At 49.9% G+C, this 277,301-nt stretch overlaps 14 protein-coding genes and 1 pseudogene across 37 annotated transcripts in view; 7 read left to right on the forward strand and 8 right to left on the reverse strand.

Annotated features, from left to right (window-relative positions):
- The first annotated feature begins 832 nt into the window (after nucleotides 1-832).
- Nucleotides 833-11,426, forward strand: LOC309807188 (RNA-binding protein 4B). 3 transcript variants are annotated; one of them, XR_014294523.1, is made up of 5 exons: nucleotides 1,236-1,254; nucleotides 1,629-2,052; nucleotides 7,596-8,272; nucleotides 9,913-10,134; nucleotides 10,740-11,426. XR_014294523.1 is itself a non-coding variant. In XM_082626524.1 (4 exons), the coding sequence occupies exons 2-3, from the start codon at nucleotides 1,641-1,643 to the stop codon at nucleotides 8,261-8,263; spliced, it is 1,080 nt and encodes a 359-aa protein (XP_082482650.1). In that variant the 5' UTR covers nucleotides 833-955; nucleotides 1,629-1,640; the 3' UTR covers nucleotides 8,264-8,272; nucleotides 10,821-11,426. The 3 variants fall into 3 exon arrangements, 2 of the variants coding, with proteins under 2 accessions (XP_082482650.1, XP_082482649.1); XM_082626524.1 differs by lacking the exons at nucleotides 1,236-1,254; nucleotides 9,913-10,134 and adding an exon at nucleotides 833-955 and having other exon boundaries at nucleotides 10,821-11,426; XM_082626523.1 differs by having other exon boundaries at nucleotides 9,913-11,426.
- An 18,959-nt stretch (nucleotides 11,427-30,385) lies between these two features.
- On the reverse strand, nucleotides 30,386-53,632 carry LOC309807276 (RNA-binding protein 14). Of its 7 annotated transcripts, XR_014294549.1 has the most exons (5): nucleotides 37,852-38,045; nucleotides 36,307-36,730; nucleotides 32,488-33,175; nucleotides 32,064-32,294; nucleotides 30,386-30,802 (listed from the first exon to the last, which is right to left on the reverse strand). XR_014294549.1 is itself a non-coding variant. In XM_082626643.1 (4 exons), exons 2-3 carry the CDS (start codon nucleotides 36,716-36,718, stop codon nucleotides 32,496-32,498), a joined length of 1,092 nt encoding a protein of 363 aa, XP_082482769.1. In that variant the 5' UTR covers nucleotides 36,719-36,730; nucleotides 37,852-38,044; the 3' UTR covers nucleotides 30,386-30,802; nucleotides 32,488-32,495. The 7 variants fall into 7 exon arrangements, 6 of the variants coding, with proteins under 6 accessions (XP_082482769.1, XP_082482770.1, XP_082482771.1 ...); XM_082626643.1 differs by lacking the exon at nucleotides 32,064-32,294 and having other exon boundaries at nucleotides 37,852-38,044; XM_082626644.1 differs by lacking the exons at nucleotides 32,064-32,294; nucleotides 37,852-38,045 and adding an exon at nucleotides 37,714-37,817.
- A 15,431-nt stretch (nucleotides 53,633-69,063) lies between these two features.
- CCS (copper chaperone for superoxide dismutase) lies at nucleotides 69,064-82,747 on the reverse strand. Of its 2 annotated transcripts, XM_082626649.1 has the most exons (8): nucleotides 82,612-82,747; nucleotides 82,219-82,291; nucleotides 75,115-75,252; nucleotides 74,732-74,909; nucleotides 74,089-74,149; nucleotides 69,629-69,706; nucleotides 69,454-69,557; nucleotides 69,064-69,372 (listed from the first exon to the last, which is right to left on the reverse strand). In XM_082626649.1, exons 1-8 carry the CDS (start codon nucleotides 82,648-82,650, stop codon nucleotides 69,219-69,221), a joined length of 825 nt encoding a protein of 274 aa, XP_082482775.1. In that variant the 5' UTR covers nucleotides 82,651-82,747; the 3' UTR covers nucleotides 69,064-69,218. The 2 variants fall into 2 exon arrangements, with proteins under 2 accessions (XP_082482775.1, XP_082482776.1); XM_082626650.1 differs by lacking the exons at nucleotides 82,219-82,291; nucleotides 82,612-82,747 and adding an exon at nucleotides 76,777-76,901.
- A 79-nt stretch (nucleotides 82,748-82,826) lies between these two features.
- CCDC87 (coiled-coil domain containing 87) lies at nucleotides 82,827-86,901 on the forward strand. The gene is given in 2 exon segments (XM_082626647.1): nucleotides 82,827-85,436; nucleotides 85,438-86,901. Coding segments are annotated over 2 exon segments (2,547 nt in total). The 5' UTR covers nucleotides 82,827-82,910; the 3' UTR covers nucleotides 85,459-86,901.
- Nucleotides 86,902-104,319: 17,418 nt separating this feature from the next.
- On the forward strand, nucleotides 104,320-109,393 carry CTSF (cathepsin F). Its single transcript, XM_082626527.1, has 14 exons — nucleotides 104,320-104,688; nucleotides 104,917-105,015; nucleotides 105,333-105,417; nucleotides 105,509-105,570; nucleotides 105,696-105,771; nucleotides 106,328-106,441; nucleotides 106,552-106,697; nucleotides 106,786-106,882; nucleotides 106,963-107,043; nucleotides 107,851-107,970; nucleotides 108,057-108,121; nucleotides 108,215-108,305; nucleotides 108,716-108,774; nucleotides 108,854-109,393. Exons 1-14 carry the CDS (start codon nucleotides 104,476-104,478, stop codon nucleotides 108,926-108,928), a joined length of 1,383 nt encoding a protein of 460 aa, XP_082482653.1. The 5' UTR covers nucleotides 104,320-104,475; the 3' UTR covers nucleotides 108,929-109,393.
- A 7-nt stretch (nucleotides 109,394-109,400) lies between these two features.
- On the reverse strand, nucleotides 109,401-122,967 carry ACTN3 (actinin alpha 3). Of its 2 annotated transcripts, XM_082626525.1 has the most exons (21): nucleotides 122,524-122,967; nucleotides 118,839-118,953; nucleotides 118,541-118,660; nucleotides 118,147-118,233; nucleotides 117,978-118,065; nucleotides 117,423-117,501; nucleotides 117,243-117,324; nucleotides 116,415-116,500; nucleotides 116,003-116,095; nucleotides 115,331-115,561; nucleotides 115,058-115,205; nucleotides 113,871-114,021; nucleotides 113,235-113,343; nucleotides 112,998-113,138; nucleotides 112,557-112,739; nucleotides 111,741-111,875; nucleotides 111,466-111,645; nucleotides 110,895-111,041; nucleotides 110,734-110,799; nucleotides 110,100-110,258; nucleotides 109,401-110,017 (listed from the first exon to the last, which is right to left on the reverse strand). In XM_082626525.1, the coding sequence occupies exons 1-21, from the start codon at nucleotides 122,671-122,673 to the stop codon at nucleotides 109,859-109,861; spliced, it is 2,709 nt and encodes a 902-aa protein (XP_082482651.1). In that variant the 5' UTR covers nucleotides 122,674-122,967; the 3' UTR covers nucleotides 109,401-109,858. The 2 variants fall into 2 exon arrangements, with proteins under 2 accessions (XP_082482651.1, XP_082482652.1); XM_082626526.1 differs by lacking the exon at nucleotides 112,557-112,739.
- Nucleotides 122,968-123,571: 604 nt separating this feature from the next.
- Nucleotides 123,572-129,211, forward strand: ZDHHC24 (zDHHC palmitoyltransferase 24). 2 transcript variants are annotated; one of them, XM_082626654.1, is made up of 3 exons: nucleotides 123,572-123,898; nucleotides 125,074-125,397; nucleotides 128,605-129,211. In XM_082626654.1, the coding sequence occupies exons 1-3, from the start codon at nucleotides 123,618-123,620 to the stop codon at nucleotides 128,876-128,878; spliced, it is 879 nt and encodes a 292-aa protein (XP_082482780.1). In that variant the 5' UTR covers nucleotides 123,572-123,617; the 3' UTR covers nucleotides 128,879-129,211. The 2 variants fall into 2 exon arrangements, with proteins under 2 accessions (XP_082482780.1, XP_082482781.1); XM_082626655.1 differs by having other exon boundaries at nucleotides 125,074-125,351.
- A 2,991-nt stretch (nucleotides 129,212-132,202) lies between these two features.
- Nucleotides 132,203-133,629, reverse strand: LOC309808444 (cyclin-dependent kinase 4-like; annotated as a pseudogene). The gene has a single exon. The product of its transcript is annotated as a cyclin-dependent kinase 4-like (transcript).
- A 2,033-nt stretch (nucleotides 133,630-135,662) lies between these two features.
- BBS1 (Bardet-Biedl syndrome 1) lies at nucleotides 135,663-153,774 on the reverse strand. Of its 3 annotated transcripts, none has more exons than XM_082626652.1 (17): nucleotides 153,706-153,774; nucleotides 153,283-153,356; nucleotides 153,133-153,167; nucleotides 150,207-150,479; nucleotides 150,045-150,091; nucleotides 149,865-149,903; nucleotides 149,670-149,742; nucleotides 147,582-147,713; nucleotides 146,636-146,742; nucleotides 144,964-145,084; nucleotides 144,631-144,789; nucleotides 143,466-143,535; nucleotides 142,713-142,871; nucleotides 140,110-140,243; nucleotides 138,949-139,083; nucleotides 138,052-138,138; nucleotides 135,663-137,818 (listed from the first exon to the last, which is right to left on the reverse strand). In XM_082626652.1, exons 1-17 carry the CDS (start codon nucleotides 153,750-153,752, stop codon nucleotides 137,732-137,734), a joined length of 1,779 nt encoding a protein of 592 aa, XP_082482778.1. In that variant the 5' UTR covers nucleotides 153,753-153,774; the 3' UTR covers nucleotides 135,663-137,731. The 3 variants fall into 3 exon arrangements, with proteins under 3 accessions (XP_082482778.1, XP_082482777.1, XP_082482779.1); XM_082626651.1 differs by having other exon boundaries at nucleotides 153,283-153,359; XM_082626653.1 differs by lacking the exon at nucleotides 147,582-147,713 and having other exon boundaries at nucleotides 153,283-153,359.
- Nucleotides 153,775-154,473: 699 nt separating this feature from the next.
- Nucleotides 154,474-199,067, reverse strand: DPP3 (dipeptidyl peptidase 3). 5 transcript variants are annotated; one of them, XM_082629014.1, is made up of 18 exons: nucleotides 199,059-199,067; nucleotides 187,578-187,852; nucleotides 179,145-179,234; nucleotides 178,397-178,534; nucleotides 177,740-177,814; nucleotides 177,025-177,118; nucleotides 172,977-173,107; nucleotides 172,737-172,867; nucleotides 172,604-172,662; nucleotides 169,689-169,883; nucleotides 169,358-169,470; nucleotides 168,901-168,993; nucleotides 167,363-167,425; nucleotides 167,139-167,263; nucleotides 166,895-167,015; nucleotides 165,032-165,211; nucleotides 157,670-157,832; nucleotides 154,474-155,021 (listed from the first exon to the last, which is right to left on the reverse strand). In XM_082629014.1, the coding sequence occupies exons 2-18, from the start codon at nucleotides 187,845-187,847 to the stop codon at nucleotides 154,849-154,851; spliced, it is 2,214 nt and encodes a 737-aa protein (XP_082485140.1). In that variant the 5' UTR covers nucleotides 187,848-187,852; nucleotides 199,059-199,067; the 3' UTR covers nucleotides 154,474-154,848. The 5 variants fall into 5 exon arrangements, with proteins under 5 accessions (XP_082485140.1, XP_082485136.1, XP_082485137.1 ...); XM_082629010.1 differs by lacking the exon at nucleotides 199,059-199,067 and adding an exon at nucleotides 189,043-189,087; XM_082629011.1 differs by lacking the exon at nucleotides 199,059-199,067 and adding an exon at nucleotides 189,043-189,084 and having other exon boundaries at nucleotides 187,578-187,855.
- PELI3 (pellino E3 ubiquitin protein ligase family member 3) lies at nucleotides 192,991-202,058 on the reverse strand. 5 transcript variants are annotated; one of them, XM_082629016.1, is made up of 8 exons: nucleotides 201,923-202,057; nucleotides 200,628-200,780; nucleotides 200,015-200,086; nucleotides 197,581-197,710; nucleotides 196,884-196,985; nucleotides 195,892-196,086; nucleotides 195,386-195,574; nucleotides 192,991-193,997 (listed from the first exon to the last, which is right to left on the reverse strand). In XM_082629016.1, exons 2-8 carry the CDS (start codon nucleotides 200,777-200,779, stop codon nucleotides 193,428-193,430), a joined length of 1,410 nt encoding a protein of 469 aa, XP_082485142.1. In that variant the 5' UTR covers nucleotide 200,780; nucleotides 201,923-202,057; the 3' UTR covers nucleotides 192,991-193,427. The 5 variants fall into 5 exon arrangements, with proteins under 5 accessions (XP_082485142.1, XP_082485141.1, XP_082485144.1 ...); XM_082629015.1 differs by having other exon boundaries at nucleotides 195,850-196,086; XM_082629018.1 differs by lacking the exon at nucleotides 200,628-200,780 and having other exon boundaries at nucleotides 195,850-196,086; nucleotides 201,923-202,058.
- Nucleotides 202,059-218,675: 16,617 nt separating this feature from the next.
- On the forward strand, nucleotides 218,676-221,864 carry MRPL11 (mitochondrial ribosomal protein L11). 2 transcript variants are annotated; one of them, XM_082628137.1, is made up of 6 exons: nucleotides 218,676-218,743; nucleotides 218,884-219,074; nucleotides 219,450-219,545; nucleotides 220,057-220,150; nucleotides 220,235-220,394; nucleotides 221,585-221,864. In XM_082628137.1, exons 2-6 carry the CDS (start codon nucleotides 218,952-218,954, stop codon nucleotides 221,688-221,690), a joined length of 579 nt encoding a protein of 192 aa, XP_082484263.1. In that variant the 5' UTR covers nucleotides 218,676-218,743; nucleotides 218,884-218,951; the 3' UTR covers nucleotides 221,691-221,864. The 2 variants fall into 2 exon arrangements, with proteins under 2 accessions (XP_082484263.1, XP_082484262.1); XM_082628136.1 differs by having other exon boundaries at nucleotides 218,687-219,074.
- A 12,104-nt stretch (nucleotides 221,865-233,968) lies between these two features.
- NPAS4 (neuronal PAS domain protein 4) lies at nucleotides 233,969-238,754 on the reverse strand (the record flags this gene model as incomplete). Its single annotated transcript, XM_082627391.1, has 8 exons — nucleotides 233,969-233,997; nucleotides 234,720-236,137; nucleotides 236,259-236,394; nucleotides 236,741-236,850; nucleotides 237,032-237,305; nucleotides 237,420-237,522; nucleotides 237,701-237,852; nucleotides 238,580-238,754. 8 exons carry the CDS (start codon nucleotides 238,752-238,754, stop codon nucleotides 233,969-233,971), a joined length of 2,397 nt encoding a protein of 798 aa, XP_082483517.1.
- A 21,936-nt stretch (nucleotides 238,755-260,690) lies between these two features.
- On the forward strand, nucleotides 260,691-268,187 carry SLC29A2 (solute carrier family 29 member 2; the record flags this gene model as incomplete). Its single annotated transcript, XM_082628753.1, has 12 exons — nucleotides 260,691-260,719; nucleotides 260,971-261,052; nucleotides 262,481-262,641; nucleotides 262,875-263,014; nucleotides 263,412-263,546; nucleotides 264,191-264,288; nucleotides 264,510-264,594; nucleotides 265,158-265,294; nucleotides 265,534-265,639; nucleotides 265,738-265,823; nucleotides 267,230-267,429; nucleotides 268,076-268,187. The coding sequence occupies 12 exons, from the start codon at nucleotides 260,691-260,693 to the stop codon at nucleotides 268,185-268,187; spliced, it is 1,371 nt and encodes a 456-aa protein (XP_082484879.1).
- Nucleotides 268,188-275,326: 7,139 nt separating this feature from the next.
- The window catches only part of B4GAT1 (beta-1,4-glucuronyltransferase 1), a 2,258-nt gene continuing 283 nt past the window's right edge, over nucleotides 275,327-277,301 (forward strand). The window contains exons 1-2 of the mRNA XM_082628138.1: nucleotides 275,327-276,497; nucleotides 276,725-277,301. The exon at nucleotides 276,725-277,301 is cut by the window's right edge and continues 283 nt beyond it. Coding sequence (XP_082484264.1) covers nucleotides 275,442-276,497; nucleotides 276,725-276,916 — 1,248 coding nt within the window. The 5' untranslated portion in view covers nucleotides 275,327-275,441 and the 3' untranslated portion in view covers nucleotides 276,917-277,301. The remainder of the gene's footprint in view (nucleotides 276,498-276,724) is intronic.

The raw sequence follows: 277,301 nt of genomic DNA on the forward strand, positions 1-277,301 counted from the left end.
GGACCACAGCTGAATTTTGAAAGCCGGAAAGTGCTCAGGGACTCAGTTGTCCAGTCCTCCAGCAGCTTGGTGTGGACATAGAGACCTGGCCTACCCCCAAAACAAGAAACCTCTCTGGGCCTCCTTTGGTGTGCTCACCACGGATCAGGAACTGTGAAGGACACAGAATTAGGGCTCAATTCTCTAGCTAGGGAGAGAAAACCAGCCTTCATGTATATGTGACAAAACTTGACTGATTAAGTGCATCTAGGATAGAATGCCTCTTAGAGCTATCTCAGCTCTGCCATCTTTGGTTCTCCTTTTCCACACCAATGCATAACGTGTTTGCAATTTAAAAATTTTAAATTATGTATAAAAGCTCTACCAAAAAAAGACTAGGTTGGCTTAAAATGTGGCGCGCCTCTATTTCTCAAATGTTGTCCCAAACTGCCATAGAGGCTGGCAGGCGCTAAGAAAACCCCCTTTTAGGGGACCCAGTGAGATAACCCTTTGTCATCAGCAGCCGCCTTCCTCCCCCACCCCCGCTCCCCCACATGGCCCAACAGCACGATCCATTGTGATGCTTAGTGATTCTCCCGGGCTTCTGATTTCACCAAGTCAGTGGTTGCACCCAGAGCCCTTCTGACGCTTGAGCGACGACCGCCCACCTTCCAAGGTGGTGATTGGCTAGTCAGGCCAGGGGGCGGGCTGACCTTCGCTCCGCAGCACCGTCACCAGCTGGCCCCGCCCTCGTATCGGGGCAGCTGGGAGCAGAGCCCGGGGCAGCCATTTGTATGCGGCCGCGGGATTGGTCGTCCGGCTCCCGCGAGGGTGGGGGGGGGGCAGCGCGCACTCGCGCGTGCGTGAGCTGGCGCGCGAGAAAGGGCCCGGTCACGCTGAGGCTCGAGCGGCCGTCGCCATTTTGTAGGGTTCTCTCTGACGCGGGAGCCGCCGCCGCCGTTGCCGCCACCCGGAGGTGCGAGGGGTTCTTGTGGGTGTGTGGGGAGCCTGAGAGAGGGCCGGGCCGGGCCGGCCTCTGGCGGACGGGGTTGGCCCAGGGTTAGGGTTTCTCCTCTTGCTGCGGGAGGTCCGGGGAAGACACCGGGAGGAGGCGGGGCCGGGTTTCCGGAGGGGGCGGGGCAGAGGTCGGGTCGAGTCTTTGTTGGGGCGAAGGAACTGGAGTTGGGCTGTTGGGGCGTGGGTGTCCCAGGTTGGGGCAAAGGGGGCCTTTTAATTCTTAGAGTATCTTGAAAGGTGATGCCGCACGGAAGAGAGGTACACAGATTTCCCTCCAAAACCTTGTTACCAGGGGCAGTAAGATATATGCCTCTTGCCCCCTGCTTGGACTCTTCTCTTACCTGCTCCCCAAAGAGAGTATTTTCAGCTAACCCTGTTACCTAAAATGCGCCTCATTTAACGGAGATGATGGGCTGTGCACTGCCTGCTGACACCCGACCTGTTCGCGTGTCACACACAACTCACACTACTCCTTAAGGGTAAACCTTTCCTCCCGCTGTTGAAAACATAATGGACGTCTCTGTGCGGATCTTGATGGTGCCAAGAACTTTGGAGGATTAATCCAAGATGCAATGCACTGAAATTTTTCCTTCCACCCCTAACTTTTGGAAATCTCCTTTCTTCTCTTCCAGGCTCTTGTCAGGATGGTGAAGCTGTTCATCGGAAACCTGCCCCGGGAGGCCACAGAGCAGGAGATCCGCTCACTCTTCGAGCAGTATGGGAAGGTGCTGGAGTGTGACATCATTAAGAACTACGGCTTTGTGCACATAGAGGACAAGACGGCGGCCGAGGATGCCATACGCAACCTGCACCACTATAAGCTGCACGGGGTGAACATCAACGTGGAAGCCAGCAAGAATAAGAGCAAGACATCCACCAAGCTGCATGTGGGCAACATCAGCCCTACGTGTACCAACAAGGAGCTTCGGGCCAAGTTTGAGGAGTATGGGCCAGTCATCGAATGTGACATCGTGAAAGATTATGCCTTCGTACACATGGAGCGGGCAGAGGATGCAGTGGAGGCCATCAGGGGCCTTGACAACACAGAGTTTCAAGGTGAACTGCTCTGGGGTCTGGGTGGCAAAACGGAGTGGGGTCTAGCTCTAGACAGAGGCAAGTACACAGGACCATGGGGCTGGCGGGGTGGTTTCTTCCATTCCGTTTTAGCCGGAAATGATAGAAAGATTGTATGTTTACCACGCCTAAGCACAGCTTACTCTTGGAGAAGCAGACACTTCTTTTCAGATTTGTCGAGATGTTCCTCAACAACTTTGTAGAATCGCAAACGGTGGGTTACTTTATCCTGCAGGCCATCATTCATTTGGGCGCTGCTGGAAGTTTAATCTGCCTGGGCAAATGAGTATCTCATGGGAGAAGGGAGGATAAAGGTCTGGGGGTTACCTGCTTTTTCTGTTATGACAAGGAAGCCTTATATTTGAGGGTTTAAATGCTTAGGGTTTGTACTCTTTACTGCCTTGGGTGATGGGCTGTGGTGGGAAAGAACGATGAAGACATCTCGAAGAATCCCTATATTAAAATCTGGGTGGTGAATCTGGATTTGGGGGAGTATCTTTTGACTACTCAGGTTTGTTCGGTGTGAACTGTACAAGCAGAGCCAAAAGCCATGCCATGGACTATTCTGCTCCACCTACTATTATTTAACCCTAAGGGGAAAAAAGGAAGTTTCTAAAAATGTTAGGTTGAATGGGAATTATGGTCCTGCTTCTGAGGAGATTCCAGTAAGGGTGTTGTATCGAATTATTTATGTCATTAATAAACGTACATATGTTGTCATTAATACCACAGGAGGTTGACTGAAGACTCTCTAGGACTGTGCTAACTAATATGGTAGCCACTAGCCACATGTGGCTATTAAAGTGAAATCAAATAAATTTTAAAATTCAGTTTCTCAGTTGTGCTGCACACATTTCAAGCACTCAGAAGTCGTATGAGGCTAGTGGTTAGTGTGTTAGTGCAGGTATGGAACGTTTCCATCGTCACAGAAAGTTCTGTTGTACAGCGCTGTTCTGCAAGTTTTTTGTTGACCCTATCATCTTGGACCACGCGTTTATAGCCACTTTTCAGGTTCATAAATTAAGACCATTTTTTCTCTGAGTGCTACTAAAAGGGTTGTTAAGAAGTACTTAAGGGTCCTCTACTAAACCTAGAAAACAGTAAAGAAATGGAGAAGAGGAAAAATTGACCAGAAAAGGGTAAGAAAGTTTGCAAATAGTAGATTACAAATGGTGCGTCAGATATCTCTGGCCTCAGCCAGTGTTGTCTTGGCCTTTAGCTACTCTTTAAAGCACAGGGCAGGGCCTCCCTGGTGGCGCAGTGGTTGAGAGTCCGCCTGCCGATGCAGGGGATACGGGTTCGTGCCCCGGTCTGGGAGGATCCCATATGCCGCGGAGCGGCTGGGCCCGTGAGCCATGGCCGCTGGGCCTGCGCGTCCGGAGCCTGTGCTCCGCAACGGGAGAGTCCACAACAGTGAGAGGCCCGCATACCGCAAAAAGAAAAAAAAAAAAAAAAGAAAAAAAAAAAAAAAAAGCACAGGGCAAAAGTTGTAGATACTTTCTACCATTAACTTGTCGTATGACTTTGGACAAGTGTTTTAACCTCTCAATGCTTCATTCTCCCCACTTATAAAATAGAATTAATGATCCCTGCCGTACCTCCTTCACAGGATGGTAGTGAGGCTAGAATGAGGTAATAAGATGTGAAAGTGTTTTGACAGTAAAAGCACTGTATGATGAAAGGTGAGTGGTGTTTGCAACAATGAGTGTTTCTGTTACGGTTAGAAACTTACTTAAAATGTAATAGTTGGCTTTCATTATTAGCTGTTGCACTTCAGACAGCTTTAAAAATATTCTTAATTATTTTCATTTGATGAGGGAGGGGATCGTGAATGGACAGTGTTGGGGAAATGGGGGTTCTCTCTTGACAAGTAACAAGCAAAATGTAAAAAGTGCAGTTAAAGTCAGGTACAAAGTGCAGAGGTATTCTAGTTAATACTGCATGTTCTTGCCTTTTTGATATGCAATTGAATAAAAGGGTAGGGGCCAAAATAAGTATATGGAAATCAGTTAATTGGGGGGGGAGTGGACTTGAAAGGAATGTTTGTTTTAATATAGTGAGTTTAGGGGCCTCCCTGGTGGCGCAGTGGTTGAGAGTCCGCCTGCTGATGCAGGGGATACAGGTTCGTGCCCCGATCCGGGAAGATCCCACGTGCCGCGGAGTGGCTGGGCCCGTGAGCCATGGCCGCTGAGCCTGCGGGTCTGGAGCCTGTGCTCCGCAACAGGAGAGGCCACAGGAGTGAGAGGCCCGCGTACCGCAAAAAAATAAAAAAATTTAAAAAAAGAACAATAATATAATATAGTGAGTTTAATTACTTCAGGAAGCGGATATCTGAGTAACGCAATGATCCATGAGATTTTTTTTTTTTAATGTCTTTATTGGAAGAAAAGGTTCCTTTATTTGGTTTTCAGGTTCTTAGCCTGGTCCCCTGGAAAAAGCACTCAACGGCGTACGGTACGTACGTACAGACATTTTTATAACCAGCTCTGTTTTTTTTCCAGATGACAAGAGAAAGTTTAGCATTGGATAATAAGTTGCAGTTTTACAGAAAATACAATCTAAATACCAATTTGTCACATTTTTCCATAAAGCCTTTTCAGTCATCTCCTAATGAAGGGGGCCTCTTAAGAGTGCCACTTTGGGCATCTTTTGAACCTTTATGTGTTAATGGCTGCCATAGGCTTCCTCATTGTATGACTTACGAAAGCAGCAGAATCTGAGTTTACTTGGGTCTTTCAGGATGTTTCCTCTCCACCGGCAGCAGTGAACTGAACCACTACTGAGTTAGCAAACAAGTTTGCATTGGAAGACCCTAAAGAAGCTATTCCCGAGTAAAAACTCAGGCAGCTGAATTGGGAATGACATGTAAGAGTTCAGATGTTTCGTTTTTCCCCCAATATGTAACCAAGCATTAAATTGGAGTACAGTTGTATATCTGCTATATCCCTTGATAGGAGCTCAGCAATGAGGACCCCAAGTTGCCCGCCTCTTTGTTTCAAAACAAAACACTTTTGTGGGGGCTGGTTTTCTGGGAAATGTTGGCAACACATCTCAGTAATTTTTTGGAGATCTCAGAAAATCTTTAAGCTTTTGGCCTCTCCAAAGCCAAAGTGTAGTAGAGTGGTAGAATTTAATCTTCTTTCAATTTTCTTTGCCCTGGTTCCTTAAGGTAATAGAGAAGCACAGTACATTTCAATTATAAGAACTTTAGGGCAGGGGCCCCCAACCCCTGTTATCTAATGCCTGATGATCGGAGTTGGAGCTGATGTAATAATAACAGAAATAAAGTGCACAATAAATGCAGTGCGCTTGAATCATCCAAACCCCTCCCCCCGCATCACCCTGGTCTTTGGAAAAATTGTCTTCCACAAAAAAAGGTCCCTGGTGCCAAAAAGGTTGGGAACCGCTGCTTTAGGGGATTTAAATTAAAAGCCTAGTTACAACCTCTGGAAAGATTATGTGGAAAAAACCTGTCACTTCTGTTGCAGATCTTTTAGTTCTAGGTAAAAAATTTTTTTACCTGAGTCCTTTTCGCAGCTACTACAGAGGTAGATTTTGCCACAGATGTTTATAAACTTCTGAGTTCCGCTCTAAATCAGTGGTGAAGACTGTATGTATTAATAGAAACATCAAGGTGGGGGCAAAAAAACCTGGGTTTTATTTCTCAAAAAAAATGGACCCATAATCCATAAAGGAGCAAGTTAAATATTTTCCTTAAAAATGTACCTCTAGTTCTCTGGATTGGCTGCTTTTTAGATTGGCATTGTTACTCTGACTTCAGAATTGGAGCACAGTTTGTGTCTTTCACACAGATTAATGTCACCATGCATGTTTGAAAGCCAAGTTAACTTGTAATCCTCCAGTCTAAATTATAGGGAATTCTACATTTGGGATATAAATTGGGGCAAAAATCCGTGTGTTTCTGTTCTAAGCACAGTTAGCATTTGGCCCATAATAACTTCTAAGAATGGGAATATCTAAATCTCTGAAAACACTGGGATGGCTAACTGCTGCTTTCAGAGAATTACTGCCGTTTGCTATCTGTTGACGGTATCAGTGTTGATGGTGGATGCTGCCTCTCTACTAGCAGCTGGAAGTAAAAACCTGAGCACCTTTGTTTCTGCTAAAGAAAGGGTTTTAAGTTTGAGGCGGCAACTGCTAGAAACTGGGGTGGTAGGAATGTTGGACCTTGGGCAGGACTGAGCTGGACTAAAGTGATGTTGCTGTACTAACCCGCTCCCCTCTCAGGGTCAGTGCATGGCGCTGTTCTGGCTGCCGTCCTGAATCGGGCTGTTTCCAACAGGATGGTGGGGCATGAGGCCTCCTATCGCATAGCTGCCTCCAGAACAAGGTCTGTTAAAGAGAGAGCAACTTACTGATAGTGGAGGGGGGATTTGTTCTGAGCCGCCCTTTAGAGTGATGTTCTCTACGTCTGGACTGGCTGCTTTTTGGCTACAATTTGTAAAGCATTGACTTGATCTCCAAAGTCTTAGGCAGTTTGGCACTAAATGCTGCCAAGAATATGCCTTTTCTCAAACTGCTTTTAAAGACCTTGGATGCTTTCATTAGTAAGGGTCCCTGGGCTTGATGGTACACACGGCCAGGGCAAAGATTGTTTCTTCTCTTAGCTGTTCCTCGTCCTGGTCTTTTTCTGGAAGTATGGATGTGGCTTGTTTGTATGGGCGCCCAGAAGCCTTTAGGCAAATGCTGCGTTTTTCTGACAAGTAGATAATCCCCTGTAAAGAATTGTACACTACATAGCAGGATGAAATGCCGATCATCCCATTACATGGAAGCAGGCTGTCCCTAACAAACCAGTACTGCTTCAAGATCTAATTCTAGCTGTTGACAGGCCTAGGTCAAGTAGTTTTCTTTTCCACAGTAGGCATGGGTTCACCCTTGCTGAAAAAAGTGGGGGTGGGGTTGAAATGTGGAGGGTCTTATAACAAACTCTTAGAGGTACTAGAGTTGAAGCAGATGATGAGCCAGGTATGATTTGTGTACCCAACATAGCCTTCTGGTGACACCTGCAAAAATGGCTGGAGGAAACAAGATGGACAGCATATTGCTGTGGTTTTTAAGCTACAGTAAATGCTCAGGCCTTATGTGGCCCTGAGTAAATCAGTGAGAGGTAAGATGCTTTCCTCTGGCATAATTGAGGTTTTGTTGGCTTTTGATTTGGAAAAACTTGTCAGGTGTTGAATGGTTAGAATTAATAATAGTCTTAGTAGTGAAAAGTGGAAACTTTCTCAGTTTCTGTGTTGGAGAAGAAAGTCGTGGAGACGGAAGTAGGAGGGAATCCCAATCTACTGGTGTAAGTAGAAAGTATTGACTGGTTTCTGAGAACTCAAATTTTCTAGCTCTCATCTGTTAAAACTTCAGCTTCTTTTGGAGGGGGTTGCTGAAATAAGGTTGCAGGAGTGCGTATGTTTGTGTGTCTTTTGCCAACTAGTTAACTTTCATTTTGGGGAGGATAAAGAATGTCAGTGAGTTATAATAAACCTTCTTACGTCTATTTTCTCAAGGCAAACGAATGCACGTGCAGTTGTCCACCAGCCGGCTTAGGACTGCGCCCGGGATGGGAGACCAGAGCGGCTGCTATCGGTGCGGGAAAGAGGGGCACTGGTCCAAAGAGTGTCCAGTAGACCGTTCGGGCCGAGTGGCGGACTTTACCGAGCAGTATAACGAGCAGTATGGAGCAGTGCGCACACCGTACGCCGTGGGCTACGGGGAATCCGTGTATTACAACGACGCGTACGGAGCGCTCGACTACTATAAGCGCTACCGAGTCCGTTCTTACGAGGCAGTGGCAGCGGCGGCAGCAGCTTCCGCGTACAACTACGCAGAGCAGACCATGTCCCATCTGCCTCAAGTCCAGAGCACAGCTGTGACCAGTCACCTCAACTCCACGTCCGTGGATCCCTACGACCGACACCTGTTGCCAAACTCAGGCGCTGCTGCCACCTCAGCTGCTATGGCTGCTGCCGCTGCCACCACTTCCTCCTATTATGGAAGGGACAGGAGCCCCCTGCGTCGTGCTGCAGCTGTGCTCCCCACAGTTGGAGAGGGCTACGGTTACGGGCCAGAGAGTGAGCTGTCTCAGGCTTCAGCAGCTGCACGGAATTCTCTGTATGACATGGCCCGGTATGAGCGGGAGCAGTATGTGGACCGAGCACGGTACTCAGCCTTTTAAAAACTGGAGGTGAGAGTGGGGTGGGTGTGGTTAAGAGATTGCTTTAGTTCCCTAGGAGGGAGACCTGTGCCACGTAGAGGAGGCTAAAGCCACCCGTTTGCTGTCAGAACAGTATCCAAAAGGTATAAATTGCATGTTAGTCTGAAATATTTCTCTAACTTAGGCCAATGTTCTCTAACATTTGGCCTGTCGAGGTTTTAGTTTACAACTCCAACCAACCAACTTGTTCCTTCTGAGAGAACAACAGCAACTCAGTTTGTTAGTGAGAATATTGTTCTTTAATCAAGTGTAAGCAGATCTGGGTTACAGAGACATAGTTAAGAGAACTAACACTTGTTGAGTGCCCTCTTTGTACATTGTATCATTTAATTATACAGCTGGCCTTTGAGATCTTTTCTTTTATGGAGAAGGGAACTAAGGCTCAGAGGGGTTAAGTACTTTGCCTAAAGTCATCTGGTAATTGAGAGGTAGAGCCAGAATTCAAACTCAGGCGTGCCCGAGTCCAAAACCACTTTCTCTTTCCACCACAAAAGTCACTGTAGTGTATGCTGAAGAGTACAGGTTCAGGAGTTAATAATGAATGTCACCAGTGAGAATTCAAGGTATAACTTCAGACTTCCAATTTGCTAATAAAACTGCTACTTCGGTCATGAGCCTTTATCAGAGGAAACTCTTCTAACATATCTGTAAGCCAAATAAAATCCTCTAAATTCTAGGTGTTTAGTTCCAGGATACTTGCCTGAAAGCAGAACGTTTTGATGCCATTGTCCCGTGGAGTCCCTTCCTTGCTAGTAATCCAGAGCATCGTGTTCTGTGTGGGCACTTGAGCCGTATTTCTGCATGGCTTACGATGCTGTCATTTAGAGCCTGACACTTGCCATTTCTTCCAGCAAATTTTGGCTTTTTTTGTTTGAGAGGAACATTTAAGGAGCTAGATAAAACAGGTAATTTTCTGATGTGTGTAAGTCCCATTGGTGGTAACCTTGCAATTTTTCCTACTTCAGAAAATGTATAGCAAAGATGTTCGAATGTCAAGAATAACTAGGAGTATCTAGAGATTGATAAATCTCTTCATCTGAGTGGAAATTGCATCATAACTTTCTATTCTCATGGTTTTCCTTGTACCTTGAAATTGAGCATCAGTAGAACTGGAGGCCTCATAGCAAAGTTAAACTGAGCTACCACTGAGTTTTCAGGGTTCCTGAGTACCCCTTTGGTATATGTGTAGAAGAAAACCAAGTGACAGGAATTTGCCCTTTTACGTAGTGGGAAGCAAATATGATGTGAACCTGTGATAAGTTATGTCCTATATGACCATGACAAGACGGATCCCCTGAGACCGCTGTGTAGTGTGTGTTCACGTGCATGAAGAGGACAGTCTTACAACTAGTGTAGTTTGCCATTAATTTTTACTTTTATTGCTGCTGGATCTGCCATGAAGTAGGATATGCCTCTAAAGTAAGGTGGTATCTTCTATCGGATAACTTGTATTTCTCTCAAATATGTTCCAAAGTTAAATATTAAATTAGTGTATATCGTGGTCTTTAAAGGGTATTGCTAAGGTATTTTTAAGTGATTTTTGACTGCGAGCAGTGGTTGTTCAACTAACCTCTTTTTAGTGATGACTTTTAAAGAAACTTACCTTCCAGGTGTGAACCTCAAATGGACTGAATAACCTTGAGTTGGTTGCAGTCCCAGGAGCCTGATGTTAATGAGGCTGCCAGGATGAAATACTCCAGAACTGTTGGGGATCCAAATTCGGGTCTCACCCTAGCAGAACTGATTCAAGAACGTCACAACTTTTGAAGTCGATTGGCACAGATCAAGACCAAGATTTGGCCCTTTGTCTGTAATAAGTAGAGGAACTTGGTGTGAGTTAACTTTTTTTTTCCCCCAGCCATTGGTGTCTGGAGTTCCCATCATCAGTTGGAAGGATTAGAGAATTTAGGATTTCTTCTTTTGAGTTGGTAAGGGAGATCTGGTCAATTAAAGGAACTACTGGAATTACGGCTCTAAATCTGTGACAGTATGATATGCAGATATGTTGGAGGATGAATGAACCACTCCTTGATACCCTTTGTGACTGTCATTTCTGAAAATTTGTTCACTATGAAAGATTAAAACTGAGACAAATTTAGAAGAGTGCAGTTGCCCATATTTGAGACCTTGGCATCTTCTGATTGTTCTGGATAAATTATGGCTCTTGATCATATCTGTATGCCTTTTGTTGCAGCGACAGTAGCCTTGTATCACAGAAGTAGTCTTGCCTAAAAGATGGGTGAGAAAGTGAGAAAGATATGTTTATCACCAACACAGCAGTCTTCCTGATAGACTGCTTCTTGTTCTATATATAGCTAAAAGTAAATTCCTATATGTAGCCATAGTAGACTCCTAGGTAATTAAATGAGTTGTAAGTTTGATCCGGTCTGACTTGGTTTTGTTCTGTTCTGTTCTTTTTTTTCCCCCTGGAATACAGGACGGGACCGGGGCCCTTGTGCTCGGAGCCAAGCTGCTCTCCAGGCATTGTGTAAGCCTCTTGTGTTGTGCTCTCTTTCAGGTAGGATAATTGCGGACTGAACCCTCGGGCTGCGGTCATATATGAGAACTTGCTCCGCGCGGTCCCCTTTGCCGGGATGTTTCCATTGCTTCATGTTTCAGTAAACAAAGGAGTTTGTGACCAACTATGTTTTCTTTCTTAATTTAATTCTTCTAAGTTGACTTTTCTTTCCTCCTGATACTAGTCTCTGTAGCCTTTCACTCTATTCCTTATGTTCTCAGCCTCTGAGCAGCCCTAGGTAAGGATTATGCTGGCATCCCCTTTTTCCTGTACAGTGGAATCCCTCTTATCTTGCTTTCCTTAGGAGTTGAACCCTTCTCCCTGTCTACCTGCAACATCTCCTTTCCCTTTAAAATGACCATGTAGTGGCAAGCAGCCTTTTACTCTTCTCTGTTAGCTCTGGACTCTAACATTGAAGCTAATCTTCTGAAATTGCTAGGACCATTGGGGTTTTGGTCGTTGTTGTTTTGTTTGTTTTGTTTTGTTTTTTTATGTCTGACCTGTGATCATGGTACAGCATTAGCTGAAATTTAGCCTTGTTTTACTCCACTTCTCCCCCCCCCCTTTTTTTTAATATTTTGACAAATAAACGTTTCTAACACTTAAGCATCTTTTTGTATTTGTGTGACTGTTATTTACCGCCAATGTCTTCTGGTTCTTTTTCAGTTGTGCTCAAACCACAAACTTCATTGACAGAATAGATATCTGAAATTTAGATGTACAAGGAAGGATTTAGTGAGATAAGTAGTATGGCTGCAGCAATAAGTGGAGATAAGTGAGCCAGCATCTTGAGACATTGATAAATATGCTATACCTGGTAGTCAGCTGCTGCTCTCTAAATAACCAGAGCTGCTTTTTCCCTTTTATAGGCCAGCAAACCCAGGTTAGTAGTGATAGAAGTAAGCCCCACAGAGAGAACCCTGCATCAGGAAAAGGCTGAGCCAGAACAAAGGACCTGTCAGATTCTCACTTTGACTTCATAGTACATGTTCATTTAAATTCACAATTTAAACTGGGATTAGACTTTGGCTAAAGTGAATATAATAGTTATGATGATATGGGGAAACGTGTATTTTGAGCAGAAAAGCAAGTAGGGTATTCATAACTGGCAGTGATAATATTCTGCAATAAAATGTGTCCTCTAGAAATTTTTTTTTTGTATTTATTTATTTATTTTTGGCTGTGTTGGGTGTTCGTTTCTCTAGTTGTGGCAAGCGGGGGCCACTCTTCATCGCGGTGTGTGGGCCTCTCACTGTCGCGGCCTCTCCCGTTGCAGAGCACAGGCTCCAGACGTGCAGGCTCAGTAATTGTGGCTCACGGGCCCAGTTGCTCTGCGGCATGTGGGATCTTCCCGGACCAGGGCTCGAACCCGTGTCCCCTGCATTAGCAGGCAGATTCTCAACCACTGTGCCACCAGGGAAGCCCTAGAAATGTTTTTTAAAGATTTATGGACATGATATTTTATCATTGCTTAGATCCTCATAAAACAAGTTTAATGATAGACTCAACCCCGCTTAAGCTTTATTATATCCCGTATCACATGGCGATATAAATTCTGTGAACCTTTATCTAACAATTATACAGTACTTTCCCCACATATTTTGTACTTAAAATACTTTTGACATAGGTGAAGCAAAACCTTTCCTTGATTTTTGGGGGTAGGATACAACCATCTGGAGAGGTTAATCTCTGTGCACACACTCCAATTAGTGATGTATATACAATACCCATGTTAGCTCCAGTATTCCCCAAGGAGGCGGGATTGTCCTTGTTTTACAAAAAAGAAGGCAGAGATGCTGGGATTTCCTTGTGATTGATCTGCAAGGCATCGGGCAGAGCAAAGAAAGAAAATATGTACAGCTTTTGTTAGCCTTACCAAAATCTCTGGTCCTCCTCTGTGCTAAGTTAACATAGAAATTTAACATATCTTGATTTCCATATCACTGGCAGGACAAGCTAGACAAAAACTTGGATTCTGCAAAACAGTTTTACATCACTGTCCAGTAAAGCTTCTGGCAGTGTTGGAAGTGTTCTATATCTGTGCTGTCCAGTTTGTAGCTGCTAGCCACATGTGCCTGTTAAGTACTTGAAGTGTGCCTAGTGAAGCTGAGAAACTGAAGTTTTTATTTTATTTATAATTAGCCACATGTGGCTAGTGGTTGCTGTATTGCACAACACAGTTTAAATGGTAAAAGTAGGGACTTCCGTTGGTACAGCTGTTAAGATTCCGCACTTCCACTGCAGGGGGGCACGGGTTTGATCCCTGGTCGGGGAACTAAGATCCCGAATGCTGTGTGGTTTGGCCAAAAAATAAATTAATTTAGAAAATAATAAATGGTAAAGTAAGTTTCTTAGGAGGAGAAAAGCCTTGAAGAATCATATAAAATATTTCTCCCTTAGAAAATACTTTCACTCTAACCAAAACAGATGACCCTGGGAAAGGGGTTAGTTTTCAGCCAACGTAAGAGGACTGTTGAATAGGAACAAATAGGTTTATTTCTAAGCCTCAGTTGAGAAATTGCATGTTGTGGGTACAAAATTCCTTTTATTCACCAAGACCAAGTTGCTCATTATAGACCATTTTAGAGTCCCACGAGGCCTCTCGCACTAAAAGCTCTGGAATTCATCAGTGATTTGAATCGCTTCTGGGCCAAGACTTGGGTGATGAATGAGACATATGTGATCCCTAGTTGAGAAGCAAACTTTGACCACGCCTGTCATAAGCACAACAGAGGGAAAAGTACAGGGTGCCTTGAAAACATGTAAATAGTGACTGACTTTGGGGGACAGGTCATAGTGACAGGACTTTGGGGGGCAGTTGCTGTTCCGGGTTGAAACAGCATATATGAAGGATCCTGATCAAGGAAGAGTGTGGTGCCCATTAGGAACCAGAAAGGGAGCTCTGTGGCAGGAGAAATCTGTGTAGCAGAAATCTGAAGAGGTAAGTTCCAGCACAGTTCACGAGAGCCTTGTGGGCTGTGTTAAGGAATTTCATCTTTAAGACTAACTGGGGGACTTCCCTGGTGGCGCAGTGGTTAAGAGTCCACCGCCAGTGCAGGGGACACGGGTTCCAGACCTGGTCCGGGACGATCCCACATGCCATGGAGCAACTAAGCCCGTGCGCCACAACTACTGGTCCTGCGCTCTAGAGCCCACGAGCCACAATTGAGCCTGCATGCCACAACTACTGAAGCCCGTGTGCCTAGAGCCCGTGCTCCTTGACAAGAGAGGCCACCACGGTGAGAAGCCCGTACACGGCAATGAACAGTAGCCCCCGCTCGCTGCAACTAGAGAAAGCCCGCGCTCAGCAATGAAGATACAACACAGCCATAAATACATACATACATACATACATACATACATACATACATAGAAACATACATAAATAAATAAATAGGTTTTAAGCTTGAAGGTAACAGGATCAGATTCATTTTTCCTGAAAGATCATTGTGATTGTACAGAACAAAAGTGAATAGCATTACACTCCAATGTTCATAGCAGCATTATTTGCAATTGCCAAGGTATGGAAACAACCTAAACGTCCATCAACAGATGAATGGATAAAGGAAGATGTGGTATATAAATATATATAATAGAATTCCACTCAGCCATAAAAAATGAAATTTTGCCGTTTGTAGCAACATGGATGGACTTGGAGGGCGTTATGCTAAGTGAAATAAGACAAAGACAAATACTGTATGATACCACTTATATGTGGAATCTAAAAAATACAACTAGTGAATAAAACAGAAGGAAGCAGACTTAGTGATACAGAGAAACCAACATGTGGTTACCAGTGGGGAGAGGGAGGGGAGAGGGAAGGGAGAGGGGCAGTACAGGGGCGGGGGTGGGGGGGAAGTGTTATAGGATTATATGAAATCGTGTGAAACTTTTGAAAATTGTAAAGCACTATGGAATTTAAAGAATTCAATCTTTAAAATACTTTTTAAAAGTTTAAAAGAAGTGAATCGCCAGATTTGCCTGATAAATAACAGGTCTCTCCCCTAATCATGAAGCTGATAGAGTTGATGTTTTGTTTTAAAGGAAGAAAAAATACCTCAAAGACAGGAAAACAACCATGCATAAGGAAATGTGATTCAAGGGGGCAGGGTTTAAATCCTGAGGCTGACTGATCAAGCCTTTACAGGGATGGGTTGTGCCTCTCCCACTCTAACATTGCTAAGCACCTGTTGCAGGCCAGGCCCTACCTAAGGGTTTTACACTAGGCACCACTGAATGCTGAAGGGCGAGGGAGATGAGGTAGATCTCAGAGATCTTAAGAGATGAGAAAGTATGACCAAAACAGTAACTGCTATAAGAAATGTAGGGCTTCCCTGGTGGTGCAGTGGTTAAGAATCCGCCTGTCAATGCAGGGGACACGGGTTCGAGCCCTGGACCAGGAAGATCCCACATGCCGCGGAGCAACTAAGCCCGTGTGCCACAACTACTGAGCCTGCGCTCTAGAGCCCACAGGCCACAACTACTGAAGCCCGTGTGCCACAACTGCTGAAGCCCGCACGCCTAGAGCCCGTGCTCTGCAACAAGAGAAGTCACCGCAATGAGAAGCCCGCGCACCGCAACGAAGAGTAGCCCCTGCTCGCCGCAACTAGAGAAAGCCCACGCGCAGCAGCGAAGACCCAACACAGCCAAAAATAAAATAAATTTGTATATAAAAAAAGAAAAAATGTAAAAGCACTGTGAGAGTTCAGAGGACAATTATTTATGCAATCCTACCAAAATTCTATAGCTTATTCTTGGTGCCTTAAGATTAAAACTCTTTTTTTTAATGTTTCTCTCCTTTGAAATGAGAATACTTATCAGTAGTCCACAAGAGGGTGAAATGTTTGTGAGGGATGAAGGCCGAGAGGACATCCCTGGCCCAGTTTGGAGAAAAGAAAAAGCTAGAATAATACCCGAGGCCTTCCATCTCCATGAATTTCTTCCTGAGCCGTCAGCTATTGGAGGTGGGGTTCTGGGCACCACTCAAGCAAGGCCCAGCCACAGCAGCAGCACTCTGAGGTACTTCAGGTACAAGGCAAAAGAAACCGCAGACTGATTCAAACACTGCAGCTGGGAGAAAAGCATCCAGATTCCCCCAGGTGGTGTCTCTGAACTCCTGGCTGTTACTCAACACCTTCCTCAGGGCGGTGGGGGGAGACAAACAGCTACAGAGCCACGGCTCCAACCTGGCAAACGCTGAGACCACTGCAGCCCAAACCCTGCCTCTTAGGCCTGTGGCGGACTCCAATCTCCCCTTTCCTCCAATCTCTGGCCACACGGTGAAGTTAGACAGTGTGGCACAGAGAGATAAGAGGCCCTCAGGGCACTCAATGCACTGCACAAAGCTTGTCCACAGGGCAGGAAAGGGTTTGCTGGCTGCAAGGTAGCCCAGGAAAGGGAAGCAACGTGCCTAAGATTGGCCTCATGGCTTGTCAGAATTTGGCTCACAAATCTGGGCCTAAGAGATGAAGTGTCTCTGGCATACCTGGGAGGAGGGAGGAGGAAATAAAAATACATTCCTAGGAAGAGCTGTCAGCTTTGTCAGAGGAATCCACCTCAAGGCTTTCTTAAGATCAGGGCTATGCTCTATTGCCAAGGAGAACCGAAGTGCAAGAAATGACAGTTCAGTCCCAGGAACCCACAAAGGAAGAGGGAAAGAAAGGTCTGGCAAGATGATTTCAGTCAGCAGTGTCTTAGGTTTGCAGGCCCTCTGAGGATCCAGGCCAAATTTAAACCGCACAACAGCCCTACGGATTTGATGACACCCATTATCTCTACTAATCCACAAGAACCCAATGAGGTAGCATCCTGGTAATTAAAGCAACTGAAGTTTAGAAAGATTAAATAATTTGGCCACCCTCCCCCCACACACACAGTGGTGAGGAAAAAAGACCCCCGATTCCTACTGCCTATTCACCACAGCAGAAAGCCAAAGAAAGAAGCTACTGAAACGGAGACGAACAGTTGGCAAAGGCACCCAGAAGTCCTAAGGCTAGACTCTACCTACCCTACTTGGGGGCGGGCTAAGCCTCTGCATTTGGCAAGGTGAACTAGACTTCCAGTGATAGTGGCCCTGGCCCACCCTTGGCTCTTATCTCAGAGGCAGGACAGTGGCTATGAGAATTAGGAAAATGAGTGCTTAGGGAAAAGGCCCCCCCAACCCTAAGTACCATTATATTCCCTCCACGTTGGGGCATGGCCAGTACGCTTCAGTGGCTGTGTTTGTGAATCATACCTCGCCTCTCCATAGGGACACAAAGAAGTATTTGGGCCAAGACCACCTAAGTTGAGTAAGTGGCCAACACTCAAGACCATGCCACTGCTGCCACACGCCCACCCCACCCCCGCACCCGGAACCACACTGCACTGAACCAGACAAGGTGAGCCAAGCTCAAGATGGGCCGGCGCAGGTCTGGCTGGCGGAAGCTCGGAGGCCTGGACCCTGCAGGGAAGTCAGAACCCCGAGTGCGACTGGGAGTGGAGCTCGCACTGCCACATGTCTCAGGACACTCACTAGACTAATGGCTGAAATTCAGGCTCCAGAGCTGGACTTAAGTTAAGCCAGAACTTAAATCCAAGCCCTTTCTGTGGTCTTAGACATGCAATTTAACCTTTCAGAGCCTGTTTCCTCATCGTAAACTTCCTCTTAGAGATGTTCGGAGTAAATGCAAAGCACTCAATTGGCCATTATTATCACAGATGAACTGTGATGTGTGCAAGCAAAAGAGAGGGTTCCACCCTATCCATGTAGGGCGCTAGAGGGAGGAGAGCTGTCATCACTCCCTCTTCAGTCTTCAAAGATTCCAGCTCCCCCTCCTTTCTTTCCCAGCTGTGGGACCTAGACACAAACCCACTCAAGCTCTGCCCTTAGGGATCACCAAATCTCAAAGCTGAAGGGCCCTCCTAGGTTATCAGTTCCGCCACCTCTGTCTTTCTTGACTGCTGACTTATGGGATGGGGCACACCACCAACCCTAACAAGGGCCATCCAGGTATCCTCCAGTCCTACCCCCGGGTCTGGTCCTATGCTGGCACTCAGTTTCTTGAATGACTGGTAACTGCTAGGGCAATGAATGGATGAGGGCAAGGGCAGAGGGTAGTATGTTCCCAGGAGGAGCACATCATTCAAATGATAGCTTACATATATACAGATTTATTATTAAAAGCCTGTTGCATGTCAGGCACTGTTGCCAGGCACTGGGGCAGTTTTCTATCCCCCTAACTTACAATTCTGTGAGGAAAATATTCACTAAATGAGTAAGCAAAGAAACTGAGATAAGTACCACAAAATACAAAAACTGGGCAAAATGGTAGGGAAGAATAAGGGGGCATCTCTTAGAGGCTGTCAAGGAGGGCGCTCTGATGCTTGATCCTGAAGCTAAGACCTGGAGGTAAGAAATTAATCTTAAAGTGGTCAAGGGGAAAGTCCTTCCAGGTAGAAAGAAGCCCCTGAGGCAAGAAAGTTTTTGGTGAACAGGATCTGAAAGGAGGGCCAGTGTGGTTAGAGAAAGGCGGGTGGGGGGGCCTGTGATGACACTGGGGTAGAAGCCAGATATTTCAAGGCCTAAGGACTGGCATTTTAAACACAATAGGAAGCTGGAGTTATGGAGTGACAATCTAATTTATATCTAACAACATCATCTCGGCTACTGAATGGAGATTAAATTGAAGGATGGGGCTTCCCTGGTAGCGCAGTGGTTGGGAGTCCGCCTGCCGATGCAGGGGACACAGGTTCGTGCCCCGGTTCGGGAAGATCCCACATGTCGCGAAGCGGCTGGGCCCGTGAGCCATGGCCACTGAGCCTGCGCGTCCGGAGCTTGTGCTCCGCAACGGGAGAGGCCACAACAGTGAGAGGCTCGCGTACCAAAAAAAAAAAAAAAATCGAAGGATGGCCAGAGGAGAAAAAGGAAGGAGGAAAAGAGAGGCCAGAATGCCACTGCAATAGTCCTGGCGGGACTGTATGGTCTCCACTGTGGTGTGGCAAAGACATGGACAGAAGTGGCAAACATTTGATATAAAATATGCTAAGGGACAGACAAGGGGGATAAGAAATGAGGGAAGAATCAAGGATGACTACCAGGAATCTGGCTGGAGCGGCTACGTGGATGGTAACACCATTTAAAGAAATAGGGAAGGCTGGAGGAGAAATTACTTTGGAGTGGGGTGACTCAGGAGTTCCATTTCACACACATCACGTTTGAGATATTCTGTTGACAACCAAGGAGAATGCTCAAGCAGGTCTTTGGATCCCTGAACTTTGAGCACAGAGAAGAGATTTGGGACAAGAGATGTAAATTTGAGTCTTCAGCATCTAGATCAGCATTATGCAACAGAAATATAAAGTGAGCTGCAAAAGCCACATGCGTAATCATTGAAAACTACTAATAGCGACATTTTTAAAAGTAGAAACAGGTGAAATTGTATTATTTTTAATAATGTATCGTATTTCACCTAATATATCCAAAATATTATTTCAACATATGATCATTAAGAAATGAGTATTTTTACATTCTTTTTCATACGAAGCTTTTGAAATCCCATGGGTATTATATACTCACGGCACCATAGGTGCCTGTGGCTCTTACACTGGACAGAACAACTTTAGACGGTACAGAAAGCCCAGGCGGCTAATGAAATCACTTGGAACAGGGTTTCAACCTTGGCACTACTGATATTTGGGGCTGGGTAGTTCTTTGTGTGGGAGAGGAGGCTATCCTGTGCATCGTAGGCTGTTTAGCAACATCCCTGGCCTTTACCCATTAGACGCCAGTAGCATCCTCCCAAATTTGACAATTAAAAAGGACTTCAGGGCTTCCCTGGTGGCGCAGTGGTTGAGAGTCTGCCTGCCGATGCAGACGACACGGGATTGTACCCCGGTCCGGGAAGATCCCACATGCCGCGGAGCGGCTGGGCCTGTGGGCCAAGGCTGCTGGGCCTGCGTGTCCGGAGCCTGTGCTCCGCAACGGGAGAGGCCACAACAGTGAGAGGCCCGCGTACCGCAAAAAAAAAAAAAAAAAAAAGGACTTCAGACACTGTCAAATGTCCTAGGCAAAGGGTGAGGAGTGAAGAGGGGAAATCACCAGTGGTTGAGAACCACTGACCTAGACAGAGACAGAGTGTAGAGAGAAGAGGGCCCAGGAGAACGCTGGGAACTCCAGCCTTACCATCTGCCTTAGGTAGTGTGCATGGGGAATTAAAAGGTTCAATTCTCTGGTTCAATTTTTCTAGGACTGTAGGCCCTAGGGAATTGAAAGGAAGGGGTGGGGTGATTTCATGTGAAACCTGCAGAGGTCCAGTTTCTAGCACATGAAAACACCCAACCAATGTTGGTAACAGCAACAGCAAGAGGTCCTCCCCCACTGTCACTTCTTATATAATCAAGTTTTCCTCTCCTCATCTGATCCCTTCCTCTTGACAAATGGTAGCATTTACCAAGGACCACTGTCCCCCAAGAGAAACTCCATATAACTATTTGGAGAGATTGGGGGTTATCCAAATTAGAGGAAACCATGGGTACAGATTCAGTATCAAGCTTCTATGGCCTTGTATGTAGACATACAGCTTGCTTGAGCACAGAGGAGAAAGTGTGGGACTGGAATCTAGATGGTGGGTAAAGCCAAGGAAATTGGTGATAATAGAGGGGGCCCTAGCCTAATTGTTAACAGTCCTGAAAACTTATCAGCTTCCTTTCCACCTTGAAAACCCAAATCTATTTTTTAAAAAAACAAACCAGGCCTTTAAGGAATATCTAGAGGACTAGCTGGTGCACATACTAAGGGGGGAAGGGCCCTGGCATTGACTAAGATGCATAAAAAGTCCGGCGTACAGTGTGGCTGAAGCCAAGTGAGCAAAGGAGAGTAGGAAAAAGCCAGCTAAGAGGAGGGGGCAGATCATGTAGGGCTTTACAGACCTTGGCATTGACTCTTACTCTGAATTAAATGAAAAGCTCCCGGGGGGAGAGGGGGTTTGAGCATTTTGTGATGTTATCTGATTTCCGTTTTAAAAGGATCACTCTGGTTGTAAACAATGTAGAAGCAGGGACATTAATTAGTAAAGAATTTAGGAAATCCAGGTGAGAAATACTGGTGGCTCTGACTAGAGTATTAACAGGGGGATTCTAAGCAGTAGAGCCAGTAAGATTTCCTAACGGACCTGAATGTGGGTCTACCATCATTTTCAGCCAGAGTGCATCACATCATGATATTCCTCTGCTTAAAAACAATGCAAGACTACTTCATTCAGAGTAAAGACCAAAAGTGCCCCAGATGATCATTTAACTACCTGACCTCTTCTACCTACCCCACCCTCCCCCATCACTCCACTCTTGCCTCTGGCCTCCTTAGAGAACTGGCCAGCTACAATCCCACCTCCAGGCCCTTGCTCAAGCTGTTCTCTCTACTTGGAATACTAGAGGGCTGTATGGCCAACTTCCACCTCATTCAAGTCTATTTAAATCTCAGTTTCTCAGTAATCTACACCCACATACATTGCTCTAGCTCTCCCAGGCCTCCTTACGCAGCTCTACCCTTTTTAACACAAAGCTCTTATTTCCTAACACACAGTTTACTTATTTACTATGTTCACTGTCTGTCTTGGGTTGGAGTGGAAGTTTCAGATGGTGGAGCTTCCATTAGTTTGGGTGATGAGACTAACAAAGAGGAGAAACCACCAGCATGTCAACCATAATAGACATGTGGCATGAACAAGAAATAAGCCCTGACCTTTTTTACGTTTAAGAAAAGATCATTTCTGGGCTTCCCTGGTGGCGCAGTGGTTGAGAGTCCGCCTGCCGATGCAGGGGACACAGGTTCGTGCCCCGGTCCGGGAAGATCCCACATGCCGCGGAGCGGCTGGGCCCGTGAGCCATGGCCGCTGAGCCTGTGCGTCCGGAGCCTGTGCTCCGCAACGAGAGAGGCCACAACAGGGAGAGGCCCGCGTACTGCAAAAAAAAAAAAAAAAAAAAAGAAAAGAAAAGATCATTTCATGATTTAGCATGAGATCACTAGCAACATTCCTGTGGAATGGCAGGGGTAAAAGCCTGATTAAAGAGGGTTTAAGAGAAAATGGAAAGCAATCATTAGAGAAAGAAACCATATAAAACACTTTTGAGTTTTGTACAAAAGGAAGTGAAGAAATAAAGTGGTGATAACTGGCAGGGGAAACAGAGTCAAGACATTTGTAAAATGGGAATGACAGAATGTCTGTAATGCTAACAAGACTGATTTAATAAAAAGGAAAAATGGATGACACGAGAGGAAAAGAACTACAGGAACAAGGAGAAGGGCCCTAATGCTTAAGTAGAGCAACTAGCCTTAGATAAATGCAGTTAATTGGGATGCTGGAAGGTGAATAAGTGTGCTGAGAATGTTAATTCTCTTCTGATTGCTTCAGTTTCTTCTGCAAGGTGGGAAGCACGTCATTCATTAGGTAAATAAGCATGAGAGGAGAGGAAGTGAATGGGAGGGCAAATGGACCAAGGACCTATTCTCTAATTCTGCCTAGCAGAATTATGGGTCTACACAAGATATAAAGTTTGTAATAATTTATTTAAAGTTAGAGCAGTCACTGAGATTGTTTTTCTCCAGCAACCTTCAGCCTTATCAGTCAGACAAACGAATAGATGAACTGCATTTAATCTGGGTTGTGGTTTTGCCAAGTATGATAAAGCTGGGGACTGGGTAGGCTTTGAGCTTGCAAGAAAAATGATGGTGTAGCAAAGGAATGACAGTGATTGGCTATGGTTTTCAAGTTGGATAAGGAGGTGATAATATTAGAGGGTGAGGGGCAATGCAAAGTAAAATCAATGAATTGGAAGTTCCAATGGGATCAAAAGGATTGGACTATTAAAGAAAGCAATCTGGAATGACAGAAGATGGCTGAGTTGAAAATAAGAAATAAATTTCAAAAGACTAAGAGGATGGCATTTTTAAAGGATTGTCTCCAAACCAAAAAAACAAAACACACTTCTACATCAAGTGGTGTTTAAGAATGGTGCACCACTGAGATGATTTATCCATTCCCCCTTGATGAAGGGGGAAAACACTACCAACCAGGTTTCTTATCCACCTGCTATCTTAAAAGACATTCAAGGGCTTCCCTGGTGGTGCAGTGGTTAAGAATCCGCCTGTCAGTGCAGGGGACACGGGTTCGAGCCCTGGACCAGGAAGATCCCACATGCCGCGGAGCAACTAAGCCCATGCGCCACAACTACTGAGCCTGCGCTCTAGAGCCCACAGGCTACAACTACTGAAGCCCACGAGCCTAAAGCCCATGCTCCGAAACAAGAGAAGCCACCGCAATGAGAAGCCCACGCACCACAACGAAGAGTAGCCCCCACTCGCCACAACTAGAGAAAGCCCGCGCGCAGCAACAAAGACCCAACACAGCCAAAAATAAAATAAATAAATTTATTTAAAAAAAAGAAGAGGCATTCAAAACCAAAACCTAAAGGAAATTTGTTTAAAGAAATTGTTTAATGACTAAGTTAATTTATGACTGACTTTGGAGGATGCCCAGGTACTGTGCATTATTTCATTCTTCACTTTGGTAAAGCAAATCAGTATGGTTCTAACATGACTCTTTCTCAATCCAAAGTTATATTAACTACATAAGAAATTAATCTCTGATGAAAAATTGGACCAAACAGTAAGAATGCTGGTCTATACACTCCAAGTCAGTCAAATACTTTAGTGAAATTGCAGGGGGGGCGGGGGTGTTAAAAAAATTAAAAAGGCTGTTCTTGTTGCAGCGTAAGAATGTAGCCGAACAGGACACCAAGAGGGGAAAATAAAAACAAAAAACCCATGGCTTTGGGCACCAAGAAAGTAAGATATCTGCTAATAAGCTGTAGCTTGACCTACACAACCACTGCAGAAAACCAGTTGGGTAAAATCTTCCACCCAGTAGGAAATCTGGGGGATAAGATCTCCACTTAGGCCAACATAATGGCCCATAATTTTATAAGTCTAAGGTATGTCTTCCAGCCAGATAACTTACATATTGTAAAAGGCTACCAATAGTCTTAAAGCCTAATTCAAGAAAAAGGCCATGGGACATAAGTAAACTCCAAAATAGCAAACATAAGAACAGGCCAAATATGGCAATGCACCTATATGAAACTGCAACAGATTTATCACCAATCAAGTAGAAGAGCTCCTTCACCAAATATGAGGTGGTACTAAAAACCTCAAATAAGGACTCCCCTGGTGGTCCAGCAATTAAGACTCCACACTCCCAATGCAGGGGGCCGGGTTCGATAGGGAACTAGATCCCACATCCATGCCACAACTAAGAGCCTGCCTGCCACAACTAGAAGATCCTGCATGCTGCAACGAAGATTCCACGTGCCACAACTAAGACCTGGCGCAGCCAAATAAATAAATATTTTAAAAAAAAAGCAACCCTCATATAAGCTTTGTTTTGGATTGCCAAGGGGGGATAACTTGACAAAGAAAAAAATTTTCAAAAGGGATTAAAAGTTATGTATCTACCCCCAATTGTTCTGCATGCTGTCCACCAGAGATGGAAACAGTGTAAGACAGAGAAGGAATAGGTGAGGAGAGAAATGTCATTCTCATCCACCTTAACAAATAGAGGCACATTGGGTCCCTGTAGGTTCAATCCTATTAGAGAAGTCCTGGGCATTGTCACACTTGGATTGGCGGAGCACTACTGGTTGTTTGGTAGGTTCTGTAGGTCGACTCCTACAGATTGAATCCCTGGAGGACAGGCATGCCAAACCACAACAAATCTGATTTATACTCTATAAAGTAAAGCCTAAATACATTATTCAAAGCACTCTAGGCACAGATTTACAACCAGGGTTGACTCTTCCCCCAAGGCCAACCCCTACAGACTGTGATTTAATGGGTCTAAGGCAGTGGTTCCCTCTGGATAAGCAGGTTTTGTTAGAGTAGGTAGGACGCATCTGTATCCCGTTCATTCCAGTCTTCCATGAAAAGTGCTAAAATGTCTTGCTTCTTATAATCAGAAGAGGAAATATGATGTTCTAACATTATTTTCATTCCTTTAGTTCTACTGCAATTAAATTGAGATTTCTTTCAATTTGGTCTCCAGCTGAGTGGCCACCTCGAAAGCAAAGTCAGGTATCTACCTCATACTTTATATCAAATAAATTCCAAATAGATTAAATTTTTAGTTAAAAAATGAAACCATTAAAGTATCAGGAAAAAATTAAGAATTTTCTTATGTTCTTCAAGTGCAGAAATCCCAAATATGATGCAAATCCTGAAGTCCTAAGAATAAAGGCTGGAAATTCAACTACCATACATTTTATTTTCTTGCATGGCAAAAACATCATGAATAAAATGACAAACTGGAAAAAACACTAGCAACTCCTACCACAAAGAGCTAATTTCCTAAACATATACATTGCTTCCACAAGTTAGTTAACATGAAGACACAATTTTTAAAAAAAGGTAAGGACTAAGGATGTGAAAAGACAAAAAAGAAATACAAATGGCTCTTAAAAATATAGAGATGATCAACCTCATTCATTATAAAAATAGACACTAAGTATAACTATAATAAGACACCATTTAACCCATCGGGTTGGGAAAGACAAACAAATGCGTTGGTGAGGGTTTAAAGAAACATTTGAAAACCTGGAATAAACTCTGAGAACAACCTGACATGTAGCAAACTGTAACATGCCACTCCATCTCTAGGAATATAACTTACAGATACACTTGCACTCACGCAAAGTAACCATATTTCATCTCATCTAAATGCCGCTGACTTTAAGGTCATCATTGATTTTAAGATGCATCATTACTTTATGTACCACTAAAATCAAAACACTGCCAATTAAACTATGGATATTAAGATACATTCAAATTTCTGGTATTAAAAAATGTGGGGGAAATTAAGGAATATATGTATATATCCTATAACCTCATTAATTTCATTCCATAATTTTTTTACTTGAGGTAAATATTCAAAATCTGGCTCCCTACCTTTCCTGGGCATCCTGAATTTTTACAAGATGTGCCATGCTGAAATTCTACAGGAAACCTTTTTGGGCGTCTTAGCTCCCAGGCTGCTTCTCTGGCTCTCCAGGAAAAACTTTTCATCATTTACTACGAAAGTCTGCTCTTCAAACCATTTCAAGTCTATAAGTAAAATCAGAATGTCCTAGTCCAGCTCAAGCTAGTGCGTAAAAACTATCCTCCTTCCCCTTGCAATAGGCTAGATGGAACAGATCAGGTTGGATGGTCTATACCATTGGTCCCCAACCTTTTTGGCACCAGGGAGTGGTTTCGTGGAAGACAATTTTTCCGCGAACGGGGGCGGGGGATCCAGGTGGTAATTCGAGTGATGGGGAGCCGAAGATGAAGCTTCGCTCACTCCCTCGCCTGCCACTCACCTCCTGCTGTGCGGACCAGTTCATAACGCAGACCGGTCCACGGCCTGGGGGTTGGGGACCCCAGGTACTAAGGAAGCTCCAAACTCAATCTGCTTTCAATATTCCTTACATAGTGAAAATGAGAGAGGTCCCATCTCGTAGCTTAACAGTACAAACAATTCAGCATGTTCAATAGAGGTACTCTACTGAACCAGCAGGCTTAGCCCTTAAAAGAACCAGCCCCAGTGGACTAAAAGCACAGTACTCAGTTTCCCTATTGGCCTTGACAAGTTTAGCTAAGCCCCTTCCTTCTTTGGTGTCTTATCTCCTTGACAAACTGCTAGCACCACCCCTATCCTGTATCTCAGGGGTGTTATTTACCTGACAGTGAATAATACTAGGCCCTACTCATGTCAGAAAATTTGCATTTGGTGATAAGTTGGAAGGTTTTCTAAGTTAAGCCATCATCTCAGGCTTAAGTCAGAAAAAAGCCGTTAGCATAAAACTTATTTTTATCAAAATTACCCACGAACGGGCTTCCCTGGTGGCGCCGTGGTTGAGAGTCCGCCTGCCGATGCAGGTGACACGGGTTCGTGCCCCGGTCCGGGAAGATCCCACATGCCACGGAGCGGCTGGGCCCGTGAGCCATGGCCGCTGAGCCTGCGAGTCCGGAGGCTGTGCTCCGCAACGGGAGAGGCCACAACAGTGAGAGGCCTGCGTACCGGGGGAAAAAAAAAAAAAAAAATCCACGAACATGATTTAGCAAAGCAAATATAACAAGGCTTTCAAAAGTCTCTTGCCCCATCCTCCCGAGAAGCAACAGATCTTAGCTCTTTTCAGCGTTCCTTACCTTTGTGTCTGAGTAAGATGCTTACTGTTCTCCATTCACCACTTTAAGAAATTATCTTTTTTTTTTTTTTGGTAATATTTGGCTGCGCCAGGTCTCAGTTGAGGCACGTGGAATCTTCACTGCTGTGTACGGGATCTTCGTTGTGGCATGCGGGATTTTTTTTTTTTTTTTAGTTGTGTCGTGCAGGATCTAGTTCCCTGACCATGGATCGAACCCAGGGCCCCCGCGTTGGAAGCCGGGAAAGTCCCTATCTATTGATTTCTATTATGAAATTTTGAGTTTTGCTCTTACACACCTCATTACTTACCCATCCACACTTCCCTATTCTCCCAATTTAGATGACAATTATTTTATTAAATATATAAATCATGCTGCCATGATTATGACTCGGTAGAGCCCCTAATTATATTTTATGAGCTTTTATTTACTCTGGAATTAGCATTTACATTTTTTCATTTATTTTCTATTTTCTTATCAGCAATTGAGCTAACTCTTCAAATGAACCAAAATTTCCTCAAGATACTCAAATATGGTTAAGTTTTAAAATCAGTCTTTGAGTCATTCCATTCTAGAACTCAACTTTCCCTTGCTGCAACCTAGAGTACTGTTCTCCAAGCCAAAGGAGAAAAGCAGTCCTGGGACTTCCCATTGCCATCATTTCTGGGACTTCCGTTTGCCTCCGCATGAGACCACATGGAGAATTCCAGTACCAAGCAAACTTTACTTCAGTAATTTGCACCAGCATTTAATACCACAATGCAAATAGTCTACCTCTCACTACTCCATCCCGCTAGAGTCTAGCTTATTGCTGATGTCGCTCTGGGATAATAAGCCTGGTTTAATTTAGCATTCCAAGTCAACCCCAATTTTGAGGGTGTGTGGATGACTTTTAAGTGAAAGTTAATCTAACACCAAATCAGTTATCATCCTGAAAACTGCCCTCCTAAGTCCTCTGACTCATCCAGAATCGGGCTTGGCCAGACGCCATCACAACAGAATGGTGTAACCATTCCTATCTCCACCTAACATATATACCAGTTATTTGCACACGCAAATTGCCTACGCAGAAAGCTGCCTGTGTAGGCAAAGGACAGGCACCTAATCATCTTTATTCTCCACATGGTACTTACACGTAGTAGGTAACCAGTGAGTACTTCACAATGTGCAAAGCAAGCTCTCAGGTGGATGCTAACCAGTTTACTCAACGGAACGAAAAGTGGAAGGCTACATGGGAATTCCCTGGCTGTCCGGTGGTTAGGACTCAGTGCTTTCACTGCTGAGGGCACGGGTTCAATCCCCTGGTGCGGAACTAAGATCCCACAAGACATGCAGTGCAGCCAAAAAAAAAAAAAAAAAAAAAAAAAGTGGAAGGCTACAGAAAGCTAGTGTATTAAAGCATCACTCTTAAAAAACTACTGTACAACTCCTGAGGCTAAGCGTTAGCAGTATAACTTTGTCAATGACACAGGGCAGACCATGTGGCCTCAACTCAAGAGATACATTTGATTGGAAACTCACACAAAAATAATTTCAAAAAATGTAATGTTGAAATATCAACGAATTCAATCATTTCAAAACGCCTTTTTAAAGTTTTAGAACTATTTTCCCACTGCTCGTAACAGTGTTTTTCCTTTCAACAGTAATTTAAAAAAACAAAAACAAAAAAACCACTACAGTAGGAATACAGCATTAAACCAGCCCAGATTCTGGCAGTCATGAAAAATTCAGGTTGTCTGTTACAGTGAGATCATGCTCTCAGAGGGAGAATGCTTTATCATGCAAAAATATATTACCCCCATATTTAAACCACTGTGACACGTCATCACCTTCATTGACCATTCCCATCTAAATGCTCTATTTGACATTAGTCTCCCTCTCTTAGAACTTAAGCTCCAGATCTAGACCTAAAACAGTACCTTGCAGAGTATCACTCAAAATTTTTAGTTGTTGAATCAGTGAACACTGCTAGTCCCCATCTTTTGAAACTTGCCAACCCCCACCCATCGGACCAAGGGGTATGTTCATCAGTGCTGATCAGTAATGGGTCCATCTCTGGCGGGGGGGGAAAAAAGGAACCAAATCAGGAAAACCCTCTAAGTGGCAGTGGCAGAAAACCAAGGGAAGATAAAGACAAATGCAAGGACCTAGCCTAGATATTAGTCATAATCTTCCTTGTTGATCACTTATCTGTAGGAGCTAAAAACTCTTCCCACCCCTAATCCCAACTCCACCAACAGTTTTCCCAGAACTGTTGTCTTTACCATTTGACCTCTCACCAAAGACAACTTCCATATTCAGCAAAATGGTGGCTGGGAGATTAACACATAAAACACCTCACAGGGTTTCAGAGAACAAATAACCAATAAATTACAAGTTGTACTGTTATCCCCATCTCAGCCATCTATGAACTAGACAGAAACATTAAGTAGGAAAACCTGAGAGACTACCCAACTAAAAATCAGCTCCTTTTTCTTATCTCCCATTACCACACCCCACCTCTCCTAAAAGCATAATGCCCGGCATACAGTAGGTGCTGAGTATTTGTTGAATGATGCTGGGAAATGCCCTAACCAGACACAACCCCACCATATATATATGTTAAAACTGGAGCAAGAAGGTACAGACAAAAACCATCTCCAAGACAGTCTGTTTTGATAAAAGCATGGAACTAAGCAGCAGTGGCTCTTCCCTGTACTCACCCCCCATCCTTGTCGTCAAATAGCCTAAAGCTCCCTTCTGGGTCCTTCTTCTGTGCCTATCATTCTAAAGGAAACGAGGTACTAGTGGGGCCACTGAGGAATTCTTTGGATTTTGGCAAAACTGTACCAATAGATGGTGAACGGCATCAAAAGGTGTTGCTTACTGGCCTAGGAAAATAGCAGAATGCTGTTGGAGCCACAACTTAGTTTTCCATATGGCATGAAGTGAAAACTGACCTCCTGTTCCCTCAAACCCTTCCTTATTCTAGACCTCTTCCTTGGAAAGTAAGTCAAACTAGATGTACTGATTGACTGGGTGGTTGGAATGGTAGTAGTAAAGGGGGAGGGGTGACAGTTGTTTCTCAAGCAGGGAAAAGTCCCACATCTCACAACTCCTAGTAAGTTGATGGTTTTATAACAAAGGTGTATGAGAGAAAGTCTTTAATGGAATAAGCCTGCTTGCCTGGGTTCTTCTATATAAGCCTTCTTTTACCTTTGGCACCTATAAATCCTATCTACAATAAAGAAAATAACTGCAGTGATGTTCACCCAGAACTGAATGTCAAACTTTATACCCTCCCCTTCTCTTCCAGGGATAAATAAAGAACCCAGACACAAGCCCAAGTAAGAACTCTCTCAAAGCACACATTCCCTAAGTTGAAAAACCATTTATTTCACCGGAAAGAAAAAAGTGATCCAACGCTATGTGTCTATCTGCCATAAGCCTTTGGGTCAAAAAGACTCAGGAGCAGTGACACTCTCACAACACCCACTGGAAGCAGGAGGTGGGGATACAGCACAACCCCCACCAGTTTCTGCACACAATGAGGCCTGCTGGGAGAACAGAACATGATGGGAAGCTACAGAAGTATTGAAGGACAGAAAGAACAGGGAAATGGGCAGGAGAGAGGAAAGAAGAGGTGGTCTGAACTTAACAAGGTAAATTAAGGTCCACGGTTCCTGGGGGACTGAACGCACAGAGCTGAGAACGTCCCGGGAGATGGGGTACCACGAAGGGTGTATTCTCATGCACAACCGCAGCTCGGAATTTCAGCCCACACACATCCCACCTGAAAGAGAGCACAATACAGGGGCTTTACAGCAAAGCTCACAAGGGCTTTCCCACTTACACTTCAAAGAACATCTTTACGAAGTACGGTAACTTGACACTCCTTTTACGTTTACTTGTATCCATCCATAGTATCATAATACTCTCTAAAAGTGAAAAGAGCTTGAAGGCCAGACAGTAACTGAGAAGGGTCAAGCAATCCCAGACTGGCCTTTCTCTAAACTAAATAGCAAATTTTCTTTCATGAGGGTAGACAGACATTGCATTTCTCTTGATGTTAGCACATTAGCATTCCTCAGAGAAGGCAATTCCACATTTACAAACTGTCATTGGAGGGCAGGAAAAAGGGAAAGGTTCCAATTAGCTCTTAGCTCTCCGCAGTAAAAAGTATGTTTGAATCTTGGAGTTACAAGTTAAAAACCGTTTAAGGTCTAGGAAAAAGTGGCATTAACTGAACAAGCTTTAAGACCTGAGGGCATCCAACTCTGCCTAGGGAAGAAAATAAAAGAACGTACTGGAGGGCATGTGTAAGCTACACATCAGGTCACTCAAGTTTCTTCTCCAGCCTTATCAGTGATTTCCTATCCAATAACCCTGGGCAAGTCACTGTACCTTCTGCCCTAATGGAAAAGATGACAGTATCACCCACCCTGTCACTACAGGATTACAGATCAGTGGTAATGTCTGGGACACAATGGGAGCTACTCAAGACAAAGGGTGTTGTGAAACACCCTTTCATACAACAGCAATCTCAAACACCTAGAGCCCAAAGCTGGCAAGCATTAGAAGAAAATACACTCAAGTAGAGCCAAATGGATCATGAGGCTCAAACTGTATAGGAAAAAGCCAGGGGACTCAAGGTAGAGCTGGTGGTTCAAGAGTGTTAAATGCTCATAGCTGGTGGGAAGATGAAGGGAGTGATGTGCTTAAGGCAGAGCTCCCAACCTTGGATTTCAATATTACTGAAGAGTAGAATTAACAGGGTGCGTACCTGTTTACGTTATTATATACCTTAGAGAAGTGGAGAGAATGTCAAATCTAATACTGTGGGGACAGTTTAAAAACAAAAGTGAACAAAGTAAACGGGCTCTTACAGGACAGATTCAAAGATAAAGCAATGGGGTAGGCATTCTATTCAGCTCAGGGAATGAATGTGAACTGAGCAGAGAAGTTGAATTTGAGTCTATGCCCCAGACTCCTTGCTGAAATCAACTTTTTAAGTTGAAAGATATCTTTTTCTACTCCTCTCTGCCCCAACTTACCATCAGACCTTTCACACAGCATGAAGCAGAACAGGAACCTTGCAGACCTTAGTAATGTCACACACCTAGGAATTTCAACGAAGGCTCTGAGAAACGGCACACCTGGGTCTGAATGTCTGGTTTCCAGGTTTGGTTCAATTACAGCACACAGGTGTGACCCAAGATTCATCACACCGCTGTTTGCTTTTCCAGGCACAAATGGAATCAGATTGACTCCCAGGACTAGGAGCCCTGGAAAAACAGCCATGAGGGATAAGGATGTTTATATATTTCAGAAAGCAGTTAGGACTTCTCCCTATCCTCTGAACCATTAGCAACCTTACCCTAACCCTGCAAAAGCAAGCAAGCAGGGCAGCCTAACTGGAGCCTTTAGGCTGCAGGAGGGATGGCAAAACCAGAGTAAGGGACACCCCACCGCTCTCACCTCAAGCTTTAAAAGGCGGAATACCGCGCCCGATCCGCATACTGCTCCCGCTCATACCGAGCCATGTCGTACAGGGAATTCCGCGCGGCCGCCGAAGCTTGGGACAACTCACTCTCATGCCCGTAACCGTAGCCCTCTCCAACAGTGGGGACTGGGCCGCGACGCAGGGGGCTCCGATCGCGCCCGTAATATGAAGTGGAAGCTGCGGTAACAGCGGCCGCGGCTGCTGCAGCGGCAGCAGCTGTCGCAGCAGCAGCTCCTGAAGTCGGCAACAGGTGTCTATCGTAGGGGTCGAGAGAGGTGGAGGTGAGGTGACTGGCCATGGCTGTATTCTGGACCTGTGGCAGCTGGGACAGGGTCTGCTCTGCGTAGTTATACGCAGAGGCAGCTGCAGCAGCCACTGCCTCATAGGACCGGGCAGCACGGCAGCGCTTGTAGTAGGCATCGAGCGCTCCGTACGCGTTGTTGTAATACAATGAATCCCCGTAGCCCACGGCGTACGGTGTGCGCACTGCTCCATACTGCTCATTATACTGCTCGGTAAAGTCTGCCACTCGGCCCGAACGATCTACCGGACACTCTTTGGACCAGTGCCCCTCTTTCCCGCACCGATAGCAGCCGCTCTGGTCTCCCATCCCGGGCGCAGTCCTAAGCCGGCTGGTGGACAACTGCACGTGCATTCGTTTGCCTTGAAGAAACAGACGCAAGAAGGGTTGCTATCACTCTTAGTCATAGCCCCAGCCCCTACCCCAGACACTGGTCATAGCAGTGGCTTTACCTAGACAGCTCTAATGCGAGATTCGTTGCCATTTTAAAGATTTTTTTTTAAAGGTCCAGTATAAATTCAGTATAATGACCTGATTTCAGGCAAAGATCAATTAAATGAAGAAATGTTTCAGCTCTAACACCAGTTTAACGCTTAAGAAAGAAACTACTCTCGCTCAAAAATAGGCATTTCATCTTTTGCCAAGTAACTGTGGACAATAACTACTCTGAACGGTGGCCCAATGTCAAAAGAAACCACAACATTCTGACACCTCCAGTCTTCACTATTAAGACTCCTGAATTCAGTAAGCAGGAGAATGCAAAGGCCTGTCCCCCACACCACCCCAAAATCAAAGAGAATAGAGCAGGACTCTAAAGTTACCATTGATAGTAATCCAGACTTGATCCGTGGCTGAATGCGGTAGGCAAGTTGCAAGGCTTTTGGGAAAAACACTCATGAATGGGGGAAAAGGAGTGAAATACGAGTTGAAGGACTGCCTTCCCCCTAAACTGGGTCCTTTAAATTGTTAGTTCTGATATTCATTCTAACAGGGATTCTTTACAATATTTAGTGACCCCTTATAACGGGGGGTCAAACAAAACAGGGCAGGCAGTTCACAAGATGCCTGAATTTTCAGAAAGAGTATAATGAAAAATGTGGAAGAAAAGAGGGGATGAAAAAAGTGGAGAATGACCAATAATGTTAGTGTATCAAACTGTTCATGTTAGCAAGATTAAAGTACTTTCCCTCCTTTAGAGATCTAAGATCCTAAGAACATGCACTTCATACTAGTTTTTGCTGAAAATTACAATTTGTATTCTGGAAATGAAGAAGTTTAAGTTTTAAACCTTTTCACAGAAGCAGTTTCCACCTAACATGATCTACCATTTTAATAGTAAGCAAAACTCCAGCAAAACCTTTCCAATACAAATGGCTATCATGCACCCAAGCATGCAGATGGCGAAGAAGTGAATGCTTAGAACCAGGGGAGTTAACAGATAGGTCATCTACTCAACTAACATTATTGAAAATGGTAAATATACAATTTCACTTACAAAATTAAAGTTAGGTTCTAGAAGACTAAAAAAGGGAAAAGGGAAGGACCAAAATATCAAAAAAAAGTCCCGGTTTAAACATTTTATCTGATAAGTGTAGGTTGCCAGTGAAAAGCTAAGATGTGCAATTAAGTACTAAAGTGCTTATTTAAGTGCTAACCCGTGTCCCTCGCATTTGTCCAAGTGGCCACTTTGGCACCTAACAAAACCAGAGAAAATAAGGGCAACCAAGGAACCAACCATGTCCCTTCAAGACATAAAGGTCATTAATAAATGTCCTGACCTAAAGATTTGCCAGAAAAAATTCCAAAGTCAGAAAAAGCAACTAAGTCTTTAAAAATATCTAAAATGGATGTTCCTTAAATAGGCAAACAATAAAAAGAATATCCCCAACACTGAGAAACTGAAAGGGAAAAAGACCACCATAATAAATATTGCTACTCTATATACACATAGAACTGTACTAGACAGTGCTAAGGAGAATGACTAATAGTAAGGAAAACAGCAAAAACAACTAAACATCAGAGAGCCTAGAGTTCAGATACCAAGAGTTATGCTCTAAGTATGATGTGTCCTGTATCAGTTCACAATATCCTTCCCTTACATGTGTTAACTGTTACAAGGAGACACCACCACCTCTTCTATGACTGGTTAAAGTGTAGAAGAGTATCCAAAAATCAGGTATCATAAACCCTCCACCAGAGCAGCCTTTGCTCCCAATTAAGTTGTTGACACAAAATAATTCTCAACTTACCAATTAAAAATGGAAAACCAGACCTGAGAGACCTGTGACATTTTTCTTTAATCATGCACAGCAATACCCATGACACAGGGCACCATTAACTTGGGGGAAATGATGATCAGACTTTCAGGTCTAAGAAGGTCCAATTTAAGTAAACATCAAAGATAGCCGAAATGACTCTTAACAAGAGGAGTGCTCAGGAGAAGCAGCAGCCACTACCTTGTTCGGGCTGAAAAAAGTTGGAACATAGATTAAAAATGTTAACAAGGAGTTGTGGGAATACTCCATAACTTAGAAGCAGTTACACTGAAGGGGAAAAGGCTCTTTTCTGCTTTTGACACTGGGGACCCAAAGTGGGTGGACGAAGAGCAGAGTTAGCAACTCACCATGGTTACCACCCCCTTCACAACTGCCACCCTTGCCACAGGAGCCTGTATCTTAAACCAAGAAAATAAAATGTCTATCCACAGCATCACTCATGCTGCCTTCCAGGCACACTATTAATCTAGTCAAGGCTCCAAGGTTAACACCCATCTAAGTGCTCTATTCACCAAGGACGTTAGAGCTCACTCCTCAAGCCAGTGAAACGGCTTTGCCATTATCGTCCCCCAAATCCCAATACCTTCTCCTCAGAAACTCCTGAAATTAGCCTTCAGTTCTAGAGTGCCCTCGTCCTCCAAACCGAACCTCTTGGTGCAAGCGTAACAGAAAAGCAGTAAGAGCTATACCAATTTTAAGACATTAGTTCTCTAAAGACTTGTTTAACGACAAATTATATTTACTGAGAAGCCACGAATTGGGAGGAGGTGGAGGAGCTTCACAGATATTTTGCTCCTAAACGTGCGGCTTAAGCCAGCTTTTGCCAGGTCCTTCCACATACAAAATAACACATGGGGTGCTGAGGCAATAAATTTCAGAGTGAAACACTGTTAGGTGCTCTACTACCCGCCCCCCACCCCGCAAAAAAAGACAAAACAACTGAAGAAATCTTCAGAGGAAAGGATTTCTGCACTAATAGGCAAAAAAGCCTAGGGGTTCCAAACTAATGCCAAGTGGTTCTTCTCCCAGACTTGATTTGCCTGAGGTAAAGCCTCTAAATCCCATGCATTCTCCATTTAAGCCCATCACCCACTCTTAATCCTCACCATCAGCCAACCAACAGCTGTATCTCTCTCTCTATCCCAGACCCCTCCTATCCGGCCTGTTTTCTACACAAAACCTTGCGTTCAGCCCTCTTCCCAAAGAGGGCGGTTCACCTTGAAACTCTGTGTTGTCAAGGCCCCTGATGGCCTCCACTGCATCCTCTGCCCGCTCCATGTGTACGAAGGCATAATCTTTCACGATGTCACATTCGATGACTGGCCCATACTCCTCAAACTTGGCCCGAAGCTCCTTGTTGGTACACGTAGGGCTGATGTTGCCCACATGCAGCTTGGTGGATGTCTTGCTCTTATTCTTGCTGGCTTCCACGTTGATGTTCACCCCGTGCAGCTTATAGTGGTGCAGGTTGCGTATGGCATCCTCGGCCGCCGTCTTGTCCTCTATGTGCACAAAGCCGTAGTTCTTAATGATGTCACACTCCAGCACCTTCCCATACTGCTCGAAGAGTGAGCGGATCTCCTGCTCTGTGGCCTCCCGGGGCAGGTTTCCGATGAACAGCTTCACCATCTCGGACACAGCCTGAGCGAGAAAAAAATGAAATTTCTAACAAAAGACCTCAGGCCCACGTCAGTTAAAAAAAAAAAACCAACAAAAAAAAACCCAATACTGCCATCTCCTTTGGGTCTGGCAAGTACTTCCAGTTCCCCCCCCCAGACGCCCCACACGCACACCCCTAGATAATAATCAAAGGGAAGTGGGAATAAGGAGGCCCGCTACAATTCCAGCTATAGGACCTACAAAAAGGAGAAAGCATCTGTGATACAGATCCTTAGCAGACACAGACAAAGGGTTTGGTAAGAGCTGAATAGTTTGAAACGGGAACGCAAATGAAAGCGGGGCATAAATGCAGCCCTGGGGGTACTGGGCTTTCTACCTACTAAACAGACGGCCAATTCCCTGGAGGTCCGGTTAGGGCTCCACGCTTTCACTGCTGAGGGCCCGGGTTCAATCCCTGGTCGGGGAACTAAGATCCCGCAAGCCACGCGGCGGCTCCGCCGCCAAAAACAAAAGAAGACACTCAGAAAACAAAGGTCTAACTACTTGTCTGGCTGGACTGACTGAAATTATGAACTGGCTCTTCCTCTCGTAACCGAAGAATTAGCCATTTCCTGAAAAAAGGACCTTATAATAGTTACGTTTTAGGGTTTCCTTTGGGAGCAGTGAACCCGTGACTTAAGCTGGATAGCGAGGCGTTCAGAGAGTACAGGAAGTGCTGGAGCGGGGAACGCCTCTCTCGGGGTGCCGTCCTACGAGCTCCTGGAGAATTGGAGAAATGCATGGCCGGAGAAGGGGCCTTGAGCCTCATCGGCCGGCCAGACGAGTGTCTCGGGGCTTCAAAAATTCTCGAAACGGGGTTGTAATTCCTAAGTCTAACGGAAGCGCGGTTATCTCCGTAAAAGCCTCGAGGCAGCAAGCCCAGCAAAGTCGGATAGAGGGCAAGGTGGGGAAAAAGCAAGGTATTCTCGGGGGAGGTCGTGGGGGAAGGGCTGCTTGAGGCTTACCGCGCAACGCCGAGCACCGAGGTCGGCTCTCGGTGACGGGTGCGGAGGCCGGGACCACCCTAGGATACCCCTAAAGCCCAAGTCGTGAGATTTAACAGGGCAAAAAAAAAGACAGTGAAGGGGCTCGGAGTCTCTCACCCGCACGAAAAGCAGCAGGGGCTCTTCCTCGCGGCGCGGACGCTTCTGACAAAACGCTAAAATGGCGGCGGCTGCAGCAGTGACTCTGGGTAGAGAGGGGGAGGTGAACCTACCAGCGGATTGGCCGTTCAATAAAATAAAAGGCAGGCATTCCCGTAGATCCTCTTCCTGATTGGTTACCACGAACGCCAATTACCTGAGGCCTGGAAGAGGTGGAAACGTCAGTAACCCCAAAGAGTTTATACAAAAGCCAATGAGCACCTCTCTCGACAAACCGAGGTCACTGATTGGATGGAAGGTCGGCGTGAGGGAGGAACTACCAACGTGGGCTTCGCTGGCGGGGTTCCGCCCGCCATTAGGCGGAGCGAGCTAGGGATCCGGTGTGGCGGTCTTCAGCTTCATGGCGCCAACTTTGTTAAGCTTCCACATTTCGCTACTCCACGTGCGCTCCACTTTGCCTTCTACCCCACACTTCTCCCTCTAATCTCCCACACGCCATCCCCCTCGAAGCCAGGGTGCTGTGGGCGGTAGCTTACGCAGACCCAGAAGCCAGGTAAGAAAAATAGCAAAGCTTCCCACCTGAAGAAACCAACCTCCTCCTTTGGCCAAGAATCCGCACTGGCGCCCTGGGAGTCCCGGAGCTACCCCCACATTGAAACTACTTTCATAGGTGGTGAAAGGAACTCTGAAAACGGTTAATGGGCTCAGCTTCAATTAGGGTATAAAGGCCCCGACGTCGGCTCGGTTGAGGGCTGCATTACTCAGGAGGCGCCGAAGAGACAAGTTCCTTCGAGGAACCAGCCTCCCGGGGTCCAAGATGAAGAAAAGGCTTCTGTGTGACCGTGGAGATTGCGCATACACCCCCACCCCGCCCTGAGAAAAAACTAGAGCAGCAAAGTTTTTTGTTTTATTTTATTGGGCGCCATCAGCCAGAGCTGTAGGTTTAAACTCCTAGAACCGACCTTCGAGGGAAGAGCCTAAGTCACAACCAGCTATAAGCAAAACACAACCAAAACAGCATTCTCCAGAGGGTCCAGCTTCCCTCATCACATTTTTTTATCATCCTTTGGCTTCTTCACATAATCCCATAATTCACTGAACAAGCAAGGACCCTTTTGCAAGGCAGCTTTTGAAGAGGGAGTTTAAAAAGGGGGATGGAAGAACTTAAAACATGATAAAAGCAGTGAGGAAAGGGATCATCAGGAGTGAAGATGACAAAAGCAGAACATACAACCGTTCAAAGCAGCCCCCCCAAACGGGGTGGGGATCACAAAGAGAAAGGTGAAGTCAAAGTTATGGAAATAGATTTAAAACCTGACGTGACTCAGAAATCAAACGGGGAATTGGTCAAGAATTTATTCTAGGGTGGGAAAAGGCAGGAATCTAAAAATGTCACATTTACAAATGTAGTGGTCACTAATCTTGGTCCATTTTCATTGTGGATCCTGATGCTGACACTGCGGCTCTGAATAAAGGCCAAAGGATCAGTCATGAAGAAAACCAAACTGCATGTTAGCTGCAAGTGTGCCCTCTGGAGGGGCCCTGCATCGGAAGGTGGTCACAACTCCATGTGCGCAGGATCGGAAACACATCTGGTATAGAAATCCTTTCAGCTCCTTTGTTCTTCCAAAATTTTTGTCCTAATAGCCTTGGAGATAAAACTTTCTTCCAAAATACCAAAGCATATGAGATCAGCGTACTCTATGAAGCTAGGAATCTCTCCAAGTCCAAAGGGGAAAAACTGGGAATAGAAATCTCGGGATCACAGTTCAGGCCAGTTTGCAGACCACCACCCACACCCACCCCCTGATCTAATTATATTCTTGGTTTACCTTCGGAAAGCCCTCTAGGTCCAGTTACATTTGTTTCATTTTGCAAGCTCATCCAACTGAGTAAACCACATTAAATCATTCCCCTGCTTTTTAAATTAAAACCCATGGCAACTGGAAAAGTTTCAATTCACACTACCCAATCTGGTTGTTGCCAGAATCTCCCAATCTCTCTAACAATTCTCCCACCCCCATCCCTAACACACCCCACCCCCAACTATGCTCCAGCACACTGGCCCCTTTGTCCCAAGCTCATTCAGACTGAAATGTTCTTTCTCCAGGTCCTTCACTGGCCACCCCATCTAAACACAGCCCCCCACTCCAACGCTACACCTTGGAACTCTATCCCATGACTCCATGTTGTTTTTCCAAATACTTACCACCACTTGCAATCCTATTTGTTCGTTCATTTTCTGACTCCTTCCCACCCCCTGCCCCCAGCAAATACTTGTTCTACAGGGGCAAGGACCTTTTCTTGTCTACTATTACCCTGTGTTAAAACTGCCCCTGGCACATGGTAAGCACTCAAATAATATTTGTTGACTAACTTAACAAATAGATAACACGAGTTAAATTCTTGATAACCAAGAGGAGAGAAATGACTTTGGATTTGCAGTATCAGCTTAAGAACATGGACACTTAGTACTAAAAACAAGCCCTTTTGCTCTTATCACCTAGTATACTTTCCAGTCTCCCTCAAACATAAAAAGCCCAAAAGCCAGGGGTAACTTATGCTACAGCTTCTGATCACCAGGATTACGTTTGACAAATGCTGCAAGATGAAGCTTTAGGTAGGGAGATTTGTAGCTCCACTGTCTCCATACTGATGTTCATTTACCCAACTGTATTTTACCAAAATACTTAAAAATTAAATGTTTTTAAATTAAGGATATCTGGTCCAAACCCTCTACCTTACCACACCAACTACAGAGAATCGGATGTTTTAAAGGCACCTTGTCTGGAACACTGAAAATGGCCACTTTGGTGATTCTTCTGATCAGGTTACCAAGCCTCTAAATTAAAAGATAAAGCAACTTGTCCAAAGTCATCTAGCCTTTCTGTCAGAGCCAAGCATAAATATGTTCTGGATCCACATCTTGAAGAGATGAAAGAGGCTGGAGCCTGGACTCTTGAAAGGGAAATGAGGAACAAATCCAAATTCAGGGGGAAACACTGTTGTCAGGGTAGACCACTCAAATGTGAATAAGCAATCTATTTGTTCCAAACCCTTTCACACTCTTAGGAATGTATACAACTTATATACCTAATAACTCTGGCTCCTAATCCAGAAATGAGTTACTGGTATAGTAAGGGCTCAAATTAAAAACCAGTCATCTCCAGGGATGTTCAGAGGGAGCCACTAGGCCAGTCAGCAAGCTTCCTAAGCCCCCAATGGCACTGCCAGCTACACACACTAAGCCTCCCCTTAATGTCTGTGCAGGGCCCCTACTCCAGACCTTTCTTCTCCATACCTAGGGGAATCTGACCCCCAGGACACGACACTGTTGTCTGACACTGGAGGTGGCCCAAACTGGTATGGTCCAGTGGCCTACATCACACCTAGGTACCACTCATTACAGAAATCCCCCTTCTTCACTGTTACTCATACGTGTTGTACTTACACCTACACCCAAACTCCTTTGCTCAGCTGTGTGCTCCCCTACGCAGTCCCAATCTCCCCAGAATGTTCTAACTCCTTATTTCTGACATGGCTAGCATTTAATGAGCAGTGATTATATATGAGGCTCTACATCTGCTACGTGTTATTTGCTCCAACAGTCCTGGATGGTTCAAAATGGCTGGTTCAATTCCTTGATCCACTACTTTCTAGCCATGTGATCTTCAGAAGTTACTTAACCTACAGCCTCAATTTCCAAAATAGGTTTAAAAGTACCTAATACAGGCCTCCCTGGTGGTGCAGTGGTTGAGAGTCCGCCTGCCGATGCAAGGGACACGGGTTCGTGCCCCGGTCCAGGAAGATCCCACATGCCACGGAGCGGCTGGGCCGGTGAGCCATGGCCGCTGAGCCTGCGCGTCCGGAGCCTGTGCTCCACAACGGGAGAGGCCACAACAGTGAGAGGCCCGCGTACCGCAAAAAAAAAAAAAAAAGTACCTAATACGTTTGAGTTGCAATGAAGGTAAAATGAAATATATGAAAAGCACTTTTAACAATGCTTAGCATGTGTCCAATAGATGTTAACGATTTTCCCTATCTCACAGATGAAAAAACTTAGGTAGAATTCCTGACATGTCCAACATCACCCAGATAAGTGGCAGAACCGGGATTCAAACTCAGGAAGCCTGATTTTAGAGCCAGCACCCTCAGTAATTCTCTCTGTACCAAGTCAGTTTTCAAATCAAACAAATCCCATCTCCACAGTTTTCTCTAGTGGGGCTGCCCCATCCTCTCCTTCCTTACCTGTCACTTCCCTAGCATTGCTTATTAACTATAACTAGTTCATCGAGGTAGGTCCTGCCCCGACCATCAATTTCCCAAGATCAGCCCAAGGGCTCAGCTACCTGAACACTGTATTTCCAGTACTACAGACACGCAATATTTCTAATGATTTACAGCTAGACTTGAAATCATTTATTAATAACTTTTTCTTCCTGGAAAACTAGATTCTACCCTTTATGATCTTTTTAAAGGTTCCTATAGAATTTAGGTGAATAAGAATTTTCCACCTATCATATCCATCTTATCTTCTTTATTACCCAAACTCCTATTACATTACATACTAGTCCATAAATCTAGGAAATTAATTTTCATTATGACCTTAGTCATCCCACATTATAGTCAGCTTACTTAGCTTGACAGGACAAAATGACTGCAGAACCAACAGTCTGCGCACAGACTTTGGCAGAGCTTAACTGATGGGCATGACTAGAAAGGCAGCCTACCCATGGAGGCTGACCACTCAGTGATAGTCCCGTTACCTCCAGTACAAGGAAGGGATGGGGCCCCAGGCCTACCCCAGACAGAATCTGAAACAAGGTCCAAACCGCAGAAGAGAAGAGGCTGAAGAGGGGAGAAGTCTTTACATAGTCTTGTTCCAGGAATAAACCATCTAAAGCTTCTCCAATGAAGGTCAAGTTATAGAGGTGATAGATCAGAAGAGCAAAGATCTGAAGGACACTGGGAGCGCATATTCCCACCCGCCTCTCCCAAAACACACATTAAATGTCTATCCTCCCATTCACTCAACCCAACCGTCTCCAAGTTATAGGACCCTGGAAATCAGAAATCCACAAAAAGCAAAGTATGAAGAGTGGGCTATAGAATTAACACAGGTGGCATAATTTACAGAGGGAGGGAATTTTAAAACGATCTGCAAGAAAGAGGAAAATGACAAATGATTTAGCTTTAGCTCCTTCTAGCTTAAATGAGAAGCCTGGCAGCAGCGGCAACAAGGGCATCAGGACCTAAAGATAATAAGCAGAGTGATCATCTAGGCCAGGTCACTCTGAAGAACTTGGGCTGCAATAAAGAAATATCAGCACTGGCCCCGAGAGCACATTAGGCTATTTTTCATAGGAACCATGGGATTGGGACAGTGGCAGAACCCTCACTGGAGAGAAAGATGACAGAAAGCCACTGACAATGAAAGAAGTAATTACAAATACACAGGCCACAATCACAGCACTACAATTAACCAACCCTTGATTTTCCAGGGAAATAACCAGAGCTAAGCCTGTTAGCTTGGCCCTGAGATTACCCCACCCTCACTGCAGAAAAGTAACAAAAAACCTATCAAATTTGCCCTCCTCCCAGTCCTGTCAACAAATGAAAAGGAGCAGCAAAGCACCTGAAGGCAAAGTAGTGAGCAGAAAGAAAAGCAAGGAAGGGCGCTATGGCCTCAGTACCCCTGAGATTACCCCCAGTTTGCATCCACAAATAGGAGCTCACAGTTAAACAAAGACCATATGCTTTTGCCCACCGGGCCGAGGGAAGAGAACACCTGGGGCAAACTACTCTGTCACAGGGAAGTTCACAAGAAACCAGTGAAGGAAGCAGAAGAGAACCCACCTGAACTCCATTTGACTGACCCCCCCCCCCAAAAATCACCTTGCCCCAACAGACTCCCAAATTTATAAAGCCCCCTTTCCCAAAGGAATGTCAGTTTCCTGTCACCACCCTACCCAACCAGTCTTTCATTCACCCATCATAAAGCCCAAGCCTCTATCTTGTCCATGGCTGGAATTGTCTTATTTTGTGCCCAGGTCCTCTGAACCCCTAGTCCCAGAATGAAAGTATAAACAATCAATTCCTCAGCCTATCCCAGCACCCCTATTTGGTCATGCTTGCACCTCTCCCCCTTCCTGGAGTCTATCATAACACCTGCAAATATAAACCCAACAAGAAAACATCTGGAAACCCTAACAAATGGAGATAGGCAATTTGAGTCTCAGGTGACTATGACGACAGGGTTTGGCAGGACGCAGGAAGGACACTCCGTGCTGATGTTCGACATGCGAAATACCAGGTCTATAGCCAGAATCCCCCATACCGGCCTCCAACTGTCCCACCACAGGGCATTACCTCAGTGACGTGGCCCCCCACCCCCACTGCTGGCTCCTTCCCAGGTGCCAGCCCCACCCAGTACTCACCGGAGCCCACGGCCTGAAGGGCCTACTAGCCTCACAAGCACCAAAGTCACCCATCCCCCACTTCTCACGTGAGAAGCCAAACCCCAGAACCACCCTGCTGGAGCCCAGGGTTTTCCTGAACTGGAAACAGGTCAAGGAAAATAGTCAAGCACAGGCAAGGAAAATGGGCAGTAAATTTACTGCATTTTGGTGTGATTAACTCAAGCTGAAGCAACTGGGGCCAGACTCTCCAGTCCTAAAGATGGCAGACTAGCAGGACGACGATGGGTTAAATCCCTCTGGCAGCAGGGAAATCATTCTAATTCCTACATTCAAACCCCTTTCCTCATCTGCCCTGGGTTCTCTGGCCACCCTCCCTTTAGTTGTCATGTCTTCCTGGATGTCAAACTGCCTTCTCTGATACTGAGTGCAATCAAGACAATGACAACCAGGTTTCCAAACTGCAAATCGCCCCAAGTTTTATTTGTAGTCCATACAAAAGGGAAAAAAAATTAAGGTTTTCTAACACCACCTACTTGGGGAGATGGGGAAGTGGACTGTGCTGCACAGCATCAGCTAGAACATCAGGGGTCAGTAGGGATCTGGACATATACCAACCAACTGTCCCAACAGGAACTCAGTCTCAACACAGTCTATAGAGGGACAAAGTCAGGGCCCCCTGGACAACTGGCACAGCTTGGCGCACAGGAAATGGTTAAGCTAACCCCCTTCCTGGCCTCCCTCACATCTAAAAAGAAAAAGGCGCCGCCGACCTCAGCTGCAGGTTGCTTCCCCATCCAGACGACCTTAAATATCGCGCACAAAAATAAAAGGGAGCCAGGAAAAAAATAAAAACATAAAAGAAATTCCCATCCTGGGGAGATGGGAGGCAGGGGAGAGGGGAACCGCAGACCTAGAGCCAGTAGCAAGATTTGCTGCTGAGGCGAAGGAATAAAGTAGGTTACTGCCGAACACTCAAAAGGATCGTCTCCTGGGGAAGGCCCACATGGTAGAGGGGATGAAAAACCGCAAACAGGAGAGGTATGGGCCAGTGGTTACAACCTGGGTCTGCACCCTACCCCACCTCTCCTCTCCTTCCCTCCCTGTGGAGCCCTGTCCCAGGATGGCCCTACATGCGACGCTGGTAGCCAGAGTGCATCTGAGCTGCCCGCAGGTAATCATTATAGGAGCCCGAATAGCGTGCGTAATCGGAATGGGCATCGGGCAGGCGACGGTAATCCAGCGAGGACTTTGTCGGCGAGCGGCGGAACGAAAGCTGCGACTCTGATAAACGGCGGTAATCAGAGAGCTCGGCTAAACGCCGGTCGGAACCATACCTAGTCGAGAGAAGAAGACAGTTGGTGAATGAGACAATTGAGGGGAGGGCTCCAGGTGGGCACAGGGGAGATGCCAATGGGGATAGGGAGGGTGTAATCAGATTGGTCTCCAACAAACAAGATTTTGTCAGAAGGCTCAACATCCTATCCAGGGCAAGAAATCAACCCTGGTCCAACTCAGTGGGAAACCAAGCCCACCACTGAAGACCTCCCTTCTGAACTGGCCAAGGTGGATTCTGGTCTGCATTCCCAAACCACAGACAAACTATCCCCACCCTTGGGCCCTGCAGAGAAAGACCTTGGTTGTTTACCAACAGAACGGCGGACGAAAGCAAGGTCCCCAACTTCCCCAAGAGTGGACGCACCACATACACCCTGCCTTCAGCCAGTGACTGCCAAAGGGACTACTCTTTCAAACCCACCCCCACCAAAGGCCAGGACAACCACGTAACAGGCTTAAGGATCCTTCAGACAGTGGGAAAGACTATGGGCCACAATCTTGCAGGCAGTAGCTCCAATAGCACTTGGGCTAGCCTTGACAGGTGACACTTTTCCCAGCCTGACTAGCTGATACCACCCCAGTCTGAGCACTGTGCTCCACCTGAACCCTGGTGACCAGGCAAGTTCACAGACATCACCCCCCTCGGCTTCTGGACATCCCACAGGAGTAGAGAAGACCAAGGGAGGGGCCGATGGCTCCAGTTTCCCTCCCATGCCAACCTCAGCCCCTTGCCCTGAGCCCCAGCTGGGGGCAGAGGCGGGGGGGCATACAGTACCTTTTCGACATGGCGACAGCCTTTTTGTACGGATCGTCGTAGCTGGCCCGGGGTGGGGAGAGGCGCGTACGCTCATAGGGCGGCGGGGTGCTGTTGGCGTTGGCAACGGCCCCCTGGGACATGGACAGGTAGGCTGCAGACGGCTGACCTGCCCCATCGTAGGCATTGCCCGGCTGGCCACGGTAGGAGGCAGCAGCCTGAGGATGCTGCTGTGCAGCATAGGAAGCAGCCAATGAGGCTGATGATTGAGTGCGGTAAGGAGCTGCCAGGGTGGCAGAAGGTTGGGCCCCATAGGCGGCTGCAGCACCATAGGAGCCAGTGGCCGCAGCAGCTGACTGAGCCCCATACGAGCCTGACAGGCCCATTGATGCTTGAGCCCCATAACTATTCAGCTGGGTCTGAACAACTGGCTGGGCCCCATAGGAGCCAGCCATTGGGGTAGTGGCTTGTGCAGCATACGCAGCTGGCTGGCTAGCATAAGCAGCAGCTGTAGCTGGTTGTGCCACATAGGCAGCAGGTTGGGAAGAATAGGAAGCAGCCTGTTGTGCAGCGTATGGGGCAGACTGGGCATTATAAGAGGCCGAAGGCTGGGCACTGTAAGAAGCTGCCTGGGCCCCATAAGCTAGTGAAGAGGCTGCAGACTGGGCCCCATAGGAGGCTGCCTGGGCCCCATAGGAGCCTAGGGAGGAAGCTGCTCCCTGGGTGTTGTAGGAGGAGGCAGCCGCACGAACCCCATAGGAAGAGGCAGCCTGCGCCCCATAAGAGGATGGCTGGTTACCATAGGAGGCAAGGGAGGAGCCCTGAGCCCCATAGGAGTTGAGCGAAGAAGCTGCAGCTGGCTGACCCCCATAGGAGGAGAGGGCCGAAGCCGAGGGCTGGGCTCCGCCATACGGACCAAGCGAGGAAGCTGCGGCAGACTGGGAGCTAGGGCTAGCCAGCTGGCCCCTGTATGGGGCCCCAAGGGAAACAGAGGGCTGAGCGCGGTAAGAGGCTGCCTGGGCTGTCATGGGCTGAGTCCGATAACCGACACCCAAAGAGGCAGAAGGCTGGGCCCTGTAGGCAGCGCCCAGTGACACTGAGGGCTGGGCCCGGTAGGTGGCTGGCTGGGCCGTCAGAGGAGCCACATACGAGGCTCGGGGAGGTGAACGGCGCAGGGGGCTGCGGTCGCGACCAAAGAAGGGTGGTGTGGGCTGACGGGCTTGCCCATCAAAGCCACCAGTGCTGTTGCCAAAAGCCTGCTGGTAGTCGAAGGTGGCAGAGAAGCCACCAGTTCCGGGGAATGCCGTATCCCCAGCCCCTGGTTTCTTGGTCTTGTCCCCAGACTGGATAGCCAGGCCAGGCCCCTTCTTCTGACCCTTGGTTGAGAGTTCCACGTTGATGCGCTTGCCCTTCACTTCTTTGCCGTTGAGCTGCGCGATGGCGGCTTTGGCATCTGCTTCCTTCTCCATGTGAACAAACGCGTAGTCTGATAAAGCAGCAGACAGAGGGTTAGCAATTAGGGGGGCGGGGCATGCTACCTGATGGGTCCCAAACTGGACACACCAACAGCACCCAGCTGTTGCCAGCTACCTCCAGGCCTCCAAACCCTCCTCTCCAGGAGTAGGTCATAAAATGTGGCTCCCATATAACAAAGCTTCTGACTGTCCCAAGCAGGCAGCTTTGTCTATGGCTTTCTTCCCATTCTCCCCGTTCCCCCTGCCACCTCACCCAACTTCCTGGTGAGAGAAGAAAGAGCAAAGATGAACAGCAACACAGGATAAAAATCTTCACATCTCCTGTAAGTATAAACGAGCAGACAAAAAGCAGAAAGCATTCCTGGATCACTCAATTATTCAGTATTGTCTATCCCAAGATTACCAAACACTACTGTTCACCTTTGAGGCTTAACTCTCAAACACTGGAAATGACCACTTATGTCTTGGAATGACCCATGTCTCAGCCCAGGGTCCAATTAAGGCAGGAGAGCTACACTGCAATGCACAGTCCATGAAATTCCTCCAGTATGATCTCCCCTTTTCCCACAGTACTTCCCAGTTTTCAAAGCACTTCCATGCACAGGACCTCATTTGGGCCTCACAACAATCCCAGGAGGCAGGCAGAGCAAAGGATCATTATCCCCATTTTACAGGTGGGCAAACACACTCAGAGAATTTATATGGCTTGCCACAAAACCATGTGTCAGACCCAGGAACAGAATCCCAGCTCTCCATGCCTCTTCACTACACCAGTCTACCCCTGAGAAGTCAATGTGTAAGGCAGGATTGTGTATTAAGACTAGACATTTAAGCTTAGAAGGGGAGAAGCTGGACCTCACGTAAGCCAATAAGATGTAGGAATGGAAACTGAGCCTCCTGGCTGAGTTCAGGCCCAAGGCACACACACGCCCCCCACCCCCAGGCTACATTACATCAGAGGTTACTCATCAAGAGACAGAAGTATTCCTTACCCCTTGGGCTTCTGTTCACAGAAAAGATTTGGTTTCTCAGCTTCAGAGCAAGAAGCTGCAACTACCGCAGCTAGCAGGCTCTGCCAAGCAGGTTACCCCTCAGGTCCTCATTCAGTCCTAAATGAGCTGTGGTAGGAAAGCCTCTAAGACAGGATGTTGATCTCAAAGTCCTACTCATCTACCGTATAGAACAAGAAAACTTTAGGAAAGGAAGTAATAGGAAGAAATTCTTGTTCACATCCAAACTCACAAACCACAATGGTGCAAGCAGCATCTGAAGAACAATGAAAAAGGTCATGCTGGTGGTAAGTAAGGCCATGCACTTAACCCCATCTGGACCTGTGGCTACTTTTAAAGTCCAAGCACCAGGACCCCATCTCTCTTACATCACTTTAGGAAATGAATTACCTAGATGAAATTACTAAGGTTCCATTCTTGATAAAAAAATCCCTTTAAATGGCCTCTAAACAAGTGTCCTAAATTTCTAGAAACTTTCATACTGGGATGCCCTCTCTAGCTGTTCCTATAAAGCAAGCCATTCTCCTGGACGTAAGGCAATGCCACCAACTTGACTCTCATACAAGTAAGAATAAAAATAATCAACAGGTAGAAGTCAGAAGTGTGGTATAGCAAAAGGAATCCTGGGGCTAGGCGCTAAAATGCCTCAGCTGAAGATCCAGTTCACTGACTTGCTGTAAGTTCTTACGGAACTTACAATTTATTTCTCCATCTGACAATCTGTCCTACCCACCTCAGAGTTAGAAGATTCAAATGAGATGATAAAAATGCCTTGTAAAGTATGAATAGCTATATAATGATAAAAATCATGATAATTATTCAAGCCTAGGAATAACCACAGGCTTAGTTCCCTACAGATATGATCTTTCATCTCTAATAAAACACAAGAGATACAATGTCGTCTGTAAATGCAAATTTGGAACTAGCCAGAGACGATAAAGGAACAAAATGAACTATCACAACTCTGTCTTCACACCCTTATGGCCAGAACCTGATTCTTCCCAATTGCGAAAGGTGAAAAGCGTTCCTTTCGGCCTAGCCACAGGGCACCAGAACTGTCCTCTCATCTCTCACCTCCAGTTTGGGTACAGTGAGCTAAAAATCAATGCTGGTGGTCCCAGATCTCTTTTAAAGCAAAGGCTGAGCTGACCCTACTACCAGGAGAATGCAATGGCAAGCAGAAAGCAAGAGTGTAGGCAGATTAAGGGGAATTAAAAAAATACCTTTCAGGCACTATGAGGGAATATTAAGGAACCATACTATATTCCTGGTTAACCTATCCACAAATTCCTAGGACTGGAATAAGCTAGGAAAAAACACCCAACAAAAACTTTCAATGGGTTTACAAGAGCAATAGGACGTCACATTACCTACTCCCTACTCAGCTGGGTTTTATTAAGAGACCAACTTGTGAAACTTGAAAATTGAGATTTCATGTGTACAATTCAATTGACCCATAGATAAGCTATATAGCTGATAAAAAGAATTATATCCAATTTATATCAGAGAGTTTCTAAGCCTGATACTGGCGGGAAGTGCGAATAGGTTGTCCAGCTGACTCCATCACATGAGGGCTAACTAACCCTTATCACAGTGAGCAGCTAAACCCAGATCTAGCCCTTCCAAAGATGCCCAGGAACCTAACTACTCCTAGGGCAATAAAGAAAAACCAAAGATCTAGAAAACTCCAGGGACCCACCCGCCTGGAGAGGTAGTTCAAGGAAACGGTGACCCCTGAAGGAAATCCATCGCATTTAAAGGGACTAGCAGGCAATGATTTACAGAGCTATCCTAATGGTCTGGTGACATCACAATTCCTCCAGTACCAAAGTTAAGAGAATCCAGAAAATTGAATTTTCCTATTCTCAGAAGAGTAAAAAATTCTAATTTGAAACTACAGAGCTGTATGTAGGAGGAAAGAATGGCCACCCACAACAAAGGAGAGGAAACAGTTTCCTATTCTGCCTTTCAGACTTCTCATGAAATCTAAATGGTTCCTAAAGCTGTCAGCAACTCTCAGACTTCATCCTTGAACACCCAACAGAATGTAGCTGTGGAGAGTGGTTACAATCTGCTGTTGCTATGGAAATTTTTACTCTACAAATCATATCTAAGCTCCTGGAACCAAGCAACTACTTTATTCCCCCTGTGAAATAAAATGGAACTGGCTGTCCTGTGCAATGCCAAGCTTCTGTGCTTTTCAAAGACCTGACAACCAACACAAGATGACTCAACCAAGTGCCCATTCCCAGACCAAGAAATAAGCTATTTATAGAGCCAGAGCCAAGTCTCTTCTACTACATTCCCAACTTAAAAACTTCATTTTCCTTCACTCCAAACAGAAAGGCATCAGTGGAGAATATGATCCTCAAATCTTTACCACAGTCCTTTACCTCAAAATATTATCAGGCACTCTCTTACGTATCAGCATAACTACAAACAACAACTAACCACCACTCCCTAAGGAAATCAGTGCATCTCTGCCAATCAAATGTTCGCAAAGGGACAAAATGCCCAAAACTTTCACTCTAACTCTCACAAAGAAAGAGTCAGGAGCTCTAAAAACCACATACAGTTACACACTTCACTCCACCCCCCCACTGTCACTTGGCGTCAGTCCCAAGCGAATTCAGGGAAATTTTTAGCTTTCTCTACCAACCCAAAGGAGGCTTCTTGACCAATGAGTTCCATAGAGACTGTCCCCTCAGATGCAAGTTTCTAGACTCCCAATCTAGTAGCCACCTTGTCTGAGAACCACACAAATAAATGTAATAGGTCAATCAAACACAGAACTCTCATAATGAGTCATATACATTTCCTGGCCAGGGGCCCAATCTGATGTCCTTCCCACTCTTTCACTCTAAATAAAAGCAAAAATTCATGCACCATACAGCCTGCCTCATCAGAGCACCCAGAAGGAAAGCCTGATTCCAGATAGTCATCATTTGCATAGCCTGAGTTGAGGAAAACAAAATGCAGTTATTAATGCAGAAGAAGGAATTACTCCTAGTGGTGGAGACTGCAACCCTCACACTTCCCCCAGTTACGGAAAGGATAAGGAATGACCCAAAAGATGTATCTTGGTGGAAATGAATAAGCACCTGCTCCCAAATTTATTTACTATCCTCAAAACTTCTCACACAGGGTATGAGCAGCTATGAATCCAACACCGGGAGCAAGGGATCAGATACTCACTCCCAGGTTGCATCCCTGAAGACAGCAAGGCAAAGTTAACTCTCATCTGTTCCCAAGTGGAACAGAAACTGGCCACGTACACAGGGCTATACCTCCAAATCTTGCCAACAAAAAAGAAAGAGCTTAGAGATAAGAACCCAGACTATGAAAAAAGTCAACTAAGTCCCAAAAAGGAGATCAGACCTAAATTATGGTGATATATTCTTCTCGAAGAAAAACTAGGGATCTACCCTGACAATTAGACTACTCAAGCAAAGATGACAATTAAGTCCCCACGTCCCCCTCAGAGTGTGCCCCCTTGCAAAATCACCAAGTTTCTAAAAGGATACCGCCCTAGGGCACCGGCTTGACCAGTTAGCTGCTCAGAAGAGGCCGTTTCATAAAACAAGCCTTCGTCCACATGCGAAAAGTCGGAGTTTCCAGTTTATAGATGTAAAATCGATCCCAAAGGGAAAAAAAAAGTTTGAGGGAGTTGAAAAGCACAGAATTGCCACGCCTTACCCACCTAACAATACTGAAAGGCCAAAGTGGTTAGGAAGGGGCCCCTCCTGTACCCACGAGTAACTATACCCATCAGTAGACCCACGCCACACAATACTAAAAAATCCCAGCCCAAGAAACTTCCAAGGGCCCCGTTACCTTCCGCTCGGGAGCATTCATCGAGAGGGAACACGACGGTGGCCTTGGGGGGGGTGGGGTTCAGCCCCCACCTTTTCCCTTTTCCCTTGCTCTGACAGACTTCTGAAGAGGAAGTGGGGAAGTGGCGAAATCTTCCCCGCTCCATGATCCGGCTTGTGCCCGTCACTTCCCAATTTCCGCTCGGTGCCAGGCCCAGGAGCCCAGTGGAAGGCGCGCCCCCGGTACCCTCCCAAGTCTCTCAGGCGCGTCCCCGGCCCCGCAGCTCGGCTCACAGTGGCCGCCGCACCCACCCAGAGCCGCTTCCTCCCATTTGGTTAATGGTGCCTGGACCGCACGGGAGGAGGGTGGCTCTACCCAACGCGCCCCCAACACCTCCGGCCTCACTCCCGCGGACTTCTCCCAGCCCCCACCGCCAACCGCGCAGTGACCGACCCCCGGGAAAGGGGCGTGGCTAACAAGCAGAGTGCCCCGAGCGCGCCCGCGCCCGCGCGCCCGCCTCCACATTACCTTTCACCACGTCACACTCGATGACGCGTCCGCGGCGCTCGAAGAGGCTGCGCAATTCCTGGCTCGTGCACGCAGCCGATACATTGCCCACGAATATCTTCCAAGTGTTAAGAGGCCGTGGGCGCGACATCTCCACCACGAGCGCGCGCCCCGGCCGCAGCTCGTGGCCATGCAGGGCCTCGATGGCGCGCAGCGCGCCCGCGTTCTCGCGCATGTGCACGAAGGCGAACTGTTTCATGACGGCGCAGCTCATGACCGTGCCGTAGGGCGCAAAGAGAGCTGCCAGCTCCTCCGGCGTCGTATCCGCCCCATCGACATTTCCCACGAATATCTTCATTTTGCCGCCGCCGCAGCCTTCCCGGAGAGCCTGGACCTCTCCTCCAGCGACAGGCGAAACGTCTGACCCACCGGCAGTCCTCCCCAGGAATGGCTGGCGACCGAGAACCCCGCCGCGCAGGCGCTCTGACCTAGCCAATCGGAGCCCAGATCCCGCGTGCCCTGCAGCCAATCAGAGAGGCTGAGAGAAAATGCACTCAGGCGCAGCCAATCCCAGAGGGCCTGGAGCCCGCTCGTTAGCGAAGGGGGTGGGAGAGGGACGACTGCGCGCGACCAACCGCCACTGCCGGGGGGAGGGGGAAGAAGGGCTGGAGAGGGGGATCCGCGTGCGAGGAGCGCAGTGGCTGCAGAGAGGCCTAGTCAGTGAGGCGGCCTCTGGCCTGGGTGGGGCCGGTTTCGGCGGGCCCCAAGAAAAAACTTTGTTCAGTCGGAAGTCAGAGCCCCTCCCATTCTGGTAGCCTAGGCCAAACACGCGCCTAGAGGTGGCAGCGAGTGTCCACGGGAAGGCCCAGCCTGGCGGGAGAAAACAGGACAGACGCCTTCCTTCAGCAAACGACTCCCAGGACTGCCGCCTGTGGTCTGAGGGGACCCTGAGAGGCATTTGCCCTGGAGAAACCCTCGTGCCATTAATTTATTCTTTGGAAACACATTCCCTGAGGTTGCTGAGGTCCTGGCAGACGCTGGAGACGTTGAAAAATCAATAAGAGCCCGCCTCTCCCTTTTATGGACTTTCCAAACGAGGAATGAGATATATATCTCTGGCGTATGTTTGAAATTTTCCACAATAGAAAGTTTAATAAAATAGGAAATTAAGTCAAAAGAACGGTCCTTGAGAGGGTAAAAATTGAGCCTTTAAATAAAAGAAGAAAAACTTCAAAACTGACGGTTGTAAAAAAGATTTTGCATGGCATTAGACGTCAAAAACAAGAACATGTGACAAGTTCGGGGAAATGTTTGCTTACAAGTTCATGCTACAAATTTTATTGAGAACCTACCCTGTGGGGCAGGACCTAGGATAAAGCAGTGAACAAAAAGTGACAAAAATCCCGACCTTGGAGCTTATATTATGGTGGGGAGAGACAGATAATAACAAGTAAAACATGTAGCCTGCTAGATAGTGATAAAGACTTGGAAGTAACTGAGGGAGCAGACAAGCCATCCTCTGGGGGGAATAATTGCAGCGTGAAAGTACATGTCAGGAAGTCCTGGGGCAGGAGCATGTCTGTCCAAAGAATCACAAGCTAGTGTGGCTGGAGGGGGGAACAGAGTGAATAATAGAGCGTAAGGATGGGGAGGAGGTGTAGCACCTTGTGGGCCATTAAAGTAATTTTGGCTTTCACTCTTAGTGAGACCGGAAGTCTAGAGAGCAGAGGGGTTCATCTGATCTGACTTATCTTTCATAGTTTTATAAGTATCATTCTGGCTGCTATTGAAATGGGTAAAAACAAAGAGAAAACAGTCCTTTGCTCAGAACAATTATCACTATGGCAAAAATCCAGGAGAGAGGAACTTCCCTGGAGGTCCAGTGGTTAGGACTCCGCACTTCCCCTGCAGCGGGCTTGGGTTCAATCCCTGGTCGGGAGAAACTAAGATCCCTTATGCAGCGCGGCCAAAAAAAAAATCCAGGAAAGAGATGATGGTGACATGGATCAGGGTGGCTGCAGTAGAATTCAGGGGAAGTGCTCAGATTTGGATATAGTAGTTTGAAGGTACAGCCAACAGAATGTGCGATCGGATGTGAGCTGTGAGAAAAGTCAAAGATGACGCCAGGTAAATGGAAACATGGAGTTGCCATTTATTGAGACAGGGAACATTGTGGATGACCAGGACATAATAAGTTGTTTTTTTGGTTTTTTTGTTTTTTGTTTTTTGTTTGTTTTTGGCCATGCATCGCCACTTGTGGGATCTTAGCTCCCCGACCAGGGATCAAACCCAGGCCCACAGAAGTGAAAGCATGGAGTCCTAACCACTGGACTGCCAGGGAGTTCCCTGGACATAATAAGTTTGAGATGCCTCTAAGTCATCAAGTGGAGGTACCAATGGACAATTAGATATGTGTCTGGAGTTCAGGGCAGAGGTCTGGGCTGAAGGTACAAATTTGTGAGTCTAAGGAGTTAATATCTATACTGTACAAAGAACTCCTACAAACTGATAGGAAAAAAAGATGAGATAAATATGCCAAGGATGCTAACTGGTAATTTTATAGGAAAAGAAGTACAAATAGCCAATAAACAAGAAACTTCATTGCTAGTCAGGGAAATGCAATTTCCTGAGAAAATGAAAACGTTTTTGCCCCTCAGATGTGCAAAAAATTCAAAAGATTTATATCTGTTGGTGGTAAGGGTGTGAGGAAATTACACTCACAGATTGTATCTATGAACTACATATGTAGTGTGAATTCTACATCCTTCTTGGTAAGTATTCTGCCAATATCAAAACTTTAAATGTAGTGAGCTGGGATTTCCCTGGTGGCGCAGTGTTTAAGAATCCGCCTGCCAATGCAGGGGAGACGGGTTCGATCCCTGGTCTGGGAAGATCCCACATGCCATGGAGCAACTAAGCCCATGAGCCACAGCTACTGGAGCCCACATGCCTGGAGCCCGTGCTCCACAGCAAGAGAAGCCAGCACAGTGAGGAGCCCACGCACCACAACAAAGAGTAGGCCCCGATCACCATAACTAGAGAAAGCCCACACAGCAATGAAGACCCAACACAGCCAAAAATAATAATAAATAAATAAATGTAGTGAGCCTTTAACATAGTAATCCTGCTTTGGAAATCTAGCCTACAGAAAACTCATCAATAAGGATATTGGTATAAATTTATTTATTGTTGCATTGTTTGTAGTAGCAAGCAGTGGAAGCAACCTGAATGTCCATAAATAAGGAAATATTGACTTATGATGGAATATTATGTTGCTATTAAAAATAGGTCAGGGGACTTCCCTGGCAGTCCAGTGGTTAAGACTCTGCACTTCCACTGCAGGGGGCACAGGTTCCATCCCTGGTCAGGGAACTAAGATCCCACATGCCCCAAGGCAAAAAAAAAAAACCTCTATAAATAAAAATAGGTCAGAATCTATTGACATGGAAGGATGACCATAATTTAAGAGGGAAAAAATGTAATTATATAACATTACATCTTTCTAAGCTGTAGGTGAAAAAACCCTCAATATAATACGCATACATTTTTTCAGCAAAGAAAAATAATATTGGTTACCTCAATGGGATGAGATGGGAGTTAATTTTTTTATGCTTTTGTGTATCCTTAGACTTCCAACAATGAGCATCTAATTCTTTTATAATTTAAAAAAGTACGCTATAAGGAGGAAAAGAGGGGCACCATTTTGATACCACTCTGATAAATTCACAAATCCAAACTGCTGGCACTATTCTTAGAGCAGGGTATCAGCAGGCCTCTGGACACCCAGGGCACATAGTCTTTTAAAAGGATTCGTGGTGGCAGTTCCAAAAAATCCTGGGTTTAAAGTCAGAACACTGCAATAGAAATATAATGTGAAACCCATATGTGCTTTTAACTTTTCTGGTATCCGCTTTAAAAAATAAAAAGAAACAGGTAAAATTAACTTTAACAATATATCTTATTTAACCCAATATTTCTAAAAAAATATTATTTCTTCATGTTATCAATATAAAAATTCTTGATAAGATATTTTACATTCTTTTCCTTCAACTAAGTCTTTGAAATACATTATGTATTGTACACTTCCAGCACATCTCATTTTGGACGGGCCACATTTCAAGTGTTCAGTATGTAGCCACATGTGGCCAGTGGCTGCCATCTTGGCTAGTGCAGGTTTAGCTCTCTTCTTGAAATGGCCTTTAGATCGTGAAGAAACATCCTTTGGAAAAGCAAAACTTCAACGTTGGGGATACATGTGATTTTTAAAAATAGCCCTATATTTCTCAGAGCCAAGTGTGAGGAATGAGGATTAGCAGGAAGATCAAGCTCAGAAATATCCATCAACAAATAGTGTCAGAGCTGCCGAGGATTCTTCAGGATGAGCCAGGCCAGGCCAGGCTGACCCAAACCCTTTAAAGATCAGAGACTCAGGGACTTCCCAGGTGGTGCAGTGATTAAGAATCCGCCTGCTGTACCGGGCTTCCCTGGTGGCGCAGTGGTTGAGAGTCCGCCTGCCGATGCAGGGGACATGGGTTCGTGCCCCGGTCTGGGAAGATCCCACGTGCCACGGAGCAGCTGGGCCCATGAGCCATGGCCGCTGAGCCTGCACGTCTGGAGCCTGTGCTCCGCAACGGGAGAGGCCACAACAGTGAGAGGCCCGCGTACTGCAAAAAAAAAAAAAAAAAAAAAAAAAGAATCCGCCTGCCAATGCAGGGGACACGGGTTCGAGCCCTGGTCTGGGAAGATCCCACATGCCATGGAGCAACTAAGCCCGTGCGCCACAACTACTGAGCCCGTGAGCCACAACTACTGAAACCCGCACGCCTAGAGCCCGTGCTCCGCAACAAGAGAAGCCACTGCAATGAGAAGCCTGCGCACTACAACAAAGAGTAGCCCCCGCTCACCGCAACTAGAGAAAACCCGCACGCAGCAACGGAGACCCAATGCAGCCAATAAATAATTAATTTAAAAAAAAATCAGAGACTCAGAATATCCATTAAGGCTGCATCAAAAATACTTCATTGTTTATAAATAAAATAATAAATAGATAAAATAAATTAGGTTCTAATTATAAACACATTTTTCACCTACAAGGACATCTCAGTTAATTATATTAACAAACCAAAAATTTTTTGGTTTAGTTGGTGACTGTAGTAGGCCAAAGATATCCGTTCCTAATCCCTAGAACCTGTAAGTATTACCATATTTGGAAAAAGGGTCTTTGCAGATGTGATGAATTTAAGGATCTTGAGATGGGGAAATTATCCTCGATTACTTGATTAGGCCCTAAATGCAAGTACCTTTATCCTCATAAGAGGGAGACAGAGGGAGACTTGGCACAAATACACAGAAGGAGAAGGTGATGGGAAGACAGAGTGGGGAGAGTTTTAAAGATGCTGACCTTGAAAGTCGGAGCGATTGGCCACAAGCCAAGGAATGCCAGCAGTCATCAGAAGCTGGAAGAGGCAAGGAATGGTAAGGATTTTTCCCTAGAGCCTCCAGAGAAACTGTGGCCCTGCTGACACCTTGATTTCAGCCCAGTAGTACTAATTTTCGACTTCTGGCTTCCAGAACTGTAAGAGAATAATGATCTCTTTTAAGCCACCCAGTTTTTGGTAATTTGTTACAACAGCTACGGGAAACAAATAGAGTTGTAAATTGTTTTTTGTTTGTTTGTTTGTTTGTTTTGTGGCACGAGGGCCTCTCACTGTTGAGGCCTCTCCCGTTGCGGAGCACAGGCTCAGGATGCACAGGCTCAGCGGCCATGGCTCTCGGGCCCAGCCGCTCCGCGGCATGTGGGATCTTCCCGGACCGGGGCACGAACCCGTGTCCCCTGCATCGGCAGGCGGACTCTCAACCACTGCGCCACCAGGGAAGCCCTAAATTGTTTTTTTAACAACACAAATGAAGATATTTTCACAGCATAGACTCATATTATCCTGTTCCGAACTTTTCCCCTTTCGACCCCCTTCCTTCCTGCTCTCCACCCTGTCCTATGTAAGGGTGTGAAAAGCGGAGGCTTGGGGCTGTGGTAGCAGTCACCCTGCAACCAAAATGGGAGAGGGGTGCTAAGAGAAACGTACAGGTCAGGGTGACACAGTGTCCTGACACCACCGAGCCACTGGACCGGCTCTGAATCCTCAAACCTCCAGACTGCTTATCTTATAATTAAATGTCTTAATTGCTTTGACCCCTATTAGGACTCTTGCTACTTTCAGCAGAATTCAACAGACAGTATCAAAACTGCAAGTAAGAAAAAGCAATACATTTCTCTGGTGATTAGCGATACATTGATTTGCTAATCATCAGGGAAATGCAAATCAAATCACCTTGATTTATCACCTCACACCTGTCAGAATGGATATCATCAGAAAGAACACAGGGAATTCCCTGGCGGTCCAGACGGGTGGTGGGAATGTAAATTGGTGCAGCCACTGTAAAGAACAGTATGGAGATTTCTCAAAAAATTAAAAATAGAACTACCTCATGACCTAGCAATTCCACTCCTGGGTATATATTGGAAACAAAACAAAAATACTACTTGGAAAAGATACACGCACCCCAATGTTCACAGCAGCATTATTTACTATTGCCAAGATATGGAAGCAACCTACGTGTCCCTCAACTGATGAATGGATAAAGAAGACATGATATATATGTACAATGGGATACTACTCAGCCATAAAAAAGAACAAAATTTTGCCATTTGCAGCAACATGGATGGACTTGGAGGGCATTATACTAAGAAATAAGTCAGAGAAAGATGAATACTGTATGCTATCACTTATATATGGAATCTAAAAAATACAACAAACTACTGAATATAACAAAAAAGAAGCAGACTCACAGATACAGAGAAGAAGCTAGTGTTTACCAGTGGGGAGGGGGGAGGGACAGTACAAGGCTGGGGAAGTGGGAGGTACAAACTATTGGGCGTAAGACAGGCTACAAGGATGTAGTGTATAACACAGGGAATATAGCCAATATTTTGTAATAACTTTAAACGGAGTTAAGACCTAAATTATTGCCTGCCATATCAGTAAACAAAGGATTTCACGGCCATCAGCCATCACATTACCCCCGTTTCAGTGAGCCCAGACTCGTACATCTCCCCATACATAGAAAAGTGGTAAATTCCTTAACTTGAGATGTCTGGGTTTCTTTTATTATCAAGTAATCTTCTGAGGTTCTGACTACATTGGTTCTGTTGCAAAACTCCTATATATCCTGGCTCTTCCCCCTTTCTCTTTGGAGCAGTCTCTCAGAGTTATTTGAGATGCTATCTCATGGGCTTGAAGTCCTAAGAATGTCTGCCGAATAAAATATAACTCTCAGGAATTCCTGGCGATCCAGTGGTTAAGACTCCACGCTTTCATTGCTGAGGGTGTGGTTTTGATCCCTGGTCGGGGAATTAAGATCCCACAAGCCTCGTGGTGTGGCAAAAAAAAAAAAAAAAGGAAAAACATAATTCTCAACTTTCAGGTTGTGCGTCTTTTTTTTGTTTTTATTTTTGGGGTTTTTTTTTGCGATACACGGGCCTCTCACTGTTGTGGCCTCTTCCGTTGTGGAGCACAGGCTCCGGACGCGCAGGCTCAGTGGCCATGGCTCACGGCTCTAGCCGCTCACGGCATATGGGATCTTCCCGTACCGGGGCACGAACCCATGTCCCCTGCATCGGCAGGCGGACTCTCAACCACTGCGCCACCAGGGAAGCCCACAGGTTGAGCGTTTTTATTTTATTTTTTCAGTCGACAGAGTATAACCTTTAAAAACTGTATAAAAATAAATTTTAAAAATTATTTATAAAAAAAAAAAAGACCAGGGGTACTTCCCTGGTAGCACAGGGTTAAGAATCAGCCTGCCAAGGCAGGGGACATGGGCTCAAGCCCCGCCAGGAAGATCCCACATGCCATGGAGCAACTAAGCCTGTGCGCCACAGCTACTGAGCCCACATGCTACAACTACTGAGCCAGCACACCAAGAGCCCATGCTCCGCGACAAGAGAAGCCACCGCAATGAGAAGCCCAAGCATGGCAACCAAGAGTAACCCCCACTCACTGCAACTAGAGAAAGCCAGCGTGCAGCAATGAAGACCCAACGCAGCCAAAAAAAAAAACACAACACAGTGGTTGGGTGGGACTTCGTGCTCCCAATGCAGGGGGCCCGGGTTGAATCCCTCGACAGGGAACTAGATCACACATGCATGCCGCGACTAAGAGTTTGCATGCCGCAACTAAGGAGCCCGCCTGCTGCAAATAAAACCCAGCACAACCAAATAAATAAATAAATAAATATCTTTAAAAAGATCAGTTTCACACCTTAAAAAAGAGAAAGCAATACAGTCGGGACTTCCCTGGTAGCGCAGATTAAGAATCCGCCTGCCAATGCAGGGGACACAGGTTCGATCCCTGGTCCGGGAAGATCCCACATGCCATGGAGCAACTAAGCCCATGTGCCACAACTACTGAGCCTGTGCTCTAGAGCCCACAAGCCACAATTACTGAACCCACATGCCACAACTACTGAAGTCTGCGTGCCTAAAGCCCGTGCTCCGCAATAAGAGAAGCCCACACACCGCAACGAAGAGTAGCCCCCGTGCACCGCAACTAAAGAAAGCTCGCGTGCAACAACGAAGACCCAATGCAGCCAAAAATATAAATAAATAAATAAATAAATAAATAAACAAATAAAAATTTAAAAAGCAATAGTCATGTTGTCTAAAAATATGGAGGTAAATTCCAGAAGAAATGGCTAAAGGAGTTGAAATCTGTTACTTCTAGAAAGTGGATTTGGGAAGAGATGGGACAGAAATTGCTCTTTTTCATTATAAGCATAGTAGTACTATTTGACTTTTTAAGTTGTGTACTTATGTTACTTAGATAAAAATCAAAATTTAGGACTTCCCTGGTGGCGCAGTGGTTAAGAATCCGCCTGCCAATGCAGGGGAGACGGGTTCGATCCCTGGTCTGGGAAGATCCCACATGCCATGGAGCAACTGAGCCCATGCGCCACAGCTACTTAGCCTGTGCTCTAGAGCCTGTGAACCACAGCTACTGAGCCCACATGCCACAACTGTTGAAGCCCGCATGGCTAGAGCCTGTGCTCCGCAACAAGAGAAGCCACCACGATGCGAAGCCCGGGCACCGCAATGAAGAGTAGCCCCCACTCGCCCCAACTAGAGAAAGCCCGCGTGCAGCAACGAAGACCCAACGCAGCCAAAAATAAATAAATAAATAAATAAAATTTAAAAACTAAAATAAATAAAAATTTATTAATTTTCAAAGCACTTTATTTTTTTTTTGCATTGGGTCTTCATTGCCATGCGCAGGCTTTCTCTAGTTGTGGCGAGCAAGGGCTACTCTTTGCTGTGGTGTGCTGGATTCTCATCGCGGTGGCTTCTCTTGTTGCGGAGCACGGGCTCTAGGCGTGCGGGCTTCAGTAGTTGTGGCACACGGGCTCAGTTGCTCCGTGGCACGTGGGATCTTCCCGGACCAGGGCTCGAACCCGTGTTCCCTGCATTGGCAGGCGGATTCTTAACCACTGCACCACCAGGGAAGCCCTCTACTGCTTTTTTTTTTTTTTTTTTTTTTGCGGTATGCGGGCCTCTCACTGTTGTGGCCTCTCCCGTTGCGGAGCACAGGCTCCGGATGCGCAGGCTCAGCGGCCATGGCTCACGGGCCCAGCCGCTCCGCGGCAGGTGGGATCCTCCCGGACCGGGGCACGAACCCGTATCCCCTGCATCGGCAGGCGGACTCTCAACCACTGCGCCACCAGGGAGGCCCTGCTTTTTTAATGTAAATGATTTTTTAATATTGAGATATAGGGAATTCTCTGGTGGTCCAGTGGTTAGGGCTCCACGCTTTCACTGCTGAGGGCCAGGGTTCAATCCCTGCTCAGTGAACTAAGATCCCACGAGCCATGCAGCGCAGCCAACAAAAAAGAGATATAATTCATACAACATAAAATTCACCCGTTTAGTGTATAACTCAGTGGTTTTAGTATATTCACAGGGTGGTGCAACCATCATCACACTATCTAATTCCAGAACATTTTAATTAATCACCCCCAAAAAGAAACCCTATACTTATTAGCTGTCACTCCCCATTCTCCCCTTCACCCATACCCTGGTGACCACTAATTTTTCTGGCTCTGGATTTGCCTATTCAAGACATTTTATATAAATGGAACAATACAAATATATGGCTCACATGTCTGGCTTCTTTCACTTAGCTTAATGTTTTCAAGATTTATCCACATCGCACCTTTTTTTGTTAATCTAAAATAATTTCAAAATAAAGCACTTTCAAAAATTGACTTTAGGGTCACGATTTTTAGCTAAAATGTGTCATTTTTTTTAAGTTTGTAAACAGTCGTAGAATAGTTTCAATGTATTTATAAGACTTAACAGGGAGACTTCCCTGATGGTGCAATGGTTAAGAATCTGTCAATGCAGGGGACACAGGTTCAAGCCCTGGTCCGGGAAGATCCCACATGCCATGGAGCAACTAAGCCCGTGAGCCACAACTACTGAAGCCCATGTACCTAGAGCTCATGCTCAGCAACAAGAGAGAAGCCACTGCAATGGGAAGCCTGCGCACTGCAGCGAAGGGTAGCTCCCGCTTGCCGCAACTAGAGAAAGCCTGCATGCAGCAATGAAGACCCAAAGCAGCCAAAAGTCAGTAAGTAAATAAATTTATTTTTTAAAAAAAGGATAGGGACCCACATAATAGAATATCTTTAAAAGAAAAAAAGACTTAGGAAATATGTTGAGAAGTTTACATTTAGGCTGGGGATCTGTGGTATTTATGAAAATTAAACATATTAAATATACAAATACAATTCTTTAAAGTTTGAAGGAATTTAAGTTGCAGATGGGTATGATTATTTAAAGGAGTCCAATGTAGCCAACCAGAGTTTATCAAAGAAAAGGTAAAGATAATAACTCTTATCTTACTAGATTTATAGATAGAACAATAAACGTTGTAAAGTTAAAGCCTTAAGGAAAGCTAGGCTTTAAGTATGTTACTTTAATACAATTGAATAGTAACTGTATTAGTTTCCTGTGGCTGCTGTGACGGATCACCAAAAAACTGGGTGGCTTAAAACAACAGAAAATAAAGCAGAAACTAATACACCATTGTGAAGCAATTATACTCCAATAAAGTTGTAAAACAAAAAAACAAACAGAAAGTTATTCTCTCACAGTTCTGGAGGCTAGAAGTCCAAATTAGTAGCACTGGGCTGAAATTAACGTGTCAGCAGGGCCTTGTGCCCTCCAGAGACTCTAAGAGAGAAACCGTCCCTACCAGCTAGCTTCTGGTGGCTGCTGGCATCCCTAGGCTTGTGGCCGTGTCACTCTAGTCTCCAAGGTCAACATCACTAAACTTCTTTCCGGACTTCCCTGGCGGTCCAGTGGTTAAGACTCCATGCTTCCACTGCAGGGGACACGGTTTCGATCCCTGGTCAGGGAATTAAGATCCCGTATGCCCCGTGGTGCCGGGGGTTGGGGGGGGACCTCCTGGGCCTTCTTCTTGTAAGAATACCTGCGCTTGCATTTAGGGCCCATCCAGGTAATCCAGGATAATCTCATCTAAAAATCTTTAACTCAATCATATCTGCCAAGACCCTTTTTCCCAGATAAGGTAATATTTACAGCTTCCAGAGATTAGGACCTGATAATTTGTGTGTGGTAGGGGAGGCATTATGAGCCTATCACAATAACTTAAAAAAAAGAAGTAATCACAGTCTCTTCAGGTGCACCAATACCACTAAAATGCATCATAGACACGGTGACAGGATTCTCTCCTGGTGAAATTTTTAGCGGTATTATTAGGCAATTAGACCAAGGGAACCCAGAGCACTTTCCTCTTGGCCTTAAAGCTCCACCTTTTCTCTGTTATGGTGCTTTCCATCACCAGGGTTTTTAGGTATAATCTCCTCTCTCTCTCTCTCTCTCTCTCTCTCTCTCTCTCTCTCTCTCTCTGGCTAAGATACCTCAAGTCCTTTTTGGAAGTAGGTGACATATATGTATTTAAATTAGAGGGGAAGATTTTGGGGGCCAGAGGATAGTCCTGACTCTATTCCTATAACACATAGCTCCAGTTTTTTTGTTGTTTTTTTTGTTTTGTTTTTTGGCCGTGCCCCGCAGCTTGGGGGATCTTAGTTCCCCAACCAGGGAATGAACTTGTGCCCCCTGAAGTGGAAGCCTGGAGTCTTAACCACTGGACCACCAGGGAAGTCCTTAACTAGTTTTTTTTTTTTTTTGGCCACGTTGGGTCTTCATTGCTGCCCACCGGCTTTCTCTGGTTGTGGCGAGCGGGGGCTACTCTTCGTTGCGGTGTGCGGGCTTCTCACTACGGTGGCTTCTCTTGTTGCAGAGCATGGGCTGTAGGCGTGCGGGCTTCAGCAGTTGTGGCACACGGGCTCAGTAGTTGTGGCGCATGGACTTAGTTGCTCCTCGGCATGTGGGATCTTCCCAGACCAGGGCTCGAACCTGTGTCCCCTGCATTGGCAGGTGGATTCTTAACCACTGCGTCGCCAGGGAAGTCCCCCTAACCAGTTTTAAAACATAAGACTAGTAGTTCTCAAACTTTAGTGTGCCTCAAAATCACCTACAAGGCTTTTTTTTTTTATTGGAGTACACTTGATTTACAATGTTGCATTAGTTTCTGCTGTACAGCAAAGTGAATCAGTTATACATATACATATATCCACTGTTTAGATTCTTTTCCCATATAGGTCATGACAGAGCACTGAGTAGAGTTCCCTGTGCTCTACAGCAGGTCCTTATTAGTTATCTATTTTATATATAGTCGTGTGTATATGTCAATCCCAACCTCCCAGTTTATCCCTCCCCACCCCCCCCCCAAAGGCTTTTAAAACAGATTCCTAGGCTTCACTCACCAAGTATCTGATTCAGTAAGTCTGGAGTGAAGCTCCAGAACTTGGATTTCAAACGTTTCCAGGTGTTGCTCAAGCCGCTGGTCGAGGGGTGACAAGGGCCCCCACTTGAGAGCCACTGGTAGTGGAAAAGCAGAGAAGACAGAGGAGGAACAGAGAGAAGGGTTTTCAGAAGCCAGAATTTCACTTACTTTCGCATAATGGCCCCCACCTCTTCCAAGGACCCCACCTGTGGCCAGGAGTCCTTGAGCCGAGGCTCTGCCACGGCTCTGAAGAGTGACTCCAACTGGGCCCCTCTACCAGGATTCAGCTGGGGAGATCTCCCGCTTGGGAAAAAGGAGCTGCTCTACAAACCCACAATGTGGAACCCCAGGCAGAACTGAGAATGCAATGCCAGAAGGTGAAAACCCCAGGGGGAAGAGGGCAGAAGAGATAGGAGGTCCCCAAGACATGGATTATGAGGCTGGGTGCTGGGAGCCACTGAGAAAGCAGCTGTGGCAGAGGAAAGAGGCTAAATGGCAGCTGAGAGAACAGGGGGCAAAAGAAAGTATCTGGGCTCCCTGAGACACAGTGCAAAAATCCTTGGAGTTACACATGATTTTGAGCAATCTGTGGTAGAACAGTTTTTTTTCTTTTTTTTTGTGGCCGAGCCGCACGGCTTGTGGGATCTTAGTTCCCTGACCAGGGATCGAACCCCTGCCCCCTGCAGTGGAAGCACCAAGTCTTAACCACCGGACCGCCAGGGAAGTCCCTGCAAACTTCTACTTATGGCAAATGACTCTTGCTTTCCATATGTTACATTGAGAACCAATATAGACTTAGAACCAGACCACCTGGGTCTGAATCTAGACTTGGCCAAGTAACTAGCTGTGTAATCTTGGGCAAGTTACATAATCACCCTGTGTTCCACTTTCCTCATCTGTAACATAAGATAATAACAGAACCTACTGGGAATTCCCTGGCAGTCCAGTAGTTAGGACTCGAGCTTTCACTGCCAACGAAGATCCCAGGAGCCACGTGGCGTGGCCAAGAAAAAAAAAAAAAAAACAGAACCTACCTTGTAGTATTGTCATGAGGATTCAATGAATTACTGCATGTGAAGGGTTCAGAATAGAGTCTGGCACTTAATCATCATTATACAGGTGTTAGCTAATATGATTAAATTTTCCTTTTTTTTTTTTTTTTTGCAGTACGCGGGCATCTCACTGCTCTGGCCTCTCCCGTTGTGGAGCACAGGCTCCGGACGCACAGGCTCAGTGGCCATGGCTCACGGGCCCAGCCGCTCCACGGCATGTGGGATCTTCTCGGACCAGGGCACGAACCCGTGTCCCCTGCATCGGCAGGCGGACTCTCAACCACTGTGCCACCAGGGAAGCCCTAAATTTTCCTTTTTAAGTAAGTTTAAAAGTGAATTAATTTAAAGAATAGTATTTGGTAAGTGATAGTACAGATGGTTGGTGGACATGGCAGAAGTTGAGAGATAACACGAAAATGCCTGAATTTGGCAAAGATTTTCCACCTGTGCTCCCTGAAGCCCCAGAGCTTTTGGGAAGCTTAGTCAGAGCTAAGCATCTTTGGCTGTAGTTCCTCTTCTGCTTTACAGATAGGGTTTCAAGGTATTTGAACAGTGTTCTGTGATTTAAAAACGAAGTTTGAAAACCACACGGCCAAGAGTTTAGAAGAGAGAAAAGTTAATGGGGATACTGATCCCTTAGGAGTAGAAAAAGAGTGGCAGGGGATGGTGAGCGGTTTAGCCATAAATGGGTTAAATCCAGCTAGAATTCCAGAATGAAAGTGAGAGGAGGTCAGGAGTTGGCTGTGAGCAGAGTCCAAGGGGAGTTCCTGCAATGATTCTGAGGTGGAGAAACACAGCCTGGGCCCCAGGCTTAAAAAGACTTGGTTCCCCAGGAACCAAGGGGAGCTGGAAAGCAACCAGCATAGGTTTGGCGAGAAAGAGCAGAGCTAGAGGCAGAGCCAGCAGTCTTGAGAGGGAAACAGACAGGGCCTGGGGAATGGGCGCAGAGCCAGGTGCATCTAAGCCAAGGCCAGCTGGCTGTAAAACCACCCACCTTGTTCCAAGCGGGCAGTGTAAGGGGCAAAGTTTGCACTCTGCCAGCCTACCATGTCACAAAAGCAGCTTCGTCATGGATGAGCAAGCATGGCACAGTCCAGTGGGGGCAGGGGGCACCACAGATGATTGCGAAGCCCCAGAATTCCCGGCCCCAATTCCCCAAGGAATTCGATGTCCTTGGACATTGGCCATCCCTGTGAGAGGGGAGACTGGCTGGGTCTGCCTCCAGGGGCCGCATTTGGCCTCAGAATCACAGGCACTGCTCCCTTAACATACCCTGTGCCAAACACTTTATTTACTTGATTAATTAAGAGTCTTTTACTTGCCAGTAAGGAAATCAACTCAAGCCACATTAATTTTTTTTAGAAAGTGGGTGATGATGCATTGGTGGGGGGATGGTCTCTTGACTCCCAGGTCAGGAGGTCGCTGGCCTCAGGAAAGGCCCGGAGTGCGGACTCCGGAGCATCTGGCATTCTCCCGAGACTCTTAGGTTCTCCCTGTATATCTGCCTCATTCTTCCTCCTCAGCCGATGGGCTTTTTCTGATACTCGGTCCATAATGCAGGGAGAAGAGGCCCACCCACAGTTCCCACATTCCCATGTTACCGATCCAACCCCAGGGAGAAACTAAAGCTGGATCCACTTTGATTTCTCTGGGAAAGCAAGGCCCTGTGTGGGTCAGGTGTCCATTTTGGTTCCAACTGGCCATAGTGAAGGGAGGGGGACAGGCCACAAACAGAAATATGTCTGCTATGGTCCTTCACTCTGACCCTGAGGAGAAGATACAGCCCTCAGGAACTGTGTGGCTTTGAATCCAGTTTTCTTTGCCTCTAAAGCCAAGAGGTGGCCCTCGACAGGGAGGAGAGAGGCAGAGGGACTGTGGTTATTAAGCCCATTAAGGGACAACAGGACATGGACAAAACACCAAGTTCCATATGAAAATAAAACTTTAATTTGCCAAGGGAAGATCACAGCAACCCCGACACACCCCACACACTAGTTCTCCTAGGACTGGGTGAGCAGGGCCTCCCTCTGGAAGTGCTCAGCATGGAGGACAGTGACAGACCCGAGGCTGAGGCTGTGCTCAGAGGTGGGCGGGGGGACTGGCGGGCTGCTTTCGCCCGTCGCCAGCGATGGGCCGGCCTCGCTCCTCCCAGATGGTGAGCCCGTCGCAGGAGCAGATCTGCTTGGGGTTCTGGAAAAGGCCAGCAGAGCGTGCGATGATGCCACAGGCCAACCTGAGGAAGAGCAGTGGGGTTGAGATGAGCACCTGCCTGGCCCCTCCCGGTCTCCGCGGGCACTGCAGGCACAGCACTCACCTCTCTCCTGAGTTCCCTGTGATCTTGGACAAGGGATGGCCACCCTGGCCCAGGTCGTCTTCTCCCTCATCGACGACCAGGCTTCGGCCAATCACATCACACACCTTTGAGGGGAGACAAAGACCTCAGACAGTGGACCTGTTAGGAAAGGTCCCCGCCTTCTTTTCCACCTCACCTTCAGCCTCTCATCCTCTATCCTGAAGACGGCTCGGCCATCAGCTTCAGCGTGGATGTTCCCTAGGTCTCCGCGGTGCTGCAATGAGACCCGGGGGGAAAGGGCACGTGGGACATGGCTGCTAACTTCTGGCTTCCCAGCATCTGGTTCTCCTTCCTCAAAGTACCAGTGTCCTCCTACGGGTCCAGTCTGGTAGGATGAAGGGACGGCCCAGGACACAAGGAAGGCAACTGGACTCTCTCTCCCTGGAACTAAAATCCTGGGTACACTGAATGACAGCACGCTGAAAATGGCCAGTGACCCCCTCCCTAGGAAGTCATGTCACTAGACCAGGCTGCTTCTCCTACAAGGCTGCTGCCCAGTCTGCATCCAAGCCTCAGAATCTAGCCTGGTTCCTGCTTCTTTCCAAGCCCACTTCTCCAGCCTCCCGATGACTCTGTGAGCCCCTGGTAGTCTGCAGCTCCCCTGGGCTTAAGTTGGCCAAGCTTGGCTTCTTGACCATCAGAGGCAGCCAGCATCCCTTCCCTGACGTCCGGCCTCCAGGAAAAGAAGAAAAACAGGGGCAAAGGGCGTCTCCTGCCCCAAGACCTGGTTCTGCCCACCTTCTCTCTTGAAGGTAATAAAAATGTCCTGGGACTTCCCTGCTGGTCCAGTGGCTAAGACTCTGCGCTCCCAATGCAGGAGGCCCGGCTTTGATCCCTGGTCAGGGAACTGGATCCTGCATGTCGCAACTAAAGATCCCGCACGCCGCAACTAAAAAGATCCCGCACGCCACAACTAAGACCCAGTGCAGCCAAATAAATAAATAAATATATTTTTAAATGTCCTAACACAGCTACTGAGCTCTGCCTACATTAGACACCCTCTGCCAGGCAGGGTGGGACGTGATGGTGTATATGTGGTCAACCTCCCTCAAGGGGTTCAGAGAGCATGGTGAGGAGACAGACATGGAACAGACTAGTGATTACAAAACATAGGGTTAGCACAACAGTGAGTGTGTTTCCTGGTGACAAGGCCCTACTGATGAGTCACAGAGACCCATGTCTGTCTGTGCAAATAAATTGCCCCCAACCTGACACTTGGGCAGAAGTAAGAGCCTGAGCCAACATGGGCTGGTACACATGGCCTTGCTGCAAAGCAGGGTCACAAAGCATGTCACTGTGTGATGGAGCTGAGGAGCAAGCAGCAAGAAGCCACTTCTGTTTTATCTTGTTTTCCTTTAGGACATCTGTTGCTCACACCTGGCACTTTTTGCTGTGCGGGTGTTGGGGCCTTTTGCGGTAGGAAGATAAAGGAGGGGGAGGCGTTTCCAGGACTGGGCGGAGGAGCACGTGGCCTGGTGTGTGGCTCAGAGGCATGATCCGGCAGCAGAGGGTCAGGAGACGCAGGCTTTCTAGTCCCTCCCCTGCACACGGATGGGTGGAACTGGGCCAGGTGGCACTGAATGTCACACCAAGTAGCCACGTGAGATCTGTACCCTTGGGTACTGGGGAGCCAAGAAAGGTTTCAGGCAGGGGTGTGACCTGGTCAGTCACTCCATGCTTTGGAGCAATTCCTCTAATACCGTGCATGAAGGGAAAGGACTGGAGGTGGATGGGGAGAGAAGGGAAGGAAGCTTAGAAACCAGTTAGGAGATGTGCAAAGGGACAACCAGGCTTGGACATAAATCCCCACACTGAATTCACTTCTGTCTGGACAAAACCAGACGCTGAAATCCAAAAGGAACATGTCACTCATCGTGGCTGCTTGGACACGTAGCTCTTGCTCAAGTCTTCCTCTGCCTATACCAAGGGCTCAGGTACAACATAGCAGCTGGCTCCAGCCCCTTCAGATGCCCTGCCCCGAGAGGGGCCCAGGCCAAGGCACAGGTCACGAGGTGGTCTTTTGCCCTTCAGAAACTCCACTTCCTAAGAGGCACAGGGCTGCCAGTTCCCAGACCTCCATCTTGCTGGTTCAAGCCTCCAGGGCTTTGTCTACGGGGCATCCCCTGTTGAGCCTCCATTCCCACTCTCCCTTCTTCACCTGCCTGATTCCTGCTCAGCACTTTTCAAGGCTTCAATGAGGAAGACGGCCTCTAAGATGCACCCCCTGGATTCACACCCTGTGTGCTCCACCACGTCACCTCCAAGCTTAGGTTACAAAAGGAGTGTGGCTTCTGTCTTGGATGCCTTCTCTCTCACTCACTTGCTCTGACGGCAGCCAGCTGCTGTGCTGTGCACTGGCCTAGGGAGAGGCCCACCTGGCAAAGGACTGATGTCTCTGGCCAACAGCCAGGGAGGCCCTGAGGCTGGCCAACAGCAACATGAGCTCGTGTGGAAGCAGGTCCTCCCCACATCGAGCCTTGAGAGACCCGAAGACAGAGGCCCCCAGCTAAGCTGTACCCGAATTCCTACCCCAGAGAAACTGTGAGATGACAAATGCTTATTGTTTTAAACCTGGGGGTTCCCTGGTGGTCCAGTGGTTAGGACTTGGCGCTTTCACTTCTGTGGGTTCGATCCCTAGTTGGAGAGCTAATATCCGCACAAGCCGAGCAGCTCGGCCAAAAAAAAACCCCAAAGGGCTTCCCTGGTGGCACAGTGGTTGAGAGTCCGCCTGCCGATGCAGGGGACACGGGTTTGTGCCCCGGTCCGGGAAGATCCCACATGCTGCGGAGCGGCTGGGCCCGTAAGCCATGGCCACTGAGCCTGCGCGTCCGGAGCCTGTGCTCCGCAACGGGAGAGGCCACAAGAGTGAGAGGCCCGCGTACCGCAAAAAAAAACCCCAAAAAAACCCTAAGTTTGGAGTAATTTGACTCTCGGCAATAGATAACTGACACACAGAACGTAAGTATGTCACTATGCGATGGCCCCAACAGAAAGGTTTCCCCCACTCCCCAGGGGGCGGGGGGCGAGGAGTAAAAACTTTGATCATTAGAAATGTGACAGAGCTGTCAAAAGTCCAAAAAAACAAAAATCACTTACATGAATTAAGAAACACACACCACGTTTTCATTTGTTTGCCCTCCCCTGCACACGGGTGGGTGGGGCTGTGTGACGGGGCTGTGGAGCAAGCAGCAAGAAGAGCCACTTCTGCTTTATCTTGTTTTCCTTTACACCTGGCACTTTTTGCTGTGCCGGTGTTGGGGCCTTTTGCGGTAAGAAGATAAAGGAGGGGGAGGCGTTTCCAGGACTGGGCGGAGGAGCAAGTGGCCTGGTGTGTGGCTCAGAGGCATGATCCCCTCTGAACCCCTGAGGAGGGGGACACATAGCACCGCAGGTGGAGGAGACGGAATCAGGTGTGTGTGGACAGGGCATTAGGAAACATCCCATCACTGAGAGAGGAGGCCGTCCTCCTGGCACGACATCCAGGACAAAATTTCAGCTTGGTGTTAAAACGTCTTTAACGCCTCTCTGACATTCACTAATCACTCTGACAAAGATAAAGCAGGCTGTAGTCCCTAGCAGGAGTCTAATGACACTTTTTAGGTCTGCATTGATTTATTTTCACAATGATCCTCCTCTTGGGGCTAGAAGTACTGGTTTCCTATTTTCTGTGGCCATATCAAGTTTCTTGTTAAAAATAAATCTACCTTAATTACATGAATGATGTCTTGATTTTCTTCAAAATAATGGTGGAGAAGGGCCAGGGGTGTAGATGAAGCAGGACTGGCCACGAGTTGGTAACTGGGTGACAGGGACATGGGGGTTCGGGACTCTAGTTTCTCCACTTTAGAACTTGTTTGAAACCTTCAGTGATAGATTAAAATGTTAAAAATAACTGAATTTACCTAAGGGGAAAAAATCAGTCAATTTAAATAAAAAGATTGAGTAACTAACAGAACAAGTAGTACTCAGATAAGGCAAGAATCATTAAGGCAGCACGTGACTCACTGCCGATGGGGAAACAATTCTCTGTTGTAAAATTAAACTCCAGGGCCAGGAGCTGCAGTGTCAGGGACAGCCTTTTGTTTTTGTTTTTTTTTTTGGCCACACCATGAGGCATGCGGAACTTCCCCGATGAGGGACAGAACCCGTGTCCTCTGCAGTGGAAGTGAGGAGTCTTAACCACTGGACCACCAGGGAATTTCTGGGACGGCCTTTTTAGTTTAGGTAAAACCTTTAACTTCCACACCATGACCTTCTCCAGGAAGCTTTCTCCCATTGCATGTACCCCTCGGGCTGGATCAGGAGCTTGCTCTGGGCTCCCAGGGCCTCCTGCAGGCTCCTGCAAGGATTCTCTCACTGCACTGCAACCAACTTAGGGAGCAGGCCTTCAGCACAGAAAGTGTCAATAAATGTTTCTAAATGGAACCAAAAAAGTGAGGGAAAAAGACCCCAACAAAAAGGAATCATACTTTCAAGCCCCAAGAGCTGCCTGCCCTGCCTCTGAGACCTTGGGTTCTCTCTCAGCCCAAAAAGAATACTTACCTGGTCGGGGAGTTCCCTGGTGGCTAGTGGTTAGGATTCTGGGCTTTCACTTACCCGGTCAGAGTCCTGGGGACCCCCATGAGACATTCCATCAGGGTTAAAGTGGTCCCCACAGCTAAGAAGGAAAGATAGCAGGTGGGCAGTGAAACAACAGCTCACAGGCCAGGTGATCCATCCTCTTACTTTACATTTGTTTCATTTATTCATTCACTCACTCATTCATTCATCCACTCATTCAACACACAGGCCCACTCTGTGCCAGGCTCTGGGCTGAGGGCACTAAGAAGAATCAGTCATGGGACCTGCCCTCAAGAAGCTTCCAGGAGAGACACAGATGAGCAAACAACATGACAGCATGACAAACACCATGACATGGAGACCTGACCCTCCCGTGTCCAGGAGTCACCTTCCATCTTGGAGGCAGTAAGGTGGCTATGAGCAGGAGCGTCTAGGTCAGATTTTGGTTCAAATCCCCACTCTACCATTTACATGCTCTAGGGTCTTTGACAAGTCATTTAACCTTTTTGAGCCTCAGTTTTCTCATCTGTAGACTGAGCCTTTGGGTATATGCCTCCCAGGGTACTTGTGAGGACCAAATGTGAAAGAGTGTGTAAAAAGCTGAACACAGCCCCCTGCACTTAAGTGGGTGCACAACTGGGGCAATAAGGATGCTACAGGGAGGTTACAGAGGGCTCACCTGTTGCAGTTCCTTGTGAGGTCTCCGAACTCATGGACATGCAGTCCATGCAGCCCAGGCTGCAGGCCGTCAATGGTCCCCTCGATGAGGCAGCGCTCAGGGGTCAGCTGTAGGAAGTGCACCACTCCCTGCACAGGGCCAGGCCCCCCGAGAATGGCCACTGCTGCCCCCAGATTCTCTGTAAGGTATTAGACACCAGGGCTGGCTCACCACCTCACCCAGCCCCACCCATTTATCAACTTGGAAATGGCATGGAGAGAGCCCCCTATAACTTCGCGGGGTCCCTAAAGCCACGCCAACCCAAGCCCCCAAAGGCCATGGTTGGATCTGTACCACACCCAGGCCACCTCCCTCCCAGAGAGGCCAAGACCAAGGTTACTCACGGAACAGGCCACTGCCCATGCCCTTGAGTACCGCCTGCCTCCCAGTGCCTTCTAGAAGGGCCTGCACCTCCTGGCTGGGCAGGGTGGTCTGTACCAGGACCATCTGGTTCTCCAACTGCACCTCCACACTCTGGACACCTGGGAGAAGACAGGGGACAGTGGGTAGCAGAGGGCTGGCACCCCTGTGCTGGGAGCAGGGAAGAGAGAATCAGGAGGCCATTCCCCATCCCCATCTTAACCAACCTTCCTATGGTCGGAGGCAGGCTCTGAAGCTGCCTTCTAGCTGTGTAAGGCCCTTAACCTCTCTGAGTTTGTTTCTTTATGAATAAAGTGGGGATAATGCCATCTTGCCCCTGGGAGTGTTGTGAATTCTTATTTCATGCCAGGCATTATTTATAACTTTTGAAACATAGATGGTTCTTTTAAAAATGTTTCAGCACAACATTGTAAATCAACTATACTTCAATTTTTAAAAATTTAACAATAAAAAAGTGTATGTATAAAAGTGAGCTATCGGGGCCTCCCTGGTGGCGCAGTGGTTGAGAGTCCGCCTGCCGATGCAGGGGATACGGGTTCGTGCCCCGGTCTGGGAGGATCCCACATGCCGCGGAGCGGCTGGGCCCGTGAGCCATGGCCGCTGGGCCTGCGCATCCGGAGCCTGTGCTCCGCAACGGGAGAGGCCACAACAGTGAGAGGCCCGCATACCGCAAAAAGAAAAAAAATTAAAAAAAAAAAAAAAGTGAGCTATCAATAGCCACATTACTCATGATAGTCAAAAGGTGAAAACAACCCAAAAGCCCATCAAATGATGAGTGGATAAACAAAATGTGTACCCATACAATGGAATATTATTCAGCCATAAAAAGGAATTAAGCACTGATACATGCTACAACGTGGATGAACCTTAAAAACATTATGGTAGGGCTTCCCTGGTGGCGCAGTGGTTGAGAGTCCGCCTGCCGATGCAGGGGACATGGGTTCGTGCCCTGGTCCGGGAAGATCCCACATGCCGCGGAGCAGCTGGGCCCGTGAGCCATGGCCGCTGAGACTGCGCGTCCGGAGCCTGTGCTCCACAACGGGAGAGGCCACAACAGTGAGAGGCCCACGTACCGCAAAAAAAAAAAAAAACAAAACCAGTCACAAAGAGCACATATTAGATGATGTCATTCTGGATGAAATGCCCAGAATAGGTAAATCTATAGAGACAGAAAGTAGATTAGTGGGTAGGGGAGTAGGAGGGTGATAGCTGAAAGGTACAATTTCTTCATGAGGTGATGAAATAGAAAATTGATAGTGGTAATGGTTGCACAACTCTGTGAATATACTAAAAACCACTGAACTGTATACTTTAATGGATGAATTTTATGATATATGAATATTTCAGTAAAGCTGGCACACATAAAAAAGAGGGGGGGCTATCACCACTATCCTGAAAGCTAACATTTACTGAACATGCACTGTGGGCTTTTTCGTACTTTACCTGTATTAATGCAGTAACCCTGTGAGTTGGGCACTATTATCCCCACTTTACAGATGAGAAAACTGAGGCACAGAGAAGTTAAGCAACTTGCTCCAAGTCATGTTGTAGTGAATGGTGGGACTGGAACTCATCCCAGGCAGCCTAGCCCCAGAGCCCTAGCACTTCACCTGAATACTGCTCACCCTGAGAAGCAGCTCCAGCCTCCAGGCTGGCTTGGCGCCCCCTCCTCCATCCTCCTGTGGCAGTTCCCACTTCTCCCATGTAACTCATGCTGCACCGATTACAATCCTCTGTGTGGGCAGGAGCTCTGTGTGGTCCACAAGGGTCAGGTTCAAAAGTCAGAGGGTCTCAACTGCCCTCCAAATCCCTGAAGTCACCCTGGTGTATACACAAACTGCGGGACGATTCTGACACATGCTCAGTTTTGAGGGCCATCGAGCCACCTCAAAGAAGGACGAGAAGGGGCTTCTCTTTCATTCAGATGTTCAGGGCTCACAAACCTTTTAAGAGAACTCTTGAATCCTGAGCCAGAGCACGGGGGATGGCTGGGAACTGTGAGGGATGATCTCACCTGTGGAGCTTACAACCATTCTGCTCTGATCTTAGTAAGTGTGTCTGTTGCTCTGGCAGGGTAGAGCCCATGGGAGCCGGGAGCCCTGGGCAGCCCAGAAGACATAGGTTAAGCGAGGCATGTCCCTCTGCTGAGCAATGCTGTGTGAACTGAAGGCTGCACTGACTGTCTGCATTCCCTTCATCCTTGGTTCCCCCACCCACCGCCACCCCCGCCCTGTATTCGTTCAACAAATGTGTGCTGGGCCTGGAGGAGGCCAGGGTCAGAGAAAGCACCAGTCCTAGTCCGCAGGGAGCTCACGGGCTGCGGGAGAATCAAGACTACACCTGGATTAACCATCAGGCAGAGACGGGAGTAACAATCCCTGAGGCACACACAAGGAACCTCAGCTGTTCAGATTCCTTCCAACTCGAGGCAAAACGGGGAGATGGTACTGGCAAGAGGTAGCACCCGAGAGGCAGGTCTGTTTGGCCTGTGGTTACAAAGGGTCCCGCAGTCTTGCTTCTACAGATCCCCTGCCCCATCGGTGACACTGTTGGGGGAGGGGCCGAATTTGTAAACAGAAATCAGACAGACACACCCATCTCCTCCCGAGCAAGTACCTGGCAATTCTGCCAGAAAAAAAACCCCCAAATAACCCAACCGCCTGTTACTTAACACAATGTCTCATCCTGGGCCACCTAGCGTGAAGTCTTGGAGCTCCAGGTCCACCCAGAGGTGACTCTGGATGCCAAAGTGGTAGGGAGGACGGCAGGGAACTCTGAGCCTCTAGGGAATGCCAAGAGCTGTGTGCTCAGCTTTACACACATCAGGACAGTGATACTGTCCTCCTCTGGCAAGTGAAGAAATGAGGCTGGAGGGCTTCTCAACTGGCTCGAGATATCAAAGCTCAGAAGGCAGCCTGTCCCACTCCAGAGCTGATGCTTGGTCCCCTTGCCCCACAGGAAGAAGGACTGGGCCCCAAAGGACTGATTGTCTGAGGCTCCCAGAGCTCAAATAAGCATGCAGTGTGAGGGATTCACTTGCCTATTCATTCATTTAACAAATGTACACTAAGTGCCTATCATGCGCCCCGTTCCGGGCAGTAGGGATGCAGCAGGGAACAAGTCAGGTGATGTCTCTGCCCCATAAAGCAGCATGTGCTCCAGCACAGGAATATGGATATCAAACACATGCACAGGGAGATTCAGATAGTGCAAAGTGTGCGCAATGAAACAGGCATTGGGGAACAACTGGGTGGTGAGCCACTTAGGCTGGTGAAGGAAGGTCTCTCTGAGCCTTTAAGCAAAGGCCTGAATGCAGTCAGGGAAGAGCATTCCAGCAGAGGATACAGTTTGGGCAAAGACCCTGAGGCAGGAACAACATCTATGTGTTCTAGGAAGAGAAAGGCCCAAGTGGCTGGAGCTGGAGTAAAGAGAATGATAAGATACAAAGTTGTAAGTGGAGACCAATGAAACGAAGCCCTGCAGGCAACAGGAAAGAACCTGGAATTTAATTTTAATGCAAGGGGAGGCCATTGGGAGAGGCCACAGAGTACAGTGGTTGAGGGTGTGGGCTCTGGAGTTGAAATTCTGAGTCAGCCACCTACTAGCTGTGTGGCCTTAGCTTACTCAACCTTTCTGTTTTCTTTTCAGTTTCTTCATCTGCAAATGCAGATAACAATACGACCTACTTCAGCGGGCTACTGAAGGCCTAAACGAGTTATCTCACATATAGCACTTAGAACAGTGCCTGGCCTATGGGAAGCTCTTAAATATTATGACTTTTACAGGATTTTAAGCAGAGCAGTGACAACATCTGATGTATGATTTAAAAAATCATTCTTAGCAATTTCCTGGCGGTCCAGTGGTTAGGCTTTCACTGCCAAGGGTGCAGGTTCGACCAGCGGGTTGGGGAACTAAGATCCCACGAGCCACGCAGTGCAGCCAAAAAATAAAATAAAATAAAATAATTGAAAATAAAAAAGGAAAAAATCACTCTGGTTTCTATGTGAAGAAGCTATCGGAAAGGGCAACAGAGAGCCCAAAGGTGAGGTTCTCGTGTGGGTCGTGGAGAGGTGAGGCGGTCTGGTTTGGTGTGAAGCCCAAAGTACAGAAAAAGAGTTTTAGACACAGCAGACAAGACTTTCTGATGGACTGGCTTTGGCACAGGTAGGTTGCTGCTCTGGGGTCTCCTAAGAAGAGCTGCTTCTCTGCACTGAAAGTGGGAGGGCCCCAGTGGGAAGCTCCTTGTGACTGCACTTCCCGAACTCTTGACCTGAGTCTGAACCAAGAAGGCTGGCTCCCCAGCTGAGCAGCAGTTCGGTTTGGCTGGTGTGGAGGGTGGCCAGGCCAGTAGTAAGTACCTGTTTAGCTCAGAGCCCAGAGAGGGAGAAAAGATAAGGCCATAGGGGACTCTAGGGTGGGTGATAAAGAGTTCAAGGAAGTGAGCCTTGGGCTGGGAGGTCCTCCCACTTACCCCTAGGAGGAGAGCAGAGCCTTCTTCCCAAAGCCCAGGCCTCCTGGTGAGGGCAAGTCAACCAATCACTCTTTCTGTCTCCCTCTCTGCATCTGGGAGGCCAGCCCATGAGAAAGCCAAGCTGCTTCCAGTGACCCAGACCAGAAAACATAGTCACCAGAAGTCTTTATCTGGTCTCTAAGAAACCTGCTGAGGGCTAAAAACTGCCCTATGTCCAACAGAAGTCCAGCTGTCTGCTCTCCCAGTAAGAATGTTTTACAGGAGGTAGAGTCCAACAGCCTTGGAAAGCTTTGGTCACAACATTCCACTCTCAGTGAAATGGCTCAGTTTTCTCAGACACTCACCCCTCATTCCCAAACATACAGTCAAAGCAAACCCAGCTTTAGGATCTGTCCCCCTCCGCAAACATGGCACTGGAAGCCAGCACCAAGCACTCTGGGGGCTGAGGGCAGGCGCTGCCCGGCCTCTGCGCACCAGCCCCACTCTGCTCTCCACACATAAATTCACGGGCAAACATGAAAGGCTAACAAAAGGAAATGGTGTTGGAACAGTGGGAATCAACAATTTTGCATAGGAAGATTTGGGAGATGTTTACTGTAGTCTGCCTCAAGTTGGGACAAAATTGAACCAACAAGAGGAGGTTGGTGCTTTGGAAAGTGTGAGAGCTGCTGGCGAACCCTAGTCTCCTCTATCAGGAGAAGTAACTGAAATGAATGAAGCTCTTGCAGAAAATCCAGGACTTGTCCACAAATGTTGTCATGAAGATGGTTGGCTGATCAAGATGACATTCAGGGAACACCTCAGAACTAGATGAACTAGTGGGTGAAGAAGCGTATGAGAAATACATAAAATCTATTGAGGAGTGAAAATGGAACCCCTAAAAAAGCCAGTTTGAACAACTTAAAAAAGATCAGGGACTTCCCTGGTGGTCCAGTGATTAAGACTCTGCGCTCCTGGGCTTCCCTGGTGGCGCAGTGGTTGAGAGTCCGCCTGCCAATGCAGGGGACATGGGTTCGTGCCCCGGTCCGGAAGGATCCCACATGCCGCAGAGCGGCTGGGCCCGTGAGCCATGGCTGCTGAGCCTGTGCGTCCGGAGCCTGTGCTCCGCAACGGGAGAGGCCACAACAGTGAGAGGCCCGCGTACCACAAAATAAAAAAACAAAACAAAACAAAAAAAACCAAAAAAAAATCTTGCAAAAAAAAAAGACTCTGCACTCCCACTGCAGGGGGCACAGTTTCAATACCTGGTGGGGGAACTAAGATCCCACATGCCGCACGGTGCGGCCAAAAAAAAAAGATTTGTCCCCTCATGCCTCTGCCCAACCAGCTTACCACCTATAAGCCCTGCCTGTCATAATTCCTAAGATTTAGTGAGCTCTCACTACATGCCAAAGACCTTTCTAAAGTGCTTTTACATGTATTCACTAATTTACTCTTCACAATGAACCTCCGGGGCAGCTTCCATTACCTTGCCCGTTTAAACACTGAAGAAACAGACACAAAAAGTAACATGCACGAGGTCTTAGTGCCATTAAGTGGCAAAGGGGAGATCTGAACCCAAACAGTCTGACACTAGAGCACACACCCCGAAGACCTAGGACACACTGCTGCCTTATACAGAGCCAAGTGCCACCAATGTCCCAGTTTCAGAAGCCATCACATGGCAGCTCCTCCAAGAACTGCTCTTTCCAGCGCAATGGTTGTGTGCTCATGTTACCTGATGGCAGAGGCTGTGCCTGAAACACTTGTGAACACTTTTCCCGAAAAAGCCCCCAGTGTCTGGTCTATACTTGAATGACTGGATAAACATTTAACAGAATCAAAGGCAGGCAGTTCCCACGGCCATGCTGGCGGCTCTGCCTTCTCAGATCTTTCTGATTGTGCCTGGTCACCTCCAGGCCAGCTAGCTGGCTTTTAAGAATCAGGGCCGGACTTCCCTGATGGCGCAGTAGTTAAGAATCTGCCTGCCAATGCGGGGGACATGGGTTCAATCCTTGGTCCGGGAAGATCCCACATGCCGCGGAGCAACTAAGCCTGTGCGCCACAACTACTGAGCCCACGTGCCACAACTACTGAAGCCCGCGCCCTAGAGCCTGTGCTCCGCAACAAGAAAAGCCACAGCAATAAGCCCGCGCACCTCCCCCGCTCGCCGCAACTAAAGAAAGTGCAGCAATGAAGACCTAAAGCAGACAAAAAAAAAAAAAAAAAGAATCAGGGCCGCCTAGGATGGAACATGGCTAGGGCTGCTGTTTGCTTTGTCAAGATTATTTTGTTTCTCAAGCAAGAACTGCCTGTTCTCCAGGGAAAACCCCCTGTAGGGGGGGACTACGCTCTGCCTACCTCATCACCCTCCAGGCACTGGAGGTTTAAGACACCAGAAGGGCAGGCAGTTAGAGCCAGTAGAAGAATCTGGCAGGGCAGGCCTGAGACCTGCACTCTAGACTCCACCTCTGGGTCTCTGTGTGACTCAGAACATTCCTTCCTCTCTCCAGGTCTCAATTTCTGCATCTGTAAATGGGAGTAGGGTTGGTCTAAGACATTTGCCTGCCCCACCCAGAGGCCTCCTGACTGCGCGCAAAATTAATCAGGTTCTTACCTGCTATCCCTTGCAGGGACGTGCGCACCGCGTCCACGCAGCTCTGACAGGTCATCTGCACCGCGAACTCCAGCTGCAAGGACGGGCCGATGAGAGCTAGGGAACCTTCTTGCGTGACCCTGTTTCACTACCTCCCCTGTGACCACCCCAAAGGCCTGGAGTAACGCCCCACGTGACCCCTCCTCAAGCGCCTTCTTCATTATCACTCACGATCATTCCAGGAGCAACACCCCTCAACATTAACGCCAAGGGCCCTGCTACTCTCACATTCCAGCCTGGACCCCAGGCCCCAACCCAGGTGTTCGCTCTTTCCCCCATTCTCAAGTTAACGATCACCCCAGGGGCCGAGGCTCTCTGCCCTGCGAGGCTCCCACACGAGGCCTCGACCCTCACCGTGCAGGCTGTCCCGCGGTCCCCCGAGTCCGATGCCATCCCGGACGCAGTCACCACCGGACGACCCGAACTGTCCAGGTCCGGTAGCGCCAACCCTGAGATGCGTCGGGGGAGGCGGAGCCCCGGAAGCCACTCCTTGCCCCGCCTCCCGCTGCGAGTGCACGCAAGGCTCTGCATTCCCCACTCCACGTCCACGCTGTGGCGGGCAAGGGCTGCGCAGGCGCACTTGGGCCATCCGGCCCCTCGTTGCCTTAGTAACCGCCAGCGCCGCCTGCGCCGCCTGCGCCGCCTGGTCTAAGATGGAGCCGTATAAGCCCGAGCCCGAGTTCCAGCGGTTTTACCACCGGTTGCTGCGTCCGCTGTCGCTCTTCTCCCGCACGACGACGCGCACAGAGTCTCAGAAGCGCCTCCCGCAGGAGGTCCCGATGCTGCTACCTCCACCGCTCTCACGGCTGACAGTGGCGTCGCTCTGCCGCCAGGTAGCGGAGCGGCTGGCCAACAGCGGGCTGGAGGCGCGCGCGCCTCGCAAGGTACGACTCCGTTTCACCGAGGTCATCCTGGACGAGCTGAAGTGCAGCTGGCAGGAGCCCCCCACCGAACCTGGTCTGAGCCACTTGAACAATCAGAGGCTGCGGGAGCGGCTCCTGGTCTACGTGCTGCTCAGCAGCGAGCAGCTCTTCGTACGCTACCTGCACCTTCAGAAGATCATGTCGACCCCCGCAGCTGTCTTCACCGAATCAGCCACGCTCACCCGGTTGGCCGCCAGCCTCGCCAGGGACTGCACAGTCTTCCTCACCGGCCCCGAGGTCTACCGTGGCCTGCTCGCTGACTTCCGCGCCCTGCTGAAGGAAGGGCAGGTCCAAGTCTGCGTGCCCAGACGGCGCCCCCTCGGCCCCACTGGGGCTTTCAGGCTCTGCCCTATCCCATGGCATCACAGCACTGGCTTTGCCCAAGTGCCATATTTCAACCTCAGCCTGAACTACCTCATCCAACTCAGCCGCCCGCGAGAATTTGTCAGTGAGCCTGAACCGGACCCAGTGAAGGAATTGAAGTCCATTCCCCAGCTGAAGAAGAAGAAGCCTCTCCGCTGGCTGTCCACCATGCAAAAGAGAAGAGAAAGCAACTTCAGTTCACAGGTTGCCTCACTGCCTGGGTCCTCTGTGGCTCCCCCTATCCAGGTTCCCCCCACCTCCCACCTGCCCCTCTCCTCCCAGCTCCAGAGGGGCCAGTCCATGCCCTCTCTGCGTGAGGGCTGGAAACTAGCAGATGAGTTGGGTCTTCCTCCATTCTTTCCTCGCCCCTTAACCCCACTGGTCCTGGTTGCAGAGAGCAAACCAGAGCTGAAAGGGGACACTGTGGCTGAGGACCTGAAGCAGAGGATGAAGAACATGCAATTGGGGTGGTCTCACTACCCACTGCTGGACTCGGGCCTGCCCCCACTCTTGGGGGCCCTGACCTACCGCCCAGCTGCAGCACATCACATGGAAGAGCTGCAGAGAATGTTGAAGGGCCTTGAGGAGAAGGAAGCCTCAGAGCAGTGGAGCCTCCAGTCCCCCAGATCCCCTCCACTTGAACCACAGCCAGCGACTGTTACTTTGAAGCTAAGCAATCAGGTGGTCCAGGCAGCTGCTGTACAGGTCTCAGCAAGAAACTTTTTGGATTCCTTCCATGTTGAGGAGGCCGGAGTCCTATACAACCACCTGGCTGGTGAACTGGAACCCAAACTTATCGAGGAAATGGATGCTGATTGCACTTTTGGCAGTAGCATCAGGGAGGTGTACAAGGAGCTGATGAGCCATGTCTCTAATGACCACTTCTCTTTTGACCAGGGGCCCCTGGTTGAGCCTTCAGCCAATAAAGACTGGTCGGCCTTCCTATCCTCAGCCTTTCTACGTCAAGAAAAACAGCATCGTATCATCAACACCAAGCTGGCTGGACTTTATTCCCTGAGAGCTAACACTTTACAGTCCAACCCTGATAAGATGTCCTCCTTCACATCACTCCAAGCAAGTAAAAGCTGGGAGAAGTGGTCAAACAAGGCCTCATGGCTGAACTGGTGGAAAACGACTTTGTCTGTGGGTGACTACTTCAAGTACCTCACCACCCAGGAGACAGATTTCCTCCATGTCATCTTCCAAATGTATGAAGAAGAGGTTCCTGTGGAGATCGTGGCCCCTGTCAGAGAGTCCCTAAAGATTCAGCACCCACCTCCCTTGCTAGAAGACAACGAGCCAAACTTTGTGCCAGGAGAGTGGGATTGGGACATGGTGCTGGAGCACAGGCTGGGAACTAAAAACAACAGCCTCCTGGAAGACTCTCACAAAATCCTGAGCCTGCAGAAGCGTCTGGAGCAGCTGTGGTCCATGCTTGAGGTCCCTGACAAAGACCGGCTGGACATGGCCATCAAGTACAGCTCCAATGCCCGCCTGAGGCAGCTGCCGTCACTGGTGAGTGCCTGGGAGCAGGCCTTGCAGCCCATTCAGCTGCGGGAGATATTGCTGGGGAGACTGGAGTGGTTTGAGCAACAAGCCTCCGACCCTAACCGCTTCTTCCACAAGACCAACATGGGCCGGAGTCGCTTCCTGGAGGAGAATCAGATCCGCAACCATCTCCATAAGAGGCTCGGTCTAGTGGAGGCTCCTTTGGTTCCCCTCCTGGAGGAGATTGAGTTAGTCTTTGGTGAGCCAGTTACCTTCAAGGGGCGGCGCTACCTGGACAAGATGAAGCATGACAAAGTGGAGATGCTCTACTGGCTGCAGCAGTGGCGGCGGGTCCGCCACCTGGTCCGGGCCAATAGGGCCTCCCATCAGTCAGCCCTGTCCAGGAAGCTCAGCAGCCAGCCTTTAATAGCCCCTGGGAATATGCCCATTACTCTGTGACCAAGCCAAGTGTCCTCAGATCCCTCCCTCACCCCTATACACCCAGCAGCTCACCCAGACCTCTTGACTGCTTTGAAAGAAGAAATATCTGGGAGTGCGGGGTTCAGGAAAACTGTGCTTCCAACTACCAGGGGACTGAAATTAGCACTTTATTTTGACCATGATGTTCTCATAAAAGAATCCCCAAGCCCAGTAGTCCCGTTTCTGTCAGGCCATGAACAGCACAGCCAAAAGCTCATGTATCAGAAGAACTGAGACTGTCCCTTGGAGTTCATTGTAATGGGAAATGTTAGACAGATGGAAAGCATTCCCTATGGAACCCCTCAGCTTAGCATTTCTATCAATCACGATACATTATATTGGCTGATTAGAACCCTAAGCCAAGAGACTCTATGGCATAAGGGCTAAGAGCTAGTGCTCTGGAGTTAGTAGATGTGGGTTTAAATCCACATCCTGACTGTGTAACCTTGGGCACACTACCTAACTTCTCTGCATCTGGACCTTCCTGTGTCAGGTGAAGGAGTTGGATCCAGGTTGTCACTTCTTCCAGTTCTGGCATACTGTTGGCAGAGCCAAAATTTTTCATTAAGTTTTCACCAGTTAATACAAGCACGTGGTACAAAGTACACAAGGGTATGCGCTGAAAAGTAAGTCTCCTTCCCATCCTTCCCTCCAGTACGTCAGTTCTCCTTGTGGGTAACAGCTGTTACCAGTTTCTTGTGTATCTTTTCATTCCCTTATTCAGCAAATATTTATTGAGCGCCTACTAGGTGTTCATACTTGGTCTCTATCACTGAACAAAACAAAGACCCTTACCCTTTGTAGAGTTTACATTCTACTGGGGGGAAACAGACCGTAGACCATAAACATAGTACCGAAGCACATTGAATAATAGAAAGTTAGAGGGTGATAGGTACTGTGGGAAAAAGAAAAAATAGAGAAGGGCAAGAGGAAATAAAGTGTGAAGGATGTAGCTTTATTAGGGTAGTCTGTGTAGGCCTCACTGGGAAGGGGAGATTTGAACAGAGGCTTGAAGGAGGGGAGGAAGTGAGCCCCATGGACATCTGGGACCACAGTGTTCCTGCCAGCTTTTGGGAAGCGTAAGGCAGGCAGGTGCCTGGGGTGTTCCAGAAAAGCAAGGTGGCCCATGCAGGTGGAGCAGAGCTAAGGGGAAAGAGGGATGAGTCAGAGGGGTTGTGACAAGGTGCCAGGGGGCAGGTTAGATTATGTAAGGCCTGTGGGCCATTGTAAAAATGATTTCAGAGGTAGCCTATGCATGTATGAACACACGTGAATATGTTGTCTATACACGTCTTTAACTACACCAGCAGTAGCAAGCTGTCCCCTGTTTTGCCCCTTTCTTTCTTCCCCAGTGAGCTTGCCTCAAGTTCGTTTCACATCGATACACATAGATTTGCCTTATTCTTTTTTTTTTTTTTTTTTTGCGGTACGCGGGCCTCTCACTGTTGTGGCCTCTCCCGCTGCGGAGCACAGGCTCTGGACGCGCAGGCTCAACGGCCATGGCTCACGGGCCCAGCCGCTCCACGGCATGTGGGATCTTCCTGGACCGGGGCACGAACCCGTGTCCCCTGCATCGGCAGGCGGACTCTCAACCACTGCGCCACCAGGGAAGCCCTGCCTTATTCTTTTTGATTGCTATCTAGTATCCCACTGGGTATTTTTGGTTTTGGTTTTGGTTTTTTTTTTTTTTTTTTGGCTGTGCCACACGGCTTGCAGGATCTTAGTCACCCAACCAGGGACTGAACCTGGGTCCCGGCAGTGAAAGCGTGGAGGCCTAACCACTGGACTGCCAGGGAACTCTCTGGGTGTATTTTTATTTTGTTTAACCAGTCTCTTATTGTTGGACATTTACAAACAAAAACAATGCTCTAAAAAAGTCCTTGTTCATCTCTTTAGTATGTGCAGCTATTTCTATGGTTAAAGTTCCTGGAAGTGGAATTATATCTAAGCATAAGCACTTGTAATTTTGATAGATATTACTGATAACCCTCCACAAAGGCTGTAACCATTTGCATTATTGTCAGTGTGATGATAATAATAATTCCCACCAATAGTGTTATCAAAATTTTTAATCTTTACCATCTAATAGGTGAAAAAATTGTATCTCATTTGAGTTGTGTTCTCATCTCTCTAATGAGTGAAGTTGCATCTTTTAGATGTTTAAAAGCTGGGTTATTTTCTGTAAAATTCTCATGCCCTTTGCCCACTTTTCAATTGGTTTTGACTATTTGGCTACATTGGGTCTTTGTTGCTGTGCGCGGGCTTTCTCTAGTTGTGGCTAGCGGGGCCTACTTTTTGTTGTGGTGCACGGGCTTCTCATTTAGGTGGCTTCTCTTGTTGCCAAGCATGGGCTATAGGCACGCGGGCTTCAGTAGTTGTGGCTCGCGGGCTCTAGAGCACAGGCTCAGTAGTTGTAGCGCACGGGCTTAGTTGTTCCGCAGCATGTGGGATCTTCCCAGACCAGGGCTCAAACCCGTGTCCCCTGCATTGGCAGGCAGATTCTTAACGACTGCACCACCAGGGAAGTCCCTTACTATTTATTTAAATTAACACTAATCCCATTATGTGTTTACAGAGATAATATATGTTATGAAAAACAACTTTTTTCTTTTAAGTAGTGAAGAGTGGCTATTTTACTCTTTTGCAAATCTCCTGAATGTCTGGCTTAATAGGAGACAACTGGATTCTCATTTATGTTTCTGCTGCATCTGTTGCAATATTGCACGTCATGCAGCCTCTGGCAAACACTGTACTCAGACACGGAGGGTAGAAAAGGCAAATAACGTGTCAGCAGTATTATGAAAATGGTTTTGATATCATGAAACCCCAGAAAGGGTCTGGGGGGGCCCTATTTGTATTTTTTTGGAAATAGAGGAAGGGGCACAGGTGGGGGCAAAGGCAGTAGTGAGGGTGGTGGCAAGGACTGCGAGACATGATTCGGGGGAGTGGGCAGTTGCTGGGGCAGTAAAAGTGGGGGAAGGGTTGGTTGACCAGCCTGTTTGCTTATAAAATGTCAAGCCAGGGCTTCCCTGGTGGCACAGTGGTTGAGAGTCCGCCTGCCAATGCAGGGGACACGGGTTCGTGCCCCGGTCCGGGAAGATCCCACATGCTGTGGAGCGGCTGGGCCCGTGAGCCATGGCCGCTGAGCCTGTGCGTCCGGAGCCTGTGCTCCGCAATGGGAGAGGCCCCAACAGTGAGAGGCCCGCGTACCGCAAAATAAATAAATAAATAAATAAAAATAAAAATAAAAAATAAATAAAATGTCAAGCCAGAGGTAAAATACAACTTGAAAAGAACAATCGGTAATTCTGCAAATTGGTCATTTAGCTGCTGGACAAGCAGATTGGCTTTTGGTGATCTGGCCACTCTGGGAAGCTGAGACCCACAGAGCTGAAGCCCAGTCCTGACGGTTCACAAGTGCTGGCAGGGTCTGGATCTGGACCCAGGTGCTTCCGACTTCACTAAGCCTACAGCCCCACCCACTTGGTCTTGGGGTTTCTGTGTCTGGCCCGCCTCTTCCTTGTACTGTTGTTTATCAAACACTTTTCTTTATATTGACTCCCTTTTTTTTTTTTTTTAATATGGAACGCTTCACGAATTTGCGTGTCATCCTTGCACAGGGGCCATGCTAATCTTCTCTGTATCGTTCCAATTTTAGTATATGTGCTGCCGAAGCGAGCACAATCTATTGACTCCCTTTTTAACAAAATTGTATTGAAGTATAGTTGATTTACCATGTTGTGTTCATTTCTGCTGTACAGCAAATTGACTCAGTTACACACATATATACATCCTTTTATATATTCTTTTCCATATGGTTTATCACAGGATATTGAATATAGTTCCCTGTGCTCTACGGTAGGACCTTGTTGTTTACCCATCCTAGATATACTAGTTTGCATCTGCTACCCCCAAACCCCCAGTCCTTCCCTCCCCGACCTTGGCAACCACAAGTGTGTCCTCTACGTCTCTGAGTATACTGACTCTGTTTTAAAACTTATTTTAAAAGGCAATTTTAATCACACTAGCTAATACTATATAGTGATTATTAAGTGCCAGACTCCATTCTAAACACTTTTCATGCAGTAGTTCATTGAGTCCTCATGGCAATGCAGTGAGGTAGGCACTACTGTTATTTCAAGGTCCAGATGAGGAAACTGAGGCACAGAGTGGTTAGGTAACTTGCCCAAGGTCACACAACTAGGAACATGGCAGAGTCTGGATTCAGACCCAGAGGTCTGACTCCAAGTACATTCTCTTAACCACTGTACTGTTTCTTATCACAAAATATAAAAAAACAAGTCTGCCCAGTTGAAGTCCGTGGGGAGAAGCTGAATATGATAAAATTTTTGGCTTTCATCGTTACCTGTCCCCGGAGGAAATCAGGCTTTCGGACAGCCCACTTGATTCCCAGCGGTGACTCTGAGGCCCACATCATTCTTCTTTCAGGCCCAGAGCACTGAACTCCTCCCAAGTGGCAGACACTGCTTGGTGATGGTGGGGGGTGGGGGATGGTGGGAAGCAGAGCCAGAGGAAACCAGAAAGAACCAGTCGCTGTCGCCGAGGAGTTTAAAGTTTAGTAGGGAAAATAATTTCAATAATATGGCAAGTGAAGGGTACGGTGGGAGCCCACAAAATGGACATTCAACAGAGCCGGGGCATAGGGGAAGGGTGATTGGGGAGAGCTTCCTGGAGGAGGCCACACTCAATTGGAGTCTAAATTCTAGAAGGTTGAGTGAGAGTCAGCAGGCACATGGTGGCAGAGGAGAAGAGGAGAGCTTTCCAAGCCCAGCGTGAGCAAAAGTACAGGAGAGGAGCATAGTGTATGGGGGAGAACTACATGTACTTTGGCATTAATCAGCCTTGAAAAGGCCTGGAAGGGAGTGAGACTGGAGGCGGAGGCAGAGGCAGGGCCAGGGCCAGTGTGGGCCTTGTTCTGTAGGTGTTGGGAAGCCATGTATTCAACAGTAGATACCTCCTGAGCACCTGCTCAGTGTCTGGGGCTGCTCCAGGTGCTGAGGACACCACACTGCACAATACAGACAAGGACGCTTCGTGTTCTGGGGGAGGACACAACAGCTAGGCAGGTAAAACAAATGATACAGGGGGAAAAAGCCAAAATGGCAACAGAAAATTCAGAGAAAAGCAATTTAAAATAGGGGATCGGGACTTCCCTGGTGGCACAGTGCTTAAGAATCCACCTGCCAATGCAGGGGACACGGGTTCGAGCCCTGGTCCGGGAAGATCCCACATGCCGCGGGCCGCGGAGCAACTAAGCCCATGCGCCACAACTACTGAGCCTGCGCTCTACAGCCCGTGAGCCGCAACTACTGAAGCCCGCGCGCCTAGAGCTGGTGGTCCCCAAGAAGAGAAGGCACCGCCATGAGAAGCCCGCACACCGCAACGAAGAGTAGCCCCCGCTCGCTGCAACTAGAGAAAGCCTGTGCGCAGCAACGAAGACCCGAAGCAGCTAAAAATAAATAAATTTATAAAATAGGGGATCATGGAATTAGGAATCTGTGCTTCTACTGCAGGGGGCGTGGATTCGATTCCTGGTCAAGCCGGGGCACGGCAAAAAAAAAAAAAAAAAAAAAAGGAAAATAGGGGATCAGAAGAGGGAATATTTGAGCAAAGACTGGAAGGAATGGAAAGAGAGCTGTGTGATAACTGGGAAAGAACATTCTAGGCTGGAGCTAATGTAAGTTCAAAAGCCCTGAGACCGGTGTGTGCCTGGTGAGTCAGGAGGCCATTGTGGCTGGAGTGGCACGGACCAGGTGGGGAATGCTTGGGAATTAGGTCAGAGAAATAAGGGGGTTTTATCAGGCTTTAGAGGAGTGACATTTGGCTGCCCCACGGGTGAGGGTTAGGAGGCTGCGGGTTGGAGGCTAGCAGACAAGGGTGGAGGCTGCCACAGTGGGAAGATGAGCCAGGCCGGAGTGTTTAGGAGGCAAATTTGGCAGCATTTGGTGAAGATTGACTGGGGAATGAGGGTAGAGAGTCAAGGACACCTCCTCAGTGTCCTCCTCGGTGTCTGGCTTGGGCCTCTGGTGGAGCCCTTCATGAAATGAGAGGATGGAGGGTTTGGTGGGAGTGCAGTGGGGGGAGATGATGAGTTCAGCCCTGAAAAGGTTAAGTTTGCAAATTCCCTGGTGGTCCAGTGGTTAGGACTCCACACTTCCACTGCAGGCTAGTCGGGTTCAATCCCTGGTCCGGGAACTAAGATCCCACAAACTTCATGGCCAAAAAAAAAAAAAAAGAAAGAAAAAGTTAAGTTTGATGTGCCTGCCTGCAGGGCATCCAAGTGGAGATCCAGAGGCAAATGTTTTTTCTTAGATGGACAGAAATTTTGCTAAAGATGGAAATCCTTAAACAGCATGCTTATATACATATGTCTTATGTCACTGCTCAGATATCACAAACTGTAATTTTCTAGGTCAACCTGGGGCCTAAAATATGTAAAAGAATTATTTGTTTACAATTTTACCAAAGCTAAACTTTTTTTAAAAAGCTATTATTCACTAAATACAAAGTTCACCTAATACCACTGAGTTAGGCATTGCTATGGACTAAATGTTTATGTCCCCCCCAAAACTCATATGTGATGGTGTTCGGTGGTACTTTGGGAGGTATTTAGGGTTAGATGAGATCATGAGAGTGGGGCCCCAGCCCTTATAAGAAGCAGAAGAGACCAGAGCCCCCTCTCTTTCCACTCTGTGAGGATACAGCAAGAAGGCAGCAAATGGCAAACCAGGAAGAAGGCCTTCACTAGGCACTGGTCTGCTGGCACCTTAATTTAGGACTTCCCAGCCTCCAGAATTGAGGAATAAATATTTGTTTAAGCCTTCAGTCTGTGGTATTTTGTTACAGCAGCCTGAGCAGACAGAGACAGGCATCATCAGGTGTATCCCAGCCAGGGAGTCAGAAGTCCCAGGTTTCCCCCATCAACAGAGGAGTGGATAAAGAAGATGTGGTACATACATATTGTACAGTGGAATATTACTCAGCCATAAAAAAAAAACAAAATAATGCCATTTGCAGCAACATGGATGGACCTAGAGATTGTCATACTGAATGAAGTAAGTCAGAGAAAGACAAATATCATATGATATCGTTTATATGTGGTCTAAAATAAATGGTACAAATGAACTAATTTACAAAACAGAAATAGAGTCACAGATGTAGAAAACAAACTTATAGTTACTGGGGGGAAAGGTGGGGAGAGATAAATTGGGAGATTGGGATTGACATATACACACTACTATATATAAAATGGGGAATTCCCTGGCAGTCTAGTGGTTGGGACTTGGTGTTTCCACTGCAGGGGGGACAGGTTCCATCCATGATCGGGGAAGTAAGATCCTGCCTGCCGTGTGGCCAGAAAATAAAATAAAATGAAATGAAAAATATAAAATAAAATAAATAACATAAAATAAAATCCTACTGTATAGCACAAAGAACTTCTACTCAATGCTCTGTAATGACCAATATGGGAAAAGAATCTAACAAAGAGTGGATATATGTATATGTATAACTGATCCACTTTGCTGTACACCTGAAACTAACACAACATTGTTAATCAACTCTACTCCAATAAAAATGTTTTAAAAAAAAGGAAGAAGAGGGCTTCCCAGGTGGCGCAGTGGTTGAGAGTCCGCCTGCCGATGCAGGGGACATGGGTTCGTGCCCCAGTGGGGAAGATCCCACATGCCGCGGAGCGACTGGGCCTGTGAGCCATGGCCGCTGAACCTGCGCGTCCGGAGCCTGTGCTCTGCAACGGGAGAGGCCACACACAGTGAGAGGCCCGCGTACCGCAAAAAAAAAAAAAAAAAAAAAAAAAGGAAGAAGAGAAAATACTTGAAGAAAGAACAAAACAAACAAAAAGAAGTCCCAGATTTCCCATTCATTGTCTGTGACCTTGGGCAAGGAATTCCATCTCCTTTTCACCCATTCACTTATCGCATATTCAATGAGCTATGGCTGTGCTTACGCACTGAGGAGAAAGCAATGAATTAGCAAAGCTGACAGGGTTTCTGCCCTCAAGAGCGAGTAGAAGTAATGGAGAGGCCTGTGGATCACCCGTGACCTTGAGCCTCCCTTCCTGCCTTGAGAGGCTTAGGAGCAGGTAGGTTATGTCCAAGCCCAACCAAGCCCTGGGACCTGGGACCTGGGCTTTATGTGCCTCATTTTATTGTACTCTCATCTCATCCCTGCAAGACATCTATATGCTTACCCTACAGATGAAGAAATGCTCAGAGAAGCAGAGCTATTTGCTGAAGGTCTTATAGTTAATAAGTGATAGATAAAAATTTAGAACTTGTGCTTCCCTGGACACCATCGAGAGAGTGGAAGACACCCCACAGGATGGGAAAAGAGATTTGCAAATCACATGTCCGATAAGGGAATTGTATCTAGACTATATAAAAAACTCTTACAGCTCAATAATAAAGACAAATAACCCAATTTATTCTTTTTTTTAATAATTTTATTAATTTACTTATTTTTGGCTGCGTTGGGTCTTCGTTGCTGCACACGGGCATTCTCTAGTTGCGCCGAGCGGGGGCTACTCTTCGTTGCAGTGCATGGGCTTCTCATTGCGGTGGCTTCTCTTGTTGTGGAGCACAGGCTCTAGGCGCATGGGCTTCAGTAGTTGTGGCTCGCGGGCTCTAGAGCTCAGGCTCAGTAGTTGTGGTGCATGGGCTTAGTTGCTCCGCAGCATGTGGTATCTTCCCGGACCAGGGATCGAACCCGTGTCCCCTGCATTGGCAGGTGGATTCCTAACCACGCGCCACCAGGGAAGCCCCTAGTTTCAGGTTTTAAATTGCGACACCTCATCTGACCAAACTCCCCAAAATAACAACTTGCTGGCTGGTTAAGGCAGAGATTTAAGTGGGTTCCACTGAGGGAGTTATTAAAATGTCATCCTCTCCTACTTCAGGACCTTGAAGGCCTCAGATCACTTGGAGATGACCTTTCTAAATTAAAAGGTAATTCCTATGAAGGGGGTAAGATGGGGCATGGAGTAAGCGCTAGCTATGAGTTATTATTATTATTGTTGCTGTTATCGGATGATTCCTAGGAGTTATGCAACAGTGAGGTGAGGTCATTCTGGGATTAGGGTGTAACAAGAATCTTCAGGGGGGCTTCCCTGGTGGTGCAGTGGTTAAGAATCCGCCTGCCAATGCAGGGGACATGGGTTCGAGCCCTGGTCTGGGAAGATCCCACATGCCGCGTAGCAACTGAGCCCGTGCGCCACAACTACTGAGCCCACGTGCCACAGCTACTGAAGACCCCGTGCTCCACAACAAGAGAAGCCTCCACGATGAGAAGCCCGTGCACCACAACAAAGAGTAACCCCCGCTCGCCGCAACTAGAGAAAGCCTGCGCACAGCAACGAAGACCCAACACAGCCAAAAATAAATAAATGAAATAAATAAATTTATTTTTTTAAAAAAAAGAATCTTCAGGGGCTCTCTGAAGCTGCTGCAACCTGAGATCTTAGCCACAAAGCAGTGAGGATATGGATCGATTTATGCATGGAGCTCTAGAGCCCTTGGGGGTGGAGGTGGGGAAGGTCAGTACCCTAACCCTAGGCCTAATGATTCAGCCAGGGAGACCTGGAAGTGGACCAGAGCTGCTCACTCAAGGCTGAGAGATGTTCCCTGAGATATATTCACCTCTAGGAAAGGAGTCTGGGCTCAAGACTTGGGGCCCAGAATCTCCATCCATCCATCCTTCCATCAAATCACTGAAGAAATATTACAGTAAATCCACTAAGGGCCAAGGCAGGGTCATTTTTTGACCCTTGTTGGTCTTAGTCTGTCAGACTTTTGGGGTCCCTACCCCACATCTTCTCACATCTGATCAAATGCACCTATGTCCCATGTCAAATATTTTGCTGTAAATTTCTTTGAAAGAAATTTTATAGTTTTGCTTTTGAAATTATCTTTCATGTAACTTGTTTAACCTATGATTTGCTAGAAAAATGTAAAAAAGAAGAAAAAAGAAACAAACAAAAAAACAGTCCAGTGGGAATAAGCAAAGTAAGGACAGGGTATGATGGATGTTGAAAGATACAGTGTTCTGAGAGAGAGGGAGGGGGCTCCTTTAGACGAGGTGGTCCTTATTCTTAAGAATAGCATTTAGGGACTTCCCCTGTGGTGCAGTGGTTGAGAGTCCGCCTGCCGATGCAGGGGACATGGGTTCATGCCCCGGTCCGGGAAGATCCCACATACCGTGGAGCGGCTGGTCCCGTGAGCCATGGCTGCTGAGCCTGCGCGTCCAGAGCCTGCTCCGCAACGGGAGAGGCCGCCAACAGTGAGAGGCCAGCGTATCGCAAAAAAAAAAAAAAAAGAATAACATTTAGGCTGAGACAGGACAGCTGGGAAGGCGTCTGCCCCCTACAGAGCAGGGGGAGTCTCTCCAGGCAGAGGGAACAGCCAGTGCAAATGCCCTGAACCTGGAAAGCACTTAGCTTGTGGACAGGAAGAGGGTCATTGTGGCAGGGGCTGAGTGAGGGGCAGTGAGAGAGCACGAGATTAGTTCAGACAGGAGGGCAGGGGCCAGGTGATGCCCAGCCGTACAGGCCATGGTACGGAGTTGAGATTTTGTTCTAAGTGGAGAGTGCCAGTTAGGTTTGGCTCCCTGGGGAGCAGATTCAGAGAGGGTGATTGGCGGGCAGGAGGTCCATTGAGGAGTGCTCTCAGGATCAACACGGGGGGAAGAGAGGGGAGGGAGGCAAGACTGAGCAGAGGGAGAATTTGAGCTGCGGTGCAGTCTCAATGGACACCTCCCCTGACGCAGCAGGGAGTTCTGAAGCTGGGATGACCCTTCAGATTTATCATTAGATGCAGCTGCCTGGGGGATTGGGCATGACTCTTCAGCCGAGGCCCCGAGGGGCTGACAGTGGAGGGCAGTGAGCCAGTAGCTGGACACTAAGTCCATCCCTGAAGGAGAATCTGGTCTGTGCGTCACAGCCCACAACCTGATCCAGTTTATGTTTAAGGAGGCCCCTCTAGCTGCTGCCTGGAGAGAATTATTGGAGGGAAGAGTGGGTCCAGCCAGGCCGGCAGTGATGGTGGTTTGGCCATGAGTGATGGCTGTGGGAATACAGATAAGTGGATGATTCTTGGAGACACTGGGAGGTGGAACCAGAGCACTTGAAGATGGATTAGATGTGAGGCATGCAGGGAAGGGAAGAATCAAGGACGCTTCAGGTCTGTGGACTGAACAACCGAGGGAACAGTGATGCCATATGCTGAGATGTGTGATTCCTGAGGGAAGTGGCTGGGTGGGAGGTGAGAGAGCAGAGAGAGAGGGCCCCTTAACTTCTTTACAGGCTCGAGACCCTGGGAGTGTCCAGGACCAAGCCTCAACGGCGCCATCGTGTGGTGGTAATAAGTCATAACAGCAATGGACTCCAGACCTCAGTTGCCTGCAAGGTGGGGAAAGAGGTCAGACCACAGGAAATACCCTCAGAAACCAGCCCCACGGCACCTCTTTCGGACTAAGTAAATCACTGAAGATTTTGGACAACTCACAGGGTAGGAGGGAGATGAGGAGCCTCAAAAGAAAGAGGTAGCTAGGCAACGGAGTTTGAGGAATTATTTGAGAAAGATAAAATGGTGTTATTGTACCTGTGCCATAAAGGAATCAATCAACATAATAATAATGTTGACAGCTACCATTCAGTGAGCAGATAGGAGGAGCTGCATGATCCCTTGTAATCTACACGCATCAATACAAGGAGGCTCAGAGAGGTGAAAAGATGTGTCCCAGGTTATATAATAGTAGATGGTGGTGGAGTTAGGATTAAAACCCAGGTCAGCCTACCAACGGATCTCAACTCTGTCAGATCCAACATGACATTTTAACAGGAAATATTTTACAATGCCCTCTTTACATCCCAACATCTGGATTGTGCCTGATGCATTATTGTGCACTTGGTCAATATTTGTTAAATGAATGAAATAAAATTCATGGATAGTATCCTACCTAACGACATAGTTTTTTAAATCAAGTAAAAAGAACATGAAAGCAATTTATGCTAAAGAAATCTACATTTCCACATGTACATGCTCAGTCAGGATCGCATTGGAAGACGTAGCAAGGTGATTATTGTGAACTGGGATCACCCCAAATACTGATCTAGGCATGATCTTTTTCTTTTCTTTTTCTAAATCAATCAATTAATTAATTAATTAATTTTTAGCTGCGTTGGGTCTTCGTTGCTGCACGTGGGCTTTCTCTACCTGTGCCGAGCGGGGGCTACTCTTCCTCGCGGTGCGTGGGCTTCTTACTGCTGTGGCTTCTCTTGTTGCGGAGCACGGGCTCTAGGCGCGCGGGCTTCAGTAGTTGTGGCACGTGGGCTTAGTTGCTCCGCGGCACGTGAGATCTTCCCAGACCAGGGCTTAAACCCGTGTCCCCTGCCTTGGCAGGCGGATTCTTAACCACTGCGCCACCAGGGAAGTCTGAGACATGATCTTCTGAAATGGTGAATGCCCTTTGTAGAGATCTGAACTCATACAAGGAAAATTCTTCCCTGGATTTTCATTTTAGTAGACTTCCTGGAAAATTCAGTGTGTGCTGTAACTGTGCACATAATATTACATGTTTACATATATAACAGAGTTAGGGTTCTTGGCGCAGATAATTATAAACAGGTTTTTCCTCGTACATAAATGACCAGTGGGACATTAGAAAGTTGTGCAGGACACGGAACAATTCTGCTATGTGGGACTATCCTGAACATTGAAGGATGTGTAGCATCTCTGGCCCCTGTCTGTCTACTAAGGACCAGAAGAGCCCCTATCAATGTGAAAACAAAAATGCCCCTACATATTTCCAAATTCAAATTTCCAGGGACAGTAGAGCTCCCTTGAAACCTCTGGTGTATGTGAAAGCCTAGCCACCTAAGCTTTGCTTACCTGGCCTTCTCCTCTTTCCGAGCCCACCCCTCCCGCCCCCCCACCAACAAAGACCTGGGCTTTCACACTCTCACTTCTCATCCCACCCTTTAAGACTCTCTCTGCAAGTGTTTGTTTGTTTGTTGCTAGAAGACTAGAACTGAGGTAATGAATGAGGTACATTTCTATCTTATTTCTGCAAATGGGCTCAGAGAAGTAAAGTAACTTGCTCATAGCCACACAGCCAATTTGAAGTGGCTAAACCAGAATTAAAAGCTAGTCAGTCAGTCTGACTCTAAAGCCTGTGATTTTGCCCTCTTTTCTAATCCCTCCTCACTGTCTCCGACCTCTCAGTCTTGGGGAAACAAGTCTTAGGAAACTGAAGTATTTCACTTACTGGGTAAAATTTTTAGAAGTTGTCCACCATTTCCAAAGGTCAGGAGGTGAGCTGGAAGGATCTGGAATGGATTCAGACCATACAGCTGTTAACTACCATTTTCATAAATCAGGTGAGATTCCTGGAAGGAAACCCTGCTGTTTGTCCTACCTTGTCCTAGAAAGGGAAGTTCCATTTGGCCAGGTCCAGGGTGTTGGGCCATCCCCCCAGACATTTTCATTTCTGGGTAGCGATTGCTTCAGTGTAAATGCAGACCTTCTCAAACCCTAGTGGCAGAAGAGGGCGAAATCAACCCCTTATCCTGGAACCTAGGGATGAGCTGCAAGCAACTACCATTTCATTGAAAATTCAGGTCTTTAAAGAAGTGCTGCTGGAATTCCCTGGCAGTCCGATGATCAGGATTCATTTGGCGCTTTCACTGCCATAGCCTGGGTTCAATCCCTGGTCAGGGAAATGAGATCCCTTAAGCCACTTGGCACGGCCAAAAAAAAAAAAAAAAAAAAAAAAACCAAAAAACTAAATTTTGCACACCATCCCTAATATTTGGGGGACATTCCAATAGAAAATAAATTTAAAATAAACTTCATCTTAGTGTAGAAATTGACATATAAGGGCATACTTTTCAAACATAAACGTTTCTAAGATTCACCCACATATTCCAAGTTCCTTACCTAGACCTACTGAATCAGAAGCCAGGACCATGCGTTGTCAACTACTCCCCCATTCCTCACTCCACACCCCGTGGCCACTGGGTGACTGATCTATTTTTTTTTCTTTTCTTGTTTTTGACCGCGCGGCTTACAGGATCTTAATTTCCAGACCAAGGATCGAACCCGTGCCCCCTGCTGTGGAAGCGCAGAGTCCTAACCACCGGAAGGCCAGGGAATTCCGGTGGCTGATCTATTTAGTTCATTGAGCTTACTTGGGAGAACAATGCTCTGTTTATCCTCTGGCTTTAAATGGCACCCCTCCTGTACCCCGGGGTCTGCAGAGGCCAGTTTGAGAAGCAGAATCTCTATCTGTATTAGAACTGGATTCAAACCCTGCTTCCATCTTCACCCTTTCTACAACTTGGGCAAGTAACTGAATCTCTTGTTGCCTTAGTTTCCTTATCTGCATCATAGCTGTTTTGTGGGGTTGTTGTGGGGTTCAGTGGGCTAATACATATGCATGTACTGAGAATGCTGAGTGCCTAGCATGTAGTTAGTGCTCGTTAAGTGTTAGACATTATTTTTACTGTTGTTAGTATTTTTGTGTACCGGGCTCTCTTCTGGGGAACACGCGTGCAGACAGACCTCTAAGGTGGGCCCCATGATCCCCACCTCCTGGTGTTCACATCTTTGTGTAATCCTCTCCCTTCCCCTTCAGTATGGCAGAGACCTGTGACTTGCTTCTAGCCAACAGAAAACAGCAGAAGTGTGAGACTTCCCTGGTGGTCCAGTGGTTAAGAATCCGCCTGCCAATACAGGGGACATGGGTTCAATCCCTGGTCAAGGTACTAAGATCCCACATGCCATGGAGCAACTGAGCCTGTGCACCACTACTACTGAGCCCACATGGTCTGGTGCCTGAGCACTACAACTAGAGAGCCTGTGTGCCACAACTAGAGAGAAGCCCACACTCCGCAACAAGAGATCCCGGGTGCCGCAACTAAGACCCGATGCAGCCAAAAATAAATAAATAAATAGTAAAAAAAAAAAAAAAAAGGAAAGGAAAACAGCAGAGGTGATTGATACAAGTGATTACATGTGTGATTATATTAGACAAGACTTTAATATCCTCGGTTCCCTTACCTGCTTTGAGGAAGCAAGCAGCCGTGTTGGGAAGGTCCACATGGCAAGGAGCTGAGGGTGGCAGACAGCCATCAGCCAGCAAACAACTGAGGCCCCAGTCTGAGGTTCCACAAGGAGCTGAGTGCTGCCAACAGCCCCGTGAGCTTGGAAGCAGATCCTTCCTCAGTCCAGCCTCCAAGGAGACTGCAGCCCTAGCCATTCGTTTTGTGATAATGTTCCACCCGGTGACAGAGAACTGATGCACCACCCCTCTCTTTTCAAACTCTTGGTTCCTACAATTCTCCCCTCACTCTCCTGAATCCTCAATATCTCCCTTTCTATTCCATCAACTCATAAGCATACTCTAGTGTCTCCCATCTTAAAAACACGCTTTTTGGCTGTGCCCCAAGGCATGCAGGACCTTGGTTCCCCCACCAGGGATCGAACCCCGGGCTCCTGGCAGTGGAAGCATGGAGTCCCAACCACTGGACCACGAGGGAATTCCCAACTCACCACTCTTAATGAGGTCCCCCATGACCTACATGTTGCCCAATCCCAAGGTCACTTCTGTCTCCTCATCTTACTTGCCCTCTCTGTGGCATTTGACACAGCCAGCCACTTCCTCTTTCTTGAAATCCACTCTCTTCTTCTACTTTCTTGACCTCATCCTCTCAGACTTCCTTCTCTCTCAATGTCCATTTCTTCCCAGTCTCCTCTGCTGCCTCTCTCTTTTCAGCTCAGCGCCTGAATGTTGCCATGCCCCTGGCTCCACTTTCCTCATGTGTAATTGTACAATTTCTCTCTTGAAGGTCGCTGTGAGAATTGCCTGAGATGACATATGTGTGACTTAAAAAAAATTCCTCCCGTTTGTTTGTGAATTGCAAGTATGCGCTCTTCCCTCACTCTGATGAGAAAATGAGGCACCCTTTCCCCCCAGACACTTGTCAGATGGCTCCAGTGTCCAAGGAACAGACTTTGGGGAAGATGACTGTTTCCCACGAAGGTGAAATATGACAACAATGTGGATCTCTGGAAACTCAGATCTAAGAAAAGTCTCACTGCCTCTGCTGGGCCTTAGAAATTGCTAGACCTTTCAGGAGGAGGAAGTTCACGGGGCTGAGTCTAGGAGTACAGAGGCAATGGCATTGAGCTCAGCCAGGGGTAGTGGGGGTGAAACCGTGCACCTCAGATTGGGATTTGAACCCACACAGCCAGGACTCGAACCCGACCAAAAGCCTTGGTCTTCCAACTGAGAGCACACACCTGCTTTCAGAACTTAATGCAGGGCTTCCCTGGTGGCGCAGTGGTTGAGAGTCCGCCTGCTAATGCAGGGGACACGGGTTCGTGCCCTGGTCCGGGAAGATCCCACATGCCACGGAGCGGCTGGGCCCATGAGCCATGGCCGCTGAGCCTGCACGTCCGGAGCCTGTGCTCCGCAACGGGAGAGGCCGCAGCAGTGAGGCCCACGTACCGCAAAAAAAAAAAAAAAAGAACTTAATGCAGCTCAGGTTCTTGATGTCTCATTGCAGAAAGAATTCAGTGAGAGACAAAGTAATAGGTAAGAAGTGGATTTATTTAGAGAGAAACACACTCCACAGACAGAGTGTGGGCCACCTCAGAACGTGAGAAAAGCCACCAGGGTATGGGGTTGTCAGTTTTTATAAGGGTGGGTTATTTCTTAGGCTAATGAGTGGGAGGAGTATTCCAGCTATTTCGGGAAGGGGCGGGGATTTCCAGGAATTGGGCCACCGCCCACTTTTTGATCCCTGCGGTTGGGCTTGGAACTGTCATGGCGCCTGTAGGTATGTCATTTAGCTTGCTGACGTGTTACAGTGAGGTATGCTGAGGCTCAAGGTCTAGTGGAAGTAGACTTGTCTGCCATCTTGGACCCATTTGGTTCTAATCAGTTTATGTCATGACCTCGGGCTGTGTCATTCTTTCAAAGTTGTGCCCTGCCCCCTTCCCTCCTGTTTCAGGGGTGGGTCAGGGACACCCTCCTGAGGAATCATCCTCTAAACCAAGAGCTGAAAGGTGTCTGGGAGTTTGGCCAAGGGAAGAGCAATGTGAAGCTTCCAGGGTGCACAAGAGCTCGAACTTCTGCAAATAGAGTGAGACTGGAGTGTCAAGTGCACAGCACAAGGTGACGACCAAGGTGCTTCTTGGACCTGGAGGGGGCCTTAGGAGCCAGATTCAGGACCCGGGGCTGTCTCCTGTAAGAGAGACAAAGGGAGCCCCGAAGGGCTGCAGCTGGGGAGGGCACAAGCAGGGGGAGATCAGCCACTGCTGGGCTCCCTCAGGCCCTCCCCTCTCAGACATCAGCTGGGAGCTTGGAGCTGACTCTGGTTTGGCTCCAGCACTAAGTTTTGAGTAGCTGAAAGTCACTTCGCCTCGATAGCCCTCTGCTACCAAAAGAAGTCAGGTGTGGACCGGATGATCTTTAGGACCTGCTCTCCCCATTCTCCATGCCCAAACTAACCCTCTACCCACTGCTGGGGCTTCCCCAACCCCCTTAAAAACTCTCTTCCCTGTTTCCTGTCCCACAGCTGGTAACATCTTGGAGGAAAATTGCTTTTTCTCATCTCTCTCCACTAGACTGGGAGCTCCGAATAGGCAGCACTATGCCTAGTGTATCTGTTCATGCTTCCTCCTGCTAGGCCTTGAACACAGCGGTGAATGCTTGGTGGAACAAAAGAACGGTCCCAGCCCTGTGCGCTGTTCGCATGTTTGTGTTTGATCCCCATGACTGCCTGAGGCAGTACCAGTGCAGGGAATTTTAGCTGCCATTTTGCTGATGAGAAGAGGGGCTTCGAAGAGCTCGTGGAGCTGTGAACTCAAGCTCTGAAGCCAACTCTCTGGGTTCAAGTCCAGCTCTTTCACTTAGCAGCTGTTTGGCAAGCCACTTAATCTCCCTAAACCTGTATTTTCTCAATTATAAGTCGGGGATAATAACATCTACTTCACAGGATTGCTACAAAGATTAAAGGGAGATGGCATATAACATGTATAATAAGCATGCAATAAATGCTAGTTATTTTTATTCTCAGGCAAGCATCCTTTCTCCTCCCCAAATGTTACCGAGTCCAAGCTCGCCCTGCTCGCCGCACGACAGGCCAATAAATCGGGAGACGAGGTGTTGAGGCAAGGAATACTTTATTCAGAAAGCCGGCAGACTGAGAAGATGGTGGACTAGGGTCCCCCAAAAAACATCTTATCGGGGTCTGGATGCCAGTTTCTTTTATAGAACAGAGACGGGGAGGAGGTGAGGAAGTAAAGTAAAAATGCCATTTATCTTGCAAAATAGGAGCGGATGTGTTAATCTCTTCTTTTGTGCAGCCACTCACAGATGGACAGGGTCAGAATGTCTCTCTGTGAGATGAACAAAGGCACTTTAATTTAACAGGCAGAGGGGCAGGGTTCCCTGTGGCAGGATGCTCACAGCTATAGACAGTGATTATAATAACAAATACAACGATAAGCAAAGGTTAAAGTAAAAGAAACAGATCCAACAGGGAGTCAGAACTGGCTCTTCCCTGCCACACAAACAGCAGCTCCAAGACGTAAGAAGATTACTTCAAGGCTGCGGCTGGGGCCACCCCTCCCCAGACCCGGCTGGTGCAAGGATGCGTTGGTCAGCGCGGGACTGACGCCAGGCTGCCTGCACAGCCAGCGCGCCCCATGAGCCTCACGTGAATAAGCGAGCGCGCAGGCGCCCCCAACCGGCGCCCATTGGCCGGCACCCCGCCGCCCTGGATCTGAGGGAGGGACGGAGGGAGGGCCCCCCAGGGCTCCCCCCACCCCCACCCCCACCCCCCTGGCCGCGGGCTGCTCAGCCCGGTCGGGTGGGCCGGGCGTCTGTCAGAGCGTGAGGACGGGACGCGGGCTTCGCCCTCGCCATGGCGCCTTGGCTGCAGCTGCTGTTGCTTTTGGGGCTGCTCCCGGGCGCCGCTCCGGCCCCCACCGAGCCCCGGGCGGCCGGCGCGCAGGCCTGGGAGCTGGCGTCCCCGGAGCTGCTGGAGCCCGCCCGCTTCGCCCTAGAGATGTACAACCGCGGCCGGGCTGCCAGGACGCGGGCCGCGCTGAGGGTCGTGCGCGGTCGCGTCCGCCGGGTGAGGACGCGCTGGGGGCGGCGGCGGCGGCGGGTGGGGGGCCGGTGCGGGGTGAATGGGGCTCTCGTCCGAGGGCTGGGAGCTTTGGGGTAGACTTGGGGCGGGGGCGTTGGACCTCTACAGATTGGGAAGGGGAAAGCACAGTGGGGCTGTGAGCCCCACGAAGGCCGGACTGAGGAGGGAGTGGCTGTGCCCGCCTCACGGCGCCCCCCTCCACCCCCCATCCAGGCGGGCCGGGGGTCGCTGTACTCCCTGAAGGCGACCCTGGTGGAGCCGCCCTGCAACGACCCCACGGTGTGCCAGCTCCCTGTGTCCAAGAAAACCCTGGTGAGTGATGGGGTTCCTGCGATACTCTGCCCCCAGACTGAGTCTGGCAGTAGTTGGGGTGATCCGTCAAGTCTACAGGGAGGGATCTGAGGCCGCAGTTACCCCACCGTGAGTCACTCCCCAGGCCTGGAAAGGCCAGAGACCAAGATGCTGTAAAAGGGAGGGTGTCTGGGTGCTCACTCCCGTACAGTGCCTCGCTCTCCCCTATGGGGTTGGTTGCCTTGGAGGTGGTCCTCACTGGGGGACCCTCCGGCTCCATCTTGCCAAGGCCATGCTCCTGTCCTAGCCCCCTGACAGGCTTCCTCCTCTTCCTCCAGCTTTGCAGCTTTGAAGTCCTGGATGAGCTAGGGAAACGCATGCTGCTGAGGCGGGACTGTGGCCCAGTGGATACCAAGATTACAGGTGCTGGGATAGCCCAGGGATGCTGGGATAGCTCAGGTCAGACTTCTTTCAGGGGTCAGTCCTGATTCTTCTCTGTTCCAACCCTCTCCAGATGAAAAAAATGAGACTTTCAGTTCATTCCTTCCACTGTTGAACAAGGATCCCCTGCCCCAGGTGAGGAGCCTGTTTGTCTGGGGAACTGGCTGCTGCCTTATATTTCCTCTCTTCCCCTCACCCTGACCTGGGTGAGGGGGTCATTCTGAGAAGGACTCCTTGTAAAGACCCCTCTGCCTTCCCAGGACTTTTCTGTGAAGATGGCTTCAATCTTCAAGGACTTTGTCACCACCTATAACCGGACATATGATACGACAGAGGGTGAGGACCTAGCCTTGGCTGTACCTGTCCCAGTCAGATCAGGACCTTCGCCCCAACTTGGCACCTTGGTGTGGGAGAGGGGAAGGGCACAAGGGGCAGTGCATCCTTTCAAGGGCCCCTAAATCCCCAACTTCTTGCTCAGCCTCTCAGGACTTGGCAGCCCTTTCTCCCATCTGATTTTCCTAGCCAGAAACCACAGGTCTCCATCATCCTGGGTAGAGTGGGATGGGGCAAAGGCCAGATTTTCTCTGCTGGAGGACCCCTGGCATGGTGGTCTTTTCCCACAACCTCCTATCTCAGGATGTCCTCTGGAGCCCATTTTGGTTCTGCCTTCATACCTGGGAAGTCATCACCCCGGTTTGGCCCCATTATTATCACTTGCAGGTCTGGCCCCCTACCCTCACCCACCCCAGGGTTCTGCCCTTCTTGAAATAAGCTTCAGCCCTGATCCAGAGCTTACCATTCCCCAGGGAAACCTCTGCCTCTTATCCCCAGGCACCTCTCCTTTTATGATCTGCCTGGGGCCCAAGCCTCTCTTCCACTCCTTGTTCCTCAGAAGCCAGGTGGCGCATGTCCGTCTTTGCCAATAACATGGTGCGAGCGCAGAAGATCCAGGCCCTGGACCGTGGCACAGCTCGGTATGGGGTCACCAAGTTCAGTGACCTTACAGGTAGGGGTGGTGGTCAGAGCTGTCATGGTACCTGGAAGAGACAGGGCCTGCTCCCAAGGCCCCTGGTCAGGACTGGCTTAGAATACTTTTTTCCCATCCCCTGCCCACAGAGGAGGAGTTCCGTACCATCTACCTGAATCCCCTCCTAAAAGAGGAGCCTGGCAAGAAGATGCGCCCAGCCCAGTCCATCCCTGACCTTCCTCCACCTGAGTGGGACTGGAGGAGTAAGGGGGCTGTCACCAAAGTCAAGGACCAGGTTGGACCCCCAAGAAGTGAGGGTGGGACATGAGGACTGCACTGGCGTTTGGAAGGGACCCAGCCCTGACTCTCCCTGTCTCTTGCAGGGCATGTGCGGTTCCTGCTGGGCCTTCTCAGTCACAGGCAATGTGGAGGGCCAGTGGTTCCTAAAACGGGGGGCCCTGCTCTCCCTCTCTGAGCAGGGTGAGCATCCCGCTCTGCCCACCCTGTCCCCAGCCCAGCCCCTCCGGAGGGCTCCTCGGGACCAGCCTTGTGTCTCCTAGAGCTCTTGGACTGTGACAAGGTGGACAAGGCCTGCCTGGGCGGCTTGCCCTCCAACGCCTACTCAGCCATAAGGACTCTGGGTATGCGTTCATGGGCTTCAGGGGGGCAGCGAGAGCCCCAGCTCCCTCCACAGGAAGGCACTTTGGGAGGGGAGAGACATGAGCGTGGCAGTCACGTGAAGTGGGTTCAAGTCTTAATGCTGACCCTTACCGGCTGAAGACCTTGGGCAGGTCAGCTCTTTCAGAGCCTCAGTTGTCTCACCTGGGAAATGGGGCTCCTCATGCCCACTTTGTAGGATCGTCTTAAGTGTCAAGTGAGGAAATATATGTAAAGTTCCTGGTGCACAGCAGGGGGTCTCGGTCTTCTCACTGCTTGGCGGTCTGTATTTCTATAATGCTGCTAAACCAGGGAGCAGCACACCTCACCCCTGAGAGGAGGCATTGTCCTAAACTGGCGATTCAGTTGAGCAGTGGGTCGCAGTGGCAGGAAAATGAGGACTGAGGGATTGAGGTGGCTGTACCAAGATTGGTGAGGGAGTCTGGCAGGGGTCTGGGCCAGATTGGGAGCAAACTGTCAGGGCCGGACAAGCAAGCCAAGGTCAGGAGTCCCAGGAATGCTGGGATGAGTGAGGAGTCAGAAGCTGGGAGCTGGATTCCATCTCTGCCACATTTCTCACTGGTGGCTCCCCCATCCCTCTGGGCCTCAGTTGTGTCACCTCTAGGATGAGGCCTCCCTCAGAGAGGATGGCCTGTAGCTGGGGGTGGATAGAGAACGTGAGGCCTTGTGTAGGAGGGGCTTAGCACAGCCCCTGGCTGGGAGCAGATGAGTATTATGAATTGGGGCCCACGTTTTCTCTGACCCCCGATCTGCCCCCCGCCATTCCCCAGGAGGGCTGGAGACAGAGGACGACTACAGCTACCGCGGCCACTTGCAGGCCTGCAGCTTCTCTGCAGAGAAGGCCAAGGTCTACATCAACGACTCAGTGGAGCTGAGCCGGAATGAGCAGAGTGAGTGTGGGAGGGGGGAGTGGGGGGAACAGGCCAGGTGGGGCTGGGGCCTGGGTGCCCCTGACACTGCCCCTCTTCTGTCTTAGAGCTGGCGGCCTGGCTGGCCCAGAAGGGCCCCATCTCCGTCGCCATCAACGCCTTTGGCATGCAGGTAGGACCCCAGCCTCACTGCTGCCCCGGTTCTTGCTGACTCCCCTCCCCCCACTTCTCAGAGCTGGCCCCCTACTCGTCTTCCCCCCCTCAGTTCTACCGCCACGGGATCTCCCACCCACTGCGGCCCCTCTGCAGCCCCTGGCTCATCGACCACGCTGTGCTGCTCGTGGGCTACGGCAACCGTGAGTTCTGCCGACCCTGCTCTGCCATCCGTCCACCCCAGGTCACAGGCAGAGGCTGGACCACAGCATCTCAGGACCTCTGGAGGGGGCATCAGGGGAATGCCAGGGAACCTTGTCCTTACCTCTGCCTCGGGCTATGGGCCAGGCAGGATCATCCATCCTCTCTATGAATGGGAAAGCCAAGGCGCTGGGAGGTTGAGGTGTTATGAATGGATACCCTGCTAGAGGCGGGTGGGGGGTGTCCTCCCCAAACCCCAGAGCCACACCAGGTCTCCAGGAGCCTGGTAGGTGGGCCTGTCTTGCTTTCTGCTCTTTCCCTAGTACCGGTCACACAGTAGGCCCACAGCAGATGTTTGAAGAGTGTGAAGTGCTTGGGGCCCTGACTCCCTGCTCTCCGCACTGTTCCCCAGGCTCTGCCACTCCCTTTTGGGCCATCAAGAACAGCTGGGGCACTGACTGGGGCGAGGAGGTGAGTCTCGCCTGCTTGGCCCCAGCCCTCCAGCCCCCATCCTGCCCCAGTGCCCTCACCAATGCCCCCTCTCTCCCAGGGTTACTACTATTTGCACCGTGGCTCCGGGGCCTGTGGTGTGAACATCATGGCCAGCTCAGCAGTGGTGGACTGAGGCGCACCAGCTCAGGGCCTGGTGCTGACCAGAGCAGCCCCTTCCCTTGCCTGACCTGCATGACCAGGCCCCTCCCCAGGAGGCAAAGCTGGCTGAGGGACGGGCACCAGGTACCTCAGGGTGAGCAAAGGCCACTGGGCTTGGGGCACAGCCCCTACTCCCACTCTGAAGTTCCCCAATTGCACCTTTGTTGAATTGTAGCTAGGGGGATCTTGGGGTGAAGGATGATGTCTTGGCAGCCAAAGCTGGGGCAAGAACCCTGGGCTCGGGTAAGGAGCGGGAGGAAGAAAATATTCTGGTCTTAAAGCCAGCTTTGTCCTCTGTAGGCTCAGGCTTCCTGCCCCGGCTTTCCTCTGATGCTATAAATTTTCTGGTCCCCCCTGGATCTGGGGACAGTATTGCCTTCCATGTCTAGAGAAACTGTTGTAACCAACCTTTTCTAACACAATAAAGAGGTGTCCTCGACCCCAGTGTGGTGTGAATGTTGGACCCTGAGGGCAAGGAGGGGTGGTGGGGACCACTGGAGGAGGGTCAAGGTCAGGCAACTGGTCCTGCCCAGGAGATGGAGAGGGGCCCACTATGGCTTTTTTTTTTTTTTTTTTTTTTTTTGCGGTACGCAGGCCTCTCACTGTTGTGGCCTCTCCCGTTGCGGAGCACAGGCTCCGGACGCGCAGGCTCAGCAGCCATGGCTCACGGGCCCAGCCTCTCCATGGCATGTGGGATCTTCCTGGACCGGGGCACGAACCCGTGTACCCTGCATCAGCAGGTGGACTCTCAACCACTGCGCCACCAGGGAAACCCCACTATGGCTTTTTATTGAGAAACACTTGGCTGGTCATTCTCAAGGGCCCTTGCTCCGAGGGATGGATGGGATCAGCCAGAGGAAGCACCCTCTCTTCGGACTTGCATAGAGAAGCTCAGGGGTCAAGGTCAGAGGTCGCTTTCCCCGTAGAGGGCACTGGAGAAGGCCACATAGTCCAGGGCTCCAGCTGGAGCCCCGGCCCCCTTGTAGAGCGCCATGCGGCGGATGCAGTACTCGGCCTGCTCCGCTGGGAGTTCCTGCCGCAGCTCCTCAGGCGTGATGTAGTTCTGGGGAAGAAGAGGGATTGAGGGCCCACAGGTCCTGTTCCCTGCCCCTGCCCGCCAGCCCCCTGCACCGCCAGGGACTCACCTTGTCTCCCGCCAGGATCTTGAACGAGGCCACAACCTGCTCAGCCGTGTCGGTCTCGGCTGTCTCTCGGGTCATGAAGTCGATGAAGGCCTGGAAGGTCACGACCCCGGCTGCGTTGGGGTCCACCATGGTCATGATTCGAGCAAACTCCACTTCCCCCTGCAGGGTTAGAGGCCGGGCACCGTGCCCGGGGGTGCTTAAGCCAGGAGGGCTCCTGGTGTCCCCCTGGCCTGACAGCTCCAGTGACAAGGTGCCCCCTTTCTCCATAGACCATCCGCTGCAGCCTTAGCTCTAGGTCTGGGAAATCCTTTCTGCTAGGCTGTGCTCTGCTTCCTGCCCGCGGCAGTGCCCCCTGCTGCCCGTCGGTCCTGACCTTTTCCTGGGCCTCTGTAGTGCTGTTGCTGTGATGCAGAAACGTTGCAAGCTCAGGCTTTGGAGTCACACAGAACAAGGTCCAAATCTAGTGTCTTTGGGCAAGTTAATTTACCTCTCTGAGCCTTTGGTAGCCCCTGTGTGAAATGGGGTAATTCTCCCCAGCCCCAGCGGGTGGGTGAGGAGGAAATGAGGTCGTGTGTGAGGTGGGAGGGACACAGGCACAGGTGGGACGGCTGGGACGCGGCTGGGGGACACTCACCAGGTCGTAGCCCATGGAGATGAGGCAGGCCCGGAAGTCGTCGGGCTCCATCATGCCATTCCGCTTCTGTAGTGAGGGAGCAGACGTCAGGCTCAGTCCCCAGCACCCGCCCCCACGCTGCCCCTAAGGCCACCACCGCACAGGGCTAAGCCCCCGCTTACCCGGTCAAAGTGGTTGAAGGATGCCCGGAACTCGTTGAGCTGCTCCTGGCTCAGGCCCTTGGCGTCTCGGGTCAGTATCTGGTTCTCCACCTCGTTGATGGTGCGGGCAATGGAGGTGAGCAGCTGCTCCCAGCCCACACGGATGTGCTGGGAAAGCAGAAGACAGGCTGGGTCAGTGGGTGGCCAGTGCCTGGCCACTAGGTCTGGCTCCACCCCCAATTCACTGTATTGACCCTGGGCAAGTCCTCCCCCTTGCTGGGCCTCTGTCCCCATCTGGAGGTCCCACAGAGTGACGTCCAGTGGCCCTTCCTGCCTTAAAGTTTGATGATTTATTACGTATTACGTATTGATCAACCAGCCATGGCCAATCCAGGCCTGGGTTTAGACTGCTCTGTGACTGGCCAGGTCACTTTCACTCGCTGGGTCTCAGTATCCCCACAAGTACATTGGGGGACCTGGCCATGCTGAACTGGGGAACCCCTGGGGCAGATGTGCTGTGTCCAGCTGTGGCCGCCCCAGGCTTCCCCAGCCAGTGCTGCCTCCCCTCTGTCCTGAGCGGGTGTGATCCCACCTCCATGCTGTAGACGGTGTGCTTATTGTCGAACACCAGGTTCTCCTGCAGCAGCTGGTGGTCACCCTCCAGCTGGTCGATGTTGCTCTTGTAGTTGATGATGTTCTGCTCCTGCTGCCGCAGCCCCGCCATGTGCTCCTCCAGAGAGCCGGCCATTCCCGCTGCCAGGCGCCCCACTTCCTGCAGGGGGAGCCAGGCAGAATGAGGGCTCCCAGCTCCCGGTGGCCCAGCCCTGGCCCTACTCTCCCGGGCTGGCTCCATGATCCCAGCCTTACCTCCACCTTCCCCTGGATCCAGGGCCCGACGGCATTGGCCTGGGCTGCAAACTGCCGCCGGAGCCTCTCGTTCACCTGTTGCCTTGTCAGCTCCTCCTGCAGCGTCTGGTCACGGCTGGGTACCAGCTTTCGGACCTGGGAGGGAGGCTGGTTGTGCCAGGGGCAGCTCTGGGAGTGGGAGATGGGTTCCAGCCCCTCACACTGCTCCCGCCGCTCTGAGCCAAGGCCTCAGGGCTCTGTGGGGGGCAAGCTCTGAGCACTCAGCCTCTCTAGGCTCGTTTCCTCGTCTGCAAAATGGGGCCCATGACATCATTCTTCATGAACTTAGATTGTTTTATAAAGGATGTCCACACACCAGATCTAATTCTGCTTCAATCAGGCCTGACAAGGGCTTCCCTGGTGGCGCAGTGGTTAAGAATCTGCCTGCCGATGCAAGGGACACAGGTTCGAGCCCTGGTCCGGGAAGATCACACATGCCACGGAGCAACTAAGCCCATGTGCACCACAGCTACTGAGTCTGCGCTCTAGAGCCCGCGAGCCACAACTACTAAAGCCCGCCTGCCTAGAGCCCGCGCTCCACAACAAGAGAAGCCGCCTCAAAGAGAAGCCTGTGCACCACAACGAAGAGCAGCCCCCGCTCGCTGCAACTAGAGAAAGCCTGTGTGCAGCAACGAAGACCCAACACAGCCAAAAAAAAAAGAAAGAAAAAATCACGCCTCACAGGAAAATGCTGCTGTTACGGCCATTTTACAGATCAGGGTGGTTAGAATGCATCTGAGCAGGGGGAGGCAGGGAAAGGCCACAGGCGGCACTGACCATTTCCCACTTGGTGTTGATGTCCTGCGGGCTGAGGGCGATGTAGGGGTTGGCGGAGCTGGGCCGCAGCCCGTATGTTTGGCAGATCTTCTGGATCTCACCCTGGATGCCCAGGATGGCTCCCCTCTCTCGGTCGGCCTCGGGCAACGTTGCCTTGAACTGCTCGTGTGCTGTCACCAGGCTCTGGGAGGGCAGGCAGGAAGCATCAACCAGCGCCCCTACTTCCCGCAGCAACGAAGGTTAGCAGCGTGCTCCGGGCCATCCAGTGGGGCCAGGGCAGCACTGGCAGGAGAACCCAGGCCTTCCGTCTCCCAGCACTCGGGAACTGGTGTTCTTCTCTGGTCCCCCATTCCCCAGGAGCCCCAAGGGGTAGCTGACAGAAACAGGCCGCTTCCCTGTCATCCCATCCAACCGCCCCACACCTGGAACCCCTGTGCCCACCTGGGTCTCCTCCACTGAGTGCACCAGCCACACGTCCTGCAGGTCCTCCACGGCGCCGTCCAGCCAGTTGTTGAAGGGTGCTACCCGCCGAGCAAACTCCAGCTGCAGCTGGCCGATGGTCTCTAGGAGCTTCTCCATCCGCTAGGGGCCACAGGGATGGCCAGTCAGCAGCCTGCCCAGCAGGCCCTCTCACCTCCTCCAGTGTCCAGACTCCACCTCCCTGGCCCCCAGCCTCACCTCTAGCGCATCCCGCCTCTTCTGGGTCAACGTGCCCAGGTTGTCCCACTGGTCGCAGATGGCCTGGCAGCGGCTGTTCACCGAGGCCGCCTCGTGGTAGTCTAGCTCACTGGGGGCGGGAAGGGGGGCAACTTTGGTGCCAGACTCCAGCCCAGATTCCTTCCTGACTGCCCTCCGGGGGCTGGAACCTGGGCACAGTGGTGGTGAAGGCATAAGGGAGCCAGGGGAGGTGGGGGCGAAGCGGGGCTTTCCTAGCGCAGGGGCTTCCCAGCGCATTCCCGGGAGAAGGGGGTCCTCAGTCCCTAGAGGGGCAGGGCCTGGAGTTTCGGGGGCCGGTTTCCAAGAGGTGGCACAAGGCCCAGGCTGCTGGTGAGGATTGGGCCTGCCTGAAGCTGAAAGGAGCCGCCAGGTTTGGGGGCACGTCGAGCGCCAGTGTGGGAAGAACATGGATAGCAGAGCGGGGTCCGGAGATGGGGAGAGGGTTACAGGAGGGCAGAGTAAGTGGTGACGGGGAAGGACGTGGGTACCGAGGCAGGGAAAGCAAAAGGTCTGGAGGGCTATGGGAGCGGGGAGAGGGGGTGGGGGCCAGGTAGGGGCGTGGTCACCCCGGGCTGCCCGGCAGCAATCCGCGCCTACTTGAGCTCCTGGGCCAGCGCAGCGATGTGTTCCACGCGGTCCTGGTGCGCCGCCAGGTCACTCTCAAAGGCCTCGTGGCGCCGCAGCAGCGCCCGCACCTCCTGCAGCGAAGCCGACTCATAGTCCCGCTGGCTCAGCATCTCCTCCTTCCCTGCTCGGAGAGAGGCCCGGCTCAGGTCACCACAGCAGCAGCCGCGACAGGAGCAGGGGGTCCAAGCCGGGCTGTGTGACCATGGAGGGTCCTCATCTGTGAAATGTAGGTGATCACAACTGCCGAGCCTACCCTCGGGGTTTGCTCTGAGACACTAATGTGATACAGTTAAGTGAAGCTCCTGTTCCAGGGCACGGCCCGTGAGTGATGTCAGGGTCCCTTGACCCTGCACGATTTGGGGTGGCCCTTGGTACGCTTTTGGTATTATTCGGTCGCAAAGTGCTTTCCAATGACTCTGTGAACCCAGTGAGCCCTTGATCCATTCTCCTTTGCTTACCCAGTGCCTGGCACTTGGTAGACTCTCTATGAATATTTGTTGGATGAATGAATAATGAATGTAAAAGTGCTTTGAGAATGACAGTTACCATAATTATGCCAATAAGAGCACGGTCACAGTCATTGCAGCAGCAACCATTTACTGAGTGCCTCTGCATTTTGCAGAGAAGGTAACTGAGGTTTAGAAGTTCAAAGACCTGTCAGGATCACATAAATGGCCGTATATTTAAGGAATTATGCTGTCAAACCACTGCTATTCAATATGTCCATAATCCATTATTAGTGTTCATTATTTTTTTAAGCAGGACTCATTCAGTTATAGGATTAAAATCCTTGATAGAATACAGAGCGAATGTTTTCACCCAGTGATATATTTGATTCATGCAATATTTTGGCATCAGTATACTTTGGGTATAATGTAAGTGATGTTGGGGGGGACTCACCTTTGGATACGTGCCACATACACAAATAAAGTGCTAAATGACAAATTAATCAGAGCAGACCTACAGAAGACCAGAGCCAGGAGAAAGTTAGGGGCCTGAGTTTACAGATAAAGAAGCTGTGCCCCAAAAAGGGGCAGTGACTTGACTGCACAGCAAGTCAGGGTGGGACTAGAAAACAGATCTCCAGCTTCCTTGCAGAACACCTACCCCCGACCAGTCTCCACCCCAGGACAGAATCAGGCCCCGGAGGTACCTACCCCGGGTCCAGGCTTCGTGCAGGGAGGCCTTCTGCTGGAACTTCTCTGCCAGGTGCTGCAGCCGCTCCAGGCGCCGGATCTCCGAGAGCAGCCAGTCTTCGTAGCCCTTCTCCGCTTGCTCCAGCCCCCGCCATGCGTTGGCGATGTCCTGTGGGGCAGGCAGAGGTGCCCGCCATCACAGTTCACCCATTATACAGATGGAGACAGAGAGTCCAAGGTCACCCGGAGGATGTGGGCAGGGCCGGGGTCACCATCTCCCCTGGCCTGGCTCACCGAGACCATCTTGCCCTCAGATGGCATGAAGGCGGGCCGGTGGCTAAGCCGCAGCTTGGTTTGCAATGTGTTGAAGTTGATCTCCAGCTGGCACTTCTCCTGCACGCGGGGCGGCTTGTGCAGGCGCCGGTAGTCCCGGAAGTCCTCCAGCTTGCGCTGCATGGCGTTCATGCTGGGCTCGCCCAAGCGGTTCTCCAGCCACGGCACGGTGCGGCGGATCCATTCCAGCAGCTGCGGGGCCAGGCAGGGGCAGAGCAGAGAGCGCTGAGTGGGCCTGCACACCTCGCCCACCCCTCTCCACCCACACCCAAGCTGTGGCCAGAAGCTCGGGCCTCAAGCAGAGTGGGGGTCCCCGCTCGTCAGGGCAGGAGCAGGATGGTTAACTTCTGAGTCCAGGGACCAGTGTAGGTCGGCAAAGCACAAAGGGCCAGGAGACTGCCTAAAGATGAGTGAATGGAGAAATGAACGAGTAACTGGATGGATGATGAGTGAATGACAGGAGCCTGGGTGGGCGGAAGGGGGCAGGGGGTGGGTAAAGATGGCAGGAGGAGGCTGGGAGAGGCCACGGCTACTCTGAGGAGAAGGAGGCTCTGCAGGTCCAGGCCAGGGCTCAGCTGGGTTGGGAGAGCACAGGTAGGGGAGAGGGGGAGGTCCTCTCAGCCCCAGCCTCACCTCACTGGCCAGCTTCTCGTACTCCTCCATCAGCTTCTCGTTCTCCTGGTTCACGGCCAGCACCTTGCAAATCCTGTTGGCGGCTGTCTCTGCCTGTGGTGAGAGTGGGCACAAGGGCTGGCGTTAGAACAAGCTGCCACAGACACCCCCGACCCAGCCTCCCTCTGTAAACCCTTCACACCTGGGCCCATGCAACAGAAGAGACGATGAGGGGGCACATCTTGTAGGGTAAGGATGGGTTCCCAGGCCAGAGGCCGCTGCGCCTGAGCTCCCCCAAGGATCGAGTATGTGCGGCTGGGACAATGGCACTCCCACCCACATGGGGCCTGGCACCTCCAAACATGGAGATGCCGCCAAGCTTGGGCCCCTGGGCCCACACGCCCAGCCCAGGCAGCAGCAGCTGAGCCCCTACCTGCTCCGCCCCGGCGAAGGCGTGGTAGAAGCAGGAAACGTAGGTCATGACGGCCTTCTCATCGGGCTTTGGGGTGTTCACGATGTCTGTAGGACGGCAGTGAGGTGTTGACTGGCCGAAGCCAGGGGTGGGGAGTGGGCTCATGTCCCCACCCAGGCAGAGAGTTCCCTCGGGACGGTAGGGTGCAGAGACATCTAGTCATGGCCACTAGCTGCCAGATGCCCCAAACCCAGCTCTTCCCTGGAGCCCTCTCGGATCACCCCAGGGCCTAGCAACCTCCCCCTCTGTGGAGTGAGGAGAGCATGAGGGCGTGGGTGAGTGAGCAGACACTGTAGCCCAGATGAGGCGCCGGTCCACACTGCCTGGTGTCTCTAACCATCCCATACCTTGGTCTGTCTCTCTGTCTTTCTCCTAAGTTCACATCCAGGGTACCAGGCACAGTAGGTTCCCAGAAAATGTTTGCTGGTTCAACTGACTAAAGCCTTTATGGGCACAGGGACAAGAGGCAGGACCCACCCGAGAGCAGCTCCCAGGATGGGTGCCCATCATGCCGCCAGATGACCGAGGTTACTGGGATGGGGGTAGAAGCTGGAGCCATTATGTAAGGCAGAGGCGGCAGAGCCTGGTTCCACTGGGTGGAGAGGGACAGGGGACCGGATACGGGCTCCTGGAGAAGGGGGCCTATTGGCAGGGAGGATTCTGCCCAGGGAGCAGGGTGAGGGGCAGAGCATTCCAGGAGGAGGGAGAAGCAGGGGCAAAGGTGTGGAGATAGGACCGTGCCGACTGGTGTGTAAGGGGAGTCCTCGCCCGGGCGAGGCTTACTCTCACCTTCGGCGTCCAACATCTTGGGGATGTCCAGGTACTTCTCTGCCACCTCGAAGGCAGTGTTCAGGTTGCCGATGGGGTCATCCTAGATGGTGTGCGGGGCGCGGGGGGGGGGGCGGGAGAGGTGAAGGTCAGCTGAGGGCAGAGACTGGGGAGTCGGGGCTGGGGGTGGCAGAGGCCTACCTTGTGCAGTTTGGCGTAGTCAATGAGGTCGGGGCGGTGCCGGTGGATGAGAGCACAGAGGGCCAGGCCATCCTTCCAGCTGCACGGAGAGAAGGGGGGTGTGGGCATCAGGCCTGGGTTCAAGCTGTGGCCCTGTCCTACCCTCGTCCCAGGAGCACCCCTATCAGGACGGCCTCATCTGTAAAATGGAGTAAAGTCCAAACTCCTTGGCTTGGCATTTAAGGCCCTTGATTGCCAACCTGGGACCATTTCCTCCAACTTCATCATGGCTCCTTCACATCCTTGTGCTTAAGCTACACCAATTTCTAGATGTTTTTGGTCTCCAGGTCTTTGCTCACAAGGTTCCCTCTGGCTGGAACACCCTTCCCGGGATGTCTCCCGTGCTCCCTCCTCCAGGAATTTCCCCCTTGCCCTCCTGGATTCGATTCAACATTGACCGAGTCCTCCTATTTTCAGACACTGTTGCAGGAAGTTGGCTGTGACCTCTCCTGCTCTGTGGCTTATGCCAGGGCCCAGAGCCCGGCTGAGGTCCCACACGCTGATGGGCAGACGGACCTGGTGTGGAAGTTCTGCACATTGACGTTGCGGTACGGTGCCGTCTTCCGCTGACACCACAGGAGCAAGCCCTCCTTGGCCGAGGTTTCTGGGCAGGGACGGGGGTGAGTGTTGGTTGGGGAGTGCTTTGGGCCAGCCCTCTCACCCTACCTGCCTCCTTGCCGCTCACCTTCCACGGAGATGTCCTGGATGGCGAAGCGAAGGATGATGGTCCAGATCATGCCCAGGGTCATCTTCAGGTTCCCGTCGACAATCTCTGCGGGGGGGTGGGGGGGGTGGAGGCACACTCCACCTGGCACTCGAGGCCTTGGCTGCCCTTCCCCCTGCTCCGCCCTCTGGCCCTTGTCCCCAGCCCAGGGCCGGCACCTAGTAGGTAGGTGCTCGATCATTTTCCTTCAAAATGATTCACTGAACACCTACTGGGCGCCAGGTCCTGCGCTGGCACTTTGGGTACCTTCACTCCGGACAGTCCCTCCTGCGAGGCACGCACGGTTATCCCCATTGTTGAGATGAGGGACCACACCTCCGGCCCCTGCCCAGGCCTCCTCCTGCCACCGCCTCACCTTCGGCACCGATGGACACCAGCTTCACCCCCTTGCTGGCAATGAAGTCCAGGGCCTTGTTGACATTGGCGATCTTGTGGAAGCGCATCTTGCCTTTGTCTGGCCTGGGCAGCCTCTCTCCTGGGTGTGAGGGGAGAGGTTAAGGGTCAAAGGTCATGAGAGGAAGCTGAAGACATGGTCCTCAAACTTCCCCCTCCCTCAGCAATCCCCCTCCAGCACTCTGATGCCACCACTCCCCCAGCTCTCTGGGTTTTCCCCTGGGTCCTGGGGTCCCTGTGCACTGATTTGCACCCCTCACCTGAAATGACCTCCAGGAGCAACATGAGTTTGAGGCCATTGCGGAAATCCTCCTCGATGTTCTCGATCTGGGTGCCAGCCTTGCGCAGGTGTGAGTTGCACCAGGCAGTGAAGGTCTGGGGGCAGAGGACAGTGCTCAGACCCTAGTGCTGAGGACAGCGCCCTGGCTCCTCTGTCAGGGCAGATCTCAGAGCCCAAGGCCCTGGATTCAAGTACCGGCTCAGCCACTGACTTGCTGTGCATCTGGGGCCAGCCCCTGTCCCTCTCTGAGATTTAATTCTCCTGGAAAAGGAGAAATGGGGTCTGGGGCCCATTCAGGTCCCAGTTTGGACTTGGGGTGCCTCACTGCTGGCACAACAGCTTGTGCCAGTCTCAAGCACTGAAGGGGAACTTAGAAACCTGTAAAGCAGACACTCCAAAGTGTGGGGCTCTCTGAGGCACAAGGGTCAGTGCAGGGTGACACTGCCTCAAATCTGAAAAATTCTGGGTTGAAGCACAGATGGCTCTGAGGGACTGTGCACCTGTGTTTTTATTATCTCAGCCTCACCGACCTCTTAAGGCTGTCGTGAACTGGCCTTCAAGCAGACCATGAGGCTGCAAGAGCTTTCTGCAGGCTGTAGAGGATCAGCTGGACACTCAGGCCCAGCCTGACCTAGTTTCTGGAGGAGACTGCCCTCCCTCTCCGGCCAGAGTGTGCTTCCGCCTCAGCCTCTGTCTGAGATGGGAGGGGTGGTATATGGCTGTGTGTCTTTGGGGGATGGCAGTGACCTAGAGCTTGGTGCACAAGTTTCTACCAACCTACCAAGCCTCGAGGCCCTGGACTCTGCCATCAGCAGTCCTTGGTGGAATCCATACTTGGGCTCCAATCCCAGCTGAGCTACTCACTCTCTGTGACCTGGGATGTGCCCCTTGACCTGTCTTGGGCTCAGTCTCTCCATTTGCACAATTAAGGGTTCAGACTCAGTGATGTCTCAGGTCCTTCTTCCCCTGACCTTGCAGGATTCTGGAATTGAGAGCATCCCCCCGCCACCGCAAAGCAGATACTCCAGGGAGGTGGCCCTGGAAATCATTTGGAATTCTTTCCCTCCGCTGTGTAAGTGGGTACTGAGCACTAAACTGACGGGGCCCTGAGCACAAGAGAGGGCAGTTGGATTCTCTGGACTTCCTTCCAGCCCTGGAGTCTCAGATGCTCTGGGTCGAGATAGGGCAGGAGGAAAGGCAGGACTGGGTGAGGCCTCCGTGGTGGAGGAAGGGGCATTCTTTCATTTGACAAACATGACTTTTAATGAGATTTGCTCCTTGCCCTAAAGGAACTCACATTCAGTCAAAGAGTCCTGTTGGTCTGAGAAGTGCTGGGAGAGACTAGTATTGGGGAGACTAGGGGAGGAGTTCTTCGTATCAAGTTGGGGACCTCTTGGGGAAGGTTAATAATTGATCAGAACTGTGATGGAAGAGCAGGAGTTACTCAGGCAGAGAAGGGCAGGCAAGGGCATCCCAGGCAGGGGCAGCCACATGGTCAAGTGCTTGGCGATAAGAAACAGTTACTAGGTTTGCGGAGTTACAGCTATCTGGGCACCGCTCTGGGGGTGTTGGGGCATACGTGGTGAAAGGCAGGCCGGAGGGGCGGCAGAAGCCAGGTCATGCACAATCTTGAGTGCTAAGCCAGGGAGTCTGAACTTGATCTTGAGGGCAACAGGGAAAGCTTTCAGGCACTGGAGGGGGAGGGGCAGCACTGTGTTTTAGAAAACTCGTTCTGGTTGCAGAGGGGAGACAAATGGCTTGGCAGAGCAGAAGGGAGAAGTGAGGAGGTGCCGACTGAGACCAGGGTGAGGGAGGAAGGGTGTCAGTGAGTGGGACAGGGCAGGATCAAGTGGATGAGATGGAAACATTTGTCCTTGCTAGAGTATAAGCTCCCTGAGGCGATGTCTTTAATTTTGTCCCCTGCTGAATTGCTGGCACCTAAAACAGTGCCTGGCACATACTAGGACCTCCCTAAGAAACAACGAATGAATGTTTGCAATGAGGTTGAATAAAGAGGACCCGGTTATCAGGTGGGGGAGGCAGGAGTGCTTCAAGATATGGAGGAGAAGCAGGCATGGGGGTGAGACTAAAGCTGAGCACAGAGATGTTCATTACATTGTAATAAACAATGTTAGATGAGAAACAACCGGGATGTCCAACTGCAGGGGGTGCTGATGAATTTACATAGCGTCTACTCTATGCAATCACTGAATGAGTCAATGAGGGGGGTGGCTGTAAGTTGGGTTGGAAGGATTCTCCTGATATTTTAAGTGATGAAAGCAAGTTACAGACTAGCCTGTATCTTATGAGGGGCATGTGGACCTGGATCTGGGAGAGGCCTGGGTGGGTGGGTGGGGGGGAATAGGAGTTGTTGCAGAGCAGATGGCAGCTGGAGCCAGGGGCAGGGATGACATCACCGGGAGATTGCTGGACCCAAGGACCACAGCCCTGCTTGGAGACAGGTGCAGGAGGAACCTGGGGGGGAGATGTGTCACCCCGGGCACCCTAGCTGAGTCAGCTGAGCCTCCCAGCCGCTGGGGTCATCTCCTATCAACTAACCCAGCGGAAATGCTCTGATTCTAAATTCTGGGATTCTCAGATCCTGCGAATTCCACCAAACACCCCTGTTCCCCTGCCCTTTCCTGGACTCATACACTGTTGGCAAGTGCTGAGCAGGGTCTAATGACCTCGTGGTACACTCCTACTGCCGTCCTGACACAGTCCCCAAAGTTTCCTCACTCCAGCCTGGATCATTTTCTCTTTTGGGTCCCCAGGTGTCCTGCCCCCTCCACTTGGGAAAGTCTGGGAGTGAAAATAGATCGGGGAGGGGAGGCCCGAGTGCCTTACAAGGCTGGGCCTGGGCAGCAGCTGCCCATGTGCCCCTCTCAGCTCTCCAAGGTGCTGCCTCAGCACGAAGTGTCCATCTGGCCAGAGAGTCAGGTTACCTACCACGAAAGGGAACCCAGGGCTCCCCTCCTCCCCGACCTTGTGGCCTTTTCAGCAGATTCAGGGCCCCTGGGGTGAGGAGGGGTATCTTGGGAAAGAATGGGGGTGGGGCAAGCAATGGGCAAAGACCCTCAGGTTGCGGGGCGCCCTGATTTCTGACAGCATATGATTTGGGTCCTATCTCAGCCCCCGTTTCCTCATTTGACAGTTGGGATAGAGTGACCACGGACACCACGCTGGAGAGAACACAGAGAGGGTGGGGAAGGGGTCTGGGACGGTTACCCCTTCCCCACACTCCCAAGTCCTCTAGCTGCCTGGCTGCAAGTCCGCAGGTGGGGTCTGGGAATATTTCACTAGAGAGTGGGGTTGTGGAGACAAAGACCATTCTTCCCGATCCCACCCACACCCCCGAACTTGGATCTCCTGGGCTTTGCCCAAACCATATTCCTTAGCAGAAGTGGAGCAGTGGGCCCAGGGGAATGAACCCTGTGGGGTGGGGACCCCAGAAACTCTTCTTGTCCTCCTAAACGCCTCGTGAGGGTCTCCAGCCCTCTCTTCGGGCCCTGGGGGACAGCAGAGGACTGATGGTCAGAGCCTGGGCGAGGAAGTGGCACTGAGGGTTAAGACAGGCTCTGCCCCTGACCTGCTGAGATGCCAAGGACAAACCGCCTGGCTTCTCAGGCCTCAGTTTTGCCATCAGGAAATGGGCTAACACTCACTTTCCGCTGCTGCTTCTCCCAGGCCGGGTCCAGCAACAGGTCACGGTCCCAGTCCTCCTCCTGTTCCATGTACTCGCCGCCCCTGCCGCCGCCGCCCGCGAAGGGCCCCTCCCCGGTCCCCAGACCCTCGGGCTGCATAACCATCATCATCTCGCTCCGGCTCCCGGCTCCGCTCCGCTCGGCGCGCTCCAAAACATGGGGGCCGCGTTAAGTAGCGCCCGGCCCAGCCCCGGATCGGATTCCTGCTAAATATGGGGGAGGAGGGAGGGGCCGGATGGGGACGAGGCCACTCGGGTCGGGACCAGGCAGCAGGTTATCCTGAGGCTAGGAGACTGCAGAATTTGGGGGCACTGGGGTGTACCCCGTGGCGGAGATCCGGGGTTCGCGTTCCGGCTCCGCAGGTTGTGCGCTGTGTGACTCTTGGGAAAGCCACGGGCCCTCTCTGAGTCTGTTTCCTCACGTGTACAACGAAGATGACGATAATAATAGTGGCTGCAGACTGCTCTAGAAGCTACCTTTTGGGCCTCCTCATGACCCTTTTTCTGTGCCGCGCTGGTGGGAAACAGGAAGCACTATTCCCATTTCACAGTCAGAAACACCGAGGCGCCGAGCTGTTTTGAATGTTTTCTGGGGTGATGAAGGGAGACACTAGAGCATGGGGAGGGGCTCCAAGCCAGCTGGATGGGCCGAAGCAGGGCTATTAATATCGGGGCGAGGGAGATATTATAGGGGGAGAGGGGGAATGTGCTGAGCCGCGAAACACCCACGCCACCGAAGCTGCAACTCAATCCTCCCGGAGTGCTGGCCCGCGGGACCAGCGTGCGGGACTTCTGCGGGAGGGGCGAGGCCTGCGAGGGTGGGCTGTAACAGCGCTGCCCTACCGGCTCTAGCGCCAACGAGATTCCAAGCATCTCTTTGGCTCGTTCGGCCGTTCAATCACATCTCCGTATCTGCGGGCCCTCCCCGTGAACCTCAACGCTCGCTCACCGCTTCTGAGCTTCTATTGGTCGTAGCAGACGTCCGTTTGCCACTCTCCCCGCCCCAATACGGAAGCGGCGGGGTACCCGGGATCCGACCGCTAGTGGGTCCAGGCCATGGGGCAGCCCTGGGCTGTGGGGAACCCGGAGGCGGTGTCTGCGCGGCTTCCTCTTGTGCTCACCGCACTGTGGGCCGCGGCCGTGGGCCTGGAGCTGGCTTACGTGCTGGTACTGGGTCCCGGGCCGCCCCCACTGGGACCCTTGGCCCGGACCTTGCAGCTTGCGCTGGCAACCTTCCAGCTGCTCAACCTACTGGGCAACGTGGGGCTCTTCCTGCGCTCGGACCCCAGCATCCGGGGTGTGATGCTGGCCGGCCGTGGTCTGGGCCAGGGCTGGGCGTGAGTGGGGCACGGGATCTGGCGGGGGGAGAAGTGGGAGCTTTGGGCAGGGGGAGGGCCTCAGGACCTGAAGATGTTAGAACCAGTTTACAGTAAGATCCGCTTGAACCAGACGGCAGAAGGAGTATCATTCATCCACTTACAAATATTTGAGTACCTACTACGTGCAAGGTACTGTTCCAGGCACTGGAGGTACAATAAAACATATTCCTGATTTCAGGGAGGGGGCAGATGATAAACTTCGGGCATAATAAATCAGAAAATAATGTAGAATGTTAGAAGGTGTTGGTGGTAAGGAAACAGAGAGAGCAGGATAAAGGAGACTCAAAGTGCGGTTTGAAATAGGGTGGTCAAGGTAGGCCTCATTGAGAAGGTGGCATTTGAGCAAAGACTTGAAGGAGAGGGGAGAGTTAGCCACAGTCATCTGGGGGAAGAATGTTCCAGGCAGAGGGAACAGATGATGCAAAGACTCTGAGACATTTGTGTGCCCAGCATGTTCCAGGAACAGCAAGTGTGGCCCCAGTGGAGTGAGGGGGGAGAAGTCAGAGACGTAAAGACCTTGTAAGACCTCGAAGACTTTGCTTTTTACTAGAAGTGAAATGGAGAGCCATTGGAGGGTTGTGAGCAGAGGAGGGACATGACTTAGATTTTACTTGCTTGATTTATTTTTTTCTTGGCCGTGCCAGGGATCGAACCTGGGCCCTCAGCAGTGAAAGCGCGGAGTCCTAAGCACTGGACCTCCAGGGAGTTCCCCTGACTTAGATTTTAAAAGGATCAGTCTGGCTGCCGGGGTGAGACTACACCAGTTGGGACAAAGGTGGAGTCAGGGAAGCCAGGCAAGAGGCTGTTGCAATAATCCATGGGGGAGCTCATGGTGACTTGGACGGAGGTGGTAACAGTGGAGGACAGGAGAAGTTTGCTTCCGGATGTTAGAGACCAGAGAAAGGCCTCAGGACTGGGGCTCTCAGAGCTGGAAGAGCCCTCAGACCTGCTGTGCCAGGAATGGAAGGGCCTGGGAAGTGGTGTTTAGCCTGCATTTACCTGTGAAGAACCTGAAGCTTAGAGGGGGCAGGGGCTGTGCCTGCTTCCCCAGGATGGGCTCAGGGGCTGACCGGGCATGAAATGGGGCACTCAGAGCTGCTGGGGGAACTGACCCTGTGGTTCCTTCCCTGCAGTTACTGCTACCAGTGCCAAAGCCAGGTGCCACCGCGCAGTGGGCATTGCTCTGCCTGCCGCATCTGCATCCTTCGCCGGGACCACCACTGCCGCCTGCTGGGCCGCTGCGTGGGCTTCCACAACTACCGGCCCTTCCTGTGTCTGCTGCTTCACGCCGCAGGCGTCCTGCTGCACGTCTCTGTGCTGCTGGGCCCTGCCCTGTCAGCCCTGCTGCGAGCCCACACACCCCTCCACACCGCCGCCCTCCTCCTGCTGCCCTGGCTCATGCTGCTCACAGGTGGGGGGCCGGGGAGGCCTCCAAAAAGAGGCAGAGGCCCATTCTGGTAGGCGATGGGATTTCCGGCTGGTTCTCCAGGCAGTGCCCTGGGGACCTAGTCCCAATGTCAATTACGGGAGGTGAAGGGAGCCTGGTATTCACTTGGGTGTGCGGTCTGGTAAAATACAGGGCCTCAACGTAGGTACAGAGTTCTGGCTGAGAGAATCAGGGGAGGAAAGACTAGTGGGATTTCACCTAGAGGGGGATGGGACGGTGAGAGAGCATTCTAAATGGGGGGCATTCGGAGCTAGGGGAGCAGTGTGAACAAAGGCTTGGAGGGTGGGCACGGAGTAGTGAAGGCATTTGATGGGAATTGTGAGAATTAAGGCTAGGGCAGTAAGTGAGGACTGGATGGTGGAGGGCCTTGAATGGTGTGTGAGGAGATGGTCCTTACTTGATTGGGCAGTGGGGAGCCAGTGAAAGTTACAGGCAGGGGAAGGTCCAGTCTTTGGAAGTGAGGAGGGGATGTTTTGAATCAGGAGACTGATTGAGAGGCTGTGTTCTTGTTGACACTTTCCTCTGACACCACCCAAGGTAGAAACCCCACTGGCTTTTTATACTTTGTTCTCTGTCCCCCAGAATGCTTTGGGCTTTCTTTTCCCTGACTCCTTCCTCCTGACCTGTCCACGGTCCTCTCTGTAACCTTGTCCTGCAATTACTGAACTCCCTGACCACTCTGAGTAGTGGCTCTGTCGCCTCATCCTATCCAAGCCCAGCTCTGTCCCCAGGACCCCCTCCCTGCAGCCCAGGGGGGTCTTGGGAGGCCCAGTGAGACTGTCAGGGTCTTCCTGTGCCCACACTGGCTTCCTGAGCAGCCCTCCTCTGCCCTCCTCATGACCCCCCTGCCTCCACTGAGACTCAAGCCCTCCAGCTGCTCCTGTCTGCACGCCCCCAACCGCCGGTCATCCACGGTCTCCCACTCACTCCCCGCAGTCACTGAAGACTTGGGCTCCGGCCCCTTGTCTCCCTCTCAGCCCTGGGCCTTGCTGAAGGCATAGGTATCTGAAAGCGTGGGTGAATGGCCCCAGTTGCTCAGCTTCTTGACCTTTTCCTCCCCTCCTCCCTTCCCCTACTCCCACATCCCCACCCCAGTCGTGTCAGAATCCAAAATGTGTCACCTCCCAGAGCACCCCATGTCACCCCTCTCTCTGCCCCCACCGCCTCTCCTATCCATCTCTCACTCTGTGCTCCGCGACCCCCCTCCGGAGCTCCTGGCCCTCACCTTTCTGTCCATCAGCACCTTCCCCCTTCACCACCCCAGGTCCAGCGTAGCGCCCGCATTTCCACCAGCCTTCTGCAGCATCTCATCTCAAGCCTTTTTGCTCCATCTTCCTTCTGCTGTGCCTTCCTGGCTTCTCTGTGTCTGCCCTTGGCTGCAGAGAGCTGCCAGAGACGCCTGGTACTATGTGGCAGTCAGTTTCATGTCAAGTTCATGGCTGCTGACCTCAACAGGCCCTCAGCGGTGCCTGGCTGCCCTGGTTTCTCATAAACTTCCTCCCCCTAATGGCTGCAGCTCAAATCTTCCCACTTTCCTGTCCTCCAAGCCCCAACCTCTCCTGAAAATACATCACAGAGGAAATTAGACATCAGATGGCACGTCCAGAATTGGCTGTCCCGTCCTGGAGGCAGAAGCTCTCTGCCCCAGCTTCTCCTGGTGCCCGACCCCTCCTCCCTGCTGGGAGCCCTCACACCATGGGTCGCTTCTCCTCCTCACTCCAGGCTCCCTCCACTGGCTTCCTTCGGATTCTCCCACCTGGTACAAAGCCTCTCTTCACCCCACGTCCTCCTCTTCCAGCTCATGCCTTCTGGCTCTTCCATCAGCAGCCAAGTCAAAGGACTTGCCTGGGCTATAGGCTGCTTTTCCTTGCCTCCCACCCATTCCTCCACCTGCTCCAAACTGGCTGCTGCCCCCACCCGTCCTCCGAGACTGCCACAGTCCCCAGGCCTCTGTCTCCACAAAACCCAGAGGACCCTTCTGTGTTCTTTTCTTGCTTATGAGACCTTTCAGCCTCATAAAACTGCTGGCCTTCAGCCTCCTTAAAGGGCTCTACGCTTGACGTCCCCAACGGCTTGTACTTTGGGGTTTCCTCCTTCCTGGTTTCCCTATATCTGATCCCTAAGGACCTGGTTTCCTGGCTGAGGTTGAGATGCCATTCTCATCTCCCTACCCACTCTGCCGGGTCTCGGAACCGCCTGGGTACCAACCGCTCACAAATCTGTGTATCCAGCCTGGGCTTCTCTCCTGAGCTTCCAGAACTGTCCACTCACTTGTCTCGCAGGCACCTCTCCATCCTGCCTCAGGACCTTCACACAGAATGTGTTCTCCCCTCTTCACTTAGCAAACACCTCCTGAACCTTCAGGCATCACCCAAAATATCACTGTCAAAATAGATGAAGTTTATTTCCCTGAGCCTCTTAATAAGTTTCCATGTCATCTCCCCGCCAGTAGGCTCTCTTTTTTTATTGAAAAAACATTCACATAACATGAAACTCATAATTTTAACCATTTTCAAGTGCTGCACAATTCAGTTGCATGTAGTACATTCACAGTGTTGTGCAGCCATCACCACTGTCTAATCCCAGACCATTTTCATCGCCCCCAGTACCCATTAAGCAGTCACTCCCTCTTTCCCCCTAGTGCCCTCAGCCCCTGGCAACCACTAATCTTCTGTCTCTATGGATTTGTCTGTTTGGGACATTTCATATAAATGGCATCATACGATACATAACCTTTTGTGTCTGCCTTCTCTCGCTTGACATAACATTTCACGGCATCTTGTAGTTCATTAGTTCACCTGATACTTACTACCTTCTGCGGGTCAAGATGATGCAAGATGCTGTACTTTGCCATTGTCACACATATCACAGCTGTAATTAAGTAACTGAGATGTGATCTCTTGAATGTCTGTCTGTGAGCTCCCTGAGGTCGGACATGCTACCTGCCATTCATCCTGGTATTCATGGGAGGTTCTCACAAGTTTGTGATGCATGAGTGAAAGTCGCATCTAGGGCAGGGGGCTGTGTCTGCCCGTTTCACCAGTGTGTTCCCATCAGCCGGCATGGGTTGACCAGGGAGCAACAACTCAGTGTTTGCTGAGCGGAGGAATGCGCCCTGCTTCATGGTGGAGTAGGGGACGGGAGGAGGGCAGGAGCTGGGCTCTGGGACAGCTGGGCTTGCTGCTTCCCCTTGACCCTCTCTGCTCTCTCCTTGCAGGCAGAGTGTCTCTGGCACAGTTCGCGCTGGCCTTCGTGACCGACACGTGTGTGGCGGGTGCACTGTTGTGCGGGGCTGGACTGCTGTTCCATGGGATGTTGCTGCTGAGGGGCCAGACCACGTGGGAGTGGGCTCGGGGCCAGCACTCTTACGACCTGGGCCTCTCCCACAACCTGCAGGCGGCCCTGGGGCCCCGCTGGGTCCTTGTCTGGCTCTGGCCCTTCCTGGCCTCCCCGTTGCCGGGGGACGGCATCACCTTCCAGACCACAGCTGATGTGGGACTCATGGCTTCCTGACTCCAGGAAGAGCCTGAGCTGTACGAGGAGTGGGGAACAGGAGAGGGGACTCAACTCATTTCAGGCCCACCCCCAGCCTCAGAAGGGGCAGCAGGCTGGTACACTGGTACTTGATGCCGGCTTTCGGCAACTCCAGCCCCGCCCTTAGCCTTGCCCTTGCCCAGCTTGGACTCCTAGTGTCCAGGGCTTGGGCCCTGCGGCTCTGCCTCTATCAGTGGCCCCTGAGTACAGCGAAGGGTCTGGCAGGGGGCTGCTCGGCCTGCCCAACTGCCCCTTTGCCAGGTTAATAAAGTGCCCACTTGGTTCTTGGACTCCCTCCGTCTTTGTGGGTTTCTGGACCTTCACTGTTTCCAGGGCTGCTGTTTTTGGTTCCTCTGATTGGCAGGCCTGGGAACCACAGAATGCCTGAGGGTGTGAGCAGCCAGGGCTCTGCCTCCTGCGGCCTTGGGGCGGGGCCGGGGGTGGGGGCTGGCCAGCAGGTTAAGGCAGAATGTAGTGTTCCAGGGTATGAGAGTCCAGAGTTCTTTCCCAGGTTCAGTGCTTTATAATAAGTTAGGAACATTTCACAGCAACAATTTCAGTGAACTTCTCTCCAGCTAACCCAGTGCACTGGGCAGCAATTATGCAGGTGATAAAGCTCTGAGATTTGATGTGATAAGATCACGGGGTAGTAAATGGAGGAGTCCGGATTTGAACCCAGATCTTTGTGCTTTCTCCTTCACCCTTGAACAGCCGAAAAAATCAAGGCAGAGAAATCAGGTGGGGGTGTTCAAGCATCTGTGCTGGCTGGATGGTGCTGAGACTGCTAAGCTCCTCCTCTCTGGACTCTTCAGGAGCTACTTGTTAAACACTTTTATTTAAATATAGTAAATAGACATTTCCAGTTAAATGTGGCAGGTTTAAACATGTGAGTTTGTTTCCTCTTAAAATCTAAAATGATAGTAAAGAAATTAAAAATGATGTAAATTTACAAAGACAAAGAAAATAGGAGGGAGACAGCACTAGACCAAAGAGCCTGATAACATTCTGAAAGATGGAAAGTGGATAGAGGCTCGTTTACTCTCTTAGAGAATTAGAAGTTGAAATTAAGCGTTCCCTTCTTGGAGGGGCCAAGAGGCAGCCCGATTGCCTCCAGGAGCCCTGGAGAGGTTCACTGTGGAGGGCAAGGTTTGGGGCTGACAGTAGGGACGGGACTGATTCAAGGCCTCTATGAGAAGCAGCTAGGTTGCCCTGCCCCCCAGGACCCACCTGACCCCTTGCTACCCCGCTGGGGTGGAGGCGGGGGCTTTTCGAAGAAGCTTTGCATCTCCGGGGGCCCTGGGGAGGGTAGGGGTGAGGGACTGGACCAAAAATGGAGTTAAGTGAAAACCTACAAGTGCTGCTGGGGGAGCGGGGTAGTCCTTCAGTGACATGGCAGGCTTGCCTTCCAAGAACCCGCAGAGAAGCCCACCCTTCTGACAGGCCCCGCCCATGCCCACAAAGGTTTGAGCTGCTAAGACTTCTTTGTTTTTCTAAACAGCATGCTCTATTACTATATTTTTTTTTTTTTTTTTTTATAAATTTATTTATTTATTTTTGTCTGTGTTGGATCTTCGTTTCTGTGCGAGGGCTTTCTCTAGTTGCAGCGAGCGGGAGCCACTCTTCATCGCAGTGCACGGGCCTCTCTTGTTGCGGAGCACAGGCTCCAGACGCGCAGGCTCAGTAGTTGTGGCTCACGGGCCCAGTTGCTCCGCGGCATGTGGGATCTTCCCAGACCAGGGCTCGAACCCATGTCTCCTGCACTGGCAGGCAGACTCTCAACCACTGCACCACCAGGGAAGCCCTATTACTATATTTTAACTCTGTTAGGAACTTGGTGTACCTGTCACTTTGTGCCGTACATAAGCATTGGAAGACTTCTGTTTCCTCTACTGCTTTACCCCTCACCCTCCAGAATACCTTTTCTTGTTGTTTTTTTTTATAGTGAAAAGATACAAGGAAATATTTATAAAATAAAGAGAAACAACACCCTCCCCCCCATTTAAGAAATGGATACTATTTCCTTTGAGGTCCCTGCTGTGCCCCTCCCTGGTAGAGGAAACACTGTGCTGTCTTAATCATCCCCTCGCTTTGCTCTGTGATTTTATTACATATGTTTGTACTGGTTTTGCATGTTTTTGAATTTTATATGAACGGAGCCACACAATGTTTATTCTTCTGTGATTTGCTTTTTCCTTCAATATTATGTTTCTAAGATTTATCCAAATTAATGTGTGGCTGTAGAGCACTTCTTTTCCTTGCTGTATAGTGATCCATTGAACATACCACAATTTATTTTTCTTTCTTGTCCCACTGATCATTTTATCTACCCCTGTATACGATCTCCTAAGATCTACTTGGCCCTTGCTCTTCCATATAAATTTTAGAATCAGCCTGTCAAGTTCCACCAATAAAAACCCCCCTTGAAATTGTGAATGGAACCCAACTGAATCTATAGATCAGTTTGGGGAAAATCAGCATCCACATGAAATTCAATTTTTCAGTTCGTGAACACGGTGTATCTCTCCATTTAATGTTTTCAATAAAGTTATGTATGTTTTCTTATAAAGATCATGCCTTTTTTGGTTAGATTTATTCTTATGTATTTGATATTATGATGCTATCATGCATAGTTTATGAAAATAATTTTCTTATGTCCAGCAAATCTAAAACTTATTTACTTGAAAATTCTTCTGGGTTTTCTGTATTTATAATCATATCTATGAAAAGATAGTTTTGTTCTTCCTTTTTAATTTTTATATCTCTTCTTTTTCTTTTTTTTGGCTGTGCCACGCAGCTTACAGGATCTCAGTTCCCCGACCAGGGATTGAACCCAGGCCATGGCAGTGAAAGCCCAGAATCCTAACCACTAGACCACCGGGGAACTATCTCTTATTTTTCTTGCCTCTCTGTCTGGGTGGAAGAAAGGGTGGCTGCCCTTGACTTGTTTCTCACAATAGAGGGAATGATTTCAATATTTCACCATAAAATATGTTTGCTGTGTTTTTTTATTTAATAGATGACTTTTATTAGGCTGAGAAAGTTCCCTTCTATTCCAAGTGTGTTGAGTTTTGATTCTTTTACTTTCATTCTCTGCCTCTTAAGAATGGCCTGTAGATGGATTGTTTAAATCTTTGTCTTCTAATAACTGAAGTACAGTCAATTTTTTTTGGCCACGCCACACAGCATGTGGGATCTTAGTTCCCTGACCAGGGATCAAACATGTGCCCCTTGCAGTGGAAGCACAGAGTCTTAACCGTTGGACTGCCAGTCAGGGAAGTTCCAGTATTTAGTCATTTTTATCTATTGTAATTAACGTTCTTGGATATATTTCTTTTGTTTTGTTTTGTTGTTTTTCCTGTATAAAAAAGGATCCTAATATCAAGGTATAGGGAAGGGGAGGAACAAGGGACATACCCCTTGGTGTAAGGACACAGAGGGGGCAAGAGGAGGATAAGCCTCAAAAGGAGGGTGGGAGGGGAATGTCATTAAGGCAGCAAAATATTCTCTATAAAAAGTTGGAGTCGTCTCCATAGCCTCAGAGATGAAGGCAGAGATCACCTTCTTAGTGGGGGGCTCTCCACTCAAATGTTCAAAGGAAGGGGAATGTTGGCCTCTCTTCTCTTGGTTCTGTTGCAACCATTCCATGGCTCACTCTGGGTTACCTTCTGCCTTATGTAGGTAAGAGTGCTGCAGGGCTCGGAAGGCAGAGATTCGCTTGTGTGGGTTAAAAGTCAGCATCTCCAGCAGCAGCTGTGCTCCAGACTCTTCCATCTCAGGTACCACCGGCTGCACAGGGTGGGGCCCTCTGGGGGAAAAGGCTCCTCGGGGTAGATACACATCTCGGGGCCAGTCATCCTCTTGGGGCAGTCCGATCAGGTCAAAGATTTTGCCTAACTGGTCAGCTTCAGAGTTTCCACAGAAGAGAGGCTTTCGACAAAACATCTCTGCAAAGATACAGCCAACACTCCACATGTCCACAGGTGTTGCATATGTAGACTGCAAAAGAACTTCTGGAGCACGGTACCAGGGTGTAACAACCACAGATGTAAGTGCATCTGGTAGCTGTAGATTCTGGCCGGGCCAAAGTCGGCCAGCTTGACTGTCCCACCACTTGTCACCAGAATGTTCTCTGGCTTCAGGTCTCAATGAACGATGCAGTTGGCATGAAGGAAATCTAGGCCTCTTAGAAACTGGCGCATCAGATCCTTAATGGTCTCCACTGGCAAGCCTGGCGGGGGTGCCTTGTCCAGATATGTCCTTAGGTCTTGGTCCACATGCTCCAACACCAGGGTCACTTTGGTCTCCTGGTCAGTTTGGGCTGTGGCACAGACGTCCATCAGCCGCACAACACTGGGATGCTCAAAAGCCTCCAGCCGCCACAGTAAAGCCACCTCACGGACTGTGCTGATGGGCAGGCCCCCTCCAGCACCTCCTCCATTGGGGACTCTTACGCTCTTGAGGGCCACAAAGTGGCCACTGTGGGGATCACGGGCCTTATACACCGTCCCATAGGCACCAACACCAATCTCAGCCACTGGCTCATATCGAGGGGTAGCCATTCTCAGACCAGAGGAGACCCTCACCCCGTGAGGAGCTGCGGGGGCGGCCCATTATCGGGGCCCCGGAGCTGGTTCCTGCAGCACCATACACTCGAGCTCAGTCCAGGGCAGCTGGACGCTACGGGCCTGACCATAGACCTTGGATATATTTCTACTCCTTTATTTTGTGCTGTTGTCCTATCTTGGCTAGTTTTTTACCCTTTTATTTTTTGCTGGGTGTAGAATTCTAGGCTAATAGTTATTTCCTGTCAATATACTGAAAATATTATTCTGTCTTCTGGTGTTTATTGTTGCTGTAAGTCAGCTGTCATCTATTTCATTGTTTTGTTGTTACTGTTCCTTTGAAGATACTTTCTGTCTCCAACTGCTTTTAAGATTTTTTTGTCTTTGGTATTCTACATTTTACTGATGTGTCCAAGTGTGGTTTTCTTTGTATTTATCTAAATGGGATTCCTTAGGTTTCTTCATTCTATGAACTGATGTCTTTCATCAGTTCTAGAAAGTTCTCAGTCATCTCTTCAGATGTTCTGTCTCTACTGGAACTGATTGGACCTTCCTACTCCATCCTTCTTGTCTTTTTTAAAAACATATTTATTTGGCTGTGTCGGGTCTTAGTTGCAGCACACAGGATCTTTAGTTGCAGCATGCAAACTCTCAGTTGTGGCATGTGGGATCCAGTTCCCTGACGAGGGATCGAACCTAGGCCACTGCATTGGGAGCACAGAGTCTTAGCCACTGGACCACCAGGGAAGTCCCCCTCCTTGTCTCTTAATAGCTCCTATTTTCTCTGTTTCTGGCATTCTGAATAATTTCCACAAATCTATCTTCCAATTAAGTCTTTCATCAACTGCAAACCAATCTATTGAAGTTTTTTTGGTTTTTGTTTGTTTTTAGTGGTTGTACCAACTCATCGAGTTTTATGTGTCAAATGTTTTATTTTTCATTTCTAGAGGTTGTTTGGTTCTTTTTCAAGTTTGCCTGCTCATTTTATATACTCTTGCTGTCTTACATTTTAAGGTTTTTTAAAATTAATTAATTGATTGATTGATTATTTATTTATTTATTTTGGGCTGCGTTGGGTCTTTGTTGCTGCCCACGGGCTTTCTCTAGCTGTGGCGAGTGGGGGCTACTCTTTATTGCAGCATGCGGGCTTCTCACTGCGGTGGCTTCTCTTGTTGCAGAGCACGGGCTCTAGGTGTGCAGGCTCAGTAGTTGTGGTACACGGGCTTAGTTGCTCTGTGGCATGTGGGATCTTCTCAGATCAGGGCTCGAACCCATGTCCCCTGCATCGGCAGGCAGATTCCTAACCGTTATGCCACCAGGGAAGCCCAAGTTTTGTTTTCAAATTAGTGTTATTTGGCCATGCCATGAAGCATGTGGGATCTTAGTTCCCTGACCAAAAATGGAAGAATTATGAAAAAAGACATGGGGTCCAGGAATTAGGGAATCTAGCCCAGAACATGGCAAACAGAATTCCCAGGAGAAGTGCTCGCTGCAGTTCTAGAGAACCAACAGCATTCACTTAGGCAGGGGATGAACAGAAGTGAACAGAAAAGGGGAACCGTCAGACTGGGAGGAGGAAGAATTAGCAATCGGTATAATATAGAAAACTAAGCAAATGAAGAAGACAGGGCAATTAGTAACTCCATGAAACATAAGTACACAAAAAAGGTAATGTAATTATAGCCCAATTCTTGGCTCTGTAGTAAGTAGATAACTTTCACACAGTAATCCAAACAGTGAGTATGGATTTACCTAAAAACTGGGGAGAAAAGGAGAGGGCAGGGTTCTCCCACAAGAGAGCTATAAGCCTCACCTATTACGATAGGGAGCCAAGAAATAATGTCTAAGCATAAACATATTTAAAGAATAGCTAAGAGAACTGTAGCATGGGAGCAGTACTGGGGAATGGGGAGAGGCTTGCAGGATCTTAGTTCCCTGACCAGGGATTGAACACGGGCCGCTGCAGTGAAAGCACGAGTCCTAACTGCTAGACTGCCAGGAAATTCCTGAGAGGCTGTTTTCTTGTTATAAACTACCGAATTCCATAGTACTCAGTAGGTACATGTTTTTAGATACTTAAAAAAAAAAAAAAGGCACCACTCTCCTCATCCTTAATGTACAGTTTCTTGGAGCTCTAACTGGTGAGGGCATTGGGTATCATGCACAGTTTCTTGCTTTGTATTGCTTTATTTACACTGTCCAGACCAGTACAATTCACATATTTTTTAATGATAGGTACATTGTATTACATCATATAAATTCACGTTAGGTTGGGCTTAGGAATAGTTTCTCCACTTTCATCATCATGAATAACTATGAGTTGAACCCAGATCAGACTTCTTTGTTCCGAGTTCACACAGTTCATCACTTCACTGGGGTGAAAGGGATTGTGAGGTCATCTGGCCCAGCCCCAGTGACACAGCTCCAGTGATAAGGGGCCCAATACCTGCTAGGGCAGGCCCATATCAGAATAAGCTCTCTCAGGAGACTCTTCAGGTTAAGCTGAAATCTCTGACAGCGACACTCGCTCTACCTGTCTTTCCATTTCCAGACGAAACCTCCTGCTTATTCCAGCTGTGCCTCAGTCAGCTTGATCTAGAAAGTCTAGACCACCCTGATCCAGTTGGTTTGTTTGCGAGTGGCTGGACTGTGCAGAGAGGAGGGGGATGGGGCTTTTTCTGGTCCAGTCCCCTTGCTTCTCTTAACCTGGCCCCAGAATGCATTCCCTGGGGAGGACAGGGGGTGACTGTGGGCTGTCCCTCACTGTCTCTGGCACAGAGGCTGTTGCCCGGCAGAATCAGTCAGCTTGGGGCCCTTAGTGTCAAGAGCAAAAGCTCTGCACTTACTCCTGTCAAGTACCCCCTTTCTGGAGTTGACTCCTTGTTTCCTCTAGAGGGGCTGCCAACTGTAGGAATGTTACAGCTGAATCTGGTCAAACTGCCTCATTTTACACTTGGGGAAACTGAAACACACAGGGATTTGGGTACTTCCCACAAGCCTGAGCTGTCTGCCACATGCTAGGCTGTACCTGGTCAGACAGAAGATATAGGTCCTTCCTCAGGCAGTAGGGTTCCTGGCTCACAAATGGCTCAGGGCGGCCCTGGTAGCGCTAACTCAAAAGAAGGCTGTGAGGCGGGCCAGGCAGACTAGCCAGGGGGCTCCAGGAAGCACCAAGGGCCCGGACTGTGGGTCTCTGATGCTTAAGGTCTAAACATGTACCTTCATTCAATCTTCAACCTGACTCAACACCTATGGTCCATGCCTTTCCAGTGAGTCTCTCACACTATGGCCACTGCCCAGTGAACTTGCCATTCACCTGACCCATCTGGGCTCCGGGGCAGAGAAGAGCATCTTGACTGGCAGTTCTAGGCTTCTGCCTCCCAAACCCCCTCCCCAGGACCCCAGAGACGCCCCTCCTGTGTGCCACAGCCCCACCTCTGCTCTGTCTAGCTGAGCCTTCCTCTCCTGGGATGCTTTCTGGGCACGAGCATCCAAGTCAGGAGCAGCAGCTGTGTGGTCTTCAGAAGCCTGGTGGGGGGCTGGGGCCACTAGCTCCTGCACGGCACTCTCTGCCCCCCCACAGCAGCTTCTCCCTTGGTGATCTTCATGGAGCATCACAGGCCTGAGACCTTGGCTGAGCCCAAGACTTCCTGTGGGAAGGCAGCTATTCCTGGGGCCCCCTGACTAGAAAGAGGGGCCCCCTGCTGAGCTCACAAGGGGAGATCAGAGCATGTGTTTTGCCTGCAAGCTGAGCTGGGAGGAGCCAAGCCTCTGGAACCCCAGGGAGCAACAGGGGGCTCAGTCTCACCCAAGAAAAGCCTCTGATTGTCTCAGGCAAGGCCCCAGCCAATTCTGCAGCAGCAGCAGAGTGACATGCCTAAGGGAAGCGGCAGACAAGGAGGCTGGGCCTATGCCCTCATCTCACCTTGAGCACTTCAGAACTCTGCCTTCAGACCTGGGAGTGGTTTCTGGGGAAAAGTGGGGGGAAGAGAGAGCCCAAAGGGCCAACGCCTGGGTTCCCCTGAGGAGGACGGAGCCCAACCTCCTGGAGACTCACTGATCTGCTGCTACAGGTCACCCAGTGGTCAGGGTGGTGAGAAAGGGGCACTAGGAGAGGAGAGGGAGGCTGTCGCCCAGCACACTGCTGCACTGGAGTGGGCCTGGGGCTGTGGACTCTGCCTGGCTCAGTGGAAGGGGCTGGATCTCCCTGGTCCTGATTCCACAGGGGCTTTAACATGGGCTCAGGCGTCAGGCAGCTGCCAGTCCCTCACTCACAGGCATGTTGATATGGGCGCTGAGCAGGGGTGCGCTCTGGCCTTCTCGGAGCACCAGCACCTATGGAGAAGGTGCCCAAGGTAGTAGGGGGCATTCCCCCTTTACCCCTGCTCCTGCAAAGGCCAAGCACGGTCTGGTCTGCACTGGCCCTAGTGCAGGGCTCTGTCAAAGGGGAGGGGGAGGCTGGGAGGCCTCTACTGGGCAGACACCCACCCCGTCCTGGCAGCCACCCGGGGGCCTTGTCCGCACTCACTCACACTGACCTCCCCAACTAGTACCAACGGGCAACCTACCTTGATAATGTCTGAGATGCCCTTGTCACTAAGACTCTCCACAAAGGTCTCCAGGGGGTAGTTGAGCCCTGGCACCAGCAAGGGGACCTAAGTTTGGGGACAAAGAGGTAAGGGAGTCAGCCCTCACGCCTACACGGTGTTTGGTAGATTCCAAAGCACTCTCATACCTGTTGTCCCAGCTGAACTTCAGTGTGCCCTGGCAGGGTGGGCAGGGATGACAAGCCCGTTTGAGGAGGATGTGGGCTCAGTGGGGGGAGTGAATGCCGCAGGGCTGCATGCATGTCCCTAATTAAAGCTAAACCTTTTTTTTTTTTTTCTTTTGGCCACACCGCACAGCAGGCGGGATCTTAGTTCCCCGACCAGGGATCGAACCCGTGCCCCCTGTAGGGGAAACATGGAGTCTTATCCACTGGGCCGCCAGAGAAGTCCCTAAACCTAAACCTCCAACCAAGTCCAGGGCTATTTCTTTCACATCCCGAAGTCTTTCTCAGTTTCTGGTCCTTCTAACTTAGGGTCAAACCTGGACCTGGGGGGAAACCAGGCTCTTCACTCTGGAAGAGTCTCCTTGGGGCTCCCATTTCTGCTGCAGGAGTGGCTGGAAAACAGGGTGGGCTCTGGGACCCCAGAGCACCAACAGACTTCTGAGGGCAGCACCGGTGAGACCTGAACTCTCACTGTTCTCCCAGAACCTTCGGTGTGCCTCCCTGAGACCTCTCACAGGCTGGGAGAAAAGCAGCTGAGGCAGGTCTCGGGGGCTCTCCCCAGGGCCCCTGCTGCACCCTAGTCTGGTCTGTGGCTGTAGCCACTTGCCAGCTCCCTCACCTCTGACCTGCGGACATCTAATCTGGCCCCGCCCACAGTTTCTCACTCCAGGTCTCAGTAAGGTGGGTCCAGTACCTTGAAGAAGGCCCGGGGCAGAGCATAGAGCCCCTCGTTGTACAGGAAGCAGACCAGCAGCCCCAGGATGGGTCGGGCTGTTGAGGTGTTCTGCAGGTGAAGGGTGAGCTTAAAGGTGGGGCCCAGGCCCTGAACCTGTGCAGAGGGTGGGGTGGGGAGAAAGCCTGTAGGACATAGTGGCCTTGGGGGCCGAATACGGCCTACCCTGGCCCTGCCCGCCCGCCCCCCCATCAGCGCCCTCAAGTCACCTTCCTTGAACCCCTCTAACGCACCGTCCATCCGCCCCTCAAAAGGCACGGAGCTCAGAAGCTTGGCTCCGCGTGCAAGGGATGAGCAAAAGCCCAGAGCGGAGAAGGGGCTCAACCGAGACCACTCAGCAAGCTGGTCGGAGGCACAGCTGGCCTGGGGAAGCCGGCCCTGGCTCCCACGTGTGTCCACGCCTGCCCCAGCCTGCTCTTCGCAGGGCCTGGCCCACCTCTCCTCTCGTCCTCTGGTGGCTGCAAGGATTTCACTTTCCTCCCTCTTACCCTCGACTGCTCTGCAGCCGCTTCCTCTCTGTATCTATCCACTTTCTTTAGGGAAAGAGATATCAGAAGCCCAACTGGATCAGACAGCACACCTCAGGGACCCATTCAGAGCCGGCTGGAGCCCTGACGACCTTGAGGTCACTTGTGTCTGAGTACAAGGGGCCCTCATCCTCCTCGTGCCGGTGTAAGTCTCAGGAGGGCCCCTTCCCAGTACCGGGCAGTCCGAACTCCTTGGGCTGCCGGCAGTTACCGAAATGAACAGGTTTCTTCCCTGTACCACAGCTGTAAGAGTCCCCCCAGGCTCCTGGGAAGAAACATCCCAAGGTGACTACCTGTGTGCCCTGCCCCAAGTCTGGGGGCTTGTCTGAGGCACCGCATGGAATAAGGGGGCTGGAAAGCGTGCCCCACTCTGCGGCCAGCCAAGGGGAAGAGGCGGCACAGGAAAGGGAAGGTGGGAGCGCTCTCACAGAGGAGGACGTGAGACCTGGGCCCTGGGCCTGTGGGAGGGTGAAAAGGGGCACGGGGCCTAGCTGCCTTGGGATCCGCTCCGGGGCCGAGGGGTGCCCGCCCAGCCCTGACCTCTGCCCTTCTGGCCCTGAGGTGGCCTGATGCCCCCCGCCACGTGGGTGCTCACCACAGCGTGCAGCTTGAGCGGCTCCCGCGCCGTCGCAGACACGGGGCTCAGGCTGGACTCGAGGGCCTGCGTGTAGGCACGGGCGGCCCGGAGGCGCAGCAGGTAGAGGTCTGCCTGGAAGGTCCGGTGCATGGCTGAGGAGGCACACAAAGGGCCGATGCTGGACGTGAGGTGGGAGGAGGGGGCAGGGCCAGGGGAGAGGGCGCTCCTGCTCAGGCGGCCGTGGGGAGAGTGCAAGAGGAAGGCACAGTGGGCAGAGGCTGGGAACGTGGGCAACAGGAGGACTGAGGTCCCACAGCCAGCCTCTGGTGACACTGGACGCTGCGGACCACTCCCTGCTCCTCCCTCCCGGTTCTCCCACCACCTGGCTGCCCACACAGCCTCAGCCTCCTGTGCTGGCTCCTTCTAGTAAGGGCTGGGGTTCCCTTGAGTTTTGTCCTTGGTCTTCTTCTCATCCTCTGTCTTCCTCGCTGCCCCATCCATGTCCTGCCCCGGCTGTGACCACCCCAAAGAGGAACAACCGCGAGCTCCTGAGGGCAGGGGCGCATCAGGACCCGGCCCGCGTCTGCACCTGGTACTGTGCACTCATCTTGGGCAGCTCGGCGCCCGGCCTGCCTGCTGCTTCTAACTGCCTGATGGGCACCTCCACCTGGACATCCCATCAACCCCTGGAGCTCAACGCTGCGGAACCAACCTCATTTCCCTAACTCCGTCACTGCATCCCCATCCATCAAGTCACCCAGGTTCACCCCTCACAGCTAACCATTTGCCAAGGTCGGATGAGTCTTCCTCAAGGCGTCTCCAGAGCCCGCTCCCTCCCCTCCATCCCACTGTCCCCCGTTTCCAGACTGAGCACCTCGGTCAGCCAGTCTGTCCTTGCTCCTTGTGCCTGCGAGGACCCTCCTGCCATTCGGAAGCTTTCATCTTTATGTTGCCCCATCCTTTCCTCTTTCCTTTTTCCTCGAATACTTTCACAGTTTATTTTTAATTTACCCAGAATTAACTTCTGTGTTTGGTATGAGAGTTCTAACTTTTTTTCTAGAAACAAGTTGTCCTAATTATGTTTTTTGGAGTCTCTCCTTCCCCCACTAATGTGAAACGACACCTCTATCATATACTGACTTTCCACGTGTACGAGGGTCTGTTTCTGGACTTCCTAAATGTGCCACTGAGCTGTATCAATTCCCATACTGATGCCACAGCTGCTAATTCCTACAGCTTCCTAGTTCATTCTGCTATCTGATAGTCTGAGTCTCCTCATTCTTATTTTCCCCAAACTTCTTAGATTTACTCTTAGAATCAACTGGTCAAGTCCTCAAAATAAAACCCATTGGGATTTTAACTGTAACTTTGCTATGTTTCTAGATTAATTTCAGAAGCTGTTAACTAATCAACAGCTTTACAACTTTAGGTCTTACTACCCTGAGACTTGGTAAGTCTTGTCATTTAAATATTCAGGTGGTCTTTCCTGTTCTTTAAAGCAGTTTTATAATTTTCTTTATTAGACTTTGTATGTTTTCTTGTTAAGTTTACGTCTAAGGATTTCTTTGCTATTGTGAATGGAAACTTTCTCTTTTCTAACTGGATACTGTTGGTATATACAAACGCTATTGATTCTTGCCATTTTCATTATACCTTAGAGAACTTCCTAATTATTTCTCTAATATATCAATTGCTTCTCTTGGGTTCTCTAGGCTACAACAGCCTGCTAGCTATTTTTTTTATCCTGTAATTTATCCTTTAAACTGTAAGCCAGATTCCTTTCAAAGACAGAGGGGGTTGAGTTACTGTATTTTTCTGCTTAACATCTTTCCCATCTCTCCACTACACGGAATAAACCAACACATCTTAACTTTGCATTCCAGACCCTTTCGGAGCCAGCTGACCTGCTTTTCCAGCCTCCCCACTGGCCACTGAGCCTTCCTGCACTGCACCCGCAGCTACATGGCAGATGCTGCTTAGATCCAGGTAGGGCCCTGTGCCTTTTCCCAAGCCTCTGCCTAAATCGCCCTCCCCTCTCTCTCTCTGGCAGGTAGGCTTATAATCATCTTTTAGGGTCAAATCCAATATCATCTCTCTCTGAAGCCTTTCCCAGGCTCCCAGGCAAACACACTCCCTTGTGTGTCTCAACAGCCCTCTGCAGAGACTTATTCTACACCTGTCATGCAACGTGAAGTTAGCAAGGTCTACTGAGCTCTTTAGGTAGGGACTGGCCTGATTCTAGGCGCCTGGCACAAGGCCTGGCATAATCATAGGTATTAAGTGAATGAATGAACAAAGAGAGCAGGAAAATCAAATAGGATAAGGAAGAACCTCGATCAGATTCTACTTCTCTCATGAGAATTCCTCCATCTAGAAGTGGCTGCTCCCTCCTTGAATTCTAAGGGCTCTCGCCCTCACCCACAGCACCTTCCACCTTGAGCTGTAGCTCTTTGTTGGCAGGGTGCACCTCCTAGGCTGTCTCTGGGCTTCCAGAGGCATGAGACCCACCCGGTTCACCCAGGTCTCCTCCCACTGCTCAGGGCACCCAGGTGGTGTTCACCCAGTTCCTGCTGCCTTGGCGCAAGGGAGGAGGAACAGGAAGGAGCCAGACTGAATCTCACCGGTGCCGGCTTCCCGCTCTCGCAGTGTCTGATCCACATAAAGCCGGGTCTTTCGGGGCATGTTGAGTTTCATGGCCTGGGCTGGTGGGGGACCTGCTTCACCTCCCCCGTCCACAAACACTGCTGTGCGCTTCAGGATCTTGATAATCAGGCCACCACCTAGGGAGGAGGACAGACAGAAGCAGATTTGTCCTCCCCAGTTCTACCCTACATTCATTCCCATTCTTTCTTCCCAAACAATCTGTCTCATATTGACATATTTCAGTCTTCCTGCTGAGACTCTGAGTTTCTGGAAGGAAGGAAGTGTGTCCTACTATTAATTAATTCATTCATTTAGCAGCTGATTTACTTGTTTGTCTGTTTATTTTTGGCTGCGCCACTCTGCTTGCGGGATCTTACTTCCCTGACCAGGGATTGAACCCGGGTCCCCTGTAGTGGAAGCGCAGAGCCCTAACCACTGGACCGCCAGGGAATTCCCTAACAGTTATTTATTGACCACTGTGATGTTCCTGGCGTTGTGGCAGATACTGAGGTGAACTGGAGATACAGCCAGGGCCTGGCCCCCAGGTAGTGACCTCAGACTGCTGGTGAGCTGTCCCCAGTGAAGGCCCAGCCCAGAAAGGACATGTGTCTGCAAGCCCTGCTTTCCAAACCCAGGCCCACCTCCTCATCCGCCTCCTCTTCTTTCCCAGGATCTGGCCTATCTCACTGACTCCCAACTTTAAAACCCCTGCCAGGCCTGACTTGCCTCACCTCGTGTAGTCATGATGAGGGTGTGATCTTCCCGCCCGTAGCGGCCAAAGCAAAGGCTGGTCACTGCATCCTACGGTGGCAATGTCAGAGTTTAGCTGGGAAAATGACTCAGTGAGGAGAGCAAGACTGGGGGGAGGGGGATAAGGCTGGGAGACCCCAGACATGATGTAAGAGGTGAGATGTGAGTCGAGGCCTGGAGCCACGCTGCCTGTAATCCCAGCCCCCTCCTCACTGCTGCGGCCACAGTTCCAGACTGAACCTCAATGGCTCTGGGGTCAGCTTTCTAAGAGGTCTCCCAGCCTAGTCTTCCTCCCCAGTGTCTTTCACACTGCTGCCTCTGCTGCCTTTCAAAAATACAAATATGACCACGCCTACTCCCCGCTGAAAAACCTCCACTGGCTTTTGCCCTCCTTGTCAGGACGTTCAAGGCCTTCCGCATCTGACGCCAACCTGCCTTTTCTATCAGTTCTCTCCCTGCCCTTTCCCCAACCCACATACCACACCGCCTGCCCTCCCAGCAGCCTGGTCCAAACCAGCTGCTTTCCAATTTTACATTGTGACATACGACATTTTATACATACAGGTACACAAAGTTTCCCATGTGATATATTCTGAACTTCTTTTTTCTGGTTCTGTTGCTGGCCTATTAAATTGATTTTGTTTGAAGAACTCTGGTCCAGATTCATCAAACTACCTGGATTCCTTTAAAGAACACTCATGCCTCTCAGCCTTTGTTCATGTTATTTCCAGTCTGGAATATTCTATCTCCATTTATCCACTCCATTTATCGAAGCAGACTGCTTCGAGGCCCAGCTGAATTGTGATTTGCCCTGTGAAATGGCTCCTGAGTTCCGTCCCCCTTCACCACCACCCCCAGTCACTAGGCTGCCTCTGTGCTTTTTCAGTGCTTTACTCTGCTTTAGTCTGCCTTGTATTTGAATCGGCTGTGTCTCTAGCTGGCTATCACTTCAGACTGTAAGTTCCCCGACAGTAAGGATTCAGTCACTGATTTATCCTTCTAATACAGTGAGTTGTGCATACGGGATGCTCAACGAATGTTTTCAAAATGCATCAGAAGTTAAGGGTGGCAGCTGGAGTGGGGTCAGGAGAGGCAGCTAAGGGGCCCCACAGCGGGGAGCGGGGCAAGGAGGAGGCAGCAGCTCACCGGCGCGTGGACGACGCTGAGCAGGGCCTTGTCGCGGTAGATGCGGACCTCTCCGTTGGCCAGTCCGGCCATGACGGCCTGCAGGCCCCGGGAGCGCTGCTCCAGGAGGTTCATGGTCAGGATGGCCGCGGGCATCTGCACCGTCCACAGCCTCTTACCCTGCGGGGGGGACGGGGGATGGCTAAGTGTCTGCAGGGGGCTCAGGGCTTAAGAGTGGAAAGAAGGGGTGGCTGGAGTTGCTGGGAAGGGAAGGCCGGAAGGGCTCGCCTGCTGAGGGGGACTAAGGAGGCACGGGTGGAGGGGCTGGGGCTGGGGCTTGCCCAGAGGCCACACCTTGTGGGTGAAGCCAAGCAGGCTGTCTTGGTTGCTGCCCACCACCAGGACCTTGTGAACCCGGACAAGCCCCACAGGCTGGGCACTCAGCTCGATGCAGTACTTGGGGCTCTTGGAGTCTCTGTGGAATAAAGACACTCTCCCAGCCCCAGAGGAACCCTCTCTCCTTCCCCAGCTGACCCTCCTCTTTCCAAGCCCCACAGACTATCCTGGCAGGAACCTTGGCCCACAAGCAGATGACTGCAGTATTAGTTCCACGTCTATGACTTAGTAGCTGCATGACCTTGGATAACAGGAAGTGTGTCTTCCCTCCTAGTCTTCCTCTCAACTTTACCACAGTAATTTGTGTGATAACCTGGCATTTACCAGTTTACAGTGAGCGTACCGCAGGTTAGACAAAGTGATGGACCGACGCAGTTTAGTAATTTATCAGAAAAGCATGAGGAGTTTAGTCTGTGTAAATGCACAGTTCTCAGTTTCCTGGCCTCTGAGTCTTAATTTCTCTTATCCAGAAAGTAGGGATAATTCCTGTCTGTCCATCACAGGCTCTAGCCCACCTTTCTTAAGTCTGAGCCAGAGTCATCTCCCACCTGATGACTCGTCTGAGAGCTTCCCCACTGGTCTCCAGGACTCCTTCTAATCTACCCTCCACCCAGCACGGTAATCTTTAAAAAATGTAAACGGGTCATGTCATTCTTCTGAGTAAAACCCCATGATAGTTTTCTACTGCACTTCGGATAAAATCCAAAATCTTTACCACGTCCCACCAGGTCCTGCGTGAGCCGACCCTGGTCTCTACGTCATGTCTTGCCACCAAGCTTGAGTGGGACAAGACAAAGTCTTTCCCACCTAGAGTTCGCTTAAATTTCCTCTGCCTGTAACACTCTTGCTTCACTTTTGCAGAGCACAGGCTCCGGATGCACAGGCTCAGCGGCCATGGCTCACAGGCCCAGCCACTCCGTGGCATGTGGGATCTTCCCGGACCGGGACACGAACCCGTGTCCCCTGCATCGGCAGGCAGACTCTCGACCACTGTGCCACCAGGGAAGCCCTTGCTTCACTTTTTGAACAACTGGCTCCTTCTTAAGCTTCAAGTCATCTCCCCAGACAGGCATTCGCTGATCACCCTGACCCCATTATTTTTTCCCATTGAGCCTATATTTTTCCTCCATAGCATGCATCCAGTTTGCAATATTATCTTGGTTTGTTGACTTTAATATCTATCTTCCCACAAGGGCAGGGACTTTGTTAATGTTTTGTTCATCAATATATCCCCAATACGTTATACAATGCTTAATACATAGTAGGTGCTCAAAAACATTTCTTGAATTAAAAAAAAAAGACTGTTGAGAAATATCAAACTAATGCATAAAGAAATTTCACATATCTATAAAAGCAACAGAACAAATATGAGAGACTATTTTTATTTCTTCTAATATCTGATTGCATCACTCGTGTTACAGCCACCCAGCCCAGTCTCTCACTTTGCCAGGCCCCATCGGACAAGCCTCCACATGTCCCCTGTGCTCAGGGCTCTGCCTCCTAAATGAAGTTCTCAGCTCTTTCCATTCCCACATTCCAGCCCCAAAGCCCCCTGCTCATCTTACAAGCCCTCAAGATCACCAGGTTTCTGAGATGTTCCTCTGGCCCCAGAGACCACGGATGCGGTTACCTTCTCAGCATATAGATGTTCCCGTTGCGGCAGGCAGCAGCAAGACGGAACTCCACATCGAACTGGCCAGAAACCTCCAGGAAGACGGGGATGCTGGGTAGGCTCATCTGCAAAGAAGAGACTCAAACGTCCGGATTTCCCTGGAGCCCCAGCCCTTCCCCGACCTGAAGTAATTCCTCCAAGTCCCAATCTCCTCATTCACACCCTGCTGGTCACAGTTTAAACTTGTACAATTTTTCTGGAAGGAAACTCGGCAACATGTAGCCCTTTGACTAAACTAGGCCACTTCTAGGAATGTATCGTAAGGAAGCATTTAGATAAGCACGCAAAGATGTTTGGGCAAGGAAGCCCACCGAGGTGGTGTTAATAATAGCAAAAAACTGCAAACAAATGTACAACAGGTGACAGGGTACATCTATATAATCGATGTTGTGTGGCCTTTGCAAAGGCTGATGTGGTTTTATATAGATACGGAAAGATATTGATAAGCTTCTGCTACATGAAAACAGTAGCTTACATGATCCTATACCACGAGGCCATATTTGTAAAAAAAAAAAAATTATGTAAAGTTATATATCTTTGTCTAAATATGAAAATATCTGGAAAGACTTATGCCAAAGACTTATCTGTGGGTGGTGGGATTTGGGGATATATATCTTTTTCTTTTTTCTTTTTTTTTTTTTTGGCCCCATCACATGGCATGTGGGATCTTAGTTCCCCGACCAGGGCTTGAACCCGTGCCCCCTGCAGTGGAAACACAGAGTCTTAACCACTGGACCACCAGGCAGGTCCCTATATCTCTTTCTTTACGCTTATCTACATTTTATAATTTTCTACAATGAACACATATTACCAAGAACTAACTGGGGGGCAGGAGATATTGGGGAACAGGGGAGGGAATGGAGCCTGGGCCACGGGTGTGCCCACGGCCAGGCCCCACACTGACCTTGGCCAAAACAGTGAAGGCCTCTGGGTCCAGCACCAGGAGCTCCTTGTTCTCAGTGCCCAGCACCAGGCAGGACACAGCATCCTCGTCAGCCAGGTTCTTCTTTAAGGTGGTCATGGTGGTGATGACCGTCTGCAGAGGGACTCCAGGGGTCACCCAGTAGCTCCCCTCACACCATCCCCCCCAGATACTCCCAGGACGCCCCAGGAAGAAAGAGGGCAAAGGAGGAGGAAGAGTATCAGAGATGTGACAGAAGATTTATGTACAAAGGTGTTTACTGCAACAAACCTAACCTTCTAACAAAAGAGGATTGTCTAAGTCAATCATAAACTATCTGTATAATAAAAAACCCATGCAGTCATTTACAAAAATCACATTTTACAAGAAGACTCAATGACAGGGAGGATGCTTCTAACGTATTAAGAGAAAACACAGGTAAAAAGTTATGTTAGTATTATCCCAGTTTAAAAAAAATATATGAATAAAAAAACATGCTGGAAAGCTAAACCCTTAAATACAAATACTGGTTATCTCTGGACAATGAGATCACAGGTGATGTTTAATTTCTTGTGCTTTCCTACAGTTTCTACAGTGGGCATATGTTCTTTTTCTAATTGTGACTGGAGAGAAAACAGAAGGGGACGATCCCTTTTTTAGGAATTTCTCCTGTGGAAATAATTTAGCAGGACCTAAATGTTTCTTTGGATAAAGCTGTTCATTGTGTGACTATCTTTAAGATAAAAAAAAAAAGGAATGATCCTCAATGCCTAGTGGAAGGAGAAAAGCTATAGAAACATGGATGTCAGTGGCTCCCAATCATGTAACCATGGCACACACTTGGAACGATGGCCTCCCCAAGACTGCATCTTTTAAGCAATACTTACTTAATTCACTTCCTGATTTTAAGAGTACTCAGTGACAGTGACAACTGTGGACCTGAGCTGCTGCTCAGCAGGAGAGAACAATGTTTCTCACAGAATTGTCTAAGGCTAGCCAAATGCTGAGGTATGTGTTGGTCAGGGTGTTCGGCTCACATGGCCTCTACAGGAAGTAGCCGGTTCCCCTGCGGCTTTCTGAAATGCAGGGATAGCTATGGGAGCCCATCCCTGGGCTAGGGTCAGGAACCCCTAGGTCAGGAACCACTGGAGTTCATCAACGAATAGGATCATCAATAAAGCCATTAAAAGCATAACTAAGAAAAATATGAAGTGCATAAAAAGGAGACATTTCTTCTCCAATGACCTGCATGTGAATAGTTACATAAACTATGAATGAAATAATGAATAATCAATGAAATAATCAAGGGGCCACTTGATTAAAAATGGAGTTCTTCAAGACTAATGCTCAAGATATAATGTTATGTACTCAAGGGAAGCAGGATATAAAAGCATATTTATAAAGGAAAGGTACCAAAATGGTAAGAGTACCTCTGAGTAGTGAGTGTAGTCACTTATATTTCTCCTTTATATTTCTCTTTATTTTCAAAGTTTTCTCTAATGAAAATATATTACCTTTACCCCCAAGATGATGAAAGTTATATAAACCTACATAACTATATATCAATTCAAAGCTGTCACTGTGGGGCTTCCCTGGTGGTACAGTGGTTAGGAATCTGCCTGCCAGTGCAGGGGACATAGGTTCAAGCCCTGGTCCGGGAAGATTCTACATGCTGTGGAGCAACTAAGCCCGTGCGCCACAACTACTGAGCCCGTGCGCCACAACTACTGAGCCCGCGCGCCTAGAGCCCGTGCTCCGCAACAAGAGAAGCCACCGCAATGAGAAGCCTGCACACCGCAACGAAGAGTAGCCTCTGCTCACCGCAACTAGAGAAAGCCCGCGTGCAGCAACAAAAACCCAATGCAGCAAAAAATTTTAAAAATGAAAATAAATAAATAAATTTATTAAAAAAAAAAAAGCTGTCACTGTTAACTGGAAAGTAGAAGCCCTGCAGCTTTGTGACTATGTGGAAGGGTAACTGCAAAGTAAAACTAGTTGCATTTGGCTGTAGAATTTACCACTAATGTTACATGGTCTTTTTAAAAAACTGTCCATATTTTTTCTAGGGAAATAAGAAGAGAGGGGCAGTACCTGCCGCCTGATGGACTTGGACTTGTGCTGGTTCACAAATGCCTCCATTTCACTCAGCTCCAGCTGCAGAAACCTGGACACACAGAGCACTGACACCTGCATGCCTTGGGCCTGGCTGCCCTCCCCAGGCCACTCCACAGCCGCTCCCTCCCCGCTGGGAGCTTCTGGAGCTCTGGCCCTCCAGAGGGCCCTTACCTGAGTGACTGTACAGACAAAGGCACCTCTGCCTTCTCCCTGTAAGGAGAGGGACCATCATGGCAGGTTTAGTTAAGGAACAGGGCCGGGGGGTCAGACTGCGGGCTCTGGGATGAAGGCGTAGGGGTGGGGGAATGAGGGAGGGGTAGGAGGCATATGAAGGGGGAAGTGGGATCTCACCGGATGCCCTCCAGCATCTCCTTCAGGGTCAGGGGGTCGATCCGGTCCTGTGCCAGCATGGGAAGAAGGTACAGCCTGTGAGCACCAGAGCCAGGCAGGGAACGAGGACAACCCCAAGGCTGCCACCTTTGCCTTCTCGTTCTCATCCCGCACGTCACTCACCTCTTTGGCCTGGTTCCAAAGGTCCTGTTCCAGGGGGTTTGGAGGCAGCTGGGGCAGGCTGAACTTGAAGTAGGGCCTGAGGTTCTTATACACATACACACAAGGGCCTGACGCGAGTGCCAGCGCTGGTGTCCGGGGTTCGTGTTGCTCCATGAGGAAGGTGGCAGCAGCGGCTGGCAGGGCAGGTAGCGGGCTTTCGCTCAGCACTGTGGGTCCTTTAAGCACCTTCAGGCGCGGCTGCTGCCCACCTGGGCCAAGGTCCCCCACCACCAGCTGTAGAGAGAGGCTGGATGATTCCAGGCTCAGGGTCTAAAGACCACCCCCCCTACTGCCCCTCTTCTTGGGCTTAGCTTTTTGCTGGTGCACATTCATATACGCTCACAATGCACCATGGGTGGGTGGGGGAAGGGCAAAGGCTTTGCAAGAAGGCTTGCAAGCTGTGTGGCCTTGGGAAAACTGATGCAACTTCCTGAGCCACAGTTTTCCCACGTGCAAAAGGGGAATACCTACCATATGACCCTTGTAGTGAAAATCAAATGAGATAATCAACTAGAGAACCTAGCGAGGAATAGGTGGCAGCTGATGTTTTCATTGTTTGTTCAGTAAACATTTCTTCAGGGCCTGCTCCATGCCAGGCACTGTTCTAGACACTGGAACAGTTGCTGAGGTCAGTGGGGGGCCTGAAACTCATATCTGGGCTCCGAGGCCTGGCTTCCAAACGGGAACAGAGCTAAAGATGCAGAACCAATCACGCAGAGCAGGATGTGCTCTATGGACCCAGAGAAGAGAACCAAGCTCCTCAGCCTGTCTTTTCCACCCTCCAAGCCACTGTAGCTGTCATGCAAACCCATTCTCCTGAGTGAGGCCTTCAAGGCCCCTCTGATCTGGTTCCCAGCTTGTTTTCTAACACCTCCCTATCCATGCTATGCTCCAGGCAGTATGGGGGCTGCCACAGAATGCCGGGATTCTGAGCATGTACAGTGTGCCAGGAGCCACATCAGTAACTTCATGCATCCTTTCATTTAATCCTAGCAACAACCTGTGAGGTAGGTACGACTATTTGCCTCATTTCACAAATGAGGAAGCTGTGGCTTAGAGATGTTAGGTAAAAGTCACACGGCTAGTGAGTGGTAGAGCTAGGACCTGAACCTAGGTCTGTCTGGATCCAAAGCCAGTGGTCTTAACTCTTATTTCATATTGGCCTCAACTTTCTAATTTCAAATTTACTCTTTCCAAATATGCTGTGAACTTCCAAGCCTCTCTGCCTCTGCTTGTGCTGTTCCCTCTGCCTGGAATGCCCTCCTCTCTTCCATGCCTTCTTGGGACACTTCATTCATCCTTCAGCACCAGTTCATGTTACTGCCCTCTAGTGCGTCCTGATAGATTCACTGTTCTTTCATTGGTGCTCCAGTAATACTTTCCATATATTCTATTTTAGCATCCACTCATCTACCCCAAAAATATTTATCAATTATCTAATTTGTGCCAGGCACTGGGTTAGATGCTGGGAATCGACAGTAAGCAAACTAGCCATTGAAAAAGTTATTACACAAAAGCATTACCATTTCACATTAGTTATTGGATCTGTGATTTCTCTACCCTTCACTGCTGTCAGCCCAGCGCCAAGCATACACTAGGTGTTCAGTCAACATCATGGATGAATTAAGGACATTGTCTATATCTCCTTCTGACTATGAACTGACTCATTTCTGAGTTTAGTGTGTGCACAACACCTGACACGCAGAAGGGGTTCACTGTATGCTTGCCGAATTGTTGAATGATTTATGGATAGGAATTTGGGGGCCAAAGTCACCAAATCCTACTGCACAGTCCATGTAGGGTATGATTCCCTTCAAGCTGCCCACATAACACACCCATTGTGGGTTCACTGCCCTTGCTGAGGGCTGAGCTGACAGACCCAGGTCTGCCACCTTTTACAAACTCGGTAAACTCAGCCTCTCAGAATCTATTTTCCCACTAATAAATAAAATCTATGTATGTGAAACTGCCTCAAAGAGAGTTAACTTCCTTTATTTAGCCCAATATATATCTCAACCTTTTAAAAACCTGCGCCTTCAACATTTTTAATCTATTTTTCTTCTTTTTTCAATATTTTCTTGACTGCCCCGTGCGGCATGTGGGATCTTAGTTCCCCAACCAGAGGTTGAACCCACGCCCCTTGCATTGGAAGTGTGGACTCTTAACCACTGGACTGCCAGGGAAGTCCCCCAATTTTTTATTTCTTTATTTACATTTTATTTACTTACCTTTATATTTTAAATTAAATTTAAAATTAAACCTTTTTATTATGGAAAATTTTCAGTCATATACAAAAGTAGAGAGACTCATATAATGAAACCCCAAATACCCATCATCCAGCTTCAACAATGATTAACTCATGGCTAATCTTAAAATCTATGTCCTTTTTAAAAAAAAAATTATTTATTTGGCTGCACTGGGGTCTTAGTTGTGGTACGTGGGATCTTTAGTTGGGGCATGCGGGATCTAGTTCCCTGACCAGGGCTTGCACCCGGGCCCCCTGCATTGGGAGCACGGAGTCTTAACCACTGCACCACCAGGGAAGTCCCTATGCCCTTTTGATAAACATAAAAATCTCACTCTCCTCCCTTCTACTTTCCCTCCAGAGTAACGTCCCACCCCCAACCAAGGGATGTGCCCTTCCAGCAAAGAATTACTTCAAGTTAACAAAATTAAGAGGCTTTATCTTAGTATAATTTCCAGCAGCATTTTGCTTTGCTTTACTTTCCACAGCCTGTACTGTGAAATCAACAGGTTCTCTTCACTTTCCACATTACAAATAAAAATTAACCCTAAATGTGCTTTTTCAAAGTACACGTTAATTCCAGATTATGCTGAGCTTCTTTGGAGCCACAGGGAAGTCTCACCTGTGGGGTGATATGCTTACCTTGTACTCCCCGTCCCCATGCAAATCTGCCAGCTCTGGAAAACATAAAATAGCCATAAGCCAGGGTCTCATAATTCTAGAGGCTTCCCTACAGAACCATCTGACTCCTCCGTCCCCCAAGAACCGGGGTTCCTGGTCCCAGAGACTCACGCAGGCAGGCGGAAAAGGTGTGGATGTTGGCCATGGGGTCGTAGTGTGCATCCAGCCATTTTGAACTGGCTTCACTGCTGGGAGAAGAGGGAAAGAGTTGCGGGGGGCGCGGAAGATGAATCCCAAGGGAGGGGAAGAAAACTTGTCGGAGCTGATTTCTGAGAATGAGGTGTGTACGGAGCTCTGAACTAGGGGTATAGAACATCTGGGTCCAAGTCCAGGCTCCACCACCGGCGCACAGAGTGACCTCGAGTCACCCACACGCACCCATTCACTCCTTGGGCCTCAGTTTCCCCACTTGATCTCTAAGAGCCCTTCAAGGACCGCCAGCGCTGCTGAGAACCGCAGGAGCCCAGATCCCGGGGACCAGGGCACCCTCTTTACATAGGTAGGAAAAGAGGCCTCAAGGACCCCAGCCTTCACCTCTCAGCTCTGCCGCTGTCGGAATCCGACGAAGACGCAGCAGCCATCTTCTCAGGCGTCACCCTGGCAACCAGCTCCGGCAAGCCGCCGCGCAGCGCCTAATAGAGCCCGGGTTCTGGAAAGCTCGCGTATAAAGGTTCCGGGCGCTCAGCTTTCCGACCCGGGACGCAGAGGCCAGCGAGCAGGATGCTCTGGCTTGTGCCGGGTTTCTAGCTACTGAGATGCAAGCCCTCATTCCAGCTCGTATCATTTATCGTTGATCCTTCCAGTAGGAGCTTCTGGGCCCTGCAGCTCAGGGTCAGCGGCAGGGCCCTCTGGCTTTGAGCCCTGGAGAGGAGCCCTTCTAGTGTTTATGAACAGCAAAACGTAACTCCTCCCCTCTTCATCCTCATGGTTAACCGGGTGGAAAAGAGGCCACTCCTTTACTCCCTCCTTACTCTAGAGGTCCAGGCTCAGAGAAAAAAACACAAAGGGTAAGAGATTAAATCCTAGGATTGTGACTGAAGTTGAGGCTTTCCAGTTTTTAGGTTCCTGGAATATTTTTAAACAGAAGAAAAGCCACGAAGGAGGACGACAAAAATTGTGCTACGTTCATCTCTTGACTCTCTGTATATCCACATTTAGAGGTGGTGTCAAAATCCCGTTGTGGATGGGAGCCTAAAAATGACCCTCCTTCTCCCTCCGCAGGCCTTGATCCCAGCACCCTGCTGGGAGCAAATGAGAAGTGAGGCAAAGGCAAGGAGGAACCACACAAACTGCAAAAGATGGTGGTGGTTTCTAATATTTATTTTTCTGGTTATAAAAGTAATACATGAAGAGCACTGGATTGGGAGAGGTTTTGAGTCCTGCAGGATGACAGGTCACTTTCTCAGAACCTGCAGTGCCTCATCTGGGAAGCCGGATAAGGTGTCCTGCCTTGCCCACCCCACAGAGGGCAGTGCAAATCAAATGAGATAACACAGGGGAAGCACTTGGTAAGCTGGAAAGTGCTGTCAAATGGAAGGGCTTAGTGTCACCACCCTCGGCTGAGGTAGCACCAAGGTCCGAGCTCCTGCCCCTCCCCTAGCCCCTAAGACACGACAAAAAGGGGGCCACTTGCAGCCTTGGTTTAATGGAGTGGGGGAAGGGCCATGCAAATCTGCCTCAAGCCTGGCCAGATGGGGTTTCACTGGGGCACTTCCAGAACCGGGCATCAGCTGTGGCCAGCTGGGTGAGGATCTCCTCCAACTCGGGCCCATCCTCTGGGAAGCGTTCAGAGAAGGATCGGATGAGGCCAGCAGCTGAGGCCTCATACTCAAGAAGCTGTACTTCTGAGCCTGGGGAGGAGATGGAGAAAAAAAAAGCAGCAGGAAAAGGTCTTAATAGGGAAGCAGAATCATAATCATAAGCACAGCAGCAGCTAGTTCTTCCTGAGCTCTTACCATGTGCCAAAAATTGTGCTCAATATTTCTTTCTTTTTTTTTTTGCGGTACGCGGGCCTCTCACTGTTGTGGCCTCTCCCATTGCGGAGCACAGGCTCCGGACGCGCAGGCTCAGTGGCCATGGCTCACGGGCCCAGCTGCTCCACGGCACATGGGATCTTCCCGGACTGGGGCACGAACCCATGTCCCCTGCATCGGCAGGCGGACTCTCAACCACTGCGCCACCAGGGAAGCCCCTCAATATTTCTTTATCTAACTGAATCCTTAAAATAATCCTATGAGGTAGGAAATATTAAAGGGGGAGTATTCAGTGAATTGCTGCATTCATTCATTCACTTAATAAAGATTTACACCAGTGCCATGTTAGGTAAAACAGACACAGTACTTGGCCTCCAGTAATTGCCTTATCTCTGTCTACTGTTGGACCCTGGGCAAGTTTCTCAACCTCTCTAAGCCTCAGTTTCCTCATCTGTAAAGTGTGCGCAAGCACAGTACTTGTTCTCTCAAGAAGTTGTGGTGATTAAATACAATAATACATCGAGGGAATGCTCACCAAGCGCTAGCTACCACGAGCATCACGACCTCTGAGCCTATTACTCATCTGTTAAATGAGGCTGTTCCTAGCGTACCCATCTAACTTATGGGGTGTTCCTGAATACTCACGGGAAGCACTTCCCTCTAACGTCCTTCCACTGCTCCACCCGCTCACAGCACCTTGTTGTGCTCTGTGGCATCACGAGATGTACGCAGCTAAGAGCACAGGCTCTGAGTTCAGATGGCCCAAGTTCAAATCCTGGTCCTGCCACCCACTAACTGTGTGACCTCAAGCAAATACATTCTCTTCTGTGTCTTCGTTTCCAGCTGAAAAATGGGGATAATGACCTCCTCATTGAGTTGTTGGGAGTTGATCCATGGAAAGTTTTTACCCAGACTCTGGCACATGGCAGTCCTCAAAAGTTAGCTACAATCATCATCAGCATCCTCCTCCTCCTCATCACCACTACCTTTGAATATTCAACCTGTTCTTCAGGCCTTAAAGTTTTACCCCCACTTCCTCCCCAGACCCTTCCCTGAGTCCCTCAAAAGTAGAGGTGATCTTCCCTTCTCTAAGTGTTCAGACCACTGTTTGTGTCTCTTGGGCACCCATGAACACTTCCCTTATAAGATCATTTCTCTCTCTGGCTTATTCCTAATGGGCTGTGAACTACTTGAGGTGAGTAGTCCAACCCCAATGCCTGCCCAGGGCTGGACAGTCAAAGCAATGATGATATTGTCCATGTAATGAGCATTGACTATGTGCCCGGCATGATCCATTCCCTCACTCATTTGACAGGCATTGAGAGGCTCCTGTGGGCCCGGCCCTGTGCCAGATGTCAGGGATGTGCTGCTTCTGCTGCCATGGAGATGAGCAGACAAGCAGACAGGAAAATGGCAGAGTGACAGCCGTTTGAAGAAGAAGAAGCTGGGTAATAGCTCAGGGAGTGTGCCTGGAGGGTGGGGAGCCGGGGAGAGGGTTGCCAAGGGGTGGGGTCCAAACTCCTCTATTTTATTTTTTAAATGAGGTGTATATTCATTGTTATTAATTTTTTCTTGTGGCCGCACCACGCATCTTGCAGGGATCTTAGTTCCCTGACCAGGGATTGAACCCAGGCCCTGGCAGTGAAAGCGCTGGGTCTTAACCACTGGGCCACCAGGGAACTCCCTAGAGTTTAGAATAAACCTTTTAGGGCTTCCCTGGTGGCGCAGTGGTTGAGAGTCCGCCTGCCGATGCAGGGGACATGGGTTCGTGCCCCGGTCTGGGAAGATCCCACATGCCGCAGAGCGGCTGGGCCCGTGAGCCATGGCCGCTGAGCCCGCGCGTCCGTAGCCTGTGCTCCGCAATGGGAGAGGCCACAACAGTGAGAGGCCCGTGTACCGCAACAACAACAAAAAAGAATAAACCTTTTAAATGCTTTTTCCTCACCAGGAGGAGGTAATTATTTCATTTAACCCTCACAACTGCCCATGACTATGGCAGTGAGGAACAAACACTCTTAATACAAAAGGGCCTTTAATACAAGAGGTACAAGCGCAAGGCAGACAGGGCCAGGGATTCTGGCAACAGCATCATTGCTTGACGAGGGAGAAGGACCACGGGGATGCTGATCTCTCTCGGGGCTCTGCCGAGTCCTGTTGTACCCTGGGCTCCACTCAGCCTGCTGGGTGCCACCTCTCTGCCTGAGCTGACTTCACTCCTGGGCCCCCAACAGGCCTGATTCTCCGGTATGATGTCTGGCCTCCCCCCAGGCCTGGGGTCTGCCTGTTCTACTAGCCCCTGCTCTGCTGGCCCGCCTCAAACCTTCTGTTGCCATCTGAGAAGCAGCATGACCCCGTGTGCGTGTGGGGGGGGGTGGTAGATGCCAAGGTGTGGGCCTGAGGTTTGGCACGGGGCGGAGGGCCACCCCAGGGAGCCTTTCCTGAGCCCCAGCTTGGTGCCAGGCCTTCTCTGCGCTCCCAGAGGGCCCTGCACGGCCCCCATCAGGGAGGGCTCAGGGGCCCATTACCTTTGAGGCGAGTGTTGGGCTGAACGATGAGCTTGCGGGCTTCCTTGCGGAGCAGCACCGTGTCCCTGAGGGAGAGGAAGCGCTCGGGGGGCTCGTCGGTGACCGCCGCATACCCCTCATATAGGGCCCGGCCGCCAGCCACGTCCCCTGTGGACTTCAGCACCTGTGGGAAGGCAGGCGTTAGTGCCTATCATGGGCGCCCTCCCGGCATCCACGGGGCTTTGCCAGGGGCTACCACCAACGGTGCCCAGCCCTGGACTACATCTGCTCTCTCGCAGCTTTCCTGTGCTGAATATGCGAGGAATGCGGGTCACATGCTAGCGCAGAGTAAGTGCCCATACTAAAGTGAAGCCAATGGTCCTCCTCTGCGTGTCTCACTTGAGCTATAGACAAGGAAGGTATTATCATCACCCTCTTTTTTTTTTTCTTTTGAACATTTTTAGGGACTTCCCTGGTGGTCCAGTGGCTAAGACTCTGTGCTCCCAATGCAGAGGGCCCGGGTTTGATCCCTGGTCAGGGAACTAGATCCCACGTGCAGCAACTAAGACCTGGTGCAGCCAAATAAATAAATAAATATTGGGCTTCCCTGGTGGCACAGTGGTTAAGAATCTGCCTGCCAATGCAAGGGACATAGGTTCGAGCCCTGGTCCGGGAAGATCCCACATGCCATGGAGCAACTAAGTCCGTGCGCCACAACTACTGAGCCTGCGCTCTAGAGCCCGCGAGCCACAACTACTGAGCCCACGTGCCACACTACTGAAGCCCGAGTGCCTAGAGCCCATGCTCAACAAGAGAAGCCACGACAATGAGAAGCCCGCGCACCGCAACGAAGAGTAGCCCCCGCTCACCACAACTAGAGAAAAGCCTGTGCGCAGCAACAAAGACCCAACACAGCCAAAAAATAAATAAATACATTTATTAAAAATAAATAAATATTTAAAAATAATAATGAAATTAAAAAATAAAAAGTTTTATTTTTACCATGACAAATGTTCAGGCAATTATCCTTCGTGCTCAACAAATACTTTTCCTTGGCTGCATGGCATGCGGGATCTCAGTTCCCCAACCAGGTACTAACCCTGCAGTGGGACCTCAGAGGCTTAACCACTGGACCGCCGGGGAAGTCCCCACCCTCTTTTTTTAGTAAAACATTTCACACACCCAAAATATATAGTATGTATGTTATAAAGAATAAGACACCCGTACAACCACCACCCAGCTTAAGAGTCAGTCCAATCGCCCCCTCCTTGACTGCACCCTGTGGCATCCCCCATCTGATGAATCAGCACTCGACTTGGTGCTCATTAGTCCCTTGTTTTCCCTGAGTTTTACTCTCAACCATAAATTTTTGCCCACATCCTGTGATTTGCTTTTTCTGCTCGAGTTACATCTGAGATTCATCTGTGTTTGTGCGTGTAGTTATAGTTCACCCTTCTCACGGCTGTACATATTCCACTTACAAACACGCCACAGTTTCATCTCTTCCACTGTTGCTGTGTAACCTGTGCTTTTTGCCCTTTGAGGCTGCTGTGGACAACCTGTACATCTCCTGATGCTCAGAGGCAGGTTTCCCCAGAGAATCAAGGTCTGGGGGTCAGGTGAATGCTCATCCTTAAAGGACGATGCCCACATTGTTTTCCAGAGTTGTTGCACCTGTTTACATTCCCAGAAGCAGGGGCTGGCAGTCCATCCTGCTCAGCACACCAGGGTGGCGTTGACAGTTTTTCATTTTGCCAAGATGGTGGGTGGAAATCTCATGTTGTTTAAGGTGCGCTTTTCTGATGACTAATGGAATAACATCCCACAAGTTGGTGGGCTACTTATTTTCCTCTTCTGTTCATGAGTTTTGCCTATTTTTCTGTTGGGTTGTCTTTTCCTCCCTTTTTTTTTTTTTTTAAGTTCTTTATATGTTTAGAGGCTAACCTTTTGTTAACACATATGTGGCAAATACCCTATCCTAGTTTAAGACTCATCTTCTCACCTTCTTTATGGTAAGTTTTGATGAATAAAAGTTATTATTATTATTGTTATTATTTTGGCTGCGCCGCATGGCTTGCAGGATCTTAGTTCTCTGACCAGGGATCAAACCCAGGCCCACAGCAGTGGAAGCGCAAAGTCGTAACCACTGGACCACCAGAGAAGTCCCTAAAAGTCATTTTTAATGTAGTTAAAGGGATTGATCTCTTCCTTGATGGCCTGTGCTTCTTGTATGGGGAGAAATTCTCCTCCACCCTGAGGTCATAAAGATATTCTTTTTTCAGTTTAAAACTTTGCCATTCACGTGTAAGCCTTTAATCTCTCTGGGATTGAATTCTGTGTGTGGTATAAAGTAGAAACCCGAAGTGTCTCTCCATAAGGATAATCTATTGTCCCAGGGCCACTATTAAATGGTCCCTCCTTCCCCAGTGGTCTGCAACGCCACTTCTGTCGTATACCAAACAATCAAAGCTCTTGGTTCTGTTCCACTGGTCAATTTGTCTATTCCTGCCCCAGTGCCACACTGAATTTAGAAGTCTCAGAATAAAATTGGAACAAGTCCCCAACCTGTTTTGCTTCAAGAGTGTTTTGGCTCTGATTCATGGTCCTTTATGCTTCCATCTAAATTTTACCATCAGCTTGTAGAGTTCCATGAAAAACACTCTTGGGCCTTTATTCAACCTTGCTGAACTCTTTTATTACCTTCAATAATTTATAGATTCTTTTGGCTTGCCTATGTAGACAGTCATATCATTTGCAAAACGATGAGGTTTTTTTTTTTTTTGCGGTACGCGGGCCTCTCACTGTTGTGGCCTCTCCCGTTGCGGAGCACAGGCTCCGGACGCTCAGGCTCAGCAGCCATGGCTCATGGGCCCAGCCGCTCCGCGGCATGAGGGATCCTCCCGGACCGGGGCATGAACCTGTGTCCCCTGCATCGGCAGGTAGCCTCTCAACCACTGCACCACCAGGGAAGCCCTTTTTTTTTAATTAAAAAAAAATTTTTTTGGCAGCCCACACGGCATACGGGATCTTAGTTCCCCGACCAGGGATAGAACCCGTGTCCCCTGCAGTGGAAGCACAGTCCTAACCACTGGAACGCCAGGGACTTCCCAAAACGATGAGTTTTGTTTCTTCCTTTCTAATGCTTAAAGTTTTTACTTGTTTTTCTTGTTTCCTTGTAAAAGCTAGGACCTTCAGTACACTGTTGAGCAGAAGTGGAAATAGAGAGTATATTTGTCTTCTTCCTGATTTTAAAAGGAATGTTCTAGAGTTTCAACAAATGACATTTACTGTACTTTCGGGGTTTTTTTGGGGTTTTTTTTTTGCGGTACACAGGCCTCTCACTGTTGTGGCCTCTCCCGTTGTGGAGCACAGGCTCCGGACGCGCAGGCGCAGCGGCCATGGCTCACGGGCCCAGCCGCTCCGTGGCACGTGGGATCTTCCCGGACCGGGGCACGAACCTGCGTCCCCTGCATCGGCAGGAGGACTCTCAACCACTGCGCCACCAGGGAAGCCCTGTACTTTTGTTTTTTGAGACACTCTGTCAGGAACCAGCTGCAAGCTGACACAGTTCTTGCAGCTTAAAGCATGGCAAAGTCCTGCTTAATTCTCGACAGGACCCGAAAGATTATTAGAGAAGATATGAGTCTTGGCCCGTGAGGTTGCTTGCGGTTTCTCTAACTATAGTTTGTCCTTGGCATGTTTCGGTAACCACAGTCTGTTCTCACGCATGTTTATATTCTGGTTCGCAGAATGTTTTGTACTATAACTTCAACACTAAGGAAGTACTGTCTGATGATTCTGTCTTGTGATTTTAACAAAAACATGTATTGCCTACTGCAATCTATAAAAAGAGTTTTGATGGGAAATAAAGTGTGTGTGTGCTTGTATGCCACCCTCCTGACCCCCTCTCTGCTTAATCCCCTCACCTGCTCTCAGGACTTGTTCCTCAGTCTAACAGCGACTGACAACTCTTACCGGTTAAAGAAATTCTTTTTGACTCTGAGTTTCCTAAGCGTTTTTTATCATAAATAGATATTGACTTTCAAGAGCTTTTTCTAAATCTATTGAGATGATCATGGTTTTTCTCCTTTAACATGGTGATTTTCATAAATATATAATGTTAAATAAACCTTTCACTTCTGGGATTAAACCCAAATTGATATTTTCTGGATTTGATCTACTAAGATTTTGTTTTAGAATTTTGGCATTTACATTTTCCTTTCCTGAACTATCTTCAATTTTGGTATCAAGATTAAACTGGCAACTTACAATGAGGTAGAGAACATTCTCTCTTTTTCTATTGTATGGAAGAGTTTATATAAAATTGATACCATCTGTTACTTGAATATTTTGTAGGATTCATCTGTAAAACTCTGTGAGCTTAGCATTTTTTTAAAATTAATTAATTAATTAATTATTTTTGGTTGCGTTGGGTCTTCATTGCTGCGCGTGGGCTTTCTCTAGTTGTGGCAAGCGGGGCCTATTCTTTGTTGTGGTGCGGCAGGCTTCTCATTGCAGTGGCTTCTCCTGTTGCAGAGCACGGACTCTAGGCGCACGAGGTTCACTAGTTGTGGCTTGCGGGCTCTAGGGTGCAGGCTCAGTAGTTGTGGCGCACGGGCTTAGTTGCTCCGCAGCATATAGGATCTTCCCAGACCAGGGCTCGAACCTGTGTCCCCTGCATTGGCAGGTGGATACTTAACCACTGCGCCACCAGGCAAGTCCCAGCTTAGCAATTTTTGTATGAAGATTTTAGACCACCAATTTAATTTCTGTAATGGCTATAGGATTATTCAAGTTATCTATTCATGAGTCAATTTTAATGTTATTATTTTTCTAGGAATTTGTCCATTTATCCAAGTTAAAAATTTATTGCCATAAATTTCTGCTATATTTACAGTTATGTCCCCCTTTAAATTTCTACTCTTATTTTGCCTTCACGTTTTTTTTGGGCCATGCAGTATGTGGGATCTTAGTTCCCCGACCAGGGACTGAACCCAGGCCCCCTGAAATAGAAGCACAGAGTCCTAACCACTGGACCACCAGGGAATTCCCATTCTACGATGTTTCTAGACAGGGGTTCCGCTTGTCATTCTTGGTATTTCTAGAGCTTCCTGGATTTATGAATTGGGTCTTTAATCAGTCCTATAAAATTCTCAGCCATTATCTCTTCTAATATCCCCTCTCCTACATTTTCTCTCTCCTTTCCTCTTAGAACTTCAGTTTATGTACATTAGACCTTTTCACACTATCCTCCATGTCTCTTAATCTCTTTTAAATTTCCTAGCTTTGTGTCTCTGTGCTACATGCTGTATAACTTCCCTTATCTTCAGCTGGATTTAAAACCTGTTTCAGCTGCCTATTTTTAGTTTCAGTGATTATAAAGATTATTGCTAGGAGGTCTATGTGGCTCTCTTCCAAATATCTGACATTTTGTGGCTCTGATCCTTACTTCTTTTGCCAATTTGCAGGTGGCAAAGTAGGATTCCTACTAGGGCACCCTCCAGGTAAGCCTCCCCCTCTTAGACCCAGGGTTAGAATGATTTTCCCTCGCTTTGGAGTCATTAAAACCAACTGGGAACTCCTGGGGGAGGGTTAGAGAGAATACCTCACCTTTCCCTCTTCTGCATGATATTTAACACCCAGAATATGAACACACATTCATCAGGTCGACAGGTTAGACCCCAGGAGCTTAAACCAAAGAGTTGGCAACAGGGGTGCTGACAGGACCCAGGTGTTATCATGAACAAGTGAGTAAGGCAGGTAGTGGACCCGGCAAACTGGAGAGTCATGCCATGTCCAAATGTCCAAGTGTGCAAATGCAGTGGCTGATGCTCAGTTCCAGCCCATCATTCACGTGGGAATTACGTCTATTGATGTCAGACCTTCAAAGAAGTCAGAAATACACATTTGTATCTCACCTCACCAACTTTTACAATACAGGTGGGCCAAAGCTATGACTGTGTCTGTGAGCCATGGCTGAAGCCTTTCCCTATGGAAAAGCCTTCATCTTCCCTGGGGCTGGCTCCTTGCTGTGCTCTTGGCTTTTCCTGGGGGGCTAATAAAAGAAACAGCAACACCAAAAATGCTTCCATATTCCATATCTTCTGCAAAACTACTACTGCAGACACTGTCCATTCTGCTGAATGATTCCTCTCATACAGAGACCCACCTGCTTCAGTCTCTAGAACGGAATGCTCTGTGTTCACTCACTACTAAGTCACAGTTCAATACTGGCCAGAGATTTGGCAGATTTGACTCCTTTATCTAGTGACTTATTATTATTATTAATAGACTGCTTTGGAATAATTTTAGATTTACAGAAAAGTTGCAAAGATAGTACAGAGAGTTCCCGTGTGCCCCTGGCCCAGTTTTGCCTGTTGTTAACATCTTACAAAATTGGTACATTTGTATTAACTAAACTCTAGATGTTATTTAGATTTCACTAGTTTTCCCACTAATGTCCTTTTTCTATTCCAGAATCTAACCCAAGACACTGCACTGTGTTTTGCATCTAATGATTTTTAATTTCTAATTTTATTTTACTTTAATGGCCAAACATATCTTTTTAGGAAAAATGCCTTACATCCCTTCTGGAAATAGGTGGGAGTACAATCATAAAGCGATATTTGCTGAATTGAAGCCTGGGCCTTCTTCAGGTTGAAAAAGCCAGCAGGACCCTGTTCTGATGGACGGCACTGCCTGGTAAGGAGAGGGTCACCATCAGTGGTCCTCCGGCTTTGTTGAGTGTCAGAATCACCTGGCAGGCTAGTAAACATGCAGGTTCCGGGGCCCCGCACTCAGAATTTCTGAATCAGGAGGTCTGGGGTGGGGCCTTTGAATCTGCATGTCCTGGGCGATGCTGCTGCTGGTCCCTGGACCACACTTTGTGTCACACTGGCTTGGATAACACGACATTCTATTGCTCAGTTCCACATATATGTTGTTTCATTTAATTCCTACCAGGTGAGGCAGGTGATGTACCTCATTTGACAGATGAGAAAAGTGGAGGCCAGCAAGGCAAAGTATGTTACCCCAATTACACAGCTGGTTAGTACTGACACCAGAACCCCAAAAGGTCTCCTGACTCTACACATCCCTACATGGGAGGGATGTCAGGGCTGCAGTGACCACTGTCCCTCCCTCCTTCACTCACCAAGCTCCAGGCTTCCTCCTTCTGTCTCTCAACCCACTAAGCTCCTTCCAGTCCCAAGACCAGGCTTTACTCTTTGTTTCTTCTGCTATCAGATCTTCTAATAGCTGGTTCCTCCTTGGCACTCAAATTCCAGCTTAAATACCACCTCCTCCAAGAAGACTTCCCTGTTACAGGGTGGGGAGACAGGGTGAGGCTGGAGGGGGCCTCCAAGGTGAGAGGCCCCCATTTACCTGGAGTCTCCGCAGGAACCTCTCCAGGGCGGGCTTGCCCACGGTCCGGATCTTGTTGCGGTCAAGGTGAACCTGGGCATCTGGGCGCCCATCGGAGCCTGTGGTGGGAGTGACGGTAACAAGTCCCTCGCCAGCCTCCAGCAAGACCCTCAGGATCACAAACCGGGCCTGCATGTGGGCCTGCCGGGGCCAAAGAGAAAGGAATCATTTGCAACCCCGAGGCGAGAAGTATCAAGAGCTCATTCCAAGGCCTGATATATCATATGTGTGCACTAATTGTCAATTATTATTGTCGTTTTATCCTTCCCGAGCCTGTGGGTCCTTTTGTGCCTATTCCTTTCCCCTCAAATGCTTCCCTTCTCCTCTCACAAGGGAGGGCAGGCTGCCCTGGTAGACATGAAGGCCATTTCCAGGCAGGACCCAGAGCCCCATGTTCCCCCTTGTCACATACCATCCTCTCTGTTGCTCCACAGCCCACCCTCATGACAACAGTTACCCCCAGAGGGCCCCTTGCCACCAGGACCCCGAGCACTTTCTTCTCCACAATCCTGTTTGCATTCAACAGTGGGATCAAGAGGGCACCGTTATCCCCAGTTTACAGATGACAAAACAGAGGCCCAGAGAGGTGAAGTGACTTGCTCAGGGTCACACAGCTCGTAGGAGAGAGCAAGGACTAACCCAGGTTTTCTGACTGTAAAACGTGTGTTCAGGGCTTCCCTGGTGGTGCAGTGGTTGAGAGTCCACCTGCCAATGCAGGGGACAGGGGTTCGTGCCCCGGTCTGGGAAGAGCCCACATGCCGCGGAGCAGCTGGGCCCGTGAGCTATGGCCACTGAGCCTGTGCGTCCGGAGCCTGTGCTCCACAACGGGAGAGGCCGCAACAGTGAGAGGCCCGCGTACTGTGTAAAGTGTGTTCTTTTTTTTTTTTTTAATAAATTTATTTATTTTAAATTTATTTTTGGCTGTGTTGGGTCTTCGTTGCTGCGCACAGGCTTTCTTTAGCTGCAGTGAGCGGGGGGCTACGCTTCATTGCGGTGCGCAGGCTTCTCATTGCGGTGGCTTCTCTTGTTGCAGAGAATGGGCTCTAGGCGTGTGGGCTTCAGGAGTTGCGGCACATGGGCTCAGTAGTTGTGGCTCGCAGGCTCTAGAGAGCAGGCTTGGTAGTTGTGGCACACGGGCTTAGTTGCTCCACGGCATGTGGGATCTTTCTGGACCAGGGCTCGAACCTGTGTCTCCTGCATTGGCAGGCAGATTCTTAACCACTGCGCCACCAGGGAAGTCCCCGTGTGTTCTTTTGATGACACAATATTGCCTCCTCAAAACAGACTTACTTGACTTCTTGAAAGATTTCAATTGTTTACCCTATCTCTAAAGTACATCTCGTCACCGAACAGTGTAGCCTAATGGCTCTGGAGGCAGGCTGCTTGGATTTGAATTCTGGTTCGGTTACTTACCAGCAAGTTACTTAATCGCTTTGTGCTTCAATTTCCTCATCTCTAAAATGAGGGTAATAACAGTACCTACCTCCTGGGTTGACACTGGGGACAAATGGGTTAATTCATGTAAAGCGCTTAGAACAAAGTGGCACAGAGTAAGTCCTATGCAAGTCATCTGTTAGTGGTCATAGTAAAATCATCTCATCTGATTCACCCTCAGAGGTGGGCAAGGAGATTATTACTCGCATTTCACAGACAGGGACACCGAGACTCACAACAGTGACGTGACTTGCCCTCATATGCAGTGGACTCTGGGATCAACCCAGTTTATGTGCCTTGTAGGTACGGTTGTCCCTTCCCTACACCCAGAATCCTGATCTTGGTCCCCACCTCAGGCTCTTCCCTCCTGAGGGGTCCCCTGGCCCCCACCTGTCTCCAGCTGGAGGCCTCAGGGGTGTAGAACTCCAGAGCAAGCAGCCCGGCCCGAACCATGTTGAGCCAGTTCACGTAGACCACATCTTCTGCATCAGCCCCCTCAAAGCCAAAGATTCTGGGGGAGGGAGGGGAAGTGGCAGGGGGGAGGGGGGGTCAGAGGCTACCCGGGCCCTGCCCTCCCTGCCAGCACCCCTTCCATCCACAGAGGAGGCCCACCCCCCAGGCCTGCTGCTCGTACTCCAGCACTTGGGGGTTGAGGCAGAGGTAGAGGCCCACGCTCTCTGCCCGGCACTCTTCATAGCTGGAGGCAATAGTGCTGAACTTGCTGTCCCAGGTCTCCCCGCTCCGGTACCAGCTCTGAATCTGGGAGGGAAGGCCCAGGAAGCAAGCTTAGGGGTGCCTGCCACCCCCCTGGGCTGCCCCACTCCCAGCACCCCAAGGCTCCGCCGAGGCCACCCTCACCTGCTCCCCTGTCTCTGGGTTGATCACTGTCTCCTGGTCAAAGTTGAATGCTCCTTTCTCATCCTGCAGGAGAACGGTCATGAATGTGGGGCAGGTGAGGGCAAGGTGCCCCTGGCCCTGGGCCAGGCCTTCAGCCCTGGATCCAAGTGGCTCAGAAAGGTGACCGGGAGCAGAGTGGATGGCAGGAGCAGCAGGTCCACCGACAAGCTGCTGCCTCCAAACCTGTCCTGTGACACATCTCAGAAGCCCCGGAGGTAGAAGACTGTGAGGCACCTACCCCTGCACAGAGAGTGACTCTGCAGGCCAGATGGGGAGGGACATGCCCAAAGTCACAGGAAGACTTGGACTCAACATCTCCAGAGCCCAGCTGGAGATTTCCCAGTGGGTGGACCAGAAGGCCTGGCTGCTCCTCACCTTCCTGGCCTCTCTGCTGGCAGAGGAGGTCACAGGATGTGACTCTGCCTCAGAAGCATCACCCTCACCGTTCTCTCCATGTGCCAAGTGTCTTTCGTGCACCATCCATTTCACCCTTGCAACCACCCTCCAAGGAACATTCTATTACTACCCCACTTCACAGAGGAGGAAACTAAGGCTCAGAGACTAAGAACCCCAAAGTGGAATCAGAGCACATAATGTCTGTGCATACTGTCTCTTAACAATAACTCCCATTTTCAGAGGGCCTATCGAGTGCCAAGCAAATCCCAGGGCTTTGCCTTTATTCTTCACAAAAGCCATACCGTAGGAGTCAGGAATCCTATTTTACAGATGGGCCAACTGAGGCTGGGAGGGAAACTGTCTTGTGCAAGGCCACGGAGGGGCCACATGTGTCCCTGCTTCCCTGGGACTTCAAAGCCTGGACAAAGCCCAATGCCAAGCTGCTCCCCCATCAGCTGCTCTCTGGATCCTCCTGACTTCCAGGCCCAGCCCGTCCCCATTCGGGGAGGCAGCCCCCCGCCACAAGGAGCAGGCCCAACCCTGCACTCTCTGACAGCCCTGCCCCACCCACCCCCAGTCACGTCATCCATGCAGCTCCGGGCTGGGGGTCCACAATGGGCTCTTCCCGGCCTGCCAGAAAGGCTGTCTGTCTTCTCATATTCCCTGAGTGGGTGTTGAGGGCGCTCCAGCCACTCTGGCTGGCCAGGAGCAAGGGGCAGCTCTGGGGAGAAGGGGCCCCTACAATACCTGGAAAGGTACAGGCTCCAGGGAACAGCAGTGCAAAGACAGACAGTGTTGCAGCCTCAGGACTAGGGGCTCCAGACACTGCCCCCTTCTGGCCTCTCTAGCCCTGGGGCTGTCTGGGTCACACGCTCAGGGCAGGCTTCCCTGGCCTGAGCCAAGCAATTCTTCCTGTGGGGGGACCTTAGCTGAACGGTCCTGCAGGTCCCACTCAATCCTGGGACATCTTGGGGGAGGCTGAGACACTGAGGGCCAAGACTGGAGCAGCTTCACCCCTGAGGGGCTGACTGTGGAGGAGGGGAGCCGTAGGCCTGGCTCTGCGGAGGCCCCTGCGGGCACCAGGGCCAGCCCCGTGTTCTTACCTGTACGAATAGCTTGCCGCTGCCGTGGCCCAGCAGCTCGTGCAGCCCCACCTGCACGTCAAAGGAGGGTCCCTTCCAGCGGATGTACAGGTCCTGCCGAGACAAGCGGAGACCCACGCTGCCCACTGTCCCACCACGGCCACACGGCCTGCCCACACCCCCCGTGCCAGGCCGAGGGCCCATCGTGATGCACACATTTGCTAAAGGCCTACTACACTGGGCACCGCAAAGCCCATCCCATCCTTGCAGCAACCTGCGAAAAAGGGGCTGCCTCCACTGTTTGCCAGCTGGGGAGACAGGCTCCAAAGACACAAGGTCAAAGGTCAGAAGCGGGGAAGCAGCACAGCCACGCCCGAAGCCGTGTTCTTTCCTCTCCTCTGCACTGGCCTGTCCGCCTTCCTGCATCAGCTGAGGTCAGGCCAGGCCCAGCGCCGGCCCTCGGGCTGCCGGTGCCCACCTTGTCCTCCTCCTCCAGGAAGGTGAGCTTCTCCCGCTGCGTGGCGTAAGCCACGGCCAGCACGTTCCCCAGGGACACGTTCTTAAAGCCTTCCGTCTGCCTTAGGTCGTCATCTGGAGAAGGCGAGGGCGGGGACCAGGGAGAAGGGGCAAAGGTCAAGGGTCACAGGCGAGGAGTCTGGACAAGAGGGACAGGCCGGGATGGTGAGTGGAGCAGGGTGATGTGTGGCCAGGGTGAGTGTGTGGAGGCGGAGGGTGCGACTCTCAGTGGGGTCTCCTGGGGGTTTGGGCCATCCTGTCGTGTTTGAGGGGCAGGGCCCGTGGAAGCTCACAGTTGGGGATGTTGATGCCGGCAGGGATGCCGGAGCCGGCGAAGGTGAGAACATCCAGGGAGGTGAAGTCGGGGGTGAGGAACTTGTCCTTCTCGAAGGCTGGGGGCCAGGGAAGCTCCTTCAACAGCTGCTCTGCACTTGCCACTAGCCACTCAAACTTGGCACTCATGGCCTTGTTCACCATGGCCACGAAGCCTGTGGGGGGACAAAGTGGGCTGTGGGTTGGCAGGGTTTGGAAGGGATCCCACGCCCTCCTCAACCCCTCCAACCCTCCAGCTGTCATGCAGGTATTGAATGCCTGCTGTGCACAGTGACCCTGTGCTGGCCACTCGGGAGAACAGTGACCCAGGCCTGGGCCCTGCCTCCACAAGGTCACTGTTTTGGGATGGGTGGGGTACAGAGAGAAGGCTTTGCTGAGTAACACCTGCGGTGGATCTTAAAGGAGATTGTGGGGAGTACATAGGGGATGATGGGGAAAGGATCAGATGCCCAGTGGAAGGGACGATGTGAACAAAAAAAGATGCTCTCCTTTTTGGGGGAACTGTGAACTGTCCTGCATGGTTAGTGCACCTGGCTTATGCGGTGGTGAGTGAGGCTGCTGCACAGGCGGCTGGGACTGATCCTTTCAGATTCAGTGCAGTTAGAGTTCCTGGCTCAAAGCAGTGTTTCCAAAATTGTACTCCACAGAACACATTTTCTATGAGAGCCTTCATAAAGAAAGAGCTCCCTGGTCAGGTAAGTTTGGGCAAAACTATACACTCTACCTTCATCTTCTTAAAGGCTCACAAAGCACATTTGCACGTTAAAGGTACTGAAGAGTCCTGCAAGCAGAGACTCCCTGCTGCTCAGCAACAAATCCTTCTTGATGTAATTCCTGCTAACCCTGCAGGGACTACGCCCTGGAAAGGCCAGACCTAGACTGAGGAAGGGGTCAACTTTAACCTGGCCGAGGGATGGGCTTGGCAATGCCTCTCCATCTGGATTCGCTCTGTGTGATGAATACATCACACCAGGGCAGGAAGAGAGGATGATTAAAATAGCAAAGAAGGAAAAGCAACCTAAATACATGTCCAATGATTGGGGATTATTAAATAAATCAGGGGGCAGCTATGAGATGGCATGCCATGCAGCTGTTAGATATGTAGTACAATATCAAATGCTGTGGGAAATTATTTATGATATATTGCGAATACTATACACCTATTAAAAAGAATGTGGTAGGTCTATATATACGGATAGGAAAAATATCCACGATACATGATTAAGTGAAAAAAGCAACTGACAGAACAATACACAGAATATAATCTCATTTACCTGGATGAGTTAAAAGGAATGCGTGGGGACTTCCCTGGTGGCACAGTGGTTAAGAATCCGCTTGCCAATGCAGGGGACACAGGTTCGAGCCCTGGTCCGGGAATATCCCACATGCCACGGAGCAACTAAGCCCGCGTGCCACAACTACTGAGCCTACGCTCTAGAGCCCGCGAGCCACAACTACTGAGCCCACATGCCACAATTACTGAAGCCCACGCGCCTAGAGCCCGTGCTCCGCAACAAGAGAAGCCACCGCAATGAAAAGCCTGCGTGCCACAATGAAGACCCAACGCAGCCAAAAATAAATAAATTTATAAAAAAGAAAAAAAAGGTTTGTGTGTGTGTGTGTGTGTGTGTGTGTGTGTGTGTGTGTGAATACTTCGACAAAGGCCTGGAAGGACCTGTACTCAACTGCGAACTGTGGTGATCTCAGGAGGGGTGTGACATAGGAGAGGGTAGTAAAGGAGGGATTTCACATTTTATCCTACATACGTCTGTACTGTTCCAATTACTTGCAACAAACGCAGATTTTAAATCACACACACACGTTTTTAAGCATAGCACTATATAAAAACAAGACAAAAAGTACATTCCAAATTTTAACCTTGGGGTGGGTACAATCACAGTTGATTTTTTTCGGTCTGTATTTTCATAATTTTTGACCATGAACAGAGACTACTTTTCTAATAACCACAATGAGTTATATAAAAAGGGGGGGACCTCTGAGACTGAGGCTGCTGAGGAGGCCCTGGGGTCTTGGCCCTCAGAGCAGACCTGGCAAATCAGGACCCAGGCAGGAAAGCTGTGAGTGTGCACACCTGTCTCACCTTCCGGCCCCTGGACTGACTGCCTGTCCCTTATGCCTTGTCCCTGGGCCTGGATCTCTGGGCTCAGATCCAAGCCCTCATGGGCTGTCGGGGCTTTCCTCTCTCCTCCAAGGCTAATCTCGTGGGCTTTTGGCAGCTGGATGCTCCAGACTCTACATCCAGGGGCTGGGGAGGATAAAGCTTGGCAGAAACAAGTTTAAATCCTCAGGCTGGATGCCCTGCCCTGCACTAGTGAGTCCCATAGGGGCTTGGGCACAAGGGCCGAGGCAGCCTGCCACCTGCCCTGAGATGACAGCAGCCGAGTCAAGTTCACAGTCCCAGTGTTAATTCTGCTCCCGTCAACCCAGCACCATTTCCGTGCCTGGCATTGTGCTGAGCCGTCTGCATGTAATACCTCACTTCCCACGACACCCAAAAAGCAGTGACGGATGCGCAGAGGTGGGGTTAAGTGGCTCAAGGTCACACAGCCATTAAGTGACAAAGCTGGAGCCTATGCCTGGACAAGACACTAGAGGCAGCACAGCAAAGTGGCCCAGAGCCAAGGTGCCTGGGCTAGGCCACCCGCCACCTGTGCCTCAGTTCCCACATCTGTGAAGTGAGGAGAGACATTCTCATAGGATGATGGTGTCAAAATGAGCTAGGTGTCCAGTACATGGCAAATCGTCAATGGCTGTTGTCAGTTATTATTACTGCTGAGGGAGGAGGGGGGAGGGGAGAGTCCTCAGGGGATAAGGGTAAGGGTTTCCATCTGACCGCCCACCTCCCAGAAGTTACCTTCAAACTCTCCGCGGGAGCCAAAGGGGTCTCGGTAGCTCTCGATGAACCCGATGTAACTGGGGGAGAGAAGGGCTGAGATGGAGGCGGGGCGGGGGCAGGGGGCAGGGCGGGGTGAAAGCTGGCGCCTCACCTCTCCACGATGGGGCCTTTGTCCTGGATCCAGAAGCGAGAGCCCTTCTTGTGGGCCTCGATAGAGCCGTGGGTGAAGCTTTCTATGTACTGGGCCAGCATCTGCTCCTGGTGGCTGGTGGCTGCATAGGCCTGGGGGTGAGCAAGGGTTGGTCAGCCTCAGGCCACCCACCCACCCCCATACTTGCCTTTGCTGCCCAGAGGGGCCTGGAGAAGCACCTCAGCCCCTAGCCAGCCCTACCTTGGCTTTCTCCAGGTGCTCCACCACCTTCTGGAGGATGGGTGCATAGTCTCCCCGGGTCACCCGGAAATTGCCTCCCTGGAATTCATAGCTCTTCAGCTTGGAATTCATTTCGGAGTCCAGAACAGGCTCTGAGGGAAAAAGGATGGCTCAGGGAAAAGGCTAATATAAGACACCCCAGCAGGCTTCTCGCTGTGACACTCCTTTACTCTAAGATCTTCAATGACTCCCCACTGCCCACAGAAATTAGTATAAACTTTCACCTTCAAAAATATAGATATTGGGTTGGCCAAAAGGTCGTTCGGCTTTTTCCGTACCATCTTACAGAAAAACCCAAATGAACTGTTTGGCCAACCCAATGTTATGTTACATGAAATGTTCTAAGTGATTCACATGTTAACTCATTTGAGCCTTGCATCAGCTCTGTGGGGAGAGGGAAATTATTATCTCTATTCTACAGATGGGGAAGCTAAGGCACCGACAGGTTAAGTCAGTTTTTGAAGGTCACACAGCAGCAAGTAGCAGAGTCGGATTCAAACCCAGTGTGGCAGATTGTATTTAAAAAGCTAGCCATACCCTAGATGTAATCACAAGAGTCCTTATAAGGAGGAGACAGGAGGGTGAAGGGAGGTAGGAGATGTGATGAGAGAAGAAAAAAGGGGGAGAGATGTGAGGAAGGGGCCACAAGCCGAGGAATGCAGGCAGCTTCTAGAAACAGAAAGAGGTAAGGAAACAGATTTCCCCTGAAGGCTCCAGAAGGAACTGGAGTCTTCTTTTAGACTTTGGACCTCCAGAACTGTAAGAGAATAAATTTGTGTTGTTTTATGCCATTAAATTTGTGATGATTTGTTAAAGAAGCAATGGGATTTTTTTTTTTTTTTTTTTTTTTTGCAGTATGCGGGCCTCTCACTGTTGTGGCCTCTCCCGCTGCGGAGCACAGGCTCCGGACGCGCAGGCTCAGCGGCCATGGCTCACGGGCCCAGCCACTCCGCAGCATGTGGGATCCTCCCAGACCGGGGCACGAACCCGTGTCCCCTGCATCGGCAGGCGGACTCTCAACCACTGCGCCACCAGGGAAGCCCTGGGATATTTTTTTTTAAAGGATTTTATTTTTTTCGCTGTGTTGGGTCTTTGTTGCTGCACTTGGGCTTTCTCTAGTTGTGGCGAGCCTTCGTTGCAGTGCACGGGCTTCTCATCGCGGTGGCTTCTCTTGTTGCAGAGTGTGGGCTCTAGGAATGCGGGCTTCAGTAGCTGTGGCTCGCAGGCTCTAGAGCGCAGGCTCACTAGCTGTGGCGCACGGGCTGAGTTGTTCCACGGCATGTGGGATCTTCCCAGACCAGGGCTCGAACCCGTGTCCCCTGCATTGGCAGGCAGATTCTTAACCACTGCGCCACCAGGAAGTCCGCAATGGGATATTAACACTGTTGTATTTTGCCTGTTGTCTCTGATCCATACAACATACTTCTAGCTTATATTTAAGGAAAAAAAAAAAAAGATGGCCACAGTATCTCCCATCTCCCAAAGTGACTTCTCCTATCAGGACGTCTCCTCTTGAAGCGGGGCAGGCAGGCTTATGGCTACAGCAGAAGTGACGCCATGTGACTGCCGAGGCTAGGTCATAAACGGCGACACAGCGTCTGCCTGGCTCTCTTGGGGTGTTCGCTCTGGAGCCCAGCCACCATGAGCAGTATGAAGATGCTGTGTGAGGTGTTTTGGTGGACAGCCCCAGCTGAGGTCCCAGCCAACAGCTAACATCTACCACTGGACGTGTGAGTCGGTGAGCAGGCAGAGGACGCAGCCCCTAGCTGTTGAGTCACCCCCCACCTCTAAGTCTTCCCAGCTGAGGCCTCAGACATTGTCAGCCAGAGACATGCTGTTCCTAGTGTGCCTCATCCAAATTCCTAACCCACAGAGCCCAGAAGCATGAAAAGGTGGCTTTATATCACTAAACAAGTCGGGGTGTTTGTTAAGTCAGGCAGCCTGGCTCCAGAGCCACACTCTTAACCACTGTCCTCTGCTGCATCCTAGAGGCCCAGCTCGTATTCCCGTGTGATCCCCTGCTATTCCCTGAACCCTTATCCTCTTCCCTAGTCAAATTGAACTACGTACGTGCTGATCCCTAAACTTTCCCACCACCTTGCTCTGGCTCATGCTGTTCCCTCCACTAGGAGGGCTGTTCCCGACCTGTCCTCCTTTGCTTGGTATCTGAGGATCAACCAAGGCCCAGCTGCTGGGAAGGCACCGGTGAATGAAACACAGAGTTCCTCCTCTCAAGGAGCTTGAAGTCAACAGAAAAATAACTGGGAAATCACTGGGCGTGCTGATGAGCAAAGAGGCTGTGGGGGGCTTCCCCGGTGGCGCAGTGGTTGAGAATATGCCTGCCGATGTAGGGGACACGGGTTCGAGCCCTGGTCTGGGAAGATCCCACATGCCGCGGAGCAACTGGGCCCGTGAGCCACAACTACTTAGCCTGCACGTCTGGAGCCTGTGCTCCACCACAGGAGAGGCTGTGATGAGGAGTGGCCCCCGCTTGCCGCAACTAGAGAAAGCCCTCGCACAGAAATGAAGACCCAACACAGCCAAAAAAAAAAAGAGGCTGTGGGAAGACAGGGAGAGGTCCTGGGAAGGTGAGGTCCAAGCCTGGCCTACAGGACGATTAGGGTTCATCAGTGGAACACCTAGAGGGGAGGGAGGACATTCCAAGCGGGAATGGGGAACAGACTGTGCAAAGGCCTGGAGGGGGTAGGTGAGAACATGGGGTTTTCAGGGAACTGGAAGCTGCTGAGCGTGGCTGCAGCCGAGTCTAAGTGGGAGGCTGGGGCTGGGAGGTGGGAGGTGGGTGGGGAAGGGAGGGTGGGGTTACAAAGGTCCTCACAGGGGCCTGGATGCTTCTCTTAATGCTGCACCTGTATCCCCCTCACCTGGTAACAGACTCCAGTTTTCTTTTGAGAACCACCCCCTCACAACCAGCCCGAGTCCAGGTGGTGGGTCCACCTGGCTGTGAGAACACCTGGCTGTGAGGTAGGCTTGGGACCAGGGTCCCTTAACCACAAGGACTGGTTCACAGGTAAACAGGGAACCCGAAACAGAGAAACTTGAGCCACTCCCAGACGTTAAGACACTACTTCGGGGAGAAAAGGGCTCTCTTTGCTGGAATGGCCCAGCTGGTGGCTATCAGGCTCTGTGTTTTGGTTGACAGCCCCAGCTGAGGTCCCAGCCAACAGCTAACATCTACCACTGGACATGTAGATGGGAGCAGCCGGCTGTGGGTGAAGTCAAAGAGAGCTGAGCCAAGAGACAGAGAGAGAAATTTCTGAGAATACTGTCTGAGCAGCTGGATCCAGCTGTGCCTGAAGCTACTGTATTCTGGGCTTCTTAATTACTCAAGCCTACGAAGTCCCCTTTGCTGTAGGCAAATTTGAAATAGATTTCATCACTTATAACCAAGAAATTCCAAATGATGGAGCCCTTAGAAGTACATCTGGGCTTTGCCTTGAAGGTACTTTGGGAGATATTTAGAAAGTGGATTTTAGTAAGTTCATCACCCCCACCTTTCTGTATTCTCCCCAACCTCCAAGACACACATGGTCACATTTTCCATTAAGCCTTCACTGATGTGCAGTTTGGATTTCTCCTCGAGGCTGTCATGGGACATATGGTCCAGCCTCTACTTCCACTGTTTACATGGATTGTTATCTTCTGCGCCACTGTCTGGAGGACGGGGACCATGGCCAACACGTGGCCCCTGTCAGAGGCTTGCAGCTGTGATGTTCGCCAAGTGGAACAAAGGCCCTTCCCCTGCCCTCGTGCCTCCGTTTAGCTTTACATCACCACCAGCACCGGGGCTGGGGGTGCTCACCTCACAGGAACACCACTTGCTGAGCACTAGGGCTTGCACCTAGCAAGCCTTCGATCAACATCCGCCATAACGATTACAACTGTGGTTACTGCCTGCAGCTACCGTAGTCGGCTAACCCCTGTCCTGGGTTCTGGTCCCCTCCACGCTCGTCCAGGAACACAGGAAGGAGGAGAAGGGGCGTGAGCTCACCTGTGCTCAGCACAGAAGCCAACCGCACCTCGTAGCAGGGCTTCCCATCCTGGCCGACCTCCTTGAAGAGCCGTGTGTTGTAGGCACTGAGGTTCTGGAAGAGATCAGGGCAGGGGTTTGGGGGAGAGTAAGTCCAGAGTGGGCTGTGGGGTGGGGGGAGGTAAAGTGGGTCACACCAGGGAGAGAAGATACACAGGTAAAGCAGTCCAGAGCCTCCAGTGGACCTGCCTGAGTTGTCTGCGAGGGGAGAGAGCAGGGTCAGGCCAGGGCAGACTCCTGCTCTGCTCAGTACGCTGAGCGCTAACTTTTACTAAGCGCTGTGCAAGACACTTCGTGACCTCAGCTAACCTGGGGTACAGGAGGCAGGTCCCATTCCACAGATAAGGAAATGTCGCTGTGTGGCTGAGCTGGGAGGTGAAAGTGACACATGGATGCCAGAGCCCAATCCAAGCAGCTCTGATGTTCTCTGTCCTCCTGCCCTGAGGCTGTCACAAGGCCCTTCAGCCCAGGGTGGGGCAGGGGTGGCTCCATCAGGGCACACAGGGGGACATCTTCATTCAAGCCAGGCTGACCCTTAGACGAGGATTCCCAAGGCTTCTCCACCTCAAGGACCCAAGATGCCCATGCCTCTGGGCCCAAGCTGAGACCCAGGAGTGGGCGCCAGTGCCAAGGGGACCCCAACAAACCACCACCCCAAGTTCCCCAACCCCCAAACCTGTGAGTCCAGAAAGTCTTGGGCTAGTTTGGCATCTTCCATGGTACAGTTCCCAGAGAAATAGGTGGTGATTCCCTGTCGGGGAAGGGGCATATGGGAAATAGGAGTTGCTGAGTTGGGTTGGGGAAGCTGGTGAATTCCTTCCCAGCCACCCTCTCCAGCCTCTGGCTTCCTCCACTTCCTCTCAGCAGCCTCCACTGTCCCTCTCCAACTCTTTCCAGGGGGAAAAAATTACAACATAAACAACAAACAGAGGCCCAAGTCCAGCCTTCCTGCAGCTCTATGCCAGCCTCTCGCGGGCCCGCCCCTAAGGTTTGCTGCGTCCCTCACCCCACGCAGCTCCCAAGCAGCCTCCAGGGATGCGAAGCTTTGGCCCCCTCCTTTCCCATGCCCCCTCCTCAGCTCCCTCCAGCTCTCAGCTTCTCTCCTTCCTTCCTCCTGCACATGGGATCCCAGGATGTCAGAACTGGGAGGGCATTCAGAAAGCGTTCCATCCAACCTGCTTACAAATGATGACGCTGAGGCCTGCGGTGGAGGGCAGCTTGGCCTCAGGCGTGACGGACAGACCGCTGCCTCCCCATCGGGTGCCCCTCCCTCCATACCAGGTGGCCCCCAAGGATGCCCTCCACTCCCCAGCGTGGCTGGGGGGGGCCTCACCTCCTTCCCCAGCCCGAGGTGTCGAAGCCTCGATTCCAGAGAGAACATGAGCTCCCCGCAGGTCTGCCAGAGGCCCCCGACTTCCTCTGGGTGCTGCTCCGCGGCCTTACTACCCAGGATCACACGTTCCAGCTTCTCCTGCAGGGGAAGGGAGGCCCGTGGCCTGGCCACACCACCCGAACCTGTCTCCTGGAGCACCCCCCCTCCCCGCCCCCATCGACCCGCAAGCTCTTCTCCCACAGTCTAAGACCTTCTGGCTCAGGGTGCAGTTGACAGACTGGCAGCACTGACATTGCCCGAGAAATGCAGACCCTCACGCCCCACCTGCTCAGGCCTGCTGGGTCAGAAGCTGCATTTCAACAAGCTCGCCAGGCAATTCGTGCACTCAGTAGGGGCTGAGCGCCCTGGTGTAAGAGCTGCCTCTGCCCCAGATGGGCCCGAGCCCCGTGGTCCCAGAGAGGGACTCCTCATGCCCAGGCTCCTCCGCTGTCCTCAGTGGTGACCAGCAGGCTCCATCTCTGCAGCACCTAACAGCGCACAGAGCCCTTTCACAGCCTCCGCTCATTCATTCCTCGGGTCAGCAGGGTCGGGAGGTGGCGGCAGCACCCAAGGCCGTGCAGTGTGGTAGTGACAAGGTCAAAGCTCCTCTCAGGGCCCGACTCCCACTGGGGCTCCATCTGCTGCATGCCCCGCCCCCCCATCCCACCGGCCCCAAACTGCCCACCTTCCCCAGCCCTCTTCAGCTCACCTTGGGCAGGTTCGGAACAAACTTGGTGTCACCAAAGGACTTGTAGTTGCCCATGTTGGAGTAGACACCTGCAGTGTAGACCAGGAACGCCTGGGGGAAAGGGGGTCAGAGGAAGCACAGCCTCCCTACCCCACGGAGGTTCCCTCCTGGGATATTAATACCCCAGATGAAGCAGTATGGGTAAGGCTGGGAGACTGGCGGGGCAGGACCCACATCCTGGGAGGCCCCAGTCTGGCCACAACATGCTTTCACAGCCCAGTCTCCACACACCCATCGTCCAGCCAAACTGGTCTTCTCAACAGCTACCAAATACATCCAAGCCCTCATGCACCTTGTTCCCTTTACATCACACCCTCTCAGCCACCTGCGGCCCTCTTATGTGACCCCTGAGGCCCAGTGCAAACACCACCTCCTTCTGCAGGAAACCTGTCCACAGCCCTCACCTGGCAGGCAGCCAGCACCGGAAGCATCAAACGTTAGGGCTGGAGGGGCCTTGGTCAACTACTTTATGGCTTTTGCTGGCCCCAAATCTAGTCTCCCTTCCTCTGGCAATAAGGCCTCACATCTTCCTTTTGGGATAGGGTGAAATCTCCCTTCTCCAACTCCAGGGGTGGGCACAGGCCCAAGCTGGCCAATAAGAGCCCAACCAGGAAATTTCCCAGTGGCAATGAGTCTCTGTTTTATACCAAGAATCATCAAGCCTGAAGCCCCTGGAGCTCCCCTACTGGGGTGACGGAAGAAAGCAAAGCTGAGAGATGAAGACTGCATCACCATGGTATCACCGAGTCCCTGAATCTAGTCGTGCCTGAAGCCTCCCTAGCCCTGGACTTTTCAATTATGTGAGCCAGTAATTCTCTCTTTTTTTAAATAGACTTTATTCTATAGAGTAGGTTTAGGTTCCCAGCAAAACTGAGCAGCAGGTACAGAGATTACTCCAAAGTCCCCTATCCCCACACAGGCACAGCCTCCCCTATTTTAATAGCCTGCACTAGACTGGTGTATTTCTTACAACTGATGAACCTACATTGACACCTCATCACCCAAAGGTCACAGTTTACATTAGGGTTCACTCTTGGTGTTGTACATTCTATGGGTTTGGACAGATGTATAATGACATATATCTACCATTATGTATGATACATTACTCTGTATTATACAGAGTAGTTTCAGTGTCCTAAAAATCCTCTGTGCCCGTCCTCCCTCCCAACGCCTGGCAACTACTCATCTTTTTACTATCTCCATAGTTTTGCCTTTTCCAAAATATCATATAGTTGGAATCATACAGTATGTACCCTTTTCAGATTGGCTTCTTTCACCCAGTAATAGGCATTTAACTTTCTCCATGTCTTTTCATGGCTTGATAGCTCATTTCTTTTTAGCACTGGATAATGTTCCATTGTCTGATGTACCACAGTTTGTTTATTGATTCAGCTACTGAAGAACATCTCAGTTACTTCCAAGTTTTGGCAGTTATGAATACAGCCGCTATAAAAATCGTGTGCAGGTTTTTTTGTGGACGTAAGTTTCACCTCAAGTTTTCACCTTGGTAAATGCCAAGGAGCATGACTGCTGAATCGTATGGCAAGAGTACGATTAATTTTATAAGGAAGTGCCAAACTCTCTTCTGAAGTGGTTGTACCATTTTGCATTCCCACCAGCAATGAACAAAAGTTCCTATTGTTGCACATCCTTGCCAATATTTGGTGTTGTCAGTGTTTTAGATTTTGGCCGATCTAATAAGTATATAATGGCATCTTGTTTTTTAAGTTTGCAATTCCCTAATGACATACACTGTGGAGCATTTTTCCATTTGATTATTTTCCATCTGCATATCTTCTTTGGTGACATAGCTGTTAAGGTCTTTGGTCCATTTTTAAAGCGGGTTGTTCGTTTTCTTACTGTTGAGTTTTAAGAGTTCTTTGTACACCTTGGATAACAGTCCTTTATTAGACATATATTTGCAAATATTTTCTCCCAGTCTGTGACTTACCTTTTCATTCTCTTGACAGCGTCTTACACAGAGCAAAAACTTTAATTTTAATAAGTTCAGCTTATCAATTATTTCTTTCATGGATCATACTTGGTGCTGTATCTAAAAAGTCACCTGCATACCCAAGGTCATCTAGATTTTCTCCTATGTTATCTTCTGGGAGTTTTATAGTTTTGTATTTAAATTTAAGGCTGTGATTCATTTTGAGTTAATTTTTGTGAAGGATGTAAGGTCTGTGTCTAGATTCTTCATTTTTTTTTTTCTTTAACATATGGATGTCCAGTTGTTCTAGCACCATCTATTGAAAAGACTATTTTTGTTTCATTGTATTGCCTTTGCTCTTTGTCAAAGATTTGTTGACTATATTTATGGGGGTCTATTTCTGGGCTCTCTATTCTATTGCACTGATCTATTAGTCTATTATTTTGCCAACAGAACACTGTCTTTTTAAAAATTAATTAATTAATTAATTTAAATCTTTGGCTGCATTGGGTCTTTGTTGCTGCACGTGGGCTTTCTCTAGTTGCGGCGAGCGGGGGCTACTCTTCATTGCGGTGCGTGGGCTTCTCACTTCAGGGGCTTCTCTTGTTGCGAAGCACGGGCTCTAGGCACATGGGCTTCAGTAGTTGTGGCATGCGGGCTCAGTAGTTGTGGCCCACAGGCTCTAGAGCACAGGCTCAGAAGTTGTGGCGCATGGGCTTAGCTGTTCTGCGGCATGTGGGATCTTCCGGGACCAGGGCTTGAACCTGTGTCCCCTGCATCGGCAGGCGGATTCTTAACCACTGCGCCACCAGGGAAGCCCCAGAACACTGTCTTGATTACTGTAGCTTTATAGTAAGTCTTGAACTAGAGTACTATCAGTCCTCCAACTTTGTTCTTCTGCTTCATTATTGTGTTGGCTATTCTGAGTCTTTTGCCTCGCCATATTAACTTCAGAATCAGTTTGCCGGTATCCACAAAACAATTTGCTGGGATTTTGACTGGGATTGCATTGAATTTATAGATCAAGTTGGGAAGGAGTGACATCTTGACAATATTGAACCTTTCTATGCACAAACATGGAATTTCTCTCCATTTATTTAGTTCTTCTTTGATATTTTTCATCAGAGTTTTATAGTTTTCCTCATATAAGTCTTGCACACACTTTGTTGGATTTACAACTAAGTATTTCAACTTTTTTGAGTGCTATTGTAAATGGAATTGTTTTAAATTTCAAATTATACTTGTTCATTGCTGGAATATAGGAAAGCAATTGGCTTTTGTGTATTAACTTTGCATCATGTAAACTTGCTATAATCACTTATGACTTCTAAGAGTTTTTGGTTGATTCTTTCAGATTTTCTACATAGACAATCATGTCATCTGTGAACAAAGACAGTATTATGTCTTCCTTCACAATCTGTATACCTGTTATTTCTTTTTCTTGTCTTATTGCATTAGCTAGGACTTCCAGTACAATGTTGAAAAGTAGTGGTGAGAAGGGACATCCTTGCCTTATTCCTGATGTTAGTGGGAAAGTTTTTCACCACTAAATATGATGTTAGCTGTAAGATTTCTGGTTTTCTGACAGTTTTTATCATGAATGGGTGTTGGATTTTGCCAAATGCTTCTTCTGCATCTATTGATATGATCGTGTGGTTTTTCTTCTCTAGCCTGTTGATGTGGTGATTTACATTTATTGATTTCTGAATGTTGAACTAGATTGGCAGGATAAATCCTACTTGGTCGTGGTACATAATTCTTTGTATATGTTGTTGGATTCAATTTACTAACATTTTATTGAGGATTTTTGCATCTATGCTCATGAGACATATTGGTCTGTAGTTTTCTTTTCTTTCATTGTAATTTTTGTCTGATTTTGGTTTTAGGGTAATACTGGCCTCACAGAATGAGTTAGAAATTATTCTCTCTGCTTTTCTCTTCTGAAAGAGATTGTAGAGAATTGGTATGTTTAGTACCAATTAAGTTAGTACTACTAACTTAAATGTTTAGTAGTGAACGTATTTTGGCTTGATGTTTTCTGTTTTAGAAGGTTGTTTATTAATTATTGTTTCTATTTCTTTAATAGATATAGGCCTATGTAGATTATCTATTTCTTCTTGTGTGAGTTTTGGCAGATTATGTCTTTCAAGGAATTGGTCCATTTCATATAGGTTATCAAATTTGTGGGCATAAAATTTTTCATAGTATTCCTTGATTATCATTTGAATGCCCATGGATCTGTGGTGACGTCCCTTCTTTCATTTCTGATATTAGCAGTTTGCGACCTCTCACTTTTTTTTCTTAGTCAGCCTGGTTAGAGGTTTATCGATTGCTATGATCTGCATGTTTGTGTCCCTCCAAAATCAGTATGTTGAAACCTAACCTCCAAGGCCATGGTATTAGGAGACGGGGCCTTTGGGAGGAGATTAGATCATGAGGGCATAGCCCTCCTCATTGAGATTAGTGCCCCTACAAAAGAGATCCCAGAGAGCCAGCCCAAATTATACATCATGTGAAAACACAGTGAGAAGTCAGAAGTCTGCAGCCCAGAAGAGGGCTTTCACCAGAACCTGACCATGCTGGCACCTGTCTTCCATTCTTTTTCTGCCTTCTGTGGTTTTAACTGAGCGTTTTATATGATTCCATTTTCTCTCCTTTCTTAGCATATCAGTTGTACTTCTTTTTCTAGTTTTTTCAGTGGTTGAGTTTGTAATATACATTTACAACTAATTCAAGTCCACTTCATGGGCAGTTTGAGTACCTTATAATAACAAAATAATCCTAATTCTTGCCTCCCCTCCCTCATATCACTTCTGTCATTCATTTCACTTCTACATAAGCATACATAAGCATATACATACATGTACACATAAGCACACATAGTTGGATATGTTGCTGCTATTATTTTGGACAAACTGTTATCTCTGAGATCAATTAAGAATAAGAAAAATAAAAGTTTTTATTTTACCTTCATTTATTCCTTCTCCAATGCTTTTCCTTTTTTTACTGTACACCTGAGTTCCTGACCTATATCATTTTCCTTCTCTCTAAAGAACTTCTTTTAACATTTCCTGCAAAGCAGGTCTATTGGCAACACATTCCCTCAATTTTTGTTTGTCTGAGAAAGTCTTTATTTCCACTTCACTTTTTGTTTGTTTGTTTGTTTTGTTTTTGCAGTACATGGGCCTCTCACTGCTGCGGCCTCTCCCGTTGAGGAGCACAGGCTCTGGACGCGCAGGCTCAGCGGCCATGGCTCACGGGCCTAGCCGCTCCGTGGCATGTGGGATCTTCCCGGACTGGGGCACGAACCCGTGTCCTCTGCATCGGCAGGCGGACTCTCAACCACTGTGCCACCAGGGGAGCCCTCCACTTCACTTTTGAAGGATAATTTTACAGGGTACAGAATTCTAGGTTGGTGGTTTTTTATCTCAACACTAAATATTTCAGTCCACTCTTCTTGCATGCGTGATTTCTGAAAGGTCAGATGTAATTCTTATCTTTGTTCCTCTGTAGATAATTTTTCCTTCTGGGTTCTTTCAGGACTTTTTCTTTCTCTTTGATTTTCTGTAGTTTAAACATGATATGCCTACATGTAGGTTTTGTTTGTTTTTCTTTTCTGTTTTGCACTTACTATCCTACTTGGTGTTCTCTGAACTTCCTGGATCTGTGGTTTGGTATCTGACATCAATTTGGGGAAATTCTCAGTCATTATTATTTCAGATATCTCTTCTGTTTCTTTCTTCTTCTGGTTTTACCACTATATATATGTTACACTGCTTATGGTTGTCCCAGTTCTTAGATATCTTATTCTGCTTTCTTCAGTCTTTTTTCTCTTTGCTTTTCAGTTTTGGAGGTTTTTATTGAGATACCCTCAAGCTCAGAGATTCTTTCCTCTATGTCAAGTCTACTAATAAGCCCATCAAATGTGTCCCTCACTTCTATTAGTGTTTTTTTGATTTCTAGCACTTTTTGGATCTTTGTTGGAATTTCTATCTCTCTGCCTACATTGCCCATCTGTTCTTTTTTTTTAATTGAAGTATAGTTAATTTACAATATTGTGTTAGTTTCAAGTATACAGCAAAGTGATTCAGATATATATATGTATATATCTATATACGTATTCTTGTTCAGATTCTTTTCTATTATAGGTTATTACAAGATACTGAGTATAGTTTCCTGTGCTATACAATAGGTCCTTGTTGTTTACCTATTTTATATATAGTAGTGTATATATGTTAATCCCAAACTGCCCATCTGTTCTTTCATGCTGTTTACTTTATCCATTAGCACCCTTAGAATATTAGTCATAGTTGTTTTAATTCCTGGTCTGATAAGTCCAACATCCTGCCATATCTGAGTCTGGTTCTGATACTTGCTCTGTCTCTTCAAGCTGTGTTTTTTGCCTTTAAGAATGTTTTGGATTTTTTTTCTTGATAGCCAGACATGATGTGCTAGGTAAAAGGAACTGTCATAAACAGGCCTTTATTAAGGTGATGGTAAGGTGTGGGGGCAGGGGAAGCATTCTAGAATCCCATGATTAAGTCTCAGTCCTTTAGTGAGCCTTTGCTGCTGGACTATGAACTTCACATGTGCTTCTCAGTCCCATGTTCCCACCACTCCTCTTAGGTAGGACAGATGGTCAGAGCTATGGAGTTGGGTATTTCCCTTCTTCCAGATCAGTTAGGCTCTGATAAAACCCTCGCAGGTTTGGTTCTGGTTAAACAGTTTTTCCTGAGGGCAGACCATGTTAGGAAGAACAGAATGTTCTAGCATATTTCAAAAATGGTTCCTTTTCCTCTCCTCCTGTGAGGAGCATGAGGGACTTTTTCTCTGCAATTCATTATGAGAACCAGGTCAAGCTCCTGGAGGTAAAATCCCCCAAACTGTGGGCCCCCCCTTATGACTGGGTCCCCTTGGAGTTTTTAACTCTTAGAATTGTCCACATTGAGCCTCCAGCAATTCATCAGTTACAGTTCAGGTTTTCCTACCCCAGCACTGGTTCTGTGGAGGTTTCTGATCATGAATTTTGCTCTGGTAAGTTGATTCTCTGTACCTGCCTGTCTGTCTCTCCAATTTTGGGGGCAGCAGTTTGCCCTGTGACCTCACTTCTCTTAAGGATCTAAGAAGAGTTGTTGATTTTTCAATTTCTTCAGCTTTTTATTTGTTGTTAGAAGAGATGGGCAACATCTAAGTTCCTTACATGCCAGACCAGACTGGGAGTCAAGGTGTTTTTTTTTTTTCTTCATTTAAGCCAATTTGAGGTGGGTTTCTGTTACTTACAAACAAAAGAATCCCACTGAAAATAATGAATACTTGGGTAGCACTTTTCCGTTAATAAGCACTTCCCCAGCTATTAGCTCTTTTAATGAGTAAATCAAGGCCTAGAGATGGGATGCAATTACTCAAAGTCCAAAAAACGTAGAAGAAACAGCCTGGGCCTCAGCGCAGAGATAAGCAATCCAATCCCTTTATTTTACATATAGAAAGACAGACCGTGTCCTCATACATTCTTGGTGAAGCTTTTTCAGATGATGATTTAACAGCACCAATCAACTGCCAATGTACAGAGCCTTTGACCCAGCAATTCTACTTCTACAAAATAGATCCTACTCACACATGTGCATAAGTATGCTCATCATGGTATTGTTTGTAAGAAGAGTAGAGAAAAACCTAAATGTCCATCAATAAAGATTAAATTGATTATAGCGTACATTGCTGTGGAATACTTCACAGCCAATAAAAAAGAATGAGGTGGATTTATATGTACCCAATGTAAGTTCTCCAAGACATGGCGTTCAGTGAAAAAAGCAGAACTCATAAGAATATGTAGAATGTGATCTCATATGTAAAAGAGAAAATAAGGAACTAATACATGTGCATATGTACGTGTACAGGTATGCAATACAGAGGACTGAAAAGGTTATATATCCCACCATCTTCAGTGGTTACCTCTGGGGAGGACACTGAGAACAAATGATCTTTTTGTTTTGTTTTCTGTCTTTCTGCATTTCTGTAATGCATTAAGAATGCATTAATGTATTCCTTGGCCAACAGACCCACAGACAGACAAAAACAAGGGGACAGGCAGAACGTTCTGCCCAGGGACACACAACACGGTAGAGGAAGATATGGTCCAGAACGCAGACCTCCTGATTCCTACACTGGACTCATTCCTCTACCGCCTCTGAATCTCCACAGCTGTTTCCTTTACTCCACAGCCCTTGTTATAATCACAGCAGCCACCACTTATCTTGGCGTCAGGTTGCTACAACCCTAAGAGGTACAGACTACCCTCACGCATATCTTGCAGACGAGAAGACTGAAGCTCCAGGAGGGGATGTCCCTGTGTTTGAAACCTTTCGTCTAATGCAAAGAGACAGAAAGTCCTTTGTACCCCTGCTTCCTGGCCCCTCACACCCAGAAGCCACTCAGGAAATGCACGTTGGCCTGAGAGAACTGACCTGATATTCCTCCTCGGTAAGGCCCTCAGCCAGGGCATGCTGGCGCAGCTGGTCGGGGTCCTGCGCACGGAAGAGGCGGCTGAGCAAGGCATAGATGTAGGGGGCCTCAGGGGAGGTCTGCAGCAGCACGGCCAGGCCTCCATACCAGGCAGCCCGTGACAGGTGGTGGGCATAGAGGCGCTCTGTGGGTAACAGCAGGCGGAAGGCCTCGCGGCAGTCCAGGCTAGATACGCCGATGTCATTGGGGAGGATGTACTGGGTGTCCGCCATGGGCCCTGCTGAGAACCATCACCATGATCACAGCCATCATTTATTGCACGCCAACTGCACACCTGACTCTGCACTCTCACAGTCTGATTTAATCCTCTCCAAAGTCCATGAGGAAGGGAATACCACTGTACCCATGCACCAGATATGCTAGCTGAGGCTCAGAGATGGTTAGGTGACTCACCCAAGGAGATTACAAAATATTCTGGTAGGCAATGTTTGGCCCGTGGCCTCTCAAACTTAAAGATTGAATCCAACTACCTAGTATTACTGTTGGGGAAACAGGTCCAGAGAGGCTAGAGGTTTGCCTAATAACACAAGGGAGAGGTCAGAAGCAGAATCTGCATCTCTGGACTCCCAGCCCCAGGCCTCACTCCTCCCCTCCTCCTTCTCTGACCTCCTAGCCTCCTCCTTCAGAATCATCCTGCAGGTTCTTCAATTCTGCCCACCACTGTGCTCATAAGGACAAAGTCCCAGTTGGAAGACCCAGGTTCCAATCCTGGCTCAGCCCCAGACTCCTAATTATCAAGTCAATTGTTTTACTCTTCTGCCCCTCCATTATGGCCTCTGTAAGATGAGATTGATAGTAACCCCAGCCTCACCAGGTGGGTATGCAAATTCGATGAGGTCACGAGGTCACAAGGTCACCCCAATCGAATGGAATGTACCTACGGCAGTAAATGATTTTCTCTGAACTCTTCCTCTCTCACTGATCCCAGGATCTGTCCCACCCTCATCTCTCTGCCTTTTCTTCGGTCCTTCGTCCTCCTGTCCTCTCCCTGTACTGGGCCAGGGGAGCTACCCTAGCTACAGAAATTCAGAATTGGGAGAAAACTCATTTTACAGTTAGGGAGATTGAGGCCAAGCAACTTACCGAAGGTCTCACTGCCCGGTTGGGATCCGGGTGTCTCCCAACCCAGAGTGTACTCCACAAAGCCCTCTCTTACTAGGAACGGGTTTCCAACCTCCCCCGCCCCTCCCGATGCTGCTCCCCAATAGCACAATCCCCTGGGTTCTGAAAGGAGTGTTAACCCTTTGCTGCCTGGAGCGTTCCTTGGCCTCGGGGCCGCGATGAATTTGGCAGGGGTACCGGATGGGGGGCAGAAAGAGGATGATCTTGCGCTCGGCCCAGACTCGCCCTGTCCCCCGAGGATGACACATTGTGACCCCGAAACCCGGGCGCCGCGCCTCACCTCACCTGCAGCAGCTGCTCCGATCGCAAACTCACTTCCTGCTTCCGGCTCCCCCCATTCATTGGGGCTCCGCGAACTCCGCCCCCACCAGCCAATTGCCGGGCCTCGGGGCCGGGACGGGCATCGCCTCCAGCCAATAGGCGAGCCGAGGCGAGCTTCGCCGGCATACCGGCTCCCCGCCCCAGGCACCACGGCGTCGTACGCAGAACGGCCCCTGTGGCCTTGGCCTTTTGTCGGCAGGTGGCGCCCGCGCGGGGGTCAGGAACCTCAGTGGCCTGGCCGGTGGCGTCCTAGTCCCGGCAGACGTGGCTGACAAGGGACCCCGAGTCCAGGCGGGGCGGCGTGGCTGTCACGGACAGAGCACCAGGGATTCCCCCCACACAGTCCTGACCTCCGCTCTCCTTTGGGGTTTTTCCCGGTCCCCCGACCTCAGTTTTGTATGGGGAAACCTGCACCGTGGGAGTGATGTGGTCCTTCCTCGGTGGAGTCAAGGGCCAGGGGACGGAGACTCTTCCGAGACTGCAAAACCCTTCATGCAGGGAATCGAGGCTACAGGTGAGCGGGCTCCTGCCAGGGCTGACATGGTCCTACCGTGTGGGGGGCGCGGAGAAACGCCCCCAATTGCTTCCCTGCACCGCTACCGACTCACCGTGGGCCTGATGGGGGCTGCAGCTGAGTATCTTCGAGACTCAGTTTCCTCAGCACAAAGGGACGAGGGTCCTGGCAGTTCCCCGGTGCTCGCCGGGTGCCTGACGGTTGAGAAAGCCGCTTGCGACCCCAAAAAGCTGTCCAGGGCAGAGCCGAGCCTTGGATGTCTGAGAGACTCACAGGAGGATGGCCTGGGCGGGGAATGGCATGTGGAAGGGCCAAGCGCCCAGCCTGGGCGAAGTGGGGAACACGGTGAGGGTCCCAAGTCAGAGGTGGGGCAGAGCCAGGCCATCTACGGTCCAGTGAGGCCTCCCCTGCCTACTGGCTGTGTGTCCTTGAGTGGGACACTTTACCTCTCTGAGTCTTGGCTTCCTCAGCCAGAGAGAACCAGGCTAAAAATCGTCTTTACTCGGAGGGATGTTGTAGGCTTGAGTGAAGTGTTGACAGGGTAGTGCTGCCCCCTAGTGTTGGGCAGAGAGGGGTGGAGGAGAAGGGATATCCTCCTTGCCAGCCTTGGGCACACCTGTGTCTAGGCCCAGAGCAGCAGCTGCCCACCACTGGCACCAGTTTCTCATTCACAAAAAGTGCCCAAGGCCCTGCTTGGCACAGTGGTGCGAACTGTTGACTCTGATGGTGAGGAACTCAATAAATTGGTCTGTGTCCTTAGAAAATCACTCTTCTTCCCTGTGCCTTGATTTTCATTGTCTTTCACATGCGTGTAAAGTCTTCCTTGACTTGGGAGAGGTTGAAATGTACACAGATAGAGAAGGAAGTGCCTTCCATGGACACCAGTGGGCAGCTCAGGCCAAGGTAACATCCCAGTACTCCTGGGAAACCCCCAACCAAGCTGCATTTTTATTTTCACAGCTAATATGAGCACTTCCTGAAGGTCCGTGCTAGCAGCTTGACGTGGAGGATCCCATTTAATTCTTGCAAAAACCCTGAGATAGGATATCATTTTACCTGTTGCACATATGGGGAAATGGAGGCTGATGGATTCATTGACTTCCCTAAGGCCACCCAGGAAGTCCTCAGGTGTTCCTGAACTGGGGTCTAGCCTTCCACCACAGTGTCCCCTCCACCTGTCCCAACACACACACACACACACACACACACAATATCACATGCAGCAGTCCACTCCCTGGAGTCATGACCATCCCCAGCCTTGGCTCTTGCCTATGGGAATGAAGAAGGAGTAAGTGAGGAAGTAATATTAAGTACATCCTATGTTATAGGTGTCCTCCATACATTCACAACCAGCTGGCAACATAGGGACTGTTATTCCATTTAACAGCTAAGGAGACTGAGGGTCCAAGAGTTGGAAAGGGGTAGAGCTGAACCAAGACCAGGGCTGTCTGACCCCCTCCACCAACACCTCTGAGTTCTCCCTCGTGTGGCACCTGTGCCTTTTTTTTTTTTTTTTTTTTTTTGTGGTATGTGGGCCTCTCACTGCTGTGGCCTCTCCCGTTGCGGAGCACAGGTTCCGGATGCGCAGGCTCAGAGGCCATGGCTCACAGGCCCAGCCGCTCTGCGGCATGTGGGATCTTCCCAGACCGGGGCTCAAACCCATGTCCCCTGCATTGGCAGGCAGATTCTTAACCACTGCGCCACCAGGGAAGCCCACACCTGTGCCTTTTGCTTGCCTCTTCTCCTAGACAGTCTGAGGTTCCCTGATAGAAATGGCATGGGAGTGTTCCCCCATTTGGTTCTCAAAAGAGTGAGAAGAGAGAACTGGAAAGAGTTGGATTCTTACGTGTGCGTGCGTGTGTGTGTGTGTGTGTGTGTGTGTGTGTGAGAGAGAGTTGCAATGCTCCCAAGTCCACCCCAGCATCCCCATCTGGGCTCCCCTTCTGTGACAGTGTGATGCTCTAGAAGCAAGAGTCTGATCACCTCCTCCTCTCACTACCAGCAAGTGCCCTCTCTCCTCTCAACAGTCCCAGGTTTGGTCTCTGTGGCTCCAGCCCGCCATGTGGATTAGGGCAGGTCCCTCCCCTTGGAATCTGTACTCCCTAAGGCCGTCTTCCACTGGGGATGATGCCCACGTCAGGCCGGTACTCAGAGCCTCTTCTTCAGATTTTTATATTTCCAGAACCTCATCTACCTCTCTTTCCAACTTGTTTGCCCCAGGAAAGCTCTGGGGCAATCCCATCAGCACCCCGAGCTTGCCTTGGCTCTCAGGAAGAGGCGACACTTAGCCAAGATGAATAGGGATCCAGTTCAGACTTGGCCTCTATGGCAACCAAGGCCCACCAGACCCCAGCCCAACATTCCCACCCCTCATTCCTCTTTTCTGCCTCCTCCACACCCACCTCATTGGTCATCAAGCATTTTCTCTGCCACACCTTTGCCCATGCTGTTCCCCTTACCTGGGTTGCCCTCCAGACCCCTCCCATCCCTGTCCAAGGAAAGCAGCCCAGTGTGATGGAGGAGAGGGCAGGCTCTGAGGCTAGGCAGTCAGCTGTGGATTCGAATCTGACTTGGCCACTTTCCAGCTGTGTGACTTGGAGCGTGTGTTTTAATCTCCCTGTAAACAGAAATGGTCACACCTCCTTCCCTGGGTTACTGGGAGGATTAAATAACAAAACCTCTGAGCAGCAGAGCCTGGTGCCTGGTGAGTGCTCAATGAACACAGTTATTATTACCATTAGCACAGTGCGGGGTGCACAGTGGGCATTCGGTGATGGTAGCCCTTGTGTCACAGCCAACACTCTGGAACCACGAGCTCTCTCCCCAGCCCGCCCCTGCTCAACTCCTGACTGTCCAGAAGTGAGGATCGGAACTTTCTCCCAGCATCTTCCCTGTCAGCATGGTGCCAGCATCTCGTTCCCCTGAAGCCCACGCTCCAGCCACTCAGAACCTCTCACTCAGTTGCCTGCATACTTACACCTGAGCCTGTGCTCGGCCTCCCTTCTGCCTTAAGTACCGCCCCCCCCCACCCCCCGCCCCGACTTCCTGTGGGGATTCCCAGCAGTCCGATGAGGCGGAGCCCTTAGGCGCCTCCTCAGTGAAGCCTCTCTCACTCCTCACTTTTCTACCCTCCGGTGAGACCAGCTTCACAGCTCCTGGTGATTCTCTGATCCCAGCACACAGGAAGCCATGCTGTCCTTCAGTAATTGGTCTGTCATCCACTAGACTGTGAACTCTACCAGGCAGGGAACCAGGTCTGACTGTCTCTGTGTCCCCAGATCCCACTTAGCAAGGAGTCCAGCCCACAGTGGGTATCCACAGATGTCGGTCCCAGCCTGCCGCCTACCCGGCACTCCCTTAGGGGCTGGAGGCGTTGCACGCATGCAGGACACGAGGGGTTTGTGAGGGCAGCTGAGCAGCAAGGTTTATAGAGGAGCCCAGGGCAGCAGCAGGGTGATTATCTGGAACTGGGTTGGCAGGCTCAGGGCACAGCCAGCCTAAGCTGGGGGTCAGGGGCCCATGGACCCTTCATTCCCCCAGGGGCACAGTGTAGGCGGCATGATGTGGGATGCCCCAGGAAGGGCCAGGGCGTAGGGGTGAGCCTCCCTCCATCAGCCCGGGACACAGCTGGTGCTGAGGGCCCCATCATTCTGACCAAGAGACCCCCCTTTGGAGCCAGAGTTAAGAGGGGAAGGGCACCACCCATCCAACGTGTCCATCTGGTGTGGCGATGTGCCAGCAGGTAGAGTCCCACATGCAGAGCTCCCTCTGGGCTGCAGGAGGTGGGGGACCTGGGTGGGCAGGCGGGCGCGGCAGCAGGGGGCCCCCAGGGAGCCTAGTCCAGCGGCCCCTGGAAAATGAGGCGGACACAGCCATGCTCGCCAGTGAGCCAGGCCCCGCAAAAGGGACAAGCAGCGTGGAAAGCGTGGGTGCCATGGGGCAGTGGCGTCTGAGCCCAGTAGCGGGCAGTCTTCTCAGAGCAGACGTGGCCACAGGGTGCGAAGGCGTGGCTGGGCGGCCCGGGGTCCAGGCAGAGGCCGGCCTCCTGGCCGAGCCACAGGGGCACGTAGGGCCCCACGAGGCGGCAGAGAGGACACTCGCGCTCCTGGGGGCCCCGCTCGCGCCGGCAGCCCCAGCCGTGGTAGCCGTGGACGTGGCCACAGCGGACGTAGACCCAGGGCTGCTGCTTGTCGGGTGCCGTGCGGCCACGGGCTGGGCTGGGGAAGGCGAGGGTGCTGAGGCCCACGGGACACTGGGGCCGCGCTGCATTCGCCTCCTGCCTCTGGGCTTCCAGCTGCTTCAGCGTGGGCGCCCGCAGCAGCCCCGCCGGCGTGCGCCACAGCAGCGTAGCTCCACACAGGTCAATGAGGGAGCCGTCCTGTAGCACGTTGGACTCGTTTTCCACCTGCCAGGGCAGCAGAAGAGCCTTATTGCCCAAGAGGCTCCTGAACCCCCTGCCACTGGGCCGCCGTGACCCCAGTCAAGCCACCCATCCATCCCACTGAACCTCCCTAGAGAGAGCACTCTGGACCCGTGGGGCTGGCTGGGGCAGAGGAGGGTGTTGGACTGGGGCAGAGGAGGGGGGAGGGTGGGGGCAGAGGAGCAGAAAAGACTGAGAAGCCGCGTGGGAGGGGAGGCAAGTGGCCCCAGGCAGGCACTGTCCGAAAAAACAGCAACAACAAAAAACACCCAGGCAGGCACCGTTCCTTACACTCAGTGGAACGTGGGCCTTGGTCGCCTCATCTGTCAAATCAGAAGGCCTGGACCAAAATGGGAGTTTTCTAAAACATTTTCCCAGGCTCTCCCCTAATGGCAGAGGCCAGAAACTCCTCTGTCCAAAACACTGGAACTTAGCCCAAAGCAGGCATCCTAAGGGCTGAGGTTAAAAGCAAGGACTCTAGCACTAGATCGTCTGGGTGTGAATGCTGGCCTCAGCATTGACTAACTCTGTGTCCCTGGTCAAGTAACTTATCCTCTCTGTGTCTTAATTTCCTTATCCTCAAGATGGATTTTACTTCCCTGTATAGCAAGTGGTTCTCATGAATCAACGTAAACACTTGGAACAGTGCCCAGAACATAGTAGGTGCTCAATAAGTGTGTCCTAGTGAAACGTTCAAAAGCATAATTTTAAAAAAGAATGTTTCCCCAGATCTCCCAATAGAATTGATGCTCTGGAAAGATAAGCCATGCTTTTCCTCGAGGTTTGGCATCTCCTTGCCCGAGGTGCTCATACCTAGGAAAAGCTCTGCGTGGCCCATTTGAGGATCTTCGCCGCATGACATTGGGCAAGCCCCTATGTCTCTCTAGGACATTAGTTCTCTGGTCTGTACCACATGGAGCGTTCACTGTCACCTGTGTCAGAACTACTCCAAGGCCCTTTCCTGCTGGGAGAGAATAAAGCTAAACCCGTGTGAACGTGACAGACACGTTACAAACTGCCAACACTTCAGGCTACAAACTGCTCACACACAGGCCGAGTGTCACCCTCATAGGAGGGTGTGAATTTCTCAGCTGCCGGCATCCTCAAAACCACTTGGTACTGCACGGTGTGCATGTGTGGGTGCCACTTCACATCACCCCAGGGACCTCCGGCAGTATGTGGGCTCCACTTGGAGATGCTGGTCTGTTCCCCTCTGTGGTGCAAGTGGCACATGCCCCCAGATGGACGCTGTTGGGGATCCCTTGTGCAGCAGGACTGGAGATCATCTGTCCTGGCTTGGGAAGGGGGAAGGGGAGATTGAGAGGACCCAGGAAGGATGAGGGGATGGGGAGGAGGGTGGACAGGCCACCTACCAGCTTCCCCCGCTGCTGTGCCGAGCGGCTGTCCCTCAGAGTATATACATTCCCACAGACCGAGATCTCCCGCCAGACACCCGGGGCCGAGTCCTCAGAGAAGCCGCCTGCTGGGTGCATCACCAGGACCCCGTTGGTGGTTAAGCCGTCCATCAGGCCGTCAGGGGTCCGCCATTTGGCTGCCCGCTCCTGGGACCACACGTGGGATCAGATCACATCCCCGAGTGGCCCCCAGCAGGCTGCGAGCCAGGAGTGCTGCCCCTCTACCCTCGAGCTCAGAGGTGGCCCGGAGAGGACTAGAATTGGCGCTGCATGACCTTGGGCGTCACCTGACCTCTCTGAGCCTCGCTGTGCTCATTTGTTAAGTGGGCTTGCTAATCCCTGCATAGGTCATGGTTATGGTCACTGCAGGCTGGTCCATCACCCCAGGATGCTGCCCCTCCCCAGCCTACCCCTCGGCTCACTCTCAGATGTAGTGCTGGTCCCTGCCCGGGGGGCTCACTCACTCCCAGGAAGATGTTGCTGGAGGCATCGAAGCCAGCGGCATAGATGCGGGCGGTATAGGGCGGCCGGCGGTCACAGAGGATGCGGCAGGCATAGCGGGAGATGGTGCTCTGGGCAGAGGGGCCCTCGGCAGCCCCTCCTCCAGGGGACGTGTCTGTTACCACAAAGTCGATCATGTTCTCCGTGGAGCGGCCAATCTGTGAGGGAGGGGAGGGCAGGCACAGGAATGCTGTGTGCACAGGTCAATCCTGCGGGCTTCCCATCCCAGGGTCCCCAGCAGCTGCTCTGTGTGCAGGGTCACCAAACAAGGAGGGGACAGCACCATCCCAGCTCCCTGGGGGTCTCCACATCCAATCACTGGTGTCTGTGTTTCTCCTTCTCTGTCTCTCCCCCAGTTCCTGGAAGCACCCCACTCAATTAAAAACTAGCTGATTTGCGGATAGAACAGTGAAAGGGTAACTGACACCCATAGTCTGGGAATGTTCAAATGTTAGTAGAAAATAGTGAATTTGGGGTAAATATTTACTATATATCATGTTAGGCATTTTGCATGCAATATCTCAGTTAATCTTCCCAACGATGCCCTGGGGTGGGACTATAATGGGCCCCACTTTACAGATGAGGAAACCAAGGCCCAGAGAGGTTAAGCGACTCTTGCCCAAAGTCATCCAGCTACTAACTGACAGAGCTGGGAACAGAAGCCAGGCAGTGCAACTCTCACAACACACTCTGAACTCCTAAACTGTATGCCTCCCGCAGGTGGGAGTCCAGGCTTGGGTCTGAATCTTGATCCAGCCACTGACTTCCTGTGTGACTGGGAAGTCAACAACCCTCACTGGGGTGTCCCGCTTCCTCATCTGAAGAGTGGTCCACTGCACTGAGGACTCAAAGTACCTGCCCCGTGGCCATGAGCCACCCCCTGGAACACCTGCAGAGCTGAGCGTCTAGGCCTGGTGGTCCAGTGGCCAAGGCTTGTGGAGGCGCCCGAGCATACCTGGAACATGTCTGTGTCACTGTCATGTGTGTACTCGACTATGACCGAGTGGCTCCGGGACAGTGTGTACGAGATGCTGTGCTGGCCACGGTTGCTCAGTGCCTGGTGACAGAAAGGGGAAGTCATTTTCCTGGGCATGTGGCCAGGAGAAGGGTGAGCCTCTAAGCCAGAAGCTGGAGCCCAAGGTCCAGTGGCCACTCCTAGGGAAGGGGCGGTTCCACCCTTTGCAGAGGGTGTATTGTGCAGCTGGCACTTTACACAGGTTACCTTATTCGATCCCTAAAGCCACCCGAAGGAGGCATGGTTATCATTCCCGTTTTACAGTTGAGGGAACTGCAGCTCCAAGAGGAGGAGAAACTGGCCTAAGGTCTAACAGCTGGAAACAGAAGAGCCCGAATTCTAACCCAAACCCTCTGCAGCCAAAGGCCTTTCCTTCGTCATTGCTGTGTGACTGTCACATCCCCTCTCTGAGCCTTGGACGCCTCTAAAAATGATGCTGACCACTTCCATCCAATGGATGGGGTCTGGTGGTCAAGGAAACACTTTGCAGACTGTAACACATGGCAAGGGATCTCCCACCAGCACCATGTCTCTGGGGCAGTGAGTGAAGACACAGTGGGCTCCCCTGCTCCAGCGGGGCTGTGGGCAGGTAGGACTGGGAAGACCAGCAACCAGGACTGCTGAACAAGCTGCTTGCCTTGGACACAAGCGGTGTGGAGATGTGGTGCATGACGTCCGGCTTCACTCCGTTGGCGTGTGGCCGGCGGCTCAGTGCCAGGCGGCTTCGGCGGCGGCCCTTGTCCCCACTTGCCAGACACCCATTGTAGCTGTGGATGTGAGGGTTAAGAAGAAAGGGTTGCAGGGAGAGAGAGAGAAAGTGAGCCCCTGAGAGACTAGGAGGAACTGCCAGCTTCTGGGCAGATCCTACCTTAATAAACAAGCCCTAGAACCACCCACAACTAGAAGACCCTACTATATCAAATTGGTGCCTTTGGGGAGTGGGGTGGGGGTCAGAATATCCTCATAAGGCCTTGCATCCAATTAACCAGTGTTTTCTGGACTCCTGAACCATGGCTGGCCAGGTGCCAGGTGCTGGCATGGTATAGTGACACACCACAGTTCTGTGCCCTAAGGTTTTCAAGGAACCTGGGTGCCACCTGCCATGATCCAGGCAGAAGCCAAGTATGCCCCAGGCCCAGAGACAGGAGAAGGGAATTCTGGCCCCAGGATCAGGTTTCTAAGAGAGGGGACACCCATACTGGGCCTTGAAGAACTAGAAAGGATTCACCTTTAGCAAACTGTCATTAATTATATCACAAGTACTACCTGAAACCAGAATGAAAGAAAAAAACAGACCCACAATGCCACTACCTCCATATCGCCACACACATTAAATTTCTACCTTCCTTTCCAGCTCTTGTCCGGAGGGAATGATTGTGGAGGGCAAAGATGGAGTGAGTCATAACCTTGATCGCTGCCATGTACCGGAGCCTCCCGTGTTCTTGGTGCTTCACATTATTAATTACCTAATAGAACGTGTACAACGTCCTGCCAGGCAAGTATCTTTCTTCTCATTTTACGAATGAGGAAAATTGAGGCTCAGGGAGATAAAATGACTTGCCTGAGGTCCCAGGCTAGTCAGTGGGAAAAGTCTAGATGTGAACTCGGGTCAGTCTGACTCCAGCCTCTTCTGCAGAAGACTTTCTGTAGGAGGGCTCACCCTGAGCAAAGGCCCTGAGGCTGGAAGGGTTTGGTGAGATCAGAGAGTGGTGATTTGGGTGCTAAAGTGCAGCAGGGGAAAATGAACTTAGTGGGAGGGTCCTGAACACCAGGCTGAGGATTCTGGACTTTATTCCATAAGCAGTGGGGAGCCATGGAAGGTTTGGCGGCGGGAAGTGAAAAGGACGAATAGCTGGCAAATACAGCTGAGGACCACTTGAATCAGAATCTTCCCCGGCCTCACACATGGAGATTCTGATTCTGTAGGTTTGGGATGGGCCTGTCAATGGGCATTTTCCAATGTGCTCGCCAGGTGGCTCTGATGTCCAGCCAGTGTGGGGCTTCACTGCCCTGCAGAGAACAAATGGCAGTCAAGAGGGCCTGTCCCCTTAGGTCTGAGCTCTCCCTCATCAGTGGCCTCACCCTCAGCTGCAATGCCAGCTCTTCCTTTGGGACATCGAGCAGCTGCTTTTTTTTTTTTGGAACGTGTGGAGTCCTAACCACTGGACCACCAGGGAATTCTGAAGCAGCTGCTTTTCTAATGCAAGCACCCCTGAGAGGGGCATCACTTTTGCCCTTGTAAGCTCTTCCCACATATGGGGCGTGGGACAGTTCAGGACACAGGCTGGGGGCTCAGACTGGCCTGGCTTAAATCCTGGCTTTTCCGCTTATCATATGACCTCTGTAAAATGGGGCTAATTTATGAGGACCTACCTCACAGGTTCATTGTGAGAACTAAAGGAGATAAAGCATTTAAAAATGCTTGGCACAGAGTTTGGCATATATATAGCAAGCCCAAGTGGTTGAGAGTCCGCCTGCCGATGCAGGGGATACGGGTTCGTGCCCCGGTCTGGGAGGATCCCATATGCCGTGGAGCGGCTGGGCCCGTGAGCCATGGCCGCTGAGCCTGCGCATCCGGAGCCTGTGCTCCGCAACGGGAGAGGCCACAACAGTGAGAGGCCCGCGTACGGAAAAAAAAAAAAAAACAAACAAGCAAGCCCGTGGTAAGTGTTAGCTATTATTATTATTATTACTGAAAAAAAAGTACATGGCATGTACATGTCAACAAACAGTAGCCATTATTATTTCTAAATAATCATCACAATGATAACATAGCTTATCATATACTTTCTTCGGGGTAGAGAGAGAGGCCAAAAGGAGGTACAGATGGGGGGTGGGGGAGGAAGGAGAGGAATCTGTGCCTGGGGCAAGAGCTAGGTGGGTGGTGCAGAGATCCTGGTCAGGTGAAGACCAGGAAGGGATGAGCTCTACTCAGCCACCAACTCATGTCTCTTCCTCTCTCCTGGCCTCAGTTTCCTCATCTGTAGCATGAGGGTCAGCTGTAGCTTAGCAAAAGTTCACTAGACCTAGAGTAAAAAGCCCTGGGTCCAAATCCCAGCCCTGCCACTTACCAGCTGTGTGCCCTTGGGCCAGTCACTTCCCCTCTCTGAGCCTCGGTTTCCTCACCTCCTTCCTCACAGCATCTTTGTGAAGATTGAAATGAAATAATGTCCATGAAAGGGCTCGGCACAGGCCTGCCTCCCAGAACACTTGGTGCGTGCCAGGCACTGTCCTACGTGCTTTACAGAAATCACCTCATTCATTCCTTCCGACAACCCTCTGAGGTATTATTATTAGCATCCCTATTGGGAAATGGGAAAACAGAGGCACAGGGAAGTTAAGCAACTTGCAGAGGCAGGATTTGAACCAAGCAGTTTTGCTGGAGAACCAGAGTTCTTCACCTCAGACTACACACACTAGGTGCTTTATGAAAGGCAGCTGGTGTTACTTTCTTCTGCTCAGAAATGTGGGTGGGCAGTTAGAGTTGTCTCAGTAATTTATGAAAAATGGGAAGATAAAATAACAATTATGAATTGAGGTGGGCTTGGTCAACTTTGTCTCTCAGCTGGGAAGGTGAGGAGGGACAAACAGCAGGAGGCCCTAAGTGGGGAGAGCTGGGGCCCTTGGTCTGGCTGTTCTGTGGGGTGCCTGGTGCCCCGCCCCACCTGGACCAGGGAGGCTCACCCCAGAACGATGAGTTCACCATACTTGATGGGCTCCTCCCCTGGCTGTGCATCTTCACTGGGAGAAGAGAGGACACAAGAGCCCTGGTTCTCCGGGTGCTGGAGGTCTGAGGTTCGGGGGGAGCCCACTTCAGGGTTTCCTTCCAACACCATTCTGGGCAGAGTGGGAGAGGAGAAAAAGAGCTTTGCAGCCTCCCATCCCAGCCCCCTCAATGCCAGCTCCAGCCTGCTGCAGGCCACCTAGGCTAACAACAGAGTGACCTTTCACCCACTCTGTTGCTATGGCAACCACTTCACTTCTGCCTCCCCTAAACTGACAGGGTTGCTGGGATACCAGGGAAGGTAGATGGATGGGATGGAACCAAGAGGGTGGGGCTACACAGAGGGTCAGAATATTTGGCAGGGGCAGAGGGATGGACCAACTCGGGGTGGCCAGAAGCCTCTTTTTGGCCAGGACCTCAGTCTGGGACGTGCTTGGAAGAAAGTCACCCCAGGAGTTGGGGGCCCTTACTGCTCATCCTTCACTCCGTTCCTGGGTTTGGCTCTCAGCCCCGGGACCCCTGAGTAACACTTCTGTCAGGTTTTTGGAATCTACCTGTCCATCTTAATCTTTCTGCCCCTTTGCCGGTCTAGGCCTCTGTCTGTCTGTCTGTTTTCTCAGTGACTCTCTGTCCCCGCCGCTGTCCTTTTCGCCATCTCTCTACCCACGCTACTCCCTATCTCCGCCTGTCTGGCCACCTCTACCTCCCCATCCATCTGCCCCAGTCTCCCCATCTTGTCCTCGCCCTGCGGGCAGGCCTCTGGACCCCTCCCCGGTGCACCCCCCTCCCTCCCTCAGGTGTCAGTCTGCAGTCCCCGGGCCGCCCGGGTCTCTGGAGGCCTGTGGGGGCGGCGCTCCCCCCTCCCGCTCGGGCTGCAGCAGAGCCGGTCCCCGCAGGAAGCCTGTTTGGAAAATATCCCAGCGCAGGAGGGACTGCGCCGGGGCAGGCCGGCGCCCCGCGCCCGGGGCAGGCACAATGACAGCCCAGCGCATACGCAGATACACACCCGGCGGCCCCTCCACACAAACACGCGCGCTCACACACACAGTCCAGCACAACCTGAGCCCCGCGGGCAGTGCCCGGACGGGCGCAGAGTCCACCCTCGACCCCCCACAGCAGGCGCGATCGCGCAAAGAGCCACAGGCGCCCGCCCTCAGACCAAGTACCCCTGCCATCCAGACACTCAAACACGCCCCCAGCGTCCGCTGGGGCCCGCCTGGCGAAGCCCCCGCCCCCTCCGCCCCGGCAGCCTCACCTGGCCGCGCTCCGGCCCCCGCTCGGCGCCTCTCCCTCCGCGCCTCGCTCCTGCTCGGCCCTGGGGCTGCTGCGGCGGGATGGGCCCGGTCCGCGGCGGCTCCGCGCTGCCTCGTCACGGAGACACCCGGAGCCGGGGGAGGGGTACGGGCGCCAACAGCCACGCTCCGCCCCCTGTCCTTATGCCCCGCCCCGTGGAAGCCCCGCCCAACTCAAGACTCCGCCCTTGCGGCGAAGCTCTTCCCCAGTCGGCGGAGCCCCGCCCTTTCTCAGGAGACCACGCCCCTTATAGGGCCCCGCCTTCTGGCCCTTGGAAGCCCCGCCCACCACTCTATTTTAGGAACGCCCCCGCCCAACTTCGCCAGCTCTGGGACTCTCAGGTAGTCTATGAGATCCCTCCCCCAGTTCGGGCTCCCCTGACCCCGCCCTCATTTCTGGGGACTCCCGGGTTCTCCTTGACACCCTGGCGCCCCCTCCCCCACCGCGGTCTAGGACCTTCCCACTGGGGTGGAGGCCTCTTTCCCCACCTTAGGCCAGGGACTCTCCACCTCCTGCCCGAGAACTCGCCTCCCAGATGGGGAAGCCGTGGAATTAGAGGAGAGAGGCAGTGGCGGGAAGGAGAGAGAGAGAAGGAAAATACTAGAGGAGGCGGAGGAGGGGGTGTGCGTCAGCAGGAAGGAGAGGAAAGCCGCCGCGTTTGACTCCAGTAGCAGACCTGTCTTCCCCCACCAAGCTCGGCTGCTTTCTCGCTGTGCAACCTCCGGCTGACTCTGGGCCCCCCAGGTGTCTAGGAACACCTCCCTCTCTCCCGCCAGCTTGCACACACTACCTGAGATGCCGCAAGGGGGATGGAGACCTTTGGGGGTTTGCAGTCCCCTCCGGTCCTGGGCTTGCAAGAGATCTCGTCTGTCAGTCTGTGCCAGGTGCTATGTGCTGTGCTTTGAACAAAGTAAGCCCTTTAATTCTTGGGAGACAGGCACTATAATCACCCATTTTACAGATGAGAAAACAGAGATTTAGGAACCTGACTTGGTCGTGGTTACTTTCCTAGAAAGGGCCCAAGAGTGGAACTCAGCTATGTGACTCCAAAGTCTGGACTCCTAACTTCTATACCTTGTTGTTAGGACTTGGGAAGGCTGGACAGCACTCAGAGGTGCAGAGCCAGAGAGACCCAGAGATGCATCAGATAAGATCCCTAGAGCTCATTATCTCTTGGTCTGTTTGGAACTATAACCAAGAGCTGGGGGAAGCCCAGAGGGTGGACCTTTAATTTGCATCTTTGGAGTGCATGCTTTATTGAGGAAATCAAGGAAGGCTGCACAGAGGAAGGCACCTTTGGCCCCAATCAAGAAGGATAAGTGAAACTTTGCCCACACATTCCTGAGAGGGGGCACACTTCCCCTCTGTCTCCCCAGCTTGTTGCTTATGAAGCTGCCAGTCTCCAAGACTCCTCCTGGGCCTCACCACATCCACACACCCCACTAACTCTGCCACCTAAAAATAGTCCAAGATACCAACTGCTTTGCCAACTGTTCTGGGGCCCCAGCAGCCAGATGAAACAAGAAAGCAGCTGACAGCACACCCTTTGAGGACAAAAGCAGTCATTAATCAAAGAGAAACTCCCTGAGAGGCCACCACAGGGCAGGCTAGACTGCTGAGCTGCCGGCAGCAGGTCATACAAATCCTGCGCCACAGGGTAGCTTCCATACCTGACTGCCTACAGTATGCCCACCTGCATGCCAGGTATGCACAGCCATAATAGGACACAGGGACACTGTGACAGTCTTACTCCCCTTTGCACTCCCAGCTTCCAGCACATTTTCTGCCAGAGCAGGCCCTCTGTGAACATGTACTGAATTACTATTAGAATTCCCAGTTTACAGATGAGAAAATTGAGGCTGGGGTGGGGGTGGGCAGCCAGGTCACACAGCCAGGCAAGTATGGAACTGACGTTTGACCAGAGCCCCCGTGCTACGACCTGACACCAGACTGCAGGAAGGGCTATAAGAGGTTCCAAGGCTTTGTCCCAGGAGGCAGAGATTTCGCCTGTGGTAGAGGACTGGGCTTGGAGCTGCATAGTGGGTACAGCCAGACCAGGAGGGACCTCTGGGAGCATGTGATGAGCCTGATTGAAGCATTGTCCAGGTCAGGGAGAGGAAGGGTGAGTTGGAACACCACCAACAGACACAGATTCTCAAGTCCCAGCCTTGGCTTCTGGCTCTAAGGCCCATGCTCTGTCCTAAGAACTCCAGCTTCGGGACTTCCCTGGTGGTCCAGTGGCGAAGGCTCTGCACTCCCAATGCAGGGGGGCCTGGGTTTGATCCCTGGTCAGGGAACCAGATCCCACATGCCGCAACTAAAAGATCCTGCGTGCCACAACTAAGACCCGGTGCAGCCAAATAAATAAATAAATGTTAAAAAAAAAAAAAAAGAACTCCAGCTTCATAATCTCTCTAGGCGTCACTTCCTGTATTTATAAAATGGAATAATAATAGTATCTTCCTGAACTGGGTTAAAAATGTGCAGTATTGTTTTGAAAACCTTTTTGTTCAGCCCCTCCCTTCTCTCTTCAATCTAGATCTTGACCCTATTGCTTTTTTTTTTGGCTGCGTTGGGTCTTAGGCGAGCGGGGGCTACTCTTTGTTGCGGTGTGCGGGCTTCTCATTGTGGTGGCTTCTCTTGTTGCAAAGCACGGGCTCTAGGCGTGCGGGCTTCAGTAGTTGCAGCATGCGGGCTCAGTAGTTGTGGTATGTGGGCTCTAGAGCAAGGCTCAGTAGTTGTGGTGCACCGGCTTAGTTGCTCCGTGGCATGTGGGATCTTCCCGAACCAGGGCTCAAACCCGTGTCCTCTGCATTGGCAGGCGGATTCTTAACCACTGCTCCACCAGGGAAGTCCCAACCCTATTGCTTTTTAGAAAGGGGACAAAGAAAGGAACAAGATACAGCCTGTATTTCTTTTTTCTTTTTTTTGCGGTACACGGGCCTCTCACTGTTGTGGCCTCTCCCATTGTGGAGCACAGGCTCCAGACGCGCAGGCCCAGCAGCCATGGCCCACGGGCCCAGCCGCTCCGCGGCACATGGGATCCTCCCGGACCGGGGCACGAACCCACGTCCCCTGCATCAGCAGGCGGACTCTCAACCACTGCACCACCAGGGAAGCCCCAGCCTGTATTTCTTCAATTCTTGGGTTCAAGTGCCCAGAGATAGGGGCTGGCATAAACAGATTGGAAGAGTATTTGTGCATCTAGTTGAGAAAGGATGTTGAAAACAAAGAAACCAACCAACCAACAACAAACGCTTTCTGGGCTAAGAGATTTGCAGAGGAATGGATGAGGAAGAGCTAAGATGCTGAGCTGTGCCTTTGAGGCCTTGTTGTAGGTAGAAGCATGGGGCTGGGAAAAGACAGACCCCTCAGATAGATTTAGGGATCCAAACCCTATTCCTTCAGAGTCCAAACTTGATTGGATCAGCTTGTGGAAAAATTTATGTTCTAGGACATTGTTGAAAACAATAGAGAACTCAGCTGGCAATGAGTGGAGTTTAACAGCTGGGTGTGGTCAGGGAAAGAGTCAGTCAAGGAGAGCTCTGCCCAAATCACTGTCATCCCAGGTGACTGTGGGCGGGCATGCAGACTGAGGACCAAGGGACAGAGGCTTTAAACTCAGGCTGTGGGAAAGGGGGATTCACTTTACTAAAATAATCCACCCAGTCACTAAACAAGCAAATAACAATAGTAAGCCCTTGGGGGTGGCAAATTCCAAGGTGCCACAATATATTATCTAAAATCTTCAGTTTCCAACAGGAAAGGATGACACATAGACTAGGAAAAAAAACAGGCAGGTGTCAGGATGTGGGGAAATCGGCACCCTCACACACTGATCGTGGGATTGTAAAATGCTGCAGCCACTTGGGAGAATAGTCCAGCATTGCTTCCGACAGTTAAACATAGTTACCATGTGACCCAGCAATTCCACTCCTAGGGATAGGCCCAAGAGAAATGAAAACATATGCCCACACAAAAATTTTTACACACATATTTATGGGAGCATTATTCATAATAGCAAAAACGTGGACAACCCAAGTGTTCATCAATTGTTGAATGGATAAACAAAATGTAGTATATCTATACAATGAAATATTATTCAGCCATAAAAAGGAACAAAGTACTGATATATGCTACAACCTTGAAAACATTATGCTAAGTGAAAGAAGTCAGTCATAAAACACTGCATATTGTATGATTTCATTTATAAGAAATATCAGAATAGGAAAATCTATAGACAGAAAGTGGATTGGTGCTTATTTAGCCAGGGAGGGATGGTGGAATGAGGGCTGATAGCTAAAGTGTATGAGTCTCTCTTTGAGGTAATGAAAATGTTCCAAAATTGACTGTGGTGATGGTTACATGTATCCGTGAACATACCCAAAACCACTAAGCTGTACACTTTAAATTGGTGAATTGTATGATATGTGAATTATATCTCAATATAGGTTTTACTAAAAAAGAACAAAATAGAACAAAACAAAACAAGCAAAAAAATAATAATAACATTGAGCAAAAGAAGCTAAACAGCAGAATTCATACTCTATAATTATATAATTATATTGATTATATTAATTATACAGTAATACTCTATAATTATATTGATGTAAATCTCAAAAATAGTCCAAACTAAGCTATGTCAGTTCAAGATGCTTACTTTGGTGGTAAAACTAATTAGAAAGGCAAGGAAGTTAACACCATGAAAATCAGGCTGGAAGGAGAACAGCGGGCGCTCCGGGGTGCTGTCTGGGGTGCTTGTCCAGGTTGCTGTTTGGTGTCTTGACAGAGTGGCACTCACCTGAGTGCTCGTTTAATGTTTGTTAAGCTGTACATTTATGTTGTATGAGCTTTTGGTTTGTTTATTGTATTTTATAATAAAAATGTTAAAAATAAGATGAGTTGGTTCAGGGGCGTCCCTGGTGGCGCAGTGGTTAAGAATCCGCCTGCCATTGTAGGGAACACGGGTTCGAGCCCTGGTCCAGGAAGATTCCACATGCCGTGGAGCAACTGAGCCGATGCGCCACAACTACTGAGCCTGCGCTCTAGAGCCCGTGAGCCACAACTACTGAAGCCCACACACCCAGAGCCTGTGCTCCACAACGAGAGAAGCCACCACAGTGAGAGGCCCACGCACCATAACAAACAGTCGCCCCCGCTCGCTGCAACTAGAGAAAAACCTGCGCACAGCAAAGAAGACCCAACACAGCCCAAAATGAATAAAACAAAATAAATAAATTTATTTTAAAAAAGAAAGAAAAAAGAAGAGTTGGTTCAATCAAACCCTCACATTCTGCAATTTGAATGGGTGGGGAGTTGTTCCAGCTGAAAAGTCGGGATGTAGAGGAGGCTGGTGAGGCTGTGATAGCCATGGCCAGAGTGAGTGAAGAGGAGCTGAGGAAGCCAGTGAGAGCAGGTGCACAGACAGATGGAAAACTATGGGAGGGGATAAGAAGGGCCCCTAGGGCTTCAAATGTTCATAGCTTGATTTATTCATTTATTTACCCACTGATCAACAGTGTTATTAAGTACTTGCTTTGGGTCACACCAATGAACCTACTTCTCCCTAATCCCCAGTGGTGCATCCCCAGCAATCATGTTTATCTTTGTGATATCATTCCCTGGCCACAGCTAAAGGGAGTAGGGGTGCCAACGTGACCCAGGCTGGGCCAATCACATTATGTCTCTTGGGAATTTGGAATGGAGACTCGGAGATAGCCTTTTTCTGCTGTAGGGTTGGAGAATCATGGAAAACTGGTTTTGCTATGCCAAAGCTTCACCCTTGGTGGGCACCTGACCTAAGTCTCAAGAGACACTGAGGGATAATTGAACTAACTGCCTTGCCACTGTATACAAGAACTGCCACTTCCATCCTAGGTCATGAAAATTATCCCTACTTACAACTCGGCCTCTACTGTATTTGGACAGTTCCATAGTTGTTTTTTTTTGTTGTTGTTTGTTTGTTTGTTTGTTTTGCGGTACGCGGGCCTCTCAATGTTGTGGCCTCTCCCGTTGCGGAGCACAGGCTCCGGACACGCAGGCTCAGCGGCCATGGCTCACGGGCCCAGCCACTTGGCAGCACGGGGGATCTTCCCGGACCGGGGCACGAACCCGTGTCCCCTGCATCAGCAGGCGGACTGTCAACCACTGCGCCACCAGGGAAGCCCAGTTCCATAGTTTTTATGACTGTTACTTTCAAACCCCACTCCTGGCACCAATTTCTGTATTATTTATGGGTTGTATATGGAGGCAAAAAAAGAGGAGAGATTCCATAATTAGATGCAGCAAGATATTACAGAATCCTAGTGTGATAGACATTTGATATATTTTTGGCTGTCCATAATCTGAAACCTTTTCCCGTGTGTGTGTGTGTCTGTGTGAACCCAACTTGATGAAACAGAGACTAGTTCCAACTATAAAGGTTGAAAATGCCAGGTATTCCCTTTCTCAGCATCCCTTGCATCTAGGGTGCAGACACATGTCTTAGATTCTTCCAGGCAGAGGCATCTGCTTCAGACTGAATCAGAGGCTATTTCCTAAAGAAGCAGATGTGGAGGAGACAGTGGCTACGTCCAATTTCAGAAGTAGCAGTAAAAGTCTTCCAACGGCAGAGTCTGCAGCCCTCTGCCAGTGGCGCCAGTGGTGAAGATGCTATGCCCAGCGTGGGCAGTGGTGTATTCTTAGGACCAGTTCTGTGTCACGATTTTGGGTGTGTTCCCACTTGCCTAGCTACTGTGCCTAGTTCCCTGAACAGCCTGGAGATCCTGTGAGTTACTGAGTTTCCTTCATAAATTTTCTTCCTGCTTAGGTTGTCCAGAATTGGCTTCTGTACTTGAAATTAAGAACTTGACAGACACCCTTAGAAACCTGAATGCAGTTCTTCCTGAGGAGTGGCAACAGACAGCGGGAACCTGAAAGGAATCGTCTCTCCCCACTTTTTGTCTCTTTATCTCTCTGTATGTTGGCATCACTCTTCCCTCCCTGCAGACCAACATACTTGTTCTGAGGTAGGAAGTGGCTGCTCCACATCTCCCAAGTTTTGATATCTTCTCCTTTCAAGAAGCCAGTCCAGATTGAGAATAGAATTTCTAACTTTTGATGAAAAATTACAAGGGGAGGAACTCTGGCCCAGCTTGGGGGAGATGCTCACTCCTGGCCAGTCAACTACAGATAGGCAGGATCACGTCATATAAAAATAGTTGCTGGGGGGCTTCCCTGGTGGCACAGTGGTTAGGAATCTGCCTGCCAATGCAGGGGACACGGGTTTGAGCCCTGGTCTGGGAGGATCCCACATGCCGCAGAGCAACTGAGCCCGTGAGCCACAGCTACTGAGCCTGCGCGTCTGGAGCCTGTGCTCTGCAACGGGAGAGGCCGTGACAGTGAGAGGCCCGCGCACCACGATGAAGAGTGGCCCCCACTTGCCACAACTGGAGAAAGCCCTCGCGCAGAAACGAAGACCCAACACAGCCAAAAATAAATAAATAAATAAATTTATAAAAGATCTTGAAAAAAAAAAAGTTGCTGGGTCCAACCCCATGGATTGGAGGTGCATTTTCAGAGAATGGGGGAACATCCAGGTCATGGATTGTACCTAAATGTGTCCACTACCAAAAGCAGTTAGGTGTGGTGAAGTGCAAAGGGGAGGGGCAAAGGAAGGTGGGTTCAACCTAAGGTCTAGCAATCCTTAGGAGGCAAGCTAAAAAACTAGAATTTTACCTTCTGGGTGATGGGGAGCTTCTGATGATAGAAGTGTTACATATTCGAGGTAGGGCATTTTTAATGTACAGAAAAATTGAAATAAGAAAAAAATCATTCTCAAATGTATTACCCATAACCACTGTTACCATTTGGGTGTATATCCCTTCCAGTCTTTCTTTCTTTCTTTCTTTCTTTTTTTTTTTTTTTTTTTGCGGTATGCGGGCCTCTCACTGTTGTGGCCTCTCCCGTTGCGGAGCACAGGCTCCGGACGCGCAGGTTCAGCAGTCATGGCTCACGGGCCCAGCCGCTCCGCGGCATGTGGGATCTTCCCGGACCGGGGCACGAACCCGTGTCCCCTGCATCGGCAGGTGGACTCTCAACCACTGCGCCACCAGGGAAGCCCCAGTCTTTCTTATAAGTGTGTACACACACACACAAACACACACAATTGTAATTACACCCTATATACACAATATGTATTTGCTTTGAGTACTTAACATAATATCATGTATGTTTCTATGTTACTAAATATTCCTCCTCAGTAGTATTTTAATAGCTAGACAGCTAGGGATGGCCTCTTTGAGGAGGTAGCATTAGACTTGAGGTCAGAAGGATAAAGACCCAGTCTAGGGAGGAGCCTTCAAAGCAGAAGTAATAGTGTGTGTGAAGCCCTGAGGCAGAATGGGCTTGCTGGGTTTGAGGATGAGTATAAAGAAAATCCCTCCTGTGTTTCTTCTTTACTGACACTCAATCCATTCTAACCCCTGGCAGAAACATACTGGGTGTCTTACAATTTAACTCCATTCTATCTATCTTAAGATAGTGTCAGACCCCACAAGTTAAGGACCCCAGGGCAAAAAGAGTGCCCCCACTGTTTTTTTTTTTGGCCACACCACGCAGTATGCAGGGTCTTAGTTCCCTGACCAGGGATCGAACCCGTGCCCCCTGCACTGGGAGCGCAGTGTTTTTTTTTTTTTTAATTTTTTTTCATTTTAACTTGACTACATTTAATCTATCTTTTTTAAAAATAAATTTATTTATTTTTGGCTGCATTGGGCCTTTGTTGCTGCGTGGGCTTTCTCTAGTTGTGGCAAGCGGGGGCTGCTCTTCATTGTGGTGCTCGGGCTTCTCAGTGTGGTGGCTTCTCTTTGTTGTGGAGCATGGGCATGCAGGCTTCAGCTGTGGCACGTGGGCTCAGTAGTTGTGGCTCACAGGCTCCAGAACACAGGCTCAGTAGTTGTGGCACATGGGCTTAGTTGCTCCGCGGCATGTGGGATCTTCCCGGACCAGGGCTCAAACCATGTCCCCTGTATTGGCAGGAGGATTCTTAACCATTGCGCCACCAGGGAAGACTGCCCCCACTTTATTTTATTTTATTTTATTTTTGCGGTACGCGGGCCTCTCACTGTTGTGGCCTCTCCCATTGCGGAGCACAGGCTCCGGACGCGCAGGCTCAGTGGCCATGGCTCACGGGCCCAGCCGCTCCGCGGCATGTGGGATCTTCCCGGACCAGGGCACGAACCCGTGTCCCCTGCATTGGCAGGTGGACTCTCAACCACTGCGCCACCAGGGAAGCTCCCCACTTTATTATTTATTTATTTATTATTTTAAATTTATTTTTATTTTTGGCTGCGTTGGGTCTTCGTTGCTGTGTGCAGCCTTTCTCTAGTTGGGGTGAGTGGGGGTACTCTTCGTTGTGGTGCGTGGGCTTCTCATTACAGTGGCTTCTCTTGTTCCTGGAGCACAGGCTCTAGGCACGCCGGCTTCAGTAGTTGCAGCACATGGGCTCAGTAGTTGTGGCTTAGTTGCTCCACGGCATGTGAGATCTTCCCAGACCAGGGATCAAACCCATGTCCCCTGCATTGGCAGGCAGATTCTTCACCACTGTGCCACCATGGAAGTCCTACCCTCACTTTAAAAAACAAAAAAATAAACAACACAATCCAAAAATGGGCAGAAGACCTAAGCAGACATTTCTCCAAAGAAGACATACAGATGGCCAAGAAGCACACGAAAAGCTGCTCAACATCACTAATCATTAGAGAAATGCAAATCAAAACTACAATGGGGTATCACCTCACACCAGTTACAATGGGCATCATCAGAAAATCTACAAACAACAAATGCTGGAGAGGGTGTGGAGAAAAGGGAACCCTCTTGCACTGTTGGTGGGAATGGAAATTGATACAGCCACTATGGAGAACAGTATGGAGGTTCCTTAAAAAACTAAACATATGGGCTTCCCTGGTGGCACAGTGGTTGAGAGTCCGCCTGCCGATGCAGGGGACGCGGGTTCGTGCCCCGGCCCGGGAGGATCCCACGTGCTGCGGAGAGGCTGGGCCCGTGAGCCATGGCCGCTGAGCCTGCGCGTCCGGAGCCTGTGCTCCGCAACGGGAGGGGCCACAGCGGTCAGAGGCCCGCGTACCGCAAAAAAAAAAAAAAAAAAAAAAAAAAAAAAAAAAAAAAAAACTAAACATAGGGCTTCCCTGGTGGCGCAGTGGTTGAGAGTCCGCCTGCCAATGCAGGGGATGCGGGTTCGTGCCCCGGTCCAGGAACATCCCACATGCCGTGGAGCGGCTGGGCCCGTGAGCCATGGCCACTGAGCCTGCGCATCCAGAGCCTGTGCTCCGCAACGGGAGAGGTCACAACAGTGAGAGGCTCGTGTACCGCAAAAAAAACCAAAAAAAAACCTAAACATAGAATTACCATATGACCCAGCAATCCCACTGCTGGGCATATACCCAGAGAAAACCATAATTCAAAAAGATACATGCACCCCAATGTTCATTGCAGCACTATTTACAATAGCCAGGTCATGGAAGCAACCTAAATGCCCATTGACAGATGAATGGATAAAGAAGATGTGGTACATATACACAATGGAATATTACTCAGCCGTAAAAAGGAATGAAATTGGGTCATTTGTAGAGACGTGGATGGATCTAGAGACTGTCATACAGAGTGAGGTAAGTCAGAAAGAGAAAAACAGATATCTTATATTAATGCATATATGTGGAACCTAGAAATATGGTACAGATGAACTGGTGTGCAGGGCAGAAATTGAGACACAGATGTAGAGAACAAACATATGGACACCAAGGCGGGAAAGCAGCGGGGGGTGGGGGGTGGTGTGATGAATTGGGAGATTGGGATTGACGTGTATACACTAATATGTATAAAATAGATGACTAATAAGAACCTTCTGTATAAAAAAATAAAATTCAAAAAAACCCTTTAAAAAATAAAAATAAAAAGTTTCCACAACCTACTCCTTGGGTTCCATCATTTGCTAAAACTGCTCACAGAACTCAGGAAAACAATTTACTTATATGATTGCAGTTTATTACAAAGAATATTTCAAAGGGTACAAATGAACAGCCAGAAGGAAGAGATTGCACAGGGCAAGGTATGGGGATGGGCCATGGAGTTTCCAGAGACAAGACCCTCCCAGCAGCTTCACATGTTCGCCAACAGGAAGTACTCAGAACCCTGTCTTTTTGGGTTTTTATGGAGGCTTCATTAAGTAGGCATGATTGATTAAATCATTGGCTATCAGTGATTAAGTCAACTCTTTATCCCTTTTCCCCTCTCCAGAGGTCAGAGGTTGGGGGATGGGTCTGAAGTTCCAATCCAAACCAACCTGGTTGCCAGGTTGGTTTCCCTGGCAAACGGTCTCCATCCTATGGTTACCTAGAGGTTTTCAGAAAATCACCTCATTAACATAAAGTCACCAGTTGTTGAAAGGGGATTATTATGAATAACAAAAGACTCTCCTTTCACCTTTATGGCTCTTATCACTTAGGAAATTCCAAGGGTTTTAGGGGCTCTGTGCCAGGAACAGGGACAAAGACTAACCTGGATTCCACATCTACGGATTCATCGAATCTGGAACTGAAAATATTTTTTTTTAGAAATTCCAGAAAGTTCCAAAAAGCAAAACTTAAATTAGCCTTGCACCAGCAACTATTTACATAATATTTACCTTGTATTTACAACTACTTACATAGCATTCACATTGTATTAGGTATTATAAGTAAGTTAAAGTATATGGGAGGATGTGTGTACGTTATATGCACATACTGTGCCATTTTGTATAAGAGACTTGAACATCCTTGGAGTTTGGTATCTGCGGAGCGGAGGGTGAGGTAGGGTGGAGGGGGCCTGAAACCAATCCCCGTGGATGCTGAGGGGCGATTGTATATATTCCCCATCATAAATCACAGTATCACAGAGAACAAGGAGGTCCGGTGTGGCTGGAGTGGAATGAGGGAGGGAGGGAGGAGAAGGGCCTTATAGGGCAGATAAGGAATTAGGATTTCAATTGGGTTCCAGTGGGAAGTCACTGGAGTAGGTGAGTGGCATGGTGACTTTGGGGTGACAAAACCTGACAAGCTTTAGAAAGACCCCTTTTGGCTGCTGAAGGAGGGCCTGCAGAGGAGTCAAAGTGGAAGCAGACACCTGTTGGAGGCTGTTCTCATCCAGGTGAAAGATTTTGGTGCTGAGACTAGGGTCACAGAGGTGGAAGTATTTGAGCAGGCAGTTAGCTAGATATGAACAGAGAAAGGGGCGCACAGGCCAGGTCCAGGAAGCCATACATCTTGTGAATGCCAGGGGTCCTAGAGGCCAACAAAGAAAGGTGGTAAAAGGCAGGAATCTCCGGCATCTGAATGTAACCTTTTCCTCACTATCCTCTCATTACAATAAAATTAGCCTTGCAAATAAGAAGTACCCATCACGCACCATGACACCTGTGTTCCACCAAGAAGTACCCATGAAGACTCCATGACACTTCTAATCAAGACCAAATAAGGGTAAAAATCCCTCCTCCCCTTGGGAAGGTGGAACTGGGATGAAATTCAGGCAATATGAACCAAAACCCCTCCCTCCTCAATGAATATTCTGCCCAGTCATTTTCACACCCCATATAACCAGCTTGCCAAAGAAACTCAGGGCAGCTGCTCACCTGAGCCTGCCTGCTCGCCCTCCTGAGAGTGTACTATTGCTTAATAAATCCTCGCTTTGCTTTGTTGGCCTCCGTGTCTCATCTCTGAATTCTTTCTGTGACGAGACAAGAACCTACTTTCTTGGAACCAAAGTAGAGGAGGTAATATATGCAAGGATCATTTCATTTGCCCCACACGTATTTCCCAAAGACCTAACCACATAGACCTGCCAGGTGCTAGGTCGGGCATTGGACTTGTTTGAAAAACAAGACAACAGGCCCAAAGTGGAGTCACTTATGCTAAGTCTCACATCACCAGACTTAATTACAATATCCACTCTCCCAGCATCTTAAACCAGTCAACAGAAATCACCTGACCAGCACTAGTGAGACCCCTGATAGATCCCTGCCGTCCCCTAAAGGAAGGTGACCTTGCAATAACCAACCCACTTTTTTGCCTCTTATAACCTCCTTGTTCCTGCTCCCTTCTGCCTATAAAAGTCCTTCCTTTTGTACTGCTCCTCTGAGCTCCTTTCTATCTGCTAGATTGGCTGCTGCCCAGTTTGAATGATATTATACTCAAATAAACTCAAAATTTTTAATATGCCTTAGTTTATTTTGCAACAGAAACACGAACAAGGTGCGACATTATTTTTGAGGGTCACCCAGGCCACTGCAATGACTTTCTATATATTTTGGCCATGAGCATGTAAGAAATACATTTTCAGGAATTCTCTAACGGTCCAGTGGTTAGGACTCTGTGCTTCCACTGGCCGGGGCCTGGGTGTGATCCCTGGTAGGGGAACAGCGAGGCCAAGAAAAAGAAAATTAGTTACAACTAACTTAAAAAAAAAAAAAAAAAGGGGGCTTCCCTGGTGGCGCAGTGGTTAAGAATCTGCCTGCCAGTGCAGGCGACACGGGTTTGAGCCTTGGTCTGGGAAGATCCCACATGCCGCGGAGCAACTAATCCTGTGCACCACAACTACTGAGCCTGCGCTCTAGAGCCTGTGAGCCACATCTACTGAACCTGTGTGCCACAACTACTGAAGTCTGCGTGCCTAGAGCACATGCTCTGCAACAAGAGAAGCCACCACAATGAGAAGCCTGCACACCGCAACGAAGAGTAGCCCCTGTTCACTGCAGCTAGAGAAAGACCGTGCAGCTACGAAGACCCAGCGCAGCCAAAAATAAATACATTAAAATAAATAAAGAAAAAAAAAAAGAAATACATTTTCATTGTGGCCCAACACACACACAAGGGAAACACAGGTTCCATGAGATAATATGTACCTTTACTCCATGTGATGTACTCTGCTATTTTCTGTTTTGTTTTTTTTTTTGTTAAAAATGCTGGTTGAACTCACTAAATCAATTTCATAACCCACTTATAGGTCACAACCCTAGTTTGAAATAAGCCCTGCTTAAGATCAAGAGGTCAGCAGGTCTGGTTTCTCCTGAGGCCTCCCCCCTTGACTTACAGGTGGCCCCCTTCTCCCTGCGTCTTCACATGGTCTTTTCTCTGCACAGGCATCCTTGCTGTCTCTCTACATGTCCAAATTTCCTCTTCTTAAGGGACATCAGTCAGATTGGATTAAGGCCTCATTTTGACTTAATCACCCCTTTAAAGGCCCTATTTCCATATAGAGTCACATTTTGAGGTAGTGGGGGTTAGGCTTTCAACATATTACTTTCAGGGGGAGATAATTCATCCCATAACAGTCACCTTCCTGAGGTGGGGGCAGGCAGAGGGAGCCAAGAAGAAAAGGGGAGGGGCTTCGCTGGTGGCGCGGTGGTTGAGAGTCCGCCTGCCAATGCAGGGGACACGGGTTCGAGCCCTGGTCCGGGAAGATCCCACATGCCGCGGAGCAACTAAGCCCGTGCGCCACAACTACTGAAGCCCACTCACCTAGAGCCCATGTTCCGCAACAAGAGAAGCCACCGCACTGAGAAGCCCGCACACTGCAATGAAGAGCAGCCCCCGTTCACCGCAACTAGAGAAAGACCGCATGCAGCAACGAAGACCCAACGCAGCCAAAAATAAATAAATAAATTTACTTTTTAAAAACTGAGTTACTCTTCATAAAGATGTACACACTTCATACTACACAGGCATTTGTTGACTAAAATAAACTCTATATTCTAGGTATCTCTTGGATTGGTCCCAAGCTACCATTATATCTGCACCGTCTTACTGCCCTGACCTAATCGGTCTCTCTGCATCCAATCCCTGCTCTCCTCCAATCCCTCTACACATCCAAGCCAGGGTCATCTTTTCGAAATGCAAATATGATGCAAGTACTTAACACTCTTCAGTGGCTTCCTACTGTATAGCCCGCACTCCTTAGCAGGCTGGCAAGGCCTGTGAGGTCGGGTCCTCACTCGCCTGTCCGGGCTCATCTTCGCCACTGAACAGTCTGGCCTCCCACATATCCACACGCAGACTAGGGAGTTGCTTCCTTATAATCTGTAAGAGCTGGAATAATCAAAACTGTCCTTTCATTGACAGGAAGTGGAAATTGCACCCAATGGAGCCCAGTTTGTGCCGGGCCACATTCTTGGCTCCCTGAGCACCTGTCATGCCCATTTGCTTCCTGATTCCTTCATTCAGGAAGGATTTATTTCTTTATTTGTAAATAAATTTGTAAATATAGGTTGGGTGATGTGGGGCACCCAGAGATAAATCCTACCCAGCTTGGCTTGCTCTGGGCCAGGCCCTCTTCTATGTGCTTTACCTGAATTAACTAATTTCCTGTGAGGTAGGTCTATATTCAGCCCCATCTTACTAGTGAGGAAACGGAAGCACAGGGAAGTTAACTACTGTACCCCAGGTTTTACAGCTAGTAAATCAAAGAGCCTTCTTTTTTTTTTTTTTTTTTCCCCCGGTACGCGGGCCTCTCACTGTTGTGGCCTCTCCCGTTGCGGAGCACAGGCTCCGGACGCGCAGGCTCAGCGGCCATGGCTCACGGGCCCAGCTGCTCCGCGGCATGTGGGATCCTCCTGAACCGGGGCACAAACCCACGTCCCCTGCATCGGCAGGCAGCCTCTCAACCACTGCGCCACCAGGGAAGCCCCAAAGAGCCTTCTTGGTTCCAGAGTCTTGAGAAGATTAATGAGGCTGAGCGTTATAAGAACTTGATAGACTTCAGAGACAGGAGCGATCACATTTACTTAGTGGGAGTCCAATGCGAATGCAGAATAAAAAGTTTATGTGTCTCACAGTTTACAGTGTGGTTTTACATGGATCATATCATTTTACATGGATTATATCATTTAACCAGGGATTACAGCAGTACAGATGTGTGGTAAACAGAACAAGGTCTAGAATCAGATAATCTCATATTTCTTTCCCAGCCCTGTCACATACAGGGTAGGTGTTTTAGGGCCTCTTTTTGTGCCTCAATTTCTCATTTGTAAAGGGGGTATAATAAAACAATATACATCATGCCATTGTGAGGATTAAATGAGATAATAATGCCCTTAGCACAGAGCCTGGCAAGTAGCAAATGCTAAAAAAAATAATAATAACAACAATAATAATAAGATGCTGGCTGATTTTATTGGACACAGGTGAAGTATCAACTACGTTCTGGGCCTCTTAAGCCTCACAAGAGCCCTGCAATGTTTTGTCCTTATTGTACAGTGAAGAGCACGTGCTGACTAGGTGTCAGGTATTGTTCTAAAGCACTTTGCTTACTCAAGCCTCACAACAATGCCAGGGATAGATACTACCTATTATAATCCTCTTTGTACAGAGGGGGAAACTGAGCATAAATTAAATAAGTTGATCAAGTTCATAGCCAGCAAGAGAAGCAACCAGGCAGTTTACTTCCAAGGTCCGTACTCTTAACCATCTTCCCTTTCAACAACAGGTGAAGAAACAGGCTCAGAAAGTGAAGAGATCACCACTCCTAAAAAGGAGCGCTAAACTATTTTCCAACCCAGGGATTATCACTATGTCCAGCAGATGGCGCCCTAGGACATAGCAAGCTGTGGGATTCGCATACGCGGTCAAAACTACCATACCCACAATGCAGTGCGGATATTCAGGGCTACCTGCCAGTTTAGCTGTCTGAGGCACTGCCTGTGTGCTCTCCAGGAGGAACGTGTGTATCTGAGACGTTCGGGTCCTTCCTCAATCTTAAGGTAGCAAGTTAAAAGTTTTTTCCGCTTCATCTCATCCTCCTTGTCTTACTAATTGGAGAGCGGAAGGATGAATCAACGCTGCTATTTGTTGGCTTCATCTGCCTTACCCTAACGTGAGGACCGTTGACCTTTAACCCAAGGTGGCGGCGCCAGGAGCCGTAGTTCTTGCTCTGGACCTGAGATGATCTAAGGCCGGGGACTCCGCCTCATGTCGAAGCTAAGCAGGGCCACTCGGGCCCTCCGGAAGCCCGAGGCCGGCGGGGTGATCCGGGCCATCGTGCGGGCAGGCCAGGCCATGCCCGGGCCCCCACTAGGCCCCGTCCTGGGTCAGGTGCAGCCGCGGCAGGAACCTGGCGTGGGAGGCGTCGGAGGGTGGGGGCTAGTACGCGGGTGGCGGGTGCGGGCTGGGCCAGGGCGGTCTCGGTTTAAAACGCGGCTCTGCTGCCCACACGTTGTATGTCCTTGGGTTAGTTACACAGCCTCTTCGAGGTTCAGCTTTCTCTGTTCTTCGTCCACGAGCTGTTGTAAGGATAGAGAGGCATGAAACGTACGAATCATCTGGCACATAAAATGGTAGTTGGATCTGGGTAGAGAAAAGAGAATGGGAGCTTAGGGAAGTGAAGACGGAGGAGAGGATGGATGGAGCCTTCGGGGGAAAGGAAGCCGTTCCTTCCTCCGCACGCTGACCCCTATGCCTCCCTCACAGCGAGGCGTTTCCATCAACCAGTTCTGTAAGGAGTTCAACGAGAAGACCAAGGACATCAAAGAAGGCATTCCTCTGCCTACCAAGATTTTTGTGAAGGTGAGAAGTCGGGACTCTGATCCCCAGTTTTCTTCTCATTCTCCCCAGGCCCTGGAGCTGGTCACCTGGGGTTGCTACTCTGCTCATAACTTGGAGCAAGTGTTTTCCTGTTACCCGGCCCCACTTTCCCCATTTATACAGTACCGACTAGGCCATATCTTTCCTGAACCCACGCTGCCGTATTGCAGATCTTTCCTTTGTTCCTCCAACTTGCTGGGGCTTCCAGAGCAGAGTTGGACCTGGAATAGAAGTGACAGGGACGTTTGTTGCAGATTTGTTTCTTTTGTGGTTTATGTTGTCAGTTAAAGGGAAAGGGGGATATGGGAACATATGTATATGTATAACTGATTCATTTTGTTATAAAAGCAGAAACTAACAAAAAAAAAAAAAAAAAGGGAAAGAAGGTGAGCTGAGGGAAGCGGGGACAGGAAGTTAGAAGTTCCCTGGGCTGGGGCAGCAGGGGTTGGGGGAGGTGGGAAGAAAGATTCTCATGTGTCTTTTTTCCGTTCAGCCTGACAGGACATTTGAAATCAAAATTGGCCAACCCACTGTTTCCTACTTCCTGAAGGCAGCTGCTGGGATTGAGAAGGGGGCCCGGCACACAGGTAAGGGGCAGGGTGGGCATCCGGGCTTCTGGGCTCTGGAAGGAAGCAGTGACACCTGAAGGGCTATTTGTTCCTTGCTCCCAGGGAAAGAGGTGGCAGGCCTAGTGACACTGAAGCACGTGTATGAGATCGCCTGTGTCAAAGCTCAGGATGACGCCTTCGCCCTGCAGGATGTGCCCCTGTCCTCTGTTGTCCGCTCCATCATTGGCTCAGCCCGTTCCCTGGGCATTCGTGTGGTGAAGGAGTGAGTTTCCGGGGGGAAGCTCAGTGTGAGGGGAGGGCCTGGAAAGTTCTTGACTCTGGGACAAAGCTGAGGGCCCACTGAGTGGGAGAGTCAGCTTCTGAGTTAATGGATCTTAGATTCTTGGGAGTGGGGAGCCTTATTCATTCATTTGGAATATACTTGTTAAGTACCTATCATGTGTTAGGCATTGTTCTGGACACTGGATGCAGCTAGGAAGGAGGTAGCCATGCTTGACCTTGCTTTCTAAGGAACTCAGAGTCCAGAGATGGAGGCAGATCCATAAATGGAGCAGTATACTGCCAGATGGTCAGTGTTGATAAAAGGAACTACACGTATCTGCAGAACAGGGAGTAGATTGCCCGGTGTGTCAATGAAGGCTTTGCAGAGCAGTTGACATCTAAGTAGAGCCCTGGGAAGTGAGGTCAAGGACTGGGGCAAGCATTCCGAGAAGTAGAAGAGTCCCTGTGAAGGATGCAAGGTGAAGGAATGGAGCAAAGAAGTTCAGTGTGATCTGGGTATATAATATTAGAGGCAGAATGGGACATAGTAGGACGTGAGCCAAACAGGGACTAGTTGGTTCTCAAATTCAGACTTAATCCTGAGGCCAGCAGCAGGCCCCCTCATGGGGCTTCGGATGGCCTCAGAGATTGTTTCCTTGAAGTGAGATGTAGGGTGGGAGAGCCTCTGGCCAGACGACAGCAGGGGCAACACTCAACCCTTCACTGGCCTCTTACTGCTGGTGTCACACCCCATGCAAAGGCTGACAGTTGGTTGTTTCCCAAGAGGAGTGGGGTTAAGTGTGGAACAGGGATAGACTTTACTTTGCTCAGATCTTTACTTGTATTGGGAGTACAGAAGTGAGTGAATCTGATCCTTGCTCTGAAAGAGATATGCATGCACCACCTGATGACTTCATTTTACAAAACGTTTTCGGGCGCAGAGGAAGGGCAGGTTAATTTGGACCAGGGTGTAGCTGTACTCGTCCTCAAAAGATGAGTAGGGCTTTAAGAAAGGAGTAAAAGGCAGAGGTGATAGTGGGGTGGCAATTCTGGCAGAGGAAACAGATGAGCAAAGGTATGGGGGCTGGGACATCCAGGAGGGGAGAGGGGTTCTGAGACAGTGACATGGTGCTGTGAGCTCCCCACCAGTGACTGGCCCTTCACTTACCATCTGTTTTTCTGTATCTGCAGCCTCAGTTCAGAAGAGCTGGCAGCTTTCCAGAAGGAGCGAGCCCTGTTCCTGGCTGCTCAGAAAGAGGCAGATTTGGCAGCCCAGGCAGAAGCTGCCAAGAAGTGACCCCTGTCCCCCACCCTCCAGGATTTTGAAGGGAGCCAGTTGGGAAGGCTGGGCCAGAGGGGAGGAAGGGAGGTCACATCAACCTGATTATATTTTTCTGACTTTAAATTATGTATTTTTGCACGTGTGGTTATAGCAAAGGATCAAGTGTGAATAAACATCTCTTGTCATCCACTCTCAGTTTCTGCCTTGGGACCCCAGAGAAAGGGACCTCATCCAAGCAGAGCAACTGCCCAGGATCTGAATTGGCAGGGGTAGCAGAAAATCCTGTGTTTTTCCCATTTTCCAGGGGTGAGAGAAAGGGCAAGGTAGGTGGGGGCATGGCTGCTGGACTTGGGTGTACAGAGGCAGCAGATGTTGTTTCTGCTTCCATCAGAAATGCCTCCTATCTCTTGGGGACTTGCCACCTCAACAGAAACAGAACTCTTTGGGGACTTCAGGTCACAGCCCCAAGCAGGGTTGCTACATGGAGTGCCCTGGATCCCAAGGGCTATTTCAGGCCCCTCTATTAAGCTGACCCTGGCTCTGAGTCAGGTGGTATCTCAATGTGAATTATTGTGGGGTTTATGGCTACAGACCCATGGAAGAGGCAAAGCATCAGTAGGTACCTGCCCATGGTGGGAGAAGTCCTTGGGAAGCCCTGGCCTTTTGTTTTCCCATTAGTCATAATATCAAGGACTATTGTCCTCTCAGAGAAGAGAGGAGGAGTTGGGGGAAAAATGGGATTCACATTTACTAAGCACCTGTTGTGTGCTAGGTACTTGGTTTTACACTGAGAAGATTTGGAAAGCATAGGAAAAACCCTACAAGAAAAGAAAAGCCTCAAGTAATCACCTCACCTAGATGAGATTCCTGGCAATATTGTGGTATATATCTTTTCTACTTGTTTTTTTTTCTTTGTGTTTATATATAATACTTTAAGAATAAAACAGGGCTTCCCTGGTGGCGCAGTGGTTGAGAGTCCGCCTGCCGATGCAGGGGACACGGGTTCGTGCCCCGATCCCGGAAGATCCCACATGCCGCGGAGCGGCTGGGCCCGCGAGCCATGGCCGCGGAGCCTGTGTGTCCGGAGCCTGTGTGTCCGGAGCCTGTGCTCCGCAACGGGAGAAGCCACAGCAGTGAGAGGCCCGCGTACAGCAAAAAAAAAAAAAAAAAAAAAAAAAAAAAAAAAAAAAAAAAAAGAATAAAACAGATTTGGGTCATACTCTAGATACTGTTGTATTCTACTTTTACTTGTAACTTGGCAATTATTTAGAACATTTTTTCATTATTAGTCATCTTCCTAAAACAATTTTTAATGGCTACTTAGTATTCTGTCTTATGGGTAGACCATTATTTAACCAAGTCCTCAACTGTTGGGTAGGTTTGTTGTTTGCATTAAAAAACAAATACACACAACCCCGTGATGAACATCATTTGGTCCTCTGCTTCAGGGTCTCCCAAAATTTCAATCAAGGTGTCATCTGGGGCTGTGGTCTCATCTGAGGCTTGACTGGGGAAGGATCCACTTTCAAACTCATGTGGTTGTTGGCAGCATTTAATTCTTTCTGAGCAGTTGCATGAGGGCCTCAATTTCTTGCTGGTTATCAGTCAGAGGCCACACTCATTTCCATTCTCCCTAGCTGTCTTGTCTTGGGCAAGTTACTTAACTACTCTGTGCTTTAGATCCATCATCTATAAGATAGAGAAAATAGTGCTTATCTCAAAAGGTTGAAGAAATAACTGCATATATGGCCAGTTAATTTATGACAAAGGAGCCAAGAATATACAATGGGGAAAGGACAGACCCTTCAATAAATGGTGTTGAGAAAAGTGGACAACCACATGCAAGAGAATGAAACTTTAAAAATTAACTCAAAATAGGTTAAAGACTTGAGCATAAGACCTGAAAACAAAACTCCTAGAAGAAAACAGACTCCTTGACATTGGTCTTGGCAGTGAGTTTTTTAATTTGACCCCCAAAGCAAAGGCAACAAAGCAAAAGTAAACAATGGGACTACATCAAACTAAAAAGCTGCACAGCAAAGGAAACCATCAACAAAATGAAAAGGCAATGTACAGAACAGGAGAAAAAGATTTATAAATCATATATCTGATAAGGAGTTAATATCCATAGTATATAAAGAACTCATACAACTCAATAGCAAAAAAAAAAAAAAAAAACCCAAAAACAAAAAAACAAAAACAATCACACACACACATATACTCTAGTATCATTCAAGGACAAGCAATTCTCTTGCTTCGCAGCTCCCTTTAGCCACTGCCCCATTTCTCTGTTTTCTTTCACTGTAACAGTTAAAAGAATTGTCTAAACAGACCGTCTATACTTTTCATCTCCCATTTACTCTTTGCTTGTAATGTTTTTTGTATCAAAGTCTATTGTGTCTATTAAATATACCTACACCAATCTCTCCTTTGTTTAGAGTCAGCACAATATATCTTTTTTTTACATCCTTTCCACCTTTTCCTATTATGTTTTAGATGTTCTTGTAACAGAATTAGTTGGTGTGGTAGCCACCTTCCAAAATGGCTCTCGAACCCTACCTCCTAGTAATTAACACTCCCCCACATTGTGCTGGGCTTACTCTATGTCACCAAGACTGACAGAAGGGCTGGCATGTCACTTCCAAGATTAATCCCCACAGCTCCCATCTTGGTTACCTTCTCTCCTTTAGAGTTGCACCCACCCACCTGTCTCCTACTATCCTAATCCCTGGCAACCACTTTTCTGTTCTCTACCTCTATTATAGGGAGGTCTTTGTCCTCATTTCTAGAATGTTATATGAGTGAACTCATACAGTATATGTCCTTTTGAGGTTGTTTTCTTTTCTCACCCAGTATAATGCCTTTGAGATCCATCCAAGTGTTTTTTTTAAAATAAAGTTATCTATTTTATTTATTTATATTTGGCTGCGTTGGGTCCTCGCTGCTGCGTGTGGGCTCTCCCCAGCTGTGGCAAGCGGGGGCTACTCTTCCTTGTGGTGCATGGGCCTCTCATTGTGGTGGCCTCTCCTGTTGCAGAGCACGGGCTCTAGGCGGGTGGGCCTCAGTAGTTGTGGCACGTGGGCTTCAGTAGTTGTGGCTCGTGGGCTTTAGAGCACAGGCTCAGTAGTTGTGACGCGCGGGCTTAGTTGCTCCACGGCATGTGGGATCTTCCTGGACCAGGGCTCGAACCCATGTCCCCTGCATTGGCAGGCGGACTCGCAACCACTACGCCACCAGGGAAGTCCCCATCCAAGTTGTTGTGTGTATTAATAGTCTGTTCCTTTTTTATTGCTGAATAGTATTCCAAGGTATGGATGTACCACAATTTGTTTAGTCATTTATCTATTGAAGGGCATTTAGTTGTTTCCACTTTTTGGCTATTACAAATAAAGGTGTTATTCTTGAAAGATGTAATTTTCATTCCTCTGGGATAAATGCCCAGGAGTGCAATTGCTGGGTCATATAGTAAGTGTGTTTTCAGTTGTTTAAGAAACTGCAAAATTATTTTCCAGAGTAACTGTACATTACTTACACTGCACCAGCAATATATGAATGACCCCGTTTCTCTGCAGCCTCATCAGAACTTGATGTTGTTGTTGTATTTTAGTTGTTTTAATAGGTGGGTTGTGATATCTTGTTGTGGTCTTAATTTGTGTTTCCATAATGTCTAGGGTTGTTGAAAATCTTTTCATGTGCTTATTTGCTATATATCTATATTCTTTGGTGAATTGTCTCCATTTTTTTGTCCATTTTCTTTTCTTTCTTTTTTTTTTTTTTTTTTTTTTTTGGCTGTACTATGTGGCTTGTGGGATCTTAGTTCCCCAACCAGGGGTTGAACCTGGGCCCTTGGCAGTGGGCCCAGTGAAAGTGCCAAGTCCTAACCACTGGACCGCCAGGGAATTCCCTTTTGTCCATTTTCTAATGAATTGTTGTGTTTTTCTTTAACTGCTGTGTTTTGAGAGTTTTAGATAGGAGCTCTTTGTCAGGTATGTGGTCTGCAAATATTTTCTCCCATTGTGTAGCTTGTTTTTTCATCCTCTTAACAAGATCTTTTTCACAGAGCAAAAGTTTTCAATCTCAATAAATTCCAATTTATCAATTATTTTCTTTTATGGATCATGCTTTTTGTGTCATGCCTAAGAACTCTTCACCAAGCCCTTGGTACCTAAGATTTTCTCCTATGTTTTTTCCTAAAATGTTATATTTATGGCTTATTTTTAGCTCTCTGTCCACATCATGAAAACTTTATTATAGCTATGTCTTCTTCTTTTTTTTAATTTGATAAGCAACTTTATTTATGAATCACCTGGGGAAATTTGTTAAAATGCAGAATTTAATTTAATATCTGAGAAGGGACTCACAATTTTGAATTTCTAACAAGCTCCCAGGGTGATGTCAGTGCTGCTGGGTTTTGGACCAAAACTCTGAATACCAAGGTGGGGAGAGATGAGATAGAGATAGAAAACAGAAGAAAGGAGAATGATGAGGTGAGGCAAAGAAAAAATACGGTTCGTTTTGAGGTCATGGCTAGGGATGGGCCACTTTACATGGACCATGGAGATCAGTAGGCTTTCTTTAAAAACTATACTTATTCTGCTATATCTTGGTTAGTTTTTAGACGGCAAAAAATTTCTGCTTCATTTACAGTCTTGTTAGTAGTAATTTTTCAGGGGGAGCTTGAAGTTGCTACTGGTAGAAAAAAGAGTAGGAAACGTCAGACATGTACAATGTTTTGAAGGACCAAATGTTACTCTTCCATTTGTGTTCTCAGGTAGCTTCCAGAATCCTAGCATTTCCCCGGCTTGGTTATCCAGCCTGGCACGTACTTTCCTCCTCCTTAGCTAGATATAATCTCCTTGTATGTTTGATGGAAACTCAGTTGGCCTTAGAGAAAGCATTTAATTCACTGAATTCACATGAATTTTTAACAACTATCATGCATTTAATCCTGTTGGGGCACTTGCATTTTAGAGGAAGGACTGCTTATTCAAGAATAATAAATCTTGAGCTTCCCTGGTGGCTCAATGGTTGAGAGTCTGCCTGCCGATGCAGGGGACACGGGTTCGTGCCCCGGTCCGGGAAGATCCCACATGCCGCGGAGCGGCTGGGCCCGTGAGCCATGGCCACTGAGCCTGCGCATCCGGAGCCTGTGCTCCGCAACGGGAGAGGCCACAACAGTGAGAGGCCCGCATACCGCAAAAAAAAAAAAAAAAAAAAAAAAAGAATAATAAATCTTAAATAGTGCATCATATTTGGGTGAGTCTAACTTTCCTAATCCTCATAAATAATCTCACGGGCCACTGTCCTTCAGGAATGGGAGATGTAACACTTACTCTCCTGGTGCTCTTACATGCAGTCTTCTCAAAGGATTGTAAAAAATCTTTCTGAAGTTTTACTTTTTTATAACAATAGTACAAAGAAGTTAAGATTTTGTTGACTCTCACTCTTAATATATATTGTGTATAGATTCAGTTCAACCTAGGTTTTAAGAAAAAAAGCCATGGCCATTTCTTTTTGAAAAATTTATATATTGTTGCGTTTTATTCCAAGTTTCCTATTTTACTAATGTGAATGAGGTTTGCTGTCACCCCCTACTTCTGACGATATTAGTGACTTCCATGCTGCACCTTTTATATTTTTCCATTTTTGTTGTACTTCTGCCACAGCTCCATAGTGAGAGGAGCAGGTGATTTCTAGCTATTGTGTGGCTACTTCTTCCCCTGGGCTATTTAGGTGTGCTCAGTTACAGCACTGTGTCAGATGTCTTCCAACTAAACAATGATTACATTGCTTTTTTCATCTATTCTGTAGATATCTTAGTCACTGGCCTGCAGCAAAGCTGGAATGAAGTCTCAGAGGTATATTTCAACTTGCAAAACAATCATGAAGGTTGGCCTTGCATTTTCATAAGGCAGTTTGTGTTTTCTTAAGGAGTTCTTACCCTGTGACTAAATGGCTTTACTTGCCTCATGAGAATCAGCTGACTCTATGTGTGTGTGACTTCATCCAACCTTTTAAGAAACTATTTCTTGTTATTTTCAACTTTGGCATTTCCAGGCAAAAATTAGCATAGATATTTGCATAGAAAATATGAGTCTGCTTCCAAGCCTCCTAGCAGGGACTTTGTATCAAAAGTGAAAAGGAAAGAAAATGAAGCTAAAATCCTTATACATGGCTACTTGGGTGTAACTAAGAAGCAATCTAGACATCCTGGTTTGCTTGTAAGCACATCATGGGTATATAGTGCCAATCTTAAATTTGAAGAAGTTAGAAATTAGCTATGTCTTCTTAAGCACCATGTCCTCTTAAACCATATCCACAGTATAGTTATGTTTTACATTTAAGTCTATGACCCATTTTGAGTTAATTTTTGTATAAGGTATGAGGCTTAGGTTGAAATTCTTTTCTCCCCCCCAAGGACGTCTAATTACCCCAGTAGCATTTGTTGAAAACGTTATTCTTCTTCCATTGAATTGCTTCTGCACTTGATTTTCTTCAGCTCTGAAAATCTGGGGAAATTCAATTCTGCCCCTCAGAGGTTTTGAGTTTAGCATTCATCCCCATGCAGATTTGAAATCTGACTGATGTCTTGACGGGGAGACTGGTCCTGAGTTTCTGGCACTGTGTATAATGTAATTATACTCCATATGCAGTATATGCCACCAATTTTTATTTCAAATAATGATTTTTAATTACATGTGTTCATTATATCAATAGGGTGATTTTATTTTGCTCAAATAACTGAAATAGAAAATAATATTTTGGATTGTGTACTTTTACTAAAACTTGGCCTGGTATAGATTATAGTAGCCTGTGATATATTAAGATACCCACATGGTTTTCAGACAATGTACAAACAGGCCACTCAGCACATTGTTTTATAATTTTTTGCCAAAAAGCAAAAACAAACCTTGATATGGGTTCCAATTTTCCATTTCCAATTGTTTTCCAATTGAATTTTTAATTTCAGTTTTCATCTTTTTTATTGTATTTCTAGAAAATCTATTGGTTCTTTTTCAAGTCTGCTAATCACTGTTTTCATTTCATGTTCCCTGTAGATGTTCTTTTTTTTTAAACTTTGCATATTTGAATCACGTCTTATTTATTTATTTATTTTTATACTTGCCTTGTGGACTTTATTTTTTTTAATTAATTTTGATTGGAGTATAGTTGATTTACAGTGTTGTGTTAGTTTCTTCTGTACAGCAAAGTGGATCAGTTATACATATACATATGTCCACTCTATTTTAGATTCTGTTCCCATATAGGCCATTACAGAGTATTGAGTAGAGTTCCCTGTGCTATATAGCAGGTCCTTATTAGTTATCTATTTTATATATAGTAGAGTGTAGATGTCAATCCCAATCACCCAATTTATCCCCCTCCCTTTCCCCCTTGGTAACCATAAGTTTGTTTTCTATATCTGTGACTCTATTTCTGTTTTGTAAATACATTCATTTGTACCATTTTTTTTAGTGAATTACTTAATTTTTTAAAGTGTTTTTTGTTTGTTTGTTTTTAATCTTTTTGGCCACGCCACACGGCTTGCAGGATCTTAGTGAAACCGGGGATTGAACCCGGGCCCTCGGCAGTGAAAGCACTGAGTCCTAACCACTGGACTGCCAGGGAATTCCCCATGTTCCCTGTAGATGTTCTTGACTTTGTAATTAATTTCTTTAAACATGAAAAAATATAGTTGTTTTAAATTTAGTAGCTGACCACTCCAATATATGTACTGTGTATATCTGTGTTGCTAGTTCCTGCTCATATTGTCTTGCTTCTTTGTGTGTCTGGTTATCTTTGATTGTGTCCTGCTCAATGCCTGTGACACACTATTTATGGAAGCTCCTTGAGGCCTAAGATGGATATGCCCTCATCCAGAGAGGTTTTCAATTAGTCCTGCCAGGCACGAGAGGAGCCTACAAAAGTCCTGATATTCATCTCATCCCAGTCTAAATAAACAGCAACTCTTCACCCAGTTACTAAAGTCAGAGACACAAGACTCCTCTCTTTTCCTCACCCCCACTGTAAACACATTAGCAAATCATGTTAGTTCTGTCTCCAAAGTATCCCCAATCCAGTCACTTACCCCATCTGTGCCTGGTGAAAGCTCTCATCCCCTCTTGCCTGGACCACGGCAGGAGCCCAGCTGGTCTCTCAGCTTCCACTCCTGCCTCTACTAATCCTTTCTCCACACACTGTCAGAGGGATGGCTTAAACATGTGAATTAAGTCATGTCATTCCCCTGCTTAAATCTCCTCAATCAATTCCTATTGCATGTGAAATAAAATCTAAGTTTCTTATAGTGGTGTAAGGCCCTGAGTAATCTTTTCCCTCCTCTCCAACCACTCTTCCTCTCGCTGGCCTTGATCCAGCCACACTGGTTTCCTTGCTAGTCCTTAAACAGGTCAAAGCCTTTCCCATTTAAATACCTCTACTCTTGCTTTCCTTTGGCCTGGAACATTTTTATTCCTGTTCCTCATCTTTGAGGTCTTAGCTCAATGTTACAGGAAAGGGCTTCCTGTCACCCCACTCTAAGTTAGGACACTCTGAACCAGAGCTGTGGTTCTCTACCATAGCAGCCTGGCTCTGTCCCTTACTGCACATTCTGTATGCTCCTTAGAGACTTTACTTACTTTTTGTTACATCTCCCCTAGAATGTAAGCTCTGTGAGCCCAGAGACCTTGTCTGTCTTGTTCACTGCTGCATCTCCAGCACCCAGAAAAGTTCCTGGCACATGTAGTTATTGTGAATATTTACCACATAAAAAAATAAGGCTGCAGAGCCAGCCCTTGAGGTCAGTCTTTATGACCCCAAAACTTGTGCCCTTTCTCCTACATTCTGCTCCTAGGGCAGAGTCTGGAATCTGTGGGAAGGGAACTGGCTGAGGGTCAGATCTGGCTTCTGCAGCGACTCTGGGAGTGCCATCGGACAAGTTCTTTCCTCCCCGCTGGCCTCAGTTTATCCACCTGTGCTAAGGTATGACGCTCTGAGCCACAGGGACCTTGCCAGTGAGAGGAACAGAAGCAGATCCCTCTCTATCCAGCAGGTAGAGCCATTGGCTCTGTTGGACTTGGCTGCTGGGATCTCTCATTCTGAATGTTGAGATGTCTTCTCATCCAAACGCACACTCTACTATCACCTGCCACCGCCACCAAACACCAGTGAGGTGTTCATTTTTTGCTCACATTTTAAAATTGTTTAAATGTTCATTTATTTAGTTTTACTTGTTAAAGAAACTTTTTGTTTCAGAATATATTTAGATTTACAGAAATGTTATGAAAATACTAGTTTCCATATACTCCACACCTATTACTTCCCCTATTATTAACATCATACACTTATATGGTACATTGGTCACATTAATGAACAAATATCGATACATTATTATTAACTAAAGTCCACAGTTTATTCAGGTTTCCTTAGTTTTTTATTTTATTTTATTTTTTTGGCCACGCCAGGGATCTTAGTTTTCAGACCAGGGATTGAACCCGTGCCCCCTGCAGTGGAAGCACAGAGTCCTAAACACTGGACCACCAGGGAATTCCTGGCTTCCTTTAGTTTTTAACCTACGTCTATTTTCTGTTTCAGGATCCTATCTAGAATACATTACATTTCGTCATCATGTTTCCTTAGGCTCCTCTTGGCTGTCACAGCTTCTCAGACTTCCCTTGTTTTTGATGACCACCAGGGAGGTTTTAGGTTTTTTTTTTTTCAGTTGATGAACAGTTTTATTCGAAAATGAACAACTTTTCCCAGTTTTTGAGACATAATTGACATATAACACTATATAAGTTTAAGGTATATGACATAATGATTCGATATATGTATATATTTCAAAGTGATTGCCACAGTAAGTTTAGTTAACATACCAGGGGTGGTTTGTAGATGGGACTCCAACATGTGTCTTGAGCTTATGGTCACTTAAGGTTCAAAGCTGAAAGATACAATCCTTGGCCCTCTGGGGAACTTAGGCACAAAATTTTTGTGGTAGAAATTGGTAACTTCCTGCTCAAGCCCTTAGGCTGATCTTCAGAAGTGGTCCTCTCGATCAAATATTTCTAGTGTGCCTGCCATGTGTTTGGCCCTGTGATCGGCACCCATGGCGGGTGGAGCTGAGACAGGGTCCTTTTGGGGCTTCCAGTCCAGTTCTTTTGTTCAAGTTGGAGAATAGACGCACAGGAAGGCAGAGGGTAACACTGCACCTTCCTGTTTCACCCAGGGATGTATCCAAGGTGGAAAAAATGTGACAGGTCCCTGGAATGTCTTCCTTCCCATAAGACCTCTGAAGGGCACGGCCTCAGAGCTGGAGGATTTGGAACGAGAGGAGGTTTAGGGAATTCTCAGTGTTGTGCTCTCAGCTCCTGGAATCCAGCCCCCGTATTTCAATGGGCTGGGGTGGGGGGGACTGGAGCCTGGAGTTTCCTTCCCCACCTTGAGAAAGAAACTTGTAAGCCTTTGTGGTCACCATTGCTTTCTAATTCAGTTTAATAACTTAAGTCCTTTCTGTGCTCCTCAGCTTATAAGAGGCCCCATCAAGTCCTAGCAGCATCTTTGGGAGGTCAGGGCCATTTCTTTCAGCCCCATTTTACCTGTGAAGAAACTGAGGCTCACGTTCCACTCGGCAGATAATCAGTGGAGGTGGAATTTGAATCCAGGTCTTTCTGGCTCCTAATTTCCATTTCTGCCCCCACCATATCCTGTGGTTTTTAGCCCTCAAGCTTAGAGGAAGACAGTGTTTTTGGAGACTTTTTCTCTTGACCCACTAAGTTATATTCTGCTCAGAAGTTTGGGGTCTGCTCTAGTTTGCAGACAGGGAGGGGAGGAGGCCCCTGCTCCAGCCCAAGCCTGCCCTTCTTGGGTAATCTGGCAGAGGAGACAGACCAGGGCTTGGATGCAGATGACGTGGGTGTATTGCCCACCTGTGGCTCTCACTAACTGTGCGAGTAAAAAAATCACTTTTGACTTGTGATCCTCAGTTTCTCCATCAATGAAATGGTGCTTATACACCTGTCCAGAGGTTTTATTGCAGTGAATAAGTGATATAAAATTGTTTGTCAGCTGAAAGCCCCATTCAGGGATATAAGAGGTGATTATCATTTCCAATGAGAGATCCAGAACCCTAAATCCAGGGAAGTTGCTTGCCTGTAGGGCCAGGCTGAAGAAAGAAACTCATGTTCTGAAACTTCAAACTCATGTCCAGGAAAATGCCAAGCTGAATCCCCTACCCATCCCCAGACACTTCTGCTCCCTCCCACACTGGAAGCACTGCAAGCCTGGAGCAGAGGGGGGCCTCCAGCACCCTTTAGCATTGGATGCCAAAGCATCTTGAAGCCAAGATGCAGCATCTGTTTCAGCGCCAAACTCTCAGCTTCTAGAACAGGGTGGGCCACACACAGAACACTCAGGTGTTGAGTGAATGAATGAATGAGTGCATGAGTGAATGAAGAAATGCCAGGGCTGTCAGCAGGTCCAGAGTTTACCTCGTAACCTCCAGGCTCCCGTTGGGACCTCTCAACCTTCTCAGGTTACCACCCTTCCCTTTTCACAGAAGTGCATGACACCAGGTGTACCAAAAAGGCAAACTGGACTTTATTATAAAGTTGGCTACAAAGTCACCGCAGCACCACGAGGTGACCACCTGGGCAGTCCCAGGCAGTTGGGCAGCCGGGTGAGTCCCGCACCAGGTACACGCACTCGTGCAAGCACACGTGTGACGGCGGCAGGTCTGCCTTCCTCCATCGGAAAGGAACGTAGCGTCTCTTCGCGCCCCCCACCCCAGGCGCGGGGCGCAAGAGTCACAAGAAGGGCCGCCAGGGCGGCAGAGTCCATCGGAATTGAAATCCCGTTACTGGTGTGTAGAGAATTCTACGTGGGTGTCAAGAGCCCCTCAGGGCACAGGCTGGCCCAGGTGGGCACTGCCTTTCCCCCACCAAGGCCCAGGGGTGGCTTGGCCCCCAGGAGTGGAGAACTGGCCCAGGCCCATGGGGCAGCGCGGGGCGGGGGAAGTGAGACTCCCCCATTCTCCGCTTGAAATCCCATTCAAGGAAACTCACTACGAGTGAATACAGATTGAAATGGAAACTGGGATTGCTTGATGTCTCTAAATTTTAAAAAGAAGCTCCCCTCCCTTGCCCTCCCACCTCCCCCCCCCAAATCCTGCAGGGCCTGGGGAATCGGATCTATCCCCCTCTGGCCCCCAGAATCCCCCCAACAATCCCGGGGGGGTGGAGAGCGGCTCCATGTCTTGATGACAATATGCCATACTTGACGACGTTAAGTCACAGACTTATTCAAAACGTTGGTTCCCCTCCACTTCCATCTGCAGAGAGAGAGAGAGAGAGAGAGAGAGAGAGAGAGAGAGAGAGACAACAGTCAGTTAGGCCTTTTAGGAAAGGTAGGCTGAGGATGTGGTGCACGGTTGGCACATGGTATGGGCTTCCAGTATGCGGGTCCAATGACTGAATGATCACCAAAGGCTCAGAAGATAAGGGAGTAGTTTGGATGAATGGAGTGAAATTATGTCTGTGGTTTTGGAAAGGATGGAGCCATAGCAGGGACACTCTGTCGGGGCCAGGGGCTGAGTCCCACTCTCTTTCCCAAACTCCTATAAACTCTCACTCTGTATTCCCTTTAGGGGGCAAAGAATACTGAGATAGAGCTCTAATCCCTCTTCCATCAATTTGTTGTGTAACCTTAGGGGAGTTTCTTTAACTTTGGGATCTTGATTGTCTTTGTCTTCATCTGTAAAATGGGGTGGGGATGGCTGATCTAGGTCCCTCATAGAGTTAAGAAGCACAAACCATTACCCAAGATTCTCTTGCGTCTTATCCCACACCCCTAATCTCTGCCCCCCAGGCCTATTTGTCCAGAACTTCCATATTGTTTTCATTAGTTCTTATCCTAACTGCTATCCTACACAGCAGGTGATGTTATCCTACTAATGAAACAGGAACAGAGAGGGCAGTTTACTCATCTAATTCCACCCAGCATCTCATTGGCAGGAGAGGAACTTGAGTTCTTGAACATTTTGGCTCAACTCACCTTCATGGAAGCTGTCTTGAACTTGGCTCTGGAGTTGATGCAACTCATCAGTAAACCCATCGTAGGGGAATGCTGAGACACCTGTCTCAAAGGCGGTTTCGTATGTGGCCAGGTCCTCCAGGAAGCTGCTATCTTCTGGGGACAGGTTGTTGCAAGGTGATGCGGCCCCTCCTGGGACCGCTGCCTCAGGATCCTCTGAACTCCATTCCCCATTGGGGTCTGGGGTAGAGAGATCCATGAAGATGTCTTCCACGGGCGTCTCTTCCAGGAATATATCAGGGTCAGCCAGGAAATCCAGATCCTGGCATTTCCAGGGTTTCAGGTCCAGGCTGAGCACAGGGGGGCCAGCTCCTGGCAGGGAAAGGTTAGGGTCCAGGGGCTCGAGCCCCCCAAGTGGCTCTAGCCCACCTGTGCCAGCCTCTGCTGAGAAGGGCCTGTCCATGCCCTGAGCCAACTGGCTGATCTGCTGGATGAGACGGTCTATCTCATTCTGCTCCTTCTCAGAATAGTGGAAGAAACTCTGCTTGACTGGAGAGGCCTCAGGTGTAAGCAGGCCTTCGGGCACCAGGGGGACATCCACAGAGAGGGGGCCCCGGAGCTGGGCTAGGGCCAGGAGTGTGCAGTCCCCATTACCAGGGCTGCTAGGACTTGGGGGCAACTTCTCATAGAGAAAACTGCATCCCTCCTGGGCGAAGTAAGTCTTGGTGGGATTAGGGCTCAGTTGCTCTGGGAAAGTTTGGCTGGGACTCTTCAGGTGTGCTTGGAATGCTGTGCTTGGAGAAGTCACCTGCTCACGGGCAGGGCTGTTCAGAGGCTCTGGGAAGGTGGCAGTGCTGGGAAGCAGCTGATCTGGGAAAGTGGAGGTGCAAGGATCTTCATACCTTCTGGCTGAGGTTTCAGTCAGTTGGCCTTGTAGTGGGCTAGTCAGTGGATCTGGGAAAGTTGCACTGCTGGGCGTCAATTGATCAGAGAAGGTCACAGTGCTTGGAGTCAGCTGTTCCTGGAGAGAGCTGGATGGAGTGGGCAAGTGGGTCTGGAAGGGCTCGTGGAGGCTGAAGAGGAAGGCGCAGCCTCCCGGCTGGTGGGGCGTGTAGGGTGGGGTGCACACAAGATCCTTGCTCAGGTCTGCTTGAAGAGAAGGCTCAGGGCCAGATGGGAATGTCAGGTAACTGAAGCCAAGCTCTTTGGGGGGTCGGGGAAGCTCTTCTGGTGTTGAGACAGCACCCAGCTCAGGAGCACTGGGGAAATTGGTGCTTCGGGGAGGCCCCATGGTGAAGAGTGGATTAGGGCCAGAGCATTGCTCCTGGGAGAGGATGCTCTCTGGGAATGAGGGCAGCATGGTCGGGGTGCCCAGGACATAGGCTGCCTGGGTTTCTTCAGAGTTTAACTGCTGGCGGAGGCTCCAGGCTTCCGTGTCACTGGAGAGGAGAGAAGAGGCAGCCGGTAAGGTTGTGGTGTCCATTCCCAGAGAAGTTCTCTGATTTGTATCTCCTCCATGTCCACCTCAGCTGCCTCCCAGGCCCCTGGCTTGCAGCTCACCTGATTGGGTAGTTATTGGCAGTAATGGGACCCTCCGGACCTTCTGAATATAAAAGGCAATAAATCCACGCCCAGCCTCCAGGCTTGGCCAGCAGTCTCACCACCATCTCTGCTTGAATATCTCCACTCTCAGCCACTGAGGGGAAAGAAGAGATGCAGAGTTAGGACACCCATCAGACAGCACCACCTATACTTCCCCCTCTCTGACCTCTCCACTGAATTGGGGTCTTCATGACATCCTCTTTTCTGACTACCCTAACCTGCACCATTCAACTCCCCACTTTGATCTCACCACTCAGAGTCCCCCAGTTCTGATTCTATTCTCACCTTGACTCCTTACCCTAGTGTTCACCCTATAGCATCCCGAACTGTTGGCCTCTGATATCTCCCCGACATCAGTCTTGATCACAGCCCTTCTTGGTCAGGTTTCCCATGCCCTTTCCCAACTCCCTGTCTTGCCCTCAGCCTCTCTGGACACTCACACAGGCGGTAGTGTTGAGCAGAAGCGTGGCCCAGGTCCTCAGGGTGCAGCAGTCCATACCATGATTTACAGAGCAGTTCACTGCGCTCAAAGCCCAGGTAGATTAGGACACTGGGAAGGCAGAAAGGATGAGGTCAGCTTTCTGTTTTCCCTGCTTGATACCCAGGCATCTCACTCCCTCCCAGGTCTTCTGCACCCTTAGATCCCATCCTCCCTGTCCCTGACTCCAGAATCTAGGGTCCCCTCACCTCTGACCCGCCTTTTCCCTGGGGTCCGAACACTCTGGGCTTACCTCTCTGAGATGTCCAGCAGGGCCAGGTCCTTAGCGTGATGGCTCTGGAACATGGCCAAGAAAAGTGAGGCAGGGCCAGGGCCAGGACCAGGGCCAGGGCCGGGGCGGGGTCTTGTCTCCAGTGGAGCACAGAAAGCTGTGAACACAGGATTTCCTGCCCAGTAGGCCCCAGGTGGGTGAGCGTGGAACCGGCCTCGAATAAGCACAAGTTTGTTGCCTGCACTCTGGCGCCTGAGGGACTTGGAGGTGTTGAAGCGACAGCGGAAGAGGCGATCTAGGTGAGTGAAGAGAAGAACGGGTGAGTGAATGGCTGAGAGAGATGGCAAATGGGACGGAGCAGGGCAGCAGGAGGCATATCGGATCGAGGAGAGGAGAAAGGAGTTCTCACCAGTATCCAGAGCAGAGGGCAGGGTGAGCTGCTGGCGCACAGTTAGGTGGTCAGCTGGGTCAATGATGTCGTAGATACTGTCACCCTGGGCAACCAGGTCCACCTGGAGAAAGGTAAAGGAGAGGTGACCATTAATGAAGGCAGCAAGAGCCAATCCTTGGCACATAGCATCTTGTAGGCTATAACTTCCTCCCCAGTAATTCCCAGGTTCTCAAAAGTGGAAAACTCATTGTGTTCCCATCTGTGCTACAGTCCAAGCTGAAAGGATCCTCAGCGCTCACCATGGAGTGGCCCAGATGCTCGCTCACACTCTCAGAGAGATATAGCAGCTTCCCCTCCGCCGTGAACACAAGCAGGAATCCAGGTAGTGCTGCCACTATGTCTTCAAGCTCTTGAGCTGAGAGGAGCCCTGTGGGGCCCGCCAGAGGAGTGCCTGCAGAGTGAGAAGATAGGGTGAGTCAGGAGTAAGCCTGGGAAGCACAACAGAAGTGAGAAAGACATGGACCGGGTTTCGGAAAATTCTGAGGAATTTCTCATGGACCTGCTTCTGCACACACCTGTTGACCTGCTGCCCGCAGCCCTTGCCCGGGGAACCTGTTGCTGGATCTCTCCAGCCAGCGAGCCCTTCGACTTTTAAGTCGGGGCTGGGGCTTTGGCGGGTCTGTGTTTCAGGACCACGGACAGCGCTCCAATGCCGACCGACCGTTCAGTACCGCGGGCAGCGCCTTGCAACCCGGTGGAGCTGTCAGCACCGCGGGCAGCGCTCCACCGGCTGCAGAAGAGCCCTTCCAGTATCGTGAACAGCATCTGTGCTTCCCCAGGCTTTGGCGGCTCCGTCCCTGTAACTTCCCGGGCTTCCCTTCCCTGGCTCCCCGGAGCGCCCCTGCGCTGGTGGGGACTGGGGCCATTCTGTCCTGGCTCTCCTCCTCCCGTACGTCTGGCACCAGGGACACTATCCAGGCTCTCTAATCCTCATTCAGAACTAAGGTGAGGTTTGGACAGAACTCAGGAGGAAAAGTGGGGATTCCTGAGTTCTCCTAGTTCCTTCTCACCCCAGCTCGCCGACACGCTGCCCTAGACCTGCGGCAGTCCCAGTGGGTTCCCTCTGCTTCACTCTCCCCGGCACGCGCCAGCTCGTGTCTCCGCCCCACTTCGCTCACCTCCAGCGAAGAAGACGCCCTTGCGAGTGTAGATGCAGGCAAGACTCATAATGTGCAGGTAGGACAGCCGGACCTTGTCCGCTTCGGCCAGCGGCAGCAGCTCCTTGAGATTCCGGATCTCAGCGTTGATCTGGTCGCGGCGCGCCTTGGAGGCGCCCTTGGTGGAGCGATACATGACTAGCGGCTGCGGAGCTCCAGCTCGGGCGCTCCGAACACCTGCGTTCCTGTCCCGACGCACCGGTGGCTTCCTCCTTGCTTCCCCGTCTCTCGCTCGGGCTCTTTCTCTCTCTGTCTCCTCTCCTGGGCTCCGCTCGGCTGCGCTGCCCCCCTCGCCTGCCTTGTTCCGCCTTATATAGCTCCTGTCAGGCGTGGGGGGCTCGCTTTAGAGAAAGGGGGGGCGGGAGGCTGGGCTAAGCAAGCTGCAGCGGGAGCTGCTGGCTGGGGTTGGGGGGGGCGCGCTCCTCCTCCCTCCCAGGCTTCCGACGTCATCCCGTGACGTAGAACGAGAGCGGGAGGGGTGCCGGGGGGAGGGGGAGAACGCAGGCTGCGGAGGGGGCCGCGGCTGGCGGCAGCTGCGCCGAGAGGCAGGCGCTGCTTTAGGAAGGCCTGAAAGGGGGTGCAGGGACCCAGGTATCCTAATGTATTCAGCTGAGGGAAGGAACAGGGCAAGGGTTGCGGCGGTCTGAAGCCCCTGGCAAGAGAGTCTATAGAGGGTCTCGCTCTGACAATGATTTTTCTGAAGAGATAAGGGAAATGGGGGGGAGCAGGGTCGTACACAAATCCCCCCTCCCTATTTGCCAAAGGTCAAGTTCGTCTGGGGCGGGGCGATGGGGGTGGGGAGAAGGACCTTCCTTGGCCTCTGTGGGATAGGTCACAGCTGGGGTTTCTCTCTAGGGATTACTCAATCCGGGATTCCCTTAGTCACTTTCAAAGAACAAAGCTCCTCCTCCCCCCTTTCCAAAGCCGGGCCTTGCTGATTTAGCAGGGGGAGGCCGGTGGGGTTCTAAGTCCCTAGGATGGGTGGGAAAAGGGTACTGAGGGAGAGGAACCAGCTGAATCTGGCCTTGGTTCTACTTTCCCACAGCCAAGAATAGGAACACCTGCACCAACGCCGCAGTCGGCAGTGACTCTTCGTTTCTCTGTCAACTAATTAACCTCAGCCGTTGACGGGGGAAACTGAGGCAGGGTCTCACGGCCTGGTGAGGATCCGGGTCTACACCAAGGTATCCCTTCCCCCTTGGCCGGCCCCCAGAGCCAGCGGTTCCCCCCGCCACCAGCCCCCCCGCTCGAGTGCAAGCCTCCGTCTCCCCGCGGGCCGGGGGCGGGGGCGGGACCGGGGGAATCCCAGCTCCATATTAGGACAGGAATCCTCCGGCGGCTGCCGCGGCGGCGGCGGCGGCGGGCGGGGCCTGGCTGCCTCCGCCACGCTCCGGAGGGCTCCCCCCTGCCTCCAGCGGGGAGGATGGGGAAGCAGCAGAGAAGCGCGGGGGCCGTGCTGGACCCTCTGCACGATCCATGCACCTACCAGAGACCCCTTAACTCCGTCGGGGTGTCCACACTCCCCTCCAACCCCCTCCCCGTCATCGGCGGTAGGATTCCTCGCTGTCTCTCCATCTTCAACTCTCCACATCCCCCCACCCCCACCGCCCCGCACCAGCTAGTTTCTTTATCTCATTGCCGGCTTGGTGGCCTGTCTCAACTTTGTGCGCCCTCTGCCTCCCCCGAAACGTCCCCCTTCTGCCCTCTCTCGTCTCTCTTCTTTGTCAATTTTGTCTCCACGTCATACACTTTGCCCTATCATCTCCCTCTTTCTTCTTTCTCTTTTCAGCATGGATGATCATTCTCTACTGGGGTTGAAGGGTGCCTTTGTTTCCCCCAAACAAAGGGGAAGGAAATGCTCTAGGGGACATTTTATCTGAAATCGAATTCTGTGGGGTAAGGGTGTGTGTGAAGTCACGTGAGGGGCTGGGGACGATGCCACTTAAAATTTGGGGGAAAGGGATTGGCCTGATTGTAGAAAGCCATGTAGGAGGGGTGGAGATAAACTTTGACACCAAGAAGCAAAATTGGGGGTCTTCACTCCTCCTGGAAAAGGGTGGAAGCAAGAGAGGTAGAGTGGGAGGAGGAGAGACAGCTGAGAAGAAGGCTGTCTAAGAAGGGGGTCTCAGGTGGGCCCAATCCTGACCTCCTGTGTATTTTGGCAGAGGTTGGGGCCATCCACATCAACCTTCCCGTATTCAGTGACACAGCTGAGATGGAGGGAAGGGGTATGTCTGTCTGCCTGTCTGCCACTATCTCTAACCCTATTTACCTGGGTGACAGAAAAATGATTCCTTCAGAAAGCGTATCTCTGTTCCACTTTCATCTCTGTCTGGCCCCTGACGTACTCACCCACCCCTCGCTCAAGCTTCTGTTTGGACAAGCCCTTAATCTTTGGACCCCTTTCCTGTAGGAAAATCCAGGGCAGTGTTCCTGTTTTATTCACTTATTGGTTCTTTATCCCTGACTGAGAGGCATTCTTAGTGTTCCTCTCCATGACCAGAGGTGCCTATTGGTTTGGTCCAGCTGGTCTCCAGCAAGCTGAGCAGAGCCGCGGTGAAAGAATGGGGCACTTGCCGCTGTCCGTGGTGCTGAACTATCCCAAAGTATGTCATATGGACCATGGGACGTTAAAGTAGAGCTTGAATCCATACAGGTCTCACAGTGAGGCCCCAGCTGGCTGTGCCCTTCTCCTCTGAGAATGAATAAGGGAGTGGATTGTAGTGGGGCAAGATATCTGAGCTCTAGGAGTGAAGTAAATGGGGGGGGGGTGAACTGGGCTCAAGGGAAGAGCCCTTGGATTTTTCCAGAATGGACTGGGGGGGAAGGCACTCTGGAAGAGAAGAAGGGTCTAGAAAGGGACAAGGGAGGGGGCACAGAAGAGCTCATCCTAGCTCGCCCACTCTGATTCAAGTTGAGAAGCTCTGTATGCCCCAATGTCTTCCTCCCCAGGCCAACTCCCACACCCCTTGCATCCCACCTCCTTAAAGCTATTTTTAACTGTGGAGAACCAAAAATAGCTTGGCAGCAGCTTCAGGACGTGGGAGAGGAGCTATTTATATCACCAGTGATGGTTTCAAAATAGCAAGCAGGAGGAGGGGGGCGGCTGGCACGCTAGAGAGCTCCTGGGCGCTGCTAAAAATACTGGCAGTGTGAGTCATCCTGGCCTGGCTGAGTCACCCCACACACATCTCCCCCCCTCCCCAAGCAGCAGGCGGCAGCAGCAGAACAGGCTGAGAATTGGAAGTCTGAGATGAGGGAGGTATTAGAGCCCATTGACTATAGGAAAGTGGACAAGGGAATGAATTCAGAGGGGGGCCTTGGGGTGAGTTTGTAGAAGAAATGGGGGGAGCAGAAGCCACCCACCCAAACTCTCTGTGTGAGCCTGCAGCATTTCCAGCTATGCACTGCTGCTTGGGGATGCTTGGGCAATTGAAGGGAGGGGGCCAGACTCTGAGAATGTGCGTGTGTGTCTGTCTGTCCATTTGACCATGACTGTATTTGTAGGTCTCTGGACGTCTGTTCGCATGTGTCTTCGTAGCTGTGTGTCTGTATCCCTTTATATCTATGCATTTGCTTATGCCTGCATCTATGCATGTCTTTATTAAGAATGTCTATGATTTCCTGTGTTGTGTGTAGTTCTATGTTTGTGCTGGTATGTATTTATATGTTTGCAGCTTTCTGTGTGCCTCCCTGTACATGTGTGTGTTTGTGTCCACGTCTGAGTTGGCTCTGTGCCTTTCTCTCCCAGCACCTGATGGTGTGTGTGGATTTGCTTGCATCCCTAGCCTCAATGCAACTTCTGTTGCTCTCTCAGATGTCACTTGTTGGGCTCTTGCACCATTTGTGCCTTAATCATCTCTCTCCACCCAACATCTTCCCTTCTCTCCAGCCCTTGGACCCCAGCAATTTGTGAAGGTCTCTTTGCATGCAATCTCTAGCTAAAATATGGAGGAAAGGAGCCCCATATGACCTCTCCCTTTTCTCTTGAACCATCCTGAATTGTCCCTGGCCTGCAGGAGTAAATGGTTTTCCATCACTCCATATTTGGGGAGCTGAGGAAAGAGAAGGGCTTTCTTTAGTTCTAAAAAAAAAAAAAAAAAATTCCTGGTGTGGGCACAAGCATGCGCAGCGCGCACACACACACACACACACATGCACACACACATACACAACTGAAAGAGAGAATGAGAGAGAGAAAAAATATCAAGGTCCCTTCTTTACCGAGACTCTCGCATCTGTTGCCATGGCAACCCCGCCCACTCCTTCCCCGAAAAATCACCAAGAAGAGGTGATGGCATCGAGGAGGGATTGGCTGATTTATTTCTTTATTATTTTTTCCGAAAAAGGGATTTTTATAGCAAGAACAGGCCGTGAGATCCCTTGCCCCTGTCTTACATGGCTTTACTGGGGACCTGGAGGGACATCACACCTCAGCCTCTATCAGAGAAGAGAAGGTATATCTTTTCCAGAGATTTCAGGGAGGATGACCTGCTGGGAGGGAGCTGGAGGGTGAATGGGGAGTCTGCTTCTTTAAAACAGCATGGAGACTCCTGATTAAGGCTAATTTTCTGGAGACTTGGGGCAAGGATCTAGACAGAGGGCTGTCAAAGTGTATCCTGTATGGCTCTGGACAAATGTGTCTATGAGAAGGATAAAGAGGGAGGGAGGGAGGGAGGGAGAGAGAGAGAGAGAAAGAGAGAGAGAGGGAAAATATGAATGAATGAATGGATGAATGAATGAATCACTTGATGGGTCTTCAGAACAGATGACAAGATGCCAAAGGATGCAAAATCTCAGTGGTGGTCAGGTCAGACAGACAAGATGGCTCAAGACAGATCCATTAAGGCAATTGATGGTGCTGCAAGTCACCACAAGACCACAGGTGCAGCTACTTGACTTGGACCCCAGGGAAATTGGGGTCATAGGTGAACAATCTAGAAGAGCACTGAAGCTTGCCTTTCCAAACTCTAGTCCCAGCCTGAGTCTCAAATGCCTCCTCTGAAGCCTGGCCACCAGCCACTGCAGCCACATCACTTTCTCAAGTGAACTGTAGCCTCCTGCCAAATGACTGGATGGTGGAAAGGAAGGGATTCCGCATTTCTTCCTGTGCTTGGCTTGCTGCATAAATGGGGTCACTTGGGGCTGGAGCCTGGAAAGCCGGACCAAGAATCTGATTCTAAAGAGAAACACCTCCTCCCTCCCAGCAGGCTGCCGCCCACACTCAGCAGGCAAGTGCATGGCCTGAGGAGGGGGTTAGCTCTACCTGAAGTGATGGAACAGAGGGATGAAAAGACTTCAGATTTGTTCTGACCTGTTAGACCTATTCTCATGACAAATCAGGTTGATATTATTATGCTCATTTGATAGATAGTGAATCTGAGGCTCAGACACAATGACTTACTCAAAGTCACACAGCAAGTTATTGGCAATGCTGAGCCTTAAGCCGAGCTCTTGCTCCCAAGTCCAGGCTTTCTTTTGTTTGGAGTAGAGTTGAAGTCTGCAAACTCTGACTTGCATGTCAAATCTAACCCACAAAGTGTTTTTGCAAATAAAGTTTTATTGGCACACAACCACATCCATTTGTTTATATATTGTCTATGGCTGTTTTCACCCTACAATGGCAGAGTTGAGCAGCTGCAACAGAGACCATATGGCCTGAAAGCCTAAAATATTTACAAACTGACACTTTACAGAAAAAGATTGTTTTCTTTTGGAGTAGAGGATGAGTTCACGCTAGGAATATCTCTGCTTGTCTCTCTCTTTCTCAACCAGAAGCTCTCTGGACCCAGGGCATACCAAAATGTCATTTCATCTCCCTTTACTCTTCCAAATGCCGTGGAGCAGTAGTGTCCCTGTACTCCTTAAGGGTGAAGAGATTGGGAGCCCTATGGGCTAGGCTCCTTACTAGCTTCTAGCCACTCTGTAGTTGTGTAGATGTAGCCTCCCCATGCAGAACTGATGTTCCACATCCTGTCCCCATGGCAACATGAGTTGGAGTTAGCAATGAAGAGTCAGGATACTCCATTCCATCCTACCCCAACCCCAGTCTCAAGACTGCATTTTGGGTGGTGAATAAGGTATTAACAAGAAGACAAAATGTCCTGGTGGGAGGAAAATGACAATACTGTGGGGTCTCAGGCCTCCTAGAGCCTCCCGTCTAACCCAGGGGAAGAATCTCTATCCACTTTCTCAGAGAAGTTTAGTAACTTGTCCAGGGTCACACAGCTAGAATGAGATAAATTCAGAATTAGAACCCAGGTCTCCTGATTTTTACTTCTTGCTACTTTTAACTAGGTTGTTCTTTTGAATCCATGAGTTTGAAACCATGTAAAGGTTTTCTAACAGATTCCCAAGAACCTCCCCCATCCTGGGGCTAGGGTCCACCAGTCTGCAGTGAAAATATAATCCTCATGTTGGTTTGTGCAAAGGCGCATCTTAGCAGGCTGTTTTCTTTCTCTTAAGGTCTTTTCATTATGTTATCACTCCCTCAATTCTACTTGCATAGGGAAGTATTCAGAACATTTCATCTATTTATGGTTATGAAATCAACAAATCTCATGTGAAGAAGGTACACGCTGGCGCCCACGCATTGAGACGGTCAGAGCCAGGTGAGTGGGCTGAGCAGAGAAGGTGAGGGGCACGGAACCATGGAGAGGGTGGGAGGGGGAGAGTGTAGCTCAGGTGGGAAAAGATGTAGCTTTTCTAGGGCAGGGCCTGAAGGAAGGGCTGAGAGAAGATGGCACAAGCAACGCAGTGAGGAGCGTGTCAGACCAGCCATGTTCCAAGGAGGGAAGGAAAATCAATCAACTCAAACCACTCTTTAAATGCAGTGCAGGGACCCAACACTTCCCCAGGCACTGTAGGGGAGAAGGGAGTGCAGGATGCCCGCCTTGCCCTCAGGGAGCTGGAGGTCTGGGGGAGGAGACAGACCTTCCGCACATTCAGTCATTAGTTCAGCCCAGTTTCAGGATCCTCTCCATCACCGCTCTCCAGCTGGCTAACTCCTTGTCCTCTGGTCCTCCGGTTGGGTCCAGGGCCCCTCCTCAATGCCCCCCGCCACCCACTGTGCTTCCTCATCAGTGCAGTTCTCATCCTACATTGTCACCGCCTGTTTGCTTGTCTGTCTCCCCCACCAGCGTCTATGCCTGGTCTCGTATACTCAGCATCCAGCATAGGGTCCGGCCCAGAGCAGGGCCTCCAGTATGTCACTCATTCATTCTTTCATTCACACACACACATCTGAGGGCTGAGCTTGTGCCAGCTTCTGTGCTAGGCACTGGTGATGCAGTGGTTTAGAAACACAGGCTTGGTCTTAACCTCATGGAGCATCCAGGCTGGTGAGAAAGTGAGAACTCAATCAAGCCATTTAAGTGGAATGACTGCTGGGAAGAAGGCATACAGGGTGTTTGGGGAGAGCAAAATGAGGGATGGGGCTTCCCTGGTGGTTGAGAGTCCGCCTGCCGATGCAGGGGACACGGGTTCGTGCCCCGGTCCGGGAGGATCCCACATGCCGCGGAGCGGTTGGGCCCGTGAGCCGTGGCCACTGAGCCTGCGCATCTGGAGCCTGTGCTCCACAACGGGAGAGGCCACAACAGTGAGAGGCCCGCGTACCGCAAAAAAAAAAAAAAAAAGTCCTAAAATGAGGGATGACCGAGCCTGGGAGTCCGGGTTGGCTTCCCGGAGGAGGTGTGATTGGGCTGAGTTGCCAGGTGTCAAGTGACTGGCTGACCAGATTCAGCTATGCTGAGTAGGTGGGGTGGGGTGGGCGGAGTGCAGTATCATAAATCAGACAACATAGGACACGTAGCCACAAAAGAAGCCACCGAAGCCCGCAGCTGTGTTTACAGATGCACGGTGTGAAGGTGCAGGGGGGCAGCCACTGATAAGAGAGACCAATCTCCACTTCGACCAGGTTTGGCGCCTGTGGCAGGACTGAGATGAAGTGGCTCAGCCTTGAGCAGAGGGGTCCATGTGCAGAAAGCCAATAAGTTCTTTGTGGGAAGGCAGGTGGGTGGGAGGGAGCCTGAGGCTTGGAGAAGCAGGAGAGGGTGGAGGCCAGGAGGGAGGCTCTGGGGTGAGATGCCCACTCGGAGTCCTGGCTCTTTCACATTGGGCAAGTGACTTAACCTCTTGTGCCTCAGTTTACCTGTCTGTCAAATAGGGATGCAAGGAGAATAGTAGCACCTACATCAAAGGATTGATGAGGAAATTGAGTTAAATCATTAAAGTACTTGGAACAATGCCTGGCACACAAAAGGAGCACGATCAATGTTGAATGAAGGAATGTCAGTCATTGTTAACTTTATGAAAATATGATTTTGAACAAGGCTCTGAAGAGATAGCATGGGCTCGTTTGGGAGGTAGCACACGCCCTGTCACTGTAAGTGTGGGAACAGGGCCTGGACACCCACTGGCTTTTTGCAGCCTTGGCACAGCTTGGTCTGAGAGCACCAGCTGGGGTGGGGCAGGCTGGGGGCTGCAGCAGTTCCAAAGAGAAGGACAGAGATGACCGCTGGGGGCCTGGGGAGGTTGAGGGATGCACACAAAGTCATACTAGGGGCTCTGGCCTGGGTCCCCATGCTCTCCTTCCCTGGGCATCGGCTGGCCGCCGCACTGCTCAACAAGTCTGGGGATGGAGCCCCTTGCAGTGCTCAGCGACCAAGCTTCCCCTGTTATTTTCCTAGAAGCCAACCTGGCCGTGTTCTTCCCCAGCTTAAAACCCTCCTGGCTCCCATCACTCCCCATTACCAAAGGTCCTCCTGGCCCTTTTGCCCCTTCTCCCCCCAGGTGCCTAGGCCATCATAGGCTCCAGGTTCAAGGGACTCCTTGTTATCACATAATGCACTTCATAACATGAGAGTTTATGGATACTTACCCGTGCCTTATACACCTAATCGTGCATTAACTCATTCAAAACTCACAGCAACCCAGTGACACCTGGGTTGTTATTGTTATTTCCACTGGAACCTGGGCCCAGCAGAGAGGAAGTCTGCAGGGAATGATCCATAAAGTCCCAGGGGAGACTGATGGGATGCAAGGCTGTGGTGACCATAGAAGAGCAGTAGGCCTGGGCCCGGGCCAGTGACAGAAGGGAAGCCCTAGGAGCAACCAAGAGACCACCAGAGAGCAGGGAGAATGATGACCCCCACCCCTGGGAATGCGGGAGCTGCAGGGAGTTGGTCAAACCATGGCAAGAAGGGGGTAGCTGCAGTTATGATCTGTTGAGAGACAAGCTTCTGGAACCAGGAAAAGATGAGCCCTAGATGAATGGAAAGGGGACACCAGGAAGCTTTAGGAGGAAGGACCACCGGTTGAGGGGAAAGCTCCTGAATCATCCAGTGCAGACAGGGGTGGACTGGAGAAGCCTTCTGTCAAGGATTCGAAGGTCTGGACAGACTTGGAGGTGGGCTCAGTCTAGATGTCAGCAGATTATGTTCGATGCGGGGGGGAGAGTCCTGGACAGGAGGATCTAGAGACACGGGTTCTGGTCCTAGTCCTGCCACCAGCCTACTGGGGTGTTATGTAAGCCCCTTCCTCTCTTTGGGCCTCAGTTTCCCTATTTGCAAAATGGCAGGTGAGTGGGTTGGACCCCTTGACTTGGAAGGGCCCTCCCATCTCCGGCACCCTGAGCATCCTTGGGCCCAGGTCCCCCCTGGCCAGTGCCTCTCAGGCTTTAGAAGTCAAATGTTGCTGCCTTGAGACCCACTTTCAGGTGGGGATGAGCCCATGTGCCCAGTGCTAGGGTCTGAGTGGGCCTGAAGTCTCCCAGAGGACCAAGTCCTCAGCCCATATTGGGCCCTGCAGACCTGGCCTTGAGGGCATGAGGGCACAGGGCTGGTATGGTTTTCCTTCTTCAAACCCAACCCATCAGGGGCCATTTTCACAGGTCTGTGCTAAAAGCACCAGGGGACTCACCACTGGGGGAATCTGATAGGTTCCAAGGTGTATAAAACAGACCCCAGGTCACCCTCGGGTGGTCTGCACAGCCTGTGGTTGAAGCGACTATTGCTTCCAGTATTGTTTAGCTTCGGTCTGGTGGGAGGAAGAAAACACCCCCAGAAGTGTCCCACAGACCGCCACAGAGAGAGTCCACAGCCTGGCAAGACACCCCATTCAGAGGATCCCAGACTCACAGTTGAAGTGGGGGCCCCTCAGAGATCATCCACCTGGAATGACTGAGGCCTCATGCAGAGAATGGAGTGGCCCAAGTGACACAGCCAACACTTAGTAGAGGGGGACCCTGAACCAGGGACCTGGCTCACAGCACAATGACCTTTTGAGCACCTCTCAAAGGCTGGTCTCTGAGATCAAGGTGTAGAGAGAGAGAGCCTGGGCCAGGAGGCAGGGTTCTAGGGTCTTAGTCTCAACAATGCACTGACTTGCTGTGTGACCCTGGCAAATAACGTCTCTTGGAGGGCTGCCTCAGTTTCCCCTTCTGTGCATTGAAGGCTTGGCCCTGACAATGGATGCCCCTGGGAAGAGCCATTCAAGTCCAGGGTTAACCTCTCCAGGACATGAACCTCTCTCCTTTGCCAGACTTGGTGCCCACAGTTGGGCTGGATCATATCCACCTTTGGGGCCCCAGCCCTGGTCCAGAGTAGGGGCCCAGAGATGTCTGGAACCTATGTATTGATAGTTCCTCAGGCACAGTCAAGTACTTCACAGCTGTCTTCAGTGAGTCCTGGTCAAACACCCCTGCAGGTGCTGCAGAGAGAGTACAGGCATCATCAGGATTGTGGGTGGGAGGGGAGTCCAAAGAGCTGGGTCCACAGGGCCCTGGCGAGCCCTGCCAGAGCCTGAAGGCCACATCTCCATCCAGAAGCCAAGTGGCATCTGCAAGCAGTATGGAGAAGGTTTGGCTCCAGAAAGTTCCAGAGAGCTGGTGGGCTGCCAGAAGCTTTTGACGGAAGTAGATGTTTGTAAGCAGCAATCTGGTTTGTTGGTCATGGAGTCCATGGGATCCAGAAGCTTGCCCAAGGTGATCATCGATCCAGAAAGCCTACCGAGGTCTGGACTCTGCTGGGGAAAAAGAAGCAGCTGGTGCCACTGCTGCAAGAGCTATCCAGCCCCTCTATTGGGTACAAGGCAGGAGCCGGAGATTGGCACACTGTGCCAGCTATTCTCAACGTTAAGCACCGGGGGAATGACCTTTGGTTAGGAAGTCAGCATCCCTGAGCTCTGGCCCATGCTGTCCAGGAACGTGCCATGTGACCGTGGTCAAGTCACTACTCTTCTCTGGGCCTCAGTTTCTCTTTCAGTCTAATGAGAGGGTTGGAGAAACTGGTGAGGGTCCTTCCAGCTAAGATCCTAACCTGACCTCAGGCTGTGTCCAAGGAGAAAAAGGCTAAGGCAGGAGGCTGGAGGGGGCATGGGTCACCAGAGACCCAGGGTGGCCCGGCCAGCAGAGAAGTCCTCACCTGGTGTTTTCACTCTGTGGCCTTGTCCAGAGAGGATCCCCAAACGCGCTAGGCCTGGCATCTTATTTCCTTCCAAGGCTCCTATGGAAGAAGAGTCTCCCTGTTGGAGAGAGATGGGGGGACGTGATGGGGAGGGGGCAAGGGCAGGATCTCCTTTCTCCGAGGTTGAAATTTCCCCAAAGTGGGTGGAGGGCGCTAAGACCAGGGAGGGCGCATGGCACCGGAGTCTTCCCGGCCCCAGGCCCCGCGCGGGGCTCGCGGCTCGGGGGCGGGGGCAGCTCTCGGGCTCTGGCTGAGCCGCCACTCCGCCGGTTGCCTTTAAAAGGTGCCGGCGCGCGCGCATCATCAGAAGGGCTGCGGCTCTCTTCCAAAATAGGCAAGAAACTGGGAGGCCGCGAGAGACCAGCTGCTAGCAGCGCAGACGTCACCCGGGGCCTCCCTCCCCATCGCCTGCATCAGGTCTCCATGGCAACGGCGTGCCGCGGCCGCAGATGAATGAGCTACCGCGAAGAAAGGAGGAGCGCACTCCCTCTTTCAGGCGTCCAGGCTTAGAGGCTGCCCCAGGAAAGGAAATGCAGACCCGGCACTGGGAAGGAAAGGGTGCCCTCGTATTCAAAAGGGTTCCAAGACCCATTCATCTCTACTGACTCTATTATGTCCTGGGAACCCGGGAGCTACTCAGTTCCGGCAGGGATCCCTGATCTTTTGGTTCAAGCATCCTCGGCTCCCAGGGTTCCCCTTTACCTTCATCTACCCTCCCACTCCGTCACCTCTCTCTGCTCCCCAAACTCTGCGGAAAATGACATCATGTGGCTTAGCGCCACCGCGTGGCGGGTAATGTCGCTGCGTCTGGCGTGCTGTGGCCGGGGTCTCACCGTCTATGTCGTCCTCTGGCGTTTTTGAGAGGGAAGAGCATAAAGGATCTCGACGGTCCTCACATTAAGACCCTAATGAACAAAGACATCATTATAACATCAGTAGTTAACGTTTAATGAGTGCTCCCGATGTGTCGATCTCTGCTAAGGGCTTCCCCCATATCACTTCACTTCATTCTCACAGCAACCTTGCAATGCAGAGGGTGATGAAGATGATGATGATGACCACAGCTACTACCACTTTACAGGTGAGAAAAACAGGCTTAGAGACGTTGGGCTTGCCTAAGATCCTACGGCTGTACAGGGCAGAACCACCACCTGAACTCATGACTGTGCGAAAAGCGTTTGTGACCCCTTCACTTCCAAACCCATGGTCTCTTTTGATCCAGCTCATAGCCTCTTGAGATAAGCAGGACAGCACTCATTAAAATTATTCCCATTTTACCGATAACGAGACTGAGACCCAGAGAAGTGAAATGTTTTGCCCAAAGTTTGAGCAGCCATGGATGGAGCCCAGGCCTCTAGGTCCCTGATCTAGGCATTTTAGGATGAGGTGGCTGGATAACAGGGAGTCCAGCATATTCCTCTGAGACTCTACCTCTTTGGCAAGAGAGACTGAGGGGCTAGCTCATCCCGGGCTATTCCTCCGTGGACAATGGAGCAAATGGAGCAGCCCAAGGTCAGGAGAGGGGCAGGAACTCTCCCTCACCTCCTGAGGTCTTGAGAGTTCACAGGACCTAGACGTTCCAGTTTGTCTTATATATATATATATATATATATATATATATATGTATATATATATGTATATATGTATAAAAATATATTGTATATATAATATAATATGTAATATACATATTATATATATAATATGTTATATATATATATATTTTTTCAAGTTGTATTGGTATCTTCTAATGCAGTCTTCCTGCTTATGCTGGGTTTCTTGCTATTATCTACTATTGGGGTGAAAATAATGCCTCCTGGTTTCAGCTTGCTGCTTTAAAACTGACTTGTGAATTTTCCAGAGAGGAACTGTTCTCAGGACTATGGTTTTCTTGTTTTCCTGCAGAGGTGCTGACTCCATGAAGTTCTCTGGGGGCTGTTGGTGGTTTGTTCTTACCAATTTGTATTTTGGGTTGAAGAGACACACTTTATCACCTAGTTTTGGTGTAAAAATTCCCCACATGATTTGGTTATATTATCTAGTTGCTCTGTTTTCAACTGGGAATTCATGGAGATTCAAACCCTGTACCTCAGCTGCAGCTGCTGTCTTACCCATTATTCTTTGCTAAGCCACTTGAGGATGCCAAAGGATTGAGTGTTAACCATTAAAGGGAATCCAAGGGGCTGGTGGTCACAATTTCTAAAGCTAAAGGCACTGCAACCAGCATGGTTTAGGTTTTTCAGGAATTTACAGTGAACCATCAGCTACAAGGCATGTTGTCCCCATGTGGGTGACAATAATTCCACTTACCAGATCGTGGACTTCCAAGGCCTGTCAATGGCCATCTTGTCCCATTCAAGGGACGCCAACTAAGTCAACCCCTTTCCTTCATCCTGGATGGCTCTGCTGTTTTCCCGTGAGCTTGTAAACAGGATTTGCTGTCATTATGGCAATTCTGAAAGGGCTGGAGAAATCCATCCAGAAGTGACCTTTATCTAGACTTTCCCAGATGTGTCCCCAAGTAGCTTCTCCTAAATGTTTTCCTACTGTTTCCTCCAGCTGCTGACTGATATTAGGGTGTCCCCTCTTTCTGACCCCAAAGTTTCTCTTACAAGGTGTGCTTACAGTTGCCCATATAGACCCTTTCTGCCTCTTGACATCAATGGCCTCTGGAACAGTTAGTAGCTCCAGAAAGTCTATAGGGGTAGGACAGTTTGAGACCAGTTGGTAAATTCCTCATCCATTCACTATTCCACCATTAGGTTATGATCATACATGTGTAATTTCCCACCAATTCCATATCTGTCCCTGAGTGGCTCCCAGGGATGGCCACAAGGATGTGCCTCTCAGCTGTGGTTTCCCATAGTTGTTCAGTTCTAATTTCTACCAGGCAGAGCTGCGAACTGTCTCATGAGCATTTTCAATTGGAGCCATATCTAGTAAATTCTTATAAGCCAACCATAATCCACGTGTTGCAGGTAAGCCACTGGTTGAAGATAAAAATTTCCGGGACTTCCCTGGTGGTCCAGCGGTTAAGACTCTGCACTCTCAATGCAGGGGGCCCGGGTTTGATCTCTGGTCAAGGAACTAGATACCTCCTGCATGCCGCAACGTAGATCCCGAGTGCCGCAACTAAGACCTGGTGCAGCCAAATAAGTAAATAAATAAATAAATAAATATTTTTTAAAAAGATTAAAAATTCCACGTTATTCCTACAGTCAGTGTGGTCAATCTTTGTGCACTTTATCTGAATCTTTGTGCATCATATCTGTTCAGATTTATTAATCCTTGAGATTCTGTATCAGTTAGTTATCGCTTTATAACAAACAACCCCAAAGTGTGGTAGCTTAAAACATTACACATTTATTATTGCACACAAGTCTATGGATTATCTGGGCAGTTCTTCTGGTTTTGGATGTGTTCAGTTAATGCTTTGTGGTCAGCTGTGAGTTGGGTAGGCAACTCTGCTGATGTTGGTTGGGATCTCCCACGTGTTTGGGGATCAGCTGAATGTAGGCTGGTCCAGTATAGTCTTGAAAGGGACTGTTGGGCTCTCTTCCATGTGGTCTCTCATCCTCTAGCACCCGAGCCTGTGCTTGTCCACACAGAGGTGACAGGGTTCCTAGAAAGAAGTGGCATACAAAGCCTTCTGAGTCCAAGGCATGGCATTGTGTTACTTTCTCCACGTTCTATATGGCTAAGTCAGTCACAAATTCAACCCCGCATCAAAGTGTGAGGAGACCACAGAGTTCCAGGGCAAATGGTGGGGATGCAGAGAGGCCAGAAACTGGGACCACGAATGCAGTTAACTTACCACAGGCTCCATGAGTTTCCCTACGACAGCCAGTTATGGTGACAGTGAATTATGCCTGCTCACACCTTGATTTATAATAGGTTCATTATTCTATATTGCATTCCTAGAATTGGTGTTTACCAGGTTCTGAATTTGTATTATTAGAGGAATTCCCTCGCGGTCCAGTGGTTAGGACTCGGCACTTTCACTGCCCTGGCCCAGGTTCAATCCCTGGTCAGGGAACTAAGATCCTGCAAGCTGCACAGCACAGCCAAAAAAAAAAATTTTGTGTTATTAGGTTTCACAAGCACAACCCATAAATAGAAAATTTGAATCCATAGAACTTTATTTATTAGTAGCTAGAAGCCACTCAAGGCAGCTCACTATCATCCATGTATCAAGCATTCAGCTGCAAGTAAAAGAAAATCAACTCAAAATGGTTTAAAAATAATTAAATGTAATATCTCACAGATGGGGAAATCCAGAGGAAGGGTGGTTGATTTAAACTTCTGAGAATATCATCAAGGACTCAGGATCATCCCATGTCTCTGTTCTGCCAGGATCAGCATGAGGTTCACCATTTGAATGGGAGAAGTTGACATCAGTGGTTAATATCCAGAGGAGAAAGAGAGCGGGTCTTTCTATTCCTGGATCTCTTTCTTAGAAGAGAGGAAGCTTCCTCCCCGCCAAATCTCTGGTACTGGTTATTTTCCATTTGCACCTCCAGACCCACTTGCCACCTTCTCTAGCTTGCTCCAAGCCCTGGGAGGGTGACCTCTACAATAGCATCAGTGGGCTCCTTTGCCCATTTGTTGCCAGGCAATGTGGCCAACAGGAGTCCTTGGCAAGAGAATAGAAGGCAGGAGGAGAGTGAGTTCGAGGTATTCAAACCTCCCAGCTCCATTTCTGCTGGGCCACCATGGACTGGTGGCAGTTTCTTTATCAAAGACTGGAGCCCTCTCTCCATACAGCTCCCACTTTCTAAATTCAGGCTGAGGTTTGGTGATGGTCCTCTGCTCTTGCTCTCTGACCCTTGTTTCTCTAAACCATAACTTTGTAGATAATACTGTTTTCCCAGTTTGTGCCATCCGCTTTGGTCCCAGAATTCTGACAGACACCCTCCCCTACAGGTCTACCCCACTGGTTTCATTGGCTGGAATTCAGTAAGATTCATATATCTGAGCCAGAACATAGTGAGAGGGAGCAACAATGTAAAATGATTATAAAGAAGATGATAGAGATGGAAGATTCATAAGTGAAGTCAAGCATAGGATAACTGGCATTCCCAGTGAAGAGATCAGAAAAAAATGCACAGTAAAAATATTAAAAGATATAGTGTCACACTTTTCCAAAACAAGGAATGGCCTTTATATATAAAGAGCTCATAGGTGGAAAAAGCACACATGTCCTAGGGGAAAGGAGGAATCACATGAAAGGATAGAACAAAGCTGTATCCTGAAGGTACTAGATTCCACAGATACAGAAAGATTTCCATTAACATTCATGGGGGGAAAAAACTTGTTATATACAAGTAGGAGAACATTATTCATTCATTCAACAAATATTTATGCTAGATCCTGCTCAAGACATTTGGGATACATCAGTGTACCAACCAGATGAATGTTTCTCCCCCTGTGGAGCTTATAGTCTAGTGAGGATAGACAGACCAAACAACGGACATACTGTCTAAGAAAATTAGGAGAGGGAGTTCCCTGGTGGCCTAGTGGTTAGTATCCCGGGCTTTCACTGCTGTGGCCCAGGTTCAATCCCTGGTGGGAGAACTGAGGCCCTGCAAACCATGTGGTGCGGCCAAAAAAGAAAAAACAATTAGGAGGTGTTAAGTTTATGGAAAAAGAAAAGGTAGAGCAGGGTTGTGGGATGGGGAAATTGGTTTGGAATTTTTTTATTTTATTTTTTGCAGTGCGCGGGCCTCTCACTGTTGTGGCCTCTCCCGTTGTGGAGCACAGGCTCCGGACGCACAGGCTCAGCAGCCATGGCTCATGGGCCCAGCCACTCCGCGATATGTGGGATCCTCCTGGACCAGGGCACAAACCCGTGTCCCCTGCATTGGCAGGCAGACTCTCAACCACTGTGCCACCAGGGAAGCCCTGGAATTTTAAATAGAGTAACAGGAAGGACTTCTTGACAAGTTAGAGCTGTAATGGTAGGCCATGTTATACTGTGGCAACAAATAATCCCCAATTCTTCGTGGCCCGTATCAGCAAAGAGGAGATGTCAAGGAGGAAGATAAAAACGAGTGTGGGGACTTCCCTGGTGGCGCAGTGGTTAAGAATGCAGGGGACACGGGTTTGATCCCTGGTCCGGGAAGATCCCACATGCCGCGGAGCAACTAAGCCCGTGCGCCACAACTACAGAACCTGTGCTCTAGAGCCCGCGGGCCACAACTACTGAAGCCCGCGTGCCTAGAGCCTGTGCTCCGCAACAAGAGAAGCCACCACAATGAGAAGCACAAGCACCGCAGTGAAGAGTAGCTGCCGCCCGCCACAACTAGAGAAAGCCCGTGCGCACCAACAAAGACCCAATGCAGCCAAAAATAAATAAATAAATTTAAATAAATTTAAAATATGGGGGCTTCCCTGGTGGCGCAGTGGTTGAGAGTCCGCCTGCCGATGCAGGGGACATGGGTTCGTGCTCCGGTCCCGGAAGATCCTGCGGCTAGGCCCGTGAGCCATGGCCGCTGAGCCTGCGCGTCCGGAGCCTGTGCTCTGCAACGGGAGAGCCCACAACGGTGAGAGACCCGCGTACCGCAAAATAAACAAGCGAACAAATAAACAAATAAAAATATGATACAAATGAACTTATTTACAAAACAGAAATAGACTGTAAATAGAAAACACACTTATGTTTAACTAAGGGGAAAGCAGGGGAGGGATAAATTAGGAGTTTGGGATTAACAGATATACACTACTATATATAAAAAAGATAAACAACAAGGACCTACTGCATAGCACAGGGAACTATATTCAATATCTTTTGATAACCTATAATAATGGAAAAGATTTTGAAAAAGAATATATATATATTGCTGTACACCTGAAACTAACACAACATTGTAAATCAACTCTACTTCAATTAAAAAAAAAAAAAAAGAGGGTGTTGGGTCTGACAGAGCTGAGAACAAAGACTCCAGAACATCAGTTCTCAGCTAGGCGCAGTTTTGCCCCCAGGGCAAATTGGCAATGTGTGGAGATATTGATTATCACAACTGGGGGAAGGTGCTACTGGCATCTAGTGAGTGTGGTCCAGGACTCTGCTAAACATCCTCCAATGAACAGGACAGCTCCCACAACCAAGAATTATCCAGCCAAATGTCTGTAGTGCTGAGGTTGGGAAAAGACTATGTACTGTATGATTCTAACTATATGACATTTCAGAAAAGGCAAAACTATATTGACAGTAAAGAGATCAGTGGTTGCCAGGGGTTTGGGGGATGGAGGGAAGGTGTGAATAGGTAAAGCACAGGGGACTTTTAGGGCAGTGAAACTATTCTACATGAAACTGTAACAGTGGACACATGACATTATACATTTGCCAAAACCCATAGATTGTACAACACAAAGAGTGAATCTTAATGTAAACTATGGACTATAGTTAATAATAATATATTGATATTGGTTCATCAGTTGTAACAAATGTACCACACTAACACAAGATGTTAGTAATAGGGGAAACTGGGCAATGGAGTGCAAGGGTGAGTATATGGATCTCTATGTATTATTTACTCAACTCTTCTGTAAATCTAAAACAGTACTAAAAATAAAATCTATTATTTATTTTTGAAAACCATGTTGATAATTTTCTCTGCCTAGACTAATCACATTTCACGTATGGATAAAATGTATTATTTGTAAGGTTCGAGTATACACAGCATTTTTTCAGTAACGCAACGACTTTCTATGTAGAGGGAGAGCTGCACTTTGTTTTGTTTGGAATTTTGCCAAGACTTGGTCACCATTTCAGAAAATCACATCACCAATAGCAAACTAGTGGTCTTGGAGTGGCTTGTTCGCCTGTACTGTGTATGCATTCACAGCCATTGCATGAACAGTGGTTTTATAAAGAGGGGCCAGCATCTGACTGCTTCACTGTGCCTGAGCATTAACATATTCAAACACATTATTTTATTACTAGATACTTTTCTTTATCCTGGGTAGTACAATTAGGGTATTTTATTTTATTATTATATATTTTTTTGCGTTACGTGGGCCTCTCACTGCTGTGGCCTCTCCCGTTGCGGAGCACAGGCTCCGGACGCACAGGCTCAGCGGCCACGGCTCACGGGCCCAGACGCTCCACGGCACGTGGGATCTTCCCGGACCAGGGCACGAACCCTCGTCCCCTGCATCGGCAGGCGGACTCTCAACCACTGCGCCACCAGGGAAGCCCTAATTAGGGTATTTTATTGACATTAACTTTTGCGTATATAGATAGGTTTTATTACAGATGAATTTCACTGCAGGATAGTAACAAAATATTTTCTCTTAAAGGATGACTGAGTCTGATTGAGTGGAGAACCCCTCCTTTAAAATGAAATCCACACTCCTTACTCAGCCCTCAGGCCGGTCATAACTAGACCGGCTGTCGCAGAGGCTCTGTCCCCTCCTCCTGCCGTGCCTGCCAAAGGGATCTATTTGTATGTCCCAGAATGTGTCGGCATTCTTATGTCCCTGACCGTGGTACGGGTTGTTCTCTCGGTGAAACGCCCTCATCCTCTTCGCTCACAGCCTCACAAATGCAATGTTCCTTAAACCTCAGTTCCTCATGTACTTCCATGGAAACTTGTGTCACAGCTGTGCCCCCCCAATTAAATGTATAAATAAATTCATTTTCAAGGAAAAGTATATCTTATAATAAATAGGAAACCAGCATAAGTAGTCCTAAAAATAAAGTAACTATAAAAATAGATAGAATAAACATAAGTTATTCATCTCTATTTAGGTAAATTTGTCAGCAGAAGCCCTGAGGCCAGTTTGTGTGTGTGTGTGTGTGTGTGTGTGTGTGTGAGAGAGAGAGAGAGATTAACAGGTGTTAGAAACATGTTAGCACCGCAGTTGAGACTTTCCCCCTTGTACTCCGAAAGCTTGAAAGCAAATTGAAGAGAGAATAACTTTCTAATTCACTGTAATTTAATGATGTCTCTGTTCTCCCTAAAATCATTTGTATATCACTGCAATCCATTTATTAACCAAACATTTATCAGGCACCTGCTATGTACCGGGCAGTGGCGCTAGATGTTTGTAATAAACAGTAAAGTAGGTAAGCAGGGACTTTCCTGGTGGCACAGTGGTTAAGACTCTGCGCTCCCAATGCAGTGGGCCCGGGTTCAATCCCTGGTCAGGGAACTAGATCCCACATGCGTGCCACAACTAAGAGTTCACATGCCACAACTAAGGAGCTGGCGAGCCACAACTAAGGAGCCCACCTGCCACAACTAAGACCCAGTGCAACCAAATAAATAAATATTAAAAACAAAAACAGGTAAGTACAGTCTTTGCTTCACATACTCACAGTCGGCTAGAGGAAAAAAAAAACACAAGAACCTGGAAATGGCCAAAAAATGTCATTACTAATGAAAATAATTTGTGATTTAAAACCTCTTATTTCTCCAGCATCCCTAATACGCATGGCGATTGAAGAGAAAACAAACCCACTCGTAAATTATATGAGTTAGAGAGAATTAATTACAAAAGGGCAATGGTCTATCATCTCTCAAAGTCTTTAACGGAAAAAAGTGGGAAGTGGGTGCATCTTCATGTTTGATAAGATGTGACGTGGGACCGCTGAAAGTAATTTTTTTTTTAAAGCGGCGGTGGTGGGAGGGCACCAGGCGAGGCCAGGGAGCGGGTCTGGGCTCACCTCCGGCTCACCCATTCCTCCGGACCCTTTGCCTAGCTCCTCAGTGCTCCGGAGCTCAGCCACACCGCCACCGGGAAGCCCGCCTGGAGGCCCCGGAGGGACTCGTCCCTCCGTTGTGCGCCCCAAAGTCCCGGCGCTTCCCCAGGCACCCACTGGAGAAGAAGGGTCCATCTGTTCGTCTGTCTTCCAGACCGGCACCTGCACTTGGCCCTCCCCTCTGCCTCCCGGGGGACCCATCTAGGCGCAGCCCGCCAGGACCGCTGGCGACTGACGGTCTCTCTGGCTTCCCCCGGCACCGGCCGCTCTCGGATTACACCCTCGGCCGGGGCTTGGCGGGCGCGCGGCGACCCAGCCCCTCGGCAGTCTCCCAAGTTAGCCGGCGGTAGCAGCGCCACGGCACCACCTCCGACTTGGCGGAGCCGGGAGAACCCTGCGCCAGGTCAGCTCCACAGCACTCCGCTGGGGGGGTGGGGGGGCACCTTCCCCACTACCTCCCCCCACCCCGCCCGCACTGGTCCGGGCCAGACGCCCGCAGAGAGGGGAGGCGGCGGGGGAATCTTCCCGGGTCACCGCCTCTCGGGCGGCGCTGGGTGCGTTGGGGTCCGGGGACGGCGTAGTCGGGCCGGGGTCATACACGGGAGTCTGGAGTCCCCAGTCCTGAGGCCGGGAGGGGTGGTGCGATCCTCTGTCCCCGCCCCGGGGGCGGAGCCGAGGTCGGAGCCTGCGGAGCCTGAGACTAGGCGAAATCGGCCCGAGGCTCCCTGCCCGGCTCCAGCCTCCCCCTACCCCGCTCCAGACTCGGGGAGACCCGACCCCTCCTTCCCCTGTCCACCACCTGCAAGACCCAGCCTCCAGGGTCCCCGGCTCGGCCCACAGGCCCCAGGGCAAGTGCAGGTGCGGCTCCCCATCTCTCTCCCACCCGGGCGCATCCCGCTGGCCGGCCATGGCGCGAGGAGACGCCCCGCAGGACAGGCAAGTTGGGGACCAGATGGGGTGCGTATGGGGATCCGGTGGCCGTGGGCAGCTCAGACCCGCTCCCTTCGGGCTCTCCAAAGCTCAAAGCAGACCAGCTGGAACTACAATTCCCGTCAGCCGCCTCCCTTGGGTGCCTGAGCCTGGGTGATGGGGGTTGTAGTCCGCTCTCTGGAGGAGCTGCCCTGGGAGGTGGGAGGGGCCGCCGAAGCGGGACGTCCTCCGGGTGACCTTCTGAATGATCCTCACAGCTACCACCTGGTCGGGATCAGCTTCTTCATCCTGGGGCTGGGCACCCTCCTTCCCTGGAACTTCTTCATCACAGCCATCCCGGTGAGACTCGTGGCTGGAGTGACAGCCCCACGGTCACAACCACCGCCCGTCCCTCCAGCTGCCTTTCCCCACCACGCCGCCTTTGATTCCTCATTAAGTCCGTTTGTCGGCTGAGGCAGGATCCTCAGAGAGGGGAGGTGCCTCTCTCATGGCTAGGACGACCAAGCTTTGAGGGATGCCCAGATCCTAGAGGGGCAAGTCCACCAGGTCAGGGGATCCTGTGGAACCAGCAAGGAGCTACCCACCTACTTCCCCTGTTTGTCACTATTCCTTGCTAGTCACTCAAAAAGTGGGTTATCCAAGCCTTTGGTTTTCTTTGAAATAGCATGAATTACATTCATTCATCCAACAAATAGTTAATGTACACCTAGAGTTCCTGGCACTGGGGGTACAGAAGGAAACATAGCAGAGGAAGGTTTCATCCTCACGGAGCTTACATTCTTTCAAGGGAAGGCAGGAATGTGGGGCTTGTGTTCTCTATGGGACTGGGTTATTCTTATATATTAAATGCAACAACTTTCCAGATGCCTCTTTAGTGCCTGGCTCTGTGCTGGGCCCTGGAGACCCAAAGATGAATCAGCCCATGGTCTTGAGAGCAAGATGGGTGCATAAGAAATATAAATACTGTAACATGACACGTGCCATCCCAGGCTTGGAGCAGAGTCCTGTGGGTCCCCAGGGGAGGGAGCAATTCCTTCTGCTTAACGGAAGAGGCGATTTGTAACTTGGGTAAAGCATTTGTGTTGGGGGAGGGGAGTGGTAGGAGGGGAGAGGGCACTCCAGGCGGAGACAGCAGCCTTGCAAAGACACCGAGAGGCAGGAGAGTACCAGCTTATTCAGAGAAAGGGCCAGAGCTTGGGGTGACTGGAGCTTAGCAGGACGGAACAGGAAATGGGGCACAAAAGGGAGACCAGGGTCTGGTTCTGAAGGGCCCCAAATGCTGTTCCAAAACCTTGGGGCTTTGCCTTGCAGGCAACAGGGAGCCATGGATGGGGAGTGGGGAAGTTAAGCAGAGTCATGGCAGAATGTGTGTTCCAGAGAGTAAGCAGTTGGTCAGCACCTGGGCCAGAGCCTGGCTTACAGTAGGAGCTCCATAAATACTTGGGAACCTGGAAGCTGCTGCAGGAGTGAGGGTGGGGGCTGGAGCCAGGGCACAGGAGAGGAGGGGTGATCCAAAGATGGAGCAAGGCCCAAGTTGGGGGTTCTTAGTGCTTGGGCTTGGACCCAGACTTCAGCCGTTCAATTCAATGCACGTTCATCAAGCTCCAACTGTGTGCCAGGTGCTGGGGACGGTGCAAAGACAGTCAGTCCCGCAGAAGTTAACGGAGCAATCCCAAGCATGGGAGGAGGCAGAGGGAGAAGGCTGGGGGGTTCCTGAGGGTAGGTTGTAGGGTAACCCTGTACCCCACTCCCCTGGCATCCTGGCAGTACTTCCAGGGGCGTCTGGCAGGGGCCAACGGCACCACCGAGACCCTGGGCACCAACCACACGAGCCCTGCAGATACCTTCAACTTCAACAACTGGGTGACACTGCTGTCCCAGCTGCCTCTGCTGCTCTTCACACTCCTCAACTCCTTCCTGTACCAGTGGTGAGAAGCCCTGCCCCTTGGGCTCAATGCCAGGCCATCCCTCTGTTGTCCCTTCCCCGCCTTTGCTGAGGCAGCTCCATCTGGGGCCAGGGAAGACCTCCCATCCTTCCTCCCCTCCCCGCTGAATCTCTCCCCATCCCCCACTGTCCAGCCCTGGGATGAGACTCTTGCCCCCTCCCCTCCCCTGGCCTGGGCCCAGCGATGCCCACTCTGCCCTCCTCCGTTATGAGCAGCATCCCTGAGACGGTGCGGATTCTGGGCAGCCTGCTGGTCATCCTGCTGCTCTTTACCCTGACGGCGGTGTTGGTCAAGGTGGACATGAGCCCCGAGCCCTTCTTCTCCATCACCATGGCCTCTGTCTGGTTCATCAACTGTGAGCACCGCTGCCCTTCCCCACCTCCCCACCCAGCCCCCCAGGGCTTCAGCCCAGCCTCTTCTTTTTACTGAAAGGGCCCAAGGTATCCAAGAAGGGAAGACAGCAGTAGCATCGCCCATATCCCTGATGAGAAACTGAGGCCCAGGGGGGAAGAAAAGTCACTCGTCCAAGGCCCCACAGTGACCTAAGAGCAGGTCTCCTGGCCCCTAGCCCCTCACACCTAGGGCTGCACCTCGGAGGAGGGATGAATGTGGGGTGTTACATCGGAATGTCCAGAGTCTCATGCCTACCCAACCTAGTCCGGAGTCCCCTATGCACCCTGCCAACACCTCCTCCAGGGAGCCCCCAAGGCCTGCCTAGTTGAGCAGCGGCCCACAATCCTGTCCCTCCACAGCCTTCTGTGCAGTTCTGCAGGGCAGCCTCTTCGGGCAACTGGGCACCATGCCTTCCATGTACAGCACCCTCTTCCTCAGCGGCCAGGGCCTGGCTGGGATCTTCGCTGCTCTTGCCATGCTCATGTCCATGGCCAGTGAGTACACTTGGGTGGCTGGAGGGCAGGGGTGGCCTCTGGGATTCTGGGGAGCAGAGAGAATGTGCCAAGAGCAGGATGCCTTGGGCTTTGGTGGAGATGGAGGTGATGGGGTGATGGCGGGGCTGGGGATTGGGTTTGGGGCTCTTGAGTTATACAATGAGAGAATGACTAGGTGAGAATTGGGTTAGCTTGGGGCCAGGGGCAGGATTCCTGAGGCCAGCACTGGCATGTGGCAGTAGGCTGAGGCTGAGGGAAGGGGGGACAGGTTTGGGATTCAGATGGACTTGGGTTTGAATCCCGGTTCCACTGCTCCCTAGCTGGGGGCATTGGCTGGCACTTACCTGTGTCAGGTTCCCCACCTGAATGATTATTATAGCTCCATCCTCAGATTGTAAGAAGCATGCAGTAAGAACGAGCACCTAGTAGGTGCTCAACAAAAATGACACATGGGGAAGAGTGAGAGAAGTGAAGGGCTGGGCTGGGGCCCCCGGCACAAGGGTCCTGAGTTTGTTAGTGGGAGGAATGGAAGATGCGGGAGGTGAATCTGAGACATGCATAATGCGAAGCGGGAAAAGAGTTGTTAGCCCTGCGGGAGCTGGTGGACCAGCCACCTCCCTTCTGCAGCTGAAGTTTCTGCACAGGTGGCGTGGATGCCCAGACCTCCGCCCTGGGGTACTTCATCACGCCCTGCGTGGGCATCCTCATGTCCATCGTGTGTTACCTGAGCCTGCCCCACCTGGTGAGCCTGGTATTGGGCTCAAGGCCCACTTCAGAGCATCACAGATACAGCCCTGAGTCTGAGGCCCTGAGAGAGGCCAAAGGAGGCAGAGGGGACCTGGGCCCAGCCCTGATCCCCAAAGGAGTCAGCCACTTGGGGACCCCAGCCTCTAAGTCAACAGGGTGGGGAGGGATCCAGGCACTTCAGCCAAGCCAGGCAGGGACAACACTTTCCTTCTGCAGAAGTTTGCCCGCTACTACCTGGCCAAGAAACCATCAAAGGCACAAGGTCAAGAGCTGGAGACTAAAGCTGAGCTCCTCAAGTCTGGTGAGCCCGGGACCCTGCCAGGGAGGTGGAGGTCCCAGAGGAGGCTAGAGCCACCACCACAGGGAAGCATTTCCCCTCTGTCCCCAACTAGAACCCTCATCCCTAGTAGCCTTGTGTAATCAGAGGCAGAAGATCTTGAAGGGAAGTCAATGGGATTAAAGTCATCCCTTTGCCCTCTGGGCCTCAGTTTCCTCTTCTATAAAATGGGGAGGCAGTAGAGCTTCAGGCATACAAGTTCTAGATCCTAGTGTGTCTGAGTTTGAATTCTAGCTTCATAACACCCAAGCTGTGTGACCTTAGTCAAGTCACGTAACCCCTCTGAGCCTCAGTTTCTTTACTTGTAAAGCAATGGCAGTGAAATCATCCATTTAAGGTGCTTAACTCTGCCAGGCACAAGTATGGGCTTAATAAATACTAGCTCGGCATATTTCCATTGTTAATTCTCTTTGCCTGCACCCTGGGCTAGTGGAGGGTCACTTGTTTTAATTGCTTGGAATCTCCTTCCCTCGGGCCTGGTTGTCACAGGGTCACAGGCATGACCCTGCCCTCCCCTCTTGCCCCAGATGAGAAGAACGGGATTCCCAACAGCCCCCAAAAGGCAGCCCTGACTCTGGATCTTGACCCTGAGAAGGAGACAGAGATGGAGCCAGAGGAACCCCAGAGGCCAGGAAAACCTTCAGTTTTCATTGTCTTCCAGAAGGTTTGGCTTGGATATAGCCCCCAGCCACCACCCCTGGGGAAGAGAGGGCTGCTCTCTCCAGCCTTCCCCAGAGACTCTTAGAATGCACTGGGGCCTTAGTACTCACCTGGTCCACCCAAGGTGACAGGGTCATGGTGGGTCAGAGACATGCTGAGCCAGGCCCCAGTGTCCTGTTCCTGAGCCAGGGCTTGAGCGGGAGGGTTTGCCCGCCTGCTCACACCCTTGCCTCCGACTCCCAGATCTGGCTGACGGCGCTGTGCCTTGTGTTGGTCTTCACAGTCACCCTGTCCGTCTTCCCAGCCATCACAGCCATGGTGACGAGCTCCACCAGCCCTGGGAAGTGGAGTGAGTGCTGGGAAGCGGAAGAGGACGGGGCAGTGGGAATGAGGGGCAGAGAGGGAAGAGGGCAGCCGGGACCAGGATAAGCCCTGTCTCCCTCCCAGGTCAGTTCTTCAACCCCATCTGCTGCTTCCTTCTCTTCAACGTCATGGACTGTCTGGGACGGAGCCTGACCTCTTACTGCCTGTGGGTGAGCACACCTAGGCTGGGGTGATCTGACGGTTTGGGGAAGCAGTCGGGGATCAGAGGGTGTGACAGAGCACAGAAAGGTGATGTCCCAACAGTCCCACTGGTCTGGGTCTGGTAATGGAACAGCTGGCTGGTTTAGCAGTGAGCACCTGGCCCCTGGAGATATGCAAGCCAGGGCTTAGACTGTGAACTCTTTGAAAGCAGAAGCCTTGTCCAATTGACCTGTGTCTCCAGCATCCAGCCTAGGGCCCAGGCCCCGGTGCTTAAAGACTGTTATGTGGAGTTTCCTGCACCACGTGGGAGGTCAGACAAGATAACTAATATTTAGATTGCTTTTAGCCAAGATGCTGCTTCTTTAAATGAAATCTTCCAAGGACACACAACAAACAAAGTAGATCAAAGAGTAGCTGCGAGGCTTCCCTGGTGGCGCAGTGGTTGAGAGTCCGCCTGCCGATGCAGGGGACACGGGTTCGTGCCCCGGTCTGGGAAGATCCCACATGCCGCGGAGTGGCTGGGCCCGTGAGCCATGGACGCTGAGCCTGCGCGTCCGGAGCCTGTGCTCCGCAACGTGAGAGGTCACAACAGTGAGAGGCCTGCGTACCGCAAAAAAAAAAAAGGTAGCTGCTCTGGGAATTCCCCAGCGGTCCAGTGGTTAGGACTCCGAGCTCTCACTGCCAAGGGCCCAGGTTCAATCCCTGGTCGGGGAACTAAGATCCCACAAGCTGTGCATCCAAGCCAGGATGGGGCCTGGATCCCCAGCTTCCAAACCCATCTTCCCCAATGGGGTCTTTGGAACCCAGGGGTGCTCAGAGCCACCAACGTTGAAAACCGAAGACGCTTGTCTAGTTCTGCCATGGAGAGAGCATGAACTGGAGCTCAGGAGAGGCAAAGTCTAGTCCCAGGCTGGTCCTTTTTTTTTTTTTTTTTAACCCCACATTTGTTTATTTATTTATTTTTGGCTGTGTTGGGTCTTCGTTTCTGTGCGAGGGCTTTCTCTAGTTGTGGCAAGCGGGGGCCACTCTTCATCGCGGTGCGCGGGCCTCTCACTGTCGCGGCCTCTCTTGTTGCGGAGCACAGGCTCCAGACGCGCAGGCTCAGTAGTTGTGGCCCACGGGCCTAGTTGCTCCGCGGCATGTGGGATCTTCCCGGACCAGGGCTCGAACCCATGTCCCCTGCATTAGCAGGCAGATTCTCAACCACTGCACCACAAGGGAAGCACCCCCAGGCTGGTCCTTGATTGCTGGGTGGCCTTGGCCCAGCTGCTCGCTCTCCAGAGGCCCAAGTGCTGGGTCCTCACTGGCACACATGGAGTAGGTCAGGGGAAGTGATAGTTGAGTCTATGTGGGCTGTCCCTGGAGCAGAGACCCTGCTCCCAGGGACCACCCTCATCCCAACCTTCTGCCGCAGCCAGACAAAGACAGCCGGCTGCTGCCCCTGCTGGTCTGCCTGCGCGTCCTGTTTGTGCCGCTCTTTATGCTGTGCCATGTGCCCGAGAGGTCCCGGCTGCCCATCCTCTTCCCACAGGATGCCTACTTCATCACTTTCATGCTGCTTTTTGCTGTTTCAAATGGTTACCTGGTGTCCCTCACCATGTGCCTGGCGCCCAGGTCTGGGGGATGGGAAGGTGTGGGGGAGGGCCTGGGAGCAGGGAGGTGGGCTAGCTCTTTGAGGGGCCTCACTGGTGCCACCTGTCAGGTCAGGCTTTAACTGCTGAGCCGGTCCCAGGCCAGGAGCTGGGGAGAGGAGGACTTGGATGGGGAGGTTCCTGCCCAGTAAAGTAGGCCAGGCACTGATTTTGGGGCCTCCTCTCTGGTCCTCAGTTTCGCCCTCTGTGAAATAAATGGGTTTGACTGTCATTCCTTAGGGCCCAGCTACTCCCCCAAATTCTCAGTTGCAAGGGATCTAAGGTTTTGATCACAAGCAGAGTTCCTGGGCTATTTACTCTAGGGAAAATGGAGTTGAGAATCCAGGGAGAGCAGAGGTGACCGGGAGGACCAGGTAGGGGACATTTTGCCAGGAAGGAAGGCAGTTGCATCTAGGCCCCAGGGGCATGAGAGATGTCTATGTCCAGTGGCCCGATTTTACAGATCAGGAAACGGGAGTCCAGAGAGAAGGGCCTAATTATAGCGACCAGAGGTTGGGTCAGCCCAGACTAGAACTCAGGCGTCCTGTTGTTAGGAGGGCGGAGGGCACAGGGCTGGGTCCAGGTTGGGCCCGACATTTTCTAAGAGCTCCTACTCCTGTGTGTTCTAGGCAGGTGCTGCCACATGAGAGGGAGGTGGCCGGCACCCTCATGACCTTCTTCCTGGCTCTGGGGCTCTCCTGTGGAGCCTCCCTCTCCTTCCTCTTCAAGGCGCTGCTCTGAAGTGCTCCATCCAGGGCTCTCCCAGCATCTTCTCTTCGGAGCTGAGACCCAGCACAGGGGGAATGGTGCGCCAGGCTCAAGCCTCTGCTGAGCTGGGGCCCCGCGGTCTGGGGGTCCCAGGAAGAGGCAGGTGCTGCTCTCCTTCCTGGGCTGGTGGCCACCTGGGGTGCTGCAAGGAAGAATTCACCACCTGCCATTCTAACCCTCCCCAGGAGTGGAGTTGACGCACAGAGACAGACTATCTAGATGCACACAGACCTCACTGAAAGGGTGATGATCATGAAAAAGAGGGCCGAGGACAATGGCCCTTCCTCACCATCAGGAGTGCATTTGTTAATCATGAGAAACTCACTGGCCAAGTGCCGGGGCTCAGAGGCCACAGGTGGGAACTTGCCAACTGTGTGGCTGGTGTGGTCGCAGCTTCAGATTCAGAGTGGGAGTGGGGGCCAGCCCTGGGCAGGAGCTTCTCTTCTCTCCAGGCCTCAGCGACCCCATGATCAAGCCTCTTGGACTCCAGAACAGAGGATTCCAGGGAAGTTGAAGGGACAGGGAGAAGGAGTTCAGGATCTGAGGGCGCTCGAAGGACCCTCTGGGCCTCCAACAGGGTTTTCGTCGCCAGCATTTACTGTGTCCGCTCCCCAGAGCCCAGCTGGGCCTGGGTCGCAGAACTGCAGTTAGCCTGCATGTGTGCACTGCACTTTACAGTTTGCAAAGCTCTTCTGCACCCGCTCTCTCACTGAAGCCACACTGAGGCCCTTGGAGGGAGGCCAGCAGGGATTGTGCTCCCCTCTGTACAGGTGAGGAAACCGAGTCCCGGGGGAAGTGACCAGTTCTTGGCAGAGCCAGGACCCAGCCCCCACCTCCCTGTAGGTGCTGTTCTTCCTGCCCACGGCCTGCTTCCCTTTTCCTTGAGGGGCTCAAGGCGAGAGCCCTAAGCACTTACTCCACCTTTTTGCTTGTTTTTTCTCTCTGGGTCTAATAATAACCTTCTCCATTTGTACAATGAATTCACTTTCCAAAGTGCTTTCAGCTCTATTGGCTTTGATGAGCTGGGTGGGGGTGGGGATGATTGTACCCATTTGACAGATGGGATGACCAAGACCCTGAGAGGGGCAGGGACTTGTGGCATCCCTGCGCTGGGCCCTCTTGACCACATCATGGCCCAGGGGTACTGGCCTGCAAGGAGCCCTGTGCTCCTGGGCAGAGTGCCTGGCCGCATGGATGACTATCGCTCTCTCCCCCACCAGTGTCCTCTGCTTCCCCAGGCTCCCCCTTCTCAGAAATGGAGACTCAGAGAGGCAGTGAGCCAATTCTCCACAGGGGTGGAGGAAAGGCCTGCTTGGCCACACACCTGTGCTACCCTGCCCAGCACAGAGAAAAGCAGGGGGTTTTGAGATTACAGGCAGTGGCCTTTCTGCCCACTTGCCCTCCTGCCTTCTGTGACCATTCCCTCAGCAGCTATTATATGCCAGGCACTGAGCCAGCGCAGGCCCCCTGCTCAGAAGCCAGAGGCTACTTTGCTACCAAAGAGGAAAGTGAGGCAAGCTATGACCTTGGGAGCTGAAATAAAGCCACACTCCTTCGACCCTTTTTCACTGTGCCAGGTTCTGGCTGGTCTGGCAACCCTGAAACGAAGGAGTTGTGACCCTCCTCCCAAGGCCATGGGAAATAGAATGTAACTTGTGATGGGGCTTGTGAGGACCCTGCAGAGTGTTTAATATGAAACTCTAGAAGAGGGGGCCAGTGATCTCACTGGGAAGTTGGGGCAAGCATCCCTGAGGAGGTGTCCCCTGAGCTGGGCCTTGAGGGGTGAATATGAGCTTGCTGGGCTGAGGTGGGGGAGGGGCATCCCAGGAGAGGTACCAGAAAATGTGGAAGGCGTGGACACGGAATATTCAGGGAACAGTGGGGACTTCTGGCGGAAGGTCACGGGGGAGCGGAAACTCCTAGGGTGTGAGGAAGGGGACGGCAGAGGATGTGGCTGGGGCAGTGGGCTGGGGACAAACGCTGAAGGGCCTTAGGGCTGAGGCCTAACCAGGGGATTAGAGAGAGGAGAAGGCACACAGAAGAGAAGGCTGCTGCCTCTACAGAGGCCATTTAACTTGGTGGTTAAGTGCATGTGCCCTGACCCACAGTCCTGGGTTCGAAGCCAGGCCCTTTCCCAGCAGTGGGAACTGGGATTCCTGGAGATTGCAGTCCTGGAGAAAGCACTGGAGTACAGACTGACATTTACTAAATGGTAGTTGTAGTCCTGGGATTTTTTTTTTTTTTTTTTTTACAACTTTATTGGAGTATAATTGCTTCACAATGGTGTGTTAGTTTCCTGGGATTATTTTGTGCAGACCACTAGGCCTAGCTGTACCCTTTGGCTGGGACTGGTGGGAGCAGGACCCCAGTACTTCCTAGGTCCCCTTCTCCTTCTCTACCTTCAGAGACTGTTGTCTGTTACCCAAAAGCTCCCTAGACCTGCCAGACCCAGCCATCCCGGGGAACCCAGTGGTACTGGTCCACGTTCAGCCGGGTTGGGCTGAGCAGTGGAGGATGGGCCCAGAAAGATGTCCTTATGATGTCACAACGTGGAATTCCTTCTTCCTGTCCTCCTTCCCTGTATACGTAGCCCAAATTTCCCATCAGATCAGGATGCAGCTGGTTTTGATGTTAGAAAAATACTTGGGCTGATGGGTTACACTTGGCTCATCCCTCGCCTGATGCCCAGCCCCCCTGGCCACCGCCACATCCCCAGCCTGACACAGCTCTGCCAACAGGCCCAGGTTCCTTCAGAAGCAGCCAGTGTCCATGAGCAAACAGTTGGAGAGGGCTCTATGTGGAGGGCACTGAGATAGGCTTGGTGGAGGGACACAAACATTGCAAGGCCAGTCCTTATCCACTAGCGGCTCACCTTTTTATGAGGAGGACACCTCCTGGTTTGTAAGTTGATTCAGCTCTCCAATTAAAAGTCAGAGATTGTCAGAATGGATTTGAAAATGATTCGACTATATGCTTGCTATCTACCAGAAACTCACTTTAGAGCCAAAACCACAAATAGGTTGAAAGTTAAAGAATGGAAAAAGATATTCTATGTAAACAGTAACCAAAAAACACAGTTGGGGTGGATATACTAATATCAGAAAATATAGGCTTTAATTCAAAAATCATTGAAGAGACAAAGAGGGATATTATATATTCGTAAAAGCGTAAGTCCATCAAGAAGATATAATAATGATAAACATATACATACCCAACAACAAAGTCCTAAAAACTATGAAGCAAAAATTGACAAAACTGAAGGAGAAACAGGTACAATGATTTCTACAATGATAGAGACTTCAGGATCCCACTTTCAATAAACGATAGAACAACTAGACAGAAGATCAACAAGGAAACAGGACTTGAACACACTACAAACCAAACAGGCCAAACAGACATAACACACAACACTCTACCTAAAAACAGCAGAATATACCTTCTTCCCAAGTGCACACGGAACATTCTCCAGGGAAGATCATATATTAGGTCACAAAACAAAGTTGCAATAATTAAAAAAATATATTTATTTAGGGGCTTCCCTGGTGGCGCAGTGGTTGAGAGTCCACCTGCCGATGCAGGGGACACGGGTTCGTGCCCCCGTCCAGGAAGATACCACATGCCGCAGAGCGGCTGGGCCCGTGAGCCATGGCCGCTGAGTCTGCGCATCCGGAGCCTGTGCTCTGCAATGGGAGAGGCCACAACATTGAGAGGCCCGCATACCACAAAAAAAAAAAAAAAAAAAATTTATTTAGGCTGTGCCAGGTCTAAGTTGCGGCATGCAGGATCTTTAGTTGCAGCATGCAGACTCCTTAGTTGCGGCATGCATGCGGGACCTAGTTCTCCGACCAGGGATTCAATCCGGGCCCCCCTGCATTGGGAGTGTGGAGTCTTACCCACTGGACCACCAGGAAAGTCCCTGCAATAATTTTTAAAAGAGTAAAATCACACAAAGTATCTTTTCCAATCACAGTGGAAGGAAACTAGGAACCAATAATAGAAAAACTGGAAACCTCACAAATATGTGGAAATTAAACAACATGCCCCTAAACAACTAATGGGTTAAAAAAGAAATCAAAAGAGAAACTAGAAAATGCTTTGAGACAAATGGAAATGAAGGTAACATACTGAATTTTATTGGATGCAGCAAGAGCAGTGCTGAGAGGAAACTTGCAGCTGTAAATGCCTCATTAAAAAGGAGGATCTCAAGCAAATTAAACCCAAAACTAGCAGAAGGAAGGAGACGATAAAGATTAGAGTGGGCATGCCACGGAGCAACTAAGCCTGCGAGCCACAACTACTGAGCCTGTGTGTCTAGAACCTGCGCTCCGCAGCAAGAGAAGCCACCGCAATGAGAAGCCTGTGCACCGCAGCAAAGAGTAGCCCCCGCTCACAGCAGCTAGAGAAAGCCCGTGCGCAGCAACGAAGACCCAATGTGGCCAAAAAAAAAAAAAAAAAGATTACAGTGGAGATAAACAAAATGGAAGATAGAAAAACAACACAGAAAATCAATGAAACCAAAAGTTGGTTATTTGAAACCGTCAATAAAATTGACACACCTTTGAGTAGACTAAGAAAAAAAGTGAAGACCTGAAAATTACTAAAATCAGAAATGAAAGGGGGTCATTACTATTGAATATACAGAAATAAAAAGCATTATAAGAGAACACTATGAATAACTGTATGCTAACAAATGAGATACCTAGATGAAATGGACAAATTCCTAGAAACACACAAACTACCAAAAGTAACTCAAGAAGAAATAGAAAATATGGACATATCTATAACAAGGAATGAGATTGAATCAGTAATCAAAAACCTCCCAGGAAACTCCAGGACCAGATGACTTCCCAGGCAAATTCTACCAATCATTTAAAGGATTAACACCAGTCCTCAAACTCTTCAAAAAAATACAAGAGGAGGGAACACTTCCTAAGTCATTCTATGTGACCAGCGTTAGTTACCCTGATGCCAAAGCTAGATAAAGACATCACAAGAAAAGAAAACTAAAAACTAATATCCCTTAGGAATACAGATGTAAAATTCCTCAACAAAATACTAGCAGACCGAACCCAGCAACATATTAAAAGAATTATACACCATGACCAAGTGGGATTTACTCTAGAATGCAAGGTGTTTCAAGATACAAAAATCAATCATTGTAATACACCAAATATGAAATGAAGGGGAAAAACCACATGATCATCTCAACTGATGCAGAAAAAGCATCTGACAAAATCCAACATCCTCTCAAGATAAAAACACTCAACAAGCAAGGAATAAATAAGAACTTCCTCAACCTGATAAAGAGTGTTTATGAAAAATCCACAACTAACTTCATGCTTAATGGTGAAAGATTGAAGTCTTCCCCCTAAGATCAGGAAAAAGACAAGGATGCCTGCTTTCACAATTTCATCTGTTCAACTTTGTACTGGACATTCTAGCCAGAGCAACTGGGCAAGAAAGAGAAATAAGAGGCATCCAAATTGGAAAGGAAGAAGGAAAACTATCCATAATCACAAATGATATACACACATACAGAAAATCTTAAAGAATACACACACCGACACACACAATTAGAGCTAATAAATGACTTCAGCAAAGTTGCAGGATTCAAGAATACACAAAATTCAGTTTTATTTCTATACAGACAATTTTGACATCAATTCTGATGCGTGGGTTTTTCCCCACGCCAAGCAATTCTCTGACACCAGCTAAGTGCTCTACAATTCAGCTCAGTTCTGACATTGCCTACCTGGAGATAGCATCAGATTCCACAAGTTGGAGCCGCAGAACATAGGTCTCCTGATCACTCTTCAACTCAACAACCTTGGTTCCCTACTGTGTGTGGAGTAGCCGGCGAACACCTTATCCTGACGTTCCAGATCCTCCCCTGACTGTCCTAAAGCACCTTCCCAAGATTCACAGCGCTCGAACAGTTAAAGTACATATCAAAGTACCTGCCCTTCCCCACAGCCTCTCCTCTTTTAAAGAGTCCATGGAGCAATCATTCCACAAACACTTATCAAGCACCTTCTGTGTACGCTGACTGGTGTTAGATATTCGAGGCCTTCTGCTTAAGTGTGTGTGTGAGGGAGGCAGGTGTGTGGATACAAACAAGGTCTCTGCCCTGGGAGAAGTGCTGCGGGAGGGGAATCAGTGCACTGAATAGATTAATAATTTAAATGATCAAGCATCACCGCCACTGCCACCACCAAGTTCCAGTACTTTAGACAGAGCAGCTCCTCCAGGGTGGTTTTCTCTAGTTCCTGCGGAAAACATATTGGCCCCCAGTTTAGCATTGGCCAGAATTCCGGTTCTGGTTTTTAGGTGCCACCAAACCCCGGGCCCTCTTTCTAGGGAGAAGGAAAAGCACACCTCCAACCTCCTCCCATAAGGTCCAGGTACCTGGAGTATGAAACGGCCAGGACTGCACGTTGAACAAAGACAGAAGAGAGGCCCGGTCCGGACGGAACTGGGTCCCCACCTCTTGTTCAATTCTCTTCGACCCGCTGCTCCAGACATCGGGTTGTGAAAATTAAGACTCATCTCCAGTGTAAAACACGACCGACGAGGATGGGATTCGAACCCACGCGTGCAAAGCACAATGGATTAGCAGTCCATCGCCTTAACCACTCGGCCACCTCGTCCCACGTACAGCACACTTTTCCACATTCCTTTATCTCTCATCTCCGCGCCTCCCGGGACCCTCGCAGGCACTCCTCAGTACAGACCTGATGAGACCTAGAGGAGGAAGAGACGGCGGACAGAAAGCAGCTTTTTGTGTTCCTTTCCGCCTGCCACAGGTGGGAACCCGCGCCATCCTTCACCACTGCAGCCAAGCTCTGCCACAATTTCCCCTCCCTAAGTCGGGGACGAGCGCGGCGGGGTTTCAGGACGCGCTTGGTCCAGGAGGTCGCGCACTGACCCGGAGGAGGGGGTGCCTGTCCCTGGGAACCCAGCAGGCGCGGCGGAACGGTGGCGGGCAGTTTCCAGCGTTTACAAAGCGCGCGGCGCGGGCAGAGAATGCAGTAGCTCCTCCCGGTGCACAGGGGGCGAGCTGGCGCGCCCGAGGCCGGCGCGGGCGGGCGGGCGCGGCTGCGCGAGGGACTCGGCTCGCCTCGGCTCGCTTCGGCCGCGCTCGGCAGTCTGCGGTAAATCCGGGCTTGCGGCGGCAGGCAGAGGCTGCGGCCCGGTGGTCTCTGCTGCGCGCCGCGAGCCGCGAGAGCCATGCAGATGTCCTACGCCATACGGTGCGCCTTCTACCAGCTGCTGCTGGCCGCGCTAATGCTGGTGGCGATGCTGCAGCTGCTCTACCTGTCGCTGCTGTCCGGGCTGCACGGGCAGGAGGAGCAAGACCAATATTTTGAATTCTTTCCCCCGTCCCCCCGGTCGGTGGACCAAGTCAAGGCGCAGCTCCGCACCGCGCTGGCCTCCGGAGGCGTCCTGGACGCTAGCGGCGACTATCGCGTCTACAGGGGCCTACTGAAGACCACCATGGACCCCAACGATGTGATCCTGGCCACTCACGCCAGTGTGGACAACCTGCTGCACCTATCGGGCCTGTTGGAGCGCTGGGAGGGCCCGCTATCCGTGTCGGTGTTCGCCGCCACCAAGGAGGAGGCGCAGCTGGCCACGGTGCTGACCTACGCGCTGAGCAGCCACTGCCCCGATATGCGTGCCAGGGTTGCCATGCATCTTGTGTGCCCCTCACGCTATGAGGCCGCCGTGCCTGACCCCCGGGAGCCAGGGGAGTTTGCCCTGTTGCGGTCCTGCCAGGAGGTCTTTGACAAGCTAGCCAGGGTGGCCCAGCCCGGGATCAATTACGCGCTGGGCACCAATGTCTCCTACCCCAATAACCTGCTGAGGAATCTGGCTCGTGAGGGGGCCAACTATGCCCTGGTAATCGACGTGGACATGGTGCCCAGTGAGGGGCTGTGGAGAGGCCTGCGAGAAATGCTGGATCAGAGCAAGCAATGGGCGGGCACAGCGCTGGTGGTGCCTGCCTTCGAGATCCGTCGAGCCCGCCGCATGCCCACGAACAAAAACGAGCTGCTGCAGCTCTACCAGGTGGGCGAGGTGCGGCCCTTTTATTATGGGCTGTGCACCCCCTGCCAGGCGCCCACCAACTACTCCCGCTGGGTCAACCTGCCAGAAGAGACCTTGCTGAGGCCTGCCTACGTGGTGCCCTGGCAAGACCCCTGGGAGCCATTCTACGTGGCCGGAGGCAAGGTGCCCAACTTCGACGAGCGCTTTCGGCAGTATGGCTTCAATCGTATCAGCCAGGTGCTCATAAGGGAGAGGGCAGGGGAAATGGGGCAGGATGGATGGTGGGGTCAGGGAGCTATGAGTGGCTCTGGATGGAAAAGAGGTAGTGAGGCAGGAGGGATCATAGTTCAGGAGGTGGTTGGATGGTCGCCTCCAGAGGAACAGGAATGCTGGAGCGAGCGGGGATGTCAGTCTCTGCCCTAGGAATGTCATCAAATTTTGCTGACCTGTCTCTCCCCCCACAGGCCTGTGAGCTGCACGTGGCAGGATTCGATTTCGAGGTGCTGAACGAAGGTTTCCTGGTTCATAAGGGCTTCAAAGAAGCTCTGAAATTCCATCCCCAGAAAGAGGCCGAAAATCAGCACAATAAGATCCTTTACCGTCAGTTCAAACAGGAGTTGAAAGCCAAGTACCCTGACTCCCCACGTCACTGCTGAGCCCCTCCCTCCCCTAGCCTGAGAAGTCTCAGCCTCCTCACTCCTTAGGCGCCCCTCAGGCCTGACTGGGGTAAGAAATGTCACTCCACTTTACAGTGGCAGCTGTGGTGTTTGAACACTGGACTTGAGTATGGGATGCTGGGATCAAGTCCTAGCTGAATCACTAACTAGTTGTGTGGCCTTGAGCAAATCCCGTTCTCTCTCTGAGCCTCAGTTACCCCATCTGTTAAAGGGAGGTGAGAATACCTACCTCACAGAACTGTTAGGAGGTTCAGATGAGATGCTACGTGTGAAAACATTCTGTAAGCCTCGTACAAATGTGAAGTATTATTAATATTATTGCAGTATTATTATTGTTGTTATTATTATTGTTATTAACACTCTT

Source organism: Mesoplodon mirus (genome assembly GCF_964341445.2).
Source record: "Mesoplodon mirus genome assembly, chromosome: 7".
In the NCBI taxonomy this organism is placed as follows: domain Eukaryota; kingdom Metazoa; phylum Chordata; class Mammalia; order Artiodactyla; family Ziphiidae; genus Mesoplodon; species Mesoplodon mirus.

Bases quoted from the DNA above. Each gene is read 5' to 3' on its own strand.
- ZDHHC24 (XM_082626654.1), top strand. From the start codon at position 123,618: ATGGGGCAGCCCTGGGCTGTGGGGAACCCGGAGGCGGTGTCTGCGCGG. The intron at 123,899-125,073 runs GTGAGTGGGGCA...CCTTCCCTGCAG, and splicing joins GGTCTGGGCCAGGGCTGGGC to TTACTGCTACCAGTGCCAAA. The intron at 125,398-128,604 runs GTAGGCGATGGG...CTCTCCTTGCAG, and splicing joins AGAGGCAGAGGCCCATTCTG to GCAGAGTGTCTCTGGCACAG.
- PELI3 (XM_082629015.1), bottom strand. From the start codon at position 200,779: ATGGTGTTGGAAGGAAACCCTGAAGTGGGCTCCCCCCGAACCTCAGAC. The intron at 200,087-200,627 runs GTGAGCCTCCCT...ATCTTCACAAAG, and splicing joins GGTGAACTCATCGTTCTGGG to ATGCTGTGAGGAAGGAGGTG. The intron at 196,087-196,883 runs GTATGCTCGGGC...CCTCCCTCACAG, and splicing joins GTGACACAGACATGTTCCAG to ATTGGCCGCTCCACGGAGAA.
- MRPL11 (XM_082628137.1), top strand. From the start codon at position 218,952: ATGTCGAAGCTAAGCAGGGCCACTCGGGCCCTCCGGAAGCCCGAGGCC. The intron at 219,546-220,056 runs GTGAGAAGTCGG...TTTTCCGTTCAG, and splicing joins CTACCAAGATTTTTGTGAAG to CCTGACAGGACATTTGAAAT. The intron at 220,151-220,234 runs GTAAGGGGCAGG...CCTTGCTCCCAG, and splicing joins GAAGGGGGCCCGGCACACAG to GGAAAGAGGTGGCAGGCCTA.
- LOC309807188 (XM_082626523.1), top strand. The intron at 2,053-7,595 runs GTGAACTGCTCT...TATTTTCTCAAG, and splicing joins TGACAACACAGAGTTTCAAG to GCAAACGAATGCACGTGCAG.
- ACTN3 (XM_082626525.1), bottom strand. From the start codon at position 122,673: ATGATGATGGTTATGCAGCCCGAGGGTCTGGGGACCGGGGAGGGGCCC. The intron at 113,139-113,234 runs GTGAGGCTGGGG...TGTGGCCCCTAG, and splicing joins AGAGGCGGGATGCGCTAGAG to CGGATGGAGAAGCTCCTAGA. The intron at 110,018-110,099 runs GTGAGTCCCTGG...CTTCTTCCCCAG, and splicing joins AGATCCTGGCGGGAGACAAG to AACTACATCACGCCTGAGGA.
- LOC309807276 (XM_082626641.1), bottom strand. From the start codon at position 53,522: ATGAAGATATTCGTGGGAAATGTCGATGGGGCGGATACGACGCCGGAG. The intron at 47,846-53,185 runs GTAATGTGGAGG...CTGCTTTATCAG, and splicing joins CGAGTGTGACGTGGTGAAAG to ACTACGCGTTTGTTCACATG. The intron at 45,605-46,380 runs GTACTGTATGCC...TCTCTCGACTAG, and splicing joins GCTGTCGCCATGTCGAAAAG to GTATGGTTCCGACCGGCGTT.
- CCS (XM_082626649.1), bottom strand. From the start codon at position 82,650: ATGGCATCGGACTCGGGGGACCGCGGGACAGCCTGCACG. The intron at 82,292-82,611 runs GTGAGGGTCGAG...CCGTCCTTGCAG, and splicing joins ACCGCGGGACAGCCTGCACG to CTGGAGTTCGCGGTGCAGAT. The intron at 69,558-69,628 runs GTGAGGTGGAAA...CTCCCCTCAAAG, and splicing joins TAGAGGATGAGAGGCTGAAG to GTGTGTGATGTGATTGGCCG.
- BBS1 (XM_082626651.1), bottom strand. From the start codon at position 153,752: ATGGCTGCTGCGTCTTCGTCGGATTCCGACAGCGGCAGAGCTGAGAG. The intron at 149,743-149,864 runs GTAAGGGCCCTC...CTGTGTGTCCAG, and splicing joins TTGTCTGTACAGTCACTCAG to GTTTCTGCAGCTGGAGCTGA. The intron at 137,819-138,051 runs GTAGGTTGCCCG...CCTTCTCCATAG, and splicing joins GCATCTCAGACATTATCAAG to GTGCTGGTGCTCCGAGAAGG.
- DPP3 (XM_082629014.1), bottom strand. From the start codon at position 187,847: ATGGCGGACACCCAGTACATCCTCCCCAATGACATCGGCGTATCTAGC. The intron at 172,663-172,736 runs GTGAGGCGCCAG...TCTCTCCCCCAG, and splicing joins AAAGGCCCCATCGTGGAGAG to TTACATCGGGTTCATCGAGA. The intron at 169,471-169,688 runs GTGAGCTTCCAC...CGCCTTCTCCAG, and splicing joins CGGCATCAACATCCCCAACT to ATGACGACCTAAGGCAGACG.
- CTSF (XM_082626527.1), top strand. From the start codon at position 104,476: ATGGCGCCTTGGCTGCAGCTGCTGTTGCTTTTGGGGCTGCTCCCGGGC. The intron at 104,689-104,916 runs GTGAGGACGCGC...CCCCCCATCCAG, and splicing joins TGCGCGGTCGCGTCCGCCGG to GCGGGCCGGGGGTCGCTGTA. The intron at 108,306-108,715 runs GTGAGTTCTGCC...ACTGTTCCCCAG, and splicing joins GCTCGTGGGCTACGGCAACC to GCTCTGCCACTCCCTTTTGG.